The 288,358-nt window shown below is 37.9% G+C and overlaps 13 protein-coding genes and 2 long non-coding RNA genes across 25 annotated transcripts in view; 8 read left to right on the top strand and 7 right to left on the bottom strand.

Annotated features, from left to right (window-relative positions):
• Window positions 1-39,378: 39,378 nt before the first annotated feature.
• On the bottom strand, window positions 39,379-44,885 carry LOC311296211. Its single transcript, XR_014628526.1, has 5 exons — window positions 44,573-44,885; window positions 44,302-44,333; window positions 43,979-44,220; window positions 43,417-43,581; window positions 39,379-39,875 (listed from the first exon to the last, which is right to left on the bottom strand). It is a non-coding gene; the product is annotated as an uncharacterized lncRNA (long non-coding RNA).
• Window positions 44,886-61,575: 16,690 nt separating this feature from the next.
• Window positions 61,576-71,453, top strand: LOC311294849 (uncharacterized protein). The gene is made up of 5 exons (XM_084415896.1): window positions 61,576-62,020; window positions 63,446-63,751; window positions 67,535-67,840; window positions 68,504-68,553; window positions 71,005-71,453. The coding sequence occupies exons 1-5, from the start codon at window positions 61,981-61,983 to the stop codon at window positions 71,122-71,124; spliced, it is 822 nt and encodes a 273-aa protein (XP_084272022.1). The 5' UTR covers window positions 61,576-61,980; the 3' UTR covers window positions 71,125-71,453.
• LOC311294850 (uncharacterized protein) lies at window positions 69,864-80,020 on the bottom strand. 2 transcript variants are annotated; one of them, XM_084415897.1, is made up of 5 exons: window positions 79,770-80,020; window positions 77,640-77,948; window positions 77,296-77,430; window positions 72,677-75,943; window positions 69,864-71,120 (listed from the first exon to the last, which is right to left on the bottom strand). In XM_084415897.1, exons 1-4 carry the CDS (start codon window positions 79,909-79,911, stop codon window positions 75,726-75,728), a joined length of 804 nt encoding a protein of 267 aa, XP_084272023.1. In that variant the 5' UTR covers window positions 79,912-80,020; the 3' UTR covers window positions 69,864-71,120; window positions 72,677-75,725. The 2 variants fall into 2 exon arrangements, with proteins under 2 accessions (XP_084272023.1, XP_084272024.1); XM_084415898.1 differs by having other exon boundaries at window positions 77,296-77,403.
• Window positions 80,021-80,463: 443 nt separating this feature from the next.
• On the top strand, window positions 80,464-94,207 carry LOC311294846 (uncharacterized protein). The gene is made up of 8 exons (XM_084415889.1): window positions 80,464-80,946; window positions 81,408-81,728; window positions 82,446-82,769; window positions 87,716-87,829; window positions 88,931-89,236; window positions 90,253-90,534; window positions 91,321-91,412; window positions 92,925-94,207. The coding sequence occupies exons 1-8, from the start codon at window positions 80,901-80,903 to the stop codon at window positions 92,928-92,930; spliced, it is 1,491 nt and encodes a 496-aa protein (XP_084272015.1). The 5' UTR covers window positions 80,464-80,900; the 3' UTR covers window positions 92,931-94,207.
• On the bottom strand, window positions 91,419-147,016 carry LOC311294848 (uncharacterized protein). Of its 5 annotated transcripts, XM_084415891.1 has the most exons (6): window positions 146,796-147,016; window positions 145,558-145,863; window positions 145,229-145,363; window positions 97,879-98,013; window positions 96,771-96,982; window positions 91,419-92,832 (listed from the first exon to the last, which is right to left on the bottom strand). In XM_084415891.1, the coding sequence occupies exons 1-6, from the start codon at window positions 146,842-146,844 to the stop codon at window positions 92,821-92,823; spliced, it is 849 nt and encodes a 282-aa protein (XP_084272017.1). In that variant the 5' UTR covers window positions 146,845-147,016; the 3' UTR covers window positions 91,419-92,820. The 5 variants fall into 5 exon arrangements, with proteins under 5 accessions (XP_084272017.1, XP_084272018.1, XP_084272019.1 ...); XM_084415892.1 differs by lacking the exons at window positions 91,419-92,832; window positions 145,229-145,363 and having other exon boundaries at window positions 96,273-96,982; window positions 146,796-146,906; XM_084415893.1 differs by lacking the exons at window positions 91,419-92,832; window positions 145,229-145,363 and having other exon boundaries at window positions 96,274-96,982; window positions 97,879-97,986; window positions 146,796-146,906.
• Window positions 104,797-145,191, top strand: LOC311294844 (uncharacterized protein). Of its 3 annotated transcripts, none has more exons than XM_084415887.1 (9): window positions 104,797-105,160; window positions 115,344-115,664; window positions 117,389-117,718; window positions 118,736-118,864; window positions 119,568-119,888; window positions 121,884-122,171; window positions 124,446-124,733; window positions 128,549-128,631; window positions 144,212-145,191. In XM_084415887.1, exons 1-9 carry the CDS (start codon window positions 105,124-105,126, stop codon window positions 144,215-144,217), a joined length of 1,803 nt encoding a protein of 600 aa, XP_084272013.1. In that variant the 5' UTR covers window positions 104,797-105,123; the 3' UTR covers window positions 144,218-145,191. The 3 variants fall into 3 exon arrangements, with proteins under 3 accessions (XP_084272013.1, XP_084272012.1, XP_084272011.1); XM_084415886.1 differs by lacking the exon at window positions 144,212-145,191 and adding an exon at window positions 139,272-143,349 and having other exon boundaries at window positions 104,813-105,160; XM_084415885.1 differs by lacking the exon at window positions 144,212-145,191 and adding an exon at window positions 129,899-130,039 and having other exon boundaries at window positions 104,813-105,160.
• Window positions 147,017-150,655: 3,639 nt separating the features above from the next.
• Window positions 150,656-161,119, top strand: LOC311294847 (uncharacterized protein). The gene is made up of 7 exons (XM_084415890.1): window positions 150,656-150,936; window positions 151,468-151,788; window positions 154,599-154,919; window positions 155,534-155,659; window positions 157,484-157,804; window positions 158,386-158,673; window positions 159,520-161,119. Exons 2-7 carry the CDS (start codon window positions 151,497-151,499, stop codon window positions 159,570-159,572), a joined length of 1,401 nt encoding a protein of 466 aa, XP_084272016.1. The 5' UTR covers window positions 150,656-150,936; window positions 151,468-151,496; the 3' UTR covers window positions 159,573-161,119.
• A 2,619-nt stretch (window positions 161,120-163,738) lies between these two features.
• On the top strand, window positions 163,739-175,816 carry LOC311296303 (uncharacterized protein). Its single transcript, XM_084418008.1, has 8 exons — window positions 163,739-164,150; window positions 164,486-164,806; window positions 165,506-165,829; window positions 167,783-167,893; window positions 170,277-170,564; window positions 172,641-172,925; window positions 173,657-173,736; window positions 174,864-175,816. Exons 1-8 carry the CDS (start codon window positions 164,114-164,116, stop codon window positions 174,867-174,869), a joined length of 1,452 nt encoding a protein of 483 aa, XP_084274134.1. The 5' UTR covers window positions 163,739-164,113; the 3' UTR covers window positions 174,870-175,816.
• A 16,260-nt stretch (window positions 175,817-192,076) lies between these two features.
• LOC311294851 (uncharacterized protein) lies at window positions 192,077-194,911 on the bottom strand. Of its 2 annotated transcripts, none has more exons than XM_084415899.1 (4): window positions 194,771-194,911; window positions 193,516-193,824; window positions 193,180-193,314; window positions 192,077-192,673 (listed from the first exon to the last, which is right to left on the bottom strand). In XM_084415899.1, the coding sequence occupies exons 1-4, from the start codon at window positions 194,817-194,819 to the stop codon at window positions 192,462-192,464; spliced, it is 705 nt and encodes a 234-aa protein (XP_084272025.1). In that variant the 5' UTR covers window positions 194,820-194,911; the 3' UTR covers window positions 192,077-192,461. The 2 variants fall into 2 exon arrangements, with proteins under 2 accessions (XP_084272025.1, XP_084272026.1); XM_084415900.1 differs by having other exon boundaries at window positions 192,079-192,673; window positions 193,180-193,287; window positions 194,771-194,906.
• Window positions 194,912-194,930: 19 nt separating this feature from the next.
• On the top strand, window positions 194,931-202,960 carry LOC311294845 (uncharacterized protein). Its single transcript, XM_084415888.1, has 7 exons — window positions 194,931-195,206; window positions 195,657-195,977; window positions 196,708-197,031; window positions 197,666-197,791; window positions 199,090-199,410; window positions 199,993-200,280; window positions 201,882-202,960. The coding sequence occupies exons 1-7, from the start codon at window positions 195,089-195,091 to the stop codon at window positions 201,932-201,934; spliced, it is 1,551 nt and encodes a 516-aa protein (XP_084272014.1). The 5' UTR covers window positions 194,931-195,088; the 3' UTR covers window positions 201,935-202,960.
• A 9,232-nt stretch (window positions 202,961-212,192) lies between these two features.
• On the top strand, window positions 212,193-221,736 carry LOC311294595 (uncharacterized protein). Of its 2 annotated transcripts, XM_084415548.1 has the most exons (5): window positions 212,193-212,706; window positions 216,333-216,667; window positions 217,620-217,955; window positions 218,924-218,986; window positions 221,619-221,730. In XM_084415548.1, the coding sequence occupies exons 2-5, from the start codon at window positions 216,379-216,381 to the stop codon at window positions 221,708-221,710; spliced, it is 780 nt and encodes a 259-aa protein (XP_084271674.1). In that variant the 5' UTR covers window positions 212,193-212,706; window positions 216,333-216,378; the 3' UTR covers window positions 221,711-221,730. The 2 variants fall into 2 exon arrangements, with proteins under 2 accessions (XP_084271674.1, XP_084271675.1); XM_084415549.1 differs by lacking the exon at window positions 218,924-218,986 and having other exon boundaries at window positions 221,619-221,736.
• A 21,685-nt stretch (window positions 221,737-243,421) lies between these two features.
• On the bottom strand, window positions 243,422-251,950 carry LOC311295884 (uncharacterized protein). Its single transcript, XM_084417428.1, has 2 exons — window positions 251,686-251,950; window positions 243,422-245,482 (listed from the first exon to the last, which is right to left on the bottom strand). The coding sequence occupies exons 1-2, from the start codon at window positions 251,804-251,806 to the stop codon at window positions 243,573-243,575; spliced, it is 2,031 nt and encodes a 676-aa protein (XP_084273554.1). The 5' UTR covers window positions 251,807-251,950; the 3' UTR covers window positions 243,422-243,572.
• A 2,775-nt stretch (window positions 251,951-254,725) lies between these two features.
• On the bottom strand, window positions 254,726-256,475 carry LOC311296236 (uncharacterized protein). The gene is made up of 7 exons (XM_084417911.1): window positions 256,304-256,475; window positions 256,001-256,121; window positions 255,870-255,917; window positions 255,657-255,709; window positions 255,523-255,564; window positions 255,256-255,327; window positions 254,726-255,131 (listed from the first exon to the last, which is right to left on the bottom strand). The coding sequence occupies exons 1-4, from the start codon at window positions 256,427-256,429 to the stop codon at window positions 255,660-255,662; spliced, it is 345 nt and encodes a 114-aa protein (XP_084274037.1). The 5' UTR covers window positions 256,430-256,475; the 3' UTR covers window positions 254,726-255,131; window positions 255,256-255,327; window positions 255,523-255,564; window positions 255,657-255,659.
• A 3,237-nt stretch (window positions 256,476-259,712) lies between these two features.
• Window positions 259,713-273,929, top strand: LOC311295935. Its single transcript, XR_014628433.1, has 3 exons — window positions 259,713-260,444; window positions 272,451-272,552; window positions 273,187-273,929. It is a non-coding gene; the product is annotated as an uncharacterized lncRNA (long non-coding RNA).
• Window positions 273,930-282,952: 9,023 nt separating this feature from the next.
• LOC311295885 (uncharacterized protein) overlaps window positions 282,953-288,358 on the bottom strand; it is a 58,071-nt gene continuing 52,665 nt past the window's right edge. For both annotated transcript variants that reach the window (XM_084417431.1, XM_084417430.1), the window contains exon 2: window positions 282,953-285,807. In XM_084417431.1, coding sequence (XP_084273557.1) covers window positions 284,579-285,807 — 1,229 coding nt within the window. In that variant the 3' untranslated portion in view covers window positions 282,953-284,578. The remainder of the gene's footprint in view (window positions 285,808-288,358) is intronic.

The raw sequence follows: 288,358 nt of genomic DNA, 5'->3' as shown, positions 1-288,358 counted from the left end.
TTGGCGCGCTTAATGCGTCACAGCCCGTCATTAGGGGTGTGGCTTAGCGTATATAAGCAAGGTACAGAGGCTGCTTCGCTGATTTCTGTCTCTTCAGCGAAGCTCTTCGCATCGCATCTCTGAGGAAGCCGCCGTCGAATCAAGCGACCAGCACGCCGAGGATTTCAGCCTGAGGACGCCGGCCGCTTCGCCGCCTTCAGCCTTCCCTGCCTGCTGCGCCATCCGGCATACATATCCTTTCTTGCTCTGTGTTGTGTGTTTTGTGTGTCCGCCGCGACACACTTGCATCTAAAAGAGCGCGAGGCGTTGTTGCAAATGCCTCGCTCATCCTGTGGCTCGTGCAGAGCCGCGCTCAGCGACGGAGACCGCCACGTGGTGTGCGCTCTCTGCCTGGGCTTCGACCACGCAGCCCGCGCTCTCTCCGAGGGCGGCTGCGAACAGTGTGAGGAGTTACCGATGTCGACCCTACGGGCTCGACTCGCTAAATTTGAAGAACCTCCGCCTTCTCCGGCCACTTCTTCCGGGCCACGTAAAAAGAAACGTCGCTCTCAAAGGCCGCCGGAACTGGACGCTACAGCTGAGTGCTCGCCGGAACCTCTCCCGCGAGCCTCGCTCTCTCCTTCCCCCCCACCCTTCTCCGACGCGCAGCGGCCGGCCTCTGCCCGCACTGCCGTCGTTCTGGGGGATGATGCAGATGATGCCGCTGACAGCTGCTCTCTGCTCGCGTCTGACAGCGAGGAGTGGTCGGGCTCTCACCGCTCCGCCCCCTCGACTTGTCGACGCGGAGCTTCTCCGCCTCCTCACTCAAGCGGTTGAGAGAATGGGACTGGATTGGTCCCCACCCAAGGAGCCGGCGCCCAATCGCCTTGACGGATGCTTTCTACCTAGCTGCCGCCCTGCGCCTGCCTCTAGGTCAGCACCCTTCCTGCCTGAGCTCCACGCTGAGCTCTCAAAATCCTGTAACGCGCCGTTCTCCGCCAGACTCCGCTCGCCAGTCTCCTCGGCTCTCTCCCAAGTGGACGGGGCCGCCGAGAACGGCTATAACGGTATCCCCGCCGTTGAGGAAGCTGTGGCAACGCACCTTTGCCCGCCGTCTGCTAGATGGCGCTCAAAGTCTGCCCTGCCGTCTAAAGCCTGCAGGACCACCTCAGCTCTCGCCGGCCGCGCTTTCGCCGCCTCCGGCCAGGCTGCTTCCGCCCTGCACTCAATGGCCATTCTTCAGATCCTTCAAGCCGACCTCCTCCGTGAACTGGACGAGAAGGGCTCGGATCAATCTGCCTTAACGGATCTGCGCAGCGCTACGGATCTTGCGCTCCGCGCTACCAAGACCGCTGCACAAGCCATCGGCAGATCCATGGCCGCGCTCACCGTCATCGACAGACATCTATGGTTGACGCTCGCGGATATGAGTGAGTCAGAGCGCGCTGTATTTCTGAACGCACCACTCTCGCCCACCGGCCTCTTTGGCCCTGCGGTCAGCGGAATTGTGGATCGTTTCTCTGAAGTACAGAAGGCGTCGCAGGCGATGAACCTCTTCCTGCCCCGCCGATCGAGCCCAGCCACAGGCCGCCCTCAAACTCAGCCTCCTGTGCGCAGCTCTAATCAGCGCTCTTCCCGGCCTCCCAGCGCTTCGCAGCGACGCCAGGGCAGCCGCCCTAGGTCGCGCTCGACCAGCCGTCACAGACCGCCGCCCCCCCGGGGCCCGCGGCCCAAGATCGCGTTGAAGGCGTCAAGGAGGAAAAGATGGTTGAGTCCCGCTACGGCCGGACCGCCATCAAAACGCACAGCTCTGTCAGTCCCCTATGTTCAGGCTACTGCAGCAGCTCACACCGCAGCCAACGAGCCAGTAATAGCACTCGCTCGCCTGCACACAAACGCCGTTTTTACGGCGACCCAGATAAATCTCAAAAAGAGTATAAGTGCTTTAAGTGTAGAAAATGTGCCCACACCCATGTGCTCACTGCTTCACACAAGTACAATCCCTATGGTAACGCGCTCAGAGCGCTCTCTCATAAAGCGGCCACACACCGCTCGAGTACTAAATGTAGTAAATGTGCCCACACTTCCGTGCTCACACCTACTCGCTGCTCGTTCTGTCACTCAGTTACCTCAAGTTGCTACGGCTCAAGCCGCAGGGACATTAAGTGTAGAAAAAGTGCCCACTCCCGTGTGCTCACTGCCTCACACAGACAAGGTTCCCATGGCAACGCGTCCAGAGCGCTATCTCTTAAAGGAGTCATAATGTAGAAATTTCACTTTTCCACGAGAATCAATGTATGTTATGATTGCATAATGATTGTACACTGGCCGGGAAGCCGATATTTAAAAGTGAAGCGTTTGTTTACCTCAGGGTTTGTAAAAAAGGCAACGTGCACGCGCACGAAAAAACGAGATTTTGATTTCTTCCCCCTCTTGACGTCAAGACGGGGGAGGATATACCAAATATGGACACCGCAAACCTATGCCGCGGGAAGCCCGCCCCTCTCCCCCTCTCCCCCTCAGATTCAGTTTAGTCGACTCGAGAAAGATGGAGAAACCGAGTGCACACCTGAGATGCTCTGTGGTTGACTGCCACAAACAACATGCAAATGTGTTTTATCTACCAAAAACGGACGAAACTATCAGGGAACAGTGGAGGAAATTCATTTTTAATGACGCTGTCCCAACCACTCTTTCAAGTGGCGTATCGTTAGGTGTGTGCGCTAAACATTTTACACCGGAATCATTTACAAATTTGGGGCAATATCAGGCAAACTTGGCCTCGAAACTCTGTTTGGGAAAAGGTGCCATCCCAACCATCAGGGACTTGCCAGAAATTGAAAAGGTAAGACTGTGTTTTTATTGCTCTACTGTGGTTAACAAATAGCAGCTAACTGCTAATGCGGCTATTGTATGTAACGTTACCTTCGAGGTAAACACGGGGAATGGACTCTACGAATGCTAGCCACATCTTTCCACTTTGTTTTACACTAGCAGCTACAGTAGTGACGGTACAGGAGTCCATGCTCAGTGGCTAAAACTGTTTAAATGCAAGTATGAAAACAATATACCACTAAACATTATTAGCCAAACTCATGCAAAACATGCAGTTTGAAAATAGCTTTCAGTTAGTGGGGCTTCTGTAAGAATGTATCTGGAAATGGTGTATTTTTTCTACGACCAATCAACGCGCCCCTCATTTGCATTATTATAATGACCGTCCACGACAGCCAAAACATCGCATCAGATCTCGCGAGACAATAATGCCTTTAGAAATAAGGGTCTGAGGGGCTCTGTGTTGATTTTTTTTCCATTTTTCTTTTTTAGAAGTGCCTGAAAGACTATAATAGAGCATTGGGTATCCAAGGTAACGCAACATTATGACTCCTTTAAAGCGGAAACATTCCGCTCGAGCATTAAGTGTAGAAAATGTGCCCACAGCTTTGTGCTCACACCTGCCCACTACCCGCTCTGCCAGACAGGTTGCAAACCTCATAAAGCTCCCAAACACTGGCCGTGTCATAAGTGCAAATCCCGCGTCAGCCCACAAGCACGCGCACCCACTTTCAGACACCATAATCCCCACGCCGCTCTCGCGCCTGGGATATTTGACAGCAGTTCACGCTCCATCTTCCGAGATCGAGCTACTAAAATCTGCACAGTCGGCCAGCCCTGTTCTTCTGCCCTCGTGTCCGAGCATCGGCGGCGCGCGCGCCGCCCCATCCTCTCTGATACAGGTTCCCCATCCCGCGCAACGCGGCGATCTGAACCCAGAGACCATTCGACCCCTAGCCATGCATGCAAAAGCATGGGAGGCTATTCAGGGCGCGTCAGAATGGGTGCTCAACACCATAAGACACGGCTATTCGCTCCAATTTGCTCGTCGCCCTCCGCGCTTTCTAGCGCAGACGGAAACGAAAGTGAGTTTGGAAACAGCGCATCTGCTTCAAGCAGAAATAGCGAAGCTGCTGCGAAAAGGGGCCATAGAACAGGTTCATCCTTCCCTGAGCGAGTCAGGCTTTTACAGCCGTTACTTCCTCGTTCCCAAGAAGGACGGAGCATTAAGACCTATTTTAGATCTGAGACATCTGAACAAGGCTCTCATGAGACGTCCGTTCAAGATGATTACAACCAGACAGATCCTTGCGCAGATCCGCCCAGGAGACTGGTTTATCTCTCTCGATCTGAAAGACGCGTATTTCCAGATCCAGATAACCCCCCGTCACAGGCCATTCTTGAGATTCGCCTTCGACGGTCGAGCTTATCAATACACAGTCCTGCCGTTCGGCCTGTCTTTAGCACCCCGTGCATTCACGAAATGCATGGACACGGCTCTCGCTCCCCTGAGGAGTCAGGGAATGCGAATTCTGAACTATCTGGACGACTGGCTCGTTATAGCGCAGTCAGAGACAGAACTTGTGTCTCACAGAACAGCGCTTCTCAGCCATCTGGAAGGTCTGGGTCTAGCGGTCAATTGGACCAAGAGCTCGCTCTCGCCCCGTCAGTCAATTTCCTTTCTCGGAATAGAACTGGACTCGGTGGCGATGACAGCCAGATTGTCGGAACAGCGCGCGCGCCGCATCCAGCGCCTCGCTGCATCTTTCAAAGAAGGCAATCGGGTTCCCCTGAAAGCATTTCAGCGCATCCTGGGGCATATGGCCTCAGCTGCAGCAGTGCTTCAGCTGGGTTTACTGCGCATGCGCCCGCTTCAACGCTGGCTGAGAGCGCACGTATCCCATCGAGCCTGGGCGACCGGCGGCTCGCTAATCAGAGTGACTCAGGTCTGTGTCTCAGCCCTGCAGCCCTGGCTAGCAGCCGAATGGTATCACACTGGAGTGACTATGGGAGTGATTTCACACCGGAAAGTTGTCTCAACAGACACGTCCAACCTAGGTTGGGGAGCGCTCTTCGAAGGCAGACCGGTCTATGGCCGCTGGTCAGACCAGGAGAGTCTCCTACACATAAACTGTCTAGAGATGCTCGCGGTCGAGAAAGCGCTCATGCACTTCCTCCCATTCCTCCATGGTCACCATGTTCTAGTCCGCACGGACAACACATCAGTAGTGGCCTATGTCAACCACCAGGGCGGTGTCAGATCAAAGAAGCTCTGCGCCCTGACGGAACGCCTCCTCGTATGGGCTCAGCACTCTCTGCGCTCTCTGAGAGCATCGCATGTGCCTGGCCATCTGAACGAGGGCCCCGACAGACTGTCCAGGGACAACGTTCCCCCTGGGGAGTGGTCTTTACACCCCCAAACAGTCCAGTCGCTGTGGCGCCGCTTTGGCAGAGCGAAAGTCGACCTCTTTGCGTCAAAAGACAACGCACACTGCCCAGTATTCTTTTCAAAGAGCGAGGACGCGCTGGCCCAGACATGGCCCAGCGGCCCGCTATATGCTTTTCCCCCGGTCTCTCTGCTGCCTCAGGTCATCGAGAGAGTCAGGAAAGCGCGCCACACAGTGCTCCTCATAGCCCCGTTCTGGGAGAACCAAGCTTGGTTCCCGGAACTCATACAATTGGCAGACTCAGCCCCTTGGCCGATTCCGGTGCGGAGAGACCTTCTCTCTCAAACCCGCGGCTCGATTTGGCATCCCCACCCAGAGCGCTGGTCTCTGCATGCGTGGAGCCTCAACAATTACATGCTGATCTACCAGAAGGGGTGATGAACACGATCATACAATCTAGAGCCCCCTCCACGAGGCGGCTCTACACGTCCAAATGGTCGGTGTTTAACAAATGGTGCACTGCCAGAGGGCTCGATCCACAGACATGTGGGGTCTCGCAAGTATTGTGCTTCCTTCAAGAGCTACTGGACGCGGGCAGGTCCCCCTCCACGCTCAAAGTCTATGTCGCGGCCATTTCAGCGCTCTCTATCTCAGAGCCGGGCCGCGCATTAGGAAGGAACGAGTTTGTCATCCGCTTCCTTAGAGGAGCGAGAAGGATGAACCCCCCGCGACCCCCTTCGGTTCCTATGTGGGATCTTTCACTGGTCTTAGACGCACTGAAAGCACATCCCTTTGAACCCTTAGAAACTGTGGATATGAAATACCTCACGCTCAAAACTGTTTTTCTGATAGCACTGTCTTCAGTAAAACGTGTGGGAGACCTTCACGCGTTATCCACTAACGCTGCGTGCCTCGAGTTCGGACCCAATGACTCCAAAGTTATTCTCAGACCGAGGCATGGGTACGTCCCCAAAATTTTGGGCACTCCCTTCAGAGCGCAGGTCATTTCCCTTTCAGCCCTGCCGAATGCTGGCTGCGAGACAGATAGTAATCTCCTCTGCCCAGTTAGGGCGCTGAGAAGCTATATTTCGCGCTCCGCCGCCTTCAGGCGTTCAGAGCAGCTCTTTGTTTCGTTTGGTGGGCGCACCAAGGGTCTCGCCGCCTCGAAACACACCCTATCCAGATGGATAGTTGACGCTATCGCAGCTGCTTACGCATCTAAAAACCTGCAGTGCCCTTTGGGCATTCGAGCGCACTCCACCAGAGGCATGGCCTCATCGTGGGCGTGGTCCAGCGGGATTCCCATTCATGACATTTGTGCAGCGGCAGGCTGGGCCTCCCCCTCCACATTTGTTAGGTTTTACAACCTGGAAGTTCCCGCCTTGCAGGCCAAAGTGTTATCAGTCTAAGTCTCGCGTAAGCCAGCCCACTGTCTGTGCGCGGGCTATGTTGTTGATTTAGCTCTACTGGTTGAGCTGCACTATGTGGGAAGTGTCAGTTTGGACCGGCTGTGCCGCTCCCTGCCCCATAATATGTGCTTGTGTACTGTGGTATCTTGGCCGCCCAGCTCCGCTTCGCGTTCCCTGGGCTCTCCATGGGATTCATTCAGGATGCTGGGCGCGCGCGCGGCGTTGACAAGGGTGTTCCCGCAGCGTAAGCTAGCTTACGCAATACGAGAGAACCTCTCGTAAGAGAACGTACTCGGTTACTAACGTAACCTCTGTTCTCTCTAGAGAGGGAACGAGTATTGCGTAACCCGCCGTGCTCTCGCCACGAGCTCATTTCGCTTCATGCGACAGAAACCAGCGAAGCAGCCTCTGTACCTTGCTTATATACGCTAAGCCACACCCCTAATGACGGGCTGTGACGCATTAAGCGCGCCAAGCGCGCTCATTGGACGTGACGTCACGCGCAAGGCTCAGCCATAGGCTGCTGCAGTTGCCGCAGAGCAGCCAATGGGCACGCGATTCGCCTGCCCTAGGTCTGCAGGCTGCCGCACTGCGTTGACAAGATTTTAAAAAATTAAGGATAATTTTTGGCTTCAGTATCTCGAGAAAGGAGACTTTCCCGCAGCGTAAGCTAGCTTACGCAATACTCGTTCCCTCTCTAGAGAGAACAGAGGTTACGTTAGTAACCGAGTACGTTTCCAACTTTGATAATGAATCATCATATTAGAATGATTTCTACAGGATCATGTGATAGACTGGAGTAATGATCCTGAAAATTCAGCTTTGCATCACAGAAATAAATGATCATTTAAAGTATAATAAATTGAAAATCAATTATTTTAAATTGTAATAATATATCACAATATTATTATTTTTTTCTGTATTTTTGATCAAATAAATGCAGGCTTGATGAGCAGAAGAAGCTTCTTTCAAAAATATTAAAAATAGTAATGTTTCCAAACTTTTCACCTGTAGGCTACTGTATATATATACCTCACAACATCAGTAACTCTAGAGCGGTTTTCCTCAGCGTTTGTAATGTCTGAAAGGAGACATTGGGCAGCTGTGTGAAGATTCGCCTTTGGAGAAAACTGTTGATTTTATACTCGAAAAATTGAAGTATCATTAATATAAAAATAATAATATTACCCCAGAATGAATTGCATTGCTATCCCACCCCAAAAGATAGAATAACAACAGCAATGATAAATGCTGACCAATACTTATTTATATTACTTTTTACTGAAAATGATATAATTCAATAAAACAAACAAAATGTAATGTATGTCATATGACATAGCTATGCATGAATACACTCTAGATGTGCATATAGTGAATTAATATATAGCATTAATTAAATAATTATATTTTATTTACTTAAAAAAAAAGGAGAAATATTAGTAAAGAATTAATGAAAGTCACCATCACATAACAAACAAATGCATATACAAGTCAACACATGAAACAAAGCTTTATTCAAACTACAATCATGTATGTAGACTGCAGGAGCTGAACTCCACATCCCTCTGCCATCTCAACACAGCAGTTCCCATTCTGCGGCTTTATTCTGATGAATCAGCTGACCGCCAGAGGTGAGCCGTTCCTTTGTGCCTGAGGTTGTTGCGCTTCACAATCTGAGGCAATAAGGACAGGTGGAGTGATGGAGGGTTTCATAAGGTTTGGTGGAGTGATGGAGGGTTTCATAAGGGCAGGTGGAGTGATGGAGGGTCTCATCCATGGCACCATCTCCAGGATTTAGCTCTGGGCTCTTCATCCTCAGTGCTCACACCAGCCTGCTGACATTTCAGATCCTACAAAAATACATAACACAAAAGCAGTCATTTCAACCGCAGAATGTCATTTGATTTCAGTATTATTTAGAAGACAAAAATGCTTTTTTTCACAAATGCCGCCATCATCTTTCCTTGCAGGTCCTGCTCCACCACAAAAGATCTACAGCAAATGCACATAAATCAAGAATCAGAAAAGTGCTGTAATAGCTCTGTTTGAAATTACAATAATTAAATATTCATTTAAACTTCAATTCAAGTTATTCATTTCTGTAATATACTCACTCAAAGCCTTTGATTGCAGCATTCAGCTTCATGAACCTCTCTCCACCGGATAAACACACATCTGTTCATCTGTCCCTGTAACATCCAGACGAGATTCACAAAACCTCTGTGATTTATGAGCTCAACACTACATTTACATGTTGAGGTTATTTTAACTTTTTATCCAACATAAATGTTCCTCAATTTATCAACTACTAATGGACAAAAAAAATAGATAACTTATGTTTAGTTACTTTATAGATGTGTTCTACATAATAGCACACAGTCATCACTCAGATGTCTATTTCATGTTGTGATGTGCTCTTCTGCAATAGCCTACTTATTGAAGATTTTAAGATGTATATGGTTTATGTAAATCCACTTTAGAGACGTAACTTACGTGTCCTTACTGGAGCTCCCCTGTTAGCTATACATAATAAAACGTGTTTTTACAGCAAAATCACAACTATACTATACTGTGTAACGTCTTTACACCTTCAACAGTTTACTCTACAGTAGTTCAACACATGGAATTTTAACACAAGGAACCGTGTTTACTCACATTTGAATGCACCCGCGTCGCCGATCTCTGCGATGTTTGATAATGACATTTCCTCTCGCGTGGCCTCCTGGGATAGAAGAGTATCCAACGGATGAGCACTAGAAAATCTGTCCGGAAGCAGTAAGCCATCCGGGAACTTCTCACCTACTCTTTTATGAATACTGATGTTTCGAACATAGAGACAGATTCAAAAGTTTCTGTCATGGCCTGTTTTTCGAGATTGGAGGTAGCGGCAATGGCTGCCAACATAACAGCAATACTAGCAGTAGCTCTCGTGGTCGGTGGGGTTGAGGGGTGTGGTCGCTTCTGCTTAGTGTGGCTCATAATTCACCAAGCGATGTTCTAAACGCGTATATCAACAATGACTGACGCTATATGGTGTGTACCAAGTTTAGTTTGAAAATGTAGGTCGGGGGCCCTTCTTCCTTCGTGGCTATACCGGAAGTCCAGGAAATTTCAGTTTTGACAATATGGGACCTTTAAATGTGGGGGAAACTGGTTAATTTTTAGGGGCCAAGCCCCGAAAGGGGATAGTCCCTATTGTATTCGTTAGTTTTCTTATTAGGGGCCAAGCACCGAAGGTGCGGAGGCATCTATTGTATCTGTTCCCATACCTATTATTATTATTATTATTATTATTATTATTATTAGGGGCCAAGTCTCAAAGATGTGGAGGCACCTATTGTATCCGTTAGCTTACCATTTGTGTTGTGATTCGCTAAACGCCGAGTGCACGTTGTTCGGAACGTCGACCCAGAGAATGTTAGTGAAGAGTATCGAGCAGAACCTGTTCAAGAACGGCTGTTAAAGGACGTTTCAGAATGGTATGTTTTTTTTTTTTTATATTTATTGTTGTCTCACAGAACCATGTTTTCCATGCCTATAGATAAACATGCATGTAGATAAACAATACATAAAAGCTCTAACCAAAGAATAATTTACACTGATCACATAAACAACAACAAACACAAACATTCCAAGTTCGCTGGTGAGATTAAACAGAAGTTTGTAGGTGTTTGTGTTGGATAAGTATGAATTAGCATTAAACAAACTGGAGCTGAGCCAAACAGCATCGTCCTTTGTTTACTTCCTTGCTACAATGTACAATTAACAATACAAACTATTACAGGAAAACACACATCAACGAAAAATAAATCCTGGTTGTGGCCCATAAACAACAGCTTCTGTTTTTAAAGTTGCAACTGCTCCATCTTTCAGGACAAGCAGGTTTGCGAATCCTGTATTGAACTTGCGTAACGTTAGATTGAGGAAGCTTTCCTCCATAAAATGTGCAGCAACATTTAGATAATAATTATGATTGAGGAAGCTTTCAACCTAACAGCGTTTCGACTGCATAGTAGTGGCAACGACACTCTACTACCACAACAACTTTTCTCCAAAGCAATATATTATAAAATGGCCTCGCCCCCTTTAAGAGGATGTTACCAGCACTGTAAAAAATTTCTAACCTCCCTAACTCAAAATTTTCTAGTGACTGATAACATCTAAATTTTTCATTTTTAAGTGAAATTCTGTAAATTATCAAATAAAATTTACAGATTTTCACTTGGGCCAATTGAAATGTACAGAATTTCACTTGGGCCAATTGAAAAATTTAGATGTTATCAGTCACTAGAAAATTTTGAGTTAGGGAGGTTAGAATTTTTTTACAGTGAGAGGAGGGGTTTATGTAAATGTTGGGGTTAGTGATGTCACCAAACGTGAAGGAATGTCGTGTGGTCCCTACCAGCCGTTTGCTGTAGTCATTAGAAATTGATTTCTTTAAGGACGCTTTCACACTAGCACTTTTGGTGTGCACCCGGGTTCGAATTACGTCAGAGTTCGGTTCGTTTGGATGATGTGAACGCTGTCTGAACTCTGGTGCGCACCCGCAAACCGTACTCGAGTCCGCTTAAAAAGGGTGGTCTGGGGTACGGTTCGCTGCTGATATGAACACAATCGTACCAAATCGCGGAAGTGAACCGGTATTGATGACGTATAATGTGGTGTGTGCGTGTGTGTATACACTGACCTTGATGAAAAGCGGGATTGACTCACTGCAAGCAGAGATATGCTTTCTGGCTGCCTCCGCAAAAATTTTCTTAGGCGCACAGCCCGCTGTCTTTGGAACGATTTTAGTACTTTTGCGGCAGACAGACACAAATGTGTTTCTCTTTCTGTATATTTTCTTTGAAAACAAAACCAAAGGTTCAAAAAAAGAAGAACAAATGTGAAGCGAGCAATTCTATCCATTTTGACGCCTTTTCATTCATAGCGGTTACCAAGCAACACGATTACGCACCAGCTGCAACTTGATGACGCAAGCGTACCGCGGTTCGGATACAAATAATATAATGTGAACACAGTCCATTGGTGGCGGGGGCGGGGCAATCGAACTCAGGTTCGGAACAGGCAATCGAACCAAGTGTGAAAGCACCCTAAAAGCAAATATCCCCCTTTGCTTAGAACTTTGACCATTGTAACTTTGCAGATGTTGTTTATGCTCAAACTGCAACATTACACACTAACTAAAGTTAGGAAAGTAAAATCATATTCAACCACCCCTTTAACATAATTAAATCGATTATTTATCAATTCAGTTTGCTTTGTGGGAAAAAAAGACAATTTGTAGGCCTCCTAAAAGTGATCTGCTGTACTGTAGTAGCATCAACTATTCTGAGCACAGACAGGCACATACACAAACACTCCAGTCAGTGTTTGACCCTTCACTGCGTGGGAGAATGAGCAGCTTCACACACTCATGTTCAGGGTGAAATGTGAAAAGAGTGGTGTAGGTGTAGTATACATTTAGAGCACACAGACTGGGTGAATCTGGGTAAACAACTATCAGCAATCAGTTCTCAGCTCCATACACACAAGAACCCAGACAAACCTGTCCTACAGCCAATAACCTTATCTCATCCTTCTCTCCACTAATCGAGGAAGAAGTATCTAAACCAGGGTTTTCCTGCATAGAGAATTATGAGGCGGCCGTCTCAGTAAAATGTTGTGCCGCCTCCGGCTCTCTACAAAACTCAGACAGACAGTCACATGGTCAGATACACTTTTTACACAGTGGCGGTTCTGTTGCGGGTTCCCGGCCTGTGTCCATTCTCAAACCATAGTTTTGCCGATAGTTTGCCGATAGTGCTGCGCGGATCGCGGATAATTCGCAGGTCGGGCGGGCCAAGTAATAAAAACATAACATTCCAATTAATCAAGGGTGGATGACAGATAAATCATTATAATGTGTTGATTTTAATAAAGACACAGTACTCTCAACACGGTAATACGCAATGAACGAGCGTCACTATTTTACTTCCGTTTTCAAAGTAACTCTTCAGGGAAAGCCAATCAAGGAAAACATATCAGGGCTCGACATTAACGCTTGTCCGGGACACAAGTGAAAGAGAATTTGAAATATTTCAATTAATAATCTCATTTAATACAGTTGTATTTTTAGCGCAATTTTCCCCACCGGACAAATTGCGATTGTTAACTCATGATTTCTGTTCTGTGCGTCTGTGCGCACCAATCTTGCACTTCTATCTACTCCTCAACCAGACCACCTAGAGACTTCGGGTTTTCGGCATTATGTTAAGGAAGGTCTAATCTCGGGAACGCACAAAAGAAATTCAGGAAAAGATTTACTATCTCTAGTGTTGTGATCCCATGAGGTGAGAAAATTGCGCTAAAACACTCACTGAGTTTTTATTACTTGTTTCAATGTAAATTATTTAATTTGATTGGTAACAGAGTGTCTTATTATTCTAACTGAATGTATTGATCAAATTTAAGAATTTGAAATGAAAGATGGAGCCCTTTATAAAGGTACAAAAAAAAATATTCTGATAAGAGTGTTTTCCAACAGTGATTTACAGTTTTTCTCGATTGCGTAAACACATTTCTTGAAACTATGCCTCGTATTCTCAAAACTGTGAACACAAATCCATGACGTCTCACCCAATTCCCCAAACATCCTATTTTCAGGTCAAAATGAAGCTCTACACTCAAAACCAATCACTCTTGCTGAAAAAACAAACTTTGCCCTCAGACAGGACACACAAGCCCTCAAAATCACACACACTACAACATAGTCTAACACACTGGTGCAATAAATTCAAAACAACATTTCCAAAACTGGTAAGTTATGTTGCTTGTGGTCCCCCCCCCCTCACAAACCTTTTCACATGATGAACACAAAAGACACAACCAGTGGATACATTGGCATATGATATATTTATTCATACACAGAAAACACACATACACAAAATATTTTTTTTTCCTGTTTTACTCTCTCCTCTATTTTTTTTTATATTTACTTACAGTAAGATGTGTGTGACCAACATATGACAGTAAAAGAGCACACACAAACCATATTCTAATATGGAATTCGAATTGTATTGGAATGGAATGGAATGGAATGGAAAAGAGTGTTGGGACGTGACAGGAGGGTCTCCACTCAAGGATACAATATGATGAATACGTCTATGTTCCACACATGATTGAAATACCATCATTTGCCTAGAAAGATAACATTAACACAAGGAGAAAGGATGCCCTCCCTTTACTGTCACACTCTGCAGCCACTCTATGTGACTGTACGACTGCTGGCCTTTTCTGCAAGAAAATAAACCTCATCAAAGACTATTGGAAATGTTTGTCTCTTATTCAGTGATAGAATTTTGTTTGCCACCACACCTCCCTGAAGGTTCTCGAGGCGACGGTAAAGCGACTCAAATTTGGCCTTACTCGTAGCCCAGCCTCCCTCATAGTCATACCACTGATAAAGACATGGGCAACTAGAGTGGCTTGAATTTCATCTGAGACTGCTTGTCTTCTTGCCCTTCCTCCTCCTCATTCGTATCCCTCTTCCTTCATGTCTTTCTGGATCCATTGTTCCAAAATGCAATAAACTGATTTGGGCCCTTTTATATATCTATTGAAGGTTCTGATTGATGTGTGTTAATTTTGACTCTTAGTCTTTCCACTTAAGTAATTGTGTGCTAACTGAGCTGAAGCTGTGCTGACTTGAGTGAACAATTTTGAATGCTAGTGCTTTCTATATGACAACATGGTCTAGGCAATGAGAAATGAAGGCATTTGTGTGTAGAGTTTTGCAGTGACAGTCTGACTCATGTGTCAAAACAGGGAAAAGTGTCTATAGTTTAGTGAAATGGGTGTGCTTTTTGATAAATGGCGTTATGGTTTTGAAATTTTAGTTCAATAGCCTTATAGTGTTTAAGCAATCGAGAAAAACTGTAATGAAACATTGGCAATTTGAGTTTGAAGGGAGTAAAGCCTCTGTTCAGGCTAGTAAAGGAGTAGTTCACTTTTAAAATGAAAATTCTGTCATCATATACTCACCCTCATGTTGTTTCAAACCTGTATGAATTTCTTTCTTCTGCTGAACACAAACGAAGATATTTAGAAGAATGTCAGTAACAAGACCCATTGGTCTTGGACCCAAGACCCAAGCGGTCCCATTGACTTCCATAGTAGGAAAAAAATATACTATGGAAGTCAATGGGACCCAAAAACTGTCTGGTTACTGACATTCTTCTAAATATCTTCCTTTCTGTTCAGCAGAAGAAAGAAATTTATACAGGTTTGAAACAACATGAGGGTGAGTATATGATGACAGAATTTTCATTTTAAAAGTGAACTACTCCTTTAAGGAAATGTAATTTTGTCAAAAGAAGAACTTTTATTTTAAATAAATGTTATTTTTAAATCAGCCTGCTTCAGTGTGGTATTTTACCATATTATCATGCTTAACACTGAGAATTTGAATAATTGTAATGTGATGATCAGATGCAGATATCAAAATTAAATAATATCATAGGTTCGGGCCATTTTTTTACCCTGGAGTCTGGATTCGGGGGACTCAAAGTGCTCCAGATTAATGAATTTACCTTTAAAATTTTCAAAATTTTCTTCCTCCTAGAGGTACCGAGGTCCACCCAAAAAAAATACTGTAGGAAACAGGCTATATATATATATATATATATACGATAATACAGTTTTTCTCGATTGCTTAAACACTATAACCAGGCTTTTGAACTAAAATTTCAAAACCATAATGCCATTTATCAAAAAGCACACCCATTTCACTAAACTATAAACACTATTCCCTGTTTTGACACATGAGTCAGATTTGTTGAACTGTCACTGCAAAACTCTACACACAAATCCCTTCATTTCTCATTGCCTAGACCATGTTGTCATTTAGAAAGCACTAGCATTCAATATTGTTCACTCAAGTCAGCACAGCTTCAGCTCAGTTAACACACAATTACCCAGGTGGAAACACTAAGAGTCAAAATTGAACACACATCAATCAGAACCTTCAATAGATAGATAAAGGGGCCCAAATCAGTTTACTGAGTTTTGGAACAATGGATCCAGAAAGACATGAAGGAAGAGATCGAGGAGGGATAAGGAGGAGGAGGACGAAGGGCAAGAGCAAGAAGACAAGCAGTCTCAGATGAAATTCAAGTCACTCTAGTTGCCCATGTCTTAGTCAGTGGTATGACTATGAGGGAGGCTGGGCTACGAGTAAGGCCAAATTTTAGTCGCTTTACCGTCGCCTCGAGAACCTTCAGGGAGGTGTGGTGGCAAACAGAATTCTATCACTGAATAAGAGACAAACATTTCCAATAGTCTTTGATGAAGTTTATTTTCTTGCAAGAAAAGGCCAGCAGTCGTACAGTCACACAGAGTGGCACAGAGTGTGACAGTGAAGGGAGGGCATCCTTCATCCTTTATAGTCTTGACTCCCAGAATGTTATCTTTCTAGGCAAATGATGGTATTTCAACCATATGTGGAACATTCTTAGACGTGTTCATCATATTGTCTCCTTGAGTGGCGGCTCTCCTGTCACGACCAACACTCTTTACCATCCCAGTACACTTTCATATTAGAATAAGGTTTGTGTGCGCTCTTTACCTGTCATATGATGGTCACACACATCTTACTGTAAGTAAATATATATATATATATATATATATATATATATATATATATATATATATATATATATATATATATATATATATATATATAAAATTGAGGAGAGAGTTACAGTAAAAAATAAAAAGAAGAAGAGTAAAACAGGAACATTTTTTTGTGTGTGTGTGTGTTGTACTGTGTAGTACATGAATGAATTGGGGCAAAAGTTTGTTTTTTCAGCAAGAGTGAATGGTTTTGAGTGTAGAGCTTCATTCTGACCTGAAAATAGGATGTTTGGGGAATTGGGTGAGACGTTATGGATTTGTGTTTACTGTTTTGATAATACGAGGCATAGTTTCAAGAAACGTGTTTAAGCAATTGAGAAAAACTGTAATATCTTATTACAGTTTTTCTGAATTGCTAAAACACTAAACCCCATTCTCTGAACCAAATTCTCAATAGTCTAAACCAATTTGTCGAATAAATCACTCTTTATGTAAAACATTAAACAAGTTCAGGTCGTTAAAACACTGTTTGCAAATCTCATGGACTCTTTTTGCAAAACTCTAAACACATTCTCACTCACTAAAACACATTTTGCACTGTGATGCACTTATGTTTCAAAACACTAAACACAGGCAGGCGAAAGTTAAACACAACTGCAACACAGCTGTCATTGTTAACACACAACGACACAAAATTGTTCACACTTATTTCTAATGATGTGATCAAACCAACTGTACATAATACAAGTCAGTTCAGAGTGCCAAAATTGACTCAAAATGTTGCACTGAATGTTGAAACCAATAATGGATGGAAACAATATAAGAGGGAGAGGAGGAAGAGTATGTGTATAAGAGGAGGTGAACAAACAGGATGAGGATGAGGACGAGGAAGAGCAGATGTGGAGAATGTTGTCAAGGCTGGATCTGCTTTATGATTTTTCCCTTTGCCTGCAAACATGATATTGTCTGTGATGTGGAGAAACTCCTCTGGCCAGATCCAACATGAAGACATGATGCAGAATCAATCTCTCACTGACCTTGATTCTGCAGTTGCACAACTCCTCTGAGTGACTATAACATGCTTTTCATTTAGAGTTTTTTACTGTAACCTTTTTGGCTTCTGCAGTTGGGTCACTGTATTTTCACAGTGTGCAAGAGTTGAATATACAGACATTCAATGGGCCTATTATACAATATCAATTACAATACTAGTCTTGCAGTGCATACAGTATACCATTTACACTGTAAAAAATTTCTAACCCTCCCAAATCAAAAATTTCAAGTGACCGATAACATCTAAATTTTTCAATTGGCCCAAGTGAAATTCTGTAAATTTCAATTAGCCCAAGTGAAAATCTGTAAATTTAATTTTATAATTTACAGAATTTCACTTGGGCCAATTGAAAAATGTAGATGTTATCGGTCACTTAAAATTTTTGATTTGGGAGGGTTAGACATTTTTTACACCTTATACTGTACATTGTCATTACTATACATTTTTACATAAAATTGCTAAATTTGTTTACTTTGTTACACTATACTTTTTTCCCTGTAACTGCATGCTTTGGATTCAGTGTTCTCCATTTTTCTCTGTAGTGTCTAATAATGATCTGTAGTGTTTATAATATTGACTCGTGTGTGTATGATCTGAAAGCATTGTTTGATTTTGAGCAGATAAAATGGTTTTGAGGCAATTGTTTGATTTTGCCAGAAGAGTAAGAGGTTCTCTGAATGTGGCTTGAAAATGTGGTTTTGTGTTCAAGGTTTTGAGAAAGTGAGTGATGGTTTCAAGAAATGTGTTTTAGCAATTCAGAAAAACTGTAATAAAATAAATGATCAGGATTTTACCACCTCCGCCTAGTTTTGAACCTGGAAAAACCCTGTAAACTTATCCTCTCCAGTCATCCTACCACCTGCCCTCTAGACCCCATCCCCTCAAGCCATCTCTCCCTCACTTCTACCAGCACTCACACACATCATCAACTCATCCCTCATACTGGCATTTTTCCTAATGCATTCAGGCAGGCTCAGGTAACTCCACTGCTTAAAAAAACAATATTAAACACATCACTTGTAGAGAATTACCGACCTGTCTCTCTCCTACCATTCATTGCGAAAACACTTGAATGAGTTGCTTTCAACCAAGTAACATCATTCTTGTCTCTGAACAATCAGCTGGATGTCATTGCAACCAGCTGCATTGCTGTCGGTCACAGAAGCCCTACGGATCTCAAAAGCTGCTTCCAAATCTTCAGTTCTCATTCTCCTGGATCTGTCTGCTGCCTTCGACACTGTGAAACATCGACAATGAGTCCTCCAACAGAAATCGATGAGATTTTACAAAATGCCGAATAAAACACGACAGAAACTGTATTTCGTTATACGCTAGATGTTTTGGAACATCAGTACAAAGTACAAAGAGTACAGTAATCAATCCCTAGTGAACCAATTATCCAGAGTGTGTGTGGTTTTCAGCCCACCCACGACTGCAGGCTCACCAGAAGGCAATAATTCTCTCATTCAGTGAAAACTACAAGACTAATAATCATTAGTTTTTGCATATCAAACCCTGAAATTATTGGATAAGAATAAATAAGATTGAATGAATACATTTATTTCGAGCAATATAATGACACATAACAAAGGCAATCAAGAAGCATTTTGATTCAATCTATATGACTGTCACGGTTCAGGGTGCTTTATCGGCTTCCCTGTTGTCTGTGTTGTCCTGTCATTTTCTGCAGCTCGTGACCTGGGCAATCAGTGCTGATTCTTCAGCGCTGGTGTGTGCAGATCACGAGCTGATTGCCCTCACCTGTCGCTTGTTCCCTTCCCCCCTTATATTCTCTGCTGTGTTTGCCCCTTGTTGTCAGTAGATTTTGTTCTGTTGTTTCATGTGGTTGTACCTGTGCGCTGTGTTTTACCTCCTTCTGCTGCTGTGCTCAGGACGCCTAGACGAGGAGGATTTCAGCTGGCCATGTGCCCACTATCCTCAGTCTCGTTCTGAGTGACGCTCTGACGTCCCGTTGGCATTGCACCTGAGGTGGTCTCCACAGCCCTTGTCCGCAGGGTTCTGTACGGACGGCTCTTGAGTTGTTACACCAGCTTTCTGTTTGTGTGTGTGTCACTACACGCTGGATGTTTATTGGATTTTTGTTGTGCCAAATAAACTGTTTCACAAATCTTCTGCGTTTGAGTTCTCTCTTTAAGTTCCTGACAATGACAAGATGAATTCAGCGTAGGGGAGACCGAGGACGGTTGCAACACTTTTTGCATTTCTCTCAGTTACTCAGAGACTATTTGAGCTAGACCAACCAAATTTGTATATATTAAACTTGCATCTGTCTGGTAATTACCCATACCATTGAAAGATGATTATATAAGACATATCGTTCACAGTATTTATTTGAATGGAAGAAGCCAGATGTTGCAACTGACCCCGACCCAGGGGACAGTTGCAACACAAAACAATAATTCAAACTAAGTAAGTTTTGATTAATTCATACAAAATTTCAGGACAGTATGACAAAAATATATCTCATGAAAAATTTTACTTTCATACCTCCAAAACAAGTTTTGTCCAATAAATGCAGCAGCAGATGTTGAATATGTCTACTGTCTTCTTGGTGGGGGGAGACACCATCTTGTTTCTGATTGGAGAAAAATTACATGTTGCAACCATCCCCATGTTGCAACTGTCTCTGGTCTCCACTACTTTAACAACATAAACAACATAAATCAATCTATTGCTCGAAACGGAGCGGGAAGAAGTCAAACTTATTTAAACCCAGCTCGGTCAGTTACAGTTCAAAGGAAAAACAAAAAGAAAAACAAAGGTAGCTGCTTCTTAAATTATTAACATTATAGTAACACACAATTACAACTATATATACACATATGAAAAAACATGGAAAAAAAATGCAACATATCTTAGATACATACCATATATTACAGCAGGTAACCATTATTGTAATACCAACAATTGTAATTAGAATACCTATACCGCCTATGAATACATGAATACATCTATACAGTTATAATAGTACCAACAATGGTAATCAGAATACCTAAGGTAAGAAAACACCATCTAGAAATACATAAATACATCTATACAATTATAGTAATACCAACAAGGTAAAATAACACAGCCTACGAATACATGAATGCAATATGACAAAATTAAACCCCGCCCTCCTTACTGTGACAAGACCTTCTGTTTATATGAGATTGTTTGTGTTCGAGCCCCAGACTATTCCTTAATTTACAGACACACAAACACTCCTTCTGGTGGCGTTTACCGTTGGTATTATAAAGTTCCCATAGCTCCTCAAACGATACAACTGTTCTCTCTGTATGAATAGCTTTTGTATGTTAGCAGGTAATAGGTTGTGAAATGCTTTAAATACAAATTATACCGTATTGAATTTTACAAGGTCCTGTATTTTTAATAACTTTGATTTAAGAAAAAGTGGATTTGTGTGTTTAAGATATTCAGCTTTATGTATAGTATGTATAGCCCTTTTTTGTAAGATAAATAATGACTGTAATGAGTTATTATAATTATTTCCCCAAACTTCAACACAGTAAATGTTGGAGATTTTCCTTTGCCTCATGTAAAAGTCTGTATTGCTGTGTCTCAGTCAGAACCCAGGTTAAATCAGGATAAATCAGGTTAAATTAGGTCAAGGGGTCTGTAAGGATGAAAGAGTACCTAACAAGCTCAGAGAGAAGATGTGTATAGGTAGTTGATAAGATGGTACTAAAAATGTTAATTAAAAATGATGAATGGCATTACAACACTGCAGGTGCAGAGAATTATGTGACCCGAGATATTCCTTAAAAATGGGTATGGGTTAAAGATTTTTCCACCAATAGAAAAATGTCTCCGGGAAAGATGATGCTAACGGTAGCGAGATCTTGAGGTGGAGCAAGAAGAAAAAGATAGCTGATTGGCTACCTAGTGATAAGAAAAAGGTATAAGATCTGAGGTTCCGACCATTGCAAATCAGATGAACGGCTGCATCTCACTTGTTGCTTGTCAATAAAGTTACTTCTTCTGAAACCTGGAACTTCGACTCTTGAGAGATTTCTTCGAGACCTGATTTGAGGACTTAGAATTTGCTACAACATAAGTTAAATACTGTAGTATCAGGGAACAATACAAGATACGGAGTGTATTGTAATCGAGGACCTGTTTGGCTTTATTTATTATTGCAAGGCTTTTGGAAACTTTGGTTTGTCTGATGTGAGTTTTCCAAGTTAGTTTGTTATCTATTGTATTTCCTAAATTTTATATTTCAGAAACATTTTCAATTTGTATCCCATCCATCTCAATCATCTTATCTGTTTATTTTTTATTTTTTATATAATTACCAAATAATACGGCTTTAGTTTTATTTAAATTTAAAGAATTTATTACTATCCATCCATGTTTTTATATTCCTTAGTTCAGTATTTACAAAATTAATTAACTTATCATAATTATCATCACAATAAAAAATGTTAGTATCATCTCCATACCGAGTATATCTGGATAGGGCAGGCAAGTGTGGTGTAATTTGGCACTGTAAAACTCCAGACCGACAGCGAACATCAGGATGGCAAAGAAGAGCAGAAGACCGATTTGCAGCAGGGGCACCATAGCTTTCATAATGGACTTCAGAACTATCTGTAAACCTGGTGTTTATGACCATGTAAATAAATATAGTGTGGTGAGCAGGACGAGGCAGAGGGCTGGGAGAGAGCGGCACGAGGCCGGTGGCGTGATTAATGATGAGCAACACCTGCGCGACACACCGGTCTCGTATCTCTCACGGAGGAGTGGAGGCATAAAGGAGGAGTGACGACAGTGAAGAGCGAGAGAGGACAGGCCTGAACTTGTGTTGTGTTTTGTTTTATTGTGACAACAGTCGTCATTGTAGGGCTGCTGTCTTTTACTTTAGTTTTGTATTTGTTTTATTTTTATCATTAAAATGTGTCATGAATGTTCGCCGGTTCCCGCCTCCTTCTTCCCATAACATCTGAACTTTGTTACAGCATGTGTTATACATAAAGATTAATCAGTATTTCAAATGATGTGGGTATGTTCATGTACTTTTACAACAATTGTTTAGAGCACGTAAAACTGTGCTCTAAACAATTACTTGTTTAGAACAACTACTACAACAACAATGAATTCGACAAATACAGTAACATAACCAATTTAGTATTAAACCGTACTTTTCTTGCGGTTAATACATTTTAATGAAATAAAAGCATGTCATTAAACGCAACATTTATAAAAATAGACCTTTACCTCATCAATGAACATGATTTTTCGATTCCCGTCTGACTGATTTCCACGGTGGAGTTGAAAACGACAGTTCCCATTATTCCACGCTCCTTCACATCGTCATCAAGCTACACCATTGTTGTTGTTGTTTGGAATGTAGTGCCCTCTAGCGGCAGAAAATCTTGCATATTGTACCTTTAAACTGCCTTGATTTTGATTATTATACGTAGTGGGTAAAGGATGAGTAACTTACTGGGGATTCCCGAAAGTGTTGGAGAATTTCCCTATATAGTCTGTACAAGTCTGAATGCTGTAATGCCAAGCAGAAAATTGGTCACAAGGATAGGAGCATGGAAAAGTACCCACAAATCTGTAGATGCAGGTGTTGGAATACTCTGGAAGAAAAAAAAAGTTATAAGATGTTTTTGAGATGTTCCACCAATAGAAGAAGGTCTAGAGGAGATGTTTTTAATGGTGGCAAGGCCGAGGAGATAGATATGAGGGTGCCCATTGAGCACCAGAGATAAGAAAAAAGTATAAGACATGAGGACTGGGAATGGTAACTTTAGATGTCCAGATGGCCAGCTGGCGTCTCACTTTGTTGCTTCTCAATAAAGTTAATTCTTCTGTCCTGGAACTTCGACTCTGAGAGCTTTTTTGAGACCTGAACCAAAAAGGACTTTGAATTTGCCACAACACTAGTTTGAGAGGTCTTAACACGCACAGCCCTAAGGGTTCACAGATCCACAGGAATATTCATATGAGAACCAGCAGTGGCCAGAATCCTGAGGAAAAAAGCACAGACACAAAGAAAAAGGGAAATAAGGCTTCATCAAAACAGCTGTTAAATGATGCCTATATAAAACATTTTTTACACAGAAATAAATGACATAATTTATGCAATAGTTTTCACATCTAACATTACATTTATCAAAACTGCATGCTTGATTTCCCCTTGTATCATAAAATCCATCAAGGTGAATTTTTATTTATTTACAATATCAAATGTTATGATTCTCTACACGGTGATAAAAGCAGTTCAGATGTAAAAATGGGGTTACACTACGTGCATTTCTAATAGAAAAAAAAAGTGTTAAGATTAAATGATATTCTTAAATTAGTTGAGGCTATGATAACATGTAGGATGTCGCGCACGCAGGTCAGTTCAGGTCAGGAGTTTCACCTGTTCATCATGATATGTGCCGCATTTAAAAGGTGTGAACAACCTGACAAAAGAAATGGGAAGTGTGGGCAGGCGGTGTGAACATTAGTAAGAGCTGTTTTAGCAGTATGTGCACTTCCCAGAAATGTCACAGTGATAAATACATTTGACAAAAATATCTGTGAGCACTGAGACAATTGTTAATATTCAGGAGGAACTTAAAGTCATGAGCTCTAGGATAAATTTGAATAAGAGAATAATAATTACAGTTTGGAAGAGGGAAGAGGAAAGAGGAAAAAGCGAGCGTCAGAAAGAGAGCGAGCCATGGAGCGAGTGAGTGGGTGAGTGGATGAAAGCATTGCTCGGTGGTGTGAAAATTCAAGGTTGTGAATCTTTCTGTAGCCCCCAGAACTGCACCACGTCTGTACTATTATAGGCTACATCATGATTTGAATAAACAAATCCTTCATATCTGCCACAGGAACAGAGAGGAGCCTGTTTCATTATCCATTTTTATAAACAGCGGTTTCTTATAAAGAGCTTTCAATCTGTGATTGAAAATAACTTATGTAATGCTTCCTGATTAATCAATGGAGAATTTACAGAAGTCTATGTACTTAAGAATATTGGGAATTAAAAAATAGGACAGTATGTTTAAGAATAATCTGTGTCTTTAGATTAAACAACATTTCACAAATTTACTGTAGTGTATGATAACTTCTTTAACTTCTTTGATTTTTTTTTTTTTACAATGTGTTTTGCATGTCATAATAAGTAATTATGTTTGTACCTTTGTTTCGTGGCTTACATTTCTATCAATCAGTGTAACATGACCAAACACTATCAATTATTTCACAATTTGGCTTCTTTGTACCTGCCAGTGAAAAAGCTGAAATGCAAACATGAAATGAATATGGGCTCAACCACACATGAACTACACTGTACACCTACACTGTAAAAACAAAAGGTGCCTGGAGGAACCTTTTGGGGTTCTTCACTTTGTCACACCGGCGGAACCGTCTGTAGATCCTAGGCACCCTTTAAAAAGGGGCCGTTCTCTGAGGTTCTCAGTTCACACAGATTTCCTGAGGAACTCTTATATAAGCCACTTTGGGTGCCTCCAGGAACCAAATATCTATTTTATTTTAATTAAATTAATTTCATGTTGTTACTATGGTTACCATTAACTTCTATTATAACAAAAAAAAAAAAAAAAAAACCTGAAACAAATACAAAATAACAATTGTTTATTACATTTTTTTTTATCCATTTTAATACATACACTTCCATGCACTTGGGGAAAAAAGCTAGTAATAGATTAATATCAATGAATACACAAATAAATTGTATAATGCACAACAACATGAATAATCAACCATGTGTATACAATAGGCTACTCAATAAAAGACATCTCAACAAAATGCATGAAAACACATATGTTCCATGTAATAAATAAAAAAATAAAATGAAAAAAAAAATACACATTTTGACTAATTAAAAATGTCCATCTTCACTTACCTTTAACACATGTGTTTCAGTCCCCTTGTTAAGTCTGACATCCCTGTTTCCAAGTCCAAAAGCTCTATCAGATGCCAAAAACAAACAACAAACTGCTAATATACACTTATTGTGCTGTAATATTCCTGAAAATTATGATCTCTATACCGAAATCTCAGATGGTTAGTTATTCAGCTATTTTGAATCATACAATATTGAAGTCTGGGATGCCGTGAGACTGTAATGTACACTATGGCTTTTGAAAAGCTTTCATGTTTGACTTGAATCAACAGTGCTCATAAATGGTTGTTGAGTACTCTCACTAGAAACAAGATGCAAGATGCTTCCTTATGTCAGAGCTTCCTTCCTAAGGTGCAGTAAAATTATCTGTTGTTCTGTGAATTTTCACTGGTTGAATTCCTGTCATTTCAATAAGAGTCCACACGATCAGCAATTCTGTGTGGTGCTTAATACATTATGCCGCTACACTAGGTGCTGAACCTGGTCAATTGACTCTTTTGCCTGTGTAATTTCACGAAATTCACAAGGGTCTGGTGTCAATTCAAATGAATGAATTTTGCTTATTTGTCCTGGTGTGATGTCAATATAATCAGTTGTTAAACAAATGAGATGTATTCTTTTTGTATATTTGTACGCATATACATTTGGTCTTCAAAATCATAATCAATACTTATTGTTTGGATTCTACAGTTTTTGTCACACAATCTGATTCCATCCTATTGCATGTAATGTATGTGAGTAGTTGATTTCACCATATCCTCATCAGACAAACATTCAGTATAAGCTATTGAGTCTTTTGACATCCTTGCATCTACTAACTTGTGTAATGTCTTTTGTACTCTAATGTAGTGGACACAACTGCAAAGGCAAGATGGAACAGAGGTGAACAGAAACAGTTCATTGAGGAGGTGGCCTGCTGTTCACAACCTATACTCATAAACTCAGCCCAGCAGCCAAGAAATGTATTGAGCCTGTAGGGCAGATAATCCGGTAGTGACTGTGTTCTAATTTAGGAATAGGTTCCTTCTTCCATCCAACTCATTCCCTGGACATTGCTTACGTTGCCCGAGTGCCCAATACTGACGGAGCCTGTGCAATGGGTTTAAATGGAATGCCCTAAGCCCCTGATCACTTGGAACCATCTATGGTGCTGATTTATTATTTACAGATTTTTTTTTATTTTTTATATGAATATTTTTATGCACCACTCTATAGACGTATGCTTGGGCTGCTGAGAAAACGTTAAAAAAATACACAAACATGTAGCATTGTGTTACCAATAGTAAACTACAAATAGCTGCATTCTAGGATATGGAGTAGTTATTAAGCCTTTAAACGGTTGAGCCTGTTCAGAATCTAATTGAATCGGTCTCTAGTTCCGGGCTGATAACGCAACACACACATCTGAAATAGCACGCAGCACCAAATGAGCCAATAAGCATGTCCAGATGGGTTACTGAACCAAATAATTTTGGTATGATTGAATCAAACCACAGGCAGAGTTGAAAGTCAGATCCGATTAAAAAAGAACCAGTTCTGTCAAAGTTTTCCAAGGATAACCAACTTTGACAGAACTGGCTCATTCGGTTATTTTTTATTTGTTCATTTCAAAATGGTTTTTGGTTTAACAACCAGTCTGGGTATGCTTATTAGCTCATTTGGTGCTGTGCTCCTTCGGATGTGCGAAAGGTTTATTCAGTTCAATTATATGCCTGAAGGTACACTCTAAAAACTATTACTGGGATAAACTTAATTTTATTGGTGAAACATTTTTACACTTAAAAATATTGAGTAAATTTTAAAGCTGTGAAATCAATGAAATATACTGTATGAATTGAGTAAATTCAAGTAAAAAAAAATAAGTAAATCTGAGTAACTTCATCTGGCACATTAACAAATAAAAATGAGTAGAAATAATTTAACATTTAAACATTTAAAAAACAATATTTATGAGTAATATTAACTGTTTTTATTTTTGAGTAATACTAACTTTTTTTTTATTTTCTCTAAACCTTTGTAAAATGGTAGCCTATTCCATACAACAACCAGTAGCCTACGTTACATGACTTGGCCTTTATTGTTGTTGAGTACAGCAATACAGCACATTTTACACTGTTTTTAACACATACAATATTGCCTTCATTTAAAAAAAAACATTTTAGAAGTAAAAATTAAACATTTAAACATTCAGGTAGCCTAATTCAAGTGTAATCAATCGGTCTGTTATCCAATTTCCACCGGATCAGCGCTGGATCTCGAGCCGGAGATGGACTCGCGCTCTGCGGGTGAACTTTGAACTTCATACCGCCGTCCTGCGTTTCACTCACAGCCGAAAGTTAGCCTACTGCGAGCGACTGACTCCATAACCTGCCAATAAACAAACAGTTCTGAGGACATTATCATTAGGAATAAAGTCGTGCGTTTATGTAAGGCGTTTCAATCACGCGAAAAGACAGGCGCGACTCTCGTTTAGGTGTCTAATTACGCCTCTGTATGTTGTTTTGCGTGAAATAAAATGATTTAAAGCACAGTATGATTTTATAGATAAAAATAAAACATACACAAACCTGAATTTCAGAAGAAATGCACCAAATCTGCGACGCTGGGAAGAGGACTGTTGTTCTGGAGACTGGAGAGTTCGAACAGCCCGCGCTCATTCAACCAACCGTCGAGTTGTCGTCACGTCAGCGGGTGGGGGAGGGGTGCATTGTTTTAATTGAGTAAACTTACTCAATTTCTTAAGAGTGTTAAATATATTAATAATATTGATTTGAATTAAGTAGTATTTTTGTTTCTTGAAACAGATCAGTTTAATTCAAGCTTCTCAAATATTTTTATAACATTTTTTACAAATATATTAAGTATATTATAAAGAAATAATTGGTTTGTAAAATACTAAATCATTTTATTGAAAAAAACTTAAATATATCTGTAAATTTTAGATAAAATTAACTGTTGGATTTTTACTCAATTATTTTGGTATGTTTAAATCAAACAATCAAGTAAACAATATTCAGAGATTTTATTAAGTTAATAAAGTTAAACATTTCTGTAATATTTACTAAGCCACAGAATTATTTTTTACAGTGTATAAGAACAGGATCCTATAGTTTCTATAGTTGTAAAGCTCTCACATGTTATCTCAAACTATTCAATAACTGTGAAGTATTGGGGGGAAAAAATCACTTACCCACTTGGCACAACAATGAAGTCCATTACATTCCAGCCATTTCTGAGATAGGAACCCTTGTGAAAAACAAAACCAAGTGCCACCAGCTTGATACCAGCCTCAAAACGGAAGATCCCAATGAAATAAGGCTCTTCTCCTAATGGACCCAATGATAAAGAAACAGATAAAATGATTAAAATAAATGATCAGATTTAATTTTCAGAGTTAGTATTGTAAGAAAGTTTATTTTACAGGGACATACTCTCCTAAACCAGCCCAGGGAAACTATAAAGTACAGTGTTCAGAAGTTATGATGCGTTGTTTGAGATCTGCTTAATTTGTGCCTAGGACATTGGCCGGGTTTGATAGTGTTAGTGAAGGTTGAAAAACTAGAAAGTGTATGTGCTGTGGTGGTGTAATTGAAGATTACTTTTGAAATAACGCACTTCATTCCTAACAAAATGAGAATTAAATTTAAACATTCCAGCTGCATCTAAACAAAGATGACTCTTCTCTTCAAGACTCACAGTCTCTATACTTACTACTCAACACATCCAAAAATCCATACCTGAATTAATTAATTCCCTTTTCTCTTCAGTAGGAACATACACTGTATACACATAAATGGTTATGAGTCATTCCGTGTCAACTCAACCAGAGGTCCCTGGCTAAAAAATAAATAAATATTTTGATTTTTTTTTTTTTTTCCTGGTGAAAGAAATACTTAAATGAAGAAGAAAGCCAAAATATTAAATATCTGCATATTTATTATTCTGTAGAGAGTTATCAAAATGACAAATTTTACCTGAGATTTTGAGCCAAATTACAGGGGGGGTAAAAATTACTTTAGAAAGATGGCATCATTATTTTATTTTTTACACAGAGATTGGTAGGTCTGTTAGTTAAATCTGTTGACTTAAGCAATCTTTGTTGCATTATTTGCCAGCAGTGAAAGTCAAAAATGGGGAAAAGCACTCCTTGTATTTTTTGTCCCAAGTTTGCATGCCTGTAACTCAAGAATTAAAGATATCTTAATGTTCTTTTAGATTCTGGTTCTTAACAAACATTCATTTTCTTCTAAAAACCAAATGTGGGACACTTTGCATACAGGTGATATTTGTTTCTTTTAAATAGGAATATCTGAACAACAAATAATGTTATCGCATATTCTTATATTGTTGTTTATCTGTGTTTATTTAATTTTTTTTGGGCGATTTTTTTGTAAAATTTCTGTATGTATTTCTGCAATTAGAAAAATAAAATAAAAAAATAACAACAAATAGGGTTGAAACTAGAAATGTATCTAATTTTTTACTATCAACACAATTGCATAGAATACTTGTCTGAGTGCCATATATTATTTTTCCAAAGTTTGCGTGCATGTAACTCTTTAAAAGTATAAAAAAATTCCTTTTAGATTCTAATTCTCAATCAACTTTTCCTTCATTTTAAAGGCCCTATATAGTTCAATCACATAAAAATGTTGATCCCAATGTGACTTCATGTTCAAATTGTTTAATTTTACCCATTTTCATTTATCTTTATTTTCTTCAGTAAAATATTTTGTTGATTTGACATGGAATGACCCTACTGTATGCATCAGTAGCATATGGACTTGTTTGATTAAATGCATGACTAATCATTCTTATTAGTTGACTTGTCATCCAGTAAAGTAGTTGACCTAATATAAATGGCTCAGTGCTGCAGTAATGGAGTGTTTGGGTGGATGATTCAGGTGAGAAGCATGCATATCTTCATTGACATTTTCACAGTGGCTACAGTGTCTTGTTTTAGCTCCTGTCAGCCTTGATTAGCTTTGTAGTGATTTATCCACAACTAGTCAACTCAAACCCAACATGTCTACAAGTGGTAGAATTGTAGATTGAAACTGATCGCTGGTGCAGCCCCTAATAGCCTAATATCACATCCATTAAATGTAGTCTGCCACACTCTAAAAATATTTTGATAATGAATGAATGAATGAATGAATGGATGAATGAATATCATCCAACAGCTTGCATTAATACTCTGAGATGTGACAACTTCTAATGAAATTATGTTCAAACAACCTAATATATTAAGTAGAATTGTAGCATAATGCTACAGTACATTATTCAGAAACTAAGTTGTTCCAACTACTTGAGTGGTGGCATTGGAATCAATTATTTTTATGTATTTCAGTAAAAATAAACAGAACAACACATGTTAAATTTCACTTATTTAGCATGTAAATGTAATGAATAGGTAAAATATTACTTGTGACTACCGTTATAGCATGAAGTAATGTATTCTTTGAAATAGCCAACCACAACCTAGCCACCCACATTACTCTTCAGCACAATGATAACCACTAACCACAAAAACATCAACAACAGAAACTCCTGTAAAAGTCAAACATAACAGCATTAAAACCATTAAAACATAAAAAAAACACTTGATTTCAACATTTACCCTTCTTATACTCTCAGTCAGTCAGTCAAAGGATGCAGGGAACTACAAACCCACTGCCCAATTTTCAAAGTTACTACAACTTAATTTAAACAAGAAAATTGGTAACACTTTATTTTAAGGTGATGTATTTACACGAGTATATTAATAACAGTACATTATGCATAATTATAAGCAACTAACCCAAAACACTAACCCTAAACATAACTATATAGTAAGTACATGTAGTTAATTAACATTACTATGTCACCTTACATTAAATTGTAACCAAAAAAATCAATTAATGAACAAATTTGAGTTAAAATTACAGCCAATATTAAGTTGATGTTAACATTATTATGTCAAGATATTTAATCAAACCTTAACTTAAACTTAAAGGGGCGGTTTCCCGAACAGAGATTAAGCCTAATCCTAGACTAAAATTGCCCTTTAAACCAGATTAACAGAAATCTGCTTTCTCGGTCAAGGCTTTAAATAGTCCTAGATTTAGTTTAGTCCAGAGTTTAATAAGCTGATTTCCTGGAGGAAGACTAGAGTTACTCCGGGACTAAATTGAGGCTTAAATTAAACCTACCAGGAGGCAGGTTTAACTTCAGATTAACATTGTGTTTCAAAGTGGACACGTGTATTACTTGGATACACACACACACACACACACACACACACACACACACACACATATATATATATATATGTATATATATATATATATACCGTTCAAAAGTAAGATTTTTAATGTTTTTAAAAGAAGTATCTTTTGCTCACCAAGGCTGCATTTATTTGATTAAAAATACAAACAAAAACAGTAATTGTGAAATATTATTCCAATTTAAAATGACTGTTTTCTATGTGAATATACAGTAAAGTGTAATTTATTCCTGTCTTCAGTGTCACATGATCCTTCAGAAATCAGTCTAATATGATGATTTGATGCTCAAGAAACATTCATTATTATGATCAATGTTGAAAACAGTTGTGTACAATTTTTTTTCAAACTTCTTTGATGAATATAAAGTTCAAAAGAACAGCATTTATTTAAAATAGAATAGTTTCTAACATTATAAATGTCTTTACAGTAACTTTTAATCAGTTTAACTCATCCTTGATGAATAAAAGTATTGATTTATTTTATTTATTTCCCCCAAAAATAAAATAAAAATTCTTACTGACCCCAAACTTTTGAACGTTTGTGTTTAATGTTACAAAAGCTTTAGATTTCAGATAAATGCTGTTCTTTTGAACTTTCTATTCATCATAGCATCATGAAATAAAAATGTAAATAACTGTTTTCAACATTGATAATAATCATAAATGTTTCTTGAGCATCAAATCATCATATTAGAATGATTTCTGAAGGATCATGTGACACTGAAGACTGGAGTAATGATGCTGAAAATTCAGCTTTGATCAGGAATAAATGACACTTTACTGTATATTCACATAGAAAACAGCTGTTTTAAATTGGAATAATATTTCACAATATTACTGTTTTTGTTTGCATTTTGAATCAAATAAATGCAGCCTTGGTGAGCAGAAGATACTTCTTTTAAAAACATAAAAAATCTTACTGACCCCAAACTTTTGAACGGTAGTGTGTGTATATATATATATGTGTGTGTGTGTGTGTGTGTGTGTGTGTGTGTATATATTACAAACAGACTTCCAGCATTTCTTTTCTTTTATTCCATAGCTGGTGTATGTAGTTTATTTAGCTTGCTTAAAATAATTTTCTCTTGTTTAGTAAAAAATTTTTTTGATTGCAGTCTTTTTCTGATTCCATTGTTTCCTTGGATTTGCTTCTCAGTTCCATGCAATTTTAAGCTTTTCTTGGTTCATTCCATGTTTTATAGGCAACCTATATCATGCTAATTCACTGTAAACCCAGATTTTGTTTCTAATTAAACTTACGAGTAATCATTAATTTATTCTTTTATGTTTAGTAAAAACCTGCTATCATTACTAAACAACATTAGTTGTTTGTACTATTTAGCTGAAAGATTCATTGCACTAATCATGTTAAGCTAAGATAACTCGCTATGTTAAGCTTCTGTAAGGGAGGGGCGTGGCCTATTTAAACAGGTGACAGTGCGCAGAGTGCGTCATTTAAAGTTTGAACCGAAGAGTCGAACATTACCAGCTTAACTTATTACTAAACAGACTGACTTTATTTCTGTCAGACGTCTACAAAAGATCTTGTTGAGAATCAACAGAGGTTTAGATGTTGATTATTTATTGTTTCATTTGTAGTCACCATGATGGTGAAAGGTGTTGGCTTTAGTTGGGCTCTTGCCTTTGATATTTAAATATTATATTTTCTCTGGCAGCTTTAACTGTGAGTTTAAAAGGCACAATAGTTATAGCAAAAAGCCAAGAGTGAAGTGATAAATTGATCACAACTGCCTATTTATGCTGTTATCAATAGAGATTATAAATCACTAAAGTCAGTAGCACTTGACCGTTCCTGTGATTTTACAGCAGAAATTCCACCGGAATTGTATATGAATCTCAACAATGGTGACACTTGCAATGCATGCTTTGCTGGGTACCCAATAGTAAACCTATTATCCTAAACCATGTAAATACAACAAGGTTAGGGTTCCATGTTAATACAACTCAACATGTTTAGTTTCAGCTTGTGTAAAAACTAAAGTGGTATAAGGCAACGGGTTTCCTTGCGATTTGCGAGTAAAGTCAACTAATTCGGGTTAAGAGTGTTCAGATTAGCACAGTTGGTTTTAAATTAATCTGGTTTATTTTAGTTCAGGACTCCATAGTCCAGGTGTAACTAATCTATACTTAATCTGTGTTACAGAAAGCCATTTTTTAAGACACAATTAACTATTCTAGATTAAGGCCTACTCCTGGCTTAATTTAAACCCTGTCCGGGAAACCGCCCCAAAAAGTTTAAACAAATCAGTTAATCTGAATTTTTAACTTGCAACCATGAATGTATTTAAGTTGTGGTAATAGATCCCCTGGATTTCTTTTTAGAGTGCATGGCTCAGGAATGCAATTAAAGTGTAAACCTCCCAATTATATTCTGGCAACAACTAGAGACAAGAATCTCTTTCTTCAGCTTTGCTGGCTGCATCCACCAGAATGCCTTGTCAATGTGGAAAACGACACATCTCTGCTTTCAGTTGATTCTGACATGACCACTGGAAGACCAGATGAACACAAGATGTCTTCCTATAGTAGAAGAGTAGATTAAAATCTACAATGTTTTTTTTTTTTTTTTTAATAAAGGCCACCCTTTAAAGCAAGGCCATTTTGAAAAGTACAGTATTCAGTTTTTTTGCTACTCCTCATTCAAATTTAGTTAAATTCTTACAGAAATTAGTGCAGATGATCTTCCGACTGAGCCACACAGAAATGACTGAACAGATTATTTTTTATTCATCTTTATTCAATAGTTATGGTGTCGCGAACTTAACAAGGTCAACCCAAAATTGCTTCAGAGGCTATATCTCGGCCAAACTTTGATAAATCGAAACGAAAATCTGTATGCTTCATCGGAACCATGATCTGAGGGACCATTCCAAATTTAGAAACAGCGCTACCTACAGGTCATGAGATCATGAAAATGCCTATATTGGCCAATAACTTTTGAACAGTTTGTCAGAAAATTACAGTGAGGTTGCAGCAGAACATTGAGCAGAACATGCTGCGAACACAGTGCAGAGAGCACAGCGCACACACACTGCAGAACACACTGCGAAACACGGAGCAGAGAGCACAGCGCACACACACAGCGGAACACGTTGTAAAGTTGTGCATCTTTGGAAGTGGAGTGGTTCGCAAAGTCACAAAACATGATGAGCCAGAGTCAAACCTGATCGCTGAATGGGGCAGGGAGGGCAGGGGAGAGTTGTTGCTGCTTCAGGGCTTGGCCCCTGTAGCGCTGCTTGCAGCTATATTTGGTTTAGTTTTTGGTTCTTGCTTTTGGTTCACTGCAGCAGTTCATGTGGACCAAACTCTAGTTCGTTTTTCATTGCTTGAACACAGTTTTCAAAACTCTACACACTTATCCCATGACTTTAACCACAACCTGCACAACACTGTGGATTTACAGCACTTTGTTCAAATGCTAACACACTGCTGTCAAAACTGTGAACCACACATTCAAAACAGAATAGATTTCAGCCTTGTGCCTTTCAAACACTGCTGATTGCAATTTCAGCTGAAAGGCTCCCATACACAAAATAAATATATTTGAAATATATTTTTGGAATATATGCAAATATTCGAAATTGGCCCAATATATATATTTTAGTTAAATATATGTAAATATATTTCACACTTACTGTAACATCATATATTTTTGTTATATTTCATAATATATTTCAAAATGATAAATATAAGTGACCAACAATGCAAATATATTTCAATGTATTTGGAATATATGCCACATATATTTTCGACACTTTACGTAAAATATATTTCAATATATATATTTTTTTTTTCTGTATGGGTGGAGGTGGAAAGTGTTTGGTCACCACCCACATGAACAAATGTCTCTTTTGGAAGCCATGCGTGCCGGATGTGAGGACACGACTGCCAGGGATGGATAAGGCACTCCAGAGGGTTCTTCCCCAGGTGCATGGCAAGAGAGAATATTAGATGTGATGTTGATGAAACCTGTGGCCTGATGCTAGAGAGAGGCAGGATTAGCCCCTCAATTATTTGTTCGAATTACAGTAGCCTATGTACTTTTAGTTTCTACCTTTTTTTTCTCATTACTGTAATTCCGTAAATTACTACAGACTATTGAAGCAAACTGCTCATTTTCATTTACCTTGAAGAATTGTTATGTTCTAAAAAATTAAATAAATCATGTGAAAGAATGTCACATTTTCTTTGAAGAAAATATTACTTTGTATGAAGTCACTGAAATTGTTCAAACTGTAAAGATGAAAAGTTTGTATTTTCTGTATTGGTGTTTGATGCTGTTTTTACTCTCAGTGTGTTCTGAGTGACAGTGTGTGTTATCTCAGTGAGGGTTGTGCATAGTGTTTGGCTGCACTGAGCCTGTTTTGAGCCATGTGTTAAGAGTTGTGTTGCTTGGAATGAGTTTTGCAGGTGATGTGAACTGTTTAGCTCAGGTGACTGTTGGTAGTGCAGACTGTAGTTAGAGTTTTGCACATGTAGCTCCAGTTGTGCTCACTGTTGTTTAGCAATCGAAAAAAAACTGTAATGGTGTTATTTCGCAGTGTATCCCCCTACTGGACGCATCAGTAACAACAGCGTATATCTACCGGCTCCAGGTCTGCTGCCTCCCCAGATAGGCTAGAGTTGCTGTCAGTCCATCTCGTCTACTCGTAGGGGTGAATTTACTGCGTCCTTTTAAAGCGTCTTCCCATATTTGAGAAAACTCGTGATTCTCAAGTGTTGTAACGTCTCTCTGTTAGAGTTTAGTGTTTTTTTTTTTTTTTTTTTTTGTGAGTTAGTATATTTACGCTTGTCAATTAGTTTGGTGTGGCGGCTCTCCAGTGAATAATATCCACTGATCATTTTTATTACGTTCTAAATCTGCACAGTTCTACAAAACATGAAGAGAATGTTACTGGTCTCCCTTTTCTTATTATTCGCGGAAGGTAAGTCTTTCGGTTTTATTTTTAGGCATCATCTCTGCGTCGAATGCATGAGAACTAAGATTGACTACATTTAGCCTATAAATAATGTGACAAACATATATGTGATCCATGGTAAATTGCATCTCAATCGGTCGCCATCGATTGCTGGAAATTGTGCAAAATTATTCACATTGTAGGCCTACACATGGAGTTACTGTGTTAAGCGGATAATATTTGAGAAAAGCAATGATTCTCATCTGTTTAACGTCTCTCTGTTGGAGTTTAGTGTAGCTATTTCGTGAGTTATTCACGCTTTTAGGGCGCCTATCTCAGTTCAGTAGAGTGGCGAACACAAGACTTAGGCCTACTGAAACTGAACAGTTTAAATATTTTCCACTGATCATCTTTATTAGGAATATATACAGTCATATAACTACCTACTGAGCACGTTGTTGTTTTTAATTTTCTTATTATTTCTTCTTATTGATTGTAAGTGGGTTTCTTTCAGTTTCCCTTTTCAACATAAGCAGTGCGACAAATGCATTGACTGACACTGAAAAAACAGCTGAATCCAGGTAGGCTACTTAGGGACTGTTCGTTTTTTTTTTTTTTTTTTTTTTTTAAGGGGCTACCAAAGGAGTGCAGATCTGTAACGTTTATAAAACAAAAAACACAAAATTGGTCAATGGACGGGGCGGTTATTAATATGTTTAAGTTTCGAGCATCGATTATTTCGCATTGTATCCCCCTACTGGACGCATCAGTAACAACAGGGGCGTAAAATTGGAGCCGTATACCGGCAGGTCTGCAGCCTCCCTATATAGAGCAAATGTGCAGTTGCAGCCAGTCCAGATCGTCTACTCGTAGGGGTGAATTTACTGCGTCCTTTTAAAGCGTCTTCTCATATTTGAGAAAACTCGTGATTCTCAAGTGTTGTAACGTCTCTCTGTTAGAGTTTAGTGTTTTTTTGTTTGTTTTGTTTTTTGTGAGTTAGTATATTTACGCTTGTCAATTAGTTTGGTGTGGCGGCTCTCCAGTGAATAATCTCCACTGATCATTTTTATTACGTTCTAAATCTGCACAGTTCTACAAAACATGAAGAGAATGTTACTGGTCTCCCTTTTCTTATTATTCGCGGAAAGTCTTTCGGTTTTATTTTTAGGCATATCTCTGCGTCGAATGCATGAGAACTAAGATTGACTACATTTAGCCTATAAATAATGTGACAAACATATATGTGATCCATGGTAAATTGCATCTCAATCGGTCGCCATCGATTGCTGGAAATTGTGCAAAATTATTCACATTGTAGGCCTACACATGGAGTTACTGTGTTAAGCGGATAATATTTGAGAAAAGCAATGATTCTCATCTGTATAAGGTCTCTCTGTTGGAGTTTAGTGTAGCTATTTCGTGAGTTATTCACGCTTTTAGGGCGCCTATCTCAGTCCAGTAGAGTGACGAACACAAGACTTACTGAAACTGAACAGTAAAATATTTTCCACTGATCATCTTTATTAGGAATAGCCTATATACAGTCATATAACTACCTACTGAGCACGTTGTTGTTTTTAATTTTCTTATTATTTCTTCTTATTGATTGTAAGTGGGTTTCTTTCAGTTTCCCTTTTCAACATCAGCAGTGCGACAAATGCATGGGTACTGACTGACACTGAAAAAACAGCTGAATCCAGTTGGCTAGTTCGTTTTTTTAAGGGGCTACCAGAGAAGTGCAGATCTGTAACGTTTATATTTAAACAAAAAACACAAAATTGGTCAATGGACGGGGCGGTTATAAATATGTTTAAGTTTCGAGCATCGATTTAATGGTGTTATTTCGCATTGTATCCCCCTACTGGACGCATCAGTAACAACAGCAGCCAGTCCATCTCGTCTACTCGAGGTGAATTTACTGCGTCCTTTTAAAGCGTCTTCCCATATTTGAGAAAAGTCGTGATTCTCAAGTGTTGTAACGTCTCTCTGTTTTTTTGTGAGTTATATTTACGCTTGTCAATTAGTTTGGTGTGGCGGCTCTCCAGTGAATAATATTGATAATTTTTATTACGTTCTAAATCTGCACAGTTCAACAAAACATGAAGAGAATGTTACTGGTCTTCCTTTTCTTATTATTCGCGGATGGTAAGTCTTTCGGTTTTATTTTTAGGCATCATCTCTGCGTCGAATGCATGAGAACTGAGTCTGACAGGTGTGTTACGTTTAGCCTATAAATAATGTGACAAACATATGCGATCCATGGTAAATTGCATCTCAATCGGTCGCTGGAAATTTAGTTACTGTGTTAAGCGGATAATATTTGAGAAAAGCAATGATTCTCAGTTAGCGTCTCTCTGTTGGAGTTTAGTGTAGCTATTTCGGGAGTTATTCACGTTTTTTGGGCGCGGCTCTGGAGTGACGAACAAGACATACTGAAACTGAAAAGTATAAATATTTTCCACTGATCATCCTTATTAGGAATATACACAGTCCTATAACCACATAAAGAGCACGTTATTGCACGTTATACGTTATTATACTTTTTCTTATTATTTCTTCATATTGATTGTAAGTGGGTTTCTTTCAATTTCCCTTTTCAACATCTGACACTGAAAAAACAGCTGAATCCAGTTACTTATAGGGATTGTTCGTTTTTTATTTAAGGGGCTACCAGAGTAGTTTTAAGATCTACACTGTAAAACTTTTCACTGTAAAATTACAGTAAAATACTGGCAGCTGGGTTGCCAGCCACATACTGTATTTTTACAGAACTAGTACTGTAAACAGCATTTACAGTATTGTACTGTAAAACATTGTACTGTAAATTTACAGTAAAATACTGGCAGCTGGGTTGCCAGCCACATACTGTATTTTTACAGCACTAGTACAGTAAACAGCATTTACAGTACTCCACTGTAATTACCAAATACAGTATATACCACATAATTTTACAATATTAAACTTGTCTACAGCAATAAATGGTATAGTAGTCACACTATGAAAAAGAAAACAACATTTTCTGGGTTTAAAAACATTTATTTTGGTTAAAAGCAAAGATCAGAAAATTCCCTTCTGTGAACATGTTGGCTGAATTTTTTTTAAACATAAAATGCAATTTTAACACTTAACAACAAACAGGTAACACTTAGCACTTAATTAAAGGGATAATTCACCCAAAAATTTAAATTAGCTCATGATTTACTCACCCTCAAGTCATCCTAGGTCTACATGACATTCTTCTTTCAGACGAATACAATCGGAGTTATATTAAAAAATGTCCTGGCTCTTCCAAGCTTTATAATGGCAGTGAATTGCTGTTTCTGTTTTGAAGTCCATACAAGTGCAAACGAAATTCAAAGTCTTCAAGTCCCAATTCAAAGTCTTCAAGGTTTCACAGAAGTGAGGACACCTGTAGGCTTACAGTGTTCTTTTTTTGCACAACTTGGCCAGTTTTCTTTGAAGTTACTTGTCCTTTCTTTGTTTTTGATCCACGTTCAGGATTGATGTCAGGAAATCGTCTGAAAGGCAGAAAAGAAAGGAAAAAAAAACAATGAAATATTATGGACTGAGTTTATAAATTTTGACAAAGAGAGACAGCACAAAGGATGTGTAAATAAAAACCAGATATCGGTTTTAACGACTAAACTGTTTGGATAAAACTGAACAACATGAAAAAAAATGCAATGTTGGATGTTGTGATCAATAACTGATATTTTTTCTGCCCTGGTTAAAATACATCAACTCAATGTGTCTGTTTACATGTGCACTGTCAACTAACTAAACTTTTGGAAGTGGGGTTGCCAGATTTAAAGTTTTATTCTACAACTTTTAATATCATCCCCTCATCAGGTCCCATCAGAGTATCAGTGGAAAGGCAGCCATAGACTGTTTATATAGAGCACACATTGCCAGAATCTAGCCCAAACCTTTGTGACAGAAATAATTTAACTTTAATTGCAAGCCTTGCAATGTTTATTGCATACATGACTACATGATAATGTTAAACATGACATTTACCAGACTAAAATGCATGTTTGCACCCAAAAATGAAAATTCTGTCATTATTGCTCATCCTTAAGACTTTCGTTCATCTTCGGAACACAAATTAAGATATTTTTGATGAAATCTGGGAGGTTTCTGTCCCTCCATTGACATCAATGTCATTGCAACTGTCAAAGCCCAGAAAGGTGGTAAAAACATTGGTAAATATTACATATAACTACAGTGGTTCAACCTTAATATTATGAAGTGACGAGAATACTTTTTGTGTGCAAAATAACCCCAAAATAACGACATTGTTGAATAATCTCTTCTTTTACATGTCATTCTCCTACACTGTTTTGTGAGGATGAGTGGGCCGGAGTGTATTAAAGGATAACTCTTACCAAAATGCAACCTAGGGTCTTTTTGTTAATCTACCCGAGGCAAACCTTCGTTTAAAAGCATAATTAGGATGGAAACGCCACTTTTAAGTTTGACCGTATTTTCGTTTTCGGTCAAATTGCCTTTTGAATGGGAGTGCTTGTGGCACGACTATGATAGCATCAAAAATCGCTATTTTTTAAAACACTAAGAAGGCTCGACACAACATGAAACTGTGCTCTCAGTATCACCAGGGGCTCTACACATGAACTCCAGCATTGAGAACATTGTTTGTGTACACAGAGTTTACTAAAAAGAAAGATTTTGAACAACTCACGGAAACTGTGTCTGCCTACATTTTGACAGTCAAAAATAGTCGATCTAATAACTTTATTCTAGAGCTGCTGTAAAGCCAAAACAATCTATGTTACTGTAATTTCCTATTATCACTGTAAAGCTGCTTTGAAACAATCTATATTAAAAGTAGGGCTGGGCGATATGGCTGAAAACTGTATCACGATATAAGTGTTTCATATCGGTCGATATCGATAATTATTGATATTTTTTATGACATATTTAAAATAAGGACCAGTCCAGGAGACAAATACATTACATTTAAAGATTTTTTTATTTTAAACTTTCTGATTATAATCCCATCAGTTATAAAGGCAGAAATGTCAACACGACCATGGAAAACACTCACTCAAATAATTAGTCTAAAATCTGAATGAACACTTAACAATTATCTCTTAACATTAAGGTGCAAAATTAAAGAATACGTAAGAAATGCTTTATAAAGGGGTGGGCGATATGGCAAACATATAATATTACGATTTTTTTCAGGAAAATCACGATTAATGATTTTATCATGATTCTTTTTTATGTTGGTTTTACTATTTTGTGGCTGTTTTTAAAATATGGACATTAGTTTGGCTGTAATGCTCAAAGCCTTAGGTAACAAAATGTAAAATAAAAAAGAATGGCAGACAGGGGCGAAGATAAAAAAGTTCTCATTATGTTCTTTGTTATTAAATATTAAGATCAAAGATACACATTACACGTACACACAACCTAATATACAGATTAAATAAACAGTGCTTTATGTTTTCAGCTACAGTAGGTGTATTTAACAGTAGCGTTGAAGAAAGTAATTAAATGAACAAATATGAAAATAAAACAAAACAGACTTCACTGTATAAATTATACATTGATACTTATTAAAGCTACTATTAAAGTTATCAGTCAAGAGCAGTGAATGATTTTCTCTTTGCATTTTGTTGTTTTATTAACATTAAAGGGATAGCTCTGTTTACTGTTTGGATAGCCACATTCTTCAAAATATTAATATTTGAAAATATAAGAAGGAAATTAATACAGGTTTGGAACAACATTAGAGTGCGTAAATAATGAGAGAATTTTTATTTTTGGGTGAACTATCCCTTTAAGGACAAGCGGCAGCGTGTTTACTATTACTACTGTCTCTTTAAGAGCTGCGCGCGACGCGTCTAATATACACGCATTTGACAAGCAGATTTTCTCTCAATTTTCTCAAGTTTGCTTTCACTTTAGACATATCCGACTAGTTTATGTAAACCTTGTGTGTATATAACAGTATTAGCACAATAAGACTCGAAATATAGTCCAGTATCCAGGCGCTGGTAGACAGAGTGCATGTGAGCTTCACATGTCAGCGCTGAGAAACGCACACGTTAAAACAGCTCATAAGCACGCGAATAACAGAGAAACTGACGATGGTCTTGCATAATTTGCAGACGACATGGTCTGACTACGGTCAGTCTACGGTTTTCCTGTTTTATCAACAATCGCTGTATCACTACACGCCGGTTCTGTTACTGAAGAATCCAACACGAGACAACAATATTGCGCAACCATACTGACTGGCTGTTGCGTGTCACCCCCTACGTTGCAAGGTTACCAGAGAGTTGAGTGCCTTTGTTCATGCAACCAAATTTGCTTTCGCAACCTCTGGTTTCTTCCGACGAAGAAAAAAAAAAATTATCGAACGTTTTATCGAACGCATTTTTTATTGATATTGATTACGTGTCTATCGCGATACATATCGTTATCGTTTTATCGCCCAGCCCTAATTAAAAGCGCTATATAAATGAAGATGACTTGACACTGTTTACACTACGTCAACAGCGTAGGAGAATGACATGAAATAGTAGAGATTGTTGAATAATGTCGTTATTTGGGGTTTTTTTGTGCACAAAAGGTATTCTCATCGCTTCATAATATTAAGGTTGCACCACTGTAGTTACATGGATTATTTAAACAATGTTTTTACTAGCTTTCTGGGCCTTGAAAGTTACAAAGATGTTTCTGTCTATGGCTGGTTCAGAAACCTCTCAGATTTCATCAAAAATATCTTCATTTGTGTTCTGAAGATGAATGAAGGTCTTACAGGTTTGGAACGACATGAGGGTGAAAAATTAATGACAGAATTTTCACTAATCCTTCAACTGAAAACAACTTGCACTGACATATCTGAAATATGTGACTGTCACTGTTTTGTCTCAAGATGCACACCAGTAATGTTTTTTTATAAAAGCTGCTTAAATACCCTAATTTTATTAAGGCCTAGACCTGGCTTAAGCTAAGCCCAGTATGGAAACCAGGGCCATATTGTTCATACCAGTAGTCAACATAATAAATACTGTCATGCTAATGACTAACCTCTGAACAAACTCAAGGTGCTGCCTCTTCCTGGTACTGCAAGCTGAAGTTATAGGAGGAGGCAAACAGCGCTGCCAGGCCATGATGAAGTTAGGCTGTGATCCTTTCCACACACACCTTGACCTTCCAAACGTAATGTCCAGCACTGGTTGCTTAGAGATTGACCTGTAATTGAAAAAATAATAATAAAATGAATTAATAAATAATATTAATAATTAAAATAACTATTGTGGGTTCCACTGTGGTTCGATGTAGTTGTCATAGTTCTATAAATTAAAATTTTCACCTAAAAATTCAAATTGATTAGGGTTAGAACGTTAAAACGCACTGCCATATTATTTTGCTTGTTTTAAGCATCACAAAATTTTGACATATTCTTTCAGAAAACAAGACAATTTTTACTTGTCTATTAAATGCTTCTTCATGTAAGAATTTTATATATCTGGACTGGAAACAAGAAAAAAACACTAATTAAGAAAAATATATTTTGCAGTGGAGTGAGTAAATGATGGCTTTTCATTTTAGGTTTAAACTAACAGTTACCCCTTTAATGTTTACATACCAGGAAATAAGGTGTAGTCGGACTCTCTGGCAAGTGTAGATTGCTGGACATCAGCGTTGCAAATTCCTGAAACAATTTTTAAAAAGGACAGCACAGCCATGATCAACAGAACCAAAACATAAAAAATATTACATATTAATGAGATTTGTTGAATAATCTCTACTTATCTGATTGAAGGATAACACCGTCTAACTTCTCTTTGAATTGTTAGTTGTAGGACCATGGCATGGCAATCAGGAATACTACATTTGAAAACAGCATTTGATAGCATTTTTTTTTTTACCACATAGACTATAACTGTAACACTACTTAAAAGTACTTACATTAGCACTGGACCGTCATCAGATTACAAAGCCTGAAACGAAATATATATATATCAAAAGCAGGTCATGCATAACATGGTATATGTTGCCTATTATGTGAAATATTGAAGTTAACGTTAACGTTACTTGGTAAACAGGTGGAACAGAGTGAATTGTTTGCGCGGCCGCGGTAGAAAACCGCGTTTGCAAAATCAAACCAAATAAGCATTCGTGAAATCAACGTATGTTAGAAATGCGAACGCAAAAAAAAAATATATATATATTGGCTTACCGTATCACTCAGTTGAACAATTTTCCATCTTCTCAAACTCTAAATCCCACTAATCGTCACAGGCGCAGGTTATTCAGATGACAAATTCTTCCATCCGTCTTCATGTAAAGTTAATGTCTCCCATTTTCTGCTGCGTCACAGGCAACTAATGTTTGAAACACGAACCGAAGCTCACAAAAGCTTAAAAATTGCTCACAGATTCGCAGACACTGTTTATCTTGATAACAGGAATGATTATTCTGTTCAGTTGAATCCCGCTGACAAATCAAGTTTGCCTGTAGTAGCTACTGTCTGCTCGCGTCACATTTGAACTGAATTGAGCGCGAAAGAAATCAATCCCACAATGCAGTGCTTTTACAGTATGATACTGTATTACGAATTTATCGGGTTGAAAACAGAAATGTGCTGTATATTTACAGCTGTTCTGTAAAAGATACAGCCGAATACTGTATTATGGAAATACAGTACAATTCTGTAGGAAATTCGCTGTAAATTTACAGTAAAGTTTTACAGTGTATAGTCAAAATAGACTTGACCCTCCCTTCGCCAGCAATCAGTGGCGGTCTTAACATAGAGGCATAGGTAGTAGTAGGGGGGCCCCCAACCAACCTCAAAAAAAAAAAAAAAAAAAAAGCCCCTTATCATCATTAACGCTTCAAATGCATGGTACATTTTCTTAATATTCTTAAGAAATACGTTGAAACGTTGAAGAAGTAGTTGAAATGTCCAGTTCATGGTTATCTGTCCCTACACATACACCCCTACTTTCACAATGAAATGGACTAGTCCGTAATGGTGCGCGGCGCGAAAGATAAACACGCAGTGACGGGAGGACTGGGAAGTACACAAACAGAGACGAAGCAAGATGAGTCTGAACGCGAAAATGAAACGAAGTTACCCAAGTATGAAGGACTAAAAATGACAGAACGAAAAATAAATAAATAAATAAAAGTAGAAATAAATAAATAAATGCAGAAATAATAGTAAAAATAAATACATTTTGGTAATATAAATGGCTATTTCTGTATTTTTACATATATTTATTTATTTATTTATTTATTTATTTATTTATTTATTTATGCATTTCTATATGTATTTATGTATTTATACATTTATTTATATATTTATGTATTTATATATTTATTTATTTATTTATATATGTATTTATTTATACATCTATTTATTCCTACATTTATTTATTTCTGTATTTCCACATTTCTACATTTATTTATTCTGTATTTCCACATTTCTACATTTATTTTTCCCTGCGCAAAAAAAGGCCACGCCCCCAAACGCGATGAGCCAATCACAGTACGCATAGCTAACCCAATACACTTGGGCATTCTCTGCTTCCTCGTCCATTGCAATGCATTGCGGTTATCGGTTATCAGTTTTCATTCGTTTTTATGTTTTTCTTGTCATTTTGGCTTTTAAACAGCGTGTGTGTGTGATTTTGGTTGGGTGACAGTTGTAGGTTACAGTTTGACAAGAGTTTACAGTTTGACAAAAGCACAATGTTGTGTTTTACACAAATATAAGTAGGCTAAACACTTTGCAGTTTTAATGATGCCCTGTATGAACAAAATGGAGTATGTTTTTATGTTTCCACTGTTCGATAGCGCCCGCGCCTCTCTCTGACACACACACACACACACACATTCCAGCAATGCAATCTTGACATCGCAGCCTGTTCATTATTCTGCGCTCCCACCAAACGCGAATAGAGAGTCAAATTCGCGCGTATCCGCGTCTAGTTCGACGCTTGAACTTTTTGAATCCAAAGCGAATAGGACGCGCGTATAAAGCGAGCGTTTGAAGCGAAATAGCACCAAACTATAACGTTTACACTGTGAACTGTAAATCTTTGTTCTGGAGCTGAAGCTATCGACCTTCTCAACAATAAAATTATTAATATAACCCTCCAATGCATATTTAAGGCCCTTTTGCTGACATCGAGACGATATATAATCTTTCTGTCTCCAAAAAATCATCAATTGCCTCCTGTGAAATGTCTCCTACTGTGACAGCTGCCAAAGCGCCTGTTACCGAATGTTGACTGAGTGAGAGGAGGGGGCGTGGTTAGCCATTGGTCAATTAGCATACATGCGCAGGGAAAAATAAATGTAGAACTGTGGAAATACAGAAATAAATAAATGTAGAAATGTGGAAATACAGAAATAAATAAATGTAGGAATAAATAAATGTATAAATAAATACATTTAGCGTATAAATATATAAACAAATATATATATAAATACATAAATATATAAATAAATGTATAAATACATAAATGAATACATATAGAAATGCATAAATAAATAAATAAATAAATACATGTAAAAATACAGAAATAGCCATTTATATTACCAAAATGTATTTATTTTTATTATTATTTCTGCATTTATTTATTTGTAGCGTTTATACGCCCACGTATAAATATTATTAATTATTGTTCATAACGGAATATGACCAATAATTAATATTTTAATTATTTTTAATTATTTTCAGAATTTACTGTAGCAGAATCAATAGTATGATCATTTTATCAGTTCATCCAATGAACAGAAAGCATAAACAAGTATTAACTCTAGGAAATATAATATCTTCCTGGCCAAGAAAGAATTAATCCCCAGCTAACAATAAATTACGAAGTAAATTAAGGGTAAAAGCATAGGTAACTTAAATCGAAGTTCAAGACAATAAATCTGATAAGCACACACGAGTAATCTCGTTTAAATACAAATAATACTTTATTGATTATATAGGCTACTAACACATAAAGCTAATATCTAACACAAACACACGCACACACACACACACACACACACACATGTAGCACCCTGACCGCCTGGTTAGGGAGATAATGGTCAATAAAAAAGACACCGGACACGGAGCTGCTGCAATGTCTTCAGAGTCTCTGTATTGTCTGACTAATGCAAATATTTCTGCATTCTCATATTTCAATGAAACATATGATAACAGATTTCAGATCTCTTTAGAGAAAAACACATATACAGAAAGAAAACAGAATTATTCTCAGCTTCTATACAGCTTCTCAACAGGTGCTCTTTCCACAAATTCCACAAATAATTTCAATATAAACTCATTAAAATGCACATTCTTAATACTGCGTACAGTATATTGAATACAATATTCACATTTTATACTCTATCTAGTTACACACTTTCATTACATAACCACATACTCTCTCTGAACCAACAGATTCCTTTGTTAAACAGTGTCATCTGTCACTTAACTCTTAAATTATTTCTCAAAAACAACAATATAATATTAATTTACTCGTTTTCACATTTATATGACCGCATGGTCTCTGCCATCAGTTTAGCATTCACCAGTTGTACACGTGATACACACGCGGTTAACTTGAACCGAACTTTTAGACATACATATATACACATTGACTACACTTCAACAATGACACTCGACGTCTTTCGCATCTTTGACTTATATAAAGTGTATTTCAACAAAGTTTTACTCATTTATACCTGGTTAGGGAGATAATGGTCAATAAAAAAAGACACCGGACACGGAGCTGCTGCAATGTCCTCAGAGTCTCTGTATTGTCTGAGCAGCGCGCGCGCCCCCTCCCCCAGCAGGTGAAAGTCCCAAGGCAAAAGCAATCAAATGATCGCTAATCAATAAGCAAGGGATACCAAACTCATACATACTATGCAATAAACACATTCAGATTATTTTTCAATGACAACATTCTGATGACACTAATTATTATTATTAGTTTTCTTTCCTTTTTTTCTTTATATAAATTTATATATTTTTATAACCACCACACACACACATACACATTCATACGCGTTGCAGAAAGGGATAGAGTGAGGAAAGAGTGGGTTTAAGAGTGAAAGGATGAAATCTCACGATTCCATATGCACTTAGACATGACCTGAACGAACCATCAATCATTAATTTAACCCTTCTATCGTTTCTTAAGACTGGTTATTACCCTTATCAAAACACCAGTTTCAGTATTTGCTTTTGGGGATTCCATTTTTGTTGCGTGAAAGGGGTTTTCCCGGTCCGTTTGTCGGCTGGCCTCCTCGTGCTTGGATAAATGTCTGTGGCGTGGACGTCGGATGGTTGAAAAGTCTTTTAAGTTGAAAGCGTGCGTTGCCGCCGTGGATCGTGGACCGAAACTTTGCAGCAAAACTTAACTTAAAACCGAGACTTTCAATCGGAAAAGAAAGAATAACACAAAGAAAGAAAGAAAATAAGATACGGAAAGTAGCTAGATGACTGGAATGGAATCTAACCCATCTGATCTTAATTTGGGTTGATCTGGTCGTCTGTTACATGGTTAGGCTATAACCATCGTCTGCTCTTCTTCATCTTAGTTCTGCATTTGTTGAGAGCTCTTCTCTATCAGAACATTTTGAACGAACCCAGGAACGAACTTAGAGAGCGAACTTGGAGAGAGAGAGAGATTTGTTTTTGGGTCTAAGGTTTTAAACTAAAATTTGTCCCCCCTTCTGAAGAGAGCGGACCAATTAGACACTGGCTTTGTTTTCAAAGTCATAAATCATGTATTCCCTGGGTGTTGAGATGTTGTGTGTCCCTAAGCGTCAAGGTGCCAAGCATGTGCCACACCCCACTTAGTTTGTTAATTTTCCTATTAAGTTTTAGCTCCACCCACCTAATCTCAAGCCAATTAGGACACTATCAGGCCTTATAAATGGCACCTGTGCCCACAGCACCTTCATTCTGGTGCACATGGATGCACTGTGCAGAGGACTGAGTTCTTCCTTTGTTTTTCCCTGCGTGTGTGTATTTGACCATGTAAGTGCTTTTTTTTTTGACACTTAATTATTATTCTGTATTAAGTTTGTCCTAAATGTGTTTATTTTGCTATATTTCCTGCTTAAGCATATTCTTTAGTTATTTACATATGTATTTGAGATTATATTATGAGTAGATGGCTTCATGTATTGTTTAAGTTCCTTTATTTCCTGTGGATTCCATGTTATGTTTATTGTGAACTAAAACATTGTATTTCTGTTCTTTGTAGAAACCACACGCTCTCACGCTCACGCATACACCCCTACATACACACCCATATCCAATACCTGATTTGGAAGGAAAATAAAAGACCTTAACATCAGAGTGACTAGACTGGACCTGTTTTTACTGACAGCCCCATTGGCTTCAAGCTAGCTACCTAAGCATCCTCCTACTCCTTTTCACTGGGGGTTCTCTATTTAAAGACCAGGGCCCGTATTCATAAAGAATCTTAATGCAAAGAGTAGCTCCTTGTGACAAAATTCTAAGAATATTCTTAGAAATGTGGGCGTTTACTCTTAAAATTAAAGAAACTCCTAGTAAAGAAAGAAGTAATTCAGAAAGCATCTTAACCCTTAAAAGAGGTCTTAAGGTCAAAATTGTTAGGAGCACGGATGAGGACTTTTAAGAGGCTTAAGAGTTTCTTTAGCAGAGGAGAAAAGGGCAGGAAGAGGGAGAAGAAATGTGTTGCAGACCATGGATGACAGTGAGTTACAGTTTTTTACGATTGTTTACACACTAAAATAAAAATTTCCACACAATTTGCAAAATTCTACTCCAAGGAGCAAAACACCTCCACAGATTTGCACAACATTACACACAATGTCTGCTTCACCCTTTTTGCAAAACATTACACACAGTGATTTGTAAAACTCTACACACATTTTCACACCTTAGACACAGATAAGGATTGTGAGGTTACTTCCTTGTCATTACAAAGCACCGGATTGCCAATGACCACACTAATGAACGAATTGGATAAACACAACCACCAGGTGTGGAAGCACACATGTGCTAATTTGAAAACGCAGCACTCAGGTGTGCTATAAAAGGTAGCAGGTGAATTCACCTGTCTTCAACGAAGATGGAAGGAGCTAGAAGAAAAAGAAGAGTGAGAATGAGAGGGGGAGCTCAAAGAGGAGATGAAGGAGGTAGAGGAAGAGGAGAAGGAGGTAGAGGAAGAGGCCTAGGAAGAGGTAGGGAAGGACTTATGCCATTGAAGACATAGCCTGTGATGTGGATGAAATCTTATGGCCTGATCCAGCCAGACGGAGAGATGATGAATAGTTACAGTATTCTTGTTGCTTTTACAGTAGTTTTTCTTCAGAGTCAAAGTGTATGTACTTCATGCAGTAATTTTTATTTGTCTACAGATTTTATTTGTTTCATTGATTTCATTGTTGGTTGATTACTGTAACTGATTATGGTAAGAAATACTGTGTAAGTATTGAAATAAATACTTGAAATATTCAGTCACAGCATCAGTGTTGTGCAGTGGTTTGTAAATTTATAGTAGGCCTATTTGTGTACATTCTCAACTAATCATGAAGAATGTTGTGGGTATGTCACTATTTTTATTTTTTTTTGTCATCTAAATTATCCCTTACATAACAATGTCTGGCCAAAAATCTAGCACATGCTATTTCCTAAAATTAGTTTTTTTACAAATGTGTTTTATATTTATCACAGCTGTGTGTAACTGGCTGCAATAGTGTCTGATCATTGAGGACTGTGTTGGTTAAATGAAAACTAATAGCATTTTCACAAATATGTGTATATGTTTTGACTGAAGTGTGTATGTTTTGACTGAAGTGTGTCATTTTGCAAACAATCTAGGAATTATGCAAATTGAGTGTGGTGTTTGGATAATTGTTATTCTGTTTTGAAAAAGAGAACCCGGTTTTCAAAATTGCGTGTAAACAATTGAAAAAAACTGTAATAAGACGCTATAGATTAGATCGTGCAGGGATCATGTTTGTGACTGATCTTTTTAGAGACACGCTAATATCTCCGACACAGCGCAGAAATGCCATAGCGCCTGAAATGAAAGTAATCACTACATTACGATATTTGGCAACTGGGAAAATTCCATGTTTGATACATTAAAACCAACATTCAAACCACCGCTTAAATAGACATGCCAGCAATCAGTGTAACTGGAAAGAGTGGAACAATTTTTATCATTCTAAGCAATCAAATAATACCTTATAGGAAATCAACAGCATGGTAAATAAAAAAAGGATTTATATACACATATATAATGTGTGTGTGTGTGTGTGTGTTTGTGTGTGAGAACGATCAAATAGGAAAAATTATGCATGTAAGTTCAAAGTGGAGGCTTAGAATAGACCCTATACTTAAAATCACTTTTTTTTTCCTTCTTGGACAACCAACCAATCACTAGGGCTTGCATAGACTAGTCGAGTAGTCGATAGATCGACTACTTCAACCACTAGTCGACGCTGTCGGAAACAATCGACTACTCGAGCGTCCATTAACCATAAATGAATTAAAAATGGCGCACGTCACCAACAGACACCACACGTCAGATGTGTGGAAGTATTTCATCAAGGATGACAAAAATATTGTAATTGACCAACTCTGCAAGAGGCCGTTCACATATTGCGTCTAAAAACCATGCTAAAAACGTGTGGAAAGCGCGCGCGGCCGTGCCGCTGTCTCCTACAAGCGCTTGCGCTCCCATGGCGTCTGTCGTTGCAATGCAACCAAACTGCGCTCTCCATGATGACGACGAAGAAGTATCATTCAGCAAAAGATTAATTGATTTCTAGCCCTTGCATTAGCTTTACTACTAGATATATTTCTGGAGATGAGAAGGAAAAACCCGCCTGGAAAAACTAGCGCACCATGTTGCTTTCATTATGAGCGCGCGCCTACATTTGAAATAACGACCTTGAGCGCGGAAAATACGCGATATGTGAACGGCCCCTCGAAGCAGACGTCTGAAATGAAAGGCAATAACGGCTATTTATTTGGCTTTAGACTGTTACATTAAAATTTAATGAAATGTCATAATTATAATGTTTTGAGAGTTTACTTATGTAATTGTTGCATTAGGCTATGAATTAATAAATGTTTATTGATAAGATCTAGCTATTTCATGTCTTTTCATGTACAGTAGCATGAACGACGAGTAGTCGAGTAACTCGAGTATTGTTTTGATAAGAAATCGACTAGCAGAAATCAGTAGTCGTGCAACCCCTACCAATCACAGTCTTCAAAAGATTGTGTCATACATAGCAACGGGGTCAACCCCGCCTCCTCACTAAGATAAAAGTTTTTGTATTTTCCTTACTCAGAGTTGCTCTCAGATCGGTCCCGAATCGCTCTTAAGCTAAGACTCCTGCGTAAAAGTTTTTAAGCTAAATTAAGAGTTTTCTGAGAGGATTCTTAGAATCTTTATGAATACGGGCCCAGGGGCCGTATTCACAAAGAATTTTAAGGCTAAAAGTAGCTCCTAACTGGCGAATTTAGGAGCAACTCCTAAAAATAATGGGCGTGTCACTCGTAACTTTAGGACTCCTATTTTTTTTGACTAAGAGTAATTCACGAAGCATTTTAGCCCTAAAAGTAGCACCTAAGCCTGGGACAGCTTAAAAGAAGTCGAGAGGACTCCTAACTCACTAAGACCTTCACAAACCGCTTTTTGTGGCATTTCACGTTGCGATGTTTTGAAATGTGTATACGGTGGCTACAGGAGCTTCCAATCGCGAGGGAACAATTTTGCATTGTAGGCATAACTAGGGATGCAATAACGCCACCAACAACAACCAAAACTAGGCTACTCATTGCATGTAAACTAATTGTAACATTTCATTGTGAATCAAATTAAAATGTTCTTCTCTTTGCAAACGTAGGCAGAGGCATATAGTGACAGATTAATTCAATAATGTTGCAAAGATATTGCATCAATTCATATGTTTCATTAGGCTACTAGGCTATTTATTTTGCCTTACTCTTTATTCATTTAGGCTATTTATTCAGTTATTCATCATCTTCCGTCCTTCGCACTACTTGTGTAGCGCACGCATTCTCAGACCTGTCACCTGTCACTCATCATCGTACGGGAGGTGTTTGGAATCATTCCCGCGTTACAATCATCAACCAATCAAGGTGGTCACTTCAGTCAAGCTCGTGCATGAGTAATGACGTCATCCATAGCAACGAAGACTCACTCTTAGTTTAGGAGTTGTCATTTTTCTTTACTAAGAGTAGGTCTGAAAGGCGTTGTGAATAACTTTTAAGAGAAAACTCCTAGCTAAAATCTTTTAGTGCGATTTAGGAGTACTCCTAGTTGTAAGATAAAATGCTTTGTGAATACGGCCCCAGATGCAACAGTTTAGGCATGATTTCTAATTATCAGAATATGAACATTTTTACACAGATTTAATTTCAGTCATCTTGCTGTGTTCGTAAGATAGCATTGATATGACACAGTACACACTTCACACATTCACTCCTTCTAATAGTTAATATAATAACTATTACCTGAATTAAATGGGATCAAAACATATTATCTTATTAAAATATGCATATAAGTGGTGGAAACAACCCAGGATTAGGTAGTTGCATGAGTGTTTGATCATTGATCTTGTTCGACTTGAACCGGCGCTGCACAGACCGATCGGTGAATGACATCAAAGTACCGCGAGAGCGAATAGAAAGTAGACTGCTCCTTATGCTTTTGAATTGCTCTCGCGGTACTTTGATGTCATTCACCGATCGGTCTGTGCAGCGCCGGTTGAAGTCGAACAAGCCTGTAGATAAGAATCAGTTCTCTGGTGAAGAGACAGAACTCTGTTTGTTCAGAGGGGTTCAAGGGTTCAGTCGGGGGTTTCAGTAACATCTGCTGGTGTCGATTCTTCTTTTAAAAAACTTAAATTTACAAGCTTTTCCGTTAGTTGAGTCATTAGAAGGGTCTTTTGCAGACTCTGTGGCGCCAGGATGGGTGACTTATGGCTCTGGTCTGTGAGGACACTGTCTTTATCTTAACCAGTCCGTAGTTGGCCACAAAGCTAGCCATTGACCAGTTATGTGTTAGTGCTGGGGGCTCCTTCAATTAGTCAGTCTGGTCGGCGCCTGGGTCCCGTGACAAGATGGATGAGGATACGAAGTCCTGACCAAATCTTGAATTAATATTCTGTTTGAATTAATATTCTGGAAGAAGATTAATTTGTGGTTGGTTACTTCTCATTGTCGCTACAATTTAGTACATTGAAAAGTGACTTTAGGGGTGAACAGTCCTTTTCTGTAGTAAGTTTCCGTGTGTGTGTGTGTGTGTGTGTGTGTGTGTGTGCGTGTGTGTGTTGGAATGTCTTCTTTCCTGGGCCATAAAGTTTTATGGTCTGAGGTAGGGTTACAAAACCATGATTCTATTTGAGACCCTAAATTGGGGGAAACATTCTTTCAATAAACACTTAGAATTCAAAACTACACATGAGAAACCACACCTCTATTATAAGGTAAAACTAATCACACGTGCATATAGGATTTGTACATATATTTAAAAGGTAAAATAAAAGATATTTCTCTTATTCTCAGTTATACACAAAGGATGTTTGTGTGTGTGTGTGGAGTATCTGGAATGTCACAGGGCTGTAACAACAGGGTTCCTTCGGTGACTCATGTCCCTCGGGGGATCAACAAAGTTGCAATTTTGACAGTCCGAACCGACGTCGGGATGCCAGTACAGGACGTGAATAGATCTCTTGTCTGCTCAGACAATGAAGGATGTCTATATGTCTATATTGTCTAATTTATCATTGTAGCCTTATTTACAGTACGTTGATTTTCTGTATACTGTGTATTTTTTTTTTGGACTAATAGTGGTTAATAAAGTCCAATAATGGTATGAGAGCGTGTCAGTGGTAATATCATTGTGTTCTTGTCGGTCAGTGTTAGAGGATCTGTGTAACAACTGAGGCTTAGCCTGACAGTTAGCCTGCCCTGGACCAGGCTAGTTTCCCAGCATAAGTTGCCAGGGTAACTGAGTTTGAACTATTTTAAGTTTTCTTTATGAAACCGAATCCACCGACAATAAGTCTGACTAACCAAAATAAGCCTGGCTTGTTTTCTAATCTTGTTTTATGGAACAACCCTCAGGTTGTGTCACCAAGATCTGACTTTTTTTGCATTGGAAAACATTTACAGAGTAAACTGTCATAATGAAAACATGACAAAGCCATTTGACCATCTTGTTCATAAACAATTGTGTCAGGACTTTTCATCTTGATGACACTGACACTTTCATTGACATGAATACTTGCTTTTGAGGAATGAGCTATCCATTTTGAGCAAGTGACACGCTTTTGCAGGTTATCAACTAGATTTTGCAGTTTGTACTAATTGTTTTGAGAACTGCATTAACTGTTGTGCAAATGTAAATAGTGATGTGAGAAATGCACCAAAGCGACTGAGAAAAACTGTAACTTCCTGAATTGAATTCAAGAAAAAGTAATTTCTTTTTTTAGATTTAGCCAGTACAATTGTGGCATTTCCAGTCATCATCCCCAGTAATGGCATTTTGCGGTATCTTCACACAAGATGATACCACCCCTTTCACAAAGAACATTCAACCATTACTTCACTGCAGTGTGCAGTCCTGCATATGCAGTACACATTCACGTGTTTGTCCTGAATTTGCAGCACCTTGGCTCTGTTTTAAAATGGATTTAGCCTTTCCTGAAGGAAGTTAGAAGTTCTGTCCTCAACCGGCCCTCGCGGAACTGATTGTTCCGGCAAAACAGGTTGCTAGCAGTTACCCAGTGGTTGTCCCCAGTGTGTAAAATTTGTACAAATGGGCTGCTTGGAGTACCCACAATCCCTCTATTATGTAAAACACTAAATAAAACACTTGACTGAAAGCCATGAATGTGAGGGTACTCGCTTGCAAGCAAGTATGATGCGAAATCTATCTCATCACAGCTAAGCCAGTGGTATGGATGAAGAACAGCAGTCATTTTGCTACGTTTTGGGACCTGTGGAGTCCTTTGTAGTCTTGCTGCTGATTTTTTTTTTTTTTGTGAGGGGTCTGCTCCTTGCCATAGTTCTTATTTACAGAATACAGACATTGTTGTACTCCCAGTTTTTTGGGGGGATGTCAGTGCTCCTTAAAGGTTCATGTGGAACAGATATGTGTTTTTTCAAAGTGTGATGATAGATAGATAGATAGATAGATAGATAGATAGATAGATAGATAGATAGATAGATAGATAGATAGATAGATAGATAGATAGATAGATAGATAGATAGATAGGAAACGAAAAGAAAAGAAAAGAAAAGAAGAAAAGAAAAGAAAAAAGAAAAGAAAAGAAAAGAAAAAAGAAAAGAAAAGAAAAGAAAAGAAAAGAAAAGAAAAGAAAAGAAAAGAAAAGAAAAGAAAAGAAAATATAGATCTGGGCAACTCGAGCGCTCTGAAAGCGCGTTCTCTCTCTGCTGTAACTGAAATTACCGTATTCATAGGCGCACACGCTTTTTTTTGTTTCACTGTCGCCTCAGAGGTGCGTTAAGTGGACATAAGTGCATTATAGTAGAGCTACTCCTTGAAAGAAATCCAAATTTTAAACACTTTTTACTGTGGGATTATTTTGCTATAAACCATTAAACTTGTGAAGACTCAAATTTCATCATTTAATGTTTTTAGTATTATTATTACTTTTTTTACCTTTTATTAATATTCGTAATCAGTAGTATTATGTATCTCTTTTATACTCTTTATATACATTCATAATTATTTGTACTCATTGTATTTTGTGAATATGTGGGAGAGACTTTGGGAGACTTTGGACTTGAGTGTGCTGCTGGACTGAAATGTATATGCAGTTTTTCATCAAGCATAGCATAAGGGGAATACATTCCAACGTTAATGGAAACCATATGTTCTTCTGCTAAATGTATGTGTTCCTATGGAGATGTAGTTTTTTTCCTTGGTCAGGGATATAAAAACCAAGCCCTGTTTGTCCGAAAATTAGAGAAGAGATGGAAATAATGGAAAGATGACTGAGCAGCTGAATTAGATCTTCGCTAGTCCAATGTCTCTCTCTCCTATGTTTTATATTAATTAAATAAATACGAGATATCTTTTGGCAAAATCACTGGTGTCTGTTTCCATGAAATTAAACAACAGGGGAAAGCAAGATTCTTAAATCAACAATTGACATTATGTAATGTACAATGAGCCGCCTATTGCATATCTTAGCTGCCATTTGAGTGTGCGTTAGATGTTGCACTGGGGCCTTGTTCACAGAGCACATCTGTCTCAAAGCCAAATTCCAGACATTTGTACTGTAGTGTTTTGAAGTTAAAAGTTACACTGGGGCCTTACACCCAATGTGCTTGACTGTCGACATGCATAATTTCAGACAATTTTACTGAAGCATTTTGAAATGATGGACCCATGAATTTGTCAGATATGACAATACAGCTAGAATAGCCATTGCATTTGGGTCTATGACTTGAAAATTATATAGTAAAATGTCTGAAATTGTGCATGACAGTCAAGCACATTTGGTATAACACGCCAGTACAACTTTTAACTTCGAAATGCTACAGTAAAAATGTCTGAAAAATGTAGCATGGTGACAGTCAAGGACATTGGATCCCAATAAAAGTCCCCAGTGCAACTTTTACTGTAAAGCACCCTCAAAAGCAGCTGAGATATAGCGCCCCCAACTGAACCAACAACAATGGCTCTCATAACTGTACTGTCATGTTTGTCAACTTCATGGTCCGTAAAAGGTGTGAATAAGAGAAAAAACATATGGTCCCTAAATTGAGCTGGTGACATGTACAATAATGAAAGAATACTGTAAATATATGTATGAGCCTTTATATTTTTACAGTCCATTTTCATTTATGACTTGTCCACTTTCAAAAAAAGTGTTATTTGCATTTAAACAGTTATTCATTCATTCTGAAAATAGACACAACATTGTCCACTTTAACGCACCCTCTGAGGCTGCAGAGAAACAGCGCCGCAAAATGGACAGAAATTCAACTGGCGGCTCTTTGTGTACTGTGTAATGTGCCAAGTTCAAAGCTTCATACAAAAATAATTCCACAGTAAAAACTGCTTAAAATTTGGATTTAATTAAAGGTGTAGATGTACTATAATGGGCTCATGTCAATTAAACACACCCTCTGAGGCGGCTGAGAAACAGCACCGCAAATTGGGCAAATAATGCCATAGGCGGATCATTTTGCATTGTGTATTGTCAAGTTTAAAGCTTCATAAAAAAAATATCCACAGTAAAAACTGCTTAAAATTTGAATTTGATTAGAGGAGCAGTTCTACTATAATTTGCTTATGTCCACTTTAACGCACCCTCTGAGGCGGCTGAGAAACAGTACCACGAAATGGAAATGTCAACTATTTGTGCTTTGTGTAATGTCAAGTTCAAAGCTTCATTAAAAAAATAATTCTGAAAATAATATAGGCGGCTCTGAATGCATTGTCCCATTTAAAACTTTAACTTTGATAGAGTAAATTGTGCCAATATTTCGTTCTCCACTAGATCAACATATGCTCTAATAATCCCCTTAGTCGAATTTAACACACCCTTACATGTGGCTGTGAAATGCAGAATTTCTTCATTCATTTCTAACAGAGCTTGGTGCGAGCAATGCCATACACACAGGGTGCTTAAGGAAGCGTCAGGAGAGGTTCCACGCGTCAATAAGTAACAAACGAAATAACTGGATTCAGCCTCGTCATTGCACTATGGTCTCAGTTCCTTATACATTATTCTTACTTTTTGGTATACATTTTAATCTTAAAATTCCCATTTTTTTCCTATTCACAATGTACAGTAATGTCATATCTGTATTACACAATGTTTTCAGTTGAGTCTGTTTAATAGTGTGGGCTCAGTGAATTCAACCTATATCTGTCAACTGTTGCTTTATGCTTTGCAGGAGTGTCTGGTGCAGATGAAACTGAGCCTGTGTCAGTGACTGAGGGAGATTCTGTCACTCTACACACAGGTCTTCCTGAAATACAGAATGATGACACTATACTGTGGATGTTTGGACCTAAAGGCTTTGTCATATCTCAAATAACGAGAAAGAATGATTTTACCTCATTTTTTGTCAGTGATGATGATGTGAGATTCGAAGACAGATTACAGGTGGATCAAAAAACTGGATCTCTCACCATCAGAAACACCAGAATCAGACATTCAGGACAATATAAACTCTCCATCTCTAGAAAAGAGACTACGACAAAGATATTTAGTGTTACTGTCAGTGGTGAGTATCAATAGTCTTGTTTGGATGACTGTTAGATCATTGTAAGTTTAATTCCAGATGAAGTGGAAAAATATCTGAGTTGAAATGTCTCTGCATTCTGCTCAATCACATGCACGTCTGATCTCATTTCTTTTCCAGGTGTGGTTAATGAGACGGCAGGAGTGAAGTCAGTGTCAGTGATGGAGGGAGAGTCTGTCACTCTAAAGACTGATGTTGAAGTTAAGAGAGATGATCTGATTGTGTGGAGGTTTGGAGATGAAGGCATTCTCCTGGCTAAAATTGATGTAGAAACTAACGAGACCTCACTAAACGAAGCTGATGAGAGATTCAGAGACCGACTGAAACTGGATCAAACTGGATCTCTGACCATCACAAACACCAGAACCGAACACACTGGACTTTATGAACTACAGATCAGAGGCCGTGAGAGCTCACAGCAATTCCTTCTTTCTGTCACTGGTGAGTCTTTATTAGTCATTTAGTGTACAAATTTCCTTTGTTCTTTTTCCGCCATTTACTGCCATTATCAGTTCATGTGTCACGTGATAAGGCTATCATTGTTATCTGTATCACCTGTGTTCAGTTAATGGTGTCATCTGTGTATGTATTTAAGTTTCATCTGTTCAGTCGGTTATTGTCCGATCTCTGTTGTATTAAGTGTGTGAACCTTCTTCCCTTCTTCTATGTACCTGAATGATTTATATTGTGAGTAAAAGTTCGCATTGGAACTTTTGATTCTCCTTCATCTTCTTCTGCCTGAAACACACCGTGACAATAATAATCAGAAATGTTTATTGAGCATCAAATCAGCATATTAGTCTGAAGGGTCATGTGACACTGAAGACAGTAATGATGCTGAAAATTCAGCTTTGTCATCGCGAGAATAAATTACATTTTAAAATGTATTCAAATAGAAAACATTATTTTAAATTGTAATAATATTTCAGAAAATGTACCGTTTTTTTCTGTATTGTTGGTCAAATAAATTCAGCTGGTGAGCAGAAGGGACTTTTTCAAAAACATGACAACATCTACAGACCACAAACTTTTGAATGGTAGTTTATGTCAGAAAATCACCATGATAACTAATTTAGGGAAAAGCCTTCTCATAATAATATGATTCATACAGAGAAATGATCAACTTCAAACTGAATCAGATCAAAATGAATGACTTTATCTCTCTTTAGCTGTTCCAGATCCGGGTCTGTCTCCAGGTGGAATAGCAGGAATAGTTGTTGCTGTTCTGCTGGTTCTGGTTGTAGTTGTGATTTGCTTTTACTGCATGATCTCTAAGCTAAAAGAACAATTGGGTAAGTATTACAATTTATACAAGCTAGACAACAACAATGAGCTTTATTTATGCTATAGTAGTGTTTAAATGTGTAATATGATGTTTTAAAATGGTTTCTGCTTTCTGATTGATCATACTGCAATAATTAATGAACATCTGTGATTGTATTAGAGGAAATATACTGTAAGTTTGACAATAGCTTCTCGTATTAAGATCTGACACTATAATGCTTCAGATCACTGATGGAGTCCATTACTTGGTTCAGTATTTTGAATGGGAAATTAGATGAAAAACATTTCAGCAGATAGTCAAATTCTCTGTCTAGCAGGATTTTTTTGGAGCATAAAATTTAGATTCAACATTTTGTCTTTTTTAAAAGCGTTTCCCTCGAGACCTGAATTATTTCATGTGTAAAAGTTGAATTGTGAAAATTAGTCATTTAAAAAAATAAAAAAAATTTGTATGCCTGTAATCTCAGCTGGGTCTAAATGGGATTGTAATTGTAAATCATTAGCAGATTTTCTGTTTTCATATTTATTTTGTAGAACTATCTTGATTCTGGCTGAATCAATTAATTCACCTTACAAATCATCCCTTATGTCTCACAAAGCATCTTTGTACAGTTCATATTTAATTCATTAATTTCCTAACATTATTTCTGCAATTGTGTAATTTCTGTATAAATGCATTTATGCCACCTATGCAGCACTTGACCTTATGAACACATTTCTGTTGTTCATTTCTATGTGTTGCAGTGATAGAGTTTGAGAACAAGAAAGTGAAGGAGGGAGAAGATCTCTGTCTAACCACTGGTGTTCCTGCACTACACAAAGATGACAAGATACAGTGGTATTATAAAGATGAACGTAAAGAAATTCTCATTGCTGAAATCAATAAAAAGACTAAAAAGACCTCTACATGTGATTGTGCTGATGAGAGATTCAGAGACAAACTGACACTGAATACTCGGACTGGAGAACTCACCATCAATAACATCAAAACCATTCATACTGGACTCTATAGACTCGAGATCAGGAACAAAATGAGAACCAAACACAACATATTCACTGTTATGGTGACTGGTGAGTGTATCAAGTCTTTAAATGTGTTAACGATTTTGCACTAAAGGCTGGAATACACAACACGACTTTTGCCCACATTTACAGTCTAGACAAGTTGATGCTGTTGCCAAAAGTCAGAGCCAGATACATGCACTTATAGATCACTCCTGACAGAACATGAAACACTCTTCAGGCTTGCTACAGTATGATGGGCACACACTCTGATTTCTTTAGCGTTAAAGTTTGATTCCATCCAGTTGGAGGATATCAAACATGTTTGATACTTTGAGCTGGTTTTATAACACACATTGTTTTCATTTGTCACGCGTCTCCTGTCAGTTTGTTGTGTTCGTAATGACTTAAGTCTGATAATGTATGATGCCCAGTTTCTCCTATTTACAAAGTCAGCAAGTGTATGATGCCTAGTGTTCAACCCTCATCCTTCCCTCGCAATTTGTAACAAATCCTTCCCTCACGGGTCCAAATGACCTTAAAATTACACCTTTTTTTTGGTTCGGAATGCTTATTTTATTTGGAGATTTCTTTTTTGGTATTTTATTTATTTATTTATTTACCTTTAAATAACTAGATTTTATCAATAAATAATAGGTAAAGAATAATTTAAGCATATTCTTTCAACTTCAATTCAACATAACTCACAATTTCCAAGCATAACCCTTTCAGTTTAGCACAAAATATCTTACATTGGGTGTCTTTGCCGACCTCCAATATAACATGATATTTTATGACCCTTGCCACCAGATTGCCTTATAGGTCTATTTGGAGCAAGTGAGCTGTATTTGCTGGGTTCTAAAGTCAGTTCACTTCAGTATGCATTCAGATAATTTTTTGGTAAAGTTTTAGCATTTTTCGTTTGAATTTTTAGGTTTTTCCATGTAAACTGAAGCATTCCTCACATTCCATTCATTCCTAAGGGGTTAAATTGACCCGTGAGAAAAGGATTTGTTATTCACAAAAATTAAATTCACAAAACTCCTCGAATCCAGTCATTTTCGTGGTTCAAGTGCAACAAAAGCCCTAGGGTCTTGGACCATTCTGATGAACACTAAATAAAAAAATAAAAAAAAGTTTTGCATCAAATTAATGACCCGAGGACAGGATGACAGTGTAATATTGCATGAATAATGTAGAAAAATAGGAATGATCATGAATTACATATAGCCAAATAGTTTTATGGCAATAAATCCATCATGTCATGGCTTAAACGTGTAAATACTACATCATATTTTACTTCATTATTTGTGAATGGTATTATAAACGTGTTGAGATTAGTTCATGGATAACTAAGTGCCTTTGGCTGTCTCCAAACATGCCAAAATAGGTTAAAGAGTCATCTAAATGCATCTGATAGAAACTACAAACTAAATTCATTTACACTTTTTTCTTCTGCAATTCTCTGTTTCTGTGCTCTGCTGTGACATGAAGCCGAGGAGAAATCAGTGGCTGTGGGAGAAAATGTCCTTCTCGAGACTGGTGTCGAAATCCAGCCCGGTGTTCTGATACTGTGGACGTTTGGACTCAAAAACTGTCTCGTTGCTAAAGCTGAATTAAGAACAGCTGATTCAAGTAAAACTTGTATTTATGAGAGATTCAGAGACAGACTGGAGCTGGATCCTCAGACTGGATCTCTGACCATCAAAAACAACAAAAACACAGAATATGGACATTATAAACTACAGATCATCAACGAAGAACAGACCACATTCAGGAGATTCATCGTGCTCGCCCCTGGTGAGTAGAACAACATTTATTAAAACAACTATATATTTATTTTTACAGCAGCTCCAGTCCTTGAATATGATTGGTTGAACAGAGTTCCAAGAGTTCCAGATTATCTGATTAGTTTTAAGATTTTTAAAAAGTTCTTCTAATAAAATGATTTTTTAAATTACATTTAAAAAACTAATTTTAAATAAAGCAAAAGACACATTTTCACTAGTGGTCTCAGACTTTTGGATCCCACTTATTCCAGTGAGTGGATTATTTATACAGGTCAGATAAAATCACACTGTGATTATAGTTTCTTCTTAATTTACATTGTATAATAACAAGTATAAATATATTAATAAGTCTGTCAAGACAAACTTAGATGTTGACTTGAGAAGTGTTAAATGTTTGAAGTTCGGCTTTCTCAAGTCAACATAATTATTTCTTCGGTGTCTGTTCTAAATCAGGGAAAATGTACAGTCAGCTGGTAATTATAACAAAATAAAGCCCAACAGGAGCAGTTCACATTCACATCTGTCAATCTTTAAAATGGACAAATCTTCTGAAGCCAGCATGAGGTCTAATTGAAGTATCAGTATCTACTCTATTACTTTTGTTCAGGGTTTTTGAGGACAAACATCTGTAGCAATTCATGTTGTAGAAATATGATCAGAGTTCTCAGAGAGCTGATTTTACAGTACGAGTTTGTCTTCTTCAAGATTGTACAGCTGTAACATATAGATGTAGGCTATATGTACACTGAAAAAAATGTGGAGTGACATTTACTTAAAAAAAGCTAGGCAACTTTTTCCACACAGAAAGTGCTTGTAATCTTTACTCGGGCTATTTCAATTAATTAAATTGAACAAATTATGATTGAGTAATAATTAATCAAATTAATTCCTTAAAAGTTAACCATTTAAAATGAGTAAAATTTACAAAATATCTTTTATTGCCAACATTGAAGACACCTGGGGCCTCATTTATAAAACTGTGCGTAGGAACCTTACTAAAAGTGTACGTGCGCCCGAAAACCAAAAATGGCGTACGCAAAAAAATATTGAGACTTATAAAACCGTGCGTACGCCAGAACCTGCGCAGAATTCACTTTATAAATCCCAGTCAGCGGAAGATTGTGCGTACATGCGTCTCCACCCGAAATAACCATATATGGAGCTTACAACGCCTAGTTTTACTATGCAGATCCTCATCTACATATCATTTGCATATGATTATTCATCCACGTGATAACTTAAACGTTATCACGTGGATGAATAATCATATGCAAATGATATAAACGGTACAAGAAACATTACATTAATACAAATCAAGTAGTTGTCTATCCTTGCCTTGTTTTTGAATAGCCTACATAAATCAAATAGTGTAAAATACATTTCAGAGAAAGTTTTTCTCAATCTTTTCCACTTGCCGAATTGTATTTTTAATTGATTTATATTTTTAATGGAAACAGATAGGCCTTGGGCATTATTTGCACGAAACTATTTTCTCAGACAATCCGGTATTATCATGATAAGCAATTATCTCTGTGGTTAAAACATTAAAACGCAGCACGCCACAGGAAAAGTGTTCAAAAACACCGCATCCACAACAAATATTTCTAATGATTGAATTAAAAAAATGTTGTAACTTCAGTAATGATTTCATGTTTAAGTGTTTAACTCCATTAATTTGAATGGCATATTTAATATAAATGTTTATATCAGAAGTATTTTATTTATTTAAACTGTTATTTGTGTCAGTTTCACTAAACGGCTCAACACGCTCGCTGCCGCGGACATTTAAGAAGGAATGGATATTTGCTTCAAGTGGCAGGCTTGGTGATTGAAATTGTATTTGTATAATCTTTCTGTATATGTTTAATTTTCTTTAGATTTTCTGTATAAAAGTGACCAAAAATACATTTAACTCCAGCTCACCATTGGTGTCGCCAAAGTGCTCCATCTCCAAAATGTGCGTACGCATGGGTCAGAGTTTGCGTGCAGGTGCGCAAATTTTCCCGTCAAGTTTTTCTTTATAAATCCCACCTTTTGCGCAGGAACTGGCGTACGCATGTTTTCAGCCCCGTTTTGTGCGTACGCAAGCTTTATAAATGAGGCCCCTGGTGTTAACAAGCAGAATCACTGAAGGAGAAAACCATAATTAAAGTCACCATTGTGGAGATCAGTGTGTGTTTTAGTTGGGCTCTTGACCCTTAAATTATTAACTTTAAGTTTCGTTTGGCTGCTGTACCTGAGTTATAACAGCCAGATGAACAAATAGAAAAGGTGATCTGATGGTGTTGATTGTGTTTTAACATAATCATTATTTCACAATCATTAGACCTGAATCACTGAACTCATATAGAGTCCAATTCATGAGTTAGGTGAACTATATTAATTATAGCAGCATAATATTTTTAGCCTGTATGAAATGAAATCCAAATGATCAAATCAATAAAAAAAATAATAATAAAAAGAAAAGAAAAAAAATAAATAATATATATATATATATATATATATATATATATATTTAGGCACACACACACTGACACACACATCAAGATTTTGCGTATGAATCTCAGTAATGGTGACAAACAGATCACCTCTGATCATAAGCTTATTATTTATTCATGCAGCAATGTATGATGGGAGCCATGAATGAGTTTTGATTGGTGGCACCCAGAATGCACTGCAACATGCTTTATAAATGTCACCATTGTTGAGATTCACAGGCTGATTATTGATGTCTGTGTGTCTCTTTTTTGTATGAGAGAAACTTTTTGGAAATTATTTTTGTTCACATTGTAAAAGGTACAAATATTCTGCCGTAGAAGGACAGTGCCTCTATAATTAATATAGTTAATCTAACTAAATTGGACTCTATATGAGTTCAGTGATTCAGGTCTAATGATTGTAAAATAATGATTATGTTAAAACACAACCAACACCATCAGATCACCTTTTCTATTTGTTCATCTGGCTGTTATAACTCAGGTACAGCAGCCAAACGAAACTTAAAGTTAATAATTTAAGGGTCAAGAGCCCAACTAAAACACACACTGATCTCCACAATGGTGACTTTAATTATGGTTTTCTCCTTCAGTGATTCTGCTTGTTAACACCAGGTGTCTTCAATGTTGGCAATAAAAGATATTTTGTAAATTTTACTCATTTTAAATGGTTAACTTTTAAGGAATTAATTTGATTAATTATTACTCAATTATAATTTGTTCAATTTAATTACTTTTACAATTAATTACTAATTGAAATAGCCCGAGTAAAGATTTCAAGCACTTTCTGTGTGGAAAAAGTTGCCTAGCTTTTTTTAAGTAAATGTCACTCCACATTTTTTTCAGTGTAACAACACTGTTTATTTCTCTCTTTATATTTTTTTTATCATCATCTCGGTATTTTCCAGTCATTTTTGTGGTTTGAGTGTGACAAAAGCCCATCTTGGACTACTCTGATGAACACAAAAAAAAAAAAAATTGGGTCAAATTAATTAGGGTGTAATATTGCACAAATAATGTAGAAAAATAGGAATGATGAATAGTTTTATGGCAATAAATCCATCATGTCATGGCTGAAACATGAAATTACTACATCATATTTTGTGTATTTAGATCATTTAATCGTGTTGAGATTAGTTCATGGATAACTACAATAAGTGCCTTTGGCTATCTCCAAACATGCCAAAATAGGCTAAAGAGTCATCTAAATGCATATCATGTAGAAACTACAAACTAAATTCATTCACACTTTTTTTCTTCTGCAACTCTCTGTTTCTGTGCTCTGCTGTGACATGAAGCCGAGAAATTAGAGGCTGAGGGAGAAAATGTCACTCTTAAGACTGGTGTTAAAATCCAGCCAGGTGATCTGATACTGTGGACGTTTGGAGCTGAAAACTGCCTCGTTGCTAGAGCTGAATCAAGTACAACTGATCCTTGTACAGTTGATTCTGAGCTATTCAGGGACAATCTGGATCTGGACAAGAAGACTGGATCTCTGACCATCAAAAACAACACAAACACAAACATAGAATATGGCTATTATAAACTACAGATCATCAACGAAAAACAGACCACATTCAGGAGATTCAATGTGCTCGAACCTGGTGAGTAGAACAACATTTATTATAACAACTATATTTATTTTTGCAGAAGAAATTCCAGTCCTTGAATCAGTTCCAAGAGTTCCTGATTATGTGATTAGCTTTAAGATTTTTAAAAAGTTCTTCTAATAAAATTTTTTTTTTTTTTTAATTACATTTAAAAAACTAATTAAAAAAAAAGTGAAAGACACATTTTCACTAGTGGTCTCAGACTTTTGGATCCCACTTAATCCAGTGAGTAGATTTGTATACAGGTCAGATAAAATCATACACTGTGATTATAGTTTCTTCTTATTGTACATTGTATAATAACAAGTATAAATATATTAATAAGTCTGTCAAGACAAACTTTGATGTTGGCTTGAGAAGTGTTAAATGCTTGAAGTTTGGCTTTTTCAAGCCAACATAATTATTTCTTCAGTGTCTGTTCTAAATAAGGGAAAATGAAGTCTCAGTATCTACTCTATTACTTGTTCGGTTTTTGAGGACAAACATCTGTAGCAATTCATGTTGTAGAAATATGATCTGAGTTCTCAGAGAGCTGATTTTACAGTCCAAGTCTGTTTATGTCTTCTTTAAGATTGTACAGCTGAGCTGTATGTTGCAACACTGTTTATTTCTCTCTTCATATTTTTTATCATCATCTCTGTATGTTCAAATTTCCAGGAACTTCTATGAAGCAAGAGAAAGATCATGACGTGCTCGTGCTGCAGGGTGTAAGTTAATGAGATAAGACACACCCACACGTGCATTCACAGTGATGTCAAACATCAAACAATTGATAGGGTAGACTGAGTACAGTTGAGACACTTTTTGCGTTTTGATTTTTCACACAAAAATAGATACTGAAAAGAAGTGAATTTCCACATGACATGCCACATGACATTTCATTAGCTTGTCAACTAAGATATTATCAATCAATAATACCCAGAAGTAGTTTATATTTTCCACAATTAGCTCATGAAAATATGGTGCTTTTTGTCTCAACCTCGTCTCAACTGTACCCATGTGGTACAGTTGAGACAGTGCATGGTACAGTTGAGACACCCATTTCTAATGATGTAAAGGTAACTAACCATTCATTATAAATATAAAAAATAAAGACAAATAAAGAAAAAAAAAATTGGGCAACATTTTTGTTTATTCAACAATTATATTCATTCATTTTATTTAAATTAGCACTGGTTAAAATGTATAAAGCAGGAACAAGATATGAAACAATATTTATTAATAATACACAGTTTAAATATCACAAATATCAAATTTTATTTTCATTTTCGTCCTATGCTGGCTAATTACGACGTTTAACCTGTTATCATAACACTGCACAACTAAGCAGTGTGTTAATAGAACTCTATCGGGGGTACAGTTGATACACATGTGTCTCAACTATCCCCCGCTGGCCACCTCGCATATTTCTCTAGATTTTGCAATTACCTTGCATGACACAATACCATGAAATATGCCAGTTTTTAGGGCACAGAATAACGTTTGTGGTGATACCAGTTACGTTTAACAGTCATATAGGGATAGTAAGCTATTCATTGTGGAGAGTGCATGGTGAAGTCCTACTTTAGAAAAAAAAAACTTTTCCCGATATCTTTGGATCGGAGATGCGTCCATTGTTCAGATTTCCCACGATCAAAGAGGACACTAATACGCATGTGCACAGCAAAAATCACAACTTGTGCTTGCTGCGAACGCAAGTTATTTAAGGTGTCTCAACTGTACCTATGTCTCAACTGTACCCAGTCTACCCCATAATAGGCAGCCAATGTAGTTTTGGCAGAACCGGGCTAATGTTCATACAAGCACAGCTAAACCTGCAGGACATTCATCCAGTAATGCATTACAGTAATCTAGTTCTGATTGGTTTGCAGTGTTTGACAATAATTTATGTTGCAGCTAGGCTCGTTTGTTCCAATACCAGTAAAATTTCAGTTTTATTTTACTATTGTATTAAATATTAATTTAATAAAATGAGTTTATTCATGATGATGATAATTATAATAATACATTTAAATAATGTACCCTTCAATTTTTTTTTAAATTGAAATTTTATTTTAAAAAAATCAAGTAAAAAATTAGTAATTAAATGAAGGACAAAGAAACACATTAGGCTACATAGAACAAGTGGCAGGTCTATTGTTTTGCATTTACACTCCAATAATTGATGCATCAGATTGTTTTGTCCCGTCTGTTGCTATGGTTATATGACTGTCAATCATTGCAGTTTCAGATTCAATCCTGCATTTAAATACAGCTGTAAATCTTTGCAGTGTCCAACAAAACTTCTATTCAAATTGTAAATGGGTAAACAGAAAGCGGGGCAAAGAATGCTCCATTTATAAGCTTACGTTCAGCTCCTGTTCACTGAGATCTACACTCCTGCAAAACTCTCGCTATAATAAAAAAAGCAGTGTACACTGCACAATGAATCTCTTATTTACACCGGGTTTACACTTTGTTGGTAATAATGAAAGGATTCGCAAGCACACAGAACTCTAAAAGCACACGGTGAACGAGAGCATAGGTGTTGTGGCCAATTTCGAGTCCCTGCCAATAATTATTATTAAACACTCGTTAGGCAATTTATTTCAACTTTTCAAATAGTTCACATCAGATTGGACATCTGTTGGTATTTTAAGCATTAAATTAGGTAAATTCCCTGTTTTGGGTTGACACATGACAACTTACCAGCGTAAAAAGATATACATTCACGCTCCTTTGCTCCTCTGAGAGGCATTTTTCTGAAATCTCCAAGCCGGTCACGTTATTTTACATGTAGCTGGACTCTCTCACTAACAGTTTGTCCAGCCATCAGATCAAACCACAGCTGTACAGATGTGAATAACTGAGACCAAAAGGTTTCTCTTCACCTCACACACTGAGCTGATAGTGTATCACGTGCATTCAGTGAATCACATGTCCACACATAACTGCTTGAACTATGTTGTTTTGTGACGTTATAAATGTGGACAGGAGAACAGAGAAAATTGATCTGTTAATAAATAGCTGTGCAAGGAACAGGAAAGGTGCAGAGCAATGTATGTTTTGCTTTATATCTGGACATATCTGGAACTAAACCTTCTGCTCAATTCACACTGTTGGCCTGATTTGACTCCAGAGGTCTGACAGTGATGTCTGGTCTCTTCTTCTCTGATCAGCTCACTTCTTGTAGATCTGATGTCATGAACCAGCACAGCAACAGTAGCCACGCCCACCAGAGCAGAGACGACCAATCGGATCACAGCTTCAGTGAAACTACAACAGTGGATATGGTCTGAAAGAAAAACAATGAATGTAGGACTCTTCCGTATACTCATATAGGTGCTGGTTTTGTGAGTTGTTATTATTAAGAGCTCATGAATCCACTGGAAAGTTTGTATGCACAGTTTCCTCGCTTAGCCAAATAACATAAGCTAGGATTGCATGATTAACAGAAGCAATTCTAGACTCTTTAAATGGCTCCTGAGGAATCTGTGTGATTCTTTATCCATGATTTTTGCCTTGAGCGTTAATGTCCTCTAGAGCAGCCTTTCTCAAAGTGGGTGCCGCGGCACACTGGGGTGCCCCCTGACTGTGTCAGGGGTGCCGCCAAAAAATTACGTAGGCTAAAAATAAAAATAAAAAAAATAAAAAATCTGACATTTCATATATAAATATATTTGAATTTACATAAATACATTCTTCTTCTTTTTAACCCTTTCGCACGTATGCTCACACCGGTGTGATCAGTCTAGGCTGGTCCCTGGAGCACCGTGTGATTAGAACGGTCAGTGCATGAGGTGATCAACTGCTAAATTCAAATGTGCTTTCGCTCGTTGGCTGGCGCTGAGCCAGAGACAGGAGCGCTAAGAGCTGTCATATATCACAACTTTTCAGTGTTTTCATCCACATAATGTTTGTTTTAGGTTTCAGACATAAGTACTAAATACATTTAGAGTTTGTAAAATACACACCGATGTCAAAGGAAGAGGCAATAATAATCCTTTCCATTATAATTAGTTTTATTCATATCAGATACACATTGTGTAAGTAACTTTAAAGTTTACTCTATTCTTCTCCCAGTTCACCTGCCACTTACTTTTATGTATTTCGGGAGAAGTGGATGAATTCACTTGTTGTAAATCCAACAGATCCGATTCTCTGAACTGCATCTGCGGCACAAACTAACATGGCGGCGCCCATCGCGCATACAGCTCAACTAACGCGATCGTTATAATGGTGTTCAAAAAACAAAACACTTTCACTTGCATATATTTGACAATCGGAATATCAGATATTTCATGCCATATCTAACAAATTTGTGAATATTTTGAATAAAAAAGGAAAAATGACATAAAAGCAGATCATCATTCATTCAGCTCTGTTGTTGCTGCGGTGTGTCACGTGACAAGCAATGACGCGTCACCATGGAAACCATAAAGTGACACATTCTAAATAACGGTCACCTTGAAAAACTCACGCTGGGGGGTCAGCCACAATATTTTAAATTTACGTGTGAAAGGGTTAAACATATGCACGGATTAATAAAATTGTAAATTTATTTTAGATAAATATATATATATATATATATATATATATAATTTGCATTTACATTTGGGTTATGCAGTGTTTTTAAATTATATTTTACACTGGGGTGCCTTTAGATTTTATGCACTTTTGAAAGGTGCCCTGACTGAAAAAAGTTTGAGAAAGGCTGCTCTAGAGTAGTGCAGCATATGGAACTACACACACACACGCGCAAGTAACTTCACTGTTTGCTGCCAGTTTTCTGTTCCAGTGAAATCACACAAGAAATGCAAGCAAATGTGCCTCATATACCCAGTGATGTACCTGAACTTGGCTGATAGAGTTCAGTAATGTTGGCATCCTCTGTCTGGTTGATGGTTGAATTGTTGCTGGATGACACATTATTTGAGCTTGATGATCTTTCTGGTGATGAAGATTGGGTCGCTGTTAAACACACAGATCAGTGCTGACAATCTTTATTTATATTATGCATTTATAAAATATTACTAAAGCAGTCAAGATCATATCTTAGATTTAAGGAATATTGAAAATAATAGATCATTAATATTGGTGGTACACCTCGTTGCGGCATGTAAAAAGCGTAGGTGTACCAGTCACCAATTTTAATGTTTAAGCCATAAATACAATAAAGGCTTTTTAACTTTTTTCAACATAATTCGAGTTCCTTGGGGTGTTCTTAGAGCTTAATTATCCCAAACAACCAAAGAGCTCTGAGATTTTACACCCTGTGCAGCACTTCTATGGCACTCTTTGCTTTAATAGAAAATTAATGTTTAAAATTATAAAGATATAATGCAAATGAAGGGCAAATTATGCTGTAATTCTCTTATCATATCATGTGTGTTTGTGCCATTGAAAATTTAAGCTTTTTATATTGCATTACATATTTCTCTGTGTTTATGCTGCATGAATTAATATCTCTGCAATATATTACGCATGTAGTACCAAATCTGATCACATATACATCTATATATTATGAAGTGTATTACTGAATATAAGATTCGGCAATTCCTTATGTATTATTCAATATATTGTACTATATTAACACAATATATTATTCTGTACCATTTAATATATTGATCATTCATAGGGATTATATATGTTCTTTTTGTAAGGGTTACTATAGCAGTATTTCTGGTTCAGTGTTTGATGTTTAGCTTTGTTTCTGAAAGCCAAAATCTTTTTAACAATCCTCATGTATAGAGGCACATAGTTCAAAACATCTGAGGTGCGTTCCCTCGTTACCAACACAATTCAATGAAACTTGCGAGTTGGCTAACAGTGCTTTTGGGAAACACCCCCCCGATTTGTTCAATACGCTTATCTAGTAGACAAACTTTTGCTTCTGATTGATCCAATGATCTAATTTCAGTAAAAAAAATGTGTAATGTAATTTGAAATGTGTTGCCATGCCTCCAGGAAAAGGGTTTGGAAACGCTGGTCAAAGGAAACTGTGAAATTTCGTGACAGAATGTGTTTAACTGAAAACACTCCAAAAGTCTGAAGTGTTTTTTTTTTTTTTTTTTTTTCTCTGAATGAAGCACTGGGAAATTACTAGTCATCAAGCTTTGGATATCATCTTTGCGGTCCATTAGTTCGGGGAATAGTTCGACATCGTGGGGCCTTTGAGGAAATATAATGCTGATATAATGAGAAAGCTGGCGGCATGTCTCCAGATTATTACATTGGTTCAATAAAGTGAGAATGGATATGCTTTGTCTGATCACTTATCTTGTATGATGACAGTTATCGATGTATTACTCTTTAACCAGCGCTGGACAGAAGAGACCTGCCCATTTATAGGACATGTAGAAGGGAAGAGTTCGGGCTGATCACCTGAGCTTTTCAAAGCATGCTTGTAATCATGATTATGAAGGATTGCTTGGTTTTTCATCAATGCATGTTCCAAATGCTTTTATAAATAATATAGAGAGGGAGGGGGGATTAATGATCTAAAGATCCTCAACCTCTGCGTTTATTTAATAAACTGCTTATTCTGCCCATCATTTTGTCTCCTTCTTCCTGCTCTTCCCCTCTTTCTGCATATTTTGGCTGGCAAAATAATTAACAAGGTGTTTATGTTTGGTTATAATTTTTTTTTTTTTTTTTTAAACAGCTGCTGTAAAAGTGGATTATGCCAGTGTTCAAACTTTCTGTCATGATGTTGCAGTCACAGTAAGTATGTCTTATTTTGCTGTTTTTATTTAGTAGGCTAAGTAGTTCTTAGTTATTTTGTCGTCAAAGCATTATTTAGGCTACGTTTACACGGAAACGATCTGAAGAGAAACCGCAAAAGTGATCACTTTTTATTCTGCGTTTAGACGAGCGTTATCGGGGGGAAATCTGCGTGCATATGGTGACGCAAAAGTGTGTGAAATTCAATGTAGTATGCACTCCAGGCGGCTAGGTGGCAATGTGAAGCACTGATCGGTGCCTTCACTGTCTAGCAGACTTTTGCGTTTTTACCGTTTAGATGGAAACGCGACGGTGGAGCGTTTTTAAGATTTCCACTCTGGAGGGTGGTTTCACTTTTTTGCGTTTTTAAGCCCCGAAAACGCCGTCACCGTCTAAACGAAAGGCACATCTGATAAAATATTTTTACGTTTTCACCCGCGAGCGTTCTCGTTTAAACAGGGCCTTAATTAGTAGGTTAAATATTTTATAGAATTCGAGTTGTCTAGATCCACTGGTCCAGTGGTCCACACTCTGGTCTAGATCTATACAGTATTTGCACAGATTAACCGAGACATAAACATAAAGTCTCAATCCAAAAAACATTAACAGTGATGTAAAGATCTTGTCTGCTATTCAAAATTGTATAGTACTGTAATGATGAACAGTTCAGATATTTCTCCTAATACAAATGACACTGCCAGAGCACTCTCATTGAACTACAACATGCACTGACCCAATGTAAAAACAGAGTGTGTTTGCAAATTCAGTCATATGGAAGCCAAAGCAGCATCTTCTGCGTTATAATAATTGCTGTTGGAAAATAATAGGAGTTTGCTTAAATCTTATTAATCAGACTTGTTTCCTTAAAGTAGACTGAATTAAAACTGTTTTGGACATGTAGAATGTGAAGAATGAGGTTTCTTTTCCCCTATTGACCTTAATTCCTCTACAAGCTGGACTCTTTTACAAACAGTTTCACTTCGCCTCACAAACTGAGCTGATAGTGTATCACGTGCATTCAGTGAATCACATGTCCACACACAACTGCTTGAACTATGTTGTTTTGTGACGTTATAAATGTGGACAGGAGAACACTGAAAAACAATCTGTTGATAAATAGCTGTGCAAGGAACAGGAATTGTGCAGAGAATCAATGTAAGTTTGCTTTATATCTGCTTTATACATATCTGGAACTAAACCTTCTGCTCAGTTCACACTGTTGGTCTGATTTGACTCCAGAGGTCTGACAGTGATGTCTGGTCTCTTCTTCTCTGATCAGCTCACTTCTTGTAGATCTGATGTCATAAACCAGCACAGCAACAGTAGCCACGCCCACCAGAGCAGAGAGAGCCAATCGAATCACAGCTTCAGTAAAACCACAACAGTGGATGTGGTCTGAAAAAAAAGAAAAGAAAAATGCTATAAAGTTTCCATCTAAAACGTATAGATGATGGTTTTGTGGGTTATTGGGAAATCAACCATTGTGGGTTATTGGGAAGGCAATGAATCCACAAGCTTTACTCTGTGTGTGTGTGTGTGTGTGTGTGTGTGTGTAATGTGTGCCCTTGTTTATATTACATTGTGGGGACCAAATGTCCCCATAAGAATAGTAAAACCTGAGATCACCTACATTTTGGGGACCAGCCAGCGGTCCCCACTTTTCAAAAGGCTTATAAATCACACAGGATGAGTTGTTTTGAGAAAGTAAAAATGCAGAATGTTTCCTGTGATGGGTAGGTTTAGGGGTAGGGTTAGTGTAAGGGGACAGAATATACAGTTTGTACGGTATAAAAACCATTACGTCTATGGAGAGTCCCCACAAAGATAGTGAACCAGACGTGTGTGTGTGTGTGTGTGTGTGTGTGTGTGTGTGTGTGTGTGTGTGTGTGTGTGTGTGTGTGTGTGTGTGTGTGTGTGTGTGTGTGTGTGTGTGTGTGTGTGTCTGCATGCTCACTTTCCTTGCTCAGCCAAATAACATTAGCTAGGGTTGTTTAATATCGGCAATTCTACTCTTTTAATGGCTTCAGCCCTGTCTTTAGTCTCAGTTCTCCTAGAAATGTGAGTGATTATGTGATTATTTCTCCATGATCTTTTTCTCAGAGTAGCCTACTAATGTTTTCTAGAGCAGACCCAACACGGCTCTCGGACACGGGATTCACTTCTCTGTCGCTCCTCTGCTGTCTGTTCACAATTCCTGTAAACTCACACACACAAACAAGCAAATACGCCTTACCCCCAACAGCCATTAACCGTAAACCCCGGGGAATGCATGAGCTGATCAAATGTAAACCCTGAATGCAATGTAAGTCATTTTGGATAAAAGCATTTTCTAAATGCATGAATGCAATGTAAATGTTGCAGTTTAATTGTGTTATACAGTCAATTGTAGGGTATTCACCAGATGTAATATGAATCAACACCTATGTACTGCATCAATGCAATGAATATGTTTTAGGTTTTAACTTCGATTAGGTGAAACCAGTCCTACTGACCCGCTCCGAGTGGGATTCGAACCGTGGTCTACGGCATGGGAGGCAAAAGACCACAGCCTAGCATCAATCGCTAGTGTGCTTCTTGAGATCAGGGGAGTGAGGTTTACCTGCACAGCTCTTACTAGCTCCATTACACAGGCCACTATGAACTAACAGTGGATTTCAGAGTGAAAAACTAATATCACACTGATTGACCTGAACACATCTAACAGAGTTCTGCTCTGTAAATAAACACTAATATCATCAGTGATGTACCTGAACTTGGCTGATAGAGTTCAGTAATGTTGTCATCCTCAGTCTGGCTGACGGTTGAATTGTTCACAGCACAGCTGGACGTCACACAATTTGAGCTTGATGATCTTTCTGATGATGAAGAATATTGTGGAGTCACTGATAATGATAGATAACTGTGATGTCAGTCTCACACACTTCTGGTCTTAATTAAAGCAGTCAATATCATAAGATGTGGATGTAAGGAATATTGAAAAGAATAAAAAGCAAAAAATGTAAAACATTACAATGACAAAGATATATTTCAAATGAAGAATGGTCAGTTAATTAAATTAAACCAGTAAATTAAACCATAATGGTCAACTCACCATTGACAGTAACATTGAAACTCTTGTATTTGGTCTCTGCACTGAGAATTGTTAGTTGATAAAGTCCAGAGTCTGTGGTTTTGATGTTTGTGATGGTCAGAGATCCGGTTTGATCATCCAGTTTCAGTCTGTCTCTAAATCTCTCATCATACGTAGAGCTGGTTTGTGTGAGTTTGTTGACTTCAGCGATTCTTGTGCTTCCAAACGTCCACTGTATCATCAAATATTGCTGTGTTTCAGTAACATCAGTGTTTAGAGTGACAGAATCTCCCTCCATCACTGACACTGACTTCACTGCATCTGTCACATCTGGAAAACAAACAGAAATATACTTTGTCACAGACTAAAGGCCCGTTCACACCAATAACGATATCTACAAAGATAACTAGGCCTATACCGACAACGATAACTAACGTTTACACCAGCAGACCATATCGTTCTGTTTATTCTAAGCGTGTACTGCAGTTTTGTCGTCTGCCGCTTTAAATGCTTGAGCCTTTAACACAGAATGGATTCTGATTGGCTGTAAAATTATTTTATTGTTCATCAGCTGAAAAAAAAAAAAAAAACATTCTGAAAGTAATTCAAACTATATTGTGTCTCTTTGCCATTATCGTTGTGGTGTGGACTCTGCTTCACTTTTAGTCAAAAAAAAGAAATAAATAAAAATAGAACTATGTCTTTATCGTTATCGTAATTGGTGTGAATGGGCCACTAACATTTTCCACTAACATAAATGAAGTATTTGCACTGAAACGAGGCTTTGATGTGAGATCCTATGTGATCCTTGATCACAAAACCAGTCACAAGTCGCAGGGGTATATTTGTGGCAATAGCCAACAATACATTGATGGGTCATAATTATACATTTTTCTTTTATGCCAAAAATTATTAGGATATTAAGTAAAGATCATGTTCCATGAAGATTTTCCTACCCTAAATATATAAAACATTTATTTTTGCGAGTGAATGCAGCACAATCGCGAACATAAATGGACAACTTTAAAGGTGATTTTCTCAATGTTTACATTTTTTGCACCCTTAGATTCCAGATTTACAAATAGTAATATCTCCGCCAAATATTGTCCTATCCAAACAAACCATACATCAATGGAAAGCTTATTTAATTCAGCTTTGAGACTGAATCTCAATTTCCAAAAATTGACCCATGTGACTGGTTTTGTGGTCCAGGGTCACATAACAATGAAAGATCATCAGTATAAATTAAAAAAGTTGCAAAATAAAAGAAGAAAAAAACAGACCAACAGACAGATTGTGGCTTGTGACACAAAAATGACACAATATGGCTGTTCAGTATAATTTAAACAAAACTGTTATTGAAATTTTGAATAAATTATAGAGACAAATTGAGAAAAGGCTCCGAGGCACACATATTAAATACATTTCTGGACAGCATTCGATAATCAAGGGCCCGTCGGCATTGGCCCCAATTCATAATACATCCCTATGTACAATACATATCTTATTTATCCAGGTCGAAGCTGTTGATTATATAATAAGAGCATTTGCAAGACTGCAGAACTCATACATCGACAGGTCAAGCTGTTTTTGTGGTTCTGAAATTATTTGTTCCTCATTAATGGACACAGCAATTCTTCTTTTTGAGTGTCAGGTGATATTTCTTTAGCACTCGTTTTTGTGTACTAACAGAAGTGAAACATTAAAACACTCATCTGTGGATCAGCTGATTTAATGTTATTCAGTTTACATGTTATATTTACTGATTGGACCATGGACTAATTTAATTTGCATGAGAATATTAAACATTATGTTAAGAAATGTTATAAAGCGCCTTAAGATAAATAAATGTTGATAACATGTTATATTTTTTAAGAAGATAAACTTTGCATGTTATAATTTTATAAGAAGATAAACTTTGATTTGAGTGCCTACATTTGTAGTAGGCCTAGTATTCCTTCAGCAAAATTACACATCAGGCTCCTAAACTAATAAATAAAATTGTTTTGTAAAGATATTAAAGTGATGAGAAACTGAAAACCTTTTTTTATTATTATTGAAACAACAGTAAAACAATCCTGACTGGTTTTTAAACGGATGCTTAGTATCTAAAAGTACATGAAGTGAAGTCATAAAAAATGAATAACTTACCAACCAGACGACACAAGCACACACAGAACAAAACAAAAGCGTTAACCATATTCCCTAGCCGTTTGCCAAACACTCTAACAACTCTGTAAATAATATCTGACAATGTCTCGTTCTCCCGTTCACTTTTGTCGTCAGTGCCCATACTGATGGTTCGCTAGCAGGCGTTCCCATTGCTGGTTGCCTAGTAACGATTATGATTGACATAAGGGGATGTCATGCTATGTTGTTGACATCGAAAAAGTGTTCTTACCACAAAAAAAAAAAAAAAAAAAAAAAACCTTTGGAGGGGTAATATTGTAAATAAATGGAATAAGTCCATTAAACGTTTAATATCAAACATGAATTAACATGCTATTCATTTGTAACATCCTCATCAAACAGAGGAATCGTCGCACATTTGAGATGAGTTTGAGGTATGTATGATGACATAATATAGCCATACTTCTGTAAATAAACATAATATAAATTATCATTATATAATAGGCTACTCCAATGGCGATTAAATGATGATAGATGAATGAATGTCACATGACTATTTTTTGTTACCATTCTTTTAAAGGGTCATGAAACCCTAAACTAAATTTTAACAGAGGTAAACATCATTGAAGACAATTGCTAGCATGTGTTATTGTAGGGGGAAACTGGTTAATTTTAGTTTTTTCCACTATTTGCGTCTTCCGGGTTTAAAATCTGCATCGTGTCCAAGAAGAAGTAACTTTAGCCTACACCGTAATCTTGCTCCAAAAAAAAAAAGGAATTATGAACCATAGAGGGTAGGCTATACGACTTCTCAAAAACAGCCCTCGCTTTTCTCACGCATCGCACGCATCCTTTTCTCTTCAGTAGCCTACATTCCAGGAAGAAGTTTCTGCAGCAGCAAGCGACGTAGCCTAGTGTTTTGCTTGTCCCTAAATTCCTCTCAAGGATAGCTAGTCCTCATCGTCATTAATATAGTTAGAAATATAGAAAATTCTCAGTTGGCAAAACCGTCTCTCTTTTGACTTTTATTTTTTTGTGTGTGTGATACATCGACGCATGTCAGTCGGCTGTGCGGTTCTGAAACAGCGGAGATTGCGGGACGAATAGCCTAATCTCCATAGATCATTGATTAAGATTCTACGCAGATCTAACATGCAAAACATGTTATTGTTCTTTCTATTGTTGTTTTTCATGGACAGTAAGTAATGATTTCTGAATATCTTTCGGTTTCATTTTAGCCTATGCGTTGAACAGTAGCCTAGCCTAAATGGCGCCGAAGAAACAGACACAGACGTGTAATAAATAAATAATGTAGCAAATGCGGTTGTTCCAACACTTATAATGTCGCAAATGTGGTTGTTTGTGTTATGTGGCAAATCGCATTGAATCAGTTGCCGTCGACATCTTCTCAAAAGTAAACTTTTCTCACCACGGTGACCACACCCTCATACCCAGCATACCTACAGTTTGTCTAGCAAAAAAAGTGAATTTGCTGTAATTCCTATTACTTCTGGAAGTTGTTCATTTACAGGGTCTAACCAATTCTACCATAACCAGTAAAGTTAGAAGTTTATATGAATTGTATTTTGAACACCATTAACATCAGGAAAAAGGCATGTGGTAGAGTCTGATCTGTAAAACTGATGGTTTCTGCTCTAGGTGTGTGTGGTGCAGAGACGGAGGCTGTGATGGAGGGAGATTCTGTCACTCTACACACTAATCTCTCTGACATACGGAACGATGATACCATACTGTGGCTGTTTGGACCTAAAGACTCTGTCATATCTCAAATAACGAGAAAGCGTGACTTGAACTCAATTTATTTCACCGATGATGTGAAATTCAGAGGCAGATTACAGCTGGACCAAAACACTGGATCGCTCACCATCAGAAACACCAGAATCACACATTCAGGACAATATAAACTCTCCATCTCTAGAGAAAAGACTACGATAAATATATTTAATGTTACTGTCTTTGGTGAGTAGGCTATCCCATGTCTTTCAATGTAACAATGATCCAGTTTAGATTAGCACTGACTGTGTTAATGAGATCATTCTATTATAAACCATCTCAGACACCACAAGAGACATCAAATATGTGACATGAAGCATGGTTGCACATTATTTTAAGGTGATGTTGTTACATTGTTACTCAAATAAGAACTGAGTAATATTAATTAACTACATACTCTAGAGTTTGGTTTAGGGTTTAGTTAATTTTAATTATGCACAATTTACTGTTATTACTATAGTAACCACATGTAGTAACGAGTAACCACATGTCCTTAAGATAAAGTGTTACCTAAAACATTTGCAAGAGTGACCCACTCATTTTTACTCACATGAAATTACTTAATTTATAAGGTCTATATTTATGCACACATATTATATGTGAATCAGTTAACTCAAACTGAGACAGTGATATGATGTTTTTTCTGTGTCACATGACAGTGTGATCTGTTATATGTCAACATGTCAATGTTTATGAACTTATGTACTAATACAAGCAGAAATAATGCGTTTTATTAGCTTTATTATTAACATTTCTCTTCAACAATTAAAAGCTGTAAATATCTGAGTGATGGCTATATATAAATTACATTTACAATTAATTTAAATGTACTCTTTCCAGATACAGAGTAAATGCATTATAAGTTGAATCTCTTGCTGAGAAACTTTTTCTGCTTGTTTCCAGGTGTGGTTGGTAAGACGGATGAAGTGAAGTCTGTGACATTGTCAGTGAAGGAGGGAGAGTCTGTCACTCTAAAGACTGATGTTGAAGTAAAGAGAGATGATCTGATAGTGTGGAGGTTTGAAGGAATTCTCCTGGCTAAAATTGATGTAGAAACTAACAAGACGTCACTAAACGAAGCTGATGAGAGATTCAGAGACCGACTGAAGCTGGATCATCAAACTGGATCTCTGACCATCACAAACACCAGAACCGAACACACTGGACTTTATGAACTACAGATCAGAGGCCGTGAGAGCTCACAGCGATTCCTTCTTTCTGTCTCTGGTGAGTCTTTATTAGTCATTCAATGTATTGGCATGCAGTATTATTAAATCAGATGCTTGGATTGAAATTAGACTCTTGGACACAGCGTTTGTGTTCTTGTCATGTTGATGAAGTTAATTTCAGTGGTCAAACAAAAGGGTCTGATATTGTAATGATTCACTAGACTCAGTAGAATCCATTTGCAGCTTTTAATAAAGAAGGTCGTACAGGCAGGGTCAAACAGGGCAGACAGAGCAAGGTAGATCAAACAGCAGGGGTAATCCAGATAACAGGCAGAATTCGGGGCAGGCAGCAATAATCAAAAGTCCAAGAACAGTCCAAGTCAGGCCAGGCAGATAACAATCATACAAATGAGGAAACAGTCCAAGATCAAAAACCAGATAAACAAAACACGGGATAAATGCTCAGAAAAGATCACCAAGGCAAATCAAGACTTCGCAGAGAAGTGGTGAGTGGAAGTGGCTTTTATGTGTGTGTGTAAATGCAGTGCAGGTGTGAAGCGTAATCAGTCCCAGGTAAGAGGTATTATGGGAATTTGAGTTCAAAGCCAATAGTTAATATTCCGGAGAAGGCTCCCTCTGGTGGCAGAGAGGAGGTGGTACGGGAGCCTCCTCTGTGACAGATATAATGACCTAAAAAAGCCTTATAATTCCTCATGTTACAATTTGAATTTAGCTGGATCAATGTGCACTAACCGCCACAGTGTTCTTGTCAGAGAACTCAGAGTCATGGATAGATGATAGCCTTTTAATGATTGCTTTGGCATCAACATAGATGGACATTTGCAAGGTTTTCTAAAAACAATTAAAGAAATAATAATCAACATAAATTCACGTAAGTGTTACATTGTAGATATAAATGAAAAATTCAACATGAAGTATTTGCTTATACAAGTTATAACGATCGCTATTCAAACTTCAAAGGATTGACAGCATATAATACAGCGTGCAATTCACGTGCGGTAAATCGGCTGCTTTAATATAGACGAATAAACTTAGAAACACTATATACAACTACTCTTGCAAATTGCAATATAACATTAATATTCAAATAACACTGGACTTACTTGTCCGTTACTCGTACAATGTCCTTATAATGCAAGCAATGCGAACTTTCCAGTCAGAACGGCTGATCCAACTCTATGGCGCTCTATTCTCAGTCTACTAAAGGCCTCATTATACTTCTGCGTCGGACCTACGCCGGAGCCTATACGCCGTAGGCAACGTGTTGGTTTTAATTTATACTTCTGTGTCGTTGTCCGCGTTGACGCGTACCTAGGGAGCGTGTGAAACCCCGAGGGAGGGGTTCTGGCAGACCAATCACAGCGCTTGTGTCCGCGTAGAATTGACGCGTTGTTACATTTTTGGAGAGGTGCACGTCAGGGTACGCCGTAGGGTACGCGCGCTACACACAGCCTACGACATAGCTACGGCGGCAGTTCGACGCAGAAGCATAAAACAGGCTTAAATTAGCGTAGGCTCCGTAACGCGCTTGTTGCGCACTATACAGTGACGTACAGCGCTGATTCTGTGCGCATCTCCGTTATTATGCTAAACATGGAGAATTCAGAACACCTCATGTTTCTTATTTTTCATAGAATATTTTTTAAAATATGTTTAAAAAAAATTTATGTTAGATTTCCTGTCCTATTCAATACACTAACTTTTATATTATATTATATTATATTATATTATATTATATTATATTATATTTAAAGCCTATCATGTTTACATCGAACACCGACACAGTTGAAACATTTGGGGTCAATTTTATATATATAGTCAATATTATATATATTATTTATATTTATATACAATATATATAATATATATGTAATTTATTCCTGTGATCAAAGCTAAATTTTCAGCATCATTACTCCAGTCTTCAGTGTCATGACACATTCACATGACATGATCCTTCAGAAATCATTCTATTATGATGATTTGATGATCAAGAAACATTTATGATTATTATCAGTGCTGAAAACAGTTCAGATTTCTGTGGAAACCATCATACATTTTATTTCTCAGGATAATTTGATGAATAGAAAGTTCAAAAGAACAACATTTATTTGAAATAGAATCTTTTGTAACATTATAAATGTCTTTGTCACTTTTGATCAATTTAATGTGTCCTTGATGAATAAAAGTATTAATTTCTTTAACTTCTTTCCAAAAAAAAAAATTCTTACTGACCCCAAACTTGTGAACGGTAGTGTATATATATATATATATTTATATATATACAGTGCCCTCCACAATTAATGGCACCCCTGGTAAATATGATCAAAACTGGCTGTAAAAAATAAATCTGCATCGTTTATCCTTTTGATCTTTCATTCAAACAAATGTGCAAAATTCTAACCTTTCATTGAAGTAAAATAATTGAATGTGGGGGGAAATCACATTATGAAATAAATGTTTTTCTCCAAAACACGTTGGCCACAATTATTGGCACCCCTAGAATTTTTTACGAGTAAAGTATCTCTGAAGTATATTCCCATTAATATTTACCTTTTTTACTACACCAGGGTGACTAGGAACACGAAACTGTCCAGCTATGACTTCGTGTTTCACAGGAGTTTAAATATGAGGAAACACAAAGGCCAAATCCCCTTAATCATCCATCACAATGAGTAAAACCACAGAATATAGTTCTGATGCTTAGCAAAAGATTGTTGAACTTCACAAAATAGAAAGTGGCTGTAAGACAACAGCTAAAGAATTGAAAATCCCCATTTTGACCATCAGGGCAATAATTAAGAAGTTCCAATCAACTAAAGATGTTACAAATCTGCCAGGAAGAGGACGTGTCTATACTGTCTTAATGCATGACGAGGATGAAAGTTTGAGTGGCCAAAGACTCTTCAAGGATCACAGATGGAGAATTGCAGAGATTAGTTGAGTCTTGGGGTCAGAAACCCCCCCCCCCCCCCCCCCCCCAAAAAAAAAACCAAACAAAAAAAAAACCTACATCCCCACATGTTGTTTGGGAGGGTTTCAAGAAGAATCCTCCTCGCTCCTCCAGAAACAAACTCCAGCAAATTTAATTGTCAGACACGACTGGATCTTCAAACGGCACAGGGTTCTGTGGTCAGATGAGACAAAAAAAATAGCTTTTTGGCAGCAAACACACTAGATGGGTTTGGTGAACACAAGGATAAAAAGTACATGTGTACAATTTAATATACCACTGGATCTTTAATGTTGTGGGCATATTTTTCTGCTGGAGGTCCTGGACATCTTATTCAGATACATGGCATTGTGGATTCTATCAAATATCAACAGATAAAAAATCAAAACCTGACGCCTTCTGCTAGAAATCTTATAATGGGCCGTGGTTGGATCTTCCATCAGGACAACGATCCAAAACAAACATCAAAATCAACACAAAAATTTGTTGCGGAGCACAAAATGAAGCTTCTGCCATGACCGTCCCAGTTCCCTGACCTGATGAGTGGAGTGAACTGAAGAGAAGAAGCACAAACATGGATCTGGGAATCTGAAGGATCTGGAGAGATTCTGTGTGGAGGAATGGTCTCTGATCTCTTGTCAGGTGTTCTCCAAACTCATCAGGCATTATAGAAGAAGACTCAGATCTGGTATCTTGTCAAAAGGAGATTGCAAAAAGTATTTAATAAAAGGGTGCCAATAATTGTGGCCAACGTGTTTTGGAGAAAAACATTTATTTCATAATGTGATTTCTGATTTCCCCCCACATTCAATTATTTTACTTCAATGAAAGGTTAGAATTTTGCAATTTTTTTTAATGAAAGATCAAAAGGATAAACGATGCAGATTTATTTTTTACAGCCAGTTTTGATCATATTTACCAGGGGTGCCATTAATTGTGGAGGGCACTGTATATATATTTATATATATATATATATACACTATATATATATATATATATATATATATATATATATATATATATATATATATATATATATATATATATATATATATATATATATATATAATTAATATTTTTATTCAGCAAGGATGTTATAAATTGCATTAAAGTGACATTAAAAACATAGTTAACAAATTACAAAATATTTCAAATAAATGCTGTTCTTTTGATCTTTCTATTCATCAAAGAATCCTGAAAAAAGGAATCATGATTTCCACAAAAAAATGCAGCATGTTTAGCAACTGTTTTCAACATTGATAATTGTCACTTGTCAGTGTAGTTTTGGACTTTCAGTTTGTGTCTTGATTGGTTCCTGTTTTCCTTTGTTCTTTTCCCGCCATTTACTGCCATTATCAGTTCAGTTGTGTCACGTGATAAGACTATCATCGTTATCTGTATCACCTGTGTTCAGTTAATGGTGTCATCTGTGTATGTATTTAAGTTTCATCTGTTCAGTCGGTTATTGTCCGATCTCCGTTGTATTACGTGTGTGAACCTTCAGCCCTTCTTCTATGTACCTGAATGATTTATATTGTGAGTAAAAGTTTGCATTGGAACTTTTGATTCTCCTTCATCTTCTTCTGCCTGAAACCCACCGTGACAATAATAATCAGAAATCTTTCTTGAGCATCAAATCAGCATATTAGTCTGAAGGGTCATGTGACACTGAAGACAGTAATGATGCTGAAAATTCAGCTTTTTCATCGCAAGAATAAATTACATTTTAAAATATATTCAAACAGAAAACATTATTTTAAATTGTAATAATATTTCAGAAAATGTACTGTTTTTTTTTTTTTTTCTGTATTGTTGGTCAAATAAATTCAGCTGGTGAGCAGAAGGGACTTTTTCAAAAACATGACAACATCTACAGACCACAAACATTTGAATGGTAGTTTATGTCAGAAAATCATCATGGTAACTAACTTAGGGAAATGCCTTCTCATAATAATATGATTCATACAGAGAAATTAGTAACTTCAAACTGAATCTGATCAAAATGAATGACTGTCTCTCTTTATCTGTTCCAGATCCGGGTCTGTCTCCAGGTGGAATAGCAGGAATAGCTGTTGCTGTTTTGCTGGTTCTGGTTGTAGTTGTGATTTACTATCGCCGCACGATCTCTAAGCTAAAAGAACAATTGGGTAAGTATTACAATTTATATAAGCTAGACAACAACAATGAGCTTTATTTATGCTATAGTAGTGTTTAAATGTGTAATATGATGTTTTAAAATGGTTTCTGCTTTCTGATTGATCATACTGCAATAATTAATGAACATCTGTGATTGTATTAGAGGAAATATACTGTCAGTTTTACAATAGCTTCTCGTATTAATATCTGACAATATAATGCTTCAGATCACTGATGGAGTCCATTACTTGGTTCAGTATAAATAATAGGTAAAGAATAATTTAAGCATATTCTTTCAACTTCAATTCAAAATAACTCACAATTTCCAAGCATAACCCTTTCAATTTAGCACAAAATATCTTACATTGGGAGTCTTTGCCGACCTCTTGTGGAAAAAAACCCCCATTATAACGATATTTTATGACTCTTGCCACCAGATTGCCTTATAGGTCTATTTGGAGCAAATGAGCTGTAAAGGGTTCTAAAGTCAGTTCACTTCAGTATGCATTCAGATCATTTTTTGGTAAAGTTTTAGCATTTTTCTTTAAATTTTTTGGGGATTTTTAGGTTTTTCCATGTAAACTGAAGCATTCCTCAAATTCCATTCATTCCTAAGGGGTTAAATTGACCCGTGAGAGAAGGATTCACAAAAATTCACAAAACTCCTCGAATCCAGGCATTTTCGTGGTTCAAGTGCAACAAAAGCCCTTGGGTCTTGGACCACTCTGATGAATGCTAAAAAAAAAAAGAAAAAAGTTTTGTGTCAAATTAATGACCCGAGGACAGGATGACAGTGTAATATTGCATGAGTAATGTAGAAAAATAGGAATGATCATGAATTACATACAGCCAAATAGTTTTATGGCAATAAATCCATCATGTCATGGCTTAAACGTGTAAACACTACATCATATTTGACTTCATGTAGGTAATATTATCCTGTAGACTAGAGATTAGTTCATGGATAACTAAGTGCCTTTGGCTATCTCCAAACATGCCAAAATAGGTTAAAGAGTCATCTAAATGCATCTGATGTACAAACTACAAACTAAATTCATTCACACTTTTTTCTTCTGTAATTCTCTGTTTCTGTGCTCTGCTGTGACATGAAGCCGAGACGAATTCAGTGGCCGAGGGAGAAAATGTCCTTCTCGAGACTGGTGTTGAAATCCAACCAGGTGTTCTGATACTGTGGACGTTTGGAGTCAAAAACTGTTTTGTTGCTAAAGCTGAATTAAGAACAGCTGAATCAAGAACAGCTTATATTGACAAGGGATTCAGAGACAATCTGGATCTGGACAAGAAGACTGGAGATCTGACCATCAAAAACAACACAAAAACAGAATATGGACATTATAAACTACAGATCATCAGCAAAGAACAGACCACATTCAGGAGATTCATCGTGCTCGCCCCTGGTGAGTAGAACAACATTTATTATAACAACTATATATTTATTTTTGCAGCAGTTCCAGTCCTTGAATCTGATTGGACGAACAGAGTTCCAAGAGTTCCAGATTATGTGATTAGTTTTAAAATTTGTAAAAAGTTCTTCTGATAAAATGATTTTTTTAACTACATTTAAAAAACAAAAACAAAAAAAAAGTGAAAGACACATTTTCACTAGTGGTCTCAGACTTTTGGATCCCACTTAATCCAGTGAGTGGATTTTTATACAGGTCAGATAAAATCATACACTGTGATTATAGTTTCTTCTTATTGCCAACATGAGGTCTAATTGAAGTTTCAGTATCTACTCTATTTTTTTTGTTCAAGGTTTTTGAGGACAAACATTTGTAGCAATTCATGTTGTAGAAATATGATCTGAGTTCTCAGAGAGCTGATTTTACAGTACGAGTCTGTTTATGTCTTCTTTAAGATTGTACAGCTGTAACATTATATGTAGATGTATATGTAGCAACACTGTTTATTTCTCTCTTTATATATATTTATTTATTTATTTATTTATTTATTTATTTATTTATTTATTTATTATTTATATTTTTTTTATCATCATCTCTGTATTTTCCAGTCATTTTTGTGGTTTGAGTGCAACAAAAGCCCGTCCTGGACCACTGATGAACACTAAAAAAAAATAAAAATCGGGTCAAATTATTAGTGTGTCATATTGCATAAATAATGTAGAAAAATAGTAATGATGATGAATCACATATAGTCAAAGAGTTTTATGGCAATAAATCCATCATGTCATGGCTTATACATGAAATTACTACATCATATTTTTGTGTATTTAGGTAATATAATCATGTAGAGATTAGTTCATGGATAACTAAGTGCCTTTGGCTATCTCCAAACATGCCAAAATAGGTTAAAGAGTCATCTAAATGCATCTGATATAGAAACTACAAACTAAATTCATTCACACTTTTTTCTTCTGCAATTCTCTGTTTCTGTGCTCTGCTGTGACATGAAGCCGAGAGGAAATCAGTGGCTGAGGGAGAAAACGTCCTTCTCGAGACTGGTGTTAAAATCCAACCAGATGATCTGATACTGTGGATGTTTGGAGCCAAAAACTGTCTCATTGCTGATTCAAGAACAGCTGATCCTGAGCTATTCAGTAACAGACTGGATTTGGACAAGACGACTGGATCTCTGACCATCAAAAACATCACAAACACAGATTATGGATATTATAAACTACAGATCATCAACAAAGAAAAGACCACATTCAGGAGATTCAATGTGACAGTCACTGGTGAGTAGAACAACATTTATTATAACAACTATATATTTATTTTTGCAGCAGTTCCAGTCCTTGAATCTGATTGGTCGAACAGAGTTCCAAAAGTTCCAGATTATGTGATTAGTTTTAAGATTTTTAAAAAGTTCTTCTAATAAAAGGATTTTTTTTTTTTAATTACATTAAAAAAAACTATATAAAAAAAAAAGTGAAAGACACACTGATGGTCTCAGACTTTTGGATCCCACTTAATCCAGTGAGTGGATTTGTATACAGGTCAGATAAAATCATACACTGTGATTATAGTTTCTTCTTATTGTACATTGTATGATAACAAGTATAACTATATTAATAAGTTTGTCAAGACAAACACTGATGTTGGCTTGAGAAGTGTGAAATGTTTGAAGTTTGGCTTTCTCAAGCCAACATAATTATTTCTATAATTGTGTCTGTTCTAAATAAGGGAAATGTACAGTCAGCTGGTAATTATAACAAAATAAAGCCCAACAGGAACAGTTCACATTCACATCTGTCAATCTTTAAAATGGACAAATCTTCTGAAGCCAGCATGAGGTCTAATTGAAATCTCAGTATCTACTCTATTACTTTTGTTCAAGGTTTTTGAGGTCAAACATCTGTAGCAATTCATGTTGTAGAAATATGATCTGAGTTCTCAGAGAGCTGATTTTACAGTCTGAGTGTCTTCTTTAAGATAGTACAGCTGTAACATCTTATATGTCGATGTATATGTTGCAACACTGTTTGTTTCTCTCTTTATATTTTTTATCATCATCTCTGTAGTTTCAGATTATCCAGAACAACAAGAATATGAAAATACACCTTTAATGAATCAAGAGAAAGATCAAGACGTGGACGTGCTCGTGCTGCAGAGTGTAAGTTAATGAGATAAGACACGCCCACACATGCATTCACAGTGGTGTCACAAAACAATTGATACATAATAGGCAGCCGATGTCGTTTTGGCAGAACCGGGCTAATGTTCATACAAGCACTGCTAAACCTGCAGGACATTCGTCCAGTAATGCATTACAGTAATCTAGTTCTGATTGGTTTGCAGTGTTTGACACTAATATATGTTGCAGCTAGGGTCGTTTGTACCAATACCAGTAAAATTTCAGTTTTATTTTACTATTGTAGTAAATATTAATTTAATTAAATGAGTTTTTTATGATGATGATAATTATAATAATACATTTAAATAATGTACTCTTCAAATTTTTTACGTTAACATTTTATTTAAAAAAAAATCAAGTAAAATATTAGTAATTAAGTGAAGGACAAAGAAACACATTACATGGAACAAGTGGCAGGTCTGTTGTTTTGCATTTACTCTCCAAGAATTGATGCACAGATCTATTTTGACATACAGTATCAGATTGTTTTGTCCCGTCTGTTGCTATGGTTATATCACTGTCAATCATTGTAGTTTCAGATTCAATCCTGCATTTAAATACAGCTTTAAATCCAGACACTTTGCAGTGTCCAACAAAACTTTTATTCAAATTGTAAAACAAAGCGAGCAAAGAATGCTCCATTTATAAGCTTACGTTCAGCTCCTGTTTACTGAGATCTACACACTCCTGCGAAAAATCTCGCTATAATCAAAAAAGCAGTGTACACTGCACAATGAATCTCTTATTTACAGCGGGTTTACACTTTGTTGGTAATAATGAAAGGATTCGCAAGCACACAGAACTCTAAAAGCACACGGTGAACGAGAACATTGGTGTTGTGGCCAATTTCGAGTTGTGGCCAATTTCGAGTCCCTGCCAATAATTATTATTAAACACTCGTTAGGCAATTTATTTCAACTTTTCAAATAGGGCACATCAGATTGGACATCTGTTGGTATTTTAAGCATTAAATGAGGTAAATTCCCTGTTTTGGGTTGACACATGACAACTTACCAGCGTAAAAAATATATAAATTCACGCTCCTTCGCTCCGCTGCCGCTGAGAGGCATTTTTCTGAAATCTCCAAGCCAGTCACGTTATTAGAGTGTAGCTGGACTCTTTCACAAACAGTTTGTCCAGCCATCAGATCAAACCACAGCTGTACAGATGTGAATAACTGAGACCAAAAGGATTCTCTTTGCCTCACAAACTGAGCTGATAGTGTATCATATGCATTCCGTGAATCACATGTCCACACACAACTGCTGTTTGAACTAGATTGTTTTGTAACGTTATAAATGTGGACAGGAGAACAGAGAAAATTGATCTGTGAATAAATAGCTGTGCAAGAAACAGGAAAGGTGCAGAGCATCAAAGTATGTTTGCTTTATATCTGGAACTAAACCTTCTGCTCAGTTCACACTGTTGGCCTGATTTGACTCCAGAGGTCTGACAGTGATTTCTGGTCTCTTCTTCTCTCACTTCTTGTAGATCTGATGTCATAAACCAGCACAGCAACAGTAGCCACGCCCACCAGAGCAGAGACAACCAATCGGATCACAGTTAATGCTGCATGAGTAAATATCTCTGCAATATGTAGTAGCCTACCATGTCTGATCACATATACATCTATATTACTGAATATAAGATTACATACATTGTGATATATTAGTAAATATATTGTCACATATATTTCATTAGGCTATGAAAAGCAGCAATTCCTTATGTATTATTCAATATATTGTACTATATTAACAATATATTATTCTTTCTGTACCATTTATTAGGTATTGATCATTCATATATACCCTGTCAGAAATAGGGGTACAGTAGGAGTCCATTTCTGTCCCCTAAGGTACAATCTACACTAACGTACCCCATAGGGCTTATTATTGGACCTTAAGGTACATATATGTACCTTTTTGAGGGTCAAAAAGCATTAAAAGGTACATATATGTACCGTTTCTTTTAAAGGTTAAGGTACAATATTGTACTCTTGAGGGTACAGTCCCAGTGACAAGCCATTGTACCCCTAAAGGTACAATTATGTACTTTATTTTCTGAGAGTGTAGGGATTATATTTGTTCTTTTCGTAAGGGTTACCACAGCAGTGTTTCTGTATCAAGGTAATTTTTGATGTTTAGCTTTGTTTCTGAAAGACAAAATCTTTTCAACAATCCTCATGTATAGAGGCATATAGTTCAAAACATCTGGGGTGCGTTTCCCGAAGCCAATTATGGTCGCAAGTTTCATTGTTACCAGCACAATTCAATGAAACTTAGTTGGTTTACAATGCTTTTGGGAAATGCACCCCTGATCTGTTCAATTCGATTCTCTAGTGGGCAAACTTCTGCTTCTGATGCAGTGTTTCCCTCACAGACTAATTCGTGGCGGTGCGCCACAGATTCAACACCGGCCGTCACATCCTATCCACCTAAAAAAACCTATCCAGTGATTAAAAGTTTTCTGTGTTGACACAAATCTTGTGCGATGTCCTAAACTGCCGGGATAATCACACAATGCGTGCCGTGGTCCGCTAATGACACGTCCGATTCGCGAACTAATGACTCCTTTGAACCGATTCCATTTAAAACAAGACAACCGATCTGTCCAACACTGAATCCGTGTATAACAAATCAGTAACACTTTACAATAAGGTGCCATTTATTAAACTCTAGTTAACTACATTAGTTAACATTAACTATTAATAAACTACACTTCTACAGCATTTATTAATCTTTATTAAATCACTAATTGTAAAATGTTTAAATAGATTTGATGTATATATATATATATATATATATATATATATATATATATATATATATATATATATATATATATATATATATATATATATATATATATATATATATATATATATATATATAATCTTTTTATATTTTGTTTTGTTTACATTTTACATTTTAACGAGAGAACATCGTTCATTTAGCCTATTTGTCTTTTGTCCTGATGTATGTTGTCTATTGTTCCTTTGTAGTTTTTTGTTACCTTTTTTGTGTGTGTGTGTGTGTGTGTGGTGCAAGGGTGGCTCTGTGAGAGCACCCTAAATTTCGTTGTACCTCCACAGTGCAATGACAATAAAGGCTATTCTATTAATGTTAATTTCACCATTTACTACTAGCCAACATTATTGAAATCAAAAGTTGTATTTGTTAACATTAAGTATAATGCACTGTGAAGTAACATGAACAAACAATGAACAGCTGTATTTTTATTAGAAAAGATTAACAAAGATGAATAAATACAGTAACAAATGTATTGCTCATGTTTCATGTTAGTTAGCTTAATACATTGAAGGGTGTGGATTGGAATCCACTGCTGCTTCAGTGTATATGTAATGAGTGATTATAATCAAGGTATTAATCAATATTTTCCTTCTAAATATCAAATGAGTTGAATGACTTCTCTGGAGATTTTACTTTGTTATAGAAGTTACCAGTGTTATTACTGAAATGTTCTTTTCATGTATTCTTTAATGTCAGTATTTGATATCTGAATGTAGTAACAGTGATTGCTCATTTAGCCCGGCTTCCAGAAATTAAATAGGGACTTGTTTTGTGTTTGAGAAAGGTCTTCAATGTGTTAAAACAAATAGAGGTCATTCAAGTCTATAGTTTAAGGGACCATTTCTTTGTTAAAGCCTTACTTTCCATTTAGACTAAAGTGTCCTATCCTGAGAAAAATAACTTGTTATCTTGATGTTTTGAGACGAGACTCCTGTTTATAGTTAGAGCCTGGCCAAATCCAACCTTGGAAAAGCTGTGTGTCGGTGTGTGTGTTAGTCTTCTTGGTTACAGGTTAAGGAACCACTGGCATTATTGGAGATTGACTGAGTTGTTGTTCCGGACATGCTGGCACCCAGCAACCCAAATCTGTGAACTGGAAGGTCACGACGTGCCTAACTTCAGGGTCCGAGTGTCAGCTGCATAATCTATGGAGATAGGCCTCAGTCTATCTGAATATGGGTGGAAAATTACTATGTTTATCTATTTCTTAGCCAATGAGAATCCTTCAACCTGAAGCAATAACGTAGCTTAGACCTTGGAAATGGTATAACTGTATGAGATCTTTGTAACTGTAAGCGGGGCGGCCTACGAACTCCTGTGTGAGTCTTGAAGCTGACTTCTGCTGATGAAACTGCAAACTATCTTCAGTAAAACTTTTCTTCAATTTTTTTATAATTCTGACTCCGGGTCTTCTTTCAAACACCCGGTCCTTGGGTCCTAAACTGTTAACCCCTAACAACATTCACTAATGTAAACAAATCAAACCAGTGGTAAAATCACAGGTTTAAAAAAAAAAAAAACAGGGCAAGAAAGGATGACAGTGTCCATCGGCCCCCACCAAAGATCAGTTTTGACCCAGGAAAAACAAGAATTTTGACCCCTTAGCAAACAAGCGATTGCACCTTCTTTAGAAAGTTAATAGTCGCAAGTTTGCGGTAAAATGCAGTTGGGTTGTCGAGGTCAAAACACTATATAAGCTGTGAATCAAATAAAACCTATTATAACTAATTTCTTACACTGAATGTTTGGATTTTTTGAAGGTGTATTTAATATAATAAAGTTCTGTGTAACGAATTATTAACAAAGTAATTATTTTGAATAATTAACAAGGTGTTTATGTTTGGTTATAAGATTTACAACATCATAACATATTCAACAACCAGTAAAGACAAAAACAGCATTTTATCTTAATTAGTAGGTTAAATATTTTATAGAATTCGAGTTGTCTAGATCCACTGGTCCACACTCTGGTCTAGATTTATACAGTATTTGCACAGATTAACCGAGACATAAACATAAAGTTTAATATACAAAAAAAACATTAATCTTGTCTGCTATTTAGTATAGTATAGTACTGTAATGATGAACAGTTCAGATGTTTCTCCTAATACAAATGACACTGCCGGAGCTCCACATAGTAATAGACTCTCATTGAACTACAACATGCACTGACCCGATGTAAAAACAGAGTGTGTTTGCATTCAGTCATAAGGGGAGCCAAAGCAGCACCGTTACCGTTTTGGACATGTAGAATGTGAAGTATGAGGTTTATTTTCCCCTATTGACCTTAATTCCTCTACAAGCTGGACTAAAACAGTTTCACTTCGCCTCACAAACTGAGCTGATAGTGTATCACGTGCATTCAGTGAATCACATGTCCACACACAACTGCTTGAACTATGTTGTTTTGTGACGTTATAAATGTGGACAGGAGAACAGAGAAAAACAATCTGTTGATAAATAGCTGTGCAAGGAACAGGAATTGTGCAGAGAATCAATGTAAGTTTGCTTTATATCTGCTTTATACATATCTGGAACTAAACCTTCTGCTCAGTTCACACTGTTGGTCTGATTTGACTCCAGAGGTCTGACAGTGATGTCTGGTCTCTTCTTCTCTGATCAGCTCACTTCTTGTAGATCTGATGTCATAAACCAGCACAGCGACAGTAGCCACGCCCACCAGAGCAGAGAGAGCCAATCGGATCACAGCTTCAGTGAAACCACAACAGTGGACGTGGTCTGAGAAAAAGAAAAGAAAAATGCTATAAAGTTTCCATATAAACATATATGATGGTTTTGTGGGTTAATAGGAGCCCAAGCATCTATTGGGAAGGCAATGAATCCATAAGCTTTACTGTGTGTGTGTGTGTGTGTGTGTGTGTGTGTGTGTGTGTGTGTGTGTGTGTAATGTGTGTGTGTGTGTGTGTGTGTGTGTGTGTGTGTGTGTGTGTGTGTGTGTGTGTGTGTTTCTCCATGATCTATTTTCTCATCGAGTAGCCTACTAATGTTTTATAGAGCAGACCCAACACGGCTCTCGGACACGGGATTCACTTCTCTGTCGCTCCTCTGCGGTCTGTTCACAATTCCTGTAAACTCACATACAAAAAAGCAAGCAAATGCCTTACCTCCCAATAGCCATAAACCATAAATCCCAGGGAATGCATGAGCTGGTCAAATGTAAACCCTGAATGCAATGTAAGTCATTTTGGATAAAAGCATCTTCCAAATGCATGAATGCAATGCAAACGTTGCAGTTTAATTAATTGTGTTATACAGTCGATTATAGGGTGCTCACCAGATGTAATATGAATCAACACCTATATGTACTGAATCAATGCAATTAATATGTTTTAGGTTTTAACTTCGATTAGGTGACTGACCCACTCCGAGTGGGATTCGAACCGTGGTCTACGGCATGGGAGGCAAAACACTGCAGCCTAGCATCAATCGCTAGTGTGCTTCTTGAGATCAGGGGAGTGAGGTTTACCTGCACAGCTCTTACTAGCTCCATTACACAGGCCACTATGAACTAACAGTGGATTTCAGAGTGAAAAACTAATATCACACTGATTGACCTGAACACATCTAACAGAGTTCTGCTCTGTAAATAAACACTAATATCATCAGTGATGTACCTGAACTTGGCTGATAGAGTTCAGTAATGTTGTCATCCTCAGTCTGGTTGACGGTTGAATTGTTCACAGCACAGCTGGACGTCACACAATTTGAGCTTGATGATCTTTCTGATGATGAAGAAGATTGTGGAGTCACTGATAATGATAGATAATGTCAGTCTCACACACTTCTGATCTTAATTAAAGCAGTCAATATCATAAGATGTGGATGTAAGGAATATTGAAAAGAATAGAAAACAAAAAAAATTTAAATATTACAATGACAAAGATACATTTCAAATGAATGGTCAGTAAATTACGCCATAATGGTCAACTCACCATTGACAGTAACATTGAAACTCTTGTATTTTGTCTCTCCACTGAGAATTGTTAGTTGATAAAGTCGAGAGTCTGTGTTTCTGATGTTTGTGATGGTCAGAGATCCGGTTTGATCCAGTTTCAGTCTGTTTCTGAATCTCATCATACGTAGAGCTGGTTTGTGTAAGTCTGTTGACTTCAGCGATTCGAGTGCTTCCAAACGTCCACTGTAGAGTGACAGAATCTCCCTCCATCACTGACACTGACTTCACTGCATCTGTCACATCTGGAAAACAAATATATTTTGTCACAGACTAAAGGCCCGTTAAACAAAATACAAAAGTTGCTTAATAAAAGAAGAAAACAAACAGACCATCAGACAGATTGTGGCTAGTGACACAAAAATGACACAATATGGCTGTCCAGTATAACAAAACCGTTATTGAAATATTGAATAAATTATAGAGAAAAATTGAGAAAAGGCTCCGAGGCACACATTTCTGGACAGCATCCGATAATCAAGGGCCCCTCGGCGTTGGCCCCAATCCATAATACATCCATATGTACAATAAATATCTTATTTATCCAGGTCTATGCTGTTGATTATATAATAAAGAAAAAAATAACTAGTGCCATCAGAATATGTTGTTGTCATTGAAAAAGAAATTGAATGTCATTAATGCATAGGCTAATATGGTTAATATCTAAATGTAACTTTATATAAATCCACAACAACTTATTTCACTCAGTCTCCTGTATATATAAAAAAACCTACGGTGAATATATAAAATTCTGTCATATATCACTACTTGTCATAGTTGATCCAAATATGTGAAATTTTTATTTTTAAATTCACAAAAAACAAATAGTCATCTCTAGGCTGAGTGAAGAGAGTGAAGCCCAACTGAATATCTACAGATATTTTAATCCGTAGTGCAGATCTGTAACGTTTATATTTAAATGAACAAAAAACACAAAATTTGTCAATGGACAGGACTGTTATGTGTAAGTTTCGAGCGTCGATTTAACAATGTTATTTCGCAGTGTATCCCCCTACTGGACGCATCAGTAACAACAGGGGCGTAAAACTATGGGGTGAGATTTCGGTCACAATTCTGCGCGCGCAAGATCATATTTTGAGCGTGCAAAAGGGCATTTCGCACGCGCGTGAACTGAGTTTTGCGGAGAAATGTTAGTCTCGCAGATAAGAAAATATTGCGAGCGAACGAAAATCAATTTTGCATTTAAAATAAGTATTTATGTGCGCGGACGTTCTCTTTCGCGTGTGCAAGTTTCACTTTCTTGCTCCTTTCATACCAGCCGTGAGCGCTCTCTAAGCGCAGACGGCTCGCTTGCTCAACACAACCCAGCGTTACAATATGCCATAATTCCAGCCAATCAGAGATGAGACTGCTAAATTCTGATTGGCTGGCTTGAAAACCAATCACAAGACTCCCTGCATCACCGACTGCGGAAGAGAACTAGTGCAGTTGAGTAAAGTTGGCATTAAATTCACAGATTCGATTGTTGTATAACCATCAGGACAGCAGTGATGGGTGAACTAAATTAGGCAACAATAGGCCTACAGTGAATTACAGTGAAGTTATTAAATATTTTTCATAAAAATCATTAAAAAAAAATCACAAATGTACAATTGTATATACAACTTAAAATATATTTTCCCCAAAATAAGTGTTGTTGTATAACCATCAGGACAGCAGTGATGTGTGAACTGAATTTAGCAACAATACGGTGAATTACAGTAAAGTTATTGAATATGTTTCATAAAAATCATAAAAATTATACATTTACAATTGTATATACAATTTAAAATATATATTTTCCCAAAATAAGTGTTGTAGTATAACCTTCAGGACAGCAGTGATGTGTGAACTGAATTTGGCAACAATATAGTGAATTACAGTAAAGTTATTGAATATTTTTCATAAAAATCATCAAATTTATACATTTACAATTGTATAAAATTTAAAATATATATTTTCCCAAAATAAGTGTTGTAGTATAACCTTCAGGACAGCAGTGATGTGTGAACTAAATTAGGCAAGAATACAGTGAATTACAGTGAAGTTATTGAATATTTTCGTAAAAATCATTTAAAAAAAATCATACATTTACAATTGTATATAACTAAAAAAAAAAAAAAAAAAACATATTTTCCAAAATAAGTGTTGTAGTATAACCATCAGGACATCAGTGATGTGTGAACTGAATTTGGCAACAATACAGTGAATTACAGTAAAGTTATTGAATATTTTTCATAAAAATCATAAAACTTCTACATTTACAATAGTATATACAATTTAAAATCTATATTTTTCCCAAAATAAGCGTTGTTGTATAACCATCAGGACAGCAGTGATGTGTGAACTGAATTTGCCAACAAAACAGTGAATTACAGTGAAGTTTTTGAATATAAATAATAATCATAAAAAATATGCAAAACGATATTTATACAAAATAAGTGTTGCAGTATAACCATCAGGACAGCAGTGATGTGTGAACTGAATTTGATGACACTATAGTGTGTGACAGTGAAGTTATTGACTGTTTTCGTAGTAACGCTTTTCGGGTTTTGCACTTTTCAAACGGTCCCTTCGGATCTGTCTCGCTTCCGCCTGCGCATTGTCCACTGCGAGGGAAAGCTCGTTTGGAGGAAAATTAGGTTGTAGCTGCTTGTCTACATTACTACGATTAAAAAGAGGTGTTATTTGTGCAGTAACAACGTTTAGCTCACGAGTTATTGACCCGGGAAGTTAGAATCTGTGAATTTACTGCCAACTTTACTCAACTGCACTGGTTCTCTTCCGCAGTCGAGATGCAGGGAGTCTTGTGATTGGTTTTCAAGCCAGCCAATCAGAATTTAGCAGTCTCATCTCTCTGATTGGCTGGAATTATGGCATTGTAACGCTGGGTCGTGTTGAGCAAGCGACTTGAAGCGAGCCGTCTGCGCTTAGAGAGCGCTCACGGCTGGTATGAAAGGAGCAAGAAAGTGAAACTTGCCCACGCGAAAGAGAACGTCCGCGCACATCCAAATATACTTATTTTAAATGCAAAATTGATTTTCGTTCGCTCGCAATATTTTCTTATCTGCGAGACGAACATTTCTCCGCAAAACTCAGTTCACGCGCGTGCGAAATGCCCTTTTGCACGCTCAAAATATGATCTTGCGCGCGCAGAATTGTGACCGAAATCTCACCCCATATAAAACTGCCTGGGCCGTATATCTACCGGCTCCAGGTCTGCAGCCTCCCCATAGATCTGCAGTACAGTTCCATACTCTACAGTTTCCCCTTGGACTTTTGAGGAATTAAAAGTGAATCTAGGGTTGCTTGAATAAAAGCAGGAAAGTGAAGTGGACAAATGGAGAGTTAGTGGATATATAGCAGAACACAATAGACAGGACATGATAATATTTACAGATGCTTCTAAAAGAACTGATAAAAGGGGTGGGAGTGGTGCATGTGGTGCCTGAACTGGAGCTGGCTGTAAGAGGCTAAATTATGATTTGGCTGTATATACCAATATTATGAAACGGCAGAGCTTATAGCTATCTGGTTTGCCCTCCCTTACGAAAAAAAAGTATACTTCAAGTTCATTTTATGAAGTATACTTGAGTAATGTTCAAGTATATTTTTAAGTATACTTTATGTAGTAAGTATACTAATGTCAATATGTACTAGTAGTAAACTTGTAAGTGTACTATTTTAATACCGCTTGCGACTAAATTGGCCCACTTGAAGTATATAAAACAAGTATATGTTTAAGTGTACTATAAGTGTAACAGTAGTAAACTTTAAGTGCACAACTAGTTCATAATTATGTTTCTCATTTCATTTGTACTGCAAGTTAACTTATGAGTGTACTAGTAGTTTACTATTTTAATACTTGTAGCAACTTTGAAGTATACTCTCAGTAAACTACTAGTTTAGTAGTTTTATACTACAAGTTTTCTTTAAGTGAACTTAACATTATACTTATAGTTTACTATTTATAAATTTTTTGCACTTGCAGTAGGCCTATACTACTATGTTCAAATGTTATTTTTTATACTTGAAAAATACCTTTAACTGTACTTTAATTTTAAAAACATTTTATTAGCTTCATGCATCATTTTTATCAACACTTGAATGTCGGTAAGTTTCATGAAGAAAGGCAATATTTTAAACAAAATAGTTGAGAAAATCACATTTTTGTCAAAGACTAGGCTACGCCTTGATCAGATTCAGAACGATGATCAAACATAGATGGAGTAGATCGAGTCCGACATCCCGTCCCCCACAGCTTCAGTCGTTTTCTCTTCATGGGTTAGCCTACGCTTCATTTCATTTGGAAACATTAAGCAGTTTTGATTTACAAGCTGTTTAATGTTTGATGATTACATTATTTTACATTTGAGTGAGCAATCTTCTATCACTTGTTTCAGCTTCTTCTTCTCCTGTGTTTTGTTCCGGAGATTATGTACTAGAAGATGTGTCATAGCGCCCCCTACCGTATACCAGTGAAAACATGGATAGCTGGAAAATTCAGTCAATGGTGGGGAAAGAGTAAAGTAGAATTAAAGTAAATTCCTATGTGCACTACCAGTGGACTAGCCTACACAAAAATTCAGATATGCAGAATCAGAAACATATCTGTTTTATATCATTATTTTAATCAATATTTTCAAACAAAGTTTCATAAGACTGTATATGAAAAACTATGTAAAAAAAGTATATTTAATAGGCTACTCGATCAAAAGAGTTAACACAACTACAAGCCAAGTATACTTTGAATAATTAAACTTTTAAGTATATCTCGATCAAAAGATTGAGTACAAGTATAGGCCAAATATACTTGGACTTTTCTCTCAGTATAAGTCAAGTACACTTAAGTGTAATTAAGTATATTTTTGAGAAGTATATCAAATGTAGACTGAAAGTATACTTTATTTTTAGTTGAAAAGAAGTATACTAATAGAACACCTGAATAAACTTATTTTCCATGCTTATTTTATTTACTCTATAAACTATATCACCCGAAAGTTTATATAAACCTGAACATGTTAGTTTATAAGACGGTGTGTAATATTATGTTTTAAAAAAAAGTATTTAATAAGCTACTCAATCAAAATAGTAAACACAAGTACAAGCCAAGAATACTTAGAATACTTAATTATACCTTTAAATATATCGATCAACAAGTATAGGCCAAATATACTTAGACTTTTCTGTCAGTATAAGTCAAGTATACTTAAGTGGATTTTGAAGTATATTTCTGAGAAGTAAAGTATATTTCTGAGAAGTACATAAAAAGTAGACTGAAAGTATACTTTCTTATTTTTAGTTTAAAAGAAATATACTAATAGCACACTTGAATAAACTTCTTTTTCGTAAGGGCTGTTATGGGTAGAAAGCAATGGGGATAATAGACAAGCAGTCATAGCATCTGACTCTAGTTCTGCTCTTCTAAGTATCCAGAATTCCCACTCAGGGTCCAGAAAATACATTCTTCTTGATGTTTTACACAGTTAGCGAGTGGATTGCAAAAGGCGGGATTAACATTTTCCTTCTGATGGGTTCCAGCCCACATGGGGTGGAGGGGAAGTAGCTGGCTGATATACATGCCAAGAAAGCAGCAGGTAAAGACAACATTGATGTTGACATAAAATACAGCAAAGCAGAGGTTAAGAGCATTATTAAAACAAGACCTTATGAAAAAAGTTCCTGCTCATGTAGGGGTGGAAGGAAATTAAGCTGTAGATATGCTAGCAAAAAACTCTATAAAGCATGAAACACTATAGATGTACGCATACCAATATGTGAAGAGTTCAGATGCAAAAGCCTCTAAGTGCCATCTGAAATTTTCTTCTAAAATGATAATTTTTATCAAGCTTGTATATTTAAGTTCAGTAATTTTTCATGGCAATGAAAATGACCTTTTAGTTGTAATTTAAATTACTAAACTTAAATATACGAGCTTGATAAAAAGAAAATTTCAGATGGCACTTAGAGGCTTTTGCATCTGAACTCTTCATGTCGAGTAGAGGTAAAAACCATCATAAAGCAACATTCGCTTAAAAAATGGCAGGAATATTGGAACACAGTGGATACAGGATGTAATTTATACAGTATTCAAAATCAAGTAGTCACAAGCATGAGGAAGGGCAGAAGCCCAAGGGAGATGTTAGTTTCACGTCTTAGAATGGGTCACACTGGTTTAAATACAACATTGTACAGAATAGGAAAACACCCCACTGGACTATGCACTTATTGTAATGTAGCCCACAAGAGATAGTGGAGCATATATTGTTAGACTGCAAAAAATATGAAGAAGATAGGGCAGAATTAAACACACAAATGGATGAACAAAACATTACACTTGAGCATTTATTAGGGAAAACATCTGGGAAAATACACAAGTTATTAATTTTGTTTGTGAAAAACACTGGGCTAAGCGAAATAATTTAATAAGAGTTTTTTTTTCTTTCTTTTTTTCTTTTTTGCCCACACTCCAGTCTAGTAGGTGGCGGTAATGCACCTTTGAGATGAGGTGCCAACCGCCATTAAAACCTGAAAGAAGAAGAAGAAGAAGAAGCCCTCCCTCCCACTGTCTATGCTCCCTCCCCTCGAGAACGTGCCTTTTCTCTTCCGTAAATTCCCCGAAGAAGTTACTGCATCGGCAAACGACGTATAGCCTACTGTTTTGCTCGTCCCTAAATTCCTCTTAAGGATATAGTCCTCATCGTCATTAATATAGTTCGAAATATAAAAAAATTCGCAATTCTGAGTTGGCAAAAACGTCTAGATGTTGACTTTTTTGTGTGCTACATTGACGCATGTCAGTCGGCTGTGCGGTTCTGAAAGACAGCGGAGGTTGCGGGACGAATAGCTTAATCTCCATGGATCATCTTTATTGATTAAGATTCTACGCAACTCTAACGTGCAGAACATGTTATTGTTCTTTCTAATCTTGTTTTTCATGGACGGTAAGTAATGGATTTCTGTTTATCTTTCGGTTTCACTTTAGACACCACACCGGCATAGCCTAGCCTATTCGATGAATACACGGGAAATGGCGCCGGAGAAACAGCTGTAGCCTAATAAATAAATAATGTGGCAAATGCGGTTGTTCCAACACTTATAATGTCGCAAATGTGGTTGTTTGTGTTATATGGCAAATCACATTGAATCAGTTGCCGTCGACATCTTCTCAAAAGTAAACTTTTCTCACCACGGTGACCACACCCTCATACCCAGTATACCTACACAGTTTGTCTTAAAGGGCACCTATTATGCAAAATTCACTTTTACATGCTGTTTGAACATAAATGTGTGGGTCATTCCAGAATTGGAGGACATATAATTTTGAAAAATTGGCCCTTTATTTTACTATTTTTTTATTATTATGTATTTCATAAAAACAGGCAATATACCATTAAATAATTTGATTTCTCCAGCTCAGGTATCAAAGGCACACTTTTTATAATACTTTATATTTAATTTTTTTGGTGCTCGATGCAACCCTGTTACCAATACTCAGGAACCCGAAAAAAGTATATTTGAAGAGTTCAGATGCAAAAGCCTCTAAGTGCCATCTGAAATTTTCTTCTAGAATGATCATTTTTATCAAGCTCGTATATTTAAGTTCAGTAATTTCACTTAAATGGCAATGCAAATTACCTATTAATTGTCATTTAAGTGAAATTACTTATCTTAAATATACAAGCTTTATAAAAATGATCATTCTAGAAGAAAATTTCAGATGGCACTTAGAGGCTTTTGCATCTGAACTCTTCATTTATTGATTTTTTTTAAATATAATTTCCTGCCATTAGGTATAGAAAGTCACAATTACTCTATATAAATATTTGATTTTAGATATCACTTGATTTAAATTCATTTCAGTATCTTTTGAGTTCCATCTTTGCCAAATTTTTAACTTTTGACATGTTTAATTTGACTGATTTCAGCATATATTTTCAAGTATTTGCTATAATGCATATAATCCTTCAAACTATGGTAAGGACAATAGCTCAAGCCCCTGTGAGCTAAAAAAGTTAATTTATTATTATTTTAATAAAAAATATACGGTAACAGGGTTGCGAAATGTTACAGGGATTGATAGATTACTTTTGATTAAAGATCAGGTCAATAATGTGACAAATGCTCAGGAAACACAGGAACATTGTTGAATAACATTTAATAGCATCTTATAACAGTCCATCCATCAAGAACAAGAACCCTATAGATATCAATTTCAAAAACCTTTAATGCCTATTAACCTGATGTATATAAAATGAGCTCAAAATGATTTGGTAACACTTAACAATGAAGGGCAGTTTGGCCAGATAAGCGTTAATGAGCAAAGTGCTTTTTAAGTGCTTATTACCTCTACCTGGTTGACATAAAAGGGGAAACAAATATATTCTGTAAAATGCAGTATGTAAAAATTCAGATACAGTTTTAAAGCTGATATATTTTTATTACTTAGCTCACTTTCCTCATCTTTAGATATTTTTTCTCACATTGAGGACAATATTAAGATTGGGATTTAGATTTAATATTTAGATTTAAATTTCAGATTTAGATTTTAAATTTAATATTTGGATTTAATATTTAGATTTTATTAAATTTTTTTAAACATATTGTTGACAATTGCAAAGAACATGTTTTACACAAATTTCTGTCTAAAATGTGAGAAAAAATAGCAAAATGTGAGGAAAGTCAGCTAAATAATTAAAATATATCAGCTATAAAATTGTATCAGAATTTTTTAATCTGGCACCCCATAGTAATACATTAATAACATGAAATGTATGCTAAATTATAATCAAAATTATATGAATTATTTAGCTTAATGTAATGGGTGTTATATTTGTTAATTTCACTCAAATTCTCTCCCTTTGTTATTATCATTTGTTATATTTCTTTCATTATTTTGTATTCTGGAATTATTATTTTAATATTTCGTTAATTTATTCTTCTAATATTGATTTCTATTAATTAAGATGCTAAATATTTAGTTTGTAATAGGTGTGTGGTTCCTTTAAAGGAACACTTCGACTTTTTGGGACTTTAGCTTATTCACCGTATCCCCCAGAGTGAGATCAGTCCATACATACCTTTTTCATCTCAGTGCGTGCTTTAAGTCTGTTTGACTCACCCACCGCTAGCCTAGCTTAGCACAAAGACTGGAGGTAAACGGCTCCAGCTAGCATACTAATCCCAATAAGTGACAAAATAACGCCAACATTTTCCTATGTACATGTTGTGATTTGTATAGTCACAGTGTGTACAAATAACAAGGTCATATGAGACATAGCCATTTTTTAAACGTTTAAATACTGGGAACTATTTTCTCAGAAGGCGAAGCACTGCTAACTTCTGCGGAGTGATTAGCGCAGCACCCGAGAAGCGCCGTGAGGAGGAGCAGAGAGTTCGCTCAGAGTTAGAGTAATAGAGTCAGCAATTACTAGTAAATGAAAAGTTTACAATCATGGGTGTTCACTGTATTGTAAAGAGATGCGACAATAAACAGGGGAGACCAGGTAATAGGCAATTGTCCCTTATCAGTGGACTGAAGGAGATTCAACCCTGTTACTCTAATTATGGTAACAGGGTTGCGAGTAACAGGGTTGCAAATTAATGCTAATGTTAGCTTTTTCTCATGAATAGAAACTAGCTGTTTAGCTAGCTCTAACTGTCATCTTTAGGACAAACTTACTTATGTAAAAAAAGAAGAAGAATACCTTCAAATTAATTTGTCTTATTATGATAATAAGTGTAACAGGGTTGCATTTGTTAGAATGACACATTCAATCAAGGCTAAAAATTGTATAATAACATGAAAAATCGAAGAGAGAATATACCTTTGTTCTACCCATTCTGGCGGCAAACTGCTTAGTGATGTAATTTCCTGTGTATCATGTCACTGTTTTTTTCTTCTTCTGCCAGTCTAAATATTTCGGTAACAGGGTTGCACGATGTTGGGGACATAACTTTATTGCAACATTTGCAATAAATTGATATGAGAAAAATGGCGGCAGTCAACGGGACAGGTGTGTCAGGAGCTCTCCTGGCACTTTTAGTTTTTGGAATTATTTTAAACCTCACAGAATCGGGACAGTTTGTAAACACACAGCAAGATTCCCATAATATATCAGTGTATCGAGAAACAACGTCAGTAAAGCATTTCGGATATGGAAAGCACATTTTAATGCAGACGTTTGTAAACACTGCTGTCGGCCGGGATCAACACAAGCGAAATAATGCAGTCCGGGGCAAACACCAAAGTGACAGTGGGATTATCATCATACTCTACCTGTTGCTGTCCGGAGATGTGCACCCGTGCCCAGGTCCGATTTTCCGGGACGCCAGCTGTAAGGCACCAGCGAGCGCACTAGTCGCCACTGAGGGGCTGGGCTCATTCGGCATCGACCGGCAGGTGGATCTATCAATGACGGGGAGCGAAGATCTCGGACGAAGCGGGCTGAGACGCCGGGCTTGGTGAGTGCTGAGAGCCTTGACTGGCCATCTTTCAGCGCGTGGACCGACGGCGGCGGGGCTGTCGCCGTTGAGGAGCAAACAACTACTACAAATTCCTTGCCCTGCGTTTCTGACCCTACTCGATCATATCGTGCGGATGTCAAGGTAACTGGTCATTGCGCTCAAGGTAAGCGTGAAAATCTGCACGATACAACCCACAGTCGTTTCAAAAACATTATAAACCCTGCTTTGAAAAAACACCGCAAACTGAACTTTTTTAAAACTGTCAATCACTCTCGACTGATCTGGGAGCAACAACATGTACTTCTTCAAACTTTGGGCTGAGGCTACGGATGTTCATATGCCCTCCAAATAGACCCCTTGGTTTGAGTTCATCTTCTTATTAACTCCAACTTAGATTTTTTAGGTCTGACAGAATCTTGGTTACATAAAAACTCTCCATCTGCTGCATTACATGTACCAGGGTATAATATTTTTAGACGGGACAGATGTGAGGGAAGAGGGGGAGGGGTAATGATTTACATAAAAGATCACATTAACTGTCAGCAGATATGTTGGCCTTTTGACCATGATTTGGAGTGTATTGGGGTGAATATACTGCTCTCACCTGAAATGTCTTTTGTATTAATTATTGTATATCGTCCACCCTCCTCTAATAATGATTTCTATATCACTTTTAAAAAGCTACTTCAAGCATGTGATTTTAAAACTGAGGTAATACTGCTTGGTGATCTTAACTGTAACTGGCTTAATAAGACTAATAGGAAATCCCTTAAACAGATCACAGATAGTCTGGATTTTACTCAATTGTTGGAAGGTCCTACTAGAATAACCACATCGTCTCAGACACAGATAGATTTAATATTCAGTAACAAGCCTGAAAGAATTGTAAAAACATTTAATTTTATTACTGGACTGTCTGATCATAATCTGACTCTACTGTCGAGAAAACTTACAAAAAAGCGATTTCATCATTCTAATAAACCCGTGGAGCAACTTAGGATTCCTAAGAATGAAATGGATAATTTTCAAAAGGCAGTACAGCAGACTAATTGGATAGATATATTTACTGGGAATAACATAGAAGAAGTGAGTAAAATGTTTTCTACCAAGCTACAAAATCTAGTTAAGGAGTTTACTAGAAAGGTAAAAGGAAAGAAAAAAGCAAATGTACTCCCCTGGCTCAATACTGAAATATTTAATTTGATGAAAGAAAGAGACTCCGCTTTAAAAAGATCATTAAAAACAAAATTAAATAGTGATAGGCATAGGTTCACTTCATTACGTAATCAAGTGATTAAAGTGATAAGAAAGGCTAAAGCCAATTTTTTTATGACAATTATTAATGAGGGAAAAGGTAACACAAAACTGATCTGGGAACAGATCAAGAATGTGATGGGAATTAGCCATAAGATTAGAAACCAGTTAGAATTTAACCTGAATGGTAAAATAATTCAAGACCCAGCTCAAATAGCTGTAGCTTTTAATGAATATTTTATTAATTCTGTGAATGAAATCACACAGAATTTTTCCCTAATAACTGGAAATGTTGTCACAATAGATGAAAGCATGCCTTCTTTTAGCATTCAACCTATCTGTGAAGTAAAAATTCAGGCAATTATTAATTCTCTTAAAATCTCATCAACAAAAGATATTTATGGAATGGACTCGAAAATGCTTAAATGCCTGAAAGAACATCTATCTTACCCTATCACACAAATTTTTAATCAGTCAGTACTAGAGGGGATATTTCCAACCACCTGGAAGACTGCAATTGTAATTCCCATATTTAAGTCAAATGACCCACGGAACATATCTAACTACCGCCCAATTAGTATTCTACCAGTGGTCTCTAAGGTTGCTGAAAAATGTGTATCAGAGCAGCTTGTGTCTTTTCTTAATAATAGTCCCTTCACACTTCATCCGATGCAGTTTGGCTTCCGGGCCCATCACTCCGCAGAAACGGCCGACTGTTACTTTTTAGAGACTGTTAGAGCAATGGTGGACAAGGGAGGTGTTGTTGGCGCTGTGTTTTTAGACCTCCGTAAAGCATTTGACACAGTCAACCATCAGGTCCTTATTGCCAAACTCTCTACTTTTAATTTTTCCCCCTCTGCAATTAAATGGTTTGAGTCATATTTAACTGGTAGAACTCAATTTGTTTCTGTGAACACCCATCGTTCACTAGCTCTTAATTTATGCACAGGGGTGCCACAAGGATCAATACTTGGCCCGCTTTTGTTTAGTTTATATATTAATGATTTGCCATCAGTTTGCCCTGATATCAATACAATAATGTATGCGGACGATACCGTAATTTATGTGCATGCCAAGACAAAAAATCTGGCTGCCACAAAATTGACCAAAGCCATGGACCAGATCACCAATTGGCTAAATCGTTCATGTCTTCAATTAAATGTAGATAAAACTGTGGGAATGTTTTTTACAAAAAGACAATGTAATAGTGTGTCAAACATATCAATTTCGGGTCAAAACATTACTATTGTGCCACAATTTAAATATCTGGGCGTTATTATTGATTCGAATCTCTCTTTTAAAACACATATTAAGAAAGTCTGCAATAGGGTCAAGTTTAGTTTAGCTAATTTTAGATATATTAGAAGTGCCCTTACTTTTAATGCTGCTAAATTATTTATGGATGCAATGATTATGTCACATCTAACATATTGTCTGACAAGCTGGGGACAAACTAACAGCTCATCACTTAAGCCACTAGCAACTATTTATAAAAAAACTCTTAAAATTTTGGACCAGAAGCCTAACAGTTTACACCATTGTATAATTCTTAAAAACTATAAACTGCTGAGCTGGGAAAATGTAATCAAATATAAAAATATTTGTCTGGTTCACAAAATTTTACATAATACCGCTCCGCCTCCTTTCAATTCATTCATAATCCAACGTAATAACAGTAGTCATAATACCAGAAGCACCACACGTGGCGACCTAGTAATCCCACTCAGAAAAAGTACATTTGGTCAATTATCATTTTCATTTACTGCAATACATAACTGGAATTCATTGCCCATTACAATTAAAAACATACATATGTATTCGACTTTTATTGCACACCTTAAAAATTGGCTAATCGACAATTACACCTGCACACATTAATATGCTAGATGTGATGTGCACACTAGATGTGAAATGATCATGCTTCTGCCACTTGATCTCTGCTGGCTGCTTCAATGCTATGTCCTGTATGTGCTTCAATGTGGCCTATTTTTTTGTGTCAATTTTCTCTAGTTTATTGCTTGACCTGCTTTTATGTCTTTGCAATTTGTGCTTGCTTGTCTGTTTCAATTTTGTGCCACCTTGTTTGTTTGTCTAAGCTCTTGCTTAAGCCTTGTTTTAATTGTAATGTATTTATTGATGTATGCCAATTAACAACTGGCTGGGGACTACAGCTGGAAATTAGCCGTAGAGGCTAAAGCTGCTCTTTTCATTAAAAAGAGGTTGTCCACATTATTATAAACCAATAAACTAAACATTTCTATTATTTAAAATATTTATATCAATTAAAAAAATGCTTTAACAATTAAAAGAGGCAAATATAAACAGAATCATACAAAAAAAAGGGATATTTAAAATGTATTTTAACAGTTATATTTAACATTCAATTTGGTCATCTAGAAGGTGGGACAAGAGAAAAATGGCATTTAAGTGGGTACTAGAGACTTTTTTTTATTTTCATTAATATTTAGGAAAAGAAAAATCTTGAAGTCTATATATATTTAGTTTCAGGACAAGTGTTTTTTACACAGTGATTTTTGTGTTATTTTAGTGTTTTTTGCATATTATACATAGATTATTTGAAATTTCATAGGTGGGACATGAAATGTCCTCCAATTCTGGAATGACCCGTGTGTTGGCAGTGTGTGAGCAAAACCACCCTAGAATGATATAAATCCACCCCGTGTTTTTTTTACAATCTCAATAAATCATAAGCACTGTCTCAGAATGAGCTGTTCTCAGATTCGGCGCAATGTGACGTAGAATTGAGCAGGCCCCACCCACGACTGTTGAGTGACACTTCAGTTTGAGCCTAGACCCGCCCTGAGTCAGCTGGACACAGAGTCCGCCATTGTTCGACGCTTGAGCAGCTGTAGACAAGAATGTCTCCTAAGCGATTGAGGTGTTTTGTTGATGGATGTAAGAATGAACATAGCAGTCTTCATTTACTCTCGTTGTTACTCAAGGATGGATCTGTACTGTTTGTGATCAAGCTTACACTCTCCGGAGCAACAGGCCTAACGTGACTGGACACGGAAGAAATGAAAGTGCGAGCGCGCTCTTTATGACAGCTCTTCGAGTCATTTTACGGATATAAGGTTTACCAGTTTATTTAGCACCCACTGAAAAGGTGTGTATATTTGTTTACTGTTAGTTGTAACGAGTGTTTTGTGTACTTCGCTGTGTATGTTGTTGATAATGAAAGGGAGAGAGAGAGATAGAGTTTATGGATAAGACTAGGGCTGGGTATCGATTCAGATGTTACAATTCGATTCGATTTCGATTCACAAGCTCTCAATTCGATTCGATTCTCGATCCGATTTTCGATTCCGATTATCGATTCGATTTTGATTGTAAATTAGATTTCGATTCGACTCAATGAATATTTAATACAAATCCTATATTTATTAAAAAAAGAAAAAGAAAAGAAAAGTGAACATAAGTTTTCAAGTGTTTAATAAAAATAAATTAAGAGCTACAAACCTGTATATTAAACTCTTTTTTTATTTTAGGTACAATTGGGTACAATTAAAACAGAACCCAACTCTATATTTCAAATTCAATGAATAGACAGGATTTTGATGCAAGATGAAAAATTGATGCTGAAAATTGGACAAGTCAGAACAGTCGCATGTCTTTATCAAACAGGTTAACAATCCTCACATAAACCCATATAAAAACATTGCATATCATTTTCATCTGTGCCCTTTCTGTCTAACAGCAAGGCCATATACAGAAATTGAATGAAGTTATATAACAGTCTGCGGTGCACTAATTATAAATTATATATAGACTAATCAAAGTTACAAAAGTTCTTTAGTCAAGAGCAGTGAGTGTTTTTGTCTGTTCCCTTTGTTCTTTGATTAACTTTAACGGCAGAGATAATAATTAGTGGCTACTGTGTACTGTCCCTTTAAGACCAGCCGCTGTTCTCAGAGACGCGGATCTCACACGCGCCTCGTTCTCTCAAGAGTCATAACTCTTCACGTTCATCATAAGACTGCTCTTATGTTATGAAAATACTCAACAAAAAGACAATTTGGCATAATTGTGTGTGTTATTGTTCGTTCAAGCGCGAAAGATAACTCTATTCTGGGCTGTCTTGTGCGCACGCACGATATCATCGCAAGTTTTTCTGTCACAGTCTCGACATTCACAGGCAGCGAGCTCTTTTTTGTCTTGTCGCGCATGAATGGTTTAAAAGCGTTTGCATGAATAAGATCTAGTGTTACATGAATACATGTAACACTAGCCAAAGGATGACAAAAAAATAACAGATGCTGCATTAATTGTGTTAAAAGCCAAAATTTGTTTATTTCATATAAAATCGCAGCATTTTGCGCCATATAGCCTAATTGCTTATAGGCTTGACATCGCGATTGCGATATGATTAAACGTTCAGCACTAGTTGAGGTTATTTTATGATTTAGATAAAACTAACATAAAATCTCACAGCATTAGCTATAAAATGGAGTTTGCAAGCCTATATGAACAGTGGAGGAAAACTACTTGGGTAACGTTAATAGATTAAATAAACATGGAAAAAAATCGATTCTTGGCGTTTGAGAATCGATTTTGAATCGACCACATTTTAAAAAACGATTAATCGAAAAATCGATTTTTTTGCCCAGCCCTAGATAAGACTTTAATGCGCACTTCTTATACTATGTTTATTCAGCTCTTACAGAGATTCTCTGGAGTAAAACGCTCATCTTTTGTGTGATGTACAGTAAACTTCACTGAACTCATCAGTATATTTTGGTCATCATTCGGACGGGTTTTGCTACAGCAGGCTTGTATTAGTGGATAAAAGCAGATGACAAATAAGTTATAACCATAATTAAACTAAACTATACCTGTTCTATGTCCATACAGCATATATTCTCTGGCTCTGTGGGCATTATTGTCCGACTCCGAGTCGAAATGAACACCGCAGCTGAGAGTTTCTGTTCTGATATTATATCAGATGAGATTGTCCTGGCTCTGAGCGAGCTCGTGAGGCTCCGCCCCCTGTGCTGTGCAGCAGCAGTTAATTTGCATTTAAAGGGCACACACTAAAACAGCGCGTTTTTCTGAGCCCCAAAAAATTACAATTTAAACATGCTGTAAAAAATGATCTGTTGGGTATTTTGAGCTGAAACTTCACATACATACTCTGGGGACATCAGAGACTTATTTTACATCTTGTGAAAAGAGTCATAATAGGTGCCCTTTAACAAAAAAAAAGTGAATTTGCTGTAATTCCTATTATTTCTGGAATGTGTTCATTTACAGGATCTAACCAATTCTACCATAGCCAGTAAAGTTAGCTTTTTTATATGAATTCTATTTTGAACACCATTAACATCAGGAAAAAGGCCTGTGGTAGAGTCTGATCTGTATCTGCATAACTGATGATTTCTGCTCTAGGTGTGTGTGGTGCAGAGACGGAGGCTGTGATGGAGGGAGATTCTGTCACTCTACACACTGATCTCACTGACATACGGAACGATGATACCATACTGTGGCTGTTTGGACCTAAAGACTCTGTCATATCTCAAATAACGAGAAAGCGTGACTTGAACTCCATTTATTTCACAGATGATGTGAGATTCAGAGGCAGATTACAGGTGGACCAAAACACTGGATCTCTCACCATCAGAAACACCAGAATCAGACATTCAGGACAATATAAACTCATCATCTCTAGAGAAAAGGATACGATAAAGATATTTAATGTGACTGTCTTTGGTGAGTAGGCTATCCCATGTCTTTCAATGTAACAATGATCCGGTTTAGATTAGCACTGACTGTGTTAATAATAAGATCATTCTATTATTTATAATAAACCATCTCAGACACCACAAGATACATCAAAAATGTGACATGTTGCCTGTTATAAAACATGATTACACTTTATTTTAAGGTGACGTTGTTACATTGTTACTCAAATAAGAACTGAGTAATATTAATTAACTACTCTAGAGTTTGGTTTAGGGTTTAGTTAATTGTAATTATGCACAATTTACTGGTACTATAGTAACCACATGTAGTAATGTGTTACCACATCACCTTAAGATAAAGTGTTACCTAAAAGATTTATAAGAGTGACCCACTCATTTTTACTCACATGAAATTACTTAAAGGGTTACTTCAGGATTTAGCATTAAGCTTTGTATTAGTAGAAAACCTGTAGTATTTTCGAATTACCATGCTTTCCACCCTCATATCCCCCTGAGACAAGAGATTTATGTATTTTTTGTCTGGAAAAAATCCTCCGATGACGCAAAAATCGTCATTTTGCGTCATCGGAGGATTTTCTGGCCAGAGGCTAAAGACTACAGGCAGTAGATGGCGTTGTTCCGCATGTTTTCAGCCCGCCCATACAGGGTGGGATCTCACTCACAGAATGTACACAGTGTCAGCTGTCTTTCTGTGGAAGCTAAGCTAGCAGGCTCTTGTTCTGTGGAGAAAGCTGAATAGTAGGAGAAAGCTGAGTAAGTAACCATCCTCCTTTTCCCGGACTTGTCCGGCGGGCGAGATCGTTCAAAATGTACGGGATTCAGCTTTTGCTTTCTGCGGTCGCTATTCCTTGTTTACATGCACACCTTTTGTTTCAATCTAACTGAATTCATTCCGATTGGTGAATTTGAATGTAGTGTTTACATGAACGCTAAACAAGTGATCGGTTGATGTGCGTTTTACCATTGCTAAGAAAAATTCCCGCTCCTCCGTGAGAGATGCGAGACCCGGCGCGTCTCAGTAATGACGCCACCGGCCTCGCGCCGTTCTCCCGCGGCCGTCAGCCTCGTCCTGCTCGCCACAGTAAACATGATGAATTAATGGCCACTGTAGAACGCAAAAGCCGAATCCCGGACATTTTGGGCTATCTCTAAATCCCTCGCAAACTCTTCACGTAGGCTAGCTTTGTTGTGTTAAACTGCGCACTCTTACCGGTAGGCGTGGCCTCCTAAGACAGCGAAGCAAGTGCATTCTGGGAGTTGTTGTCTTTCATCCACATAAGCCAAAAATACATTTTCTGGCTTTTCTCAGTCTAGAAAGCTCCAAATTCAAAATTTTCTTCACATTTCTTCTACTTAAATGACCTATTTTAAATACACATTCATCTTCCCAGAGGTGAAGTATCCCTTTAATTTATAAGGTCTATATTTATGCACACATATTATATGTCAATCAGTTAACTCAAACTGAGACAGTATGATGTTTCTTTCTGTGTCACATGACAGTGTGATCTGTTATCTGTCAAAACGTCAATGTTTATGATCTTATGTAGCAATACAAGCAGAAATAGGCTTTTTATTAGCTTTATTATTAACATTTCTCTTCAAAAGCTGTAAATATCTGAGTGATGGCTATATATAAATTACATTTACAATTAATTTAAATGTACTCTTTCCAGATACAGAGTAAATTTTTTAATCTCTTGCTGAGAAACTGTTTCTGCTTGTTTCCAGGTGTTGTTGGTAAGACAGATGAAGTGAAGACAGTGTCAGTGTCAGTGAAGGAGGGAAAGTCTGTCACTCTAAAGACTGATGTTGAAGTAAAGAGAGACGATCTGATCGTGTGGAGGTTTGGAGATAAAGGAATTCTCCTGGCTACAATTGATGTAGAAACTAACGAGACCTCATTAAACGAAGCTGATAAGAGATTCAGAGACCGACTGAAACTGGATTATCAAACTGGATCTCTGACCATCACAAACACCAGAACCGAACACAGTGGACTTTATGAACTACAGATCAGAGGCAGTGAGAGCTCACAGCAATTCCTTCTTTCTGTCAATGGTGAGTCTTCATTAGTCATTCAATGTATTGGCATGCAGTATTATTAAATCAGATGCTTGGATTAAAATTAGACTCTTGGACACAGCATTTGTGTTTGTGTTCTTGTCATGTTGATGAAGTTAATTTCAGTGGTCACACAAAAGGGTCTGATATAATGACCTAAAAAAGCCTTATAATTCCTCATGTTTCTTATTTTTCATAGAATATTTTTTAAATATATTTTAAAAAAAAAATTGTATGTTAGATTTCCTGTCCTCTCAAAACACTAACTTTTATATTATATTATATTATATTATATTATATTATATTATATTATATTATATTATATCATATTATATTATATTATATCATATTATATTTAAAGCCTATCATGTTTACATCGAAAACCTACTCTTAACTATTGTAAAACTATTTGAACATATTGAAATACACCAGTGTTTAAACATTTAGGGTTTGGGGTACATTTTATATATAGTCAATATTATTGGTCAATATTATATATATATTATTTATAATATACAATATTTTATATATATTTATATAAAAGTTTGCATTGGAACTTTTGATTCTCCTTCGTCTTCTTCTGCCTGCAACACACCGTGACAATAATAATCAGAAATGTTTCTTGAGCATCAAATCAGCATATTAGTCTGAAGGATCATGTGACACTGAAGACAGTAATGATGCTGAAAATTGAGCTTTTTCATCGCAAGAATAAATGACATTTTAAAATATATTCAAATAGAAAACATTATTTTAAATTGTAATAATATTTCAGAAAATGTACTGGGTTTTTTTTTCTGTATTGTTGGTCAAATAAATTCAGCTGGTGAGCAGAAGGGACTTTTTCAAAAACATGAAAACATCTACAGACCACAAACATTTGAATGGTAGTTTATGTCAGAAAATCATCATGATAACTAATTTAGGGAAATGCCTTCTCATAATAATATGATTCATACAGAGAAATGATCAACTTCAAACTGAGATTAAAAATGAATGACTGTCTCTCTTTAGCTGTTCCAGATCCGGGTCTGTCTCCAGGTGGAATAGCAGGAATAGTTGTTGCATTTCTGCTGGTTCTGGTTGTAGTTGTAGTTGTGATTTACCTTCACTGCACAATCTCTAAGCTAAAAGAACAAGTGGGTAAGTATTACAATTTATACAAGCTAGACAACAACATTGAGCCTAATTTATGCTATAGTAGCGTTTAAATGTGTTATATGATTTTTTGAATGGTTTCTTTTTTCTGATTGATCATTCTGCAATAATTAATGAACATCTGTGATTGTATTAGAGGAAATATACTGTCAGATTTACAATAGCTTCTCATATTAAGATCTGACACTATAATGCTTCAGATCACTGATGGAGTCCATTACTTGGTTCAGTGTTTTAAATGGGAAATTAGATGAAAAACATTTCAGCAGATAGTCTATTAAATTCTCTATTTGGAGCATAACATTTAGATTCTACATTTTGTCTCTTTTAAAAGCGTTTCCCTCGAGAGCTGAAGAATTATTTCATGTGTAAAAGTTGAATTGTGAATTTAATTGAATTTGTTTTGTGTGCCTGTAATCTCAGCTGGGTCTAAATAGGATTGTAATGGGGGTGTTAAATTCTGCATCAGCAGATTTTCTGTTTTCATATTTATTTTATAGAACCATCTTGATTCTGGGTGAATCAATTAATTCTCACAAGGCATCGTTGTACAGTTCATATTTAATTAATTAATTTTCTAACATTATTTCTGCAATTGTAATTTCTGTATAAATGCATGCCACCTATATGCAGCACTTGACCTCATGAACACATTTCTGTTGTCCATTTCTATGTGTTGCTGTGATAGTGTCTGAGAACAAGAAAGTGGAGGAGGGAGACGATCTCTGTCTATGTAGTGGTGTCACTGAACTACACAAAGATGACAAGATACAGTGGTATTATAAAGATGAACGTGAAGACATTCTCATAGCTGAAATCAATAAAAAGACTATAAAGACCTCTATATGTGATGGTGCTGCTGAGAGATTCAGAAGCAAACTGACACTGAATCATCAGACTGGAGATCTCACCATCAGCAACATCAAAAGTTCTCATGCTGGACTCTATAGACTCAAGATCAGGAACAAAATGAGAACCAAACACAATGGATTCATTGTTACTGTGACTGGTGAGTGTATCAAGTCTTTAAATGTGTTAACGGTTTTGCACTAAAGGCTGGAATACACAACACGACTTTTGCCCACATTTACAGTCTAGACAAGTTGATGCTGTTGCCAAAAGTCAGAGCCAGATACATGCACTTATAGATCACCCATGACAGAACATGAAACACTCTTCAGGCTTGCTACAGTATGATGGGCACACACTCTGATTTCTTTAGCTTTAAAGTTTGATTCCATCCAGTTGGAGGATATCAAACATGTTTGATACTTTGAGCTGGTTTTAGAACACATATTGTTTTCATTTGTCACGCGTCTCCTCTCAGTTTGTTGTGTTCGTAATGACTTGAAAGTCTGATAATGTATGATGCCCAGTTTCTGCTATTTACAAAGTCAGCAAGTGTATGATGCCTATAGTGTTTAACCCTCATCCTTCCCTCGCAATGTGTAACAAATCCTTCCCTTGCGGGACCTTAAAATTTTGGTTCGGAATGCTTATTTTATTTGGAGATTTCTTTTTTGGTATTTTATTTATTTATTTACCTTTAAATTACTAGATTTTATCAATAAATAATAGGTAAAGAATAATTTAAGCACATTCTTTCAACTTCAATTCAAAATAACTCACAATTTCCAAGCATAACCCTTTCAATTTAGCACAAAATATCTTACATTGGGTGTCTTTGCCGACCTCTTGTGGGAAACCCCCCCAAATATAACATGATATTTTATGACTCTTGTACGGTGGCCGAGAGAGCTCAACGCGCTGCAACTGAAGAAAACACATGCAAATAGAAAATATTATATTATATTATAAGAGGTACAAATATGAGACGGTGCTGCGTTGTCATGGGAACATCCCAGGTGAAAATAATGAGGAAATTACATTGGCTTTCGCTGCTCCCTTCATCAAGTCCGTTCCAAACGGCTACATAATGGCACACAAGTGCCCCGCTCCCTCCAAAGTGCCCACTTCAAGGGCTCTGCCGTCGGCCCTTTTAAAGGAGTAACGTTAGGGCATAGGTAATGCTCACGAGCAATAAAAAACGTCCCAGCCGGGTCTGTCACTTATTGGGTTCCCCGGAAACATTTCCGTTGTGTTCTGTCCTAATTGCAGCGCGTTTCTGTATTTGGTTGTGTTGTGAACTTTTGCAGCGCGTTTCTGTATTTGGTTGTGTTGTGAACTTTTGCAGAGCGTTTCTGTATTTGGTTGTGTTGTGAGTATTTGGAGCACACATGTGTTGTAAAACTGATGAAGATGTTTTCTTAATTTGTAGGTGTTTTTCTATTTGCATGTGTTTTCTTCAGTTGCAGCGCGTTGAGCTCTCTCGGCCACCGTACTCTTGCTACTAGATGGCCTTATAGGTCTTAAAGTCAGTTCACTTCAGTATGCATTCAGATAATTTTTTGGTAAAGTTTTAGCATTTTTCGTTTGAATTTTTTGAATTTTTAGGTTTTTCCATGTATGCTGAAGCATTCCTCGCATTCCATTCATTCCTAAGGGGTTAAATTGACCCGTGAGAGAAGGATTTGTTACTTTTTAAAATGTAAAATTCACAAAACTCCTCGAATCCAGTCATTTTCGTGGTTCAACTGCAACAAAAGCCCTAGGGTCTTGGACCACTCTGATGAACAAAAAAAAAAAAAAGGTTTTGCATCAAATTAATGACCCGAGGACAGGATGACAGTGTATTGCATGAATAATGTAGAAAAATAGGAATGATCATGAATGACATATAGCCAAATAGTTTTATGACAATAAATCCATCATGTCATGGCTTAAACGTGTAATTACTACATCATATTTACTTCATGATTTGTGAATGTAGGTAATATAATTGTGTAGAGATTAGTTCATGGATAGTGCCTTTGGCTATCTCCAAACATGCCAGAATAGGTTAAAGAGTCATCTAAATGTATCTGATGTAGAAATTACAAACTAAAATCATTCACACTTTTTTCTTCTGCAACTCTCTGTTTCTGTGCTCTGCTGTGACATGAAGCCGAGACGAAATTAATGCCTGAGGGAAATGTCTTTCTCGAGACTGGTGTTGAAATCCAGCCAGATGATCTGATACTGTGGACGTTTGGACTCAAAAACTGTCTCGTTGCTAGTGCTGAATCAAGTACAACTTATATTTATGAGGGATTCAGAGACAAACTGAAGCTGGACAGGAATACTGGATCTCTGACCATCAAAAACAACAAAAACACAGAATATGGACATTATAAACTACAGATCATCAACAAAAAACAGACCACATTCAGGAGATTCATCGTGCTCGCCCCTGGTGAGTAGAACAACATTTATTATAACAACTATATATTTATTTTTACAGCAGTTCCAGTCCTTGAATCTGATTGGTCGAACAGAGTTCCAAGAGTTCCAGATTATGTGATTAGTTTTAAGATTTTAAAAAAGTTCTTCTAATAAAAGGATTTTTTTAAATTACATTTAAAAAACTAATTTAAAAAAAAGTGAAAGACACATTTTCACTAGTGGTCTCAGACTTTTGGATCCCACGTAATCCAGTGAGTGGATTTGTATACAGGTCAGATAAAATCATACACTGTGATTATAGTGTCTTCTTATTGTACATTGTATAATAACAAGTATAACTATATTAATAAGTTTGTCAAGACAAACTTTGATGTTGGCTTGAGAAATGTTAAATGCTTGAAGTTTGGCTTTCTCAAGCCAACATAATTATTTCTTCAGTGTCTGTTTTAAATAAGCAAAAATGTACAGTCAGCTGGTAATTATAACAAAATAAAGCCCATCAGGAGCAGTTCACATTCACATCTGTCAATCATTAAAATGGACAAATCTTCTGAAGCCAAAATTAATTCTAATTGAAGTATCAGTATCTACTCTATTACTTTTGTTCAAGGTTTTTGAGAACAAACATTTGTAGCAATTCATGTTGTAGAAATATGATCTGAGTTCTCAGAGAGCTGATTTTACAGTACGAGTCTGTTAAAGGTAGGGTAGGTAATCCTGTTCAGAAACACTTTTTTTTATACTGGGTGAAATGGTCCTTCCATCCTGATAGTAGTCAATACATTATGTGTTTAGAAAAAGGAATGAAAAAAATCAGACCTCTGTAGCAGCTGCAGGACAGTAAAAACTCTGACCAATCACTGCCATTCGGTGCGAATGTAAAGAACCAATCAGATGCCTTCATGTCTCGTGCCCGCCCCGAGCCCCACTGCGCGCGCTGCCCTGCGTGCACTCATCACATGTCACCGTTCCCGGAAATATTCAGCTCAAAGCACCTGCATATGCAGTCAGCGAAGGCAAACAAGGCAAAAACTACTTCCTCGGACCCTGCCCGCACTCTTGAACGACCTCCTCTGCTTCGCCCTCAACCCCGGACCTGTCCTCGAGCCGACGATGCGGTACTTTTCTCCGGACTCGGAGTGTACGTTAACGTTAGTCTTCATTAGAGTCAACAATGTTTTCATCATGGAAACTCTTACATGCAAAACACCGTATATGTTATGAATCTTACACGAAATTCATCTTCATCACAGTGTAACTGATGGTAATGGAAAAACGTGTATCAATGCAACCTGTTTTTAGTTTTGCCTTATAAATATAGCTCGTTACCGAATGAAACTTTACCATTATCGATATGCTAGCTTGATAGTGAGTACTAAAAGAAATCTTATTTGTTTATATTCATAGTGATAAAGTTAGGTATTTTATTACATGTGATTCTGACATGATGTCACTGTATGTACTGCGCTCCTTCCTCTCCACTCGTCTCAGGTAATAAATGCGTCTTGTTCCAGCCTGAGCGTTTGGCGTCGCGCGTTCATGTGTTTTGGGGGCGTGGCTTTGGAAGGAGCTCAGAAGGGAGGGGGTGGAGTGAATGGAAATAATGAGCTGTGTTTATTGCAGATTAAAAGGTCTACAGTCACTCGATTTTTATATTTTCTTTTTCAGAGTACTTACATTTTAATTATGTATTGGTATATAAAGACAGTTTAAACAAATTTGGAATGTTTTTTTTTTTGAAAAATGATTACCTACCCTACCTTTAATGTCTTCAAGATTGTACAGCTGTAACATCTAGATGTAGGCTATATGTAGCAACACTGTTTATTTCTCTCTTTATATATATTTTTTTATCATCATCTCTGTATTTTCCAGTCATTTTTGTGGTTTGAGTGCGACAAAAGCCCATCTTGGACCACTCTGATGAACACAAAAAAAAAAAAAAAATCGGGTCAAATTAATTAGGGTGTAATATTGCATAAATAATGTAGAAAAATAGTAATGATCATGAATCACATATAGTCAAAGAGTTTTATGGCAATAAATCCATCATGTCATGGCTTAAACATGAAATTACTAGATCATATTTTGTGTATTTAGGTAATATAATCCTGTAGAGATTAGTTCATGGATAATTACAGTAAGTGCCTTTGGCTATCTCCAAACATGCCAACATAGGTTAAAGAGTCATCTAAATGCATCTGATGTAGAAACTACAAACTAAATTCTTTCACACTTTTTTCTTCTGCAATTCTCTTTTTCTGTGCTCTGCTGTGACATGAAGCCAAGCCGAAATCAGTGGCTGAGGGAGATGATGTCCTTCTGAAAGCTGATGTTGAAATCCAGACAGGTGATCTGATAGTGTGGATGTTTGGAGCTGAAAACTGTCTCGTTGCTAGAGCTGATTCAACAACAGCTGATCCTAAGCTATTCAGACACAGACTGAAGCTGGATCCTCGGACTGGATCTCTGACCATCAAAAACATCACAAACACAGATTATGGATATTATAAACTACAGATCATCAACAAAAAACAGACCACATTCAGGAGATTCAATGTGAACAAACCTGGTGAGTAGAACAACATTTATTATAACAACTATATATTTATTTTTGCAGCAGCTCCAGTCCTTGAATCTGATTGGTTGAACAGAGTTCCAGATTATGTGATTAGTTTTAAGATTTTTAAAAAGTTCTTCTAATAATTGTTTTATTTTTTTTTATTACATTTAAAAAACTAATTTTAAAAAAAAGTGAAAGACACATTTTCACCAGTGGTCTCAGACTTTTGGATCCCACGTAATCCAGTGAGTGGATTTGTATACAGGTCAGATAAAATCATAAACTGTGATTATAGTTTCTTCTTATTGTACATTGTATACTAACAAGTATAACTATATTAATAAGTTTGTCAAGAGACAAACTTTGATGTTGGCTTGAGAAGTGTTAAATGGTTGAAGTTTGGCTTTTTTTCAAGCCATCATAATTATTTCTTCAGTGTCTGTTCTAAATAAGCGAAAATGTACAGTCTCTGCAACATGATGTAACGGGACTGTAAGTCTCGCCTCGTAGGGGAAAATTAAAACACTACCTTGGAAGACTTAAAAGCGAAAGGATCCTAGTCCCCGCTCCGGTGCTTTGAGCCTCAATATGCACGTTATGTGTATATGTTTTACCTTACACTATGTGAGGATAGACTACAGGAATAGGCAGTGTAGGCTTCAGGTGAGTATGTCAATACGGTGGCTTCCTGAAGTGTATGTGATGAAAAATAAATTTAAATTCACATCCCCACCCACCTAATCCTAATAGTGCAAGTGAGACGCCCCTACCCCAAGGTAAGTTCACAAATAACTGTCAAATGTCTTACGTTTTAACAATTAGTAATTTATTTTCCTTCCCTCCGTAAATTATATTTCTGCTGGAAGGATCTGTTTCAATAGCATAAAATACCAAAAAGTAACAAAAAAAATAATTAAAATAAAAAATAAACAGTTTTCTTGAAAGATCTTCAAATAGTTAACACTTTCAAAACAAACCCTTTTTTAACACCTCAAAAGTGTTTCCCCAAAATGAATGTCAGTAGTGGGGCACAAACTCAATTACATACAACACTGGATGTTGATGACCCTTATAGTTCAAACACAAATTATTCACTTCAAAGAACCTCTTTCACTTGAATAGATCACACTGACTTCACTTAAATGATTCTTATGAATCAGTTTTACGATTCAGTCTCCAATCGACTCAGTTATCACAAGCACAGTACAAATTGAAAGTTCAAACACTCAGTTCGTTCAAACACTCAGTTCGTTCAAACACTCAGTTCGTTCAAACACTCAGTTCGTTCAAACACTCAGTTCGTTATCAGTGAAGTGTTCGTGTGTGTGTGCGTATCGAACTGTTGTACCAGTTTGTGGCGATGACAACTTTGATGTGATGACTTGAACAACAGCTGTAACGATTTAATGAACAGCTGAGACAGGACAGTGAGATGTCGTAAGGATGGCAGGGCAAATAAAAATGAAAAAACACAGAAAAGTTTCAGTGCGGCCCAGGAAAAACTCAGGAACTTTCTGGAACAAAATGGCGCAGCTCAGCCCAGCTCGCACGCGGCACGCATAGATCAAATGATCTGGATCACACAAAAAAACGTCTTTCAAAAACAAATCTTCACCATTGACGATCTTCAGTCTCCCAAAAACAAATCACTCCTTCAAGATCGATCGATCAGCTCACATAAGCATTCTCGCGCACTGAAAAGTGCACTCAAATGATTCTCAGAAAAAAAAAAAAAATGTCTCGTTCCAACACGGTCTGTAGATCACCCAGAAAAACAGCAGGACGCTCAAAAATTCTTAGTCAGACTAACGGAAAAACAAGTGTTCTGAATGAAACTCACGGCTCTAGCAACTCTCTCTCGTGCTCTCAGCCAGTCTCCAACACCGTTCTCCGTCCGATGACGCAATCGACCGAACCTCTGTTTCAACTGCGTCTACAGTTTCACATGACAATGTTGATTTACACTAAACTCACGAAACTTAATCCGAACGTGCACCACTGTTTTACATTACAGCTTCAACGGAAAAAATATCGACCTCTTGTACAGCAATCATGGCGTGTCTGCCTCGTAAACTATTGCGCTCTCTTCTTCTTCCCAGACGTCTTTTCATCTCCCGCGAACACGCCGGAGAAAGAAAAACCCGTCAAAATAAAAGTCCCCATAGAGAAAAATACCTCTGTTACAATGACATCATGACTTTGCGTAAACATACACGCCACTTTCAAGTCAAAAGTGGCGTGTTATCTATACGCATTTTGAGCTATCCGCGTGTATGTTCACGCCGAAACGAACCGTCATCTTCCGCGTGTATGTCTACGCCGTTAAATGTCCGAGCGAAACGGCGCAAAATGTACGTGAAATAATCATGTTGGTCCCCTTTGGAAAACGTGTAGATGTCACAGTTTAACAGCCTCAGACGTGAATCTTAGACGTACCATTATCCCCGGACGTTTGCTAATCCTACCCCTAAATCTAATCATAACCATTTCTTAAAACTATAGGCTACAATTATAAAGAAAAACAACAGACAGACAAGTATAATCACAATAATTTATTTAATGAGAAAATGTCAAAATCGGTACCAAAAGTTGTTCACGTGACGATGTGTCGCAGTCCTCTCTGGCAGTGGTTTTGTCTGAGGTAACAGACAGAGCAGAATTTAAGTTATTAATTCAAATCCATGAAAACGTTAATCCGTCTTCGGTTCGGTTCGCTCTGAGGGCTGCGCGGCAGTGCATGCGCGCTTCATTTCAAATGTGAATGTGCATGACGCAATCTGTGACGAAGCAGGCGAGACGAGAGCCAATGAGCGTCTGATATTACTGCCGTAACCATTAACCTGTCGCTTCTTGAGGGCGCAATTTTTGAATTTGAATTCATAACAAGCGCGGGGTTTGACGTTTACGGTCAAGATGACGATTACTGGATAAAGGGCTGAGTTTGGATCTTTTTCTTGCAAATAATAATGGATTCTGAAGGTTTGGATTACATCAAGCTAATAAAATTGGTGTATTTTGTGAATCGATGTTGTGTTTGTTAGTATATGGTTCTATAGGAACCATAAATAAAATATTGTGATTATACTCGTCTGTCTGTTGTTTTTCTTTATAATTGTTGCCTAGGTAGTTTTAAGAAATGGTTATGGTTAGGTTTAGGGGTAGGATTCGTGGCTCAAACTATCTTTTAATGCCATATTGTTCATAAAAATGCCATTTTCCTACATATCTGTCCATTACGTTTTATCATTTTAAAATTGTCCATAAAATGGGTATGTTTAGGTGTGGGAAGATTAACCCCAGTGACGGGTAGGTTTAGGGACTTTTAGGGAGTTGGGGTAGGTCATATCTATATATACAGACTAAGTAATGTAACGTTAAGTCAACGGCGTTGATAAACACGCTGAAAAGCGATTATGCGTGTTGATAGCACGCCAAAAATGGAAATCGAATTGGCGTGTCATACATACGCCATTTCATGAGATCAGTCTGGTCAGCTGGTGATTATAACAAAATAAAGCCCATCAGGAGCAGTTCACATTCACATCTGTCAATCTTTAAAATGGACAAATCTTCTGAAGCCAAAATTAATTCTAATTGAAGTCTCAGTATCTCTATTACTTTTGTTCAAGGTTTTTGAGAACAAACATCTGTAGCAATTCATGTTGTAGAAATATGATCTGAGTTCTCAGAGAGCTGATTTTACAGTCCGAGTCTGTTTATGTCTTCTTTTAGATTGTACAGCTGTAACATCTTATATGTGGATGTATATGTAGCAACACTGTTTGTTTCTCTCTTTATATTTTTTATCATCTCTGTATTTTCAGATAATTCAGGACAAGAAGAAAATCCTTTACAGACACCTTTACTGAAGAAAGAGACAGATTATGACGTGCTCGTGCTGCAGAGTGTAAGTTAATGAGATAAGACACACCCACACGTGCATTCACAGTGACGTCACAAAACAATTGATATATTGCAGCCGATGTAGTTTTGGCAGAACCGGGCTAATATGTTCATACAAGCACTGCTAAACCTGCAGGACATTCGTCCAGTAATGCATTACAATAATCTAGTTCTGATTGGTTTGCAGTGTTTGACACTAATATATGTTGCAGCTAGGCTCGTTTGTACCAATACCAGTAAAATTTCAGTTTTATTTTACTATTTTATTAAATATTAATTTAATTAAATGAGTTTATTTATGATGATGATAATTATAATAATACATTTAAATAATGTACCCTTCAATTTTTTTACGTTAACATTTTATTTAAAAAAAATCAAGTGAAAAATGTGTAATTAAGTGAAGGACAAAGAAACACATTACATAGAACAAGTGGCAGGTCTATTGTTTTGCATTTACACTCCAAGAATTGATGCACAGATCTATTTTGACATTCAGTATCAGATTGTTTTGTCCCGTCTGTTGCTATGATTATATCACTGTCAATCATTGCAGTTTCAGATTCAATCCTGCATTTAAATACAGCTGTAAATCCGGACACTTTGCAGTGTCCAACAAAACTTTTATTCAAATTGTAAAACAGAAAGCGAGCAAAGAATGCTCCGTTTATAAGCTTATGCTACGTTCAGCTCCTGTTCACTGAGATCTACACTCCTGCGAAACTCCCGCTATAATCAAAAAAGCAGTCTACACTGCACAATGAATCTCTAATTTACACCGGGTTTACACTTTGTTGGTAATAATGAAAGGATTCGCAAGCATAGGTGTTGTGGCCAATTTCAAGTCCCTGCCAATAATTATTATTAAACACTTGTTAGGCAATTTATTTCAACTTTTCAAATAGTGCACATCAGATTGGACATCTGTTGGTATTTTTTTTTTTTTTTTTTTTTTTTTTTTTTTTTTTTTTTTGCCCACCTCCACCCCCCCTCTTCGGAGGGCAACTTTATTTTATTTTTATTTATTTTTTATACTAGCAATATATTTTTTAAGTACATACACAATATATTAACTTCGAATTACATTTATAGTCAGTGCATTAAACTGTTGTCCTACCATAATCTTTCACCATATTTTTTAGTAAGATCCTGGATCCTTATAAAGGCATGGGGGATTAGAGCACCACATACAGAGTAAAACACAAAACACTTCTTTTTCTTCTTTTCCCTCGATGTTGAACCCATTTTTCTTCTTTTACATTGTCCTTCAGTGGTCCTAATACAGAGTGAATCCAGCGGACAGAATGACTCTGAGTCTTGAAGTGGTATTTTAGTGGGTTGCTCCAAAGATTCGGGACCAAGACTGGAGAGAGACCTATAACTTGACTGCTCTGGCTTAAGAAAGACCTGGAGTCGAGACTGCTGGGACGCAGACTGGTAACAGGCTTGTGCTGACTGCAGGCCACTGGGCTGGTCCACAGACTGGTAACAGGATTGTGCTAACTGCAGACTACTGGGCTGGGACACAGACTGAGAGCTGGTTTATACTGACTGCAGGCCACTGGGCTGGTCCACAGACTGGTAACGGGCTTGTGCTGACTGCAGGGCACTGAACTGGTCCACAGACTGGTAACGGACTTATGCTGCCTGCAGACTGCTGGGCCGGAACACAGACTGGTAACTGGATTGTGCTGACTGCAGACTGCTGGGCTGGTCCACAGACTGGTAACGGGCTTATGCTGCCTGCAGACTGCTGGGCCGGAACATAGACTGGTAACTGGATTATGCTGACTGCAGACTGCCGGACTGGTCCACAGACTGGTAACGGGCTTGTGCTGACTGCAAGCCACTGAACTGGTCCACAGACTGATAATGGGCTTGTGTTGACTGCAGACTGATGGGCTGGGACACAAACTGGTAACTGGATTGTGCTGACTGCAGACTGCTGGGCTGGTCCACATACTGGTAACGGGCTTGTGCTGACTACAGGCCACTGAACTGGTCCACAGAATGATAACAGGCTTATGTTAACTGCAGACTGATGGGCCGGGACACAAGCTGGTAACGGGATTGAGCTGACTGCAGAATGCTAGGCTAGTCCACAGACTGGTAACGGGCTTGTGCTGACTGCAGACTGCTGGGCAGGGACACAGACTGGTAACAGGCTTGTGCTGCCTGCAGGCTACTGGGCTGGGACACAGACTGGTAACGGAATTGTGCTGACTACAGGCTGCTGATCTGGGACACAGGCTGAGAGCTAGTTTGTGCTAACTGCAGGCCAGTGGGCTGATCCACAGACTGGTAACAGGCTTGTGCTAAAAGCAGACCACTGGAATGGTCCACAGACTGTGAGCTAGCTTAGGCGGGTTGTTGGATGCCAGATTAATCCACAGATTGTGAGCTGGCTTGAGCTGTTTGTTGGATACCCGACTGGTCCACAGATTGAGAGCTGGTTTGCGCTGGCTGCAGGCCAGTGGGCTGGTCCGCAGACTGGTAGCAGGCTTATGCTAATTGCAGACTGCTTAGCCAGGACACAGACTGGTAACGGGATTGTGCTGACAGCAGACCACTGAGCTGGTCCACAGACTGTGAACTGGCTTGGTCTGGTGGTTGGATGCCAGACTGGTCCACAGACTGTGAGCTGGCTTGGGCTGGTTGTTGGATGCCAGACTGGTCCACAGATTGTGAGCTGGCTTGAGCTGGTTGTTGGATGCCAGACTAGTCCACAGATTATGAGCTAATTTAGACTGATTATTGGATGCCAGACTGGTCCACAGATTGTGAGCTGACATAGGCTGGTTGTTGGATGCCAGACTGGTCCGCAGATTATGAGCTGGCTTGGGCTAGTTGTTGGATGCCAGATTGGTCCACAGATTGTGAGCTGACTTAGGCTGGTTGTTGGATGCCAGACTGGTCCACAGACTATGAGCTGGCTTGGGCTAACAACAAGCTACCTGACAGTACAACAAACTGTGAGCTGACTTGGGCTGGTTGTTGGATGCCAGACTGGTCCAAAGATTGTGAGCTGGCTTGGGCTGGTTGTTGGATGCCAGACTGGTCCACAGACTGTGAGCTGGCTTGGGCTGGTTGTTGAATGCCAGACTAGTCCACAGATTGTGAGCTGGCTTAGGCTGGTTGTTGGATGCCAGACTGGTCCACAGACTGTGAGCTGGCTTGGGTGAGTTGTTGGATGCCATACTGTGAGCTGGCTTAGGCTGGTTGTTGGATGCCAGACTTGTCCACAGACTGTGAACTCGCTTGGGTGAGTTATCGGATGACAGACTGGTCCACAGGCTGTGAGCTGGCTTGGGTGGGTTATTGAATGCCAGACTAATCCACAGACTGTGAACTGGCTTGAGCGGGTTGTTGGATGCCAGACTGGTCCACAGACTGGTAACGGGATTGTGCTGATTGCAAGACACTGATCTGGGACACAGACTGAGAACTGGTTTGCGCTGACTGCAGACCAGTAAGCTGGTCTACAGACTGGTAAAAGGCTTGTGCCGACTGCAGACTGTTGAATCGGAACACAGACTGGTAACAGGATTTAGCTGACTGCAGGCCGCTGATTTGGAACACAGACTGAGAGCTGGTTTGTGCTGACTGCAGATCACTGGGCTGGTCCACAGGCTGGTAACGGGCTTGTGCTGACTGCAGACTGCTGGGCTGTGACACAGATTGGTAACGGAGTTAGGCTGACTGCAGGCCGCTAAGCGGGGACACAGACTGGTAACGGGATTGAACTGACTGCAGGCCGCTGAGCTGAGACATAGACTGAAAGCTGGTTTGTGCTGACTGCAGGCCACTGAGCTGGGACACAGACTGGTGACAGGCTTGTGCTGACTGCAGACTGCTGGGCTGGGATACAGACTGGTAACGAGATTAGGCTGACTGCAGGCCGCTAAGCTGGGACACAGACTGGTAACGGAATTGTGCTGACTGCAGGCCGCTGATCTGGGACACAAACTGAGAGCTAGTTTGTGCTGACTGCAGGCCACTGGGCTGGTCCACAGACTGGTAACGGACTTGTGCTGACTGCAGACTGCTGGGCTGGGACAGAGACTGGTAACGGAACTGGACTGACTGCAGGCCGCTGAGCTGGGACACAGACTGGTAACGGAATTGTGCTGACTGCAGGCCGCTGATCTGGGACATAGACTGGTAATGGGCTTGTGCTGACTGCAGACTGCTGGGCTGGGACAGAGACTGGTGACGAGATTAGGCTGACTGCAGGCCGCTGAGCTGGGATACAGACTGGTAACAGGCTTGTGCTAACTGTAGACTGCTGGGCAGGGGCACAGACTGGTCACGGACTTATGCTAACTGTAGACTGCACAGACTGAGAGCTGGTTTGTGCTGACTGCAGATCACTGGGCTGGTCCACAGACTGGTAACGGGCTTGTGCTGACTGCAGACTGCTAGGCTGTGACACAGATTGGTAACGGGGTTAGGCTGACTGCAGGCCGCTAAGCGGGGACACAGACTGGTAACGGGATTGTGCTGACTGCAGGCCGCTGAGCTGAGACATAGACTGAAAGCTGGTTTGTGCTGACTGCAGGCCACTGAGCTGGGACATAGACTGGTAACAGGCTTGTACTGACTGCAGACTGCTGGGCTGGGATACAGACTGGTAACGAGATTAGGCGGACTGCAGGCCGCTAAGCTGGGACACAGACTGGTAACGGAATTGTGCTGACTGCAGGCCGCTGATCTGGGACACAGACTGAGAGCTAGTTTGTGCTGACTGCAGGCCACTGGGCTGGTCCACAGACTGGTAACGGACTTGTGCTGACTGCAGATTGCTGGGCTGGGACACAGACTGGTAACGGGACTGGACTAACTGCAGGCCGCTGAGCTGGGACACAGACTGGTAACGGAATTGTGCTGACTGCAGGCCGCTGATCTGGGACACAGACTGAGAGCTAGTTTGTGCTGACTGCAGGCCACTGGGCTGGTCCACAGACTGGTAACGGACTTGTGCTGACTGCAGACTGCTGGGCTGGGACACAGACTGGTAACGGGATTAGGCTGACTGCAGGCCGCTGAGCTGGGACACAGACTGGTAACGGGATTGTGCTGGCTGCAGCCCGCTGATCTAGGACACAGACTGAGAGCTGGTTTGTACTGACTGCAGGCCACTGGACTGGTCCACAAACTGGTAACGGGCTTGTGCTGACTGCAGACTGCTGGGCTGGGACACAGACTGGTAACGAGATTGGGCTGACTGCATGCCGCTGAGCTGGGACACAGACTGGTAACGGAATTGTGCTGACTGCAGGTCGCTGAGCTGGGACACAGACTGAGAGCTAGTTTGTGCTGACTGCAGGCCGCTGAGCTGGGATACAGACTGGTAATGGGCTTGTGCTGACTGCAGACTGCTGGGCTGGGACACAGACTGGTGACGAGATTAGGCTGACTGCAGGCCGCTAAGCTGGGACACAGACTGGTAACAGGCTTGTGCTAACTGTAGACTGCTGGGCAGGGGCACAGACTGGTCACGGACTTATGCTAACTGTAGACTGCTGGGCAGAGGCACAGACTGGTCACGGGATTGTGCTGGCTGCAGTCCGCTGATCTAGGACACAGACTGAGAGCTGGTTTGTACTGACTGCAGGCCACTGGACTGGTCCACAAACTGGTAACGGGCTTGTGCTGACTGCAGACTGCTGGGCTGGGACACAGACTGGTAACGGGATTGTGCTGGCTGCAGTCCTCTGATCTAGGACACAGACTGAGAGCTGGTTAGTGCTGACTGCAGGCCACTGGACTGGTCCACAAACTGGTAACGGGCTTGTGCTGACTGCAGACTGCTGGGCTGGGACACAGACTGGTAACGAGATTGTGCTGACTGCAGGCCGCTGAGCTGGGACACAGACTGGTAACGGAATTGTGCTGACTGCAGGCCGCTGAGCTGGGACACAGACTGAGAGCTAGTTTGTGCTGACTGCAGGCCGCTGAGCTGGGATACAGACTGGTAATGGGCTTGTGCTGACTGCAGACTGCTGAGCTGGGACACAGACTGGTGACGAGATTAGGCTGACTGCAGGCCGCTAAGCAGGGACACAGACTGGTAACAGGCTTGTACTAACTGTAGACTGCTGGGCAGAGGCACAGACTGGTCACGGGCTTGCGTTGATCATACAGCAGACCCCCATTGCCCCCAGGAGGGCAGAACACATATCCCTTCCCTCCCACTACGTAACATAACTAATCAGCGGGGCCCAGAGAGAATTGAAGTCAGCTGATTGAAGTTTGTTAAAGGCAAACATGGACTCCATACTGATATGGTCCGACAGGAGATTTCTATACTGATTAATGCTAAGATTATTTTTAGTTTTCCAATTCAAAAGGATAATTTTCTTTGCGACAGTTAGTGTGGTGAGGACCATGTGTGCTTTGTCGATCTCCATATTAATATCATTTAGGTCACCTAATATACATAATTTTGGGCAAGCAGGTATATTACACTTAAGCCATATTGATAAGTCCTCGCAAACCTTAGTCCAAAATCTTTGGACTGGAGTGCAGAGCCACAAGGCATGTATGTAATCGTCTGCTGTGTTACTTGTGCACTGCGTGCAAATGTTTGATTGATTAAAACCCATCTTGAACCTCCTTTGTCCTGTGTAATAAGTTCTATGGAGGATTTTGTATTGTGTAAGTTGTAGATTTAAGCTGTCAGTCATATTAAAGTTATTTAGTATTATTTCTGACCAGAACTGATTGGTGGGATTCAGTGATAGATCTAACTCCCATTTTACAATTGGAAATGAAATTGTATCATCTATTTTAGAAATTAATCTATATATTTTCGATAGTAGCTTTGGAGTACCAAGGCTCCTGAATTCTGTCAAACTTGGTGGGAGTTCCAGGTTTGTTTGCTTAAGGGGGAATTTTTTACTTATTACTGATTTGAGTTGTTGATATTCTAGATATCTGTTATTACTTATCCCGTACTGTGAGGTGAGTGTTTGAAAAGGTAAAAAGATACTGTTATGGATTAAATGCTCTAAGTGTTTAATTCCTTTGTTTTTCCATTGGATAAAATTAATCATATTTTTGTTTAATATAATATCAGGATTATTCCATATAGGGGTGAGCCTACATGGGATCATTGAAGAGTCTGTTTTTTTAAGAAATTCCCACCAGGCTGTCAAACAGGTGCTGATGTTAATGCTCTTAAAGCACTTATGAGACTTAATATTTGAGCTAAAATACGGCAGGTTAGAAATTTCCAGGTTGTCGCATAGTGCTTGCTCTATATCCATCCATGTTTCATCTAATGCACTAGGTTTGAGCCATTTAGATATATACTGTAACTTATTTGCTAAGAAGTAATGATGGAAATTAGGTAAGTCTAGTCCACCCCTGTCTTTAGTTTTCTGTAGAGTTTTCAGGCTGATTCGAGAGGGTTTATTCTTCCAGAGAAATTGGGATATATGTGATTCCAGTGATCTAAACCACGTATAGGGAGGTTTCGTAGGAACCATAGAGAACAAATAATTGATTTTAGGCAAGATCGTCATTTTTATGGTGGCAACTCTACCCATGAGTGAGATGGGTAAAGATTTCCACCGAGCAAGATCGTCCTCTATGGTCTTCAGTAGTTGAGTGTGATTTAACTTCAATAAATCTGACAATCTGGAAGAGATGTTTATGCCGAGATATCTTATATTACCTGAGTGTAATGCTATACTGGATGGCCCTTGAAACCTACAGTTGATCGGTAGGACTGTACTCTTTGACCAGTTAATAGAGTAGTCAGACAGAGATGAGAACTTATTGATTAATGACATTGTTTCAGAAAAAGATGTACGTGAGTTCTGAAGAAATAATAAAACGTCGTCGGCATATAGGCTTATCTTATGTTCATTCTTTAAGGACCAAACACCTTTAATATTCTGATTTTGCCTGATTGCCATTGCTAAAGGTTCTATAAAGATGGCAAAAAGCGATGGGGAAAGAGGACATCCCTGCCTAGTGCCTCTTTGCAGATTGAAGCTAGAAGAGGTTTGATCATTTGTCCTAACTCTTGCATTAGGGGATTTATATAAGATCTTAATCCAGTTAATAAAGGTTGGTCCAAAGCCAAATTTACTTAAAGTAGCTAGTAGAAATTTCCAATTAACTCTGTCAAAGGCTTTTTCCGCATCCAGAGATACTATGATTGTTTCTAAATTATTAATGTTAGAATAATCTATTAAATTGATAAATCTACGCATATTGGTAGAGGAATGTCTGCCTTTTATAAAACCCGTTTGGTCAGGGTGAATTATAAGAGGAGTTATTTTCTCTAACCTTCCTGCTAAGGTTTTGCAGATTATTTTAAGGTCAGCATTTATCAATGATATGGGGCGATAACTAGATGGTAATGTAGGGTCTTTGCCTGTTTTTAACAGTACGATAATGTTTGCAGAGTTCATGGTTGATGTTAAATAGTTTTCTTCTTTACTTTGTGTAACCATTTTAAAAAAAGTTGGTGCCAGTGTTGTCCAAAATTCTTTATAAAATTCTATTGGGAAGCCATCTGGTCCAGGAGCTTTATTACAGGACATATGTTTAAGGGCTTCATGTAGCTCTTCCACTGTAAGGGGAGAATCTAAGGCCATGACTTGTTCTTCATTTAATTTTGGAAGGTTTATGTTATTCAAGAATTTCTGGATATCGCTATCTAATGGATCTAGTTGGGATGAATATAGGGTTCTATAGAAATTTCTAAAAGTATCATTTATTGCATTGGGCTCGTGTATGATATTACCTACTGAATCTTTAACTGAATTAATTGTTGATTTTTCTTTGTTAGTTTTTAATTGGTTAGCTAAAAATTTTCCAGATTTGTTGCTATGTTCGAACTGCTCCAAGCGTAATCGTTGTACCATAAACTGTGTTTTCTTATTAATTATTTCATTTAATTCAAGTTTAGCTTTCCTTATTTGCTTTAGCGTCTGTTCTTCCGGTGATATATTGTAGATGTCCTATGTATATGGATCTTATACAGATACCAGTATATTTCTATGTGTATGTTGTTTGTATTAATGAAGTGACCGCCTGGGGGGTGAAAGCAGGGAATAGTGTGCAGAAATAAAGAAAAAACAGTGCAAGAAAAGAAAATAGAAAAAAAAAAGAAAAAGAATATAAATGCAGAAACCATTTTAAAAAAAAAAAAGAAAAAAGAAAAGAAAAGAAAAAACAAAGAAAAAAATCTAGCTATTGACATAGACTAGAGACTGGCAGTGTTATAGTGAGTAAATATCACCATCAATTAGCAGATCTTATGTATTAAAACCAGTGAGTCAGATTAACATATCTCTCTCATGTGAACTGAATGAAAAAAGAGAATAAGAGAATACATATCTAGTTTCAGTAGAGCCAAGGTGTAGATTTCTGGTCTCGATGTAGGTGCCCATTTACATACAGTTTGTCCACCGAGATGACAGCGCGGGCTCCTTCCTCCAGGAATCTCCTCCTAATGGGGAACAAGATCTTACGACGCTCCAGGATTTCTTTTGGGAACTGATCATTCATGCTGTAGTCAGTTCCCCGGAGCTGTCTACCACAGCGCTTTACCTCTTCTTTTTCTTTATGAAGCACAAATTTAGCAACTATGGGACGCGGTCTTTGCCCTGCTGATCTTTTTGCGCCTAGACGATGTACGCGATCAAATTGAATAGCCTTAACGTTAACTTCTGGAAGTTTCAGTTGTATTTGCAGAAAGTTTTTGACAGTTACCTCCGCATCTTCCTCGGGTTGCTCTGGCAGACCAGCGAAAACCAGATTATCCCTCATGCTCCTACCCTGCACGTCTAGAACTGTTTCTTTCATTTTCTTATTTTCTACCGAGAGTCGTGTTACCTCTTCGTTTAAGTATTTCACGGACTCCCGGAAGGTGCTATTCTCCGCGGCCAGATCTTCTACCTGCTTTTGGCTGTATTCCAGAGACTCACGTAGAGCCTGGATTTCCCGGTGAAGAACCTCCAGCAAGCCCAACCGCGCATCAAAGCTGGATAATTTCCCTTCTATGGAGAGCAATATATCCGCCGTGTCGCTCCCGGTTGGTGATGTCGGAGAGGATTCCCCGGGGGAGTCTTTCCGACTCCTCTTGGATTTTCCCATAACGACCCACTGGTAGCTCTCGTCAATAAAGCTCGTCAAGCTGGCTAAATCCTCCTCCCTATGATCCAGGATTGCCAAGTTTAATGTGTTTTTTATTTAATTTTTTATAAATTACTTACTTGACTTGATATATTATTATTTTTATCCTTTCGTTAATTAAGCATTTGTTTGTTTGCTTGCTTCAGAAGCACGCCATGTTAGATTCTGCCAAGTCTCGCCGTGTCTCGCGTTACAGCATACTTCCGGTATAGATATATACAATAGAAGTCGCCTTGGCTACTGCAGTTCATTGGAACGAAACCGTAGCCAAGGCGACATCTAGTGTATATATCTATACCCGCCCGCGCTCTCAGATCACTTGGACGTGGCTGTGTACAAGAGGTAAAAACGATATATATACTGTTCGTTTTCTCACACAAACCGCTCGTTTCGTGTCTTAGGCTATCAATGTGTACTTATGATGGGGAATTGTTTAATTTGGACGATAGGGAATTGTTTTAATTTTGACTCTGTGCATGCTCTTTGAGACAGTGACCATCGACCTGCATTATATGACTGACAGACAAGAACGGTTTGACCTAAAAATATCAAAATTGAAACTACTGCGGAAAAAAAGACACCTACATCTTGGATGCCCTTGAGGTAAGCTAAAACATACCAAAAATGTATTTCAAAGTGAACTATCCCTTTAACACAATATATTATTCTTTCTGTACCATTTCATATATTGATCATTCATATATAGGGATTATATTTGTTCTTTTCGTAAGGGTTACCACATCAGTGTTTCTGTATCAAGGTATTTTTTGATGTTTAGCTTTGTTTCTGAAAGCCAAAATCTTTTCAACAATCCTCATGTATAGAGGCACATAGTTCAAAACATCTGGGGTGAGTTTCCCGAAGCCAATTATGGTCGCAAGTTTCGTCGTTACCAGCACAATTCAATGAAACTTAGTTGGTTTACAATGCTTTTGGGAAATGCACCCCTAATCTGTTCAATTCGGTTCTCTAGTGCAGTGATTCCCAACCCCCGGTCCCCGGACCGGTGCCGGTCCGTGGACCCGTTAGTACCGGGCCTTGAAATATTCCCAGAATAATGTTTATTTTTTTATAATAATAATAATAATAGTCTTTTTTAAATGCTTTTTTAAGTGCTATGACGTCATGTTATTTAATCCAAAACCTAAACAATAAATGGATTAAAATGTGTTTCTTTGAGCGCCTTGCGATTGCTTAGCAACGCGTCATATCTGAACGGTGCAAAAAAGCGCGCTGCACCTGAAGTGACAGAGAAGTGGAGAGATGAGCGGGCCGCGATATTTTTTTCAATGGCTAATTTCATTGCGGACAGTTCTGGTAAAAGGAAAGGCGATGACCAACTCGGAGAGAGAGAGAGAGAGAGAGAGAGAGAGAGAGAGAGAGAGAGAGAGAGAGAGAGAGAGAGAGAGAGAGACAGAGAGATTCCGTGGCGCCAAATACGTTGTATGTTATTTGTGGTGAAAAACTGTAAGCTGGTTTTCGTTCATATTTGTGAAGCAGACCTTTTTAAATTTCGTTTTATTGTATCCTGGAATTTGTGTGCATTGTTTTGGATGCATATGTTTTTTATGGATGCTCAGAAAGAACAGCTTGTCTTGTGCACAGCTACAAATATAGTAATATCAATAAGCAGTTCATGCTCACATTAAAATAGTTTTGTTCTCATTGGTCTGATCTCGTATTTTTTGTTAAAGGTTAAAGCTTAATCTCTAATTTTATACTTTTAAAAATGATTGGCTGAAATCACTAATTTATGTGTTTGCTATTGTATTCTGAAACTGCCTGACTGTTGAAACTGGCACTTATTTTCATACAATTAGCCTTTGTTGTCACCTGTTGGTGTGTGAAAACACTAAGTTGCTGTTGAAGTGATTGTCTTTAGTGGTTCTGGAGAGATTTGACAGGTGAAATGGACTGGTATTTTCATACAATTTGCCATTACTGCCACCTGCTAGTGAGTAAGTGCTTAAAGGGAAACATTTTGTGAACCGGTCTGAAAGTTTAAAAAGATTGGTATATTCATACAAGTAGCCTTTGTTGCCACCTAGTTCATTATATGCAAATAAATGATAGGCTGTTACTGTTTTACACAGTGATATGTTCCAAACGATGCATCTTAAAATTGACAACTGGTCCCTGGAATTTTTTTTATGAATATGCTGGTCCCTGGCACAAAAAAGGTTGGGAACCCCTGCTCTAGTGGGCAAACTTCTGCTTCTGATTCAGTGTTTCCCACACAGACTAATTTGTGGCGGTGCACCACAGATTCAACACCGGCCGCCACATCCTATCCACCTAAAAAAACCTATTCAGTGATTAAATGTTTTCTGTGTTGACAAAAATCTTGTGCGATGTCCTAAACTGCCGGGATAAGCACACAATGCGTGCCGTGGTCCGCTAATGACACGTCTGATTCGCGAACTAATGTTTCCTTTGAACCGATTCCATTTAAAACAAGACAACTGATCTGTCCAACACTGAATCCGTGTATAACAAATCAGTAACACTTTACAATAAGGTGCCATTTATTAAACTCTAGTTAACTACATTAGTTAACATTAACTATTAATAAACTACACTTCTACAGCATTTATTAATCTTTATTAAATCACTAATCGTAAATCATGTTAATGTTTAAATAGATTTTATGTATATATACATGTAAATACATATATATATATATATTCTTTTTATATTTTGTTTCATTTACATTTTACATTTTAACGAGAGAACATCGTTCGTTTAGCCTATTTGTCTTTTGTCCTGATGTATGTTGTCTATTGTTCCTTTGTAGTTTTTTTGTTATCTTTTTTTTGTGTGTGTGTGTGGTGCAAGGGTGTCTCTGTGAGAGCACCCTAAATTTCGTTGTACCTCCACAGTGCAATGACAATAAAGGCTATTCTATTCTATTCTATTAATGTTAATTTCACCATTTACTATTAGCCAACATTATTGAAATCAAAAGTTGTATTTGTTAACATTAGTATAATGCACTGTGAAGTAACATGAACAAACAATGAACAACTGTATTTTTATTAGAAAAGATTAACAAAGATGAATAAATACTGTAACAAATGTATTTCTCATGGTTCATGTTAGTTAGCTTAATACATTGAAGGGGTTGGATTGGAATCCACTGCTGCTTCAGTGTATATGTAATGAGTGATTATAATCAAGGTATTAATCAATATTTTTCCTTCTAAATATCAAATGAGTTATATGACTTCTCTGGAGATTTTATTTTGTTATTGAAGTTACCAGTGTGATTACTGAAATGTTCTTTTCATGTATTCTTTTTAATGTCAGTATTTGATATTTGAATGTAGTAACAGTGCTTGCTCATTTAGCCCGGCTTCAAGAAATGAAATAGGGACTTGTTTTGTGTTTGAGAAAGGTCTTCAACATGTTAAAACAAGTAGGGGTCATTGAAGTCTATAGTTTAAGGGACCATTTCTCAGTTACAGCCTTACTTTCCATTTAGACTAAAGTGTCCTATCCTGAGAGAAAGAACTTGTTATCTTGATGTTTTGAGACGAGACTCCTGTTTATAGTTAGAGCCTGGCCAAATCCAACCTTGGAAAAGATGTGTGTTAGTGTGTGTGTTAGTCTTCTTGGTTACAGGTTAAGGAACCACTGGCATTGTTGGAGATTGACTGAGTTGTTGTTTCGGGAAATCTGTAATCTGGAAGGTCACAACGTGCCTGACTTCAGGGTCCGAGTGTCAGCTGCATAATCTATGGAGATATGCTTCAGTCTATCTGTATATGTGTGGAAAATTACTATGTTTATCTATTTCTTAGCCAATGAGAATGATTCAACCTGTAAGCAATAACGTAGCTTAGACCTTGGAAATGGTATAACTGCTGTGATCTTTGTAACTGTAAGGGGGGCGGCCTACGAACTCCTGTGTGAGTCTTGAAGCTGAACTTCTGCTGATGAAACTGAAAACTATCTTCAGTAAAACTTTTCTTCAATTTTTTTATAATTCTGACTCCGGGTCTTCTTTCAAACATCTGGTCCTTGGGTCCTAAACGGTTAACCCCTAACAACATTAACTAATGTAAACAAATCAAACCAGTGGTAAAATCACAGCTTTAAAAAAAAAAAAAGAGGGCAAGAAAGGATGCCAGTGTCCGTCGGCCACCACCGAAGACAAATTTTGACCCAGGAAAAACAAGAATTTTGACCCCTTAGCAAACAAGCGATTGCGCCGCCTTTAGAAAGTTAACTAGTCGCAAGTTTGCGGTAAAATGCAGTTGGGTTGTCGAGGTCAAAACACTATATAAGCTGTGAATCAAATAAAACTTATAAATAATTTTCTTACACTGAATGTTTGGATTTTGTGAAGGTGTATTTAATATAACAAAGTTCTGTGTAACGAATTATTAAAGTAATTATTTTGAATTATTAACAAGGTGTTTATGTTTGGTTATAAGATTTTTTTTTTTTTTAACAGCTGCTGTATAAAGTGGATTATGCCAGTGTTCAAACTTTCTGTCATGATGTTGCAGTCACAGTATGTCTTATTTTACTATTTTTATTTAGTAAGTGGTTCTTAGTTCTTTTGTCGCCAAAGCATGATTTATTCACACTATTGTTCAAACATCATAACATATTCAACAACCAGTAAAGACAAAAACAGCATTTTATCTTAATTAGTAGGTTAAATATTTTATAGAATTCGAGTTGTCTAGATCCACTGGTCCACACTCTGGTCTATATTTGCACAGATTAACCGAGACATAAACATAAAGTCTAATATCCCAAAAAAAACATTAATCTTGTCTGCTATTCAGTATAGTGTAGTACTGTAATGAGGAACAGTTCAGATGTTTCTCCTAATACAAATGACACTGCCGGAGCTCCACATATAATAGACTCTCATTGAACTACAACATGCACTGACCCGATGTAAAAACAGAGTGTGTTTGCATATTCAGTCATAAGGGGGAGCCAAAGCAGCATCTTCTGCATTATAATAATTGCTTAAATCTTATTAATCAGACTTGTTTCCTTAAAGTAGATTAAATTAAAACTGTTTTGGACATGTAGAATGTGAAGTATAAAGTTTATTTTCCCCTATTGACCTTAATTCGTCTACAAGCTGGACTCTTTTACAAACAGTTTCACTTCGCCTCACAAACTGAGCTGATAGTGTATCACTTGCATTCAGTGAATCACATGTCCACACACAACTGTTTGAACTATGTTGTTTTGTGACGTTATAAATGTGGACAGGAGAACGCTGAAAAACAATCTGTTGATAAATAGCTGTGCTAGGAACAGGAATTGTGCCGAGAATCAATGTAAGTTTGCTTTATTTCTGCTTTATACATATCTGGAACTAAACCTTCTGCTCAATTCACACTGTTGGTCTGATTTGACTCAGTCTGACAGTGATGTCTGGTCTCTTCTTCTCTCACTTCTTGTAGATCTGATGTCATAAACCAGCACAGCAACAGTGGCCACGCCCACCAGAGCAGAGACGACCAGTCGAATCACAGCTTCAGTGAAACCACAACAGTGGACATGGTCTGAGAAAAATAAAATAAAAATGCTATAAAGTTTCCATATAAAACGTATATCATGGTTTTGTGGGTTAGTAGGAGCCCAAGCATCTATTGGGAAGGCAATGAATCCACAAGCTTTTCCTTTTTCAGCAAAAAAACATAAGCTAGGGTTGATTAATATCGGCAGTTCTACTCTTTTAAGGGCTGTCTTTAGTCTCAGTTCTCCTAGAAACGTGAGTGATTATGTGATTCTTTCTCCATGATCTATTTTCTCATTGAGTAGCCTACTAATGTTTTCTAGAGCAGACCCAACACAGCTCTCGGACACGGGATTCACTTCTCTGTGGCTCCTCTGCGGTCTGTTCACAATTCCTGTAAACTCACATACAAAAAAGCAAGCAAATGCCTTACCTCCCAATAGCCATAAACCATAAATCCCAGGGAATGCATGAGCTGATCAAATGTAAACCCTGAATGCAATGTAAATCACTTAAAAACTAGATAAAAGCATGACAAAAGCATCTTCCAAATGCATAGATTTTACTTTGCAGTTTAATTGTGTTATGCAGTCGATTATAGGGTATTCACCAGATGTAATATGAATCAACACCTATATGTACTGCATCAATGCAATGTATATGTATTAGGTTTTAACTTCGATCAGGTGAAACCAGTCCTACTGACCCGCTCTGAGTGGGATTTGAACCATGGCTTACGGCATGGGAGGCAAAAGATCGCAGCCTAGCATCAATCGCTAGTGTGCTTCTTGAGATCAGGGGAGTGAGGTTTACCTGCACAACTCTTACTAGCTCCATTACACAGGCCACTATGAACTAACAGTGAATTACAGAGTGAAAAACTAATATCACACTGATTTACCTGAACACATCTAACAGAGTTCTGCTCTGTAAATAAACACTAATATCATCAGTGATGTACCTGAACTTGGCTGATAGAGTTCAGTAATGTTGGCATCATCAGTCTGGTTGACGGTTGAATTGTTCACAGCACAGCTGGACCTCACACAATTTGAGCTTGACGATCTTTCTGATGATGAAGAAGATTGTGGAGTCACTGATAATGATAGATAACTGTGATGTCAGTCTCATCACACACTTCTGATCTTAATTAAAGCAGTCAATATCATAATATGTGGATGTAAGGAATATTGAAAAGAATAGAAAGCAAAAAATGTAAAATATTACAATGACAAAGATATATTTCAAATGAAGAATGGTCAGTAAATTAAACCATAATGGTCAACTCACCATTGACAGTAACATTGAAACTTGTGTATTTGGTCTCTCCACTGAGAATTGTTAGTTGATAAAGTCCAGAGTCTGAGGTTCTGATGTTTGTGATGGTCAGAGATCCAGTTTGATCCAGATTCAGTCTGTCTCTGAATATCTCATCATACGTAGATCTGGTTTGTGTGAGTCTGTTGACTTCAGCGATTCTTGTGCTTCCAAACGTCCACTGTATCATCAAATAATTCTGTGTTTCAGTAACATCAGAGTTTAGAGTGACAGAATCTCCCTCCATCACTGACACTGACTTCACTGCATCTGTCACATCTGGAAAACAAACAAGAAATATACTTTGTCACAGACTAAAGGCCCATTCAACGAAATACAAAAGTTGCAAAATAAAAGAAGAAAACAAACAGACCAACAGACAGATTGTGGCTTGTGACACAAAAATGACACAATATGGCTGTTCAGTATAATTGAAACAAAACTGTTATTGAAATATTGAATAAATTATAGAGAAAAATTGAGAAAAGGCTCCGAGGCACACATATTAAATACATTTCTGGATAGCATCCGATAATCAAGGGCCCCTCGGCGTTGGCCCCAATCTATAATATATCCCTATTTACAATAAATATCTTATTTATCCAGGTCTATGCTGTTGATTGTATAATAAGAGCATTTGCAAGACTGCAGAACTCATACATCGACAGGTCAAGCTGTTTTGGGTGGTTCTGAAATTATTTGTTCCTCATTAATGGACACAAGCAATTCTTCTTTTTGAGTGTCAGGTGATATTTCTTTAGCACTCGTTTTTGTGTACTAACAGAAGTGAAACATTAAAACACTCATCTGTGGATCAGCTGATTTAATGTTATTCAGTTTACAAGTTATATTTGATTGGATCATGGAGTAATAATTTGCATGAGAAAACTAAATATTATGTTAAGAAATGTTATAAAGCGCCTTAAGATAAATGAATGTTGAAAACATATGATAGGCTATTTTATAACATTGATTTCAATTTCGTTCTAAGTTCTAACTTTGTTTTGGTCACCTACATTTATAGTAGTATCCCTTCAAGATTACACTCCAGGCTCCTAAACTAATAAATAAAATTGCTTTTGTAAAGATATTAAAGTGATGAGAAACTGAAAAAAACTTTTTATTATTATTGAAACAACAGTAAAACAATCCTTTAAAACGGATGCTTCTAAAAGAACAATAAGTGAAGTCATAAAACATTAATAACTTACCAACCAGACGACACAAGCACACACAGAACAAAACAAAAGCGTCAACCATATTCCCTAGCTGTTTGCCAAACACTCTTACAACTCTCCCTTTCACTTTTGTCGCTGCATGTCGTCAGTGCCCACAGAGTTGGTTCGCTAGCAGGCGTTCCCATTGCTGGTTGCCTAGTAACGTTTATGATTGACATAAGTGGATGTCATGCTATTTTGTGGACATCGAAAAAGTTTTCTTACCGCAAAAAAAAAAAAAAAAAAAAAAAACACACATTTAGAGGGGTAATATTGTAAATAAATGTAATAAGTCAATTAAACGTTTAATATCAAACATGAATTTACATAACATCCTCATCAAACACAGGAATCGTCGCGCATTTGAGGAGTTTGGGGTATGTATGATGACATAATATAGGCATTCTTCTGCAAATAAACATAATATAAATTATCATAATATAATAGGCTACTCCAATAGCGATTAAATGATGATAGATGAGTGAATGTGTCACATAAGCTATTTTTTGTTACCAATATTTTAAAGGGTCATGAAACCCTAAACTAAATTTTAACAGAGGTAAATTTTAATCATTGAAGACAATGATATGGTTACAATATATATATATATATAAACTATATATATATATGAAGAGTTCAGATGCAAAAGCCTCTAAGTGCCATCTGAAATTTTCTTCTAGAATGATCATTTTTATCAAGCTCGTACATTTAAGTTCGGTAATTTCACTTAAATGGCAGTGAAAATGACCTATGAATTGTCATTTAAGTGAAATTACTGAACTTAAATATACAAGCTTGATAAAAATGATCATTCTAGAAGAAAATTTCAGATGGCACTTAGAGGCTTTTGCATCTGAACTCTTCATATATAGCCTATAAAGAAACAGAGAAATTTTTTTTTAAATAATTAGTGTCATCAGAATAAGTTGAATGTCATTAATGCATAGTACTATGGTTAATATCTAAATGTAACTTTATATAAATCCACAACAACTTATTTCACTCAGTCTCCTGTATATAAAAAAACTAGGGTGAATATAACTATTCTGTCATATATCATTACTTGTCATAACACATTTGATCCAACTAGCCTATTATTAATTTATAAATTAACAAAAAAAAAATATTTAAATATGTTTATATTTAAAACACAAAATTGGTCAATGGACGGGACGGTTATGTGTAAGTTTCGAGCGTCAATCATTATATCCCCCTACTGGACGCATCAGGAACAACAGGGGCGCAAAACTACCAGGGCCGTATATCTACCGGCTCCAGGGGCCTCATTTATAAAACTTTGCATAGGATTTGCGTCAGAAGTGGCGTACGGATGAAACATAGGACGTGCGTACGCACAGAAATATTCGGATTTATAAAACCGTGCGCACGCACGTCCTATGCAGTTTTTCCTTAAAGGGGTGGTAAAATGCCCTTTTCACAAGATGTAAAATAAATCTCTGTTGTCCCCAGAGTGTGTGTGTGAAGTTTTAGCACAAAATACCCCACAGATATTTTTATATAGCATGTTAAAGTTGTCACTTTTTGAGGGTTTGCAAAAACGCACCGTTTTGTATCTGGCCCTTTAAATGCAAATGAGCTGCTGCAGAAGGCGGGGTTTCAAGAGCTCGTGTGTGTTAGCAGCTGCGATTACCTCACGCAGACACACACTAAAATGACAGAAACTGTTCTGCCTTTAATGTTAAAACGGAGTCAGACAAAGATGGAGAGACTCAATAAGAAGTAACAACACTGCAACAGGATGTCTCTGAATGGTTAGTTGATGAATTTATGTTGCTGATGTGGAGTTTTAGCATATTATGTCATGGTAATCTATAAATCGCATATATGAACTGTTGTAAGATGCACACAGAGGGACTTTCTATTGCATGTGAAAAGATGGATGCTAAAGTTTGAGCTGACTCACAAACGTACTCTTATACAATAACTTTTCCTCTTCTCAACATGGACTGTGTGTTCCCGGGGGCGGGGTTTATGTAAATTTTAGGGTTAGTGATGTCACTAACCCTGGAGGAATGTTGTGTAGTCCATATTAGCCGTTTGTTGTAGTCCTTTTCTTTAAAAGCAAATATCTCCCTTTGCTTTGAACTTTGAGCGTTGTAACTTTGCAGATGTTGTTTATGCTCAAACAGCAACATTACACACTAACTAAAGTTAGAAAAGTGAAATCATAATCAACCACCCCTTTAATAAATCACAATCAATTCTAAATGTAGCTCAGCTTTTGCGGCTTCATGTCACGCCCATAGTTGCCCATAAATAGTCCGTGAAACGCCCACAAGTTAATATTCATCGATTGCGAAATCATGGCAAACACAGAGAGGAAAACCAAGAAACGTAACTTCACTCACGTCATTAAGCGTTGTGATGGCATCATGGCATTTTATTACCATCCATTTGATTGCATCTGACAAGCTACAGATGTGTTATGAGGATGAATTGCATAACATGCCAATATTATTGCAGAACACATTTCACTTTTCTTTTTGCAAATATGTGTTGATTTGAATTTCTGTTGTAATCTTTGTTTGATTTTGTTTGTTTTACACTGCAGATCGATCAAACGGGTGTTCATGTAGGCTGTTAATTGTAAGACTTGCTTTGTGAAGTCTTCATGTTATTATGAGAGGCAGTATTGCCATTTCTTTTACACAACGGTCTACAGTTTCACACACTTTCATACACTTTCACGTGTTTCTTCCATCTGCCGACGGTGTCGCCATTTCTCATTTCACCCGTTTTTGTGCGTACGCCTGGGTCAGACCTTGCGTGAAGGACCGCACATTTTCCCGTCAAGTTTGCTTTTTATAAATACCAATTATTGCGTAGAGAGCGGCGTACGCCTTCTTTTGTGCATACGCAACATTTATAAACGAGGCCCCAGGGGTCTCATTTATAAAACTGTGCGTAGGAACCTTACTAAAAGTGTACGTGCGCTCGAAAGCCAAAAATGGCGTACACAAAAAAATATTCAGCCTTATAAAACCGTTCGTACGCCAGAACCTGCGCAGAATTCACTTTATAAATCCCAGTCAGCGGAAGATTGTGCGCACATGCGTCTCCACCCCTAAATAACCATATATGGAGCTTACAACGCCTAGTTTTACTATGCAGATCCTCATCTGCATATCATTTGCATATGATTATTCATCCACGACCACGTGATAATGTTTAACGGTACAAGACACATTAATAAAAATCAAGTAGTTGCCTATACTTGCCTTGTTTTTGAATACATAAATCAAATAGCGTAAAATACATTTTAGAGAAAGTTTTTCTCAATCTTTTCCACTGGCCGAATTGTATTTTTAATTGATTTATATTATTAATGGAAACAGATAGGCCTTGGGAATTATTTGCATAAAACTATTTTCTCAGACAATCTGGTATTATCATGATAAGCAATTATCTCTGTGGTTAAAACATTAAAACACAGCACGCCACAGGAAAAGTGTTCAGAAACACCGCATCCACAACAAATATTTCTATTGAATGAATATAAAAAATGTTGTAACTTCTCAGTAATGATTTCATGTTTAAGTGTTTAACTCCATTAATTTGAATGGCATATTTAATCTAAATGTTTATATCAGAAGTAAAACATACGGTAGTTTAAATCATTATTTTATTTATTTAAACTCTTATTTGCGTCAGTTTCACTAAACGGCCCAACGCGCTCGCTGGCGCGGACATTTAAGAAGGGATATTTGCTTCAAGTGACAGGCTTGGTAAGTTAAATTATATTTGTACGCAACGGTTATAAATGAGGCTCCAGGTCTGCAACCTAAATGGTTTAAACACTTATCGGAAACAGCCCTCCCTCACCTGGAGGACGTGCACGCACCTTTTTCTCTTCAGTAAATTCCAGGAAGAAGTTACTGCATCGGCAAACGACGTATAGCCTACTGTTTTGCTCGTCCTTACTGTGACTGTGTCTCTATTTTGACTTTTTTTGTGTGATAGCCTACATCCACGCATGTCAGTCGGCTGTGCGGTTCTGAAACAGCGGAGATTGCGGGACGAATAGCCTAATCTCCATACATCATCTGTAATGATTAAGATTCTACGCAGCTCTAACGTGCAGAACATGTTATTGTTCTGTCTATTGTTGTTTTTCGTAAACAACTTTCGTAAGTAATCGATTTCTGTTTATCTTTCGGTTTCACTTAGATACCGGCACAGCCTATTCGTTGAATACACGGGGAATGGCGCCGAAGAAACAGATACAGACGTGTAGCCTAACAAATAAATAATGTGGCAAATGCTGTTGTTCCAACACTTATAATGTGGCAAATGTGGGGTTTTTTTTGGGGTTTTTTTGTGTGTGTGTGTGTGTGTGTGTGTGTGTGTGTGTGTATGTGTGTGTGTGTGTGTGTGTGTTAAATGGCATTGAATCAGTTGCCGTCGACATCTTCTCAAAAGTAAACTTTTCTCACGGTGACCACACCCTCATACCCAGCATAGCCTACACAGGTTGTGTAGCAAAAAAAGTTATTTTTTCCTGGAATGTGTTAATTTACAGAATTGAACCAATTCTACCATAACCAGTAAAGTTAGCTTTTTATATGAATTGTATTTTGACCACCATTCCTTACATCAGGAAAAATGCATGATGTATGATCTGTAAAACTGATGGTTTCTGCTCTAGGTGTGTGTGGTGCAGAGACGGAGGCTGTGATGGAGGGAGATTCGGTCACTCTACACACTGATCTCACTGACATACGGAACGATGATACCATACTGTGGCTGTTTGGACCTAAAGACTCTGTCATATCTCAAATAACGAGAAAGCGTGACTTGAACTCCATTTATTTCACCGATCATGTGACATTCAGAGGCAGATTACAGCTGGACCAAAACACTGGATCTCTCACCATCAGAAACACCAGAATCAGACATTCAGGACCATATAAACTCTCCATCTCTAGAGAAAAGACTACAATAAAGATATTTCATGTTACTGTCAGTGGTGAGTAGGCTATCCCAAGTCTTTTAATGTACCATTCCGATTTAGATTAGCACTGTCTGTGTTAATAATTATATCATTCTATTATTTACAATAAACCATCTCAGACACCACAAGAGACATCAAAAATGTGATATGAAGCATATTATAAAACATGATTACACCCTTATTATGACCGCCGCTAGCGTAGCTAGCGAAAGCGGTCATATAGGGATTGTCAAAGTTTTTTTTTTTTTTTTTTTTTTCGTCATCTACTGAATTTTCCGTCAACGATACCAGGGACACCGAAGCACCGGGGAACATGAAATGTTGTGGGCATGTAGCCCCACTAGACTTTTACGGAAAAATTTCGTTTGGTCCCCAGGGGCCACTCCCCCCCTGAGCTGGGGCCCCCCAAACCCCAAAAATGCAGTTTTTCCTACATAACTACCTGAACCGTGGCACCGAGGATGACGATTTGTTTATGGTATGTTGGTCTTAAGGGCCCACATCAATCTAGCCCATAATCGATTGTCAAAGTTATTATTTTTTTTTTCCCCGTCATCTACTGAATTTTTCGTCAACGATACCAGGGACACCGAAACACCGGGGAACATGAAATTTTGTGGGCATGTAGCCCCACTAGACTTTTACGGAAAAATTTCGTTTGGTCCCCGGGGGCCACTCCCCCCCCGAGCTGGGCCCCCCCAAACCCCAAAAATGCAGTTTTTCCTACATAACTACCTGAACCGTGGCACCGAGGATGAAGAAATTTTTATGGTATGTTCGTCTTAAGGGCCCACATCAACCTAGCCCATAATCACTCATTTGTGATTTACGCCACTCCCATAAAAATATTGGAATAAATCATGCAATATTATTCTGCTTTAATCGCCCCTATCTTCAGTTGAGATGTTCAGAACTGCACCATATTTCATGTGTATGATTGACTTGACATCCTCTGGGGGTATGCTAAGTTTCGTAGAATTTCATCCATGGGGGGGTATAAAATAAATTCATTTATGTGCACATTTAGTGACTGTACACTCATCGGCCTGTAGATAGTGGTGTTGAGCGAAGGGTTGCTGGTTTAGGATGATACTGTCACACACACACATGCAGGAATACAAACAAACGCAAGCATGCACACACACTGACATCCACACACACAGACACACACCCATACACACACATACAAATCCACATGCACAGACACACACACACACGCGCACACACATGTACGCAGGCACACATACACGCACAGACACACACACACACAGACACACACATACACAAACACACACACATACACACAGACATGCACATACTACTACTTTTTTTAGGTATATACATAAACACGCAATACAGCCAAATTGCTCCACGTCATTTATTTTTGTGGAAAGCCAGTGCAGGCCTGAGCGGCGGTCATATTTTGCACCGCCCTGCGGTACATCTAGTTTTAAGGTGATGTTGTTACATTGTTACTCAAATAAGAACTGAGTAATATAAATAAACTACATCTCTAGAGTTTGGTTTGGGGTTTAGTTAATTTTAATTATGCACAATTTACTGTTATTACTATAGTAACCACATGTAGTAACGTGTAACCACATCACCTTAAGATAAAGTGTTACCTAAAAGATTTGTAAGAGTGACTCACTCATTTTTACTCACATGAAATTACTTAATTTATAAGGTCTATATTTATGCACACATATTATGTGAATCAGTTAACTCAAACTGAGACAGTAATATGATGTTTCTTTCTGTGTCACATGACAGTGTGATCTGTTATCTGTCAACACATCAATGTTTATGATCTTATGTACTAATACGAGCAGACATATGCTTTTTATTAGCTTTATTATTAAAGGTCCCGTTCTTCGTGATCACATGTTTCAAACTTTAGTTAGTGTGTAATGTTGCTGTTAGAGCATAAATAATATCTGTAAAATTATAAAGCTCAAAGTTCAATGCCAAGCGAGATATTTTATTTAACAGAAGTCGCCTACAGTGAACGGCCCGTTTGGACTACATCCCTCTACATCCTGCTTTAATGACGTCACTAGAACCGTGTTTTGACTAACCTCCGCCCACAGGAATGCTCCCTCAACTCTACCGAAATTCGTTTACTTGCGCACTTCTTATAACTTACTGTGTTTACTCAGTTCTTACGGTGATTTTCTGAAGTAAAACTGACGCTTCATCTTTTGTGTGATGTACAATAAACTTTATTAAACTCATCAGTATATGTTTGATCATCATTCAGACAGCAGACTTGTAGGCTATTAATAAATAATGGATACATACAAGCAGATGACAAATATGTTATAATAACCGTAATTAAACTACTAAACCATACCTGTTTCATCTCTATACGGCACTCTGACTCTGTAGGCATTATTGTCCGATTCGAAATGAACACTGTTAATGAGAGTTTCTGATATTATCATCCTTCCCTGAGATGAAATTGTCCTGAGCGCGAACTCATGAAGCTCCGCCCCCTGTGCGTGCAGCAGAAGCTTATTTGCATTTAAAGGGCACACACTAAAACAGCACGTTTTTCTGAGCACAAAAAAATGACAATTTAAACATGCTGTAAAAAATTATCTGTTGGGTATTTTGAGCTGAAACTTCACATACACACTCTGGGGACATCAGAGACTTATTTTACATCTTGTGAAAAGGGGCATAATACGGGACCTTTAACATTTCTCTTCAACAATTAAAAGCTGTTAATATCTGATAACATTTAAATGTACTCTTTTCAGATACAGAGTAAATGATTTATAAGTTTAATCTCTTGCTGAGAAACTGTTTCTGCTTGGTTCCAGGTGTGGTTGGTAAGACGGATGAAGTGAAGTCCATTTCAGTGATGGAGGGAGAGTCTGTCACTCTAAAGACTGATGTTGAAGTACAGAGAGAAGATCTGATCGTGTGGAGGTTTGGAGATGAAGGCATTCTCCTGGCTAAAATTGATGTAGAAACTAAAGAGGCTTCACTAAACGATGCTGATGAGAGATTCAGAGACCGACTGAAACTGGATCAAACTGGATCTCTGACCATCACAAACACCAGAACCGAACACAGTGGACTTTATGAACTACAGATCAGAGGCCGTGAGAGCTCACAGCGATTCCTTCTTTCTGTCAATGGTAACTCTGAGTCTGTAAAGAGCCAGTCTTTCAATGTAATAATGATGACATAAGGAATAATTAGATCAGAAACTTGGAGTAGATTCTTGGACAACCTTTAGAAGGACCCCTTTAAACCCCTTTAGAAGGAAGCGTAGCAAATATTTCACACTTGTTTATAGGGATGCATGATAAATCAGCTTATATATGTTACATTTTAATGTTATCGTTATCTGCCCGATAAGAAAATGTGTCCGATATATTAAAGCCAATAAATGATGTATTATTTCCTTCAGCTGACACCTCAGATGTGCACCGTGACAAACACATAGTCAGACTTACTTAGACTTCACACAATACATTAAATACAGTGTCTTATAATTCACAGCAGCGTATATTTGAAGTCATTTCGGGTAATCTCATTGACTGTAATATTTATGTTGTGTGAACAATATTCGATTTTTCAATAATGAGCACTGCAGAGACACGGAACAAGAAATATGTCACAACATGAAATATGTCAGAAAATCATCATGGTAACTAATTGTGGGAAATTAAGTCATAATAATATGATTTATAGAGAGAAAGCTACAAACTGAATCCGATTAAAATTCTGACTGTGTCAAATTCTTTAGCTGTTCCGGATCCGGGTCTGTCTCCAGGTGCTATAGCAGGGATTGTGGTTTTTGCTGCTCTGCTGGTGGCTGCAGTTTTATCCTCTGTTGTGATTTACTATCGCCGCAAGATCTCTCAACTACTTGGTAAGCAAACAAATGTGTGACTATTACAGCAAATACAGCAAGACAAAAACAATGTGCTTTATTATGCTACAGTAGATCATTATTTAAAGGTTTCTGCTTCGTTGATCATGCTGCAATAAGTAATGAAGTTTGATTATACAGAATTAAGAGGAAAATACAACAGCTCCATAATGCTTAGTTCAATGTACGTGGATTTTTCAAGATCGGATGGGCATATTGCTTAGCCTGGGTGCCAGCCCGAACCCCGCCCACAACATTTTTTGGTCGGGAAGTTCGGTCTGGACTCGCTCCGTTGAGGAGCTATTATGCCCGAACAAAAATTGTTCGGACCAATCAAATTGTCAGGGCGGGCTTTATACGATGATGGACAGATGAGCAACGGTAACGTAATCGCTCGGTAGCCATACTCCCCCGTATTCCTGGTTGTGAGAGAACAAGACAAGAGTGAGGATTCGGGGTGGTGGAGGGATGCTGGAAAACTGTCAAGGAGTGTTAGGTAAGTTGACAGAGTGAATATGCTTCCTCATGCTGATAGATAGGGTAACGTTAGACATGGTATTGTTTGATGACAAGTTGATATTGGATTGATTATTTGTACGTGCTCCTCCCGAACTTTGTTTATGAAACATCATGTGTAGATTCCGCCATCGCGTCTGTTATAGAAGATATCGACAGCGCATTCATTTTAAAAGAGGAACAGAGAGCCGCGACATTTTGTTGGTTGAAAATATGAATGAAGAACATATATGCGTCATTTACTCCGTTGCTCTGATTGGTTGTAGGTCTATCCAATTGAGTGCAGAGTTTTTTTTTTTCCTGGTTCGGTTGAGACACACCCCATAATCAAATCTCTATGGAGAAGTATCAGACTCACATTCTGACTAGAATCTGAGTATGACGACGTCAGGCTACATATTGCTGGTCTGCGTTTATGAATTTGATCCCCATAGCTGAATTTTTGTTGTCTGTCATTCAGATATTAAACACCACTAATACAGAAACTCTGAAACCTGAGAACATAAATAACTTGAATGTAACTATACACCCTTGCTTTATTTAGTATATGGGATTCCTAAAGGCCTGTTCACACCAGCGACGATAACTGTACCGATAAAGATGAAGTCCTTTAAATCGTTCTAAATATAAAAGAATAGCAGAGTTCACACCACAGCTACAATGATAACAGCACAGTGAAACAATATCATTGGAATCACCTTCAAAAGATTTTTTTGTTTTTTCAGCTGATGAATGATAAAAAACGTTGACAGCCAATCAGTATCCATTTAAAGAGCGGCAGCATTTAAAGCAACAGACAAAAAAACTGCAGTGCGCGCTTAGAATAAACAACGTTATCGTCCACTGGTGTGGACGCTGATATAGTTATCTTTGTAGTCATTGTTCTTGGTTTGAAATGTGGCCTTAAGGGTCACATGGTGCAAGTTTCTTTCTCGGAGTCAAACCATCTTAATTCTGAGTGAACTGATTCATTTGCCCTTTAAATCCTAGCAGATTGCTCAGTGTCACACAAGGCATCTTTATGCAGCTGAGTTCATATTTAAAACATTAATTTCATTATTATTCCTGCAAGTGCAGTTTCTGTATAAATGCATGTATGCCACCTGTGCAGCATTAAACAGTGTAAATGCACCTTTTGTCACAGTGAAAAGGATCTCTTTGTAAAGCAAAGCTTGTATTTGTAAGCATGCCAAACCAAACTAACCCCCAAATGGTTTTTATATAATTGAGATGTCCACCTGCACACTTACTTGATCTCATAAACACATTTTTGATGTCCGTTTCTATGTGCTGCTGTGAAACTTGAAGAGAAGAAAGTGTCAGTGAAGGAAGGAGATGAACTCTGTCTACCCACTGATACTAAACTACATGAAGATGACAAGATACAGTGGTATTATGAAGATGAAGGTGAAGACAATCTCATAGCTGAAATCAATAAAGAGACCAAGATGAACTTACCTGCTATACGTGATGGTGCTGATGGGAGATTCCGAAGCAAACTGAAGCTGAATCCTCAGACTGGAGAACTCACCATCACAGACATCAGAACCATTCACTCTGGACTCTATATATTAAAGATCAGCAGCAAAATAAGAACCAAATACAAGAGATTCACCGTTTCCGTGGGTGGTGAGTTTATCAAGTGTTAATGATTGGGCACTCTGTGAACAATTTAGATGAAATTAAATCAAATTTAACTTTTAGATTTTAATTACTTTTAATTTAGTACCTTGCTACATTTTATAAATGAAACTCAGATTTTAAGAATAAATAATGAGAATAAATTTGTAAAATTAGTAGATTAAAGGCAAAATATACTGCAAAACATGCCTACAGATGCTTTATTGAGCCAGTTTGAAATGATAGTTTACACATTAACTCGTTGAGTTTGGTTTGAGTAGTAGGCTACATTTTAGTGTGTTTGCACTATATTTGCATTTTGAAGATAACAGCATAATTTTCCATAACTGACATTGCATTAGTCACATACCATGGGCACCAAAAGTCTGAGAAGACATTGGAAATCTATCCCATTACGTTAGCTTTGTGTCAAAAGATAATACATGAAAATATAGTTGTTGGTACATGTCAGACTAGCTTTAAAAAGGTCATCTAAATGTATCTGATTTTGAAACTGCAAACTAAATGAATTTAATCACTTTTTTTGTCTTCTGCACTTCTCTTGTTTTATATGATTCTGTGACATGAAGTAAAGACAGAGTCAGGGACGATAGGAGGTTCTGTCTGTCTCCAGAATGATAATGAAATACAGACAGATGATCTGATTCTGTGGACGTTTGGAGCTGAAAAGAGTCTTGTTGCTATAAATGCTACAAGGACAGCTAAAACTGATGAGAGATTCGCCGGCAGAGTGAAGCTGGACGAGACTGGATCTCTGATCATCACGAACATCAGAACTGAAGACTATGGACATTATAAACTACAGATCATCAACAGCAAAAAGACCACACATAAGAGATTCAATTTGAGCAACACTGGTGAGTAGAACATCAATCATTATAGTAGCTATTCTTTCTTTTATTTACAACATTTACGGCCCTCAAATCTGGTCGAGCAGAGTAACAAGTGTGTGTTTCTCTTGTTTGCGTGTTCCATGTGAGTGTTTTGGAGAAAATTCATTTGATCCTAGAAATAAAGTTTTAAGATTTTATCATTTTAAGTTCTTGTAATGAAGAAAGAAAGAAAGAAAAAAAACAACTTATATATATAAAAAAAAAATAATAAAAAATAAAAATATATATATATATATATATTTTTTTTTTTTTTTTTTTTTTGTGAATGTGTTTTTACTAGTGGTGTCAGACTTTTGGATCCCATTTTCTAATAAAGTTTTAAGATTTTGACATTTTAAGTTCTTGTAATGAAGAAAGAAAAAAAGAAAAAAAATAACGTTTTTTTTTTTTTTTTTTTTGTGAATGTGTTTTTACTAGTGGTCTCAGACTTTTGGATCCCATTTTCTAATTGTCATTTCAGTGGATTTTTGCAGTAGTAGTTCTTATATCTGTTCTATATGTATTAAGTAAGGGAAAATGAACAGTCAGAAAGTAACAGCAAAATTAACCCCAAAAGGAACAGTTGTCAATCTTTAAAATGGACAAAACCCCATAGTCCTGAAGTCTTATGGTGTTTTTGTTAGGAACAGACTAAAATTTAAGTCACTATTCATTGATAATCTTCTCCCCTCCTTATCTGGAGCTCCCAGAGACCTGATTTTGTGAATTTATTTTCTGTTATTCTCAGCATTTTTAATGAACTCTTGTGTCTTGTTTGAGACTGTGTAGAACATCATCCGTATGTAACAACATTGTCATTGTCTTCGACAGAAGGCCAAGTGAAAGAATCAGAAAAAGCGACTGAAGAGACGCAGATGTTGTAAGATTTTGCTGATGGAGAGGATAAGCAGGAGGAAACTGAAGTTTGAGATAAGACACACCCACCAGTGTCAATCACTATAAAAGTAAAAGTCCTGGCAGAAAGCGATGCATAAGGATGTAGTGTAACGAAAATTATTATTTTTTCCGAGGTGTTGACAACTTAGTGTTAACTAATAATTGTTACAAACTGGTACTACCCACACAATATTAGTGCATTCCTGGAACTGGGCGTCGTTACATTACATCCTTATGCGTCCCTTTCTACCAAGACTTTTACGTGCTTTTCCCAACTCACGGAAGTGACCTCGACATACGGGTTGGCAGTAGCATGAGCCATAAGGCAAGGGTTATTTAACTAAACTCACGATGTACTAACAAACTTTACAATGCCACGCATTTTTGCTTTGAAGCATTAAATGTTGTTTCAATGTTTCTATGGTGAAATAACATGCGGTGAAATAATGGTAACAAATTATTTCAATGGAATGAAAAACTGAAAGTTGGTCACATCCTAGCTGGGACATCAGCAGACTTTTAAAGTTAACAAAACAAGGCTAATAGTGCCATACTTCTAGTAAGCAATCTAGCTGATGCGTTTTGGACCAGCTGAAGTTTTTTTTTTTTTTTTTTTTTTTTATAAACCTGCATTACAATAATCTAGTCTTAAGGTCATGAACTTGACAGCATTTGACACTGAGAGCATATGTTGCAGCTTAGACATATTTCTCAGATAATAATGCTGTTTTACAAGCACGAGGAATGTACATTTTAAATTATATACAGTATTGCTATCAGACAGTTCAGCCAGATCCTTAACTGTGGATGAGGACATGAATACATCCATCAAGAGACAGATTGTACTGTAAAATCTCTGTTTTGTTCAATAGTCTGTTTTTTTTTTTTTTTTTTTTTTTTATTAAGCACTGGGTAATTACTAGTCATCAGGTTTTGGATATCATCCATTAGTTTGGAGAATAGTTATTTCATTGGGCCTCGAGGAAATATAAAGCTGAAATTATCAGTGTAATGATGAAAGCAGATTACACGTCTCCGGATAATGTGTACATTACATTACAGTGAGAATGGATGTGCTTTGTCTGATCACTTATCTTGTAAGATGGCTGTCTATTATCGACACATTACTCTTTAATTTAAAGGACTTGTAGAAGGGAAGAGTTCGGGCTGATCACCTGAGCTTTTCAAAGCATGTTTGTGATCATGATTATGAAGGATTGCTTGCTTTTTCATCAATGCATGTAATAAAATGTTTTATAATATAGAGAGGGATGTGGATAAATGATCTAGAGATCAAATTTGAATTTGCAACCTCTGTGTTTGTTTGTGGCTTCAATGAAAATTTTTTTTATTTATGTTTTATTATTCTATTTCATGTTACTTTATCTCTCTCTTTCTGTATATATCTGTATATATGTATTTTATTTTAATTATTAATTTATTTACCTTTTTTATTTGTTTTCAAATTAAATTTTTCTATTACTAGTTAGTTCTGTGCTGTGTTAAAGATAAAATGTCCATCTCAAGGTTTGTAACGTCACATGTTGTGAAGCATACATCATAATAAAAACATCAAAAATCAAATCTAAATGCTACAAAATTCATTTAAAGTAATATTGAAAATATATACTGCATATTACTACAGAAGTCATTCATCTCTTCAGTCTTGATGGTTGCAAGAGAAAATTTAAATACTTGTTTATATTAATTTATCTGCATGCACCATGATCTTCAAGAATGTTAATCTGTTCTCAGTTGATCACTTGCTGCTATATTTGCACAATGTACATGTTTTGCCGATGTAAAGCATTCAGATTGTTGTATTACACTCGATCATCTCTTGCTGAAAAGCTTTTTATGCGATTCAGTAAATGATGCAGCAGATGTTGCTGTTTAGTTTCTCTCTTGAGTTTCATTATAGTTTGTGGGAAGAAGAGAAACACTGACACAGCAGTTCAGACGATCTTTGGCGGGTATGGTTCCTTATGGGTGTTCTTGCTCCATAATTAATGACATACAGAGCTTTAGCATCAAAACTTCGGTTCACACAGAATTAAGCAATGCATCACCAATAACAGCTGGATGGATTAATGCAACGAGTGATGCTGATACTTAGATGTTTAGGCATGATAAGTAGATGCATGAATTCCGGATCACTAGACAAGTGTATTACTTGAAGTAGGTACACTGTCACCTGTCAGTGATGTCATATCCCTGTTATACTTGGTTGTGTTTACTTCTGTAGAACATTTTTTTTCTTTCTTCCACACAACTGATCCTTGTAGAATGGTGATTACATCCTGATGTTAGCGGCATATGTCGAGCACTGTATTTCCAATCTTATGGGGGAAGCATCACCCCAAGCTGGAGCAGCAAGGACATATCTGCAACAGTGTGTTTGCAACAGATCTATTGGGGGAAGCTTACGCCTCTAGCGGCAGCAAAACAGCAATAGCTCTGACTAGCAGCATTAAAAACTGATACGACCGCATGTTGTATAATCACAGATCCATTGTTAAAATTAGTGTATGTTTGGTAGGGAAAGCATACACGCTACGAATACAGCTCAGAGTAGCAGCACTTACCTCATCTGTTGTCTCTATTTCATCTATTATATTAATTGACGGCTGGAGGAAGATGGTCTTATCTTTGAAAAGTTTGCATAACATCAAGACTTGGACCTGCCTCCAACACTGGCATGACCATCTTGGTGTAGATGGCCATCATTATTGTGATTCTGAGGAGATGTCACATGATTATTTAAAATTTTATAAATACTTTGACAATAATTTAAAAAAATCGAACACCTAAAAATTTATAAACCTATACATTTTGTTCATACTGTACTTTTCAATATTTTTATCAAAACATAGTTAAGTGATCATACAGTGCTGGCAGGATTTGGATGTTATCTTACGCTGTGCAACTCTTCAGTTTTGAATTGAATATGGTCCTCAGGAGTTAAAGGATTGAAACGGCATGACAAACATATAATATATCCTTTCAGTGTTTTCCTGCTGGACATTGAAACCTTGCAATCTCTGGGAGATGAAAGAAGGCAAACATCTTGAAGAAAGGGTTCGTTCTTTTCCCCATGCCTATAGTATCTATTTAATAGGTACTATGACTTAGTACTAGTATTATCTAGTAATAGGTACTAGTATCTAAAAAATAAGTACTAGTAATAAATAACTACTATCTAATAAATACGTACTAGTCACAACTGGAATACATACTAGTCAGAACTGAATAGTTGATATCTGAATGACAGATCCCCATAGAAGTCAATGGCAAAAAAAATAAAATAAAAAATAATAATAATTGTTACTAGTAATAAAATAATAGTTACTAGTCACTTTTGGAATAAGTACTAGTATCTAATTAATAAGTACTAGTATCTATTGAATAAGTAGTAGGCTACCTAAAGAATAAGCACTAGTAGCTAATGAATAAGTACTAGTACTTAATAGGATAGATACTAGTATCTAAAAAATAAGTAGGATAGTAGCATGAAAATAGATACTAGTAGTTTTTAAAGATTAAATGTTAAAACGACTTTCCATAATAGTCAAGTGTTTTACTCATAACATTGCTTCTATGTAATGTGGTGTAGGCTACCTGGTCATATTGCTGTTGGTTATGTTTAACGTGATTATTCACGTGCTGCGCGAATAGAGTAGCCTAGGCTATAGCCTACGATTATTATAAATATACGTAGGCTAATAATAATAGTGCCCTCCCATGCATTTCATATGCCCCCCTTAAAGGAATAGTTCACTTTAAAATGAAAATTCTGTCATCATATACTCACCCTCATATTGTTTCAAACCTGTATGAATTGCTTTCTTCTGCTGAACAGAAAGTAAGATATTTAGAAGAATGTCAGTAACCAGACAGTTTTTGGGTCCCATTGACTTCCATAGTAGGAAAAAAATATGGAAGTCAATGGGTTTGGTTACTGACATTCTTCTAAATATCTTCCTTTCTGTTCAACAGAAGAAAGCAATTCATACAGGTTTGAAACAATATGAGGGTGAGTATATGATGACAGAATTTTCATTTTAAAGTGAACTATTCCTTTAAGACTGAGCTCTGGCGACGGCACTGGCCGTAGGCTATATATATCTACCGGCTCCAGGTCTGCAACCTCCCCATATAGGGTAAAACACGACTTCTCGAACCCTGGAGGACGCGCACGCACCTTTTTCTCTTCAGTAAATTCCCTGAAGAAGTTAGACTACTGCATTGGCAAACGACGTATAGCCTACTGTTTTGCTCGCCCCTAAATTCCTCTCAAGGATATAGTCCTCAGCGTCATTAATAGGCTATAGTTAGAAATATAAAAAATCGCAATTCTCAGTTGTCAAAAACGTCTCTCTGTTGACTTTTTTTTTTTTTGTGTAATACATTCACGAATGTCAGTCGGCTGTGCGGTTCTGAAACACAGCGGAGATTGCGGAACGAATAGCCTAATCTCCACAGATCATCTTTATTGATTAAGATTCTACCCAGCTCTAACGTGCAGAACATGTTATTGTTCTTTCTATTGTTGTTTTTCATGGACGGTAAGTAATGGATATCAGATCTTTAGGTTTCACTTAGATATGGCAAATCGCAATGAATCAGTTGCAGTCGACATCTTCTCAAAAGTAAACTTTTCTCACCACGGTGACCACGCCCTCATACCCAGCATACCTACACAGTTCGTCTAGCAAAAAAAAAAGTGAATTTGCTGTAATTCCTATTATTTCTGGAATTTGTTCATTTACAGGGTCTAACCAATTCTACCATAATCAGTAAAGTTAGCTTTTTTATATGAATTGTATTTTGAACACCATTAACATCAGGAAAAAGGCATGTGGTAGAGTCTGATCTGTAAAACTGATGGTTTCTGCTCTAGGTGTGTGTGGTGCAGAGACGGAGGCTGTGATGGAGGGAGATTCTGTCACTCTACACACTAATCTCACTGACATACGGAACGATGATACCATACTGTGGCTGTTTGGACCTAAAGACTCTGTCATATCTCAAATAACGAGAAAGCGTGACTTGAACTCCATTTTTTTAACTGATGATGTGAGATTCAGAGACAGATTACAGGTGGACCAAAACACTGGATCTCTCACCGTCAGAAACACCAGAATCAGACATTCAGGACAATATAAACTCTCTATCTCTAGAAAAAAGACTACAATAAAGATATTTAATGTTACTGTCTTTGGTGAGTAGGCTATCCCAAGTATTTCAATGTACCATTCCGATTTAGATTAGCGTTAATAATTAGATAATTCTATTGTTTTTAATAAACCATCTCATACAAGAGACATCAACAATGTGACATGTTGCCTAAAACATGGTTACACTTTATTTTAAGGTGATGTTGTTACATTGTTACTCAAATAACAACTGAGTAATATAAATTAACATGTACTTACTCCAGAGTTTGGTTTGGGGTTTAGTTAATTGTAATTATGCACAATTTACTGTTAATAGTAACCTCATGTAGTAGCGTGTAACCACATCATCTTAAGATAAAGTGTTACCTAAAACATTTGCTCATTTTTACTCACATGAAACTACTTAATTTATAAGGTCTATATTTATGCACACATATTATATGTGAATCAGTTAACTCAAACTGAGACATATGATGTTTCTTTCTGTGTCACATGACAGTGTGATCTGTTATCTCTCCACACGTCAATGTTTATGAACTTATATACTAATACAAGCAGAAATAATGCTTTTTATTAGCTTTATTATTAACATTTCTCTTCAACAATTAAAAGCTGTAAATATCTGAGTGATGGCTATATATAAATTACAATTACAATTAATTTAAATGTACTCTTTCCAGATACAGATTAAATGCATTATAAGTTTAATCTCTTGCTGAGAAACTGTTTCTGCTTGTTTCCAGGTGTGGTTGGTAAGACGGATGAAGTGAAGTCAGTGTCAGTGAAGGAGGGAGAGTCTGTCACTCTAAAAACTGACGTTGAAGTAAAGAGAGACGATCTGATCGTGTGGAGGTTTGGAGATAAAGGAATTCTCCTGGCTAAAATGTATGTAGAAACTAACGAGACGTCACTAAACGAAGCTGATGAGAGATTCAGAGACCGACTGAAGCTGGATTATCAAACTGGATCTCTGACCATCACAAACACCAGAACCGAACACAGTGGACTTTATGAACTACAGATCAGAGGCCGTGAGAGCTCACAGCAATTCCTTCTTTCTGTCTCTGGTGAGTCTTTATTAGTCATTCAATGTATTGACATGCAGTATTATTAAATCAGATGCTTGGATTAAAATTAGACTCTTGGACACAGTGTTTGTGTTTGTGTTCTTGTCATGTTGATGAAGTTAATTTCAGTGGTCACACAAAAGGGTCTGATATAATGACCTAAAAAAGCCTTATAATTCCTCATGTTTCTTATTTTTCATAGAAAGTTTTTTTCAAAAAAGTTGTACTGTATGTTAGATTTCCTGTCCTATTCAATACACTAACTTTTATATTATGTTATATTATATCATATTATATTTAAAGCCTATCACGTTTACATCGAACACCTGCTGTAAAACTCTCAACTCTTGTAAAACTATTTGAACATGATGAAATACTCCACAGTTTAAACATTTGGGGTAAGTTTTATATATATAGTCAATATTATAGGGTAATATTATATATATTTTGTATATACAATTTTATATATATATATATATATATATATATATATATATATAATTTCTATTTTTATTCAGCAAGGATGTTATAAATTGTATAAAAGTGACATTAAAAACATAGTTAACAAGTTACAAAATATTTCAAATAAATGCTGTTGTTTTGAACTTTCTATTCATCAAAGAAGCCTGAAAAAAAAAATCATGATTTCCACAAAAAACATGAGGAAGCATGTTTAGCAACTGTTTGGTTCCTGTTTTCCTTTGTTCTTTTCCCGCCACTCCTTCGTTACTATGGTTACTGCCATTATCAGTTCAGTTGTGTCCCGTGATAAGACTATCATCGTTATCTGTATCACATGTGTTCAGTTAATGGTGTCATCTGTGTATGTATTTAAGTTTCATCTGTTCAGTCGGTTATTGTCCGATCTCCGTTGTATTACGTGTGTGAACCTTCTGCCCTTATTCTATGTACCTGAATTATTTATATTGTGAGTAAAAGTAAAATCAAAAGGAACATTTGATTCTCCTTTCATCTTCTTCTGCCTGCAACACACCGTGACAATAATAATCAGAAATGTTTCTTGAGCATCAAATCAGCATATTAGTCTGAAGGATCATGTGACACTGCAGACAGTAATGATGCTGAAAATTCAGCTTTGTCATCGCGAGAATAAATTGCATTTTAATATATATTCAAATAGAAAACATTATTTTAAATTGTAATAATATTTCATAAAATGTACTTTTTTTCTGTATTGTTGGTCAAATAAATTCAGCTGGTGAGCAAAAGGGACTTTTTCAAAAACATGACAACATCTACAGTGTCATGATTCTGCCATCTAGTCCTTGTCATTCTTTAATTCTTGAGGCAGGATCATGACAGACCCATGTTTTGTGTGTAAGCACATGGCCATTTGTTTGGGCCATGTGCTTGTGTTGTCTCGTTCTCTTGCCCCACCCCTTGTTATCCTTGTTTTGTCATTATTGCTTTACCTGTGTCACCTGTTATCATTAGTCTCGCTATTTAATCCCCTTGTGTTTGCTGTCTTGTGCCGGTTCATTGTTATTTGTTACATGCTATCATTCATTGTGAGACTTTGTTCATCTCTGTGAGTATCCTGTCAAGAGTGTCGTCAAGAGAAAGTTCTGTTTCTGTATTAGCTATTTGGTTGTAGTCAAGTTATGTCAAGTCATAGTCTAGTTTAGTCACTCGTTGTCCTGTCTTGTTTTGCCCCCTCGTGGGTTTTGTTTTACCTGTTTTCTGTCACCAATAAACCTTGTGTGTCCTGCAAACTGTCTGCGATTGGGTTCATCCTTCACATTCCCTTCGTCTACCTTCATCCTCATAACATACAGACCACAAACTTTTGAATGGTAGTTTATGTCAGAAAATCATCATGGTAACTAATTTAGGGAAAAGCCTTCTCATAATAATATGATTCATACAGAGAAATGATCAACTTCAAACTGAATCAGATCAAAATGAATGACTGTCTCTCTTTATCTGTTCCAGATCCGGGTCTGTCTCCAGGTGGAATAGCAGGAATAGCTGTTGCTGTTCTGCTGGTTCTGGTTGTAGTGATTTACTTTTACTGCACGATCTATAAGCTAAAAAAGCAAGTATGTAAGTATTACAATTTATACAAGCTAGACAACAACAATGAGCTTTATTTATGCTATAGTAGCGTTTAAATTTGTGATATGATGTTTTAAAATGGTTTCTGCTTTCTGATTGATCATACTGCAATAATTAATGAACATCTGTGATTGTATTAGAGGAAATATACTGTCAGTTTTACAATAGCTTCTCGTATTAAGATCTGACACTATAATGCTTCAGATCACTGATGAAGTCCGTTACTTGGTTCAGTATTTTGAATGGGAAATTAGATGAAAAACATTTCAGCAGATAGTCTATTAAATTCTCTGTAGCAGTTCACCGCGAGTCTTCAAACTGCACGGGCAGCAGTAACATTAAGCTAATACGGAAAAGTTACATTAATCCTACCATGCTACTGTAAAATTTGCGGCAGCATGTGAGTTATGCTTAACAATCATAAAAGTATAACTCAATTTGAGCCGCATTTCGAGTCTGACAATGTCATTCGTTTTTTGTCCAAGGCCATAGCAAGTGTTATTAGCTTGGGGAAATACATCTAGTGAAAGGAAACTTTAAGTCCATGTCCAGCTCTAAATTGTAAGGAATTTATATCTTTGATTTCATAGTACACTTTACAATAAGGTTAATTTGGGTATTATTCATATTAATTAACATTAACTAATCATGAGCAAAACATTTGTTAGGCTACTGTAGACCTATTGTTAATCTTAGTTAATAATAATACAACTTTTAATTGTTTGTCACAGTCAGTGCATTAACTAGTTAACAAATACAACTTTTGATTTTAATAATGCTGAAATTAATATTAACTAAGATTAATAAATGGTGTAGAAGTGCAGTTCATTATTAGTTCATGTTAACAAATTTAACTAATGAAACCTTATTGTAAAGTGTGACTTATTTCATGATAGCTAACACTTTAATGAATACATAAATAACATTTATAACATCAACATAACTAAACATGAATTCCTTATAATTACATACTTGATTCTCTGTTTTGTTTGGTAAAGTAAATAATATTTAGTAATATTATCATCATTTCCCTATTTTTGTTATGCATTCTAATTGTATCAACATCTTTTCATTGGTAATGAAGAGAGGCTGTCCATCGAGCGAGATCTTCCAAATAATTGTGAGGAAGTCAGTAAAGTATATAAAAACACAACAGACAGACGGGTACTGCTTTAAATATACAGGTGATTTATTTTAAAATAAAAGTTTTTTTTTTAAAAGTGCCCTTTTTGGTCCTTCTGCCCCTGCCCCGGAGGAGCTCTGTGCACGCCACTGCTCTTCAGGCTTGCTACAGTATGATGGGCACACTCTGATTTCTTTAGCTTTAAAGTTTGATTACATCCAGTTGGAGGATATCAAACATGTTTGATATTTTGAGCTGGTTTTAGAACACGTATTGTTTTCATTTGTCACGCGTCTCCTGTCAGTTTGTTGTAATGACTTGAAAGTCTGATAATGTATGATGCCCAGTTTCTCCTATTTACAAAGTCAGCAAGTGTATGATGCCTAGTGTTTAACCCTCATCCTTCCCTCGCAATGTGTAACAAATCCTTCCCTCGAGGGTCAAACTGACCCTAAAATTATACAAAATGTTTTTTGTTTTTTTTTGGTCCAGAAAGCTTATTTCATTTGGAGATTTGTTTTAGGGTATTTTTATTTATTTACCTTTAAATTACTAGATTTTATCAATACATAATAGGTAAAGAATTGTTTAACCACATTCTTCACATTCTCTCAACTTAAATGAAAAATAACTCACAATTTCATGCATAACCCTTTCAATTTAGCACAAAGTCAGTTCACTTCATGCTTTCAAAACTACATTTTTAAGTTTTTCCATGTATACTGAAGCATATCATCCATTCCTAAGGGGTTAAATTGATCCGTGAGAGAAGGATTTGTTACTCGGTTATATTGACTCCTTGAATCCAGTCATTTTTGTGGTTCAAGTGCGACAAAAACCTTAGGGTCTTGGACAACTCTGATGAACACTTAAAAAAAAAAAAAAAAAAAAAGTGTTTTGGGTCAAATGAATGACCCGAGGACAGGATGAGGGTGCAATATTGTATTAATAATGTAGAAAAATGAATCACATATAGTCAAAGAGTTTTTTGGCAATAAATCCATCATGTCATGGCTTAAACGTGTAAATACTACATCATATTTGACCTCATGATTTGTAGGTACAGTAGGTAATATAATCATGTAGAGATTAGTTCATGGATAACTAAGTGCCTTTGGCTATCTCCAAACATGCCAGAATAGGTTAAAGAGCCATCTAAATGCATCTGATGTAGAAACTACAAACTAAATTCATTCACACTTTTTTCTTCTGCAACTCTCTGTTTCTGTGCTCTGCTGTGACATGAAGCCAATACGAAATCAGTGGCTGAGGAAGATGTCCCTCTCAAGACTGGTGTTAAAATCCAGCCCGGTGTTCTGATACTGTGGACGTTTGGACTCAAAAACTGTCTTGTTGCTAAAGCTGATTCAAGAACAGCTGATATTACTGAGAGATTCAGCAAAAGACTGGAGCTGGATCCTCGGACTGGATCTCTGACCATCAAAAACATCAAAAATGCAGAATATGGACATTATAAACTACAGATCAGCAACAAAGAAAAGACCACATTCAGGAGATTCATTGTGATCGAACCTGGTGAGTAGAACAACATTTATTATAGCAACTATATATTGATTTTTACAGCAGTTCCAGTCCTTGAATCTGATTGGTTGAACAGAGTTCCAAGAGTTCCAGATTATGTGATTAGTTTTAAGATTTTTAAAAAGTTCTTCTAATAAAATGTTTTTTTTTTTTTTTATTAGATAAAAAAAAAAAGAAAAAAAAAAGTGAAAGACACATTTCCACTAGTGGTCAAAGACTTTTGGATCCCACTTAATCCAGTGAGTGGATTTGTATACAGGTCAGGTAAAATCATACACTGTGATTATAGTTTCTTCTTATTGTACAAAATAATAACAAGTATAACTATATAAATTGTATGTCAAGACAAACTTAGATGTTGGCTTGAGAAGTGTTAAATGTCTGAAGTCATTCTTTCTCAAGCCAACATAAATAATTATTTCTTCAGTGTCTGTTCTAAATCAGGGAAAATGTACAGTCAGCTGGTAATTATAACAAAATAAAGCCCAACAGGAGCAGTTCACATTCACATCTGTCAATCTTTAAAATGGACAAATCTTCTGAAGCCAACATGAGGTCTAATTGAAGTCTCAGTATCTACTCTATTAATTTTGTTCAAGGTTTTTGAGGACAAACATCTGTAGCAATTCATGTTGTAGAAATATGATCTGGAGTTCTCAGAGAGCTGATTTTACAGTACGAGTCTGTTTATGTCTTCAAGATTGTACAGCTGTAACATTATGGGCCCTATTTTAACGATCTGAAACGCAAGTATCAAGCGCAAAACGCAAGTAACTTTGTGGGCGGTTCTTGGCGCTGTTGCTATTATACCGGCGGGATAAATGACTCTTGCGCCCGACGCAAATCTAAAATGGGTCGGTCTGAAGTAGCTTCATTACTCATAGGTGTGGTTTGGGCGTAACATGAAATAAACCAATCAGAGCGTCATCTCACATTCCCTTTAAGAGCAGGCGTGCTTGTTCCATGGCGGCTTCCTATTATAACGGCGGATTTGTCAGGCGCGCGCCGGGAGCGGTTCATAGCCGAGGAGACCGACGTTCTCGTCAGGGCCGTAAAACACAGAGAAGTGACGTTGAGAATGGAGAAACACACCCAAATTAGCTTCGGTTAAACAGGCGTATGATAATTTGGGTAAATGTGTAAGATGTATGCTTTTGTAATAAACTATCTATCTATCTATCTATCTATCTATCTATCTATCTATCTATCTATCTATCTATCTATCTATCTATCTATCTATCTATCTATCTATCTATCGTAATAATGTATGATTTGCAAAAATGAAAACTGCTGCATCTGTGTGTAGATGAGAGAATCAAAGTGTATGCTTGTGACACTTAAAGCACACGCTACATTGATTATGGCCAAGCATGCTCCCTTAAAATAGCATATGAATAACATGCGCAACGCGCCACTGACTTTAAACTGTTTTTTTTCGGTCAGTGGCGGAATTGTTTTCTAAACCTGTAAAATAGCATGAGGGAACGTTTGCGCCGAAACACGCCTCCTCTTTGCGCTGAACCGCCCCAGGGAGCGCAAGTGTATTTCTTAGTTAACCGACGTGCACCTGTGGAGGGAAAAGTCCACTTTGCGCGGGTGCAAAATAGGAATGATACATGCGTCAGTGTACAAAGTCAATTGCGCTGGGTAGCAAGATAGGGCCCATTATGTAGATGTATATGTAGCAACACTGTTTATTTCTCTCTTTATATATTTTTATATCATCTCTGTATTTTCCAGTCATTTTTGTGGTTCAAGTGCGACAAAAGCCCATCTTGGACCACTCTGATGAACAATAATAAATAAAAAAATCGGGTCAAATTAATTAGGGTGTCATGGCTTAAACATGTAAACACTACATCATATTTTACGTCATGATTTTTGAATGTAGGTAATATAATCCTGTAGAGTTTAGTTCATGGATAACTAAGTGCCTTTGGCTATCTCCAAACATGCCAAAATAGGTTAAAGAGTCATCTAAATGCATCTGATGTAGAAACTACAAACTAAATTCTTTCACACTTTTTTCTTCTGCAACTCTCTGTTTTTGTGCTCTGCTGTGACATGAAGCCGAGACGAAATTAGAGACTAAGAAAGATGTCACTCTCGAGACTGGTGTTGAAATCCAACCAGATGATCTGATAGTGTGGATGTTTGGAGCCAAAAACTGTCTCATTGCTAGAGCTGATTCAAGAACAGCTGATCCTGAGCTATTCAGAGACAGACTGGAGCTGGATCCTCAGACTGGATCTCTGACCATCAAAAACATCACAAACACAGAATATGGATATTATAAACTACAGATCATCAACCAAGAACAGACCACATTCAGGAGATTCAATGTGCTCGAACCTGGTGAGTAGAACAACATTTATTATAACAACTATATATTTATTTTTGCAGCAGTTCCAGTCCTTGAATCTGATTGGTTGAACAGAGTTCCAAGAGTTCCAGATTATGTGATTTAGTTTTAAGATTTTTAAAAAGTTATTCTGATAAAAGGATTTTTATTACATTTGAAAAAAAAGTAAAAAAAAAAAAGTTAGACACATTTTTACAAATGGTCTCAGACTTTTGGATCCCACTTAATCATCTATTAAAAAATAACAAGTATAACTATATAAATAAGTCTGTCAAGACAAACTTTGATGTTGGCTTGAGAAGTGTTAAATGTTTGAAGTTTGGCTTTCTCAAGCCAACATAATTATTTCTTCGGTGTCTGTTCTAAATAAGGGAACATGTACAGTCAGCTGGTAATTATAACAAAATAAAGCCCAACAGGAGCAGTTCACATTCACATCTGTCAATCTTTAAAATGGACAAATCTTCTGAAGCCAAAATGAGGTCTAATTGAAGTCTCAGTATCTACTCTATTACTTTTGTTCAAGGTTTTTGAGAACAAACATCTGTAGCAATTCATGTTGTAGAAATATGATCTGAGTTCTCAGAGAGCTGATTTTACAGTCCGAGTCTGTTTATGTCTTCTTTAAGATTGTACAGCTATAACATCTTATATGTAGATGTATATGTAGCAACACTGTTTGTTTCTCTCTTTATATTTTTTATCATCATCTCTGTATTTTCAGATGATCCAGGAAAACGAGCAAATAAAAAGACAACTTCTGGGAAGAAAGAGAAAAAGTATGACTTGCTCGTGCTGCAGGGTGTAAGTTAATGAGATAAGACACGCCCACCCATGCCGTTCACAGTGACGTCACAAAACAATTGAGACATAATAGGCAGCCAATGTAGTTTTGGCAGAACCGGGCTAATATTCATTCAAGCACAGCTAAATCTGCAGGACATTCATCCAGTAATGCATTACAGTAATCTAGTTCTGATAGGTTTGCAGTGTTTGACACTAATATATGTTGCAGCTAGGCTCGTTTGTTAGCCTGGCAAGCCAGACCTACATCAAGATGTTAAGTCTGGCAACTCCCCATTGTAAGGGCTCAATCCGAGGGGCGGGATAACGGCAAAACTACGAACACATCTTCCTTTTTTAAGAATGACTTAAGTGCCGTTCTTTGTTCTTTTCTCAAAGAAAAGCTTAAAGGAGAACCCCGGTCAATTTTAACATTGAGCTCATTTTTTTTTGTAAATTTGGAGTGCTGTCATTACAGAGAACAACGACAAAAATCGGTGTTGCCTACACCGTGTTATCCTCTTTTTAAAATTTGCACCCTGTTGACTTAAATGGGGCAAGTTTTAAACCTGCTTTTAGCCTCTTAACATCCTTGATGTGTCATTACAAGTGCCCAGCCATGTTGAGTGATTCCTTCTGAGTGAACACGGTGAATCTGACTGCAATAGATGTGAAAGATATGAATAAAAGTGATGTTAATTCAGCCAGCGCACATACCTGTATTTACTTCCTGTTTTCAGTCGAAGTCCACAGTAGTCGATTGTCAAGTTCACGCGCATAGGTTTAGTTACCAATGATCACGCGCGTGAACTCGACAACCGACTACTGTGGACTTCGACCGAAAACAGGAAGTAAATAAAGGTATGTGCGCTGGCTGAATTGAATCACATCAGTGAATCACATGTCCACACATAACTGCTGTTTGAACTATGTTGTTTTGTGATGTTACAAATGTGGACGGGAGAACAGAGAAAATTGATCTGTTAATAAATAGCTGTGCAAGGAACAGGAAAGGTGCAGAGCATCAATGTATGTTTGCTTTATATCTGGACATATCTGGAACTAAACCTTCTGCTCAATTCACACTGTTGGTCTGATTTGACTCAGAGACAGTGATGTCTGGTCTCTTCTTCTCTCACTTCTTGTAGGTCTGATGTCATAAACCAGCACAGCAACAGTAGCCATGCCCACCAGAGCAGAGTCGACCAATCGGATCACAGCTTCAGTGAAACTACAACAATGGACGTGGCCTGAAAAGAAAAACAATGAATTTAGGATTCTTACGTTTTGCCTTGAGCATTAATGTTCTCTAGAGTGGTGCAGCATATGGAACTACACACACACACACACACACACACACACACACACACACGCAAGTAACTTCTCTGTCTGCTGCCAGTTTTCTGTTCCAGTGAAATCACACAAGAAATGCAAGCAAATGCGCTCCATATACCCAGCGATGTACCTGAAATTGGCTGATAGAGTTCAGTTTTGTTGTCATACTCAGTCTGGTTGACGGTTGAATTGTTCACAGCACAGCTGGACGACACACAATTTGAGCTTGACGATCTTTCTGATGATGAAGATTGGTTCGCTGTTAAACACACAGATCAGTGCTGACAATCTTTATTTATATTAGATGCATTTATAAAATATTACTAAAGCAGTCGAGATCATAACTTAGATTCAGGAATATTGAAAATAATAGAAAATTTGTGTTTTAAAATTATAAAGATATAATGCAAATGAAGGGCAAATTATGCTGTAATTCTCTTACCATATCAGGTGTGTTTGTGCTATTGAAAATTTAAGTAATATCTCTGCAATATATTACGCATGTGATTTGTTCCTTTATACTCTGTATTCAAGGACACAACTATCAGGATGAAAACAGATAACTTTTCTTCTTATTCCAGTCATCACTTACTTCTTAAACATCTCCAGTGCCCCCTGTGGCCATAACCTGCCATTACATCTCCCCTTTTTAGATAAAAGTTTAACTGTTTTAACAGAACCTGTAGTGGCTTTCCTATAAGCCCAGGAAAGATGGTAAGATGTTCTTCACGCATAATAAAAACAATGCACACAGCGATATCCGTTTGAACAGTGTTTTGTCCATTTAATGCAATGTCTGCTGGCTCAGAGTTTTACAATACATCGGTTCTATGGTAAGAACCATATATTCCCGCCACCTGTCCACTGTGATTCAACCCAAAGTAGCTTAAATACCATGTGAAGGAACAGGTGCGGCTTTACCCACACCACTGAACCACATCGCCATCTAGTGGTGAAGTAATTAAATTACATTTGGCTCCAACACACCGGCCCCATAATTGTAATAATGTAAATTCACAATTAAACAACATATACATAAGGAGCCATAAATGTCTTTGTATGTGAATTCCAATTTGCTTCAGTGCTCAGCTTCTAGTAGTAGACAGATTTTGGACACAGGCCTATCCAAATGTCCTGTTTTTGTCTTCAGTTGGACTGATCGAACGAATCCATTTTTATCAGGATAGGTTTGAATTACTCTTCCCATCAACCAGGAGCCACGAGGCGCTAAAGGATCCATGATAGCAACAATATCTCCCACGGTAAAGCTTCTTCGTGGTTTTATCCATTTCTGTCTTTCTTGTAGTAATGGTAAATATTCCCTTACCCATCTTTTCCAGAAGAGATCCGATAAATATTGTACCTGTCTCCATCGTTTCTTGATGTACAAATCTCCTTCATCGAAAACTCCAGGGATCCTTAGTGGTTTAGTTTTTAGAAGGAGAATATGATTAGGCGTAAGTGCCTCCAGATCATTCACATCGTCAGAGGCTTTCGTTATAGGACGGGCGTTAAGGATTGCTTCTATCTCACACAGAAGAGTTTGAAAGCTTTCATCATCCATAGATTGCTGTTTAATGGTTGAATGCAATACCTTTTTCACAAGCCGAATAAGCCTCTCCCAAATTCCACCGAAGTGAGACCCGGCAGGAGGGTTAAATATCCACGTAAGTCCCCTTGATGACAATGCATGCTGGATCTTATTATGGTCTAACCCAGTAACAGCTTCCCTCAGCTCCCGCTCAGCTCCGACAAAATTGGTACCATTATCTGATCTCAACTGAGCGACTTGACCACGACGACACATAAACCGGCGAATGGCATTAATACAGGAGTCTGTATTTAATGTATAGGCCATCTCCATATGGACAGCCCTGCTTGCCATGCAGGTGAAAATGACCCCGTAACGCTTAATTGTTCCTCGACCTCTCTTGATTTCAATGGGTCCAAAGTAATCAACACCAACGTTTGTAAATGGTGGTAAATCGGGCAAAAGTCTCTCCGCTGGCAAGTCAGACATTTTTTGCTCTCCGATCTTTCCTTGAAGGCGACGACATGTGACGCAGTCAGAGATTATTTTCCGACAAGCGGAATTAGCGTTAGTTATCCAGTAACGCTTACGAAGAAATGACAACATATAATTTCTTCCTGCATGGCCCAATTGCTGATGCACATGCTTCAAGATAAGTTGAGAAATAGCCTGGTCTTTAGACAATATAACTGGATGCTTTTCTTCCTCAGGCATGGCAGCCCTAGCCAGTCTCCCTCCTACTCTCAAAAGACCATTTTCCAGCACTGGATCAAGCCGAAAGATGTCACTCTTTTTCTTGACAGTGGCTCCTGCCTTCAATGCAATAATCTCATCAGAAAATCTTTCTTGTTGACAATATCGAATTATAACAATTTCTGCTCTCATGAGATCATCAGCAGTCAATGCTTTGCAATCCATTTTAGCCTTCATCTTTCTTGTTGCATGAGACCTTTTTGCTTCAGTGTTTGGGACGTCCTTTGTACAAGTAGATGCTTGTAAAGCCTTCCTCTGTTTCACAAGCTGCACAAGCATTTCCTTGATCTTGAGCATCCATGCTACAGAGATTTTAAGTTTTGCCAGATCAGAAAAATAGCTGAAGAGCTGACTGGTAGGAGACTTTGAAACCTGACAGGCAAAGGCATGTACAGTGTATTCTACCTTAACTTCCCGGTCATCTATAGGTATTGACAACGGATTCATGTTGGACTTGGGCCATTCTTCTTCTTCCTTTAAAAGAAAATCAGGTCCCTTAAGCCATCTCTCACATGCTAAAAACTCTTCAGCACCAAGACCCCTAGATGCCTCATCCGCCGGATTCAGACTTGACTTTAAGTGCCTCCATTGCACAACATCTGTTGAGTCTCTTATGGCAGCCACTCTATTTGCTACAAAGGTGTGGAACCGCTTAGTTTCATTTTGGATATATCTCAGTACAGTCATGCTGTCTGTCCAGAATACAGATGAATCCAAATTAATCTGCAACTCCCTTTTTAGCATTCTATCCACTCGTACAGCGAGAACAGCAGCCGTAAGTTCCAACCTCGGGATTGTCATCTGTTTTAGTGGAGCAACTCTTGATTTTCCTAAGATAAATGCCACTACAGTCCTTTTTTCACTATTCACCAACCTCAAGTATGACACCGTCCCATAGCCATTCTCGCTGGCATCCGAGAAGTGGTGAAGCTGAGCGTGTTTGGCTGGACCAAAGTCCTTGGGCTTTATACACCGGTTTACTTTCAGTGCTGCTATACAGTGCAGGTTAGCCAGCCATCTTGTCCATCGCTGAGAGAAGGCCTGTGGAATCTTATCATCCCAGCCAACATTGCACTTGCACATTTCTTGAAGTACCTGTTTTACAGGCAGAGTAAATGGGGAAAGAAACCCCAAGGGGTCATAAATGGAACTAACCACAGACAACATGCCACGTCTTGTGTGAGGATGCTCCTTTATGGATAACCTGAAGGTAAATGTATCCTTTTCGGTGCACCAAATCAAACCAAGTACTCTTTCCATTGGAAGATCATCTTTATCCAAGTCAAGCTCTTTAATTGCCTTTGATCTCTGTTCTTCTGGAATGCTTGACACAACAACACGACTATTACTCAACCATTTTAACAGCGGAAATCCTCCCCTTGCACAAGCAGCAATGAGATTCTGAGCCAAATGGAGTGCTTCAGCTTCTGTAGGCAAAGATGTTAAGCAGTCATCCATATAAAAGTTATGAAGAATTGTGTTTAGAACACAAGGATCAAAGTGAGCTTGATGGTCATGTGCAATCCTCCTCAATGCATAATTAGCACAGCTGGGCGAGGACACTGCCCCAAAAAGATGAACTTTCATCCGATATTCCGTAGCGTTCCGTGTAATATCACCACTAGGATACCACAAAAAACGCAGAAAGTCCACATGTTTCTGGGAAACCTTTACCTGATGAAACATAGATTGTATATCAGCTGTCAAAGCAACAGGCTCCCGTCTGAATCTTGTAAGAATTCCCAGCAGAGAGTTGGTGAGATAGGGACCTTGCAGCAGCTGACTATTTAGCGAAATTCCTTTAAATACTGCACCACAATCGAACACTACTCTTAGCGTTTTCTTTTTCGGATGATACACTCCGTGGTGTGGTATGTACCAAACCTTACCATCTTCTCGTTTCAACTGGTGAGGTGGTACTACCTCTGCATATCCCTTGTCAATGACGTCAGACAGAAAAGATGTATACTCCTGCTGATATTCTCGATTTTTTTTAAACTTCCTTTGTAGACCCAGAACGCGTTGTTCTACAACACTACGGTTGTTTGGCATGACGACATCAGGAGACTTAAAAGGTAAGTCAATACAATAATTACCCTCCTCAAACTTGATTGTGGATTCCATTATTTCCATGAACTGTTGGTCATTTTTTGACATGGTAACATCATTGTCTGACAGTTTCTCGTTAAAATCATGATTGTATTGAGCAATCAACAGATCCTCCAGCCTGGCAACAGAGATCCGATTAGCAGTGACTACAGGACAGCCAGTCTCTCCTTTGTCACTACTACCACCTCTTAGTGGCCCATTCACGACCCACCCCAATAGGGTCTTGACAGCATAGGGTCCCCCACCTTGGCTGTTAATGATTTCCCACGGTTCCATAAGATTTGATGCATTGAGACCAATCAACAACTCAACTTCTGCATTAATACTGGGAATTCTGATACTCTCCAGATATGGATAATCCTTTAAGTCATCTAAAGTGAGGATGTTATTCTTGCTCACGGGCATTGATGGTTGACTATACAGTTCTGGTAAATCCACAAAGGTCGGTCCATCCAAGCTTGAAATTTGAAGACCACGGACCATGAACGTGTCTACGGATTTTTCTTGGCCTAAAGTACGGAGCAGTATGGAGCTTTTTGTTCCTGTAAGATTCAGTTTTCTCATAAGATGTTCTGTACAGAAACTGGCTGAACTTCCTGGATCCAAAAACGCATAGGTGTTGATGATCTTACTGCCTGAATTCACCTTGACTTGTACTGGGATGATAGACAGAACACACTCCCTGTTCCCGGCCCCATTTCGACCACACGCCTGCAAAGCAGCCAGAGCATTTGTTACTGGTAATGGTGATGGTTCACTTTTGGTTTCTATGTGAAGCAAGGTGGGATGCCTTTGACTGCAGACATCACAAATTAATGGGTTTCTGCAATCTTTACTTACATGTCCAATCTTCAAGCAACCAAAACAGGATCGATTTTCTTTTAAAACGCTCAGTTTTTCTCTGTGTGTCATGTTCTTTAGACGAGAACACCTATCCAATGAATGGCAGCCTTTACAGATAATACACAATTTATTGATGTTCTTTTGTTGAGCAGAACTAGTGTAGGTATGTTGTACTTCAGATGGATACAGCTGTGAAACAGTATGTACAGCTGCAACAGTTGCAAGACCTTTACTAGTAGATTTAGGCTGAGCTTTAGCATGAAATGAAAAGGATGCCTGTCCACTCTGTAGATCTCCAAATAATGGATGGGAAAGAATCTTTACCTGATGCTCAATAAACCTCACCAAATCAGAAAACATGGCCCTGTTGCCGTGACGCTCCTGTAACTCACAAGCAACAGCCCTCCACTTTTCTCGGAATTTGTAAGGCAGTTTCATCAAAATGAGTCGAAGGTTAGATGGAACATTAATTTCCTCCATTTGCTGTAAGACTTCCATTACGTTACAACAACTTCGCAGAAAAATGGAAAAAGACTCCAAAGCATCAACATCTTCACCCTTTATTACAGGCCAGCGCATGACCTTCTCCATATATGCTGCTGTTACTTTAATTTCACTGCCAAAATGTTCTTTAAGCAGATTCTTTGCTCGATCGTATCCTTGATCAGCTCTCATATTGTAACAACTACGGACTAACTCTCTTGGCCGTCCTCTTGTATATTGTTCTAGATAGTAAAGGCATTCTTGCTTGTCCCCAGTTTTCTTTTCAATGGCTTGTTCAAAAGCTTTAACAAAGGAGCCATACTGCAATGGATCTCCATCAAACTCCAATATCCTTCGAGGTGGAAGAGAAACCAAAGCTTGCTGTTGCAACAATTGAGCGGCAATGTTAGTTTGCTGTTGTACAACATCGTACAAGGTAGAATTTTGAGTAGAAACCGGAGTAGTAATTTGTGGAGGCAACAAATATGGCGTCTGAATGTTATCTTTAGGCCTGTAGGAACTTAAATTTTGCTGCTTTGCAGATGAAGGTTTACAATTTATTGAGGCTGATGCTTGAGTTTGCATGCTTGATCTCTCCTTTGGACGTACAACCAAATTGTCATGTTGAGTACTTCCATTTCTTGGCTGTAAAGACGTCTTTGAGTTAGAGCATTTACTTGAGGAGCATGATTTTACATGTTTCGCGTAATACGCATTCATTGGATCCTCTTCTTTACTCATTCGTTCAACACTTCCTTCACTCATTTGCAGTACAGACAATTTTGCAGTGGCAATTGCTAATTGTGTTTCCATTTCTAATTGTTCCTTTTCTCTCCGCACTTTCTCCTTTTGTCTTTGGAGATCTTCCTCTTTGGCCTCAAGAACATGCATTTTTTTCAAAGCAGCTACAGATTGCAAAAGGGCTGCCTTTTCAGCTTTAGCTTTGAGACGAGCAGATGCAGTGCTTGAAGCCTTTGAAGAACCTGACGAGGAATGGGTTTTAAAGCGAGATCCTTGCTTTGAAGCATTAGATACACTGTCATCAGGATCTACATTTGTGTCTATTAAAGACATTCCATCCTCATATAAAACTCCAGCATCGGATAACCATTGTTTGACATCAGTGATAAACTCATTATTTTCTTTCAATTTGCCAGCAAGCCACTTTTGTTGCTGTTCCCACTCAGTTTTAAGCATTGGCATTTTCAGCAATGAATTATGAGTTTCAACAGCATCTTTACACAGTGTTTCATAATTCTGGAAATATTTTTGCACAACAGAAACAGTTTCTTTGGTCACTTTTCCAGAAATAAGATCATTGATCCTTTGTTTAAGTTGATTTGTTTGAGTGAACTTTGATTTACATTGCTTTTGTAAATTCTCAATAGACAATGAAACACCTTTATCAGTCATTTTCCTGACTCTTTTCTCTGTTCCAACAGCACTGTTTCTCTCAGTAACAGCATGACCATGCACTGAATTAATTTCAACAACATCGGCATCATCCGTTTCACTCGTGATTTCATCATCATTCATTTCTCTAATGACACTCATTGCACTCTTACAAGCGTTTCCTTTAAAGCACGTTCAATAAGCCATAAAGCGAAGATAATGATACTGAACAAAGCAAGATCCACTCCAACACAACATCCAACAAGCTGAAAGTATTGTTGATTGTAGAAGAACGTAATCAGTCAAGCTCAAGCCGCGATTCAAACTTCTTCCTGAATCAGAATCTCATAATGCGATAAATATCGATCAAAGTAGTTCACTCACCGGCGTTTCGTAGAGCTTCTTGAGATTTCTCCAGATGTGCCAGCTTAAAACATACATACTTTGTTCAGTTCAAGACGATAAGACTCTGCAACCCATCAGGTAAGTGATCCACACTCCAGTAGTAGTCACTCACTCTGCCATGTGCGCAAGTCAACCTTTTTTCCATTCACAGAATTCCTCCGTCCATTCCAATGCACAAGAAACTCAATTCCAAACGATATCCTCTTAGTCCGAGAAGGTTCTTACTTTTGTAGTGGCTTTCCTATAAGCCCAGGAAAGGTGGTAAGATGTTCTTCACGCATAATAAAAACAATGCACACAGCGATATCCATTTGAACAGTGTTTTGTCCATTTAATGCAATGTCTGCTGGCTCAGAGTTTTACAATACATCGGTTCTATGGTAAGAACCATATATTCCCGCCACCTGTCCACTGTGATTCAACCCAAAGTAGCTTAAATACCATGTGAAGGAACAGGTGCGGCTTTACCCACACCACTGAACCACATCGCCATCTAGTGGTGAAGTAATTAAATTACATTTGGCTCCAACAGAACCTATAAATAACGCAATACATTCAACAGTCTGGCTACTTAGTTATTTCACTAACTTAATTTATAATTTTACAAATTTCTTCAAATCCTTTTCAAACTTAAAAGCATACACAGAGAAATGAACAGAAGATATTTTACTTCACGGTAGCCCTTTTGTAGACTTTATCTTAAATTAACTGCAAGATTCAATAAATCAGAACATGGCTTTTCTAATAAACAGTTCACTTTTCAAACAGAAAATTATGACTTTTTTTTCTTTTCCTCTGTGGTGTGTATGCATGTGTTTCATGTTCAAAGGTCCAGTCTCTCAGGAGCCTTAGACAGTCTCCCTGACCAAGTCATTGTCATGTCACCTGATGTTTGCGGCACTGGAACTCACATCGCAAATCTCACATCTCTCAACCATTTGCTTTACAGCGGACGTGATACCTGGCCACCAGACTGATTCTCTGGCCCTTGCTAGGCATTTGTTGATACCTTGATGTCCCTGGTGCAGTCTTTGCTGGATGTCAGGTCTCATGCACTCAGGGATTATAAGTATCTCTCCTTTCATGAGCAGTCCTCTTCCTTCATGCAAAACTGACCTATTCGGCCAGTAGGGTAGCAGCTGCTCATGCACATCTCGTCTGTGTCCCGGCCATCCATTTGCAATGTATCGCCTGAGACGTTTGCAGGTGTTATCTGAGGTTTGTGCACTCTTAATCTGTTCCAGCTTTGTTGGTGTGGCTGGCAGGCTTTCTACTACGCTGTCCAGGTAAGCTTTGGATTCTCTTTCCAGGTCTTGCTCCGCCTTTGTGGCTGCGGCTGGAAGAGGTGCTCTGGACAGGGCATCAGCTGTTATCCGATTTTTACCTGGAAGATGGATAATGTTGAAGTTGAATCTGAGCAGCCTGAGTCTGAATCTGATAATCCTCGGTGGGAGGTCATCTAGTGCTCTGGACTTCAGGAGTGTTATGAGTGACTTGTGCCTATAACCAGGACATCATCAGCGTGACATAAAACTCTGTCAACACCATCAATCAGTTGAGAAATGCTCTTTTGAAAGTGTTCGGGTGCCGATGATATACCACAAGGTAACCTTTTGAAGTAGTAGCGGCCCTCTGGTGTGATGAATGTAGTCAACAGCATTGAGGACCTGCCAGAAGCCTGATGTCGCGTCAAGCTTTGTGAAGACTCTGGCTCCTTCCTGCTTGGCCAGTGTCTCATCCACTGCCAGTAAAATGTGTCTCTCTCTGATGACGCTCTCGTTCAGATGGGTTAAGTCCACGCAAATACGAATTTTCCCTGACGGTTTCACTATAGGGACCATGCCCGCACACCATTCAGTCGGTTCTTCAACATGGGCTATGACCCCCATCTTCTCCATCCGGTCTAGTTCCTCTTTGACTTTGACTCCTCTCCTTTTGGCCCGGAAAGGAATGGCCACACGTCGCGAGGCCAAGAGGGCATAGGGTGCCGCGTTGTCTCTCAGCTTAATTTTATACTCCCCCTTAAGGTTACCCAGCCCTTTAAATACCTTGGGGTAAGTTGAGCGAAAGTGTTTTTCTGCGTCGTCAATGCTGTCGAGCTGAGGAATCATCTGTAGTCTGCGGATAGCTGGGAGGCCCAATAAGGGTATGGTCAGGTCCTTCACGATGAACACCTCCTCCTCAATCTTTCTGTTCCCTCTCTGAATGACCGCAAACACTTGCCCTTTTACATCCAGTGGTTGGTTGGTGGGGCCCAGCAGAGGTCTGCACGGCGCTGAGTGTCTGCCATATCTATCCTGTTTGAATTCTGTTTCTGGGATAGCCGTCACAGACGCACCTGTGTCTACTTTAAAGCGCAACGGGCTGCCATTTATGGTAAGTATTTCAGTCCATGTGGATGACTGTGGATAGTCAACCGCACCATGATAAGCCACCTCATCCTCTTCAATTTAATCAATCTTTTGAGCTGATCTGCACACTGCCGCAAAGTGTCCCCTCTTTTGACATTTTCTACACGTCTTTTGCTGGGCATTCAGTCCATGAATGCTTTGGGGTTTTACCACACTTCCCACACTGTTTTGGCTTTGATGAGGTAGGCTGAGGCTGAGATTGGCTTCCGCGTTGAAAAGATTTCTTTCTATGAGCCTGTCTTTTACTGTTATGAGACAATGCATCTATTTGTCCTGGTGAATCAGCTGACCGCAAAACAGCTTGTTGCTTTTTCACTTCCTCGTGCTGCCTCACTTGAACTATAGCTGTAGCTAAATCCAACTTTGGGTTGAGCTGAAGTTTTTCAGACAATTTAGCATCACGTATGCCGACAACAATTCTATCTCGAATCATTTCATCACGTAAGACGCCATATTTACAATGTTCAGCTAGCTTGTGCACTGTGGTGATAAAGTTTTCTGCAGATTCGCCGACGTCTTGACATCGTTTATTAAACTTGGCTCATTCATAAATTACATTATGCACTCCTACAAAATGTTCATCAAAGGCCTTTTTTACCTCGTCAAAGTCATTTTCTTTCTCTTCCGTCAACTGCAGTGAGCTCAGAATATCGTCAGCCTTATCGCCCATTGTATAGATGAGAGAATTCACCTGGTATGCGCCGTCTTTTTCTTTCAGTCCAGATGCCATTCTGAAGCGTTCAAACCTTTTGATCCATGTGGGCCACGAGCTTGGCTCAAAGTCGAATGGTCCCGGTGGTGTGATGGTAAATATCTGGTCCATACTGTGTGCTTTTAGCTTGCCGCTAGCTTGTTAAGTTAGCTCTCGCCGACTCGCTCTTTCTCTTGCTCTACAGGTCCCCCGTTCTTACTCTACACACCATTAAAACTGCCCGACGTCTTGTCTGTGCCACTAGACTCTGTCTGTCGTGGGTTATCCGTCTCTGACACCATGTATTGTTCCTCTATACTCTGTATTCAAGGACACAACTATCTGGATGAAAACAGATAACTTTTATTATTCTTCTTCCAGACATCACTTACTTCTTAAATATCTCCAGTGCCCCCCATGGCCATAGCCTGCCATTACAGCATGTAGTACCATATCTGATCACTTATACATCTATATACAGTATTATGAAGTGTATTACTGAATATAAATTACATACATTGTGATATGTATTGCCATATGTATATGGCCAGCAGCCATATCACCCTGTAGTCCAAGACTGGTTGCCCACTGAAGCTAAGCAGGGCTGAGCCTGGTTAGTACCTGGATGGTAGACCTCCTGGGAAAAACTAGGTTGCTGCTGGAAGAGGTATTAGTGAGGCCAGCAGGGGGTGCTCACCCTGTGGTCTGTGTGGGTCCTAATGCCCCAGTATAGTGACGGGGACACTATACTGCCAAAAGAGCACCGTCCTTCGGATGAGACGTTAAACCGAGGTCCTGACTCTCTGTGGTCATTAAAAATCCCAGGATGTCCTTCGAAAAAGAGTAGGGGTGTAACCCCGGCATCCAGGCCAAATCTGCCCCTTGGCCTCTGTCCATCATGGCCTCCTAATCATCCCTATATACTGATTGGCTTCATCACTGTCTCCTCTCCACCAGTAAGCTGGTGTGTGGTGGGCGTTCTGGCGCAATATGGCTGCCGTCGCATCATCCAAGTGGATGCTGCACATTGGTGGTGGTTGAGGAGATTCCCCCCTTCTATGTAAAGCGCTTTGAGGTCTCAGAAAAAGCGCTATATAAATGTAACAAATTATTTATTATTATTATTATTATATTAGTAAATATATTGTCACATATCTTTCAATATAATAAAAGTGACAATTCCTTATGTATTATTCAATATATTTAACACAATTTATTATTCTGTACCATTTAATATATTGATCATTCATATGGGATTATATATGTTCTTTTCGTAAGGGTTACCACAGCAGTGTTTCTGTATCAATGTAATTTTTGATGTTTAGCTTTGTTTCTGAAAACCTAAATCCTTTTTAACAATCCTAATGTATAGAGGCACATAGTTCAAAACATCTGGGGTGCGTTTCCCGAAGCCAATTATGATCGTAAGTTATGTCGTTACCAACACAATTCAATTAAACTTGCGACGATGGTTGGCTAACAGTGCTTTTGGGAAACGCTTTTGGGATTTGGTCAATTCGGTTCTCTAGTGGGCAAACTTTTGCTTCTGATTGATCCAATGATCTAATTTCAGTTAGAAAATGTGTAATGTAATTTTAAATGTGTTGCTGTGCCTCCAGGAAAAGGGTTTGGAAACGCTGGTCAAAGGAAACCTTAGCCACATTTCCACCGCAGGGACTAGGGACTTTGGGGTGGTAGGCTATCTGTGTGTTTCCACTGCAGGAACCAGGGTCTAAGTGAAGTTCCAGGTAAATATTTCCCCCTCCGAAAGCCCCTGATCACGGGGTAGTACTTTTTCAAAGTTCAGGAACTTTCAGGGATGGGACTTGGGCACTGAACATGCTGATTGGTTGAGTTCATGCCGCATTTTCATTGGTTGACTCCACACAGCATATCATTTCAACCACCATTTTTTTAAATCTGTTGTGGTGTGTACATAAACAGTTGTTTGCTATTCGAATCAACAATGGAGTTTAAAAAAGTAAACCAATGGACCGACGACGAGGTTCAGGTATTTATTAAGCTTAAATTCAGAAGAAATCCAGCGGGAATTGTAAAGTAGCGAGCAGTCCTAGGTCACCGGACTAATTTGCCTAATATTCACGGTACTTTTGATCGTGGTGGAAACACAGACAGCAACAGGTCTGGGGGATAAAGTTCCTGGGACAAATTGTTTAGAGGAATTTCGGTGGAAACACGGCTCTAGTGACATTCCGTGACAGACTGTGTGTAACTGAGAAAACTCTTAAAGAGACACTATTGAAGAATATCGATAACTGCACAAAAGATGATGCATGAGCAGAGATGTAGCATTTGTTCCCCTCATTTTGTTTCAACGCCTTTTCGTACAGATCTTGTTAAAATTTCAACATTGATTTATAAGTATAAACTTTTTACATTGAATTAGCATGGAATGTTGTTTCAATGTTTTTTTTATTTTTTATGTCAGTACCTCTTCACTGTAAAAAATTTCTAACCCTCCCAAATCAAAAATTTCAAGTGACCGATAACATCTAAATTTTTCAATTGGCCCAAGTGAAATTCTGTAAATTTCAATTGGCCCAAGTGAAAATCTGTACATTTAATTTTATAATTTACAGAATTTCACTTGGGCCAATTGAAAAATTTAGATGTTATCGGTCACTTGAAATTTTTTATTTGGGAGGGTTAGAAATTTTTTACAGTGTTGACAACCCTACAGTTGCAGCTTAGAAATCTTTCTCAGGTGGAAGGATGCTGTTTTATATGTAGGCCTGCTAGGAATTAGACTTTTAAACCAGTTCAGCCAGATCCTTATCTGAGGATGAGGACCTGAATACATCCATCAAGAGACAGATTGTCCTCTAAAATCTCACATTTGGCAGTTTTAGGTCCAATAATTATTTATTTTTTTCTGAATGAAGCACTGGGAAATTACTAGTCATCAAGCTTTGGATATCATCTTTGCGGTCCATTAGTTCAGGGAACAGTTAGACATCTTGGGGGCTTTGAGGAAATATAAAGCTGATATAATGAGAAAGCTGGCACCATGTTTCCAGATCATTGCATTACTTGGTTCAATAAAGTGAGAATGGATTTGCTTTGTCTGATCACTTATCTTGTAAGATGGCTGTCTATTATCGACACATTACTCTTTAACCAGCGCTGGTATGACAGAAGAGACCTGTCCATTTAAAGGACATGTAGAAGGGAAGAGTTCGGGCTGATCACCTGAGCTTTACAAGCATGCCTGTGATCATGATTATTAAGGATTGCTTGCTTTTTTATCAATGCATGTTCCAAATGCTTTTATAAATAATATAGAGAGGGAGGGGGGATTAATGATCTAAAGATCGAATTTGAATTAGCAACCTCTGCATGTGTTTGTGGCATCAAAAAAAACTGCACTGTAAAAACTAAAGGAGCCTCAAATATTCTGTCGGATACTCAAGGAACTTCAAAATGTAATTTAGGTGCCTCAAAGCTCTTTCTCCTATAGTAGGGTTACTGGAGGAGCATTGACAAACTTTGAGGTTCTTGCTGGAACTTATGGGATCCTTTAAGCACTTTGTATTTAGTTCAGAGGTTCTGGAGTCACCTTTTCATTACCATGAGACCTCAAAAAGCTTTGGGGGGAAATAGAGGAACTTGAATGTGATAAAAGGGTTATTGGAAGATCTTTTAACATTTAAGTGGTTCCTGGAAGATATCTTATGTTAAAGCCAGCATCTGGAAAAATCTTGATTTATTCATTTTCATCATCTTTTCTCAAGCCAACTTAAAGTTTGTCTCGACGAACTTTCGCATCTTTACGTTTTCGCAATCAAATTATTTAAATTTCACAACTATCACTTTAATAACCTTACTAACAGTAAATGTTGTACTTTGCAGGGATCTCGGTAAGCTGAAATACAAGTTTGAACAAGAATAAAAATCCTCCTGTAGACCTGAAAATCATTGAAGTGCCTGGACCATCCACCAGAAAAGAGGAAAAACAAACGGAAAACGAATCTGCTGTACCTTTTCACTTTTCTACCTCACACCAACTTGGTCCCATAGTGACATTTTTGATCACAAACGAAATTGCTGATCGTGTGGATTCTTATTGAAATGACTGGAATTCACCAGTGAACATTCACAGAACAACAGATCATTTTACTGCACCTTAATACTGTTTCCAGGTCGAAGCCTCTACTTCTACTTACTCTATCTTGTTTCATGAGAATACTCAACAACCATTTATGAACACTTGATTCAAGTCACACATTTAAGCTTTTCAAAAGCCATAGTGTACATTACAGTCTCCAGTCTAACGGCATCCCAGACTTCAACATTTTATGATTCAAAACAGCTGAATAACTAACCATCTGAGATTTCGGTATAGAGATGAAGGTTAGGATCATAATTTTCAGGAATATTACAGCACAATAGGTGTATATTAGCACTGTTTGTTTGTTTTTGGCATCTGATAGAGCTTTTGAACTTGGAAACAGTGATGTCAGACTTACCATCAGACTGAAACACAAATGTTTTAAAGTTAAGTAAAGATGGACATTTTTAATTAGTCAAAATGTAATTTTTTTTACATTGATTTATTTTGTGGAACATATGTGTTTCCATGCATTTTGTTGAGATGTATTTTCTTGTTTATCTATTGGTTATTATTCCATGGTTGATTATCCATGTTGCTTATGTATTATGTATTTTTTGTGTGTATTCATTGATATTAATCTATAGTTAGCTTTTTTCCCATGTGCATGGAAGTGTATGTATAAAAATTAATATCAAATATGTAATAAAACAATTCTTATTTTGTATTTGGTTCAATTTGTTTATTATAATAGAAGTCAAAGGTAACAATAGTAACAACATGAAATTAAATATAAAAAAATAAAAAAATAAATTTGGTTCCTGGAGGCACCCAAAGTGGTTCCACACAGTGCCTAACATAAGAGTTCCTCAGGAAACTTGTGTGGTTCCTCAGAGAACCGCCCCTTTTTAAAGGGTGCCTAGAGGATCTACAGACGGTTCCGCCGGTGTGGCAAAGTTAAGAACCCCAAAAGGTTCCTCCAAGCACCTTTTATTTTTACAGTGTACGATTAGCCTATTTAATAAACTGCTTATTCTGACCATAATTTTGTCTCCTTCTTCCTGCTCTTCCACTGTCTCTGTATGCATATTTTGGCTGGCAAAAGAATTAACGTGTTTAAAAAGAATTAGGTGTTTATGTTTGGTTATAAGATTTAAAAAAAGTATGTCTTATTTTACTATTTTTATTTAGTAAGTGGTTCTTAGTTCTTTTGTCGCCAAAGCATGATTTATTTACACTATTGTTCAAACATAATAACATATTCAACAACCAGTAAAGACAAAAACAGCATTTTATCTTAATTAGAAGGTTAAATATTTTATAAAATTCGAGTTGTCTAGATCCAGTGGTCCAGTGGTCCACACTCTGGTCTAGATCTATATTTGCACAGATTAACTGAGACATAAACATAAAGTTTAATATCCAAAAAAACATTAATCTTGTCTGCTATTTAGTATAGTGTAGTACTGTAATGATGAACAGTTCAGATGTTTCTCCTAATACAAATGACACTGCCGGAGCTCCACATATAATAGACTCTCATTGAACTACATGCACTGACCCGATGTAAAAACAGAGCGTGTTTGCATATTCAGTCATAAGGGGAGCCAAAGCAGCATCTTCTGCATTATAGTAATTGCTGTTATAGGAGTTTGCGTAAATCTTATTAATCAGACTTGTTTCCTTAAAGGACAAGTTCGGTATTTTACACTTAAAGCCCTGTTTACAGATCGTTTCTGATGAAATAGAACGGTTAAGATTAAAATTTGGACACATGCTGCTGTCCCGAGAATTTTAGGTTTCTTTCGCTTTCCCCCCCACCTCCAGAATGGCTGCATATGTGCACTGGAACAATCCTTCCTAAAACGCATTAAACTTTCGTTTACAAAGACGTGAAACTCACCGAGTGGTCAGGGGTGTTCACTGATATGCTCACACAAAAATCGCTGCAAAAGATGCTATCGTAGTTTTTGTCCAACTCCATTGACTTGTATTGGATGTGCTGTGAGGTATGGTATTACTCTGCCACCAACTGGGCTGAAGTGTCTATTATTCAAGCTCTCAACGGAAGAATGTATGGGTGTGAGTCGTTTGGAAAAATAGGTCCACGGTTTTACAACGAATGGTAAAACACCTACTGGAAAGCATCTTTTGCAGCGATTTTTGTGTGAGAATATCAGTGAACACCCCTGACCACTCTGTGAGTTTCACGTCTTTGTAAACAAAAGTTTAATGCGTTTTAGGAAGGATTGTTCCAGTGCACATATGCAGCCATTCTGGAGGTGGGGGGGAAAGCGAAAGAAACCTAAAATTCTCGGGACAGCAGCATGTGTCCAAATTTTAATCTTAACCGTTCTATTTCATCAGAAACGATCTGTAAACAGGGCTTTAAGTGTAAAATACCGAACTTGTACTTTAAGTAGATTAAATTAAAACCGTTTTGGACATGTAGAATGTGAAGTATGAGGTTTATTTTCCCCTATTGACCTTAATTCCTCTACAAGCTGGACTCTTAAACAGTTTCACTTCGCCTCACAAACTGAGCTGATAGTGTATCACGTGCATTCAGTGAATCACATGTCCACACACAACTGCTTGAACTATGTTGTTTTGTAAAATTATAAATGTGGACAGGAGAATGCTGAAAAACAATCTGTTGATAAATAGCTGTGCAAGGAACAGGAATTGTGCAGAGAATCAATGTAAGTTTGCTTTATATCTGCTTTATCTGGAACTAAACCTTCTGCTCAATTCACACTGTTGGCCTGATTTGTCTCCAGAGGTCTGACAGTGATGTCTGGTCTCTTCTTCTCTGATCAGCTCACTTCTTGTAGATCTGATGTCATAAACCAGCACAGCAACAGTAGCCACACCCACCAGAGCAGAGAGGACCAATCGGATCACAGCTTCAGTGAAACCACAACAGTGGACGTGGTCTGAGAAAAAGAAAAGAAAAATGCTATAAAGTTTCCATATAAAATGTATATCATGGTTTTGTGGGTTAGTAGGAGCCCAAGCATCTATTGGGAAGGCAATGAATCCACAAGCTTTTCTGTGGTCTGTCTGCATGCGCACTTTCCTTACTCAGCAAAAAAACATAAGTTAGGATTGTTTAACATCTGCAATTCTACTCTTTTAAGGGCTTCAGCCCTATCTTTAGTCTCAGTTCTCCTAGAAATGTGAGTGATTATGTGATTCTTTCTCCATGATCTATTTTCTCATCGAATAGCCTACTGACCGCAGCCTAGCATCAATCGCTAGTGTGCTTCTTGAGATCAGGGGAGTGAGGTTTACCTGCACAACTCTTACTAGCTCCCTTACACAGGCCACTATGAACTAACAGTGGATTTCAGAGTGAAAAACTAATATCACACTGATTTACCTGAACACATCTAACAGAGTTCTGCTCTGTAAATAAACACTAATATCATCAGTGATGTACCTGAACTTGGCTGATGGAGTTCAGTAATGTTGTCATCATCAGTCTGGCTGACGGTTGAATTGTTCACAGCACAGCTGGACATCACACAATTTGAGCTTGACGATTTTTCTGATGATGAAGAATATTGTGGAGTCACTGATAATGATAGATAACTGTGATGTCAGTCTCACACACTTCTGATCTTAATTAAAGCAGTCAATATCATAAAATGTGGATGTAAGGAATATTGAGAAGAATAGAAAACAAAAAAAATAATTAAAAATAAAATATTACAATGACAAAGATATATTTCAAATGAAGAATGGTCAGTAAATTTAACCATAATGGTCAACTCACCATTGACAGTAACATTGAAACTTGTATATTTGCTCTCTCCACTGAGAATTGTTAGTTGATAAAGTCCAGAGTCTGTGGTTCTGGTGTTTGTGATGGTCAGAGATCCGGTTTGATCATCCAGTTTCAGTCTGTCTCTGAATCTCTCATCATACGTAGAGCTGGTTTGTGTGAGTTTGTTGACTTCAGCGATTCTTGTGTTTCCGAACGTCCACTGTATCATCAAATATTGCTGTGTTTCAGTAACATCAGAGTTTAGAGTGACAGAATCTCCCTCCATCACTGACACTGACTTCACTGCATCTGTCACATCTGGAAAACAAACAGAAATATATTTTGTCACAGACTAAAGGCCCGTTCAACGAAATACGAAGCCTTTTCTCAACTTTTCTCTATAATTTATTTAATATTTCAATAACGGTTTTGTTATACTGAACAGCCATATTGTGTAATTGTTGTGTCACAAGCCACAATTTGTCTGTTCAGTATAACAAAACCGTTATTGAAATATTAAATAAATTATAGAGAAAAGGCTTCGAGGCACACATATTAAATACATTTCTGGACAGCATCCAATAATCAAGGGCCCCTCGGCGTTGGCCCCAATCCATAATACATCCCTATGTACAATTAATATCTTATTTATCCAGGTCTATACTGTTAATTATATAATAAGAGCATTTGCAAGACTGCAGAACTCATCCATGGCAGTTAAGCTGTTTTGGGTGGTTCTGAAATTATTTGTTCCTCATTAATGGACACAAGCAATTCTTCTTTTTGAGTGTCACGTGATATTTCTTTAGCACTCGTTTTTGTGTACTAACAGAAGTGAAACATTAAAACACTCATCTGTGGATCAGCTGATTTAATGTTATTCAGTTTACATGTTATAATTACTGATTGGATCATAAGTAATATAATTTGCATGAGAAAATTAAATATGTTAAGAAATGTTGTAAAGCACCTTAAGATAAATAAATGTAGAAAACATATGATATAGGCCTATTATTGATTTCAATTTCGTTCTAAGTTCAAACTTTGTTTTGGTCGCCTACATTTATAGTATTCGTTCAACAAAATTACACTCCAGGCTCCTAAACTAATAAATAAAAAAAAAATTTGTAAAGATATTAAAGATGAGAAAATGATTTTTTTTTTTTATATTATTATTACTGAAACAACAGTAAAACAATCTGACTTTTAAACGGATAGTATCTAAAAGAACAATAAGTGAAGTCATAAACCATTAATAACTTACCAACCAGACGACACAAGCACACACAGACCAAAACAAAAGCGTTAACCATATTCCTAGCCGTTTGCCAAACACTTTCACTTTTGTCGCTGCATGTCGTCAGTGCCCAGAGAGTTCTCTAGCAGGCGTTCCCATTGCTGGTTGTTGCCTAGTAACGATTATGATTGACATAAGTGGATGTCATGCTATTTTGTTGACATCGAAAAAGTTTTCTTACCGCCAAAAATTAACATGTGGAGGGGTAATATAGTAAATTGAATAAGCAATTCTCAGTTGGCAAAAACGTCTCTCTGTTGACTTTTTTGTGTGATTCATCCACGCATGTCAGTCGGCTGTGCGGTTCTGAAACAGGGGAGATTGCGGGATTTGATTAAGATTCTACGCATCTCTAACGTGCAGAACATGTTATTGCTCTTTCTAATCTTGTTTTTCATGGACGGTAAGTAATGTATTTCTGTTTATCTTTCGGTTTTCAATTAGACACCGGCAGCCTGTGCGTTGAATAGGGGAAATGGCGCCGAAGAAACAGACGTAGGCTAAATAATGTGGCAAATGCGGTTGTTCCAACACTTAAAATGTGGCAAATGTGGTTGTTTGTGTTGCAAATCGCATTAAATCAGTTGCCGGTCGATATCTTGGAAATATTTTTTTTCTCACCACGCCCTCCTACCCAGCATACCCAATTTGTCTAGAAAAAAAAAAAAAAAAAAAAAAGTGAATTTGCTGTAATTCCTATTATTTCTGGAATTTGTTCATTTACAGGGTCTAACCAATTCTACCATAAGCCGTAAAGTTAGCTTTTTTATATGAATTGTATTTTGACCACCATTCCTTACATCAGGAAAAATGCATGATGTATGATCTGTAAAACTGATGGTTTCTGCTCTAGGTGTGTGTGGTGCAGAGACGGAGGCTGTGATGGAGGGAGATTCTGTCACTCTACACACTGATCTCACTGACATACGGAACGATGATACCATACTGTGGCTGTTTGGACCTAAAGACTCTGTCATATCTCAAATAACGAGAAAGGGCGACTTGAACTCCATTTATTTCACAGATGATGTGAGATTCAGAGACAGATTACAGGTGGACCAAAACACTGGATCTCTCACCATCAGAAACACCAGAATCAGACATTCAGGACAATATAAACTCTCCATCTCTAGAGAAAAGATTACGATAAAGATATTTAATGTTACTGTCTTTGGTGAGTAGGCTATCCCATGTCTTTCTATGTAACAATGATCCGGTTTAGATTAGCACTGACTGTGTATTAATTAGATCATTCTATTATTTATAATAAACCATCTCGGACACCACAAGAGACATCAAATATGTTATATAGGCTATTATAAAACATGGTTACACTTTATTTTAAGGTGACGTTGTTACTTTGTTACTCAAATAAGAACTGAGTAATATTAATTAACTACATGTACTTACTCCAGAGTTTGGTTTAGGGTTTAGTTAATTGTAATTATGCAGAATTTACTGTTATTACTATAGTAACCACATGTAGTAACGTGTAACCACATCACCTTAAGATAAAGTGTTACCTAAAACATTTACAAGAGTGACCCACTCATTTTTACTCGTATGAAATTACTTAATTTATAAGGTCTATATTTATGCACACATATTATATGTGAATCAGTTAACTCAAACTGAGACAGTGATATGATGTTTCTTTCTGTGTCACATGACAGTGTGATCTGTTATATGTCAACATGTCAATGTTTATGATCTTATATACTAATACGAGCAGAAATAATGCTTTTTATTAGCTTTATTATTAACATTTCTCTTCATCAATTAAAAGCTGTAAATATCTGAGTGATATATATGTAAATTACAATTACAATTTAAATGTACTCTTTCAGATTAAATGCATTATAAGTTTAATCTCTTGCTGAGAAACTGTTTCTGCTTGTTTTCAGGTGTGGTTGGTAAGACGGATGAAGTGAAGTCAGTGACAGTGAAGGAGGGAGAGTCTGTCACTCTAAAGACTGATGTTGAAGTACAGAGAGATGATCTGATCGTGTGGTGGTTTGGAGATGAAGGCATTCTCCTGGCTAAAATTGATGTGGAAACTAAAGAGTCCTCAATAAACGAAGCTGATGAGAGATTCAGAGTCAGACTGAAGCTGGATTATCAAACTGGATCTCTGACCATCACAAACACCGGAACCGAACACAGTGGACTTTATGAACTACAGATCAGAGGCCGTGAGAGCTCACAGCGATTCCTTCTTTCTGTCAAAGGTGAGTAACTCTGAGTCTGTAAAGAGCCAGTCTTTCAATGTACTAATGATGACATAAGGAATAATTAGATCAGAAACTTGGAGTAGATTCTTGGACAACCTTTAGAAGGACCCCTTTAAACCCCTTTAGAAGGAAGTGTAGCAAATATTTAACACTTGTTTATAGGGATGCATGATAAATCGGCTTATATATGTTAAATTTTAATGTCGCCGTTATCTGCCCGATAAGAAAATTTGTCCGATATATTAAAGCCAATAAATGATGTATTATTTCCTTCAGCTGAGACACCTCAGATGTGCACTGTGACAAACACATAGTCAGACTTACTTAGACTTCACACAATACATTAAATAGCCTACAGTGTCTTATAATTCACAGCAGCGTATATATTTGAAGTCATTTCGGGTCATCTCATTGACTGTAATATTTATGTTGTGTGAACAATATTCGATTTTTCAATATTGAGCACTGCAGAGACACGGAACAAGAAATATGTCACAACATGAAACATGTCAGAAAATCATCATGGTAACTAATTGTGGGAAATGAAGTCTTCTCTCATAATAATATGATTTACAGAGAGAAACCTTCAAACTGAATCCGATTAAAATTCTGACTGTGTCAAATTCTTCAGCTGTTTCAGATCCGGGTCTGTCTCCAGGTGCTATAGCAGGGATTGTTGTTTTTGCTACTCTACTGGTGGCTGCAGTTTTTGCTGCTGTTGTGATTTACTATCGCCGCAAGATCTCTCAACTACTTGGTAAGTAAACAAATGGGTGACTATTACAGCAAATACAGCAAGACGAAAACCATGTGCTTTATAATGCTATATTAGATCAATATTTAAAGGTTTCTTCTTCATTGATCATGCTCCAATGAAGTCTGATTATACAGAATTAAGAGGAAAATACAACAGCTCCATAATGCTTAGTTCAATGTACGTGAATTTTTCAAGATCGGATGGGCATATTGCTGGTCTGCGTTTATGAATTGTATCCCCATAGCTGAATTTTTGTTGTCTGTCATTCAGATATTTGTCATGTTTAACCACTAATACAGAAACTCTGAAACCTGAGAACATCTTCCAACAAACACGTCTAAATGAATCATCTTTCTTACTTAAAATAATTTATTATCTGAATGTTTGTGTATGACAAGCTTTTTTTCAAAACTAGTCAATCATTTTATCCCTTAAAACTCATCTTTGATCACCAAAATGACATATTTTAGTGATTTTTTCATGCCTTAAAATAACTTGAATGTAACTATACACCCTTGCTTTATTTAGTATATGGGATTCCTAAAGGCCTGTTCACACCAGAGACGATAACTGTACCGATAAAGATAAAGTCCTTTAAATCGTTCTAAATATAAAAGAATAGCAGAGTTCACACCACAGCTGTAATGATAACAGCACAGTGAAACAATATCATTGGAATCACCTTCAAAAGATTTTTTTGTTTTTTCAGCTGATGAATGATAAAAAACGTTGACAGCCAATCAGTATCCATTTAAAGAGCGGCAGCATTTAAAGCAACAGACAACAAAACTGCAGTGTGCGCTTAGAGTTAGAATAAACAACGTTATCATCCGCTGGTGTGGACGCTGATATAGTTATCTTTGTAGTCATCGTTCTTGGTGTGAAATGTGGCCTTAAGGGTCACATGGTGCAAGTTTCTTTCTCAGAGTCGAACCATCTTAATTCTGAGTGAACTGATTCATTTGCCCTTCAAATCCTAGCAGATTTCCCAGTGTCTCACAAGGCATCTTTATGCAGCTGAGTTCATATTTAAAACATTAATTTCATTATTATTCCTGCAAGTGCAGTTTCTGTATAAATGCATGTATGCCACCTGTGCAGCATTAAACAGTGTAAATGCACCTTTTGTCACAGTGAAAAGGATCTCTTTGTAAAGCAAAGCTTGTATTTGTAAGCATGCCAAACCAAACTAACCCCCAAATAGTTTTTATATGATTGAGATGTCCACCTGCACACTTACTTGATCTCATAAACACATTTGTGATGTCCGTTTCTATGTGCTGCTGTGAAACTTGAAGAGAAGAAAGTGTCAGTGAAGGAAGGAGATGAACTCTGTCTACCCACTGATACTAAACTACATGAAGATGACAAGATACAGTGGTATTATGAAGATGAAGGTGAAGACAATCTCATAGCTGAAATCAATAAAGAGACCAAGATGAACTTACCTGCTATACGTGATGGTGCTGATGGGAGATTCCGAAGCAAACTGACGATGAATCCTCAGACTGGAGAACTCAAAATCACAGACATCAGAACCATTCACTCTGGACTCTATATATTAAAGATCAGCAGCAAAATAAGAACCAAATACAAGAGATTCACCGTTTCCGTGGGTGGTGAGTTTATCAAGTGTTAATGATTGGGCACTCTGTGAACAATTTAGATGAAATTAAACCAAATTTAACTTGTAGATTTTAATTACTTTTAATTTAGTACCTTGCTACATTTTATAAAAGAAACTCAGATTTTAAGAATAAATAATGAGAATAAAGTTGTAAAATTAGTAGATTAAAGGTAAAATATACTGCAAAACATGCCTACAGATGCTTTATTGAGCCAGTTTGAAATGATAGTTTACACATTAACTCGTTGAGTTTGGTTTGAGTAGTAGGCTACATTTTTAGTGTGTTTGCACTATATTTGCATTTTGAAGATAACAGCGTAATTTTCCATAACTGACATTGCATTAGTCACATACCATGGGTACCAAAAGTCTGAGAAGACATTGGAAATCGATCCCATTACGTTAGCTTTGTGTCAAAAGATAATACATGAAAATATAGTTGTTGGTACATGTCAGACTAGCTTTCAAAAGGTCATCTAAATGTATCTGATTTTGAAACTGCAAACTTAATTCATTTAATCACTTTTTTTGTCTTCTGCACTTCTCTTGTTTTATATGATGCTGTGACATGAAGTAAAGACAGAGTTAGGGACGAGAGGAGGTTCTGTCCGTCTCCAGAATGATAATAAAATACAGCCAGATGATCTGATTCTGTGGACGTTTGGAGCTGAAAAGAGTCTTGTTGCTATAAATGCTACAAGGACAGCTAAAACTGATGAGAGGTTCGCCGGCAGAGTGAAGCTGGACGAGACTGGATCTCTGACCATCACAAACATCAGAACTGAAGACTATGGACATTATAAACTACAGATCATCAACAGCAAAGAGACCACACATAAGAGATTCAATTTGAGCAACACTGGTGAGTAAACTTTTATTTATACAACAATAAAAGATTTATGTGTTTCTCTTGTTTCTCAACGCTCCATATGAGTGTTGTGGAGAAAATTAATTTGATCCTATGAAAAGGTTTAAGATTTTAACATTTTAAGGTCTTGTAATGAATTTTTATTATTATTATTATTATTATTATTATTTGTGAATGTGTTTTTACTAGTGGTCTTAGACTTTTGGATCCCATTGTATATATCTAATGGTCATTTCAGTGAATTTTTACAGTAGTAGTTCTTCAATATCTGTTCTATTTGTATTAAAGGTATAGCGGAGGATTTTGAAAAAATGCACATGCGCAACACTCTACCTGCTCCCGAGAGGGAACGCCTATTAAACGTGTGCACGAGAGAGCACGCACAAGCCTAGTTCTCCTCGTGCACGCTCTGTTTACATGTTGCTGTTGGCATGGCTCATACAAGCCTACTTTCCTTTACCTGTCGAGTAGAAACTTTGCGACTGAGGCATCAGTGGGAAGCCCGACCTGTGCTTTTTAGCGCACGCCAGCATGTGAAATATTCTCCCAAAAACACTCTAACTCAAAAACATTCATGCAAGACAAAATGTCAAATGCCCTTCCGTGTTTTATTTACTTATTATACTGATCGATTGAGTGAGGACTCAAGACATGATCTGCAATGGAGAAGTAGCTTGTTGCATTTGTGTAATAAATACTATGGTGAACACATTGGAATTATCAAAAATGAACACACAAGGTTTTAGAACATTTCAGCGTGATACCTTTTACCATTTGGTCATAAGGCTACTTTAGACAAATTGAGATGTTTACCGTGTCTGCGCGGTGCGTGACTTGTGCCAGGGCTAGCATCGCTAATCATAGCTTACCGGTACATTAACTTTTACTAGCAGTGATTTTAAATGGATTTCTCCAAATAGCATGCCAAACTTTACCTGTCGAGTAGAAACTTCACGACTGAGGCATCAGTGGGAAGCCCAACCTCTGCTTTTAGCGCACGCCAGTGTGTGAAATATTCTCCCAAAAACAGTCTGGTCTTGTTTCTTTCTTCAGAGGCCTTTCTCTTGTCATACAATTCATAAACACTTTTTCTCTTGCGACCCTCAGACATTTTGAAAAAACCCAGTGAGAACGGGTGAGCTTCAATGAATGGCTGAAACCGTAGCTCACCACACACACCCGAAAGTGTGCATGCGCAGAAAGCAAAAACTACCGTACGAGCACGTACGACGTAAACATATCACCAGAATGATTGACATCTAGGAGTACCAATAGTCTTTTGTCCACCCGGAAAAAGAAAATCCTCCGCGATACCTTTAAGTAAGGGAAAATGAACAGTCAGCAAGTAACAGCAAAATAAACCCCAAAAGGAACAGTTGTCAATCTTTAAAATGGACAAAACCCCATAGTCCTGAAGGAACAGACTAAAATTTAAGTCATTATTCATTGATAATCTTCTCCCCTCCTTATTTGGAGCAGAATTTATTTTCTGTTATTTCCAGCACTTTTAATGAACTCTTGTGTCTTGTTTGAGATTGTGTAGCTGTAACCTCATCCGTATGTATATGTAACAACATTGTCATTGTCTTCCACAGAAGGCCAAGTGAAAGAATCAGAAACAGTGACTGAAGAGACGCAGATGTTGTAAGATTTTGCTGATGGAGAGGATAAGCAGGAGGAAACAACTTCAGTTTGAGATAAGACACACCCACCCGCTTTCTGCCAGGACTTTTACGTGCTTTTCCCAAATCACGGAAGTGACCTCGACATACGGGTTGGCGGTAGCATGAGCCATAAGGCAAGGGTTATTTAACTAAACTCACGATGTACTACAAACTTTACAATGTCACGCATTTTTGCTTTGAAGCATTAAATGTTGTTTCAATGGTGAAATAACAAGGGGTGAAATAATGGTAACAAATTATTACGACCGAATTAAAAACTGAAAGTTGGTCACATCCTAGCTGGGATATCAGCTGACTTTTAAAATGTGTACAATACTTAATAGGCAGCCAATAATGTTAACAAAACAAGGCTAATAGTGCCATACTTCTAGTAAGCAATCTAGCCGATGCGTTTTGGACCAGCTGAAGTTTTTTTGTTTGTTTAATAACAATAATCTAGTCTTAAGGTCATGAACTTGACAGCATTTGACACTGAGAGCATATGTTGCAGCTTAGACATATTTCTCAGATAATAATGCTGTTTTACAAGCACGAGGAATGTACATTTTAAATGACATACAGTATTGCTATCAGACAGTTCAGCCAGATCCTTAACTGAGGATGAGGACATGAATACATCCATCAAGAGACAGATTGCCCTCTAAAATCTCACATTTGGCAGTGTTTTGTATAATAGTCTGTTTTTTTCGTTGTTTTTTTAATTAAGCACTGGGAAATTACTAGTCATCAGGTTTTGGATATCATCCATTAGTTTGGAGAATAGTTAGATTTCATTGGGCCTCGAGGAAATATAAAGCTGAAATCATCATTACATGACATAATGTACATTACATTGCAGTGAGAATGTATTTGCTTTGTCTGATCACTTATCTTGTAAGATGGTTGTCTATTATAGACGCATTACTCTTTAACCAGCGCTGGTATGACAGAAGAGACCTGTCCATTTAAAGACATGTAGAAGGGAAGAGTTCGGGCTGATCACCTGAGCTTTACAAGCATGCTTGTGATCATGATTATGAAGGATTGCTTGCTTTTTCATCAATGCAAGTAATAAAATGTTTTCATATATAATATAGATAGGGATGTGGATAAATGATCTAGTGATCAAATTTGAATTTGCAACCTCTGTGTTTGTTTGTGGCTTCAATGAAAAAAACTTAATTTATGTTTTATTAATCTCTTTCATGTTACTTTATCTCTTTCTGTATATATCTGTATGTATATATGTATTTCATTTTAATTATTAATTTATTTACCTTTTTTTATTTGCTTTTCAATTACATTTTTCTTTTACTAGTTAGTTCTGTGCTGTGTTCATGATAAAATGTCTCCATCTCAAGGTTTGTAACGTCACATGTTGTGAAGCAGTAATTTTCATCAGAAAAAAAAGCAATATGGTGATTAAATAAACTGCTTATTTTTACCATTCCTTCGTCCTGCTCTTCCCCGGACTCTGTTTGATTTATTAATGAATGTACTGTAGTATTCATATATGATATCACATTGAGAGAGCGTTAAAAACAGAATGTTTACATATTCTGTCACAAGGGGGAGCCAAAGCAGTGTACAGCATATGCTGACCGTATACTGAGAGTCATAACCATCACTCTGAAAGCATCCAAAACAGAATCAGTCACTGGTAAAACATCAATTAGGACATAATATAATGTAATATTTGCAATTTATATGTTGCTTGCAGATACTCATATGTCATCAGGATGCACAAAAGATGTGTATTATTGTTACAACATCTACAGCTGGAGCGAACAGGCCGCGCTAACCAGAAGAGAAGAATGAAAACAAAACATGAGCCTGGTAAAAATTCATTTAATATCTTATGATCCTGAAATTTCAGTTTGGTTGTGTACCTTTTTATCTTTAGTCAAAATCAATCACACAGTGGCATTCAGGATCATAATAAAAACATCAAAAAATCAAATCTAAATGCTACAAAATTCATTTAAAGTATTGAAAACATTAATACTGCCGAAGAGAATCATAATACTTCAGAAGTCATTCATCTCTTCAGTCTTCCCTGATGGTTGCAAGAAAAAAATTGAAACGCTTGTTTATATTAATTTAACTGCATGCACCATGATCTTCAAGAATGTTAATCTGTTCTCAGTTGATCACTTGCTGCTATATTTGCACAATGTACATGTTTTGCTGATGTGAAGCATTCAGATTGTTGTATTACACTCGATCATCTCTTGCTGAAAAGCATTTCATGTGATTCAGTGACTAATGCAGCGGATGTTGGTGGTTTAGTTGCTCTCTGGAGTTTCATTATAGTTTGTGGGAAGAAGAGAAACACTGACTTTACCAAACAATTATCTTAACAGCAGTTCAGACGAGAACACTTTGGCAAAATTACTTGGGTTTATTAAACAATTTATCTTTGGCAGTATGGTTCCTTATGGGTGTTCTTGATCCATAATTAATGACATACAGAGCTTTAGCATCAACCCCCCAAACAAAATGAGAGGTAGTAACTGCCCGAAGAAGACCGCCCCAAACCATATCCATGTTCCGTTCGTGCAAAAGAGAAAAGACAATATTATTGAATGCTAAAGGCTAGCAGAGGGGGGAGAGAATAGCTCTTTTAATTTAAAGGGATATTTCACTGCTGGAAAGATGAATGTGTATTTGTCATTTATGAAGCAGAAATGTGAAATTATTTTAGAAGCTGGTGCCTTCTAGACAGAAAAGCCAGAAAATGTATTTTTGGCTCATATGGATGAAAGACAACAACTCCCAGAATGCACTTGCTTCGCTGCCCTATGAGGCCACTCCCAAGCCACACCTACCGGTTAGATAGGGCAGTATCAGAAGAAATGATACAACTAGGCTACTAGTTGACTGAAATTCGCAACAGCAATAGGACTCTCTATCTGTGTCCATACAAAGATGCTAAAAAGAGTCTTGTTGCTATAAATGCTACAAGGACAGCTCAAACTGATTCGCCAGCAAAGTGAAGCTGGACGAGACTGGATCTCTGACCATCACAAACATCAGAACTGAAGACTATGGACATTATAAACTACAGATCATCAACAGCAAAAAGACCACACATAAGAGATTCAATTTGAGCAACACTGGTGAGTAGAACATCAATTATTACAGTAGCTATTCTTTCTTTTATTTACAACATGTCCAGTCCTCAAATCTGGTTGAGCAGAGTAACGAGTGTGTGTTCCTCTTGTTTGGGTGTTCCATGTGAGTGTTGTGGAGAAAATTCATTTGATCCTAGAAATAAAGTTTTAAGATTTTAAGTTCTTGTAATGAAAAAATAAAACACACACACACACACACACACACACACACACACACACACACACACACACACATATCTAGTGGTCATTTCAGTGAATTTTTGCAGTAGTAGTTCTTCAATATCTGTTCTATATGTATAAGTAAAGGAAGTATCTTTTTTTTTTTTTGAATTAAGCACTGGGTAATTACTAGTCATCAGGTTTTGGATATCATCCATTAGTTTGAAGAATAGTTAGATTTCATTGGGTCTCGGGGAAATATAAAGCTGATATCATCAGTGTAATGATGAAAGCAGATTACACGTCTCCAGATAATGTGTACATTACATTACAGTGAGAATAGATTTGCTTTGTCTGATCACTTATCTTGTAAGATGGCTGTCTATTATAGATGCATTACTCTTTAACCAGCGCTGGTATGACAGAAGAGACCTGTCCATTTAAAGACATGTAGAAGGGAAGAGTTCGACGCATGTTTGTGATCATGATTATGAAGGACAGCTTGCTTTTTCATCAATGCATGTAATAAAATGTTTTCATATATAATATAGAGAGGAATGTGGATAAATGATCTAGTGATCAAATTTGATTTTGCAACCTCTGTGTTTGTTTGTGGCTTCAATGAAAAAAAACTTGTTTTATTAATCTCTTTCATGTTACTTTATCTCTCTCTTTCTGTATATATATGTATTTCATTTTAATTATTAATTTAGTTACCTTTTTTTTAAATTTGCTTTTCAATTACATTTTTCTATTACTAGTTAGTTCTGTGCTGTGTTAAAGATAAAATGTCTCCATCTCAAGGTTTGTAACGTCACGTGTTGTGAAGCAGTAATTTTCCTTTGCCTAACTGAATTTGTGTTGGTCAGATTCAATCCGACCGAGCATCGGAAAAAACGCAATATGGTTATTCAATAAACTGCTTATTTTTACCATTCCTTCGTCCTGCTCTTCCCTGGACTCTGTCTGATTTATTAATTAATGTACTGTAGTATTCATATACGATATCACATTGAGAGAGCGTTAAAAACAGAATGTGTTTTCATATTCTGTCACAAGAGGGAGCCAAAGCAGTGTACAGCATGACACCATCAATCTGACAGCATCCAAAAAAGAATCAGTCACTGGTAAAACATCTATTAGGATATAATATAATGTAATATTTGCAATTTATATGTTGCTTGCAAATACTCTTATGTCATCAGGATGCATGGAAAATGTGTAGGCTATTATGTGAAGACTTTTCTTCTAAAATTAGCATTTTTTTCAAGCTTGTATATTTAGGTTCAGTAATTTGACTTTCATGACAATTATTAGGTAATTTTCATTGCCATTAAAGTGAAATAACTGAACATAAACATACAAGCTTGATAAAAATGATCATTCTAGAAGCTTTTGCATCTGAACATTCATGTATTGTTACAACATCTACAGCTGGAGCGAACAGGCCGACTAACCAGAAGAGAAGAAAGAAAACAAAACATGAGCCTGCTCCATTTAATATCTTATGATTCTGAAATTCCATTGGTTGTGTACCTTTTTATCTTTAGTCAAAATCAATCACACAGTGGCATTCAGGATCATAATAAAAACATCAAAAATCAAATCTAAATGCTACAAAATTCATTTAAAGTAATATTGAAACATTAATACTGCCGAATAGAATCATATTACTTCAGAAGTCATTCATCTCTTCAGTCTTGATGGTTGCAAGAGAAAATTGAAACGCTTGTTTATATTCATTTAACTGCATGCACCATGATCTTCAAGAATGTTAATCTGTTCTCAGTTGATCACTTGCTGCTATATTTGCACAATGTACATGTTTTGCCGATGTAAAGCATTCAGATTGTTGTATTAAACTCGATCATCTCTTGCTGAAAAGCTTTTCATGTGATTCAGTGACTAATGCAGCGGATGTTGGTGGTTTAGTTGCTCTCTGGAGTTTCATTATAGTTTGTGGGAAGAAGAGAAACACTGACTTTACCAAACAATTATCTTAACAGCAGTTCAGACGAGAACACTTTGGCAAAATTACTTGGGTTTATTAAACAATTTATCTTTGGCAGTGTGGTTCCTAATGGGTGTTCTTGATCCATAATTAATGACATACGGGAAGCATCGCCCCAAGCTGGAGCAGCAACGACATATTTGCAACAGGGGGAAGCTTACGCCTCTAGCGGCAGCAAAACAGCAATAGCTCTGACTAGAAGCAATAAAAACTGATACGACCGCATGTTGTTTTATCACAGATCCATTGTTAAAATTAGTGTAGTTTGGTAGGGAAAGCATACACGCTACGACTACACCTCAGAGTAGCAGCACTTACCTCATCTGTTGACTATTTTTCATCTATTATATTAATTGACGGCTGGAGGAGAGATGGTCTTATCTTTGAAAAGTTTGCATAACATCAAGACTTGGACCTGCCTCCAACACTGGCTTGACCAACTTGGTGTAGATGGCCATCATTATTGTGATTCTAAGGAAATGTCACATGATTATTTAAAATTTTGTAAATACTTTGACAATATTTTCAAAAAATCGAACATCTAAAAATTGATAAACCCATACATTTTTTTCATACTGTTGCAATCTCTGGGAGATGAAAGAAGGCAAACATCTTGAAGGAAGGGTTTGTTCTTTTCCCCATGCCTAAATTAACAGAAATCTTATGTTATTAGTCAACATAATTATTACACATTAATGAAGTAATCTTACACCAAGTAATGTTTAATCTAATGTACTCTCTACATTTCTCCATAAAATATAGAAAATGTCTGAAATATAAAAAAATTTAAAGGTGCCTTTTCAGAATAGATTACTTAATATTTCATATATTTAAGAATATTAACAACTTGTAAACTGAATATTTTAGATATAGGCATCAGTGGAGTAGGCAGAAATGTATTTTTGTCCGGGCTTGCACTTTCACTTATAGGGTCCTATAGCCTATTTTATTATAGCCAAAAGTAAGCTTAGCCTACCTCAGTCCTATACCTCTTTTTTATTTTTATTTTAAAAAAAAATATATATGCGTTTTTAATAAGTATTGGATTAATATGAGACTTTTTAATCAATTTCATTAATTTTCCGAAAAAATCTTAATTAAAATTTTCGGGAAAATCAGAATAGCTCTTTAATCACTTAGTTAAGCAAATTTATTTACTAATAAACACTCAAATAAAACGATTAACTAATTTTAGTCGCACATAAGGCCGTTTTTATATCAAGTTTTTATAACAGAATCATGTTTGGAAACACGGAAATTGTGCTAGTTTAATCAACGAGTTTATCAAATTTATTTAATAATCAAAATCAACACTTAAAATGTTTAACAAAAATTTCAAACGCACATAGTTTTAGTATCAAGTTTCGAATAATATAGGCTAGCCTAATTTTGTGTCTACTCCAGTTTGTTGGTAAAAACTAACCATTTAAACGATGCCTTCTAGGCTTTTCAGAATTATCGATGTAAGAAGATTATGAAAAAATACACTGAGTTTAATAGTTAAGTGGTGCCTATGGATCCAGATGTATGTTTTTATCACTTATTAGCCTACAGTATATATTTGTGTATTTTAATAATTTCATAATTACTTTGTTCATTGTAATGTCAGAGTCACCACTAGAACATGGAAACAAGTAAAAGTGAAGTGCAAGAATATTCTACATAATGGTATTTTTTTACTACTTATACTAGTCTCTTTAAAAAAAAATGCACTGTTAAGTAAATGGTTGTCTGTTTATAAAAGCGTCTGAGAAAAACAGAAAAAAAAGAACGCAAAAAGGTGGTCTGCTCCCTGGCAGAAGAGCTGGCCCTTGGGTTAAATGTGAATTGACCTATTGTGAAGGGCATCCCTGCGTTCAGCTCTTCCCTAAACCCACGTCCAAGGACCAGTAACAGCAACTCCTTTCATTACTGGTAAATGAGATTTAAATTATCTTAGCACACTATAAAATTATTTGTTACTGCATTAAATTTAGTAAGGCCTATAATCCAAATGGCTGGTATAGTCATTTCAACTGTTAAATCTTGAGTAATGATGAATTGCTTTGACTTGTGAAAGTGAAAACTGATAAACTTATGTTAATGTAAAAATATTTTGCCATGAGTTATTGATCACATTTTCCCCAGTGTAGTTCATTGCAATGACATTGTGTTTTTCTCTTTTGTGCAGTTTTACATAATACACCAACACTTTTATCTTTTCCCAAGAAAGTGGGGGCTGAAATATGTGCAGTAAGTGGACATTTTCTAACTTTAAATCAAAAGGAAAGAAAATATAAGACTTTGTAATACCCTTTTGTTTTCCATTCCACTGGACAGTGAAGAAACCCTCTCACTTGACTGTCCTTTGGAGGATGTAGCCTACCTGCAAGTGCATAAATAACTTTACTTAATTTATACTTACAGTGCCTATTATTTCTGACTGCAATATGAGTTGCAGGAGTCCACATCTACAGAAAGACCTAACGTTACAAAAGAGTCTGCACAGAGGAGACATACAGAGGTGGGCAGTGTGTAGCCAACTTTTCCTTTTTATTTGTTGCATGAGTCATGTGCCCCGAAAGAATCGTAGGACAATACAAACAGTTTGTGGTTCCATACAGAAAAAAATATATCTCAGAAAGCACACTATCGCGCTACGCTAAAGGCGTACGCTCAATCTAATCTTGTTTACATTAAATAAGCCTGCTCGCGAGCAGGTTTAAGCTTACGCACCTGTTGCTATGACAGCAACGTCCAGGATACTTGGGTAAAGTTGGTTTTATATTCGCACATTCGGACTTCCGCGTTTAAGAACTTTCTAAATATATGTGCAATAAAGATTATTTTTGCAAATTCTAAGCAGCGACATGATATTGACAACAAAGATTGTCAACTACTACATTTTTCACAATCGATCAAAATGTGAAAGTATTGTTTTAATGGCATACGTACTTGCGAATGTCTAATGTAGTCTGGTAAACAAGATAGGGACCGTCTAAAAAGTTGTGTGCAAGCAGACAACTAAATGTTAGCCAACTACTGATGTACCAGCAAATATCATTTACATTATGTCTTCTAATAGGCTACTACAGATTTTCCTTTAGCAAAAAATAAAATAAAATGCATTAATGATTATGTTTGAAAAGGTGTTTAGGAAATAAAAAAGAATGAACATGTACATGAACTGTAATTTGGTAACAATCCAGACAAGTGGAAACTTGTGTAATCTCCTAAACATGGTTAATTGTTTCATTTTACAACTGTTCATAATTATTTATTTGCCTCAAAATGAACACGAACTAGTGTTGGTGTGTTGGTTTTGACATATGACATATGATTTATTTCAATAGGTTTTGAAAGCATGGGCTGAGTGCTCCAAAGCAAGTTGGATCATCTTGTCTGGACCCTACAGAACAGACTACAGCCCATGTCTTGCTGTTTTATTCACCTCTGTTTTTCTGGTTTTAAGTGTGATAAAGATTTAACAGTGTAACAGTGTTCTCCAGGTGTTGATGAAAAGAATAGCTAAACTGTTTAAATGTTTTCCTGTTGTATGATATCTTGTTTAACATTAAAATGTCACAATATCACAATTTATGTGAACTGATTGATGTTTACAGTCCTGCAGAAATGTCGCTGTCCGTGGTACTGAATCCATCAGATAGGCCTAATTGACAATACTCAGAAAGCATGACAGCAAATACACTGTTTATTTTGGGTAAACACTTCAAAAACTAGTGGCAAAACTTTCTTCAAGATGGTTTACAAAATGTTGTCCCTCAAATATATATAAAATTTCTACCAACTATCTTATATGGGGATTATTAACTATAAACTACCTTTTATCTATTATCCTAACTATTATCTTACCTTAATGGTTATTGAATAATTTTTAAGTTACACCCTACAAAAAAATACACTAAACCTCATAATTTGGGTATGGTCAAACGTAAAGAGTTCACATGACATTGTAATACTACAGCACGAGGGCAATCATTTTACATGGTGGAACAGGTTGTTAAAAAAATGGTCTGTAATGTCTTTCTCTAACCTTACTCGATAAAGCCTACTACTGCTAAGCATTAAACCCCAAACAAATTTGGTGACACTATAGTCTGTGTGTATACGCGTTACTACAATTTAATAGAGGTGTTACTTGTGTAGTAACAACATTTAGCTCGCGGGTTATTTATCCGTAAAGTTCGAATCTGGGAATGTATTTCCAACTTTACTCAACTAGTGAGATTTTGCCAATACCTGCCTCACTGTACATACAGTACACACATATTTTTAGAATCAAATTACATTAATTCACCAAAGGTATTTTTGTTTTATGTTCCAAAGTGTGTAGTACTTTCCTATTGACCTGAATGACTTACTACAGGTAAAATTTTGACAATGAATCAATAACTGAGCTAAACATTGTTACTACACAAATAACATTGTTTTAATAATGTTTAATAATTTTCCTCAAAACGAGCTTTTCTTTGAAGGGGACAAAATACATTGATCTCTATATGTGCAGGCAACTGAGAGACAGATCCGAAGGGACCAGTCAGTAACAGTCAAAAACACACACTATAGTGTCACCAAATTCAGTTCACACATCACTGCTGTGCTGTCCTGATGGTTATACTACAACACTTATTTTGGGAAAATGTGTATTTTTGCATTATTGTTATGAAATGACTTCACTGTTATTCTCTGTATTGTTGCCAAATTCAGATCACATCACTGCTGTCCTGTTGGTTATACAATTGTATTGCATTTATCCAAACAAAGTGTTGTTATATAGCCTAACCAGCAAGACAGCAGTAAGAATGTGTGATCTGAATTTGGTAACAATATAGACAATTATGTGTAGTTTTTTAAAAAAATTTGTAGTAGGCTACACTTTTCGGGTTTTGCACTTTGCAGACGGTCCCTTCGTATCTGTCTCTCAGCCTGCGTATAGAGATCAATGTATTTTGTCCACTGCGCGAAGGAAAGCTCGTTTGGAGGAAAACATAGGTTGTAGCTGCTTGTGTACGTTACTACGATTGAAAAGAGGTGTTATTTGTGTAGTAACAACGTTTAGTTCACGAGTTATTGAACGCGGAAGTCCGAATGTGCGAATATAAAACCAACTTTACCTAAGTCACATAGTTCTCAGTTTTAACGTGGGAATCGGGAGTTTGCCGGCCGCGACAGAGGAGTCTGTGGCTCGTCTTCAGAGAGAGCGCGCCCGCGCTCCGGAGGACGATATCCCGTGGCAACTAGAGGAGTCGTCGTTGGCCCATATTCAGAGGGCGCGCAGCAACGCACAGGAGGAAGATTTCCTGAGATTTCTTCAGTTCTGAGTCCCTTATGGTTCCAAACTGAATTCAGGTACCTTTGTGTGAGTTTGTTTTTCCCGCTCAGGAGAGTGAAGAGTCCAGTTTGTTGTTTCAAAGGCCACCACGTACCCCAGCATCGTCTCAGGCCTGCAACGGTGTGTGGGGGGACTAACTGTTGTGTGTGTGGGCCCACAGTGTTTCGTTTTCATTCATATGTTGTTATTCAGTGTACTTAAAAACTGTGATTTTTGACCATTTCATCTATAGTGAAAGTGTGACAGACTCATTCATTAATTTTGACACATAATATATTGCATATTCTGTGTGATATTGAGTCAATTGTTGATTTGAGATAAAATGTGACTGTGTGAATTAATCATAGGCTACTGTTAATTTGTTTAAATTTAACTTTTTTATTTTATACAAATTAAATCCCTTACATTTTGTTACTTTCAAAGAGTTTTATTCTTTCAAAAGAGTTTATACCAGACAGTTTAAGCATAAGTGAGTATAGATTTTTATTATAATTTTCTACAGGAAAATTAATTCATTTAGTGACACCAGAGGGGCCTAACTTCAACATCTGTAGGCGTATCATTAATGAATCTGGAGAGATGTCCTACTTAATTACAAGAAAGACAGGTAGGGGGCGCTATATATGAGCATAAATAATTACTTTTTAAGGCAGTTAGAAAGCATGCCATGCAAGAAAACTGCAATTACAGCAGCCCGGACAATGCCGATGAGCGGGCTGACACTACTAGTGATAACACTAATGTTAGCTCGTCTGCGTCTCCGCTGTCTGACGCGGTTGCGTAGATTACAGCCGATATCTCTAAGCTCATTGGCGAAAAGATGGATCCTATATCGCTGCTGCTACAAATGCATTGTGCTGAACTAGATGGGCATGAAAAGCAGATAACTGAGGCGGAAACCAGGATATCTGTGGAGGACGTTACTCTGATCAAGGCTAAACTACGATCTTTAGAAAACACAACATGGGTGAACGTGCTGAGGACCTCGAAAACAGAGAAGGAAGAATATCCGCATCGCTGGGCTACCTGAGGGCGTGGGAGTTGACAACCCTACGCGATTCTTCGAGTCATGGCTTCCTAAGACTCTTTGCGTTGCTTCGAAAGCTGGCCGTATGAAGATAGAGAGAGTGCACAGCTCACTTGCTCCTAAATCCTCCTCTACGCAGTGACCACAACCTATCTTGGTAAGGTTTCATAACTTCCAAGACAAGCAACGGGTGCTAAATGCTGTGCAGGAGCTGGGGAATTAAAGATTCCGTTCTTCGCAAGAGTAAGATGTTTGGCGGAGTCAAGAAACGCCTAAAATCCCTCGGTATGGAATAGAGGCAAATCTACCCTGCTCTTTTCAAGGTAAATTTCCGTGGCTGCTGGTAACACTTGATCGACCAACTCGCTTCACAGGCTTTCCAGATAATTGATACTCGTTGGAGTACAAAATTCTGAGAACTTCAATGAGACTTTGAGACATGCTGACTGAATATCTTTATTGTTCTGTTTAAGTTATGCGGGCATTAATGACGGCACCGCTTGACGCTCTGATTGTGTAGTTCTTTAGTTACTTCCTTTTGTCGTTAGGGAAGCTCTTCTTTGCTGGTGCTCTCGTTAGGCAATGGGAGGTAAAGTGTGTACTTTTGTCAATGTTCAATAATTCAAAGTTTTTCTTTACTTTTTCTGTTAGTTATTCACTTTATGTTTCTTTTTTTTGGCTCACCACTTACTTGTCTGGCTGTCGTTCATACACACTGAACAAAATTATAAACGCAACACTTGTTTTTGCCCCTATTTTTCATGAGCTGAACTCAAAGATCTAAGACTTTTTCTATGTACACACAAAAGGCCTATTTCTCTCAAATATTGTTCACAAATCTGTCTGAATCTGTGTTAGTGAGCACTTCTCCTCTGCTGAGATAATCTATCCACCTCACAGGTGTGGGATATCAAGATGCTGATTAAACAGCATGATTATTTGCACAGGTGTGCCTTAGGCTGGCCACAATAAAAGGCCACTCTAAACGACACGTGTCGCCCCGCCTTAATGTGTCACTCCGTCCCAATCGTCCAGACTGCACTCTGGGGTTATTCCCAGTGGGGGAAAATGAAACAGACCAAAAATCAACATTGATCCAATGTTTGTCTTTTTCAACACTGAAAAGCATTGAAATATCAACATTGATCCAATATTATTTAGGATTGAATTTTCAATCTCAACCAAAATTATGATTCTGATGGAATTTCAACATTGAATCAATGTCACCTTGCTATCTGGGTCGTTATTAAACACAATAACATTCATCCAGATTAATTTGTACATGTCCTTCTTCACTTTTGCAATTGTTTGCTTCACGTTTTTCAAGATATAGACAAGTTTTTAAAGCATATGGATATATGTTCGGTAAAAATTAATTCAAAACAGCATTTACAAATTTGCATCCTGACACAAAAACATTTGAGATTAATCTCGGATTTTGTTTGCTTGATGGAAATTTAAACGTTGAATGATAATGATAATGACTTTTTAAGGTCTCTAACAGGGATGGAGAGAAGAAGCAAAGAAGGTTTAATTCTATTTAAAGTAATCTGAGTTAATTTTTAAGAATATTTACGTTTTTACCAAAACAATCTCGCAGTGCCTTCAAAGTATTAAATTTTTTATCAGTTCTTGCATTACTTTGGAATCAAACTGATTACCTTGCTTTTATGGATTAGATTATACATTTTTCACAATGCAAATTTGCACAAAGGATTTAAAAAGCTATAACAATTACATATTTTACGAATTCAGTTTTGTCTGAAACATTTTTTCTATAATAATAAGTTTAAGTTTATTTTAAATAGCTGTTATTTTTATTATATTAGGATTTAAATATTTATTTGTTGTTATTATTATTATGAGTATTTTACCTTCCTTGGCTGTCGGCGTAACAAGGGTTGACGGGGAAAAAATACTATGAAAAACTTCACAAATCGAACAGGTCGAGATGATGGTGATATTAGTCTTCTAACTGTTGGAGCTAAAAATGCATTAGAAAGTAAAATGCCCTGTGAAAACTCAGAAGCGAAAGGAGTTGGATCTTAAGCAGGATTCTTTATTTGAGAACACGAGTTGTCGGTAGCTGTAGTCATCAAGTCTATCTAAGGGAACTTTACATGGTATCTTATAGGGATTCAATGGGCAGTCCTTAATGGTGCTGACAGTCCTTAAAAGTGTTGGCCTTAGAGATGACCACTAAATCGAACAATCTAAAAACAATACAGGCAATTAGCCCCAACTGAAGATTATGGTGATGAGAAAGGATGTAGGATCAGCAGATCTTAAACAGATTCTTAAATTTGTAATCCAACAGTAAAAAATGAGGATATGAGAAAACAGGTGCTTTTAATTGATTCTCTTTTAGTGATCAGTAATCACTGTTTTAAACAATGTTAACCGATCCAAAATTAGTGAAATCAACTGTATTGAAATTAAACAAAAACAAATAGTTCCTCAAAATCTGCATTTCACTTATTTTTAAATATTTCTCATTTGTATGTAGCTCATCCTCAGTTGCATAATGCATAATGCATAATGTCAGTTTCTCTCTTCACTTTGTCAAGACTGTTCTGTATTTAAAGCTGATTAAGTCAAATGGTGTTTGAAAAGACCAAACTGATCTCAGTTTCTATAGGTCTGTTCACTAACATTACCAGCAGTGTTTTTAGGTAATATGAGTTTAATATCTGAGAAACTGTTTCTGTTTGTTCTGCAGGAGTGTTTGGTGTTGAAGCAGATGAAGTGAAGTGAAGTCAGTGTCAATGATGGAGGGAGAATCTGTCACTCTAAACCCTGATCTTAGTGAAATACAGGGAATTCATCTGATAAAGTGGAGGTTTGGAGCATCAGGTCCAGTCATTGCTGAAACTGACGGAACTGAGATCTCATATCCCCATCACAGCGAGATATTCGGAGACAGAGTGCAGCTGGATCAACAGACTGGATCTCTGACCATCAACAACAGTAGAATCACAGACTCTGGACATTATCAACTAGAGATCATCCACAACAATGGGCCTTCATATATGACATTCAGTGTTACTGTCGATGGTGAGGACACGTTTATCATTTGAATAATTTAGATATTTTTGTTTTACATTTTTGTTTTATGAATTAAAATGATACTCAAAGTGCAACAAGCAAATATTAGTTATGTATGGATGCTTTCCGCATTTCCCAGGTTCTCGCAGAAGTCACACTTCTTTGGTAGTGAATGGAAACTACAATAAATATACATATATTTTTTTGTGTTTTCATTTGCTCCAAAAAAAAGAAAAAAAAAAAAGAAATCTTGGCTTTCTATGAAAGATTCAATGACTATGTATATTGGTCAGAAGAGAGAAATATGTCAAATTTGCTGTCACTGCCTCAGTCGTATAATGTTATAAATGTATCTTATTATTTTTTTTAATGAAAATATAAAAACATGGCTAAATTTACTATGTTAATAACTGTAAACACATAATCACAGTCTGTGAAAAGTATTGCAGCTATAACACATTATAAAATAATGTATTTTTATTATTATTATTTATATAAAAGTGTTTTCTAAATTATTAAATGTGAATGTAGCTCATCCTTAGATTCTAGATCCACCAACATGAGATTTTCTCTCATTGTTTCTGCTCTTTATTTAGTTGAACTTTTGTTTCCAGTCTCACAAAATCACAGTCATGGTCTGAATATCATTGTGACAGTGATTGGTCTGCAGTCGATCACATGACTGATATTCAGAAAAACATAATAGTGACTGTGACGCTGCTCGTCTTCTACAGTTTTAGAAAGAAATTCATAAGTTACTTAAATTCCACACACAGTTTGGCCAGGCAGATGCTTTTATTAGTTCCAAAACAAATCAAAACATGATCAATTATTTTATAAATGTAAGAAATGTATTTATTTATTATGTAGTAAACCTAGACAAACACTGATCTGATTTTCAGTTGTGCCAGTAACAGTGTTCAATATGTTTAATCTCTGTCTGTGAATATGTTTCTTGCAGACTCTCCACCTGACATTGATGTTGAAATGAAGAACGTAAGGAAGGGAGATTCTGTCACTCTTCAGACTGATGTTACTGAACCACATGGAGATGAGCTGATAGTGTGGAGGTTTGGAGATGAAGGAAAACTCATAGCTAAATGTGATATAGAAACCAAGAGCTCGCCATTATATAATGACATTGATGAGAGATTCAGAGACAGACTGAAGCTGGATCATCAGACTGGATCTCTGACTATCAATGACATCAGAAAAAAACAATCTGGACTTTATACAGTGATGATCTGCAGCAGCAGCAAACAGACGTTATACAAGAGATTCGCTGTTACCATCAGTGGTGAGTAACTCAAGTCTTATGAAATGTATTGTTTATCAGCATTCAGAGTGCAAAACTTGAACCCCAGACCTTTAATTTGCTAAAACAGCGTGTTATATGTCATATTGCATCACACTTATACCTACAAATAAATCTAAATACTGACTGTTGTCAAGCTTATGATAAAAATGCGTAGTGTTGCATTCTGTGTCTCTGCACTGCAAAAAATGTTTTCTTGTTTACAGTCCAAATATCTAAATATTATTACATCAAGATGCATTTATTAGATGAGTAAAATACCATAAGATATAATGTCTTGTTTTCTGGGGGAAAAAATCAAAATGATGTGAGTTTTTGCTTAAACCAAAATGATCTTGTTTCTGTTTGAATTAAGGTTGTTGTTTTTTTTGTTTTTTTTTAACCCCATTGGCAGATAATTTGGCAAAAACTTCATTTAGATTCCCCCCCCCCAGAAAACATTATATCTTATGATATTTTACTACTTTAGTAAATGCAGAGTTGGGGTTCAATCTTCAACTGGTTGGCAGGAGGTTGACAATCTTCAACTGGTTGGCCTGTCACTGACAGGTCATGTGACTTGTCAGTGGCTGCCTAGTTGCTGGCAGTCTTCCTTGGCAAGTTTCAGCAACCAGTGATTTTTGTCAGAGTTTGTGTTTTGTGTTCTATTGCTCTTCTGAATTTATTATTGTGCATCTGTTGATATGAACATGTTCTTTTATGTGATTGGTGCTTTAGAGAATTTTATCGTAATTAAAACTGGTTGCTTACTGTCACTGTCACAGCGTGTACAAATAACAAGGTCACATGAGACACAGCCATCTTTATATTCATAGTAATAAAATAGTGCAGTTACTATTATCTGCACCTTGACAACTCTAACTGCGGTAATGAAATTGTTGACAGGTGACAGCTTAAATTCCTGTAATCAGCAAGCTACTGTATGTAACTGTATGAATATGCTATTTCAGAGACTGCCACAGAGAGAGATACAATACACTTCGGTACTCATGTGAATGAAGAAGAGAGAATAGGTGAGGAGCAAATTATCTAACATAAATAGCTTGTTTTATTGTAGTAAATGCTGTGGAGTGGCACAGACATCATCAGTTGTCTGTTTATGGTTGTAGAAGAGTGTTAGTGTAGCTGAGGCTGAGCAGAAGGAAGGGGAAAGAGAAGATGAGGAAGATAGTGGCAGCAGGGATCCAGAGGAGGAGGATGCTGGAAAGAGCCGGAAATATAAAGGTTGTCATGATGAGCATCTGGCTGAGGAAAAGACAGATCAGAATGCTTTGGCAGAAGACTGTTTGGTAGAAGGTCCAGGATTATGGCCTGCAACTCTAAATAATGTGAAAAGAGACTTATTGTTAGCAAACTGGCTTGTGCAGGTGAAAAAAACTATCAGATGTGGAGCGGATTCTGTAGTGGACTGAGCCCAAGGTTTTAGGTCACAGCAGAAATATGTGAAGCATTTGCTCCTGTTCTGGTTCACATTCACACTATGACTGTCTTTATCATTACAGTATCAGATCTACACTCAGGTTATATAGTGCTGATGTTTATAGTGTGTGTTATAGATCAGACACATTCACACTAATGTCTGTCTTTATAATTACAGTATCAGATCTTCACTCAGGTTATATAGTGCTGATGTTTATAGTGTGTGTTATAGATCAGACACATTCACACTAATGTCTGTCTTTATCATTACAGTATCAGATCTACACTCAGGTTATATAGTGCTGATGTTTATAGTGTGTGTTATAGATCAGACACACTCACACTAATGTCTGTCTTTATCATTACAGTATCAGATCTTCACTCAGGTTATATAGTGCTGATGTTTATAGTGTGTGTTATCAGACACATTCACACTAATGTCTGTCTTTATCATTACAATATCAGATCTTCACTCAGGTTATATAGTGCTGATGTTTATAGTGTGTGTTATAGATCAGACACATTCACACTAATGACTGTCTTTATCATTACAGTATCAGATCTTCACTCAGGTTATATAGTGCTGATGTTTATAGTGTGTGTTATCAGACACATTCACACTAATGTCTGTCTTTATCATTACAATATCAGATCTACACTCAGGTTATATAGTGCTGATGTTTATAGTGTGTGTTATAGATCAGACACACTCACACTAATGTCTGTCTTTATCATTACAATATCAGATCTTCACTCAGGTTATATAGTGCTGATGTTTATAGTGTGTGTTATAGATCAGACACACTCACACTAATGTCTGTCTTTATCATTACAGTATCAGATCTACACTCAGGTTATATAGTGCTGATGTTTATAGTGTGTGTTATAGATCAGACACACTCACACTAATGTCTGTCTTTATCATTACAGTATCAGATCTTCACTCAGGTTATATAGTGCTGATGTTTATAGTGTGTGTTATCAGACACATTCACACTAATGTCTGTCTTTATCATTACAATATCAGATCTTCACTCAGGTTATATAGTGCTGATGTTTATAGTGTGTGTTATAGATCAGACACATTCACACTAATGACTGTCTTTATCATTACAGTATCAGATCTTCACTCAGGTTATATAGTGCTGATGTTTATAGTGTGTGTTATAGATCAGACACACTCACACTAATGTCTGTCTTTATCATTACAGTATCAGATCTACACTCAGGTTATATAGTGCTGATGTTTATAGTGTGTGTTATAGATCAGACACACTCACACTAATGTCTGTCTTTATCATTACAGTATCAGATCTTCACTCAGGTTATATAGTGCTGATGTTTATAGTGTGTGTTATCAGACACATTCACACTAATGTCTGTCTTTATCATTACAATATCAGATCTTCACTCAGGTTATATAGTGCTGATGTTTATAGTGTGTGTTATAGATCAGACACATTCACACTAATGACTGTCTTTATCATTACAGTATCAGATCTTCACTCAGGTTATATAGTGCTGATGTTTATAGTGTGTGTTATAGATCAGACACACTCACACTAATGTCTGTCTTTATCATTACAGTATCAGATCTACACTCAGGTTATATAGTGCTGATGTTTATAGTGTGTGTTATAGATCAGACACACTCACACTAATGTCTGTCTTTATCATTACAGTATCAGATCTTCACTCAGGTTATATAGTGCTGATGTTTATAGTGTGTGTTATCAGACACATTCACACTAATGTCTGTCTTTATCATTACAATATCAGATCTTCACTCAGGTTATATAGTGCTGATGTTTATAGTGTGTGTTATAGATCAGACACATTCACACTAATGACTGTCTTTATCATTACAGTATCAGATCTTCACTCAGGTTATATAGTGCTGATGTTTATAGTGTGTGTTATAGATCAGACACACTCACACTAATGTCTGTCTTTATCATTACAGTATCAGATCTACACTCAGGTTATATAGTGCTGATGTTTATAGTGTGTGTTATAGATCAGACACACTCACACTAATGTCTGTCTTTATCATTACAGTATCAGATCTTCACTCAGGTTATATAGTGCTGATGTTTATAGTGTGTGTTATCAGACACATTCACACTAATGTCTGTCTTTATCATTACAATATCAGATCTTCACTCAGGTTATATAGTGCTGATGTTTATAGTGTGTGTTAAGGTCTGTCTCTCTTTCTCATTACAGAACCAGTTCTGTCTTCAGGTGCTGTGGCAGGAATAGTTGCTCTTGTTGTTCTGTTGCTGGTGTTTTCAGTTGCAGCTGTTGGTGTGTTTTAAGTTCTCTAAATATGAAAGGCAAATGGGTAAGTATTGCAGTCAGCTAACACATTAAGAGAAAAATTAACTTTATTGATCTACAATAGTTAAAACTTTAAATCTATAATGTGATGAAGTGCCATGGTCAGTCACTTAAATCAGATTTTCTACCCCTTCTGATGTTTTTGCTTTGAACAGTATCTGAACCTCTTGACTATGCCTTCATAATTTCATGCATTAAATTGCTGCCTTGTGATTGGCTGATGATAATTTGCATCAATGGCTCGTTAGATATTTGCATCAATGAGCAAGTGTAACGAATATCGTGGCTACCTGAAATAATGTTAAAAATATATAAATTAACATTAAGCAAGAAATGTCTAATAAATGTTGTAAATTGTTACTGATAATTTAGAAAGTCATACATGATGAAGTGATTATTAGATGCACATGTGAAGAATCACACAGAATCTTCTCAGCATTACTGACATGTTCATCTGCAAACTCATTTACACTGTAATCTCCTCATTTCTATGTTTGTATCTGCAGCAGTGACAGATGAAGAGAAGGCCGTATTATATGGAATGCCAGACCTGACTTAATAATACCTGACTTTTGTTCCACATTTATTTATTCATTTATTTAGTTACGCATTTATTTATTTCCTCATTTATTTATTTTCACATTTATTTATGTATATAAGTTTTTGTCTACATTTATTTATTTATACATTTAATTATTTCCTCCTCTGTATGCTAATGAGGGGGGCGTGTTTTACCTCAGACATAGTAATCGAGCTCAGAGTGGCAGTGCTGAAGCTTCAAGGACACAGCGACACCCTGTGGTGTGAACGAAACGCAAGAGGTGTTTGGTAGAACCAGGCTAGAGGAGAATGCCTTTACTCTGCAATTACAATTGCATAAAAATCGTTATGAGATTATTATTTTTTTATATTACATTTTGAATATAGAAATATGAAATGATAGAATCGATGAAATTATACGTTTAAATATGAAACTAAAACAGCCAGTAGGTGGTGGCGTTAACAAGTGAGTCCAATCATTAATTCTGCCGATTCGTTAGAGTAAGATTGGTTCAGTAAGAAAACACCACGTGTTGCTTAGAGGCGCGGCGGTTCGGGGGAGTTTGGATTTTTATTTTTTTCTGAAGAAACTTTTTTTAATTTTTTAATTGGACATTTATTTAGTAATTTTTATATTTGCGAGGTGTTTTTTATTATTGAGAAATAAACAAATTTACAAACAAAATAGACATTGAACAAACAATATTAACAATTAATAATTCTGAAAAGGCAGACGTAGTTGCAAATTACAGCAAGTAACAGCAATGAAGTCTCAAATCATTTACAATCATGAAAGGCAAGGAAGAGAAAATAAATATATGAATAAAAAAATATAATTGAAATAACAGCATTTAGGAGTAGCAAGGAACTAAAGAAACGACTGTAGTAGCTTTTTCATTTGAAAGAGTACATAGAGAAGAGGTAAAAGCTTTAAAGTCCACATGAATTCAAAATTGACCATATTTACTTTGTTTGCCTAAATTGTTAGTTTTGTGGTGAACAATTCATCCATGCAAGTCAATCCACACAAACAATTTTTTTGACTTTGTAATCTTTAATCAAAATCTGAAAATGCCCCTCCCCTCTGCCTTGGAGGACCTTCTCTGATGACGTATGTTTGACGGCTTGGTTTGGGAAACGCTTAACCACTCCCCTCAAACCGTTAGTCTGTAATGAGCGAGAGATGGAGAGGAGGAGCGCTAGAGTAAAACCCTGCCCTCTGTTCAATATTCCTTTTCACTGGGAAATACGTCACAACACTGGAGAAAAGTCGTTTGCAACTTCCGGTTCACGCGGACTTTAAGTTCATTAGTAAAATGAGGAAAGGACGGGGGTTTTCAAAAATCTGCATTTATGAATGAAGTGTTTAGCAAGTTCAAAAAGGTTATTGACCAAATACTGTTGTGAACAATCTGTCTTCAGTACACCAAACTTAATTTGTTTGTATTCAAGGGGTTTCACATTATACACAACCTTTTACTGCACATTTGAGACCAAACAACTTTGAGTAATTACAATAAAAGAAAATATGCTCAGTGGTTTCAATATCAACTTCACAAAATTGACAAAAGTTTTCTCCATTGTCAAATTTTGATTTAAGGAATTCTTTAGATGGGTATATGTAATTTATTATTTTGTATGAACTGTATAAAACTCATTAGGATGATATACAAATCAATGTTTTAAACAAAAATCATTGTCTCAATCAACTATCTAAAACTATCAGATCTGTTGAAGATGCTGTTTCTCTTCATGTGTGCTGCCAAGACATTTTAGAAATCCCGACCGGATTTGGAACAGTTTGTTTTCCATGTCCGGAATAAAGATGGTAACCCTATATATATACAGTTAAGGTGATATTAAATGATTTAACCGTGATTTTGGATATATTGCCCATCTCTAAGTCATTCATTCCCTGTGGGACTTCTTGCAAAGGCACGTCCAAACACCTCTTGCGTTTCGTGTGTTCACACCACAGGGTGTCGATGTGTCCTCAAAGCTTAAGCACTGCCACTCTGAGCTCTATTGCTATGTCTGAGGTAAAACACGCCCCCCTCATTAGCATACAGAGGAAGAAATGCATAAATAAATAAATAAATGTGGACATAAATACATATATACATAAATAAATGTGAAAATAAATAAATGCATAAATAAATAAATGAATAAATATATGTGGAAAAAATATTTTTGTATTTATTTTTTATTAAGTCAGATCTGGCATTTCATAGTATTAGTGATGGAGGGAAATGTTGTCTATCTGAAGACTGATGCTGAAATACAGGCAGATGATCGGATCGTTTGGATGTTTAGACCTCAAGAGTCCTCAAGACCAGAGAACAGAGAGACATATGATGTTGCTCATGGGAAAACCAAAGACAGACTGGAGCTGGACGAGACGACTGGACCTCTGACCATCACAAACTTCAGAACCACAGACTCTGGAGATTATAAACTACAGATCGAATCCAACAGTGGGGTTTCATGCAAGACAATTAGTGTTATTGTCAGAGGTGAGTCGTGCTAGTCTACATCAATTCTGCTTATATTTCTTTTTACAGTTAATTCAGATCAAACTTCTCAACTACAGACATTTTGTAGATTATTTTGGTCTGAAATTTAGGATTACAGTTTCAAAATGTCCTATTGAACTACATTGTGAAATAAACATGCGTTTGCATGTAGTGTTTTCAAAAGTAACGACGCGTTGAGTCGCTCAAAGTTCAACAGCGCTCAAAGTTAAAAAAAATTAAAATTTCAGTGCTGACTTGGTACCGAAGTCGGTACTTATGACAACACTAACACTTGCTCCGAAATGACGAAACACCAGAGACTTTACTCACTTTATCTTGGAGCAACATAACACCAGACCTGTGCTGATTCAGAGGTGTAGTTCAGATCATCTCTGAGACTTTAGCATGATGCAGATCAGAGCCGCTTTTATTATAACTTTCATACAGCATTTCATCTTCACACAGAATGCGGAGATAGAACAGACTCTTCATTCACAGCTTTTTAGACTAGCATCTTTACATTTTACGTTCCTTATTTTGTTATAATGTTAAATTGTAGATTTTTGTTGTTTTACCATATCTCATTAGATGTGACATGCTTCATTTATGCTTCAAATATGAAGAAATGTATATCATCAGTAAACACTGATTTTGTCATCATTTACTTAAAAAAAAAAACTCTCTGGTTTTATTTGGTTCGAAAAATCACAACTGAATCCACCCTTCTGATGGGATCAGGATAATCCTGTTTTTTTGGATCAAATAGATCCTAATCCGAGTTCAAAATTCTGAAAAACCCAAAGGGCAGGTTTGATCCAGATCAAATTTAAGATTGGATTACATGATCTGATCTTAGTTCAGAATCCCTCTTTTGCTTTTGAAAAACCCATTTCCAAGATTTGATCCAATCCGTGATCCGAAATCCCACTGGATTACTTTTGAAAAACTGGGCCCTGGTATTAAGATGTGTTTTGGTGGATTGGATCACAAGTGGACGGCACTAAATACAGGTGTAAACGTTTTGAGCTTGAGCTTGTCCACTTTCGACCACTTCCAGAGGTAGTCGAAAATGCATTTGACTGGATTACTTTTGTAGTGTAAACACTCATGTGGTCAAATGTCTTCAAACTGCCATAAAAGCCCAACTACTCTCCACCTATTAACCTAACGCGTGAACATTATGGTAAGCGCGCTAGCCAGACGGGATTTAAACTTTGTCAGATTAAGACACAAGTTTGGTTTGAAGTCAAAATAACGTACAAAGCACAATGTTCTCTCACCATTCCTGATTTCTAACACACACTCACAGCATTTGGCTGGTCTTGCGGCTGTCAGAGCAGAAACTAAAGTTGCTGCTCTCCGTATGATTTTCTGTCACACAGAGTAAGGTTACAACATAACTTTCAACACACTCAAATGTATTTTTAGTATGATTGTTTTGACAAAGTAAACAGTGCTGTTACCCCACGATTTTAATCTGTGAGATACACTGACCTGAGTAGTAATTCAGCACTCGCGGACAACAAAACGAAAAGAGCAGCAGTGTGTACGTATGTGTGTGATGTGGCTTCAGTCAGTTTATTCAATCATATTTCAAACACCATTTTACACACTGATCTGTTCAAATATCCAACAAAATCCCCTCAACACAAGCTGCTATAGTCAAAAATAAATGTGAATGAATGAAAGAGTGTTTGTCCTTAAAGAGAATTGCATACTGGTGAATCTTTTAATGAATCTAGTTGTAAAGGTAAACATTACATTTGAGTTTGCACAAGTTCAAAAATGTAATAAATGTCATGTTCATTTGTGGAAAAGAACAATTGCTCAAACAAGATTGACCTTATAAAATAATTCAAATGTGCTACTGACAGTATTGTTTAAAAGATTTTGTTCATTGTTAAATTGATTGTAAATTGTTGACATTTTAAAGTCTGAAAGAAATGACTACAGACTTGATCTCCACATTTTCACTTTTTAATTTCTTTCTTTTTCTCTGTATTTCATATTCATCAGGAAACGGAGTGAATGAATCAGAGATGCCGCTGTTGAATCAAGAGGATGTGGATGGGGTGAATGCAGCAGGCACGAGTTCCCATTAAGGAGACAAGACACACCCACCAGTGTCAAGCACTGTGACATCATCGCCATTTTAGTGCTGATTGGTTTTACAGGATGTCCAGGAGGCGTGTGTGTTGCATTCTTTAATGGTCTGCCTGAAAACTCAGGATCAACTACACACTAGATTTTCAAAAGTATGTGAGAAGTATGTAAAGTTCATGGGACACACAAAGCTGATGGAGCTCAGGCTCACATTGGCGCAGTTTGCTGTCAACATGCTGAATCGGCGTCTGGTCTGTCAGTGGAAACTCTGATTGGATGTTCAGTTTAGGTCTGGGACACACTCGATGATTTAAAAATCTTAACTGACTTCCGGCTGAGTATGTGAGTCGCACGTGAAGCGAGCTCCAGAGCATTTTGTCTTTCAATTATATCTTTCAGGCTACCTACAGCTTTTAACACACTTGATGGTTTCGTTTTTAAATCACTTATTCTAGGATTGTTGCTTGGAAAGAATTATGGCTTCTGAAAGGCAAAGGAAACTTAAATCGTCAGCAACCATGACAGAGAGTCATGGCGATAACCTGCCGCTGGATCTGGAATATTTCCGTGCCACTTTGATCTCCGAGCTATCATCTACCATCGCAGAACAGGTGAAAGCAGCCATTGACTTTTGCCCCAGTTGTTGCGTCCTTTGAGAGTTTTAAATTGAGCATTGAATCACAAGGACGGCACATTGACTTGGCACTTGAACGATTACAGCGACCGCATTGTAGCACTGGAACAGGTAGTGCTAAAGTTGAATTCGGCTAATAAACAACTCACCGATAAAGTGGAGGTCTTGGAGTCAGGCTCTCTGCGTTGCAATCTCCGTGTCATCGGCATCCCAGAGCGAGCAGAAGGGAGCGATCCAGTTACCTTCATGTCACAGTTTTTCCAGGATGTGTTCGGGTCAGAAATATTGGCCCCGTGCCTTCAGCTGACCGGGAAAATCAAAGGCCTAGAGTTATGATCGTGCGGTTTCACTACTTTAACGACAAAGAAAAGAATGTTCGGCATGGGAATTGGAACCAACTCTTCCATCAATTTTTCCTGATTTTCAGGGCGGCACTTATAGCAGTGAGAAACGGCCTGCGTGAGAAGAGCTCGCTGTTCTCTCTTAGGTTCCCTGCTCGCCTGCTGATCGACCTCGGCGATGAGAAGCTTCAATTCCACTGTCCCAAACAAGCATAGCGATGGTTTAACAAACGGTATTCAACATCCTAGTATCTTGTAGAGATAGAAATGCAAAGGACACCATTGTATAAGCTATTGTAATCTTAATACAATGCTAACTGTTAACCGAGTGAATTTAGGCAAATATGTGCTTTCATGCTGCCTGAAATGAATGTTCTCTGTTACTCCATATATGTTTGGAATCGGGAGTGCCTTCATGCGACATAGATGCAAATAGGTAGAGTTTACCAGCATCGGATGTTCCTGAGTTTTGCCGTTCTGCCTCCATTATTTGGGAATGGAGAGAAGAAATTGAGTACTTTTATATATATAAATATATATATATACTATTTTTTCTCCTCCGCTTTTGACCTCCTCTAATTACATATTAACTTAACTTGATGAACAGCACCAGAAGTTCAGTTAGATTCTTGACTTGGAATGTGAAAGGACTGAATGGTCCCATTAAAAGATCCAAAATTTTGATACATTTAAAACAACAAAAATCGGACATTGTATTCCTCCAGGAAACTCATCTGACGCTGACTCCAAACTCACTGGATATCACACGTGTTTCATTCCAACTTTGATTCCTGGTCAAGAGGAGTTGCCGTTTTAATTAACAAGACTGTGCCTTTTGCTATTGACAATGTCATTTCTGATATGAATGGTAGATATGTAATTGTGAAAGGGAAAATTTCACAAGCGCCAGTAGTTTTGGTAAATGTACATTCCCCAAACTTTGATAATACTCTCTTTGCTCAGAATTTATTCTCTAAGATCCCAGCTCTGAACACACATCTTTTGATATTTGTAGGAGATCTAAACTGTGTTATTGATCCAGATTTGGATAAATCAAGTACTGTTATGAAAGCTCCCTCTGCCATGTCAAAGACATTTTCTGAGTTTATGGTTCAGAATGGGTATATTGACACTTTAATCCCACAGCGAGAAAATATTCATCCTATTCGTATGTCCATCAATCTTTTTCTCGTATAGATTTTTTTTTTTTAATCAATAATTCTCTAATTCCTCAGGTTGTAAACTCTGAATATCTGCCTATTGTTGTTTCAGACCATGCCCCTCTAATTCTTGACTTAGCACTTAAACTGAGCACTTTCGACCACCCTGGAGGTTCAAACTCTTTATCTGATTCAGCATTTTGTGAATATATTTCTAATTCAATAGATGATTTTCTCCTTCCTAATCGGACCGATTCAATCTCGCATTCCTTACTTTGGGAAACTTTGAAAGCTTTTTTAAAGAGCGGAGGAGTAGGATAAAAAAGTTATCTGACAATATTCAAGCTTTAGATGACCAATATACTCATAATCATACTCATGAGATACATAAACAAAGGCTTAATTTGCAGGCAGAATTTAATATTTTATCCACAGGTGATGCAGAAAGACTTTTGTTAAACACATGTGGCAATTACTAATAATATGAGGATAAGGTCGGTCGACTCCTGGCCCACCAGCTGCGCAGACGAGCGGCTTCCAGTTTTATTACTCAAATTGCGCAGCCCAGTGGCACATTAACCTCAGATCCTGAGGAGATCAATTCGACTCTTAAAAACTTTTACTCCTCCCTGTACAAAACTGAAGCTTCGGACCATAAAGAAGAAATGAACCAATTTCTAGGGCTTATTAACTTCTCTAAGGTTAACTCTCTTTTAGCATCTGAACTTGATAGACCCATTGTCTTAGAGGAGAAGTCAATTAATTCATTGCAATCTAAGAAATCCCCTGGCCCAGAAATTTCATGTTAAATTGGCTCCGCTTCTTTTATCTGTATTTGAAGAATTTGCTGATGTAAGATTTTAGCCAAACTTTTAGCTTCTCGTTTAGAGGCAATACTTAAGTAGGATAAACGCTGTAAAAATGAACATTCTGCCAAAATCTTTTAACCTCTTTTAAGCTATTCCTCTGTTTCTACAAAAATATTTCTTCAACACGAATTAATCTCTTTTATATGGGCAGGAAAAACTTCTAGAGTTTCCAAAATTTTGTTCCAAAAAAGTCGACTAAGTGGGGGGCTTTCCTTGCCCAACCCTTGCCCGGTGCGCAGAAATTGGTGTTCTGGGTACCGACCTCCTCCTTACCATGGTGCCACTTAGAAGCTAAGTCCTGTATTTTAACATTTCTCCCTGCTATGGTGTTCTCTTCTCTCCCTATGTCCCTTTCACAAAAAAAACCAATAATATGCTCTTCTCTCAAAATATTCTTTCAATTTCTGCGTCATTTTAAATTTACCTCGGCATCAACCATGGCTCCTATACACAATAATCATCTCTTTCTTCCCGTTTCAGATTCCGTATACTCTTTCTGGGAAAAGAAAGGTCTGAAATGCTTTTGAAGATCTTTTCATTAATGATGTGTTTGCAAGTTTTTCTGAATTCTGAATTATCCTCATCATTTAATCTCCTTCCCTCTCACCTATTTCATTATTTTCAAATTAGGCACTGTGCCTTTTCTCTGTTCTCCGGGTTTCCCTCTTTGCCTAAAAAGTCTACATGTGAAGAGGCTTTTAAAATGAATCTTCACATGGGTGTGATCTCAAAGATATATGCCATTATCTTGTCAAAAGATAATGCTCACAACATTAAAACTATCAGGGCTTGGGAAGAGGAACTTGACTAAGAGTTTGAGGATGACTACTGGAGTAGAGTATTATACAATGTACGTTCCACTACTTCGTGTGCTAGGCTTAGCTTTATACAGTTTAAAACTATTCATGGAGCTCATCTCTCGAAAACAAAACTTTCTAAAATATATCCCAATGTTTTAGATTTGTGTGATGAATGTAAACTTTCACCATGTAACCTTAGCCATATGTTTGTATTTTGTCCCAAGTGACAAAACTTTTGGAATTCTTTCTTTAAAATAGTTTCTGATGTCCAAGGGGTCAAGTTAGCTGTTTGCCCTTTGATTGTAACCTTTGGTGTTTCATCTCGGTGTCAGCCTTTAAGCCGTAGACAGGCTGATGCCGTAGCTTTTGCATCTCTTCTTGCTAGGCGCAGAATACTGTTATCTTGGACCTCCCCACAACCCCCTTCTATCGCAGTTTGGCTCAGATACACACACACACACACACACACACACACACACACACACACACATATATATAGTGTGTGTATATGTATTATTTATTTATTTTTTGGTACTAATAATTGTCATCTAAATTATGCATGTTTATTTGCTTGTATGTAGGTGTATATATGTATGCATCTATGTAATTCTTTTTTTTTTTTTTTTTTTTCTCCCCTCTTCAGATGTCCTGTTGTTCAGATTGGGGATTGCTTTGTTGGGGCTGGGTAGGGTTGTTTATGGTGGGTGGGGTGGTATAAAATGTGAAAATGCAGTTTGCAACAATATAAATTCTATGATAAAAAAATAATAATAAAAATTCTTGATTTTAAAACTGTGGGAGACCACAGACATAAGGGCAGTTTCAAGCATTATAATCCTCCAAATGCACACTACGACTCGTCATTTAACATGTTAAATATATATACGCTTTGCGATCGGGGCGGCTGCGGCGTTCTTCCAAGCAGTTTCGGTCACTCTTAACACACCTCACACCACAGGAAAATCTGATAAGGTAATCTGTAGAACCATTAAGATAATCGGGACTTCACTTAGCATTGTCTTAAGGGGAGAAATCGGCCTGAATATCTTGTGGTGTGGTCACAGTATAACTTGCTTTAACAGCAAATGTCTAGTGGCTAGGTCTAGGTCAAACATAATTAATGTTAAGTTGATGATGACAATGATACAATTATGATGTTCAATAATTGGAATCCAGTCTGAGACGTCAGTTTAAGGGGGAAAATGTTTCAGAATCAGGAGGTGACCACATGACTGAAAACATTTCTGAACATTGCTTGAGGACAATGAAAATGTTGATGAATTAATATAGGAAATATTCAAAGAAGCAAAATGATTATTAATAATTTTTCCTCATTTTAGTCTCTAGTGAAAATTTTTTTTTTTTCCATATTCATATAGCAGGGTCTATTTACATTTTTTGCAAATTAATTTGGTCCTATTATTCACAATACTGTAAAAATTTTAAATATCTGTGCCTGTTGGTTCTGACTAAAACTATCTGTGCCTATTTTTATTTTTAAATTTTATGAAGCTTCTTGTTATATTTATGTGTGTGTACTGGAAACTTCAGTACTAAGGTAACACTAGCAAAAAAGGATCTTTATGAATTTGATTCTGAAATATTTTGTTACTTGCAAATAATTTACAATCAAAATACATGAATACTTCACACATGAAAACTTATTGTGCCTCCAGATAGTGTAGTTATCTACAAGTACGCCATGCTAACCAGAAGAGAAGATTAATTTGGTCTAAATGAATCCCACAGTGACATTCAGAATCACAATAAACACATTAGAACTCACTTCTAATTGTGAATGGTACAAAATAAAGTCGTTACTGAAAACAGTAATAATGTGAAGAGAGTCATATTCATTCATCAGAATTAATTTGTCTGTACAGTCTACTCCAATTTCTGCAACAAAACAAAACAACAGATGATTAGATCCTGTACAAGCTTTTTTCAAGAACAGTGTTGACAACTTTGATGCCATGAAATATATATTTTACATATAACAAATAATATGTGTTGATATAATTTGATTGAACCTCAATGTAAAACAGATTTGAATGTCGTTTTTCATCATTAAAAGCAAACATTCCAATGCACTGGTCAGTTTCCGCTCTGGTTTTCACACTTCATCTCTCTCACACACCTCTACATAAAAATAAAAAAAGCTGAAAAAAAGGCATTTTGTTGTCACCGTTGGCTCCTGAGATCTTCAATTTCCTGCAGAACTTCTTACAGTAGGAGCAGAGAAACACTGAACCAAACAGCAATTTTAACAGCTTAAAGACAATGAGAGACTTGATCAGGCCAAACATCTATGGATCTGTATGTGACAGGAAACTCATGGGGTTCAATAGCCATGAGTGCAAAACGAATTAAAATAGTTGTGATTAGAGATGAAGATCAAGCTAATAGGAATATGAACTGAAGAACAGACTACAAAGTTGATGACAAAGCAAGCGTGCTATTTTTTTTCAATTCATACTCAATGTTTTTTTTTTCTAGTGGTCAACATATTGCTAAAACTATTCATGGCTGTGGGTGTTTGCGTTGAAAACACGCTGTTAAACATATTAATATTTGTCACCTTTTATTTTTAAGGTTTGAACATACTATATTCACTAAAGTGATTCTCTCTCCAGTCCTTTTCATGTAATAGGAGTATTTAAGTCTTTCTCTATCCAAATATTTCTCTCTATATTTTTTATATATTTAGTATTATTGTATTTATATTTTTTATTGCATTGAATGGCTTAACAGAGTCTCTATATAATTGAATTATCACAGGAACAGAAAGCCAGTTGCCAAGGCAAGTTTATTTGTATAGCACATTTCATACACAATTGTAATTCAAAGTGCTTTACATAGAAAAGGAATTAAAATAATCACAACATATGCATGAGGAATTAAAATATCATGCATAATAAATAGAAATAACAATTGTATTTACCTAAAGGCAAAAATACCATTCCTAACTGAATCTCTAAATTCAGGGCTGCCCTGTCTGTATGGAGAAGTCAGAGAGCTTTGGTTTGTAAGATACCAGTAGCAACTTCTCGGCTTATTAGTGACCTCCAACCCTTCAATAGGGAGGAGTTATTCCAACACCTTCTTCCTCTGATGGCTTCCAGTGTCCCTCCGACCCCTCAATGAGTTATCACCAACCGTCTGCCTCTGATGGCTTTCAGTGATACAACTTTACTTACAAATACCATAACAATTTTAGTAGACTTAACTATGAACAACCACTTATCATGTGCTTCATCAGACTTTCCAGCACTTGAGTGGTAATCACGCCCACATTATTTACATTTGACTAATCAAATGTTGATAATCATATTGCGTAAGCTACTTATTACCTGCTCTTTAGGCTCTCACTGGAGCCTTTTTTTTTTGCAAGACTTTTTATTATTATACTATTTATTTGCCTCATGGCATCAATTCTCAATTAATTCTCAGTGTGTGCCCGACAACTTATTCTTAATAATTCTGCAAGACCACACAAGTCCCTCCCAAATCCACATCTCCTGGACCGGCCTTCATTGGGGACAGGCAGCCTGGTAATCTTCGGGTTTGCCCTCAACATCGGCACTGTTTGACACTGTTGTAAGAAATTGTAGTCTGCCTCGACCCAGATTCCACTCCTAAATATATTTTAGAATGAGCTCATCCCCAAAATGGCTTAATTATCATAGAAATTAAGGAAGTCAAGTTATATTGTTTCTTGACCATTTGGGTTGATCACATCCTGAGCATAATCAATTGTAGAATGGAACTGGGTGTGGGACACAGAGAACCTTCTCAGACAAGTCTCAACTTCATTAACATACAGATCACAGCTGTTGAACAAGAGCAACTTCATTTACATGAAGAGTGGTGAAACTGTACAAGGTTTGAGATTTGGATGTTCTGGGTTCATTCTGACGCCGGTGAACCCAAGGTGCTTTGTATACCTTGCCACTGCTATGCTGTAATAAACTTAATTTTTGAGATCTTCAACGTCCACATAATTTTTTTCTTACACTGTTGTAAAATTAGATCCCTGTTAAAACACCTCAATACAGCTAGCCTAATTTAGGCAATAGCCCTCAATTAAGCTTAAAGGGAGTTCACACAAAAATGAACATTTGCTGTTAATTTACTCACCCTCAGGCCATCCAAGATGTAGGTGTATTTTCTTCTTCTTCAGTAGAACAGAGACACATGCAAGGTCACACCGATGATTATTTACATATAATCTGCACGCCTCTGGAGCAACTAGGGGTTAAGTGTCTTGCTCAGGGACACATTGGTGTCTCACAGTGGATTCGAACCCGGGTCTCTCACACCAAAGGCATGTGTCTTATCCATTGCACCGATGGTGGTGTCAGCCATGCAAGGCGCCATCCAGCTCGTCGGGAGCATAGATATCATATAAAGGCTAGATGTCTCGTCCGCGCTGCTGGCCAATGGAGCTCGACATCCGCACACGGCGGCCATCTTAAGACAGGGTGCTCGCTCACTCATAACATGGTGCATGTACTTTTAAATAACCATAACTTTCTCAATTTTCTACCGATTTTCAAACGGTTTGGTTTGTTATAAACGTCAGAGATGTAGCTATTATACTGCATACATATGAATAATTATGTTCAAAATGTTTAAGCATTCAGAATTATAGCCACGTTAATAACGTTTGTAAGAAACCAAACCGTTTGTAAATCCGTCCAGATTTCAGCGAGATAAGAGGATTTGTGTGCGTGCCCCTCACTCACCTTAATTCACAGAGCCCTGTCCTAAAATGGCCGCCGGTGATGCCGGAAGTGACTCCGCCTTAAGACATCTAGCCTTTATGATATCTATGGTCGGGAGCAGCTGGGGTTAGGTGTCTTGCTCATGGACACCTCCTCGACACTTGGTCAGGTGGAACCGGGGATTGAACCACCAACCTTTCGGTTTGTAGACAACCTACATGAACCACTGAGCCACTCAGTAATAAAATTGTCAGCGCGCACGCGCTCTTCTGCCTCTAAGAACAAGCAGAGAGAGAGAGCGAGAGCGAGTGAGTGAGCCCCGGCCGCGCGCGCGCACTCACTATTCAGAGCGGACAAGCGTCAAGCTTCCCCGTACTTTTTGACAAGCGTCCTTGACAGGGCGGCCAGAGCTTCTTTGCAGCTCAAGTCGGCGGTGGTGTGTACGTACAGTTAACGCTCTATCTGTTGACGGTGCTGAGGAAAAAGGATATGTGAAGCTCCCGCCACTGGAAGAAGCGGTCGCCGCCCATTTGTGTCCTGCTCATCAAAGCCGTGCAGAGCGTCTTCAGCACTCGCGGATCGTGCATACTCCGCCGCTGGCCAGGCTGCTTCTGCTTTACACACCATGCATGGCCGGTCTTTTCTCGATAAAATTAGTTTTCTCATAGCGTTTGCAACGCAATACTCGTTCCCTTATCTCTCAGGGAACCGAGGTTAGTAAGTAACTTAGCCGAGTACGTTCTGTCTTCCCTTGCACATGAGTCAGGAAACAAAACTGAAAAAAAAAAAAAAAAAATTGATTTCACCCCAATGATAGTAATATTTCATATATTTCTCTCATTTTGATCTATATATATATTATATATATATAATTATTATTTTTTTTAATTTATTATACATTTCAAATTTTGCTCTGGACAATTTTTTATGTTTGTATTCAACATAATATGCCTACCTTATTATCTCAATTAAAAGTACTGAAATGAATGTATGTGACAAAAAATAAGGGCTGTTTATTATTTTGGCCGGTAAAAAATATGCTTGGCTGGTGGATTTTTTCATCTACCACTCCCCGTGGCAGGTGAGCCAAAAAGTTAATTTCGGACCCTGGCTGCTTGTTTTACTGAGATTTTCCCATGGTCATTTACTCTGTCTCTATGGTATACTTTTTACGCGCCCAAGTAGTCTTTTGGACGTCTCTAATAGACCCAATTTTTCCCTAAAAAAATTGTCTATTTCCCTAAAAAAGTTATGGGGTAACCTCGGGTTCACTGTCCCATCAGTCCGCACTCCAAACACTTATTTGTTCGGAAGCTCTAGGAATGGAATCGATCCAGTCCGCACCACACAGAACCTCCTATTTAATTACACATCAAACTCACTACTCCACCACATACTCAGGTCATCAGCATGGTTTAATCTCTCAATTTCCCCAATTAATAATTTTTCTAAGAACAATTTATGCTTGTCTCTTACCCAGTTCTCTCAATGCCACTTTTACAATTCCAGTGGTGTCCCTTCCGGGCCCTGCCAGTCGGCCCCTCTCTCTCAAGTTTACTGGGTAGGGTTGGAACTGCTAAGTCCAGGTGGCCAAACACTGTCCACTCTCGGTTCCAAAAGGCACATCCAAGGAATCCCACTTCTTACACCAAATTGTTGTGGCAAATAAACAATAAACAATTATGAATAAGAGACAAATTTTCAATCATTGATTATAATGGTTTATTTTTTTGCAAGAAAGGCTCACAGTCACACAGTTAGTCAGGAGAATGTGAGAATGTTTGCACTGAAGGGAGGCTCTCTCCCTCTTTATATCTCTGCTACATAGATAACATAGGCCATAGCCCAGGCTCTTAGCCAATTGAACCTTTATCTGCCTTATCAGGAAAGTACATTATTTAATATATAGGGAAAGATCATTAATATGAATAAAATAATGAATTTAAAAAAATTCCATAACACGTCAACTTCCCGGAGCACACAAACATTTTGTACATGTAAAAAAAAAAAAAAACTTTAATTAAGAGAGACAAAAAAAAAAAAAGGTCACACACGCAAATACGATTTTTTTTGGGGGGGAAAGGACAATACAAAAATCATAATAATAATTCAAGAAATATCCTAAAGCTGATGATATATAGGAATAAATTAGATATTGTTGTTCTGGGAGAAACTGAGTAAATCTCAAACTTGAAACCGTTGGTCTTGAAAATTAAATTAGTTTACAATAAAAATTAGGATGATTTTTTGGTAACTTGTTTTGGCTAGTAAGGACAGGATTTTGTGAAAGAAACAACTCTTACTGCTTGACATTGTGTGTTAGAACCATAACTACATTCATAATTTTGTAATATTTTGCATTATATCAAGAGTGATTGTTTTTTTGAAAAATGTGTATTTTGTGTTATTTGTATTTTATCACATGATTTTCACGTGGCTGCTTGGACCGCTGATCGATTGCTACTGTCTGCCTCGCTGCCTGCTCTGTGAGTTTTTTTTGCTGTGCTGTAAACTCCGTCTTAGCCTCGTAGTTCTTTCCATTTTGAACCATATTTACTATCATTTCTAGTTGTTAATACTACTAAATACAGCTTACACAAAACATCTCAGATTAACCTGACATTGCTAGTGCTGTAAACTTTTTCAGCAAAACCAGGAGACGTTTGGGATCACGTTCAAGAAGTTATTCTTTATTGAGGAAGTTGCTGCTGTTCTTCCAAACAGTCTGAAGTACATAATTGTTCATGGTGTCTTATAGGCTTTTTAGGAGGAGGGACTTTTGAAGGTGGAGACAAATTCAAACAAAGCATGTAAATGAGTATACAGGTTTAGGTAACACACCCTAGACTGAGGGTCTGGACAATCCTAATTCATTCAGCATAACAGTCTATTGCATTGCAAATTGCATAGACGAATCATTCGTGTGCTAATCCCATCAGTCTGAGTGAAACTGGGACTCCAAGAGCCATTAAAGACAATAAGGAGAAAACAGGAAAGGCAACTTTGCTGAGCAGAATCATTATCTTACCCTTAAACACTAAATACAATATTCTTTACCGTGATGTTATGTAAGGAAGCATATTTGAAATAGATTCTTAAATTTGGAATCCTTCACTAGCTTCCGTTATTATTAGCACAACACGCTAGTAATTCGCTAGCCTGTTAACGCGCCACCCGTGCGCTCAGTTCTTTTTTATTTATTTTACTCTTGCGCGCCTGCGCCTTTGAGTTCATAAAAAGCCCAGGTGAGTAAGAATCAGTCAACAAACACGGTGAGTAATGTCTTGTCCTGTTATTGTCACCTGCACTTCATTTCACATGTTTAGTATAGCCTTCTCTGTTGGCAATATAAGATTTATATGTGATAAATGCAAGGAGACAGTCAGGCTGACGGAGAAAATTTCACAACTAGATACACGCATCCAAACTTTAATTGAGGATAGTAAGAGTGCTAGAGCTTTAGATACTATTTTGGATGCGCCTAGCATAGTGAACTCTCTGCATGATTTGGTTCTGGCTGAATTAGTGCCTGTGCAGCAAAACAAATGGGTGACAGTGAGGGATCGCTCTAGTTGCGAATAAAAAAAAAAACTCTTCCATTCCAATTACCATAACAAATCGATTTGCCCCACTCAGTGAAACACCCACTAAGAATTATGTTGATTGCACCCTAGTAATTGGTGATTTGATCACACAAATAGAGACACCAGACACCATAGACACATGTTTGCCGGGAGCCAGAGCACCTGACATCAAAGCAAATTCAAAAGTGCTGGCTAATGCTAATCGTAAATTCTCTAAGATCATTATTCACGTCGGCACTAATGATGTTCGACTCCGCCAGTCGGAGATCACCAAAATTAATTTTAAAGAGGTGTGTGAACTCGCAAGTGCTCTGGGCCCCTTCCTGTTCGCAGGAGTGATGAGATAGTTAGTAGATTGTGTTCACTTAATGGCTGGCTGTCAACGTGGTGTTCGCTTAATAAGATTTAGGGCTGTCAATCTTCCTCTATAATACTATACTAATACTAATAATATTCGAATATTAAAATGCTCAAATTCATCCTATTATTAATATTTACGACATTACACAGTCTTGTCTTATTCGCGATCCGCCAATGCGTGATGTTGATCGGTCTCTTCACAGATAAATCGTGTCAGTTTGTCTGTTATCGCCTTTTGGCGGACAGCTGGTAAGCCCCGTGATGAGAGAGGAGAGAGGCAGAAAATAATTCTTGCCTGTTTTAGTGGCGGTTCTCGTTTGAAAACGTATATTTTTCTATCCGTTTTGGCCTTTTTATTAATGAAACCAAAGCTTTTATGAAAATGCACTCCAAACTGTATACATTTGAAAACGCCGGTTTCATGTTGTAGTGTGGACTGTGAATCAAATTGTCAGGAGTGGTGATCGCCGTTTCCGTGGAGACATTGCTCTCCGCGATTTTTGACTGTATTGGTATGATGATACAGCCTGGATAACGTGCACAATTATGTTAAGATTCAAAAACTTTATTGTTCATCAGACGAAAAAAAAGCATTTCATTTTCACATGCCTGTTAGCCAAGGCGGTGAGAAAGGCAAGATTGCATAAAATTTTTTAATATAGCCTACATAAAAAAGCAATATTCGAATAGGAACTTCAGCATTCGAATAGTATTGATTTTTTTAATATTCGAATTATATTCGAATTTCGGAATTCGTTCGAACAGCCCTAATAAGATTAATTGACAATTGGAAAAGTTTTTGGGGCAAACCTGACCTGTTGAAAAGAGATGGTATTCATCCATCCTGGGATGGTGCTGCTCTTCTCTCTAGTAATTTGGCTCATAGTCTTAGAGATAAAACATGATAAATTGCGCTCAGGTCAGAAAGCAGACAGACTGGCTTAACCGACTGTCTGCTAGCGGCCTCGCGTCGCCAAGGTCAGATAAATCCCATCACATAGAGCCTCTTTCACCTAGATATCATCATATAGAGACTGTGTCTGTTCCCCGAATTTGGAAATCCAAAAGAATATCCAAACCCATCTAAGGTTAAAATTTGTATTGATGTTCAACTAATAAAAAACAGATATAATACAGATGAGCAAATGCTAAAGCTTGGGTTGCTGAATATTCAGTCCCTTACTCCAAAAGCACTCATTGTTAATGATATGATTTCAGATAATAACCTATGTGCTGTGTTTGACAGAAACCTGGCTAAAACCAAATGATTACATTACTTGAGTCAACACCACAAGATTACAGTTATAAACATGAACCTCGTATGAAACGCAAAGGTTGCCGTAATTTATAGTAATATTAGCCACTGACAAATTAAAATAAAAGTTTTTATAAAAATGTATAAGGAAAGACCAGTACTTTGTTTAGGCTTGGTTTGTAGGGAATTACAAACCTGCGCACGTATATTCAAACGCACATAACTATAGAACCAATTCTTAATGCGCATGTGAACACCATCAGCGTTTATCACAGGTTCGCATTTAAAGTCTGTGTGGTGTAATGGGAATTTTAATTTTCACACTCTAGGTGTGCTCCTGATTTTTCAATATAATGATTGATGTGAACTGCTGTGGGACAGGCAGAGAGGGGGAGACATGGTTTTGGATGGGACCCTTGACCCCTAAGGTCAAAGGGGATCCAAGTTGGGACTTGCAGGCTGCAAGTAGAGCTAAACCTAAGGTTCAGCTCTAAATGAGATCATTGAGCAAGGTTCTTATCCATCTATGGGTAAGCAGAAGACCTTGAAAATAACAGTATAAGTAGAGTGTTCTGCCCCTCCCTCCTTGTCGCACTTGTTTCACAGACTGTACTGGTGACTTCTGTGTGGCAACTGGGCCTTCTTGCAAGAATAAAATACTTTTTTAATGATCATTTGAATTTCAGAGTGTCTCTTACTCTTACGCAGTTGATGATTGTTTAATGAATTTTTGCCACAACAGTGGAGAGAATGGTGTTGTCTTAGCGGCCCCTAATTTAAAGCTACACGGTGTGATATTTTCCCCATCTAGCTGTGAAATTTTATATGACTACCCAGTGAATATTAGTTTCTGTTCCTTTCAATTCCGAGGGCGTTTTAACTCCTACGGTGGCCGTATTATTCCAAGATTAACATGGCTTCCAGTTCAATTTCGCAAAAAATTGCGCCTTTAAAACTGTTCTTCACCCGTCGCAGCACAGATTTATGTTACAAGGTAAACAATACTTTTTCACCATTGACGCGAGGAAAAGTAACGCAAGTTATACTAGACAACCATGCTATGGTTAGACAAGCAACTATAAAACTTAAAAGTTACACAAATAGGCTGAATTACCTGTCGAGAAGAAAGCAGGCACCCATTTTAAAATCTTTGCTAATCTTGAGCTCTTTCCATCTGGGAAAAGTTACTCCAATATTGACTTAGGTCTTGCTGATTTGCCTGTCGCGTTGACGTTTTAATTCTCTTTCGCTTCCTTGGCGACTCTGCTACATGTCCTCGAAAATAGGTGTGATCCTTCAACTTCAGCAACCTTCCAAATCTGCCGGCAGTCATGAGTAATCTCCCCCTCGCATTCGTCACGGTGTCAATGAGTGTAAAACGCAAAAGGCAAAGCTTGAATTTTCAGGTATGTCCCTCTTTGGCGAATGTATTTTCAAGATGGAGGCGCAACATGGCTTCCGCCATCTCACTTTTATGTATATAAATGGCAGATTTTACGCTTACGAGAATACTTTATTAGTTGGTAGAAGTACTTACACATGAATGAGCACATACTTTTGATAGAAAGTGTTTTTTACTAAGAATCCACTTAAAAAGTTACACTGTGTAGCTTTAATAACAAATGATCGTTGCGACGGAAGGGAATAAATCAAAACTAACTTTAGCTGGAAAAGAACTTCCTAGCGGAGTTCCTCTGGAAGACTTCCGCAGCAGTTTTTTGTTTTATCCGCGGCAATAAAGTTATCGTCGGTGTCTAAAAGGAATTATCCTCGTCATTGTGTGAGTAGCTGATTGTCGTTGAGACGCTGCAGGGAAAACAATACGAGAGACATCCAGTTACAAAACCAGAACTGGATTAACGGACTGGGAGCCTCCAGTCTCTATACTAACGTCTGAGAAGTCTCAAAAAATGAGAGAGAGAAATAGGGACCTAATCAGAGGGAAGAGGGAACAGGTGGGATGAGAGTAAACGAGGTAGTCAGAGAAGATGAGGAACAGCTGGAGGAAGGGAAAGGGAAAGTAACCCCCAAAAAAAACCCAGCAGAGGCAGACAGAGTAGAGAGAGAGATTAGGAACAAGACATAACATGACAAGACATGACAGTTTGGTGGCTGGTCAAATTTTAAACTGATTTTTGTTTTCTTTATTTCTTCTTTAACCAGAAACACAATTTTGAAACGCTTGTGGATCTTTCGAAAATAAATTTTTGAATGCAATAGTATGCATCTTGTCGTATTGAATGGTTATGGTCTTTTTAAGAATGATTATTATGTTTATTATTATATTGATTACTGGTGTAAAATTCTTATCTCATTAAGTGACCTGGTTTTGTTAAAGTTAAATCAGACTACACAAGACCTTTATACATTTTTCTTAAATTGAACTTTAATTAATTTAATTAATGAAATCCTGTCTGGCACCCCAGCATATAACAAACCCCAAACAAAGAGAGTGGGAAAACGTTATGCGTTACATATGCGTAATAATTCTGAAGAAAAAGGAAGAAGGAAGGGTTGGTGCTAGACAGTCTTTTGACCGTGGAAAAATAATTCATGTTTTTGGAATGTGAAAAGGTGCAAAACATTTTTTGATTTTGATTTCTGAAATGTAACAAAACAAAGAAAAAGTAAAGTTTTACAAGGCATGTTATGGATTCATGCATTAAATCCTTTGCATCACACCCTTGTGGAAATGGCGAAGAACAGAAAATGGCTCAGATCGCCATAACATTGTGTTACGTTTGAACTAATAATGTCTGAAATCATAGTTCCTGTTCAGATCCAGAAGTTGAGTAGGGTATTTAAGTTTTTATTTTATTTATTTTTTTACATGAAGTACAGTGAAATGGCTTCTCTTCGATGAGGATGCTTTTATGTATTTTCAGTTGTCCTGATGGACTAAATCTCCTGTCACATTGTGAATTCTTTGTTTTTTTGTTCAGTTTAGCAAATGTCTTTCACACTGCTTTCGCACTGGTATGTGTTTTCTGGTGTACTTTAAAAGCGCTCAGTCGTGTAAAACTTTTTTCACAAGCAGAACAGAAAAGCTTCCCCTTTGAATCAACTTTCTTGTGCTTCTTTCTGTCTCTAGAATGAGAACACAGATGTAATTTCAAAGCTCGAACACTTCTGAAACTCTTCCTGCACTGATAGCATGTGTGCAGTTTCTCTCTTGAGTGGATTTTCATGTGATCCTTAAGGAGTCTTTTTTGTGTGCAGCTTCTCCTCTGGTGCTGCTTCAGTTCACCCTCTGTAAAATTGTTTTTTCCACAAACAAAGGACACATGATTCTTCTCACCACTGTGTTTTTTCTGGTGTACTTTTAAGCCATTCGGCCAAGAAAATCCCTTTCCACACCAACACACATAAGACTTCCCCTTTGAATGAACGTTCATGTGCTTCTTCAGGGAACCTGCCGAAATAAATTTTTTACTGCACTGATTACAGTTAAATGTTTTTTCTCCAGAATGAGAACCCAGATGTACTTTGAATGAACATGCAAAACTGAAACCCTTCCCACACTGATCACATCTGTACGGCTTCTCTCCAGTGTGGATTCTCATGTGTTGCTTAAGGCCTCCTTTTCGTATGAAACTCTTCCCACACTGATCACATATGTGCGGCTTCTCTCCGATGTGGATTTTCATATGATCCTTAAGGACTCCTTTTAGTGTGAAACTCTTCCCACACTGATCACATGTGTGCGGCTTCTCTCCGGTGTGGATTTTCATGTGATACATAAGCTTTGATATAACTGTAAAACTCTTCCCACATTGTTCACATTTGTGTGGCTTCTCTCCAGTGTGGATTTTCTTGTGTCCGTTTAGGAGATTTTTTAGAGCAAAACTTTTCCCGCATTGATCACAAGTGTGCGGCTTCTCTCCACTATGAACTTTGATGTGGTCTTGAAGACTTTGCTTAAATATGAAACACTTCCCACACTGATCACATTTGTGTGGCTTCTCTCCAGTGTGGATTTTCATGTGATCCTTAAGGTATGCTTTTCGTGTGAAACTCTTCCCACACTGATCACATGTAGGCTTCCCTTCGGTGTGGATTTTCATGTGATACATAAGCTTTGATAAAATTGTGAAACTCTTCCCGCATTGTTTACATTTGTGCGGCTTCTCTCCAGTGTGGATTTTAACATGATACATAAGCTTTGATAAAATTGTGAAACTCTTCCCGCATTGATCACATGTGTGTGGCTTCTCTCCAGTGTGGATTTTCTTGTGTCTGTTTAGGGTGGATTTTAGGGAAAAACTTTTCCCGCATTGATCACATGTGTGCAGCTTCTTATTATGAACTTTCATGTGGTTTTGAAGTCTTTCCTCATATATGAAAGTCCTTCCACACTGATCACATTTATAAGGCCTCTCTTCAGTATGGATTTCAATGTGTCTCGTAAGCTGTTCTTTTAGTGTGAAACTCTTCCCACACAGATCACATGTGTGTGGCTTTTTTACAGTGTGGATTTTAAGGTGTTCTTTAAGGTTTCCTTTTTGTGTAAAACTCTTGCCACAGTGGTCACATGTGTGTGGCTTCTCTCCAGTGTGGATTTTCATGTGATTATTAAGGGTTCCTTTTAATGTGAAACTCTTCCCACACTGATCACATGTGTGCAGCTTCTCTCCGGTGTGGATTTTCATGTGAAACTTAAGGTATCCTTGTGAAAAACTCTTCCCACACTGATCACATGTGTGCGGCTTCTCTTCACCATGAACTGTCATGTGATCTTTAAGACTTTGTTTGTAAGGGAAGCTTTTTCCCACTACAAGTTTACTTCCGGTCTGTGAGCAACTCAAAGAGTTTTCTTCAGTTTTGACACGATGTTCCTCCTCCGCTTCATCCAGTTCTCCCTTCAGGTCTAGAATGAAAGTTAAAAAGTTAAAATTTTCAGTAAATAATTTTTTTTTTTAAACATTTGCTCTAAGGTAGTGTAACCAATTAGCTCAAAAGAAATATTAATAATCAATCATGACTTGATATAATTAATTAATAGCTGGGAGGATTTATGACGGTCTCAAGTGTGGTTAGACATGGGTCTTGCCGTTTGTTCTTGCTGACTCGGGGTCGTCGGGCAGTCCTTATTGGCGAGCCCTGAAAATAATGCTATAGTGTAATATTCTGTATCAATATTCTATTTAATGAGAAGAACAGAATAGTAGCAACAATTTCTTGTTGAATGACTATTTTTGACAACCTTACTGAAATATTGCTTCCTCTCACTTCGTACTTTAGTGCTTTTTTGAAAAAAAAAAGGCCTAAATGTCTACCATCCTTTTTTTTAATTTTATATTTTGTTAATTTGTAAGGCTTTACAGATGGACAAGAATCATGATTCTTTCATTCTTTCCTTCTGAACACATTCTTTGCTAAGATTCCTAAAGCTTTCAACCTCCTGACTCGTCAGATGCAAATTATCGCCTAACGCCCGAGAGTCTAGGCAAAATTGCCCCTCTGACTTTTTTTATGGGCCCACGGAGTATCCCCAGAACAACAGACTTTTGTTGTGTACCATCTTTCTGGAATAGAAACAACGAATTCTGACATCGTCATAAACTGTGCAGATGAACCGTCCCGACAGGACAAAGAAAACTCTTCCCACTCAAGAATCTCTGAAGGTGATTTGTCATCCATCCAAAAGGAGGCGTGAACGAGGATTTCCTTAAGAGGACGGGCCATTTAGTTTCTCCCCACTTCAGTTATTCACCTCAGCTATCCTTTTCGGTTTTCTTTTTAGCTTTAGTTTTAGTCTTTTGTCTTTGTTTTTCATATTCTCCTTTGTTCATTTCTACCTACGAGTGAAATGAACTTAGCCTGAATTATTTCTTTGGTAACTTAAAGGTCCCGTTGCATGCGATTCCATGTTTCAAACTTTAGTTAGTGTGTAATGTTGCTGTTAGAGCATAAATAATATCTGTAAAATTATAAAGCTCAAAGTTCAATGCCAAGCGAGATATTTTATTTAACAGAAGTTGACTACAAAAAACGGCTCGATTGGACTACACCCCTCTACATCCTGCATTAGTGACATCACCAGAACCGTTTCTTGACTAACCTCCGCCCACAGGAATGCTCCCTCAACTCTACTGGCTACTTGCGCACTTCTTATAACTTAGCCTACTGTGTTTACTCAGCTCTTACGGTGATTTTCTGAAGTAAAACTGACGCTTCATCTTTTGTGTGGTGTACAATAAACTTTATTAAACTCATCAGTAAGTTACATGTTTGATCATCATTCAGACAGCAGACTTGTAGGCTATCAATAAATAATGGATACATAGCCTACAAGCAGATGACAAATAAGTTATAATAACCGTAATTAAACTACTAAACCATACCTGTTTCATCTCTATACAGCACTCTGACTCTGTAGGCATTATTGTCCGACTCGAAATGAACGCCGTTACAGAGAGTTTCTGATATTATCATCATTCCGTGAGATGAATTTTTCCTGACAGACTGCGTGTTGCAGTGCGTATGCAGTGCAGGAGCAGCACGCGCAATAATGCTTTCACATATGTTGCGTTTGCAGTGCGTAACTGATCCGCTGCTGTAGGCTATACCACAAATACATAGGCCTACTCACAATTTGTATTTCAAATCCAGAAGTTATCAGCAACTTTTATTTTAAAAAAGTTTTTTTGTCAGCATTGCGATTCCCTTTGCACATATACACTCTTTCGGAGTCTTTAATAGATGTATTCACGTTTAAACACAATTTAAACAACATATTATTAAATGCATTACTTCTATATAATTATATATTAAGTTGCTCAAGCAAGTGGTAAAATAGATGCATCCTCGGTAAAAGGGGCGGATCAAGAACACATCCGGGGATTTGAACTGGACTTGGCTAGATGTGAACTTTGAATTGGAACAGTACTAGGGCAGCAACTGATGACGTTTCACAAGTCCACAAGAACACAAGTACAGACAAGAACGCATATTGAGAAACGGCTTTTGTGTCACTTCTGTGTGGGCAACTGGGCCTATTCTTGCAAGACTAAATACTTTTAAATGACCATTTGATTCAGAGTGTCTCTTACGCGGTGATAATTGTTTCATGAGAATTTTTGCCACAACAGCACTCAAGCATGAGAGTTTAAAACAGTATAGACAGCGTTTGCGGTGACAGCTGCATCAACGTTAATAAACAAACACAGAGTTAGCAACATAATAGTAACTACTGCATAGCTGGTAATAACAGTTTTTTAAAATACACGAGTAAAACCTCAACTCACTGAAAGCACTTGTGACGCTACAGACAGTACATCCAGCTTGTAAAACCTGGCAAATGTGTTCTGAGAAGATTAGCCAACAGGACAAAGTGGCACAGTGGCACATCACACGAGATATGTGAACAGTCCCTAATTCATAATAAACTGAGAATGTATTTGGCTTAAAATCTTTTTTGTTTTGTTTAAAATGGAGATCACGATTACATATATCAGACAACTACACAGAATAACATGTTCCTGTCTATTTATAAAAAAAAAAACTAATTCAAATAATTAATTCAAACACGTTTAAAACAAATTAATTCAGTCTCAGCAATAAAGCAGTATCGGCTCCAAATATCAGCCCAAGAAAATCGGCAGCCCGTATCGGTCATCGGCTAAAGGGCCTTACACACCGGGACGAATATCGGCGCGCGTTATTCGCCAGCGTTTTTCAACGCGTTTTTTGTGTTCACACCCAAGCGATTTTCGCTGACGATGAGCCGAGTGAACATGCAAATTCATTCCCTGACATTAGATGGCGCGATTGTCAAACGTTCGTGGGAAAAAGTTACAATATGTACATGAAAGACAATTAAGTAAAATGAAACTCACCATCAAGGCCCATTTGCTCTGCAACACCACTCCATAACAGTTCTCTTTTATCAAGATTTTTGTAGTCGCGTTTGTCATATAGTTCTTTATGTTCCGACACCAACGAGGCCAGCAGCTCTACATTCATCTTGCCTTGCATCTTCCTCGTCTTATTTCTTCCCAGCAGTGTAGACGCTATCTTCTTCGCCTGTATGTGTGCTCGGCAAGACCGTTTTGTGTTTGAGCGCCCCCAAGTTGTGTTTTACTGTAACTTCAGAAGCTCCAGACATGTGAGCAAAAGCGCCAATCTCATTGGTCGGATAGTTTTTGACGCGGCGCGTCAAACCAAAAAAACGAACCCGAGGCGTTTTTTAAAAAATGACGCTTTTACGCGTGGCGTTTTTCGCGTCGGTGTGCACACTCACATTGGCGCCCTTTGTTTAGTCACGAGGCGTTAAACGTCGGCGAATATCGCGCGCGAAATTCGTCCCGGTGTGAACAGGCCTTAAGGCTGATGAAAAAAAATCGGCATCAGCGCTAAAAAATGCATATCGGTTGATCCCTACAGGACAATGACCCAAAGCACAGCTCCAAACTATGCAAGAACTATTTAGGGAAGAAGCAGTCAGCTGGTATTCTGTCTATAATGGAGTGGCCAGCACAGTCACCGGATCTCAACCCTATTGAGCTGTTGTGGGAGCAGCTTGACCGCATGGTACGTAAAAAGTGCCCATCAAGCCAATCCAACTTGTGGGAGATGCTTCAGAAAGCATGGGGTGAAATCTTTTTAGATTACCTTGTAAGACTGAAAATATAGTTGGGGCATGCTCCTTTGGCCCTGCTGACTAATTAACATTCGACTTCCCCCACACAATCACTTCCTCTCAGAAACAACAAAGAACTCACACAAGAACATGGTGTAATGTGAATGTTTATGTTTTTGGTGTCATTTGAAATGTCTCAAAGTGAGTGGTACAGACATCTCATATCCAGATAGATAAAATAAAAGGAAATGAGGTTTATAGAAGTTTAGAGAAAACTGATTCAGAGATAAGGCCTGGATAGAAGCCATTTGAGGGTGTAACCAATGTATAATCATGTTCTAGATATTTGAATTAATTGTGGAATTGATCTCTGATATCTTAAATATTAAATTGTTACATGTGATTATTCTAACTGATTTTGACATTGGTCATTTAATGGTTAAAAGGAATAATTTCACTCTCCTCTCCACCAGTAAGCTGGTGTGTGGTGGGCGTTCTGGCGCAATATGGCTGCCGTCGCATCATCCAAGTGGATGCTGCACATTGGTGGTGGTTGAGGAGATTCCCCCCTTCCATATGTAAAGCGCTGGTCTCAGAAAAAGCGCTATATAAATGTAACGAATTAATTATAATCATACATTCGCTCACTTTTAGTGAGGCACAGATATTATTAAAACCTTTCATTTATGGAGTCAGATGAATTGATGAATGGAGTCAGAGGACAGAACATGTGATAACCTTCCCCGTGTATTGGTGAACTGGCTTTGGACCAATATATCGGGCCTTACAACCACAACAAATTGAATGCCAAAGGTCTGCAAGACTGTAATTGCTGCAAATGGAGGATTCTTTGACGAAAGCAAAGTTTGAAGGACACAATTATTATTTCAAATAAAAATCATTATTTCTAACCTTGTCAATGACTATATTTCCTATTCAAACTCATTTCATGTATGTTTTCATGCAAAGCAAGGAAATTTCGAAGTGACCCCGAACTTTTGAACGATAGTGTAGCCTATGTTTTATTTCTGTTTCAGATACTTTACAAGTGCACAATCCGCAAAGCGTGCAAAAGATGCACTGACAGGGGAACTAGAGGAAGACTTGAGGAGCAGCACAGCTGGAGCATCAGAGGCTACAGAGCCACAAGAAAAGGTCCCTCGGGTGGAAGCAGCAGCAGCAGCGGGCAGCTTTATGCAAGAGTTTGACTAAATTGTGGAGGAGTGTGAAGATCCCTGCAGTCCAACTGCATGGATATCTTACGGAGAAAACCATCGCTGCCTCAGACAACCCATACCAGTACTGAGGAGTCATCAAATACTGATTACATTGTCTTGCTGCCATTACCACAAAATACCTCTGTGCCCCCTGCACTAGTGTAGAAAGCGAGGGAGTGTTCAGCACAGTTTCCAACATTGTGGATGAAAAGAGAAATAGACTTACAGCAGAGAGAGCAGAAAGGCTCGTCTTCATGAGAAATAATTTGCCATTGCTGATTAAGTGAGCATTCACAGGCCATGAGTGGTGTGACACTGAGTGGTGTGACACTTTACAATGTTTGGTTAATATTTGTATTTATAAATAACCAAATAATTAATTAATAAGTTGTTGTTTGACAACTTTTTATTAGTTTATTCTCAGGTTCAGCTGCTATGTTTTATTTTGAATTCCTGTTTGCAGGCCTTTGCACTTAATATCTTTACAATGTTTGGTTACTGCTTGATTACTAGCCTATTGTATGTTCAACCAATACACTTTTGTTTCTGCCGTTAAATTTTATTTCTTTTAATTTAAGAAGTTTGATTACATTATTATTATTTTTTTTTTTTTTTTTTTTTTGCAAAAGGTGACTGAGGCCTTTTCTGCTCTCTTGTCTCTTTTGAGGGGATGTTTTTATTAATTACTTCAAAAGCTTTTTAGTAGGATGCAACAAATAGATCTGATTGTCTCAGTCGTTACAATAGTTATATTAGTTAGCATTCTTGTTGTGAACGAGCCAAAACAAACACTTATTAGTTTGAGTTCAAACAAAGACATCATAAAAAATGATCAAAAATCATACTTTTAGCAGAAATGGTTTGCTTTGTTGTATTGTTGTATTGTGCACCATATTGCATTTGTAGAAAGACATTCATTGAATAGCCTAGTTCAAACCTTTTCACACAAACAAATCTATTATTTATACAACCTCATGTTGTTCAAAGCATTTATGCATTATTCTCTCATTGTTTTGTTTAGGGATTTTTCTCTCTCTCACACACACACACACACTCTCTCTCTCTCTCTCTCTCTCTCTCTCTCTCTCTCTCTCTCTCTCACACACACACACACACACACACACACACACACTTTAGTATTCTGCTTAAGAAATTCATCCATATTTTTAAAGTTAAGGGCGTTGACTGGCTAACTATTAAAGAACTGCTAAAGCTTTATAACTTTAATGTTTCACAGCATCATTTAATGGGGAATCAAAAATAAACACCAACCTTTCCGTTCTTCAGTCTCTTCAAGATTCACTTCTTGATCAGGATCACTCCTGTTCTCACTGTAATCTTCAATAAACTCAATTTTTACAGGTTTCTGTCCTTCCTGCTGGTCTGAATCCATCTCTTCACTTGTAAATAGTGATCGTTTAAAAAAAACAGATTCGTGGAGGTTGATATTTTGTTTTGAAGCAGCTGTTGTTGAGGGCGTCTCCTCTTCTTCTGTTTCTGGTAGTTTGTGAAACCAAGAGTGCCGTTCCGCCACCCACTGGTCTGGAGTGTGAAGAGCACACACAGTTTAACGAGGGGATAATGAAGAGAGAAAACAAATCGAACTATTTTATTTACTCCTGTTTGTCTTTTAATTCCATTAGACCTCATATTTGGTATAGCTGAAATCTTTCTCTTTCACATGCATCTTAGGAGCTGTATTGGGTGTCCACATTTGTTGCAGGTACTTTTTTTTGTTGTTTTTAATTTGTTTTAAAAGATTTATATAAATAATTAGAAAAAAAATCCAAATTGCCATTCTAAGTATAAAAAAGCACATCAAATACACACATTTCTATCTTAGACTTCAGTTTTTTTATTAATATAGGTTTCTAAATCTTTTCCAAAACATTCTTGAGTCGACTAAATACAGATGTATTGTTAATTAAACATTTTGTATGGAGAAAAGGAATAGTATTTGTCTTTCATTGGCCTGATTTGTGTTAAATACAAAACAGAACATACAACTTAATAAACTAACATAAATTACACAACAATTAAGTGTGGGCTAAGTTAATTATGGAGTGTGGGCTCCCACCAGAAACATAAATCAGCGCCTAGATTGTTTCAAGCAACTTTACTTTGATAAAAGGAAAAGTATGAATTTCGGCTGTTGTTCTGAAGTCACCTTCAGTGTTGATGCAAAGTTGATTGATAGCATAACTACAATAAAGTAATAGCCTAGTTAACAATTACTTGTTTTCATAGGATATATTATATATTTTTATATTATTTAAGCACCTATAAAACCTTATCAGTTTGATATAATTTTACAATTTTTTCTTATACTGAAAATGTTACATTTTGTGCTTGCTTTGTTTTTGGTTATTGTTGCCTAATTACAACAATTAAGGAAGTCAGTATCATAAACTGTGGATGTAATGAATATTGAAAAAATAAACATTCTAAAATATTACAATAAAAATGGTTAGTGTAAATTATGCCACAATGGTCAACTTACCATAGACTGTAACATTGAAACTCTTGTACTTGGTCTCTCGGCTGACAATTGTTACCTTATAAAGTCCAGAGTCTGTGGTTCTGGTGTTTGTGATGGTCAGAGATCTGGTTTGATCCAGTTTCAGTCTGTCTCTGAATCTCCCATCAGCACTATCATAGGTTGAGATGGTTTGTGTGAGTCTGTTGAATTCAGCTATTCTTGTGCTCCCAAACATTCACTGTATCAACAAATATTACTTTGTGTTTCAGTAACATTAGCGTGACCGAATCTCCCTCCATCACTGACACTGACTTCACTTCATGTGTCACATCTAGAGAACAATTACATGTTTTTTGTTTTTGTTTTTTTAACTAAGATCATTATGTTGATTAGTAATGACCAAAATACAATTTAAATCATGCAGACGTTTTCCTCTAGCGTGAATGCCGAATGATTTCCAGTACGTAAAATCAAAACTTTAAGTTAAAATCTTAAAAGAGATGAATAACAATGAAAGTTCAGGAGTTCAGTCAGGTGCACTGTAAAGAGGATGCCAGTAAGTTACTGTAAAATGTTTTAAGTATTATTATTTTTATTTAATTTTTTTATTTAAATTTTTAATTTATGTTTACCCCACCCCCCAAAAAATCACAATAACTCACAAACATTTGTCCTTATAATATTCTTTTTAATCGTTGAACATTTTGTTTTAGAAGTACAAATGACAAATCTTGACCTTTAGGAGCCACTAGCTGAAGAAAAAAAAAAAGGCAACATCTCCAAAGTCCATAGAATTAATCTCCTGGTGACCATTTGTATCTGTAGCATGGCAAAAACGTACACACACTGAAAAGCAAAACAGGCCTTAAAACAATAAAATACAGTCAAAGTCAGTGTTGTGTTGTTACATTTCAGTAATTTTGCCAGTCAAAGTTGACAAGCTCTCTGATGAGAAACACTGAGGGTTTGATGCTTTTCTTTGGACCTTTCCAGATTTCCATCTGATCTGTGCCTTTGGTGTTTGGTGCCATCAGGGTTGACTCTCAGAATGAACCTGCAAACACAAGCAGGGAAAAATATATAATTTTGGTGTTGGCAGAATTTTCCCTAACCCTCAAACTTGATGCTGCATGTACTTTGGCGTTAATAAAAGCACTACATCTGATTCTGAATCCACCTACAGTAGTGGTGGGGGAAAAATCGATTCTGTTCAGTGTCGCGATATTTTGCGCACGCAATTATATTGATAAAGTAGCGCAAAGTATTCCAATATAGGTTATAAGGCTGTGACGGTGGCAGTGTTTTTTACCACTGCGGTGGTAATGGACCAACTACCTCCCAGCAAACAATATGACGTTGTGACGACGTCACGTGCTGGTCATTTTTAGTCACGCTTACGTTAGCATATGACGTCGCCACAACCGTCAAAGTGAAACACCAAAAGAGGTCGCTACGACGTCGCCAACCGACGTCGTGACAACGTCTCCAGTACGTTGCGACAACGTTATTTAATTAAGGTCGCCGATTGGTCATTTGATGACTTTTGACAGTTTTTCATATATTCATATATATATTCATTCTGCAGTGGATTTATTGACATCCATTTATACTAGCATTTACCTGCCACTACTGTCACAGCAACATCGATAATTGTGGTTCTTGTTCAGAACTTAAGTTTGTTGTTTCAACTAGCATTACTGTTCAAATCTTGACATTTTACTCAAACAATTGGTAAAAACATGTTTAAACATTCACTAATGTAAACATGTTAAAAAACATTGAAGAATAATTGGAAGAACTGAAAAGTGTTTTTGCAGATTTTATTTAACAGAATTTAACAGACACTATAACAACAAATGGGGAAAAAAATTAACAACTATACATTAAAGAAAAAATGAAAAAAAATAAACATCAGTATGTAAAACACTTTAAAAAGCTCTTCATCTGAAAATTAATCTGTGTCACTGAATTGCTGGTTATTGATCTCTTGTGGGACCGCCACTTCTGAGACTGACTGCACCTGTCCTAGACAAACAATTTAAATAAATCTTAAATAAATCTTGTAGTCCGGAAGCTCTTTCAGTTTTGACAGCAAGTTCTTCCAAAGACTGGGCCACATCGATTTCTGTTGGAGTCTCCGGACCCTGGCTGGCTCCTCCAGTCTGGTTTAACCGGAGAAGGATCTCCTGGATGTTTTTTGCCATCACATCCTGGCGGGTCAACATTGCCTTAAGTGTCTCTGTTTCAGAAATGCAAAATGTTTCTGAGACATTAAAATGAAGGTCAGAAATGTACAAAGTGCAAAGATAACACATTGCAGTTATTACATGACTGAAATTTACCCACAATAAAAATAAACATACCTTGCATTACTGTAACCGTTTGGGTTAAGGCGGAGATAGAGTCCGACACACTTGAGGAGCAGCTGGCAGTTTCTGTGTGCACATATGCAATACAAAATGCAAGCGATTAAACTCAACACTTAGGTTCAGCATGTTATAAAACAAGAACTACCAAAGTTCAAATCACCAGGCTACATTTCTTGTGTGTCACCATGTTGATAACTGTAACACTTACAAATAAACAAGATTTTCAAAGTCATTAAACCAACACTAAAAATATAATCATACCATCAGACATCTCAGGCTGAATAGGACTAACTGGATCAAGGTCTGTGTAAATAAATAAAAAATGTCAACATAAGGTATATTTTAATATAGATCTGCACAACTTGACAAAGCTTATGCAACAATTTTTAACTTACTGTTCATAGTGTTTGTCTGCGGAAAGGCACCTCTGGTGGTCCATGGGACAAATCTAGATGATACATATTACCAAGATACTTTGGTTAATCATTCATTTACGGGACCCTGTCTAATGATTTCCAAAAACGTAATGCTAGCGATTTTCTTATAGAGGACAGTCTTGTGAAGCATGGCATGCTTGAGAAATATTGAACAATTATTTAATATCATACCTCTGGATTTCTTATTAGTATGGAGGACCTGTTCCGCAGAGTCTTCATCTAAAAAGCATACAATAAACTCCAGTCAACAAACCAGTCAGGGATACAGCATGTAATAAATAACTACATGAAGATGTAAATACCCTCATCGCTGCTGTAAGCAAATTTTGCTGGCCTTTTTGATGTCCTTTTTGAGAGAACAGCCCCATCCTCGGCACTTTCCACGTTTGACATTGTTTCGGCCTTTCTCAACCACCGAAGTGCCTGGTTAAAGTCAGCAACAAAGAAATGTGAACATTAGGGAAAGTACAAACAATATAGGATTAGTTGAAACATTTCACAAGTATTCTACATGATGCAATGTATTTTGCTTTCTTAGCAGCTTTCAAAAAAAATTACTTAAGCATGCACAGCAAAAACAGGACAAGAAATTAATACAACTGTACCTGTAACACCACTAAACACCTTGACTTTCCTGGAAATCCAAGTATTAGGATCAGGTTGTTCCCCTCTTCGTGACATTCAGATATTCCCTGTCTGGCTCGCACGGGCATTTTCTGCCTGGCTTGCATGGAGTTTTTGGAGAGTGCGTCTGGTAGCTCTCCAGGACTGTAAATAGATTCTTGGCTTCATCCTAAAATACAATCAAGTTTTATGATGCCAGTTTAGCTAGAGAACCTAAAACTCCATGTAACTACAACGCCCTAACATTGTGAAAAAGTATGGTTTGTGAATAAAATAAGCAAAAGCAATTATCCACTTGAGACCATGTGTTGTGTAAGGATATGATCGCCAATTGATATATTTCTGAAAAGGTGTAAGTTAGGGGATTGTCAAGTTCTAAAAACAGAATAGTTTACAGTCCCCCAATAACATAGTATAGTGCATTTGATACTATCACTTTTTATAAAACATGCTTACCTGAAAAACACTGTCAATCTTCACTGAAATCGGAAATCACGGAAATCTGCAATGGAAGAAAATAGATGTGAGTTTAATAGTTTCCCACACCACTATTGTGTGAATACAACATTTCCTAACAAAAACAGGGTTTCTAGGAATTGGGAAGGGAGAAAAACAATATATAATAATACAAAACAACAATTAAATAATAAAGCTGAAATAAGCTATTCTATTTACCAGGATAATGAAATAAATTACCACAGTAAGAGACTACAGCAGTAAATTTGCGAAAAAATTTACGATTTGCATGTCAATCTCTTTTGCGCGCGTGGTCAAATTAAAAATGAGCAAGCGTTTGAGAAGCTGGACATCTTGTTGGTTTTATACAAATTACTTAAGCAGAGAATATTTGTTTTCAGTTTGAATCCGATAATTTAAAAGTACACACTTAAATGTTTATAAAGGTATATGGCTCATAAATGTGTGACAAGTATTCGCTGAGTTTTGTTTCAGTTATAGACGTGCTCAAGAAAAAAAAGTTCACCGCGACGGAGAGGCAGAACGCACACCCTGTTTATTTTCTTTATTTTACAAAAGCACAATGTTTTGATTTGATTGTAAGTGGACACATACAAAAGGAGACATCTCACAGATTCTTTTTTATATTTCTTTTTTCTGTATGACCATAAATGACGGAGAAATTTAAGTTTATTGTGCTACAATGTGAAGAAAATCTAGCAAAACGCGCGGGCGCGTTTGCCGACCATTTTAACCTACATTTGAAACAGAGATCTTGGTTAAAATGTAAAATTCGGAAAATACTTTAGAGAATGTGTGGGACCCTTATGGCGGGTTGTATTTACACTTACCTGTGTTTCGTCGTGAAGGAATGGTGTATTTCTTCTTTCTTCGATTCAACACAACCAGCAGCGGAAGCTCTCCTTTTGTGGATATGGGGAGGCTGAAAGCGTTTGAGAGTTGCATATACTGCCCCCTACTGTACCGAAGTGAAATTGTTGAAATCTGTATGACTTAAATGAGTCTTAAAGGTAGGGTAGGTGTTCCTGTTCAGAAACACTTTTTTTTATACTGGGTGAAATGGTCCTTCCATCCTGATAGTAGTCAATACATTATGTGTTTAGAAAAAGGAATGAAAAAAATCAGACCTCTGTAGCAGCTGCAGGACAGTAAAAACTCTGACCAATCACTGCCATTCGGTGCGAATGTAAAGAACCAATCAGATGCCTTCATGTCTCGTGCCCGCCCCGAGCCCCACTGCGCGCGCTGCCCTGCGTGCACTGCCCTGCATGCACTCATCACATGTCACCGTTCCCGGAAATATTCAGCTCAAAGCACCTGCATATGCAGTCAGCGAAGGCAAACAAGGCAAAAACTACTTCCTCGGACCCTGCCCGCACTCTTGAACGACCTCCTCTGCTTCGCCCTCAACCCCGGACCTGTCCTCGAACCGACGATGCGGTACTTGTCTCCGGACTCGGAGTGTACGTTAGTCTTCATTAGAGTCAACAATGTTTTCATCATGGAAACTCTTACATGCAAAACACCGTATATGTTATGAATCTTACACGAAATTCACCTTCATCACAGTGTAACTGATGGTAATGGAAAAACGTGTATCAATGCAACCTGTTTTTAGTTTTGCCTTATAAATATAGCTCGTTACCGAATGAAACTTTACCATTATCGATATGCTAGCTTGATAGTGAGTACTAAAAGAAATCTTATTTGTTTATATTCATAGTGATAAAGTTAGGTATTTTATTACATGTGATTCTGACATGATGTCACTGTATGTACTGCGCTCCTTCCTCTCCACTCGTCTCAGGTAATAAATGCGTCTTCCAGCTGAGCCTGAGCGTTTGGCGTCGCGCGTTCATGTGTTTTGGGGGCGTGGCTTTGGAAGGAGCTCAGAAGGGAGGGGGTGGGAGTGAATGGAAATAATGAGCTGTGTTTATTGCAGATTAAAAGGTCTACAGTCACTCGATTTTTATATTTTCTTTTTCAGAGTACTTACATTTTAATTATGTATTGGTATATAAAGACAGTTTAAACAAATTTGGAATGTTTTTTTTTTAGAAAAATGATTACCTACCCTACCTTTAAGTGAGACACTACAGGTGAATAGGGTAAAAAATTTAAATAATAATAATAATAATAATATATATATATATATATATATATATATATATATGTGTGTGTGTATATATATATAATTAAATTATAGTTTCACTTTTTGAATGAAATTACTGATATAAATCAACTTTTTGATGATATTCTAATTATATGACCAGCACCTGTACATATAAAACATCTGAAAACAAATTCTTCTATTAAAATGTACATCTGCTTAAAGTCAAGAAATGACGTGGCTAAGACGTGGTGAGGAGGTTAGAAAATGACCAAAATAATTGGTCATCAGCTGGTCTTTAGACAACGTTGTGGGAAGGTAAGGAAGCGACCAAGAGCTGTGGTCACGAGATTACTTTGTGATGACGTTGCCACAACGTCGTGGCATAAGGCTTGTTTGAGATGAGCAAAATCTGCGCAGAATCGATCACCGGTGATCAGCGCGAGATGCATGCCGGTTAGAAATGTGTCCGAGTGCGGTCCGCCTTGCTCTGATGTCATGCTGACGTATGTCAAAAATCTCTCGCGAGCGCAAGGCGCACCTGTCGGATTCTGCAGTCGAGCGCAGTTGCTCTCCACCGACTGCGCTGATCAAAAGCATGATGGGAAACGACTTGCTGACGACACAGCTTAATGTTCATTGGTTTAAACAACCGTGATGTATTGTTCTCTTTTAAAATGTTTGATTTTAAAACTCTGATATCATGTTTTATGTATATGTGAATATTCCCAAACTATCTAACAGTGCGATCTCTATGGATTATGCAATGTATTTTTTATAAAAAATAAATAAAATAAAAAACATGTCTGTATTAGAGAAAAAAAGACTGATAAACATGTATTTGGAATGGAATTAAATAAGTAGGCTACTTTGGGTGTCTTGTTCATTATATTTATTTTCATATAAAAGCAACAGAACTTAAATTCCATCCAGTTTATTAGCAACACTGTGCACGAGCGTGAATCCCGCGAATCCCGCGATATCCATCTTTGATCTCACAGCTGTCAGATCCACTGCGAGAGAGAACTGTCCGGCTTGCCTGCGCTTTTTTCACTCCTCCCCTCACTGCAGCCGCCTACTCTCGCCTACATTTCAGGCGAGGCGAGGCGCATCTCAAACAAGCCTACAGTCTTTTGGTGACGTGACGAACCCACGACCAATACTGACGTCACTTTTGGTCGCCGTTACGTCACGTGTTTGCTGGGCTGCAGTGGTTGGGGGGTTATTATGAAAATTGAAATAAAAAAATGTAGTTTATTCGAGCAAAAAAAATCTTTATTTGAGCAATTCCGTCAAAGAAGCAACACAAAGCCTGTAAAGCATTCAAATACATATCAGTAAATATTAGAAACTTACATAATAGAAAAGTTAAATCTATTTAAAAAAGAAAAAAAAACTTTCGTTTACTTCCACACAAAGACACGTGATTCCACATGAAGCCATACCGCTCTGTGCTTTGAGAGGGATGACACGAGGAGGAAAGAGACCATCGATCTATTTTCTGATATCTTCATGTTTTCTACTTGTTGTAAAAGGTATGAAAAGTGAATTTAATCTTCCACAAGGGCAAGACATTTAAGCTATGTTTGAAATTGCGCTGCCAAAGAGAGTGAAACTAAAAATCAAATAAACTTGACGCGCCGTACATGTCTAATAACAAGCAAAAACTGTGTTGAAATGAATCTGACGTGCAAGTAAAAATGTAGGCTATCTGTCCTACAACGTTTTTCTACTTTACCACAGTAAAGAATGTGAATGTAATAGGCCTAAATAAAAGCGAACCAAGGAAGAAACGTTTATAATCCCCTTCGAAAATCGAGACGTAAGTGAAGATTTTGGGAAAAAAACAAGGTATTAGCCTACATGCAGGGATGATTCACAATTTTTGGATATTCGATTAGTTTATTTAATTATAGAATTATAGTATATCGAATAGGTTGTGTAATTATTCTCTAAAATAAAATCTCCATGTTTTTGGTGCTAATGCGGTGGTGACGCGTTCATACAATTACGTTCTGTAATAAGGTCCTCCTGAATGTTCAAGGACAAAGTTTTTGCACTAGCCTCCAGTAAATGTGTAGAAGATGTTCACAGATTTAATGTGACATTTGAAGTGAGTTGAGCAGTCTTATTTTTTGTAATGTCTTTGAATAATATGGGGGACATGAATCGCAATATAATCGCAGAATCGAATCGCAATACTTGCTGTATCGCAATGTTAGGAAGCGCAATAATATTGAATTGTGGCCCAAATATCGCAATACTATCGAATCATCAAATTTTTGCCGATTTCCACCCCTAACCTACAGGGATGGTATTACCCCATAATACATTACATTAAAATCATTAAAGCTTCATTATTTTTCAATACATTCCTGTAGCTTAGATTTCCAGGGAATGGATAATTTAAATTAAACTTAATACAATGTAAGTTGCTTTGGATAAAAGTGACTTCCAAATGCATGCATGTAAATGTATGTAATGTAAAAAAAATATATATGTATATATATATATTGGTTTACCTGATTCTGCATTCGACAAAATAGACAGCTAAGCTAATGCTGAAGAGTCGTCTGTTAGCAGTTGTAACTGGATGATGATTCTGCCCTTCATTGTCAGCATCCATGTTTTTGCTTTGAGAACAGACTCTCCTGAAACAGACAAAGTCACAGCAGCCTTTTAGTGTTATAGTTTACAGAAAAAAACTAAAATACAATAACAGAACTTATTACTAACAACAATAACATGTGGGGTGAAGATGAGGTAAGATATAATGTTGTATGGTGTTTATAGTTTTTAATCCATTAAACAACATAAAAAATATTAGTTAGCAAAACTTTGCTATATTGATAATGGTATATTGCTAACCCTTGAGGGGTTAGCAATATACCTAACCCTAATATTGCTAACCCTTGAGCTAACCCATGAGGGGCAGTCATGGCCCAGTGGTTAGGGAGTTGGACTGGTAACCCAAGGTTGCTGGTTCGATTCCAGAACCGGTGGGAAATGACTGAGGTGCCCTTGAGCAAGGCACCTAACCCCTAATCGCTCCCCGGGCGCCACACAAAGGCTGCCCGCTGCTCTGGGTGTGTATCGTTTGCAGTGTGTGTGTGTTAACTACTCACTACTCTGCTCCTAATGTGTGTGCATTAACTTGGATGGGTTAAATGCAGAGGTCAAATTCCAAGTATGGGTTACCATAGTTGGCCGTCACGTGTCACTTTCACTTTCACTTTCACTTTCCTCTTCCTCCTCCAACGTCAACCCGTTCTGTGTATTAGTGGAGAGCGTCAGCAGTGATGTACAGTCCGGAGGGAATGGCCGCTGCAAATTCAAAATAAAGAACAGAAAAGAACATGTTTGCCTGCTTAACTAATGCATACTTCAGCTAATTTAGTTGATGTCATCTTACTCACCTGTAGATGTTATCACCATTACGAAGGCAATCACAAAAAAAGACTCCAAAATACACCTCCGACATTTCAGACTACATAATTCAGACCACAAACTTGAAAATAAAACAAAAGATGAAATTAACAATGGTGTTGGATAAAGGGTTAGTTTACTCAAAATGGTAAATTCTGTCACCATTTACTCACCCTCAACTTGTTCATAACTTCCATTAAATTATTTAATGTGCTGTATACAAAAGAAGATATTTTAAAGAACATGAGCAACCAAACAGTTACTGGTCCCCATTGACATCCAAAGTATTTTTTCTATTATAGAAGTCCATGCGGACCAGCCACTATTTACCAACATTATTCAAAATATCTTATTTTATGTTCAGAGGAAAGAACTTCATGCAGGTTTAGAACACGTTGTGGGCGAGTAAATGATGACATAGGCTACATAATTTTCTGTTTAAGGTGTACTATACGTTTGTCCTGAACATAATACATCCAAAGCAGGTTTCTTTTCACACGTAGCAGCTAATGCTGTTCATTTAGTTTTAATTATTTACTCCTTTTTTTCTCATTGGGCTACAAAATATTATCTATGCCAGGGAGAGTCAATGGTGGCACCCAGATAATTTTTATCTGGCCCTCATACTGGTTTTTGATGTTTAAAACCCCTCGCAATCTGATATCAAAGTCCCCGCAAAGGTTTAGCGCGTTCAGCAGTGAGTTTAACAACGCACGTGATCATTCAGCGGTGATTTTAACAACGCACGTGATCGTTGCAACCCAGTCTCACGGCAGTTTGTGATATGGTCACGTAATTTAATCTATTGATTCGTGCCACGGACACGTTTATTTCGTTATTTTCGTAATACCAGCACGTTTTTTAAACTAATGTATTTTCAGTGGGAACCGTCTTTCGTGATAACAGCACGATTCTTTCTGCCTGGCTGTCGGCTGCAGCAGAGAAGCTGTTTAATCAACATTTATTCACGAGATCTTATGTATTTTTATGTATTTTTTTAATGTTATTATTTCGGTCTTATTGCCAGGGAAGCTGGATTGCTTTGCTGTTTATTGATATTTTTAAAATTATATTTTATCAGTAGGAAATCGCGCTGCAGAAGTCGTTCCGAACACATCGCGATATTGGCATCAGTTAAGGTCACGTGTGTCAGATGTTGTTAAGTAAATACCTAAATACGCTGTGATATCATGTCTTTTCTGTTTGTCAATATTAATCTGCCATTATATCTGCCATCTCCACAGAGACTTTGCGTTTCATTGCTTTCTAATTCAAAACAGGGTGATTAACACTGCCTGTCACGTGACGTGCTATAGGCCTAGATCTTAGGCTTGTTTGAGATGCGCCTTGCCTCGCCTGAAATGTATGCGAGAGTAGGCGGCTGCAGTGAGAGGAGGAGTGAAAAAAGAGCAGGCAAGCCGGACAGTTCTCTCTTCACGCAGTGGATCTGACACCTGTGAGATCAAAGATGGATATCGCGGGATTCACGGGATTCACGCTCGTGCACAGTGTTGCCAATAAACTGGATGGAATTTAAGTTCTGTTGCTTCTATATGAAAATAAATAAAATGAACAAGACACCCAAAGTACTTGTTATTTAATTCCATTCCAAATACATGTTTATCAATATTTTTTTCTTTAATACAGACGTGTTTTTTTTTTATTATTATTATTTTTTTATAAAAAAATAAATTGCATAACCCAAAGAGATCGCACTGTCAGATAGTTTGGGAATATTCACACATAACATAGGCTATACACATAAAACATGATATTAGAGTTTTAAAATCAAACATTTTAAAAGACAACAATACATCGCAGTTGTTTAAACCAATGAGCATTAAGCTGTGTCGTCAGTAAGTCGTTTCCCATCATGCTTTTGATCAGCGCAGTCGGTGGAGAGCAACTGCGCCCGACTGCAGAATCCGGCACGTGCGCCTTGCGCTCGCGAGAGATTTTTGACGTACGTCAGCATGACATCAGAGCAAGGCGGACCGCACTCGGACACATTTCTAACCGGCATGCATCTCGCGGTGATCACCGGTGATCGATTCTGCGCAGATTTTGCTCATCTCAAACAAGCCTATTCATATCAGATTAAAAATAGTACAATTAGTTCCAAAGTTGTATTTGTAGTAGAAGCACAGTAAAACAACACTTACCATTTTACCACTGTAACATTAGTTTTACTGTGATAAGTGTAGTAAAAAGACAGTAATCACAAAACTTACCATGCTTTTTCCACACTATTTGTAGTTTTAATGTGGTACTTATTGTAAATGCACAGTAACCACAACACTTACCATGCTTTTACCACAGTAACCATAGTTTTACTGTGATAGGTGTGGTAAAAGGACAGTAACCACAAAACTTACCATGCTTTAAACCTCAGTAACCTTAGTTTTACTGTGATTGGTTTAGTAAGGACAGTAATCACAAAACTTACCATGCTTTTACCTCAGTATTGATAGTTCTCTTACGAGAGGTTCTCTCGTATTGCGTAAGCTAGCTTACGCTGCGGGAAAGTCTCCTTTCTCGAGATACTGAAGCCAAAAATTATCCTAATTTTTTAAAACTTGTCAACGCAGTGCGGCAGCCTGCAGACCTAGGGCAAGCGAATCGCGTGCCCATTGGCTGCTCTGCGGCAACTGCAGCAGCCTATGGCTGAGCCTTGCGCGTGACGTCACGTCCAATGAGCGCGCTTGGCGTGCTTAGTGCGTCACAGCCCGTCATTAGGGGTGTGGCTTAGCGTATATAAGCAAGGAACAGAGGCTGCTTCGCTGATTTCTGTCTCTTCAGCGAAGCTCTTCGCATCGCTGATCTCCGAGGAAGCCGCCGTCGAATCCAGCGACCAGCACGCCGAGGATCTCAGCCTGAGGACGCCGGCCGCTCGCCGCCTTCAGCCTTCCCTGCCTGCTGCGCCATCCGGCATATATATCCTTTTCTGCTCTGTGTTGTGTGTTTGTGTGTCCGCCGCGACACACTTGCATCTAAAAGAGCGCGAGGCGTTGTTTCAAATGCCTCGCACATCCTGTGGCTCGTGCAGAGCCGCGCTCAGCGACGGAGACCGCCACGTGCTGTGCGCTCTCTGCCTGGGTTTTGACCACGCTGTTCGCGCTCTCTCCGAGGGCGGCTGCGAACAGTGTGAGGAGTTACCGATGTCGACCCTACGGGCTCGACTCGCTAAATTTGAAGAAACTCCACCTTCTCCGGCCGCTTCTTCCGGGCCACGTAAGAAGAAACGTCGCTCTCAAAGGCCGCCGGAACTGGACGCTACAGCTGAGTGCTCGCCGGAACCTCTCCCGCGAGCCTCGCTCTCTCCTTCCCCCCCACCCTTCACCGACGCGCAGCGGCCGGCCACTGCCCGCACTGCCGTCGCCCTGGGGGATGATGCAGATGATGCCGCTGACAGCTGCTCTCTGCTCGCGTCTGACAGCGAGGAGTGGTCGGGCTCTCACCGCTCCGCCCCCTCGACTCTGGAGTCTTCTCGAACCCGCGCTAGTGTTGACGCAGAGCTTCTCCGCCTCCTCACTTTAGCGGTCGAGAGAATGGGACTGGATTGGTCCCCACCTAAGGAGCCGGAGCCCAATCGCCTTGATGGGTTTTTTCTGCCTAGCCGCCGCCCTGCGCCTGCCTCTAGGTCAGCACCCTTCCTGCCTGAGCTCCACGCCGAGCTCTCTAAGTCCTGGAACGCTCCGTTCTCCACCAGACTCCGCTCGCCAGTCTCCTCGGCTCTCTCCCAGGTGGACGGAGCCGCCGAGAACAGCTATAACGGCATCCCCGCCGTTGAGGATGCTGTGGCAACGCACCTTTGCCCGCCGTCTGCTAGATGGCGCTCAAAGTCTGCCCTGCCGTCTAAAGCCTGCAGGACCACCTCAGCTCTCGCCGGCCGCGCTTTCGCCGCCTCCGGCCAGGCTGCTTCCGCCCTGCACTCAATGGCTATTCTCCAGATCCTTCAAGCCGACCTCCTCCGTGAACTGGACGAGAAGGGCTCGGATCAGTCTGCCTTAACCGATCTGCGCAGCGCTACGGATCTCGCGCTGCGCGCTACCAAGACCGCTGCTCAAGCCATCGGCAGATCCATGGCCGCGCTCACCGTCATCGACAGACACCTTTGGTTGACGCTCGCGGACATGAGTGAGTCAGAGCGCGCTGTGTTTCTGAACGCACCACTCTCGCCCACCGGCCTCTTTGGCCCTGCGGTCAGCGGAATTGTGGATCGGTTCTCTGAGGTACAAAAGGCGTCGCAGGCGATGGACCTCTTCCTGCCCCGCCGTTCGAGCTCAGCCACAGGCCGCCCTCAAACTCAGCCTCCTGTGCGCAGCTCTAACCAGCGCTCTTCCAGGCCCCCCAGCGCTTCGCAGCGATGCCAGGGCAATCGCCCCAGGTCGCGCTCGACCAGCCGTCACAGACCGCCGCCCCCACGGGGCCCGCGGCCCAAGATCGCGTTGAAGCCCGAGCCCGCGAAGTCCTCCTAGCATCCGCAAGGAGGAAAAGATGGTTGAGTCCCGCTACGGCCGGACCGCCATCGAAACGCACAGCTCTGTCAGTCCCCTATGTTCAGGCTACTGCAGCAGCACACACCGCAGCCAACGAGCCAGTATTAACACTCGCTCGCCTGCACACAAACGCCGTTTTCACGGCGACCCAGATAAATCTCAAAAAGAGTATAAGTGCTTTAAGTGTAGAAAATGTGCCCACACCCATGTGCTCACTGCTTCACACAAGTACAATCCCCATGGTAACGCGCCCAGAGCGCTCTCTCATAAAGCGGCCTCACACCGCTCGAGTACTAAATGTAGTAAATGTGCCCACACTCCCGTGTTCACAACTACTCGCTGCTCGCTCTGTCACTCAGTTACCTCAAATTGCTACGGCTCAAGCCGCAGGGGTATTAAGTGTAGAAAAAGTGCCCGCTCCCGTGTGCTCACTGCCTCACACAGACCGGGTTCCCATGGCAACGCGTCCAGAGCGCTATCTCTTAACCCTCTGGGGACGGATTGGGCGGTACCGCCCAAAATGGCATACTTTTACAAATGTGTAATTATCTTAAAAACTATTAATGATAGAGAGATGCGGTCTTTTTTGCCGTCTTCCTCAGACTCCGCTGAAAACAGTGGTATATGGTGTACACACTTCCTTGTTGTGCAATACCACTGCGTAGAAGGCCAATGAAATCGATGTTGTTAGGAATATTCCACGCACAAAGACCAATGGAAAAATTGCCGCTGGGAGGAATATTTTTCTTGCCCAATCAGAGGAAGGTTACCATGACGTATTCTAGCTAATCAGAGGACTCTGTAGCCTTGCAAGGGGTGGTACTATAGTAAATGATATGACGCAAACAGCGTCGAGTGGAGAAGGAGACAGAGAGCGAACGGAGCGTAGAATTACACACACAGATTTATATGAGAGAGACAGAACAATTATAATGTTTATATATATAGCATATTAGCAATTATAGCATTATTATTTTATTGTTTTAGCACTTTTATGATGGCAAGCAGTAAAATATTTACCTCAGAACAAGCTCTGGAACAATTAACAGTTACTGGAAAGTGACGAGGAGAAATTCGAATCACTGGCATGCCTGAGAAAAAACGCCTGGGACTGTTTGTATATAAAGTTCATTATTTAATTGTTCTTTACACTTTTGATTGAACAATTACAAATGTCTGTCAAGTAAAGGGTTTGAAAAATATATATTTTGTTCAAAAACTGTTCACTATTGTTGTGTAAGGTGTGATTTTCAGTAATAAATTACTAAAATAAAATTTTCGTTTTTGAAATTATCTAGTTTATTTTAATTTTTTTACTCATACTTCCTTTATAAACACATTACATGCATTCTTTTGTTAGCTTAGGGTCTTCTGAATCCATAGATACCAAACACATGGTGTTCCATCTCCATTACTTGGTTTATAAGCCCAAATGTAAAAATAGAGAAAACTGACCAAAAAGGGCTTAGTCCCCAGAGGGTTAAAGCGGAAACTTTCCGCTCGAGCATCAAGTGTAGGAAATGTGCCCACAGCCCTGTGCTCACACCTGCCCACTGCCCGCTCTGCCAGACAGGTTGCAAACCTCATAAAGCCCCCAAACACTGGCCGTGTCATAAGTGCAAATCCCGCGCCAGCTCACGAGCACACGCGCCCACTTTCAGACACCATAATCCCCACGCCGCTCTCGCGCCTGGGTTATTTGACAGCAGTTCACGCTCCATCGTCCGAGATCGAGCTACTAAATTCTGCACAGTCGGCCAGCCCTGTTCTTCTGCCCTCGTGTCCGAGCATCGGCGGCGCGCGCGCCGCCCCATCTTCTCTGATACAGGTTCCCCATCCCGCGCAACGCGGCGATCTGAACCCAGAGACCATTCGACCCCTAGCTATGCATGCAAAAGCATGGGAGGCTATTCAGGGCGCGTCAGAATGGGTGCTCAACACCATAAGACACGGTTATTCGCTCCAATTTGCTCGTCGCCCTCCGCGCTTTCTAGCGCAGACGGAAACGAAAGTGAGTTTGGAAACAGCACATCTGCTTCAAGCAGAAATAACAAAGCTGCTGCGAAAAGGGGCCATAGAACAGGTGCATCCTTCCCTGAGCGAGTCAGGCTTTTGCAGCCGTTACTTCCTCGTTCCCAAGAAGGACGGAGCATTAAGACCTATTTTAGATCTGAGACATCTGAACAAGGCTCTCATGAGACGGCCGTTCAGGATGATTACAACCAGACAGATCCTCGCGCAAATTCGCCCAGGGGACTGGTTTATCTCTCTCGATCTGAAAGACGCGTATTTCCAGATCCAGATAACTCCCCGTCACAGGCCATTTTTGAGATTCGCCTTCGACGGTCGAGCTTATCAATACACAGTCCTGCCGTTCGGCCTGTCTTTAGCACCCCGTACATTTACGAAATGCATGGACACGGCTCTCGCTCCCCTGAGGAGTCAGGGAATGCGAATTCTGAACTACTTGGACGATTGACTCGTTCTAGCGCAGTCAGAGACAGAACTTGTGTCTCACAGAACAGCGCTACTCGACCACCTGGAGGGTCTGGGTCTAGCGGTCAACTGGACCAAGAGCTCGCTCTCGCCCCGGCAGTCGATTTCCTTTCTCGGAATAGAACTGGACTCGGTGGCGATGACGGCCAGATTGTCGGAGCAGCGCGCGCGCCGCATCCAGCGCCTCGCTGCATCCTTCAAAGAAGGCAACCGGGTTCCCCTGAAGGCATTTCAGCGCATTCTGGGGCATATGGCCTCAGCTGCAGCAGTGCTTCAGCTGGGTTTACTGCGCATGCGCCCGCTTCAACGCTGGCTGAGAACGCGCGTATCCCATCGAGCCTGGGCGACCGGCGGCTCGCTAATCAGAGTGACTCAGGTCTGTGTCTCAGCCCTGCAGCCCTGGCTAGCAGCCGAATGGTATCACACGGGAGTGAATATGGGAGTGGTTTCACACCAGAAAGTTGTCTCAACAGACGCGTCCAACCTAGGTTGGGGAGCGCTCTTCGAAGGCAGACCGGTCTTTGGCCACTGGTCAGACCAGGAGAATCTCCTACACATAAACTGTCTAGAGATGCTCGCGGTCGAGAAAGCGCTCATGCACTTCCTCCCTTTCCTCCATGGTCACCATGTTCTAGTCCGCACGGACAACACTTCAGTAGTGGCCTATGTGAACCGCCAGGGCGGTGTCAGATCAAAGCAACTCTGCGCCCTGACGGAACGCCTCCTCGTATGGGCTCAGCACTCTCTGCGCTCTCTGAGAGCATCGCATGTGCCTGGCCATCTGAACGAGGGCCCCGACAGACTGTCCAGGGACAACGTTCCCCCTGGGGAGTGGTCTCTACACCCCCAAACAGTCCAGTCGCTGTGGCGCCGCTTTGGCAGAGCGAAAGTCGACCTCTTTGCGTCAAAAGACAACGCACACTGCCCAGCGTTCTTTTCGAAGAGCGAGGACGCGCTGGCCCAGCCTTGGCCCAGCGGCCCGCTATATGCGTTTCCACCAGTCTCTCTGCTGCCTCAGGTCATCGAGAGAGTCAGGAAAGCGCGCCACACAGTGCTCCTCATAGCCCCGTTCTGGGAGAACCAAGCTTGGTTCCCGGAACTCATACAATTGGCAGACTCAGCCCCTTGGCCGATTCCGGTGCGGAGAGACCTTCTCTCTCAAGCCCGCGGCTCGATTTGGCATCCCCACCCAGAGCACTGGTCTCTGCATGCGTGGAGCCTCAACAATTACATGCTGATCTACCAGAAGGGGTGATGAACACGATCATACAATCTAGAGCCCCCTCCACGAGGCGGCTCTACACGTCTAAATGGTCTGTGTTTAACAAATGGTGCACTACCAGAGGGCTCAATCCACAGACATGTGGGGTCTCGCAAGTATTGTGCTTCCTTCAAGAGCTACTGGACGCGGGCAGGTCCCCCTCCACGCTCAAAGTCTATGTCGCGGCCATTTCAGCGCTCTCTGTTTCAGAGCCGGGCCGCGCATTAGGAAGGAACGAGTTTGTCATCCGCTTCCTTAGAGGAGCGAGGAGGATGAACCCCCCGCGACCCCCTTCGGTTCCTATGTGGGATCTTTCACTGGTCTTAGACGCACTGAAAGCACATCCCTTTGAACCCTTAGAAACTGTGGATATGAAATACCTCACGCTCAAAACCGTTTTTCTGATAGCACTGTCTTCAGTAAAACGTGTGGGAGACCTTCACGCGTTATCCACTAACGCTGCGTGCCTCGAGTTCGGACCCAATGACTCTAAAGTTATTCTCAGACCGAGGCATGGGTACGTCCCAAAAATTTTGGGCACTCCCTTCAGAGCGCAGGTCATTTCCCTTTCAGCCCTGCCGAATACTGGCTGCGAGGCAGATAGTCACCTCCTCTGCCCAGTTAGGGCGCTGAGAAGCTATATTTCGCGCTCCGCCGCCTTCAGGCGTTCAGAGCAGCTTTTTGTTTCGTTTGGTGGGCGCACCAAGGGTCTCGCCGCCTCGAAACACACCCTATCCAGATGGATAGCTTGATGCTATCGCAGCTGCTTACGCATCTAAAAACCTGCAGTGCCCTTTGGGCATTCGGGCACACTCCACCAGAGGCATGGCCTCATCGTGGGCGTGGTCCAGTGGGATTCCCATTCATGACATTTGTGCAGCGGCAGGCTGGGCCTCCCCCTCCACGTTTGTTAGGTTTTACAACCTGGAAGTTCCCGCTTTGCAGGCCAAAGTGCTATCAGTCTAAGTCTCGCGTAAGCCAGCCCACTGTCTGTGCGCGGGCTACGCTGCTGATTTAGCTCTACTGGTTGAGCTACACTATATGGAAGTGTTAGTTGGACCGGCTGTGCCGCTCCCTGCCCCATATTATGTGCTTGTGTACTGTGGTATCTCGGCCGCCCAGCTCCGCTTCGCGTTCCCTGGGCTCCCCATGGGATTCATTCAGGATGCTGGGCGCGCACACGGCGTTGACAAAGGTGTTCCCGCAGCGTAAGCTAGCTTACGCAATACGAGAGAACCTCTCGTAAGAGAACGTACTCGGTTACTAACGTAACCTCTGTTCTCTCTAGAGAGGGAACGAGTATTGCGTAACCCGCCGTGCTCTCGCCACGAGCTCATTTCGCTTCATGCGACAGAAACCAGCGAAGCAGCCTCTGTTCCTTGCTTATATACGCTAAGCCACACCCCTAATGACGGGCTGTGATGCACTAAGCGCGCCAAGCGCGCTCATTGGACGTGACGTCACGCGCAAGGCTCAGCCATAGGCTGCTGCAGTTGCCGCAGAGCAGCCAATGGGCACGCGATTCGCTTGCCCTAGGTCTGCAGGCTGCCGCACTGCGTTGACGAGTTTTAAAAAATTAGGATAATTTTTGGCTTCAGTATCTCGAGAAAGGAGACTTTCCCGCAGCGTAAGCTAGCTTACGCAATACTCGTTCCCTCTCTAGAGAGAACAGAGGTTACGTTAGTAACCGAGTACGTTTTAAAGTGATATTTGTTGTAAATGCATATTAACCACAACACTTGCCATGCTTGTAAGGCTTTATAATGTAACATCCAATATTTGTAAGGTAAATCAGTACTTTTCCCTTTAAATAATCCTATATATTATACATAATGATATTTTCTTCTCTCTTTTTTCAGCTGAAAAGACCAAAAGGGCCTTTCGGACTCAGTCATTCCATTATTGTTGGAGGAGAAGTAAACGGAGGAGACGGACAGCTGCAAAGGCAAATATTCGCAATGGTATGTATGTGTTGGTTTTAACCCTAAATCAAACATTTTATCAAGCATTTGTTGTTTCTTAAAACTTTTCTCACAAAACCCATAGCCCAATCAGTACGAACATAATCTGAAAGTCTTAATAATTCACAAGATTTAACAAGTTGTCAAATTCGTACGATACTCGTACATATTTGTATACTCGTACACAATCCTGCAGCTTTTACTCCTAGTGCTGTCATTGGCTACTGCCTCAATTCCTGTACATATTTATCGCGATATTTGTAAATCAGTTGCGCCACTTCTTAGAAAGTTGTCGGATGTCACACACACTGTCAGAAAGTTTATATTAATTGCAAATTGGACCCTGTCTGTTTATGTTCCAGTGATACATGATGTCTCTCCACACCTCATAACCTACCTCTGTTTGCAAGAGTGGAAAAGCTTATTTGACTTGTCACATGACATCAGATACTCGATTATTTTGTCATAATCAGATCAGTTACACTGCTGATAACTGTCCCGTTTGCATGTAAATCATTTTCATGATTATTGCTTGCTATTAAAGACATACTTTTATTCATAGAAATGCCCACATATCAGTGAACTTATTACATAAAAATGCTTTTAACATTTAATTATGCAACACTCTTTACAGAAAACATATCCTACAGTTATAAACTCACAACGTCATCATCAAGTCCTGTGCTGGGCACATTGGGCAACAACTGTCCTCCAACGTATTCGATCCGTGGCCAGGTTCTTCCCATCTTCCCATGGGACACTGACATTCTTCAGGTCTTCGTGAAACATCTGTCTCCGTTTCTTCCTTGGTCTTCCCTGTCTCCTGCATCCTGCATCCTCCTGGTGGTGTCCACTTCATCACTGTGTTTGGGTGTTGTTGTTTGGGCATGCGTAGGATGTGTCCAGCGAGGTGCACCCTTTGCTCTGTCTCAGTTTCTGAAAGTCTTCATGTGGAGTCCCATTCCTCCTCAGGATCTCTTTGATATATGCAGAACCAATATTGAAAATAGTGATTTATCTTTTTCCATATTGTTAAAGCATTTTGTTTTCTCTTTTCAGCTTCATAAACTGTACTTGATTTCTGCCTAATGCCTTTATAAAAAAGTGTCAGTGTTCATCAGGTGTTTTGCTAAAGGACATATTCATTGCATAGTTACAATAAAAGTGACCAATAATCACAAGGATATAGAATGAAAGTTGAGAATGTAAAATGTTGTGCTTATGTTTTTGCCTATTTGTTCTTTAAAGCGAAGAAACAAATGTATGTTCACATAACAAACTTGAATCTCATCTCTTGGTTTGTAAATATATTCAACTTCATCATAGCAATTTTTTAAACGTTAATGTATGTGTCACTATAATAGATTGCTCCTGTATCTGGATTTTTTTTAATTAACTGATTTTTATACTGTTGTGCAGTAGTTTTGGCACTACATTTGTCTTTAAACAGTTTGACATTAAATATTGGAATAAGCTTTCAAAATGGTGTCCATTCATTGTGCTTTTGTTGCATTTATTTGAATATTATTGATATACCTTTAATATACTATACATACACTGTAAATGTTAGAAGCACTTTAGTACATGTAATTATCTTTAATTAAAATACTGCAAAACTACCCCTGCTGTAGGACATTGCTTAGAAAAAAGTTTCTCTTTCAAATGTATTTGTGCATCAGTCTAAGCAAATTTGTGTCATTGATCATGTGACCTCGTTTTTGGATGGTAACCACACAAAGGAGTCTTTTGTTTTTAAATATGAGTTTTATAATTTAATTAGAAGGAATGCATGTTTAACAGCCTAAATATAAAATATTTAAGGTATCTATCCCTGCAGCCGGAACCAGAAGAGATCTGTCATCGTTTACCATAAATGGGCATGTAAGTGTGACGCATCTGTTCAGCTGGGTTGTTATTGGCTGTGACTTTATCGCAGAACTCGCTGTGATTGGACAATCGTTTAACCCATATAAAACGGCGCTTCATGTTACAAAGTATGTTTTGGTGTTATTATTACGTTAGTTATACATTAAGCTAACTATAAAGTGTCTCTATGTTGTGAGAAATTACTCCTTTACCGAGATCCTAACCCTAACCCTAAGCATGTCTGCACATTTCAATGAACTACAGCACAATGCTTCCTGCTCCACTGATAGAATGACAGAGATATGTGGGTAATGTAGTTTAAAACGTTTAGTAATAAAACAATAAATGTTAAATAAATAATATATTTAATGGACAACTGGATATCTAAATTTGTTCATTGTGCAAACCTTTATGACATATATGAGGGACAGGCTGAAATTTGATATTTTACTGTGAGCACTTTAAAAATAACCTTTATGCCAGCTTTCCATATATGTCTGAAAACTGTGGCCAACATTATTTATTAAACATAGCATAAGCAGTTGTCCTGCCGATTTTCTCTTTGATACACTAACCGGACTTTGAGTTACAGTCATTTGAAATGTGCATTTGTTTGCTCTTCTGGGGGCCATTGCTGGGCCCTGGGGTCTGAAGGACAGTATAATCTACACAGATCTACACATACTATTACTATTACACAAGGATAATGCACCATTCAGTAAAACAAAACAAAAAAACAGTGCCAACATTTCCTTTTCACCCCCTCTGATTGCTGCTTATATTCCTGACATCAGTGATATATAGAGTATACTATATAGAGTATACTAGAATGATCAACATGGATCATCTTCAATTAAGCTTTAAGTATTTATAGCAAGATAGCCCACTGCAGCCTCTTGTTATTCACATAGCTTCCTTTTATTTCACTGGAAACTGGCATACATGCAAGTATGTGCAACTTTTGTTGCATTGTTGTCCCAAATATCATTAAATAGATCTAAATTTTTATGTCCCAAGTAAAAGAATCATGGTAATTAATTATATTTAGTTATTTATAAGTTATTAATTATATGTAGTTATTTTTAAAGAAATAAGAAATTAAAATTTGTCAAAAGAAAATGTATATTTACTGTACCAAACACCACTTTCAATACACAATAGTCACCATACTTTATTAAACAACACTTTATTGGAGAACAAAGCATAAAGTTGATAAAGTAGCATAAAGACAAATGAGATTCAAGATAAATAAAAATGTGTCTTCAAAAACACGTTAACATCATATGAATCCATTCACAGCTACTGAAGCCACAAAACGAGTGCCAGATAATCATATTCAGTCACCTATGATACAGAAAACAGATTTGATATTGTGTTGGAAAATAATGATTCATTATCACAGCTAAACTGGTTTCTTGCTCTTCCCTGTACGTCTCGATCGTATTAGTGTTCTTCTTCCTCGTCTAAACAGTTTGTTCAGTTGAAGAACAGAAGAACAGAAGATGTGATCACTGATGTGAAGTAGCTTTTTCTCAACCAGAGGAAGAAGTCTCAACATCCCATTGTCAGGCGTTCTCCAGTCCTGGTCTGAAAGTAAAACAAAAGACAGAAACCATTCAAATAAAGTTGTTTAATGGACAGTCGGGTCAGCTTATGTTCTGCGTTATTTTGCAGTGATGGTTTACTCTGGCCCTCAGCATCCACTGTCCTGCAGATTTAGCTCCGACCTCAAACCCTCCTGCCTATTGTCTAGAAGTAAACCTGAAGACTTTGTTTAAAATTTTCAGATGTGCTCGATTAGGGTTGGAGGTTAACTCTTAGTTAACCTCAAAAAGTGCAAGGTTTTTGCAAAGGGCCAGAGTTGCCTGTTCCTTACATAAATTTACAAAGCAGCAGTCAGTACGTTATATAATATACACATTGAAGTATTATATATATATATATATATATATATATATATATATATATATATATACACACATATATATATATATATATATATATATATATATATATATATATATATATATTCATACATACATATATATATATATACATATATATATATATATATATACATACATATATATATATATATATATATATATATATATATATATATACAGTGCAATGCAATAATGAGTACACCCTCTTTGAAAAGTAACATTTCACACAATATGACAAGGAACACAAAGATATATTTCCAAAATGTTCCCAGACTAAGTTAAACACAGGTTCTGTTGTGCCTTTGAACTCAAAACAAAGGCTGATAATATAACTTAAATTATTTTTATTTCAGTTTTAGTGAAAGTGGGGTGGTGCAGAAATGAGTACACCCCACTGAAGGGCTCTGAGTAAAGCACCGTTTTACCCCTGGTTCACACAGGACGCCGAAGCGACGCGGAACGGAAAATTACGCGCGGTCCGGCGCCTGCCTGTTCACACTAGACGCGTATTCTCCGCGGTGGTCTACAAGCGCTTCTGCTCAGTTGTTGTTTATTCAGAGCTATTGTTTTACATCATGGGTAAGTAAATAACCTCATAAAATGAATACACCATGTTTCTGTAACCAAGAAGTTTGTACACTTCTTGTATTAATACTTTTTGTTAATACTCGCGGTATTTTAATTTGAAAATTGCTTATATTTTGACAATTGACCGGATGTCTCGTGTTTCTTGGTGTGACTTCCTGCCGGAATGGACGCGGATCACTCGTGGCTCGCGAAAAAAATAGACCAGACGCCGAAACTGGCGCTTCACGCGCCGCGGCGCACCGCGTCTGGTGTGAACGACACCATAGGTTAACATGGGCGCTGAAAGGAAGCGGCCTCCGTTCCGCGCCGCTTCGGCGTCGCTTCGGCGTCCGGTGTGAATGGGCCGTTAGGCTACCAATGTGGACCTGAACAAACAATTAACCACAGGTGAGTCTAATTAGTAAGTACACAGGTGTTAATTAGGCAGTTGCCTACAAAAGGCTGTTACCTAAAGCAAACCACCCTTTCCCATTTCCTGCTGTCAGCAATGGCACCTCATGGCAAGGAAATGTCTCTGGATCTGAGAAAGCGGATTATTGCTTTACACAAGAGAGGTGAGGGCTACAAGAAGATCAGTAAAGCCTTACTTATCAGTAAGAACACGGTTGCAAAAGTGATCCAAAAATTCAAGACAGATGGAACTGCAGCCAAAGTACAGAGACGTACAGGCCGGCCAAGAAAATTAACACCCATGCAGGAGCGGCTTGTAATGAGAAAAGTTGAGGAAAATCGGCATGCAAGTGCACAACAGGTATCTAAGGAAGTAGAGACTGAAATTGGAGTGAATGTGTCACGTGACACAATATGCCGTACAGTGCAGCGGAATGGCATGCATGGGTGTCGTCCCCAAAGGAAGCCTCTCCTAAAGCCCAGTCACAAAAAAGCCCGTCTAGAGTTCGCCAGGGCACATGCTGAAAAGGATGAAGGCTACTGGGACTCTATACTCTGGAGTGATGAGTCCAAAATCAATCTTTTTGGAACTGATGGCTTCAAAACAGTCTGGCGTCGCAAGGGTGAGGAGTATAAGGAAAAATGCATGGTGCCCACAGTGAAACATGGAGGGGGTAGTGTTCTTATGTGGGGTTGCATGAGTGCTGCGGGTGTTGGAGAACTGCATTTCATTGATGGCATCATGAATTTTCAAATGTACTGCTCTATACTGAAAGCTAAGATGCTTCCATCACTTCGGGCCGTTGGTCGTCGTGCCATTTTTCAACATGACAATGACCCAAAACACACATCTAAGGCCACTGCTGACTTTCTGAAGAGGAACAGGGTGAGAGTGATTCCATGGCCAAGTATGTCACCTGATCTGAACCCTACAGAGCATCTTTGGGGAATACTGAAGAGGCAGGTTGAGCATCATTCTCCATCCAACATCCAGGCTCTGAAAGATGTTATCCTTGAAGAATGGAAAAAGATTGATGTAGCCAAATGTTGTCAACTTGTGCACTCCATGCCAAGGAGACTTGGGGCTGTCATTGCAAATAATGGAGGCCATACAAAGTACTAAATGTACTGGGGTGTACTCACTTTTGTTCCACCCCACTTTCACTAAAACTGAAATAAAAATAATTTAAGTTATATTATTAGCCTTTGTTTTGAGTTCAAAGGCACAACAGAACCTGTGTTTAACTTAGTCTGGGAACATTTTGGAAATATATCTTTGTGTTCCTTGTCATATTGTGTGAAATGTTACTTTTCAAAGAGGGTGTACTCATTATTGCATTGCACTGTACATCAAATCCAGTTGTTCATTCTACTCTTAAAATATGGATTCAAATACGCCAACATTTGCACTTAAGACAAGCACTTTTGCTTCAGAGCCCAATATGCACTAATCATGCATTCCTCCCTGCCAAACTAGACTCATTTAAACAATGGCAAGATAAGGGCATTGCTCAATTTGGTGATCTTTATATTGATGGTCTTTTTGCTAGTTTGAATTATTTACGTTCCAAATTCAATCTTAATCAAGCTGACCATTTTTCGTTATTTTCAGATACGACATTTTGTGAGTGCAAAGCCCATCATTTCCTCATATTCCATCTAAGTCTCCTGCAGACTCTCTGTTTGAAGCTCCCCTCCATCTACAAGGTTTTATTTCAAGAATATATACTTTCACTTTCACTTTCATATACAATTTTCATGTCTTTAAAAAGTATAGGAACAGACAAAGTTAAAAGTGGATGGGAGAAAGAGCTTGGAACATTATTATCAGAGGAGTTCTGGAGCAATGCCCTTCATAGAGTGAATGGTAGTACCTCTTGTGCCCGATTGAGTCTTATACAGTTTAAGGTTTTGCACCGTGTGCACCTAAGCAGAACAAGGATTGCTTCTTTTAATCCTACTTTTGATAAGACCTGTATAAGATGTCAAATTGGAGAAGCTGATCTGACTCACATGTTTTGGACGTGCCCTACACTTACTGTTTACTGGTCAACCATATTTGATACACTCTCTCAAGTATGTAACGTGCAACTGAAGCCATGTGCTGAACTTGCTATATTTGGTGCTCCAGCTGACGAATCGAATCTGACTCGAAGACAACTAAACATTATTGCTTTTGCATCCTTATTGGCTCGTAGACGGGTGTTATTACATTGGAAATCTGCAAACCCACCTAAAGCATCGCATTGGCTTCAGGATCTGATGTTATACCTACATTTGGAAAAGATTAAATATTCAATTAGAGGATCCCATAAATTTTCATATGTCTTGAAGATCTGGCACAAGCGCTCCAGGTATTTACATGTGTAGATATGTAGGGCTTGTGTTTATTGTTGTATCACTGTTACGCTTTTGATTGTGGTGTCCAACTGTTTTTCTATTTCTTCTTTTTTTCTTTTTTTTTTTATAAAAAAAAACGTAATCAGCACGTTTGAATAAGTCGTTTAAAAAAAATTAATTCACTTACAAAATACAACCAAATATTGTCTCGTTTGTGTTTTATAATAGCCTACCACATTTTTTAAATGTTATTAAAAAGAAAAAAAATTATTAAGGCTTTTTAATTTTGTTATAGAATTATTCAAAATAACGTAACCTGCACGTTGGAATAAGATTAATTTTTTCACTTTTTAATGGGTGCATATTGGTAACCTTACAGTTTGTATCTTTCAAAGTTAAATAAATGCATACCTTTGGTGACTAAATTGTACCTTGAAGTGCTATGGTACCATAATGTACCCATAAAAATGATACAAATTTAATTTGAGTGAGTTCTCCCCACTCAGTGAAACACCCACTGAGAATCCTGCTGAATGTGCCCTAGTTATTGGCGATTCTATTAGGCTACACGTGAATGTTAAAATAGAGACACCAGCCACTAGTCACATGTTTGCCGGGAGCCAGAGCACCTGACATTAAAGCAAATTTAAAAGTGCTGGCTAATGTTAATCGTAAATTCGCCAGCCAATCAACAGACCTGTGTTCGGGTTTAGTTTACTTCAGGGGTGTTCAGTGTTAGTTTACTTCAGAGGTGTTCGGGATAACTTTACTTCAGAGGTGTTCAGTGTTAGTTTACTTCAGAGGTGTTCGGGGTTACTTTACTTCAGAGGTGTTCGGGGTTAGTTTACTTCAGAGGTGTTCGGGGTTAGTTTACTTCAGAGGTGTTCGGGGTTAGTTTACTTCAGAGGTGTTCGGGGTTAGTTTACTTCAGAGGTGTTCGGGGTTACTTTACTTCAGAGGTGTTCGGGGTTAGTTTACTTCAGAGGTGTTCGGGGTTACTTTACTTCAGAGGTGTTCGGGGTTAGTTTACTTCAGAGGTGTTCGGGGTTAGTTTAATAAAGTTTTAAGGAACACTATATCGAGTCCAACCTTTAGTTTAAACTTATAATCGTTTGTTTTACTTGCGTTTTCGCAGTTTCCCCCATTCAAAATTTGCTAAATTTGTCTCTTTCACCCGATTGCCATTGAGAAATCTCAGATTTGATTGTAGGTTTTGCAAGTTCAACATGGGTTATAGGTCGAAAGTTGAATGAACGAGTACTTATGTCCTTTCGATCTCTAACAGGTTGAGTTGTTGTTGCCCATAACACGCTAGCATTCTGCTAATGAACTTTGATTGGTCAGTGAAGGACTGATTATGACCAGAGAGACCGCTTGATGGCATCGTGGCATCCAAAGCGGGACCAGAAACAAAGAAAACAAAAACTCTTCTAGCACATGTATTTACCTGTGTCAGCTGTGTTGTCGATGCCTCGAGACAAAAGAAAGTGCAGAGCGCCAAAGCACCAAAGTGACTGAAGGATTGCCGTAAAGCATTATCTCTGGTCGTACGATGCGTATGACGTCATTGACATTTTAATAAGACTTTTTAAAGCAAACAAGTTACTCTAAAAAATCTAACACCCAGCAAAGTGTAATATCTTTGCATCTCCTTTCGAAAACAACATTCAAATTACTAGACAAAAAATTATATCCTGAGAAAAGTGGATTTTGAGAGGTATAGCGCCATAGACCTCCATTAATTCTGCACTCGTCCTGTGAGCGCCCTCATATGGAACCAGAGTGGAACTGCAACCAGTTCAGAAGCCGGAAGTTTACTGAGAGTGGAACCTCTCCCCTTATTAGACATTCTCTTGTTTGTGGTGATACCAGTTACGTTTAACAGTCACGTAAGGATAATAAGCTATTCATTGTGGAGAGTGCATGGTGAAGTGAACATCCTACCTTGGAAAAAAAAACCTTTTCCCGATATCTTTGGATCGGAGATGCGTCCGTTGTTCAAATTTCCCACGATCAAAGAGGACACTAATACGCATGTGCACAGCAAAAATCACAACTTGTGCTTGCTGCGAACGCAAGTTATTTAAGGTGTCTCAACTGTACACAGTCTACTCACGGATTTGTGGCTCGCCCTCATTTTAGAAGAACACCAGGAGGTACGTTGTTAACGAATCTTATTGTAAATTGTTTTATTGTGTATTAAGTGGAATACATCAAACTGTCTTAACATGCTTAAAGTGATTCTCAATTGTAGCGGGTATAGGGTGGAATATACGATTTAATATGAATGACCTGCATCAAAATCTTTTGTTTATTTGTGATAATCTTAAAGCACTGTATTATTATTGTCTAACATGTATTATGACTGATATTTGACGAATTGCGTTGTTCCTTTTTTGTACGTTTTGGACAAAAGCGTCTAAATATGTAGCCTAAAATAGAATTATTATTATTATTATTATTTGAGTTTATAACTATAAATGAGTTCACTTAAGACAGTAATATGTTTATCATAAATTAATTTATGAATGCTTTATTTTTAAGCAAAAATTATGCAAAAAAATTAGGCCTATTTTATCCTAAACTGTAAAAGGTTAGGTTATAGCCTATAAAAAATAAATCATTGATAAATTATTTTATGCCAAAGATATTACTGTATTACTAAGTGAACTCGTTTATAGTTATAAACTTGATAATAATAATAAACAAATGGCGGTGAATCCAACCCTGGGAGCACAGAGGACAAAGGAAAGCCCAGTCAACATGAAAAAAATATATATATATATACAAAGATGGCAAAAGAAACAGGAAGTATAACAAAAGTCCATGTATACACAGCAATTGACAGTTTGCTTGCAAAAGACTTACGTTACCTTGCAATTATTATTTGTTGAACAAATAAAAAAAACTAGATTAAAGAGAAAACGAATGAGATATTTCTCTCTTTATTGATTTAAAAGGTGTCTAAAGCAACATGAGAAGGGGAGAATCAAAGAAGCATCTAGTTGCAAAGCTACATGATAATTTCTCTTACATAGGCACTTGGTAAATACATCAAAAGTCGTAGAGTAACTAGATATTTTTAGCACAACAATGAAGAACAATTTAATAAAAAATCTCAGAGAAATGTCAGCTTCACGCTAAACACAAAAGAAGATATTTTAAAGAAGGTTGGTAATTAAACAGTTGCTGGTCCCCATTGACATCCATAGTATTTTTTTTTTCCTACAATGGAAGTCAATGGGGTCCATCAGTCGTTTGGTTACCGACTTTCTTCAAAATATCTTCTTTTGTGTTCAGCAGAAGACAGAAAGTCATACAGGTTTGGAACAACTTGAGGGAGAGTAAATGATTAGACAATTTTCAATTTTGGGTGAACTATCCCTTTAAACAAAATGTCGATGGAAAATCTCAAATGCTGACCAGACGATATCAGAAATATATTGTCTAGAGTAGTCTCATGACATACTGAGTAATCAAATGAACTCCTAACCTTTTCCATTTTTTCGTGACTTGAGAGCTAAATTGGCTTCTACCTAGTAACAGAAAGGTTTGCATATGAAGAACCAATCAAATTGTTAGAAAATTATAGTTAAAATTATATTAGTTTAATTATTTTTGCTGATGGGATTCTCTCTGAAAATTTTCTGAGATCCTCCAGCCGTAGTTAAAGCATATTCAAAGGCATTGTTTGGAGTCATTGCTGCACTGCAAGTTAGAGTTACGAGACCCAGGGCATGTCGATTGTAGACAAGACCCAGATATAGGAAATTAACATTGATTGTAGACGTTCTGGGATGCCAACTGTAGACGAGACCCAGATACAGGAAAACTAACATCGACTGTAGACGTTTGGGGACGTCGATTGTAGACGAGACCCAGGTAGACTTTAGTCAGGTGCAAAAAAACGAAAAAAATGTATTACATTTTGGCGAGCCAGACAGGAGTCCTCGGAATCTCCCTCTGTCAGTGGATGGGGACGAGGAACCACATTGTCTTCATTCTGCCAGACTGCAGAACCCTGTTTGACAGAGGGACCATTCCAGACGGGCTTTAAAGAACTTCAGGTAGGATAACAGACTCCATACTTTTCCTTTAAAATGCTTCTAAATCAATTAATGGTTTAATTGAATTTTGGATTCTGTGAAAAATATTATTGAAGAAAACTGGTGATCACAATTAAAATATTTAAGAGTTAAATTATGTTTTTCCCTTGTCTATTAATTAAGGGCAATGATATGGTTAAATTCAAACAAGGTTGTATTTGTTGAGTATTTTATTTGTTATATTTGAGAGTGCTCCCAGCAAGATGTCAATAAAACTTTTTTCCTACAAAGAGCAACTTGTCATGCTGGACACCAGATTCGGGAGGGAACATACCCCATGATGCCGTACTACTGCAACTTGCTTTGTTTGAATAAGACTTTAATTCTGATTGAAAATAAAGAAATATTAAGAGAGAAATATTAAAAGAATTAAACAAGATCAATAGATCAATATTGTTATCCCGAGATTTATGAATTTTTTGCATTTTGAAATAAATTGCAGAAATTGTCAAAATTCTAAATCATAATATACTGAACAAAATTATAAACACAACACTTTTGTTTTTGCCCCCATTTTTCATGGGCTGAACTCAAAGATCTAAGACTTTTTCTATGTACACAACAAAGGCCTATTTCTCTCAAATGTTGTTCGCAAGTCTGTCTAAATCTAAAGGTCCTGCCAATATCCAGCAACTTCACACAGCCATTGAAGAGGAGAGGACCAACATTCCACAGGCCACAATCAACTTTCTTGTGCTTTTCTTTCTCTTGAATGAGAACACAGATGTAATTTAAAAACTCGAACACTTTTGAAACTCTTCCTGCACTGATAGCAAGTGTGTGGCTTCTCTCAGTTAGAGTTTTTCTGTGTGCAGCTTCCCTTCTGGTGCTGCTTTAGTTCACCCTGTGTAAAACATGCTTTTCCACAAACAAAGCACACATGATTCTTGACACCACTGTGTTTTTTCTGGTGTAATCTTAAACTATTTGGCCAAGAAAATCGCTTTCCACACAAACAGACGTAAGGCTTCTCCTTTGAATGAACGTTCATGTGCTTCTTCAGGGAACCTGCCGAAATAAATTTTTTACTGCACTGATTACAGTTAAATGTTTTTTCTCCAGAATGAGAATGCAGGTGTACTCTAAAAGAACCTGCCAATCTGAAACTCTTCCCACACTGATCACATGTGTACGGCTTCTCTCCAGTGTGGATTTTCATGTGATCATTAAGTGCTACTTTTAGTGTGAAACTCTTCCCGCACTGATCACATGTGTAAGGCTTCTCTCCAGTGTGGATGTTCATGTGATCATTAAGGGCTCTTTTTCGTGTGAAACTCTTCCCGCACTGATCACATGTGTGCGGCTTCTCTCTGGTGTGGATTTTCATGTGATCATCAAGGACTACTTTTAGTGTGAAACTCTTCCCACACTGATCACATGTGTACGGCTTCTCTCTGGTGTGGATTTTCATGTGATCATTAAGGGCTACTTTTAGTGTGAAACTCTTCCCGCACTCATCACATGTGTACGGCTTCTCTCCAGTGTGGATTTTCATGTGATCATCAAGGACTACTTTTAGTGTGAAACTCTTCCCACACTGATCACATGTGTGCAAATCTCCAGTGTGGATTTTCATGTGATACGCAAGTTTTGCTTGCATTGTGAAACTCCTCCCACACTGATCACATGTGTGTGGCTTCTCTCCAGTGTGGATTTTCTTGTGTCTTTTAAGGAGATATTTTAGGACAAAACTTTTCCCGCATTGATCACATGTGTGCAGCTCCTCTCCAGTGTGGATCTTCATGTGATAATTAAGGGTTCTTTTTTGTGTGAAACTCTTCCCACAATGATCACATGTGAAAGGCTTCTCTCCGCTATGAACGGTCATGTGATCTTTAAGATTTTGTTTGTATGGGAAGCTTTTTCCACACTGAGAGCAAGTGAAAATTTTAATGGCTCTTCTCACTTCAAGTTTACTTCCGGTCTGTGAGCAACTCAAAGATTTTTCTTCAGCTTTGACCCGATGTTCCTCCTCCGCTTCATCCAGTTCTTCACTCTCCTTAATCTCTTCCATCAGATCTAACATAAAAGATAAAAACTTTTAATTTTCAGTAAATCATCAAAAAACATTTTTTAAAACATTTGCTCTAATATAGTATAATCATCAAAAACCATTTTTTAAAAAAAAAACATTTGCTCTAATATAGTTATATTAATAGTTAGCGTTCTTGTTGTGAACAGGCCTAAACACTTATTAACACCATACAAGTTAAAGTTTGATTACAAACAAAGACTGTGAAAAAAAAAATCATGCTTTTAACAGTAAAACAATATAATTTAATTTTCTGAAGTAAAAATTTGCTGATTTCTGCTCTCTAAATGGTTTGCTCTGCTCCTGTCTGCCTCATTGCTTCTGCTGTTGTTGCGTTGGTGTGAGTCTGAAAGCTTCGTATATCTTTCTGTTTTGAATCATTATTTACTATCATTCCTTGTTGTTTATACTGCTAAATATGGGCTAACTTACTCAACATCACACATTAACCTGACATCACTAGTTTCAATCTAAATCATTATTGCTAGCACAACACGCTAGTAATTCGCTAGCCTGTTAGCGTGCCATCTGTGCGCAGCTGCGCTCTATATTTATTTATTTTTCTCGCACCTTTTACGAGTCCATCAAACAACTTAGTCATGTCATCTTCTCCTCTTATTGTTACTTGCACCTCATGCAACATGTTTAGCATATCCTTCTCTGTCAGCACAGGATTTACATGTGATAAATGCAGGGAGATAGTAAAGCTGACGGGGAAGATTTCAGAACTAGAGACACGCATCCAAGCTTTAATCTAGGTTAATTGTAAGAGTACAAGGGTTTTAAATACTGCTTTTGATGCGACTAGCTTAGTGAACTATTTACATTGTTCGGTTCCGGCTGAAGTAGAGCCGGTGCAGCAGGGCAACTGGTGAGGCGCTGTAATCACAGGACAAAACACTGCTCTTCCGTTCTGATTACAACTTCAAACAGATTCTCCCCTCTCAGTGAAACACCCACTGTAAATCCTGTTGAATGTGCCCTAGTTATTGGTGATTCTATTACACGGAACGTGAAAATAGAGACACCAGCCACCATAGTCACATGTTTGCCGGGAGCCAGAGCGCCTGACAAAGCAAATTTAAAAGTGCTGGCTAATGCTAATTGTAAATTCTCTAAGATTATTATTCATGTCGGCACAAATGATGTCCGACTCCACCAGTCGGAGATCACCAAAATTAATGTTAAAGAGGTGTGTGACCTCGCAAGTATGATGTCAGGCACTGTAATTTGCTCTGGCCCCCTTCCTGTTCGCAGGAGTGATGAGATACTTAGTAGATTGTCCTCACCCGCAAAATAATATAGAATTCATAGACAACTGGAAACGTTTTTGGGGCAGACCTGACCTGTTGAAAAGAGATGGCATTCATCCCTCCTGGGATGGTGCTGCTTTTCTCTCTAGTAATATGGCACATAGTCTTAGAGCTCAAACATGACAATCTGGGGCTCAGGTCAGGAAGCAGACAGACTGGCTAAACTGACCGTCTGCTAGCGGCCTCGCGTCACCAAGGTCAGATAAATCCCATCACATAGTGCCTCTTTCACCTAGATATCATCATATAGAGACTGTGTCTGTTCCCCGAATTAGGACATACAAAAAACTTCCAAACCCATCTAAGGGTAAAAATTTAATTGATGTTCAACAAATAAAAAACAGATATAATACAAATGAGCAAATTATAAAGCTTGGGTTGCTGAATATTAGATCCCTTACTTCAAAAGCACTTATTGTTAATGATATGATTACAGACTATAATCTAGATGTGCTGTGTTTGACAGAAATCTGGCTAAAACCAAACAATTACATTACTTTAAATGAGTCCACCCCCCAAGATTACTGTTATAAACATGAGCCTCGTCTGAAAGACAAAGGGGGTGGTGTTGCTGTAATTTATAGTAATATTTTTAGAATGACTAAGAAGTCTAGTTTCAAATATAATTATTTTGAAGTGTTGGCTCTTAATATAGCAATATATAGTGTAAATGATAAATCACGTTTGAGATTTGTGCTGGCTAATGTATACAGGCCACCAGGGCACCATACAGACTTTATCAAAGAATTTGCTGACTTTCTATCAGAGTTAGTACTGGTTGCAGGTAAAGTCATAATTGTTGGTGATTTTAATATACATGTAGATAATGCAAAAGATGCATTGGGACTAGCATTTTAATACTATTGGAGTTAGACAACATGTGTCAGGAACTACTGATTGTCATAATCATACCCTAGATCTAATATTATCACACGGAATCAATGTTGATGCCGTTGAAATTCTGCAGCAGAGCGATGACATCTCAGATCAGAAGGCATCCCTCCCCTCCCTTTACCTCTCTACAGATAAGGTGTTGTCGGGATAATTCCGGTTCGTGTGACTACGTGGAAGCGCTAAATATTCTGTATTAATTTTAAGGCCAGACAAGTTGTATGTTGAGGGTTGATTTGTGGGGAAGGACTACTCGCCTGCGCACATATATCTAAACGCACATACCTATAGACTGAACTCTTAATGCGCATGTGCACGCCATCGGCGTTCTCGC

Source organism: Rutilus rutilus (genome assembly GCF_951802725.1).
Source record: "Rutilus rutilus genome assembly, chromosome: 8".
NCBI lineage: Eukaryota > Metazoa > Chordata > Actinopteri > Cypriniformes > Leuciscidae > Rutilus > Rutilus rutilus.
Note: the sequence above shows the minus strand (reverse complement) of the source record. Positions and strands in the feature narration are given on the sequence as shown.

Coding starts and splice junctions, on each gene's coding strand:
- LOC311294850 (XM_084415897.1), bottom strand. CDS start 79,911: ATGGGCACTGACGACAAAAGTGAACGGGAGAACGAGACATTGTCAGAT. Junction 77,431..77,639: donor TTTCAATGTTACTGTCAATG/GTGAGTTGACCA, acceptor TATCATTATCAG/TGACTCCACAATATTCTTCA. Junction 75,944..77,295: donor ACTCTATCAGCCAAGTTCAG/GTACATCACTGA, acceptor CTTTTTTTTCAG/ACCACATCCACTGTTGTGGT.
- LOC311294846 (XM_084415889.1), top strand. CDS start 80,901: ATGCAAAACATGTTATTGTTCTTTCTATTGTTGTTTTTCATGGACA. Junction 82,770..87,715: donor ATTCCTTCTTTCTGTCTCTG/GTGAGTCTTTAT, acceptor TATCTGTTCCAG/ATCCGGGTCTGTCTCCAGGT. Junction 87,830..88,930: donor TAAGCTAAAAGAACAATTGG/GTAAGTATTACA, acceptor TGTGACATGAAG/CCGAGACGAATTCAGTGGCC.
- LOC311294845 (XM_084415888.1), top strand. CDS start 195,089: ATGTCAGTCGGCTGTGCGGTTCTGAAACAGGGGAGATTGCGGGATTTG. Junction 195,207..195,656: donor AATCTTGTTTTTCATGGACG/GTAAGTAATGTA, acceptor TTTCTGCTCTAG/GTGTGTGTGGTGCAGAGACG. Junction 195,978..196,707: donor ATTTAATGTTACTGTCTTTG/GTGAGTAGGCTA, acceptor GCTTGTTTTCAG/GTGTGGTTGGTAAGACGGAT.
- LOC311294848 (XM_084415891.1), bottom strand. CDS start 146,844: ATGGTTGACGCTTTTGTTTTGTTCTGTGTGTGCTTGTGTCGTCTGGTT. Junction 145,864..146,795: donor GTGCTTGTGTCGTCTGGTTG/GTAAGTTATTAA, acceptor TTTGTTTTCCAG/ATGTGACAGATGCAGTGAAG. Junction 145,364..145,557: donor TTTCAATGTTACTGTCAATG/GTGAGTTGACCA, acceptor TATCATTATCAG/TGACTCCACAATCTTCTTCA.
- LOC311296236 (XM_084417911.1), bottom strand. CDS start 256,429: ATGCAAGCCAGGCAGAAAATGCCCGTGCGAGCCAGACAGGGAATATCT. Junction 256,122..256,303: donor GGTGTTTAGTGGTGTTACAG/GTACAGTTGTAT, acceptor GACTTTAACCAG/GCACTTCGGTGGTTGAGAAA. Junction 255,710..255,869: donor TACTAATAAGAAATCCAGAG/GTATGATATTAA, acceptor TGTATCATCTAG/ATTTGTCCCATGGACCACCA.
- LOC311295884 (XM_084417428.1), bottom strand. CDS start 251,806: ATGGATTCAGACCAGCAGGAAGGACAGAAACCTGTAAAAATTGAGTTT. Junction 245,483..251,685: donor AGAGACTGAAGAACGGAAAG/GTTGGTGTTTAT, acceptor CTTTCATTCTAG/ACCTGAAGGGAGAACTGGAT.
- LOC311294847 (XM_084415890.1), top strand. CDS start 151,497: ATGGAGGGAGATTCGGTCACTCTACACACTGATCTCACTGACATACGG. Junction 151,789..154,598: donor ATTTCATGTTACTGTCAGTG/GTGAGTAGGCTA, acceptor GCTTGGTTCCAG/GTGTGGTTGGTAAGACGGAT. Junction 154,920..155,533: donor ATTCCTTCTTTCTGTCAATG/GTAACTCTGAGT, acceptor CAAATTCTTTAG/CTGTTCCGGATCCGGGTCTG.
- LOC311296303 (XM_084418008.1), top strand. CDS start 164,114: ATGTTATTGTTCTTTCTATTGTTGTTTTTCATGGACG. Junction 164,807..165,505: donor ATTTAATGTTACTGTCTTTG/GTGAGTAGGCTA, acceptor GCTTGTTTCCAG/GTGTGGTTGGTAAGACGGAT. Junction 165,830..167,782: donor ATTCCTTCTTTCTGTCTCTG/GTGAGTCTTTAT, acceptor TATCTGTTCCAG/ATCCGGGTCTGTCTCCAGGT.
- LOC311294595 (XM_084415548.1), top strand. CDS start 216,379: ATGATGGAGGGAGAATCTGTCACTCTAAACCCTGATCTTAGTGAAATA. Junction 216,668..217,619: donor ATTCAGTGTTACTGTCGATG/GTGAGGACACGT, acceptor TGTTTCTTGCAG/ACTCTCCACCTGACATTGAT. Junction 218,987..221,618: donor GAATGAAGAAGAGAGAATAG/GTGAGGAGCAAA, acceptor TTCTCATTACAG/AACCAGTTCTGTCTTCAGGT.
- LOC311294851 (XM_084415899.1), bottom strand. CDS start 194,819: ATGGTTAACGCTTTTGTTTTGGTCTGTGTGTGCTTGTGTCGTCTGGTT. Junction 193,825..194,770: donor GTGCTTGTGTCGTCTGGTTG/GTAAGTTATTAA, acceptor TTTGTTTTCCAG/ATGTGACAGATGCAGTGAAG. Junction 193,315..193,515: donor TTTCAATGTTACTGTCAATG/GTGAGTTGACCA, acceptor TATCATTATCAG/TGACTCCACAATATTCTTCA.
- LOC311294844 (XM_084415885.1), top strand. CDS start 105,124: ATGTTATTGTTCTTTCTAATCTTGTTTTTCATGGACG. Junction 119,889..121,883: donor ATTCATTGTTACTGTGACTG/GTGAGTGTATCA, acceptor TGTGACATGAAG/CCGAGACGAAATTAATGCCT. Junction 124,734..128,548: donor ATTCAATGTGAACAAACCTG/GTGAGTAGAACA, acceptor CTGTATTTTCAG/ATAATTCAGGACAAGAAGAA.
- LOC311294849 (XM_084415896.1), top strand. CDS start 61,981: ATGAGAACCAAACACAACATATTCACTGTTATGGTGACTG. Junction 63,752..67,534: donor ATTCATCGTGCTCGCCCCTG/GTGAGTAGAACA, acceptor TGTGACATGAAG/CCGAGAAATTAGAGGCTGAG. Junction 67,841..68,503: donor ATTCAATGTGCTCGAACCTG/GTGAGTAGAACA, acceptor TCAAATTTCCAG/GAACTTCTATGAAGCAAGAG.